The 278697-nt window shown below is 48.7% G+C and overlaps 16 protein-coding genes and 1 non-coding gene across 59 annotated transcripts in view; 6 read left to right on the top strand and 11 right to left on the bottom strand.

Moving 5' to 3' along the window:
- The window catches only part of ADAT1 (adenosine deaminase tRNA specific 1), a 22876-nt gene extending 4869 nt beyond the window's left edge, over positions 1-18007 (bottom strand). The window contains exons 1-9 of one of the 3 annotated variants that reach the window (XM_072873416.1): positions 17882-18007; positions 17206-17397; positions 16355-16423; positions 13915-13969; positions 12992-13122; positions 10906-11527; positions 5633-5778; positions 3135-3234; positions 379-465 (exon numbers count right to left, since the gene is read on the bottom strand). In XM_072873416.1, the coding sequence (XP_072729517.1) occupies positions 379-465; positions 3135-3234; positions 5633-5778; positions 10906-11527; positions 12992-13122; positions 13915-13969; positions 16355-16423; positions 17206-17374 (1379 nt within the window). In that variant the 5' untranslated portion in view covers positions 17375-17397; positions 17882-18007. Of the gene's footprint in view, positions 1-378; positions 466-3134; positions 3235-5632; positions 5779-10905; positions 11528-12991; positions 13123-13468; positions 13612-13914; positions 13970-16354; positions 16424-17205; positions 17398-17881 lie in introns of those variants that run through there. The other 2 variants (XM_072873417.1, XM_072873419.1) reach the window with 2 other exon arrangements.
- Positions 18008-18058: 51 nt separating this feature from the next.
- On the bottom strand, positions 18059-40094 carry LOC140657008 (lysine--tRNA ligase-like). 5 transcript variants are annotated; one of them, XM_072873409.1, is made up of 19 exons: positions 39962-40094; positions 39287-39478; positions 38436-38504; positions 36001-36055; positions 35079-35209; positions 33007-33628; positions 27825-27975; positions 27449-27614; positions 26951-27044; positions 26484-26670; positions 26182-26307; positions 22715-22834; positions 22313-22475; positions 22040-22213; positions 21224-21309; positions 20448-20533; positions 19972-20098; positions 18535-18678; positions 18059-18189 (listed from the first exon to the last, which is right to left on the bottom strand). In XM_072873409.1, the coding sequence occupies exons 2-19, from the start codon at positions 39453-39455 to the stop codon at positions 18103-18105; spliced, it is 2757 nt and encodes a 918-aa protein (XP_072729510.1). In that variant the 5' UTR covers positions 39456-39478; positions 39962-40094; the 3' UTR covers positions 18059-18102. The 5 variants fall into 5 exon arrangements, with proteins under 5 accessions (XP_072729510.1, XP_072729512.1, XP_072729511.1 ...); XM_072873411.1 differs by lacking the exons at positions 35079-35209; positions 39962-40094 and having other exon boundaries at positions 39287-39357; XM_072873410.1 differs by lacking the exons at positions 36001-36055; positions 38436-38504; positions 39287-39478; positions 39962-40094 and adding an exon at positions 35556-35581.
- Positions 40095-40143: 49 nt separating this feature from the next.
- LOC140657009 (lysine--tRNA ligase-like) lies at positions 40144-50896 on the bottom strand. Its single transcript, XM_072873415.1, is given in 15 exon segments — positions 40144-40274; positions 40600-40743; positions 42037-42163; positions 42520-42605; positions 43295-43380; positions 44111-44284; positions 44383-44422; positions 44424-44546; positions 44786-44905; positions 48253-48378; positions 48556-48742; positions 49023-49116; positions 49521-49686; positions 49895-50045; positions 50761-50896. Coding segments are annotated over 15 exon segments (1773 nt in total). The 5' UTR covers positions 50823-50896; the 3' UTR covers positions 40144-40187.
- TERF2IP (TERF2 interacting protein) lies at positions 50880-53880 on the top strand. Its single transcript, XM_072873421.1, has 3 exons — positions 50880-51378; positions 51524-51600; positions 52227-53880. The coding sequence occupies exons 1-3, from the start codon at positions 50880-50882 to the stop codon at positions 52668-52670; spliced, it is 1020 nt and encodes a 339-aa protein (XP_072729522.1). The 3' UTR covers positions 52671-53880.
- A 5807-nt stretch (positions 53881-59687) lies between these two features.
- On the bottom strand, positions 59688-74204 carry CHST4 (carbohydrate sulfotransferase 4). 2 transcript variants are annotated; one of them, XM_072872857.1, is made up of 2 exons: positions 74172-74204; positions 59688-60840 (listed from the first exon to the last, which is right to left on the bottom strand). In XM_072872857.1, exon 2 carries the CDS (start codon positions 60825-60827, stop codon positions 59688-59690), a length of 1140 nt encoding a protein of 379 aa, XP_072728958.1. In that variant the 5' UTR covers positions 60828-60840; positions 74172-74204. The 2 variants fall into 2 exon arrangements, with proteins under 2 accessions (XP_072728958.1, XP_072728957.1); XM_072872856.1 differs by lacking the exon at positions 74172-74204 and adding an exon at positions 65404-65516.
- A 2322-nt stretch (positions 74205-76526) lies between these two features.
- LOC140656927 (tyrosine aminotransferase-like) lies at positions 76527-89130 on the bottom strand. The gene is made up of 9 exons (XM_072873211.1): positions 89107-89130; positions 87927-88040; positions 81761-81899; positions 81180-81232; positions 80651-80803; positions 79570-79698; positions 79048-79131; positions 77456-77554; positions 76527-76670 (listed from the first exon to the last, which is right to left on the bottom strand). Exons 1-9 carry the CDS (start codon positions 89128-89130, stop codon positions 76527-76529), a joined length of 939 nt encoding a protein of 312 aa, XP_072729312.1.
- Positions 89131-90281: 1151 nt separating this feature from the next.
- On the bottom strand, positions 90282-97778 carry LOC140656654 (tyrosine aminotransferase-like). Its single transcript, XM_072872631.1, has 11 exons — positions 97540-97778; positions 97257-97361; positions 96374-96441; positions 95835-95993; positions 95516-95654; positions 94935-94987; positions 94406-94558; positions 93325-93453; positions 92803-92886; positions 91211-91309; positions 90282-90425 (listed from the first exon to the last, which is right to left on the bottom strand). Exons 1-11 carry the CDS (start codon positions 97772-97774, stop codon positions 90282-90284), a joined length of 1368 nt encoding a protein of 455 aa, XP_072728732.1. The 5' UTR covers positions 97775-97778.
- A 9277-nt stretch (positions 97779-107055) lies between these two features.
- On the top strand, positions 107056-110310 carry MARVELD3 (MARVEL domain containing 3). Its single transcript, XM_072871763.1, has 3 exons — positions 107056-107264; positions 107590-107690; positions 107861-110310. Exons 1-3 carry the CDS (start codon positions 107206-107208, stop codon positions 108469-108471), a joined length of 771 nt encoding a protein of 256 aa, XP_072727864.1. The 5' UTR covers positions 107056-107205; the 3' UTR covers positions 108472-110310.
- A 94-nt stretch (positions 110311-110404) lies between these two features.
- Positions 110405-151258, bottom strand: PHLPP2 (PH domain and leucine rich repeat protein phosphatase 2). 2 transcript variants are annotated; one of them, XM_072871761.1, is made up of 19 exons: positions 151070-151258; positions 150338-150582; positions 141079-141212; positions 136604-136794; positions 135707-135832; positions 134326-134480; positions 130192-130338; positions 127386-127616; positions 126448-126650; positions 125879-125939; positions 125037-125132; positions 122871-123026; positions 121902-122102; positions 119092-119254; positions 118439-118569; positions 117945-118055; positions 117291-117479; positions 116925-117156; positions 110405-115239 (listed from the first exon to the last, which is right to left on the bottom strand). In XM_072871761.1, the coding sequence occupies exons 1-19, from the start codon at positions 151202-151204 to the stop codon at positions 114100-114102; spliced, it is 4047 nt and encodes a 1348-aa protein (XP_072727862.1). In that variant the 5' UTR covers positions 151205-151258; the 3' UTR covers positions 110405-114099. The 2 variants fall into 2 exon arrangements, with proteins under 2 accessions (XP_072727862.1, XP_072727861.1); XM_072871760.1 differs by lacking the exons at positions 141079-141212; positions 151070-151258 and having other exon boundaries at positions 150338-150465.
- Positions 151259-153201: 1943 nt separating this feature from the next.
- Positions 153202-208779, bottom strand: AP1G1 (adaptor related protein complex 1 subunit gamma 1). 2 transcript variants are annotated; one of them, XM_072872516.1, is made up of 23 exons: positions 208524-208779; positions 191315-191518; positions 187034-187158; positions 184311-184452; positions 182974-183070; positions 180607-180683; positions 176575-176670; positions 175987-176067; positions 175635-175733; positions 175177-175232; positions 174200-174313; positions 170453-170593; positions 169697-169751; positions 167954-168076; positions 167539-167628; positions 166911-167038; positions 166190-166294; positions 163844-163985; positions 163264-163390; positions 162713-162808; positions 162315-162475; positions 159630-159728; positions 153202-157218 (listed from the first exon to the last, which is right to left on the bottom strand). In XM_072872516.1, the coding sequence occupies exons 2-23, from the start codon at positions 191513-191515 to the stop codon at positions 157117-157119; spliced, it is 2457 nt and encodes an 818-aa protein (XP_072728617.1). In that variant the 5' UTR covers positions 191516-191518; positions 208524-208779; the 3' UTR covers positions 153202-157116. The 2 variants fall into 2 exon arrangements, with proteins under 2 accessions (XP_072728617.1, XP_072728618.1); XM_072872517.1 differs by lacking the exon at positions 208524-208779 and adding an exon at positions 195141-195287.
- Positions 172711-172797, bottom strand: LOC140657175 (small nucleolar RNA SNORD71). Its single transcript, XR_012044233.1, has one exon. It is a non-coding gene; the product is annotated as a small nucleolar RNA SNORD71 (small nucleolar RNA).
- A 1341-nt stretch (positions 208780-210120) lies between the features above and the next one.
- ATXN1L (ataxin 1 like) lies at positions 210121-217397 on the top strand. 4 transcript variants are annotated; one of them, XR_012044120.1, is made up of 3 exons: positions 210121-210259; positions 210592-216435; positions 216659-217397. XR_012044120.1 is itself a non-coding variant. In XM_072872521.1 (3 exons), the coding sequence occupies exons 2-3, from the start codon at positions 210702-210704 to the stop codon at positions 216674-216676; spliced, it is 1506 nt and encodes a 501-aa protein (XP_072728622.1). In that variant the 5' UTR covers positions 210121-210259; positions 210592-210701; the 3' UTR covers positions 216677-217396. The 4 variants fall into 4 exon arrangements, 3 of the variants coding, with proteins under 3 accessions (XP_072728622.1, XP_072728620.1, XP_072728619.1); XM_072872521.1 differs by having other exon boundaries at positions 210592-212189; positions 216659-217396; XM_072872519.1 differs by having other exon boundaries at positions 210592-212297; positions 216659-217395.
- Positions 217398-220084: 2687 nt separating this feature from the next.
- On the bottom strand, positions 220085-234559 carry ZNF821 (zinc finger protein 821). 27 transcript variants are annotated; one of them, XM_072871783.1, is made up of 9 exons: positions 233846-233887; positions 231811-231902; positions 231576-231678; positions 229526-230020; positions 224145-228235; positions 223486-223628; positions 222802-222906; positions 221710-221876; positions 220085-220985 (listed from the first exon to the last, which is right to left on the bottom strand). In XM_072871783.1, exons 5-9 carry the CDS (start codon positions 224320-224322, stop codon positions 220331-220333), a joined length of 1248 nt encoding a protein of 415 aa, XP_072727884.1. In that variant the 5' UTR covers positions 224323-228235; positions 229526-230020; positions 231576-231678; positions 231811-231902; positions 233846-233887; the 3' UTR covers positions 220085-220330. The 27 variants fall into 27 exon arrangements, with proteins under 27 accessions (XP_072727884.1, XP_072727886.1, XP_072727890.1 ...); XM_072871785.1 differs by having other exon boundaries at positions 229526-230008; XM_072871789.1 differs by having other exon boundaries at positions 229526-229887.
- A 151-nt stretch (positions 234560-234710) lies between these two features.
- IST1 (IST1 factor associated with ESCRT-III) lies at positions 234711-243644 on the top strand. Its single transcript, XM_072871812.1, has 10 exons — positions 234711-234851; positions 236899-236998; positions 237684-237864; positions 238129-238216; positions 238505-238588; positions 238975-239085; positions 239469-239675; positions 240794-240886; positions 242099-242144; positions 243318-243644. The coding sequence occupies exons 2-10, from the start codon at positions 236911-236913 to the stop codon at positions 243515-243517; spliced, it is 1098 nt and encodes a 365-aa protein (XP_072727913.1). The 5' UTR covers positions 234711-234851; positions 236899-236910; the 3' UTR covers positions 243518-243644.
- Positions 243645-244938: 1294 nt separating this feature from the next.
- DHODH (dihydroorotate dehydrogenase (quinone)) lies at positions 244939-253904 on the top strand. 5 transcript variants are annotated; one of them, XM_072873043.1, is made up of 13 exons: positions 244997-245052; positions 245370-245573; positions 245950-246149; positions 246349-246431; positions 247094-247281; positions 247766-247879; positions 248236-248389; positions 248463-248622; positions 248776-248943; positions 252265-252326; positions 252498-252599; positions 252848-252922; positions 253113-253904. In XM_072873043.1, the coding sequence occupies exons 1-13, from the start codon at positions 245035-245037 to the stop codon at positions 253874-253876; spliced, it is 2292 nt and encodes a 763-aa protein (XP_072729144.1). In that variant the 5' UTR covers positions 244997-245034; the 3' UTR covers positions 253877-253904. The 5 variants fall into 5 exon arrangements, 4 of the variants coding, with proteins under 4 accessions (XP_072729146.1, XP_072729144.1, XP_072729145.1 ...); XM_072873045.1 differs by lacking the exon at positions 245370-245573 and having other exon boundaries at positions 244939-245052; XM_072873044.1 differs by lacking the exon at positions 248463-248622 and having other exon boundaries at positions 248769-248943.
- Positions 253905-254515: 611 nt separating this feature from the next.
- DHX38 (DEAH-box helicase 38) lies at positions 254516-265030 on the top strand. Its single transcript, XM_072872598.1, has 27 exons — positions 254516-254669; positions 254781-255171; positions 255720-255907; positions 256065-256172; positions 256585-256750; positions 256865-256983; positions 257124-257200; positions 257358-257513; positions 258194-258355; positions 258441-258548; positions 259458-259570; positions 259674-259811; positions 260066-260252; positions 260343-260528; positions 260983-261123; positions 261305-261415; positions 261491-261607; positions 261866-261973; positions 262089-262201; positions 262743-262951; positions 263030-263184; positions 263262-263417; positions 263492-263626; positions 263703-263828; positions 264231-264326; positions 264493-264614; positions 264760-265030. The coding sequence occupies exons 2-27, from the start codon at positions 254846-254848 to the stop codon at positions 264842-264844; spliced, it is 3708 nt and encodes a 1235-aa protein (XP_072728699.1). The 5' UTR covers positions 254516-254669; positions 254781-254845; the 3' UTR covers positions 264845-265030.
- On the bottom strand, positions 265015-270915 carry PMFBP1 (polyamine modulated factor 1 binding protein 1). Its single transcript, XM_072873210.1, has 9 exons — positions 270874-270915; positions 269572-269820; positions 268737-268847; positions 268538-268655; positions 267763-268000; positions 267482-267635; positions 266596-267120; positions 265333-265426; positions 265015-265148 (listed from the first exon to the last, which is right to left on the bottom strand). The coding sequence occupies exons 1-8, from the start codon at positions 270913-270915 to the stop codon at positions 265361-265363; spliced, it is 1503 nt and encodes a 500-aa protein (XP_072729311.1). The 3' UTR covers positions 265015-265148; positions 265333-265360.
- Positions 270916-278697: the final 7782 nt, after the last annotated feature.

Genomic DNA, 278697 nt, shown 5'->3' with positions numbered 1-278697 from the left:
GTGTCCAACAGTCACCAGATCTAGTCCAAGAGAAGGACAAGGCTCCACTGATCAGGAACAGAGTTTACCCCTTTGGAAAGTAGTAAGCCTTCAGAAGAGATCAGCTGCCCCAAAGTCTTCCCTTAACTCCAAACAAACCACCTGCAATTTCTTCTGTCATTAATACATGAGGTGCAATAGCTATTTCTCCAAGGTGATTAAAAAGACCAAAAAGAGAGTCTTCCTAACCCATCAAGAACATGCCATACTTTTCAAGTATCAAATTTTAACAAATAACTAATCTAAGGTGAGATTCATGAGCAGATTCTGGTATCATCACAGTATTCTTGAGTTTCATTCAGATAAATTCACTTCTAAATATAACAAAAATGTCTTTACCGGAGAGTGTCTGGTAGATCCTCTTGTGAAATACTTGTCACCAGCTTTTGGAATGTATGGAAGAATTCCACTTTACAGATCTTGGATCTGATTAAAAAAAAAAAAAAATCAGAAATTCTGATGGAAAAAAGAAATCAGAAATGCACTTCCCCTTACAGCTCACAGCAGTACATCCCAGATGAATGTTTTTTATAAAAAAAGATTATGTTCACTTCTCAAAGAATGGAAAAAGTTCTCCACAACTTAACTTCTCCTACCCCATCCAACCTGCCTACCTGCCTTTTGCCTTCATTTTAAATGTTACATTGACAAAGAGCTGCATTGCTCTCATTGTCCCAGCCAGCGCTCTGTCAGTTTGCAGAGAGAACATTTTAATATCCCCACATTGTTATCTGTGTGAGACTGCACCATCATCAGCTCACAACTACAGCAAGGTTGAGACAGAAGGACTAGTCCCAGAAGTGACCAAACAAGCACAGAAGGACTCCAAAGCCTTGTTCAAACTGACAAACTTTGTATTATTCAGAACAAATAAAAGAACCAGCAGAAATATCTGGAACAATGCCGTCCTTTTCACAATGGTGATGAGGACACATTCAGCAACAGCTGCAGGGCAGTTAAAAATGAAGAGGCTCATCAAAAAATAAAGTGAGTCAAAGTTTGAAAGGTCTTTTAAAGATACCATGTGCATCTCTGTCAGCTTTAAGCCCTTCTCTTCCCCCAAAGAGAAGGCAACCAGAAGAGCTGTTTATAAAGCATGGTTTGTTTTTGAAAACCCCAGCTATTTTCTCTATTTAATTAAATTAATTCTCTCTATACGCTTGTGTTCACGATGACTGATTCAGTTCTCCAACATGTGCAAGCTGATTCTCCAGAAGCATTGAAAAAACCCACCAATCAAAAAAACTTTCCTGTTTTGCTAGTATGTTCTTTAAGAACCCCAAAACTGGCATGCAAAGATGCTCTAAAATTTCAACCTCATGTTAATCTGTCAAAGGTTCACATTGTAATTTTTAGTGTTTTAGTTAATTAAGCATTAACAAAAGCACATACCAGACATCTACCTGCAAATTCCTTTTAGTCAGTCAACTTTACCTTCCTTGGTATTTAATGTTATCTAGCATATTGAGGGGGAACAAAAACCCCAAACAGTCACCCTGAGATTCCTTGAGGGAAAAAAACAGGACAGAAATACAAGTCTTGTTTATTATTAAACACACCCCTCCCGATAAGACTATAAACTCCTTATTTTCATTATAGAAGTTCCTTTTGTGACCATTTCTCACGAAAGTGTAAGCAGTTTACTTATTCTTTGACATTGTTTTTAATCCTGATTTCCTAAGGAAACAAGACCTTTGCAATCACTCAGTCTTGTAGGCCCTCTCTAATAACTTTTGAATGTTTTAGTGAATTTCAAGCACATGTAAAAAAGAGAGGAGGATCTCTCAACAATAATTAAGTTCCTACAGTTTTGTGCAAACTGGCAGCTAGCAGATGGCTCTAAAGTTTTAGTGTTGATACACAAATGCTACATAATAAATTTAAGCCTACTGAGAAAAAGGGGCGGGTTTGTTTGTTTGATCTTTCACACGTCTTCTGGAATTTATTACACACCACATATTGAAAACTAATATTCTACAGTGCACATAAAGCCTGTCTCAAAAGACACACTAAGTCACCCAGGTCACCTGTGCTAACAATATCCCAGACACCGATAGTGGTCACAAACCACAAAGTTCCTGGTCCTCTTCTTTCCACGGAAAATACGGAAATACTAGGATATACCAGGATAAACCTTCAGTCAAGTCAGGCCTAACTTCGAGAAGCTCAGAATGTGCAACTCGCAGGCATGTGAATCAATACTCCACAAGAATTGTCTAAGCTCTACTTATCACTTTATTCACTACTGTCAGGATTATCTTCTTTCTCCCAGAAAGCCTGGGGAAAATGAACAATATGACCATTGATAAATTGGTAGTATAAGCAGCCAACAACCAAAACATGTCCCCAACCCTCAAGCTGAACTTCCACAGACCAATGATTATTTTGGTCACCTCACCTAAACTGAGGGAAGTGTAGAGAGATGGAGAAATTTGTCTGCAGATATTTACAAGTAATTCCTCTCAACCACAAGAAAAATACGTAACTTTTTCTTTAAACATAAATAGTTGATAGAAGATTATGATGTTTCTTAAAGAGCACAGTGTCAAGACAACAATTGGAAAGATGACATGTTTTGTGTCAGGAATCTGCTGCAAGCATTTCATAACCTTTCCAAACTTTAAGGCAGAAAGTCACATTTGAGAGCAACACTTTTAACAATCATACATCCAGGTCAGGTGGCCTGACTCTTACAGAAAAAGGAATCTGTAAAAAGAGGATCTGCAACACATGCATTTCCTTCACAGTCATCAACCCAAAAGATACAAAGCAAAAATTCTGCTAACTTCACCAATAAATAAGCTGTCTTTTAATAAAAATTGATCATAGTCCCCCACCACCATTATCTACAATGCTCTCTTTAATCAACAGTGACAAAGAAGAAATAAAATAAACTTGTTAACCCTCATTCAACTTTTGTCATTCCAACTCCCCCTCTCTCCCTTTTCCCCCCACTCCCTACCTTTCCTCTTTTTCCCCACTCCCTAGATTTCTTTCTGCTCTGACAATGCACTGCACTACACATCACATGAGCTGACAGACGCATGTATGCTACCAAATAAGATACGCATCCAGATATCACAACATTCTCACACCTGCTCTGACGGCTCCCAATCCCCTTCTTCGTTGTTCCCTGCCGGAAGCCATTTGAGGTGACATCCAGAGGTTGCTCAGGGACTGCACTCCAACTGATAGCTGTAGAAGAACGGATTATGAACAAGGGAGATGCTTTAATCACAAAAGCAGAACTGAACAGTTCCTTTCATTCTATGTGTTCGCATGATACAATGCTGCTTCCCAAAATAATTCAAACTAGAAAGAGGACCATGGTTCTCTAGGGCCAGGATTCCAGTACCTAAAATAACAGGTTTCTGTTTATAATTCTGTTTATAAAAAATAATAATAAATATACACACACACACAGAGCTTTCAGCTTAATCAGGTCCTTCAAGAATCCATGCCTCTAAGTATTTGGTCTCCAGCTTTGTAATTCTCACATTTTTAGGGGGATTCTACTTTCTTTTGTGCATCCTGTCTGGACAAAGTATGAAGAAATTTCCAAGTCAGACAGTTTATTTTCATATCAGGCTGTGAAATACTCCCCCAAGCTACTTGCACCAGTCACTCTATGTTTTCCTTATTAATTTATTGTGTACTATTACTTTATTGTGTATTGTATACTCTAAATAGTTCACTCTATGTTTGATAACTGACATACATCAAATATCTGTAGACTTTACTTGAACAATGTTATTAGCTAGTAGTCAAATAAAAATAATTTGTTGGAAGAGATAGCAAGTGCCAACAACCTTATCCTTTACCCCCATTCTGGTAATCTTATTACCATCTTAGACTGTAAACTTCTTAATGCTGAAACTCTGCATGCCATACCTTATAGATTTATAACTAACTAGCAAAGCATTAGTAGCATGTTAACAGAAACAAAACTGATTGACATGCCCAATATGTCCCTCCGTAGCCTAACAACAGTTCCTTTAACTTCTACTGCCTTGAGACAATTTTTGTTCCCTAAGTTCTCCCACTTCTCTGTGTTCCTAACAGGCAAAACAGGTGCACATGCATTAACTCTAAAGACAATTTTCACAGCTTCTCTCCTTCCCGATACCATCTTGCTGTTCAAGATGCTCAAAAACTACACATTATAAAGCATATTATGGAGACTGGTTATGTTAACCACACTTGTATCATGATTCAACTATACGCTGCTATTGCCGTACTCTGCTAAGTGTAAATTGCACTTGCATTGTGATTTAGGTACAATGCTGTATCACTCTACTAAATTAAAATCCTGTGTAATGCCAAATAACATTAAATACATACAACTGGTATTAAACATTAAACCCTCCACATGTGGAGTATCTAAAACCACCTGGTCAGAGGATATCAGATTCTGACAAGCAGATAAAAATTTACTTAAAAATTAAAACATTTTCTATTCTTTCATTTCTTCATAGTTATCACAAACTTCAAAATATTAACTGGAACACATTTTTCTTTTTAAAAATACCAGCTGAAATGTTGCTATCAAGCATATTTGAATACTCAGTGTAACAGCCCTGAATTTAGAGTTTATTCTGATTTTCACCCCTTCAAGAAAAAAAATCAACCTGGCACAATTCATATATGCAAAATTGTGATAAAGCATCATTCATCTTTACTTAGCAGAATGACCTGAGTAACTGTACAGAAAGGCAGGCATACACAGGAATTTAGTCACAGTTGGCTTCAGATCTTTTTTGCTAAGTGAATTGGCACCATTTTTCAATGATGGATTTTGTTTCCTATCTCACAGAATCAAAATATTTTCCTTCCTGGCACCTGTAAATAACTCAAATTTAATGAATCTGAATTAAGGAACCCTTCATTTCCATTCTATTTTATCATCAGCTCTATTGTAATAGAATAACTTCCAGCTCCAGTTAAGCCAGAAAAGTATACAACAGCAGAAGGTAGGCATGTCCAAGTTTAAAGAAACTGCTTAACCATATGCATACAGTGGCAGTTCCATTAGTTTTTTTTTTCCCCAAATGAGACCATGTTGCTAAATCACAACGTGACTTGCATATTCATTCATCACCATGACAAAAAAATGCAATGTCCAAAACCTCTATCAATTAAACCTTCACACTATACTACTTTGTATTCTTTCTACGTTCACAGATTTCTGGAGCAATTACAAGCATAACTCAGCATGGCAAGTCTTCTGTTTGTTACCAGGGAGAAGGAAAACTAACTGAAACAATAAGTCTTTTGATATTTTTGTTTTCTTATTGCCCTCAGAACTTTTGCTTTCGCTGGTTATTTTCTGTCTTTGTTTAGATTATAAATTCTTAATGGCATCAACCAAGTGTTTATTCAGTTTGAAAACTCCCTACAGGGAACTAGAGGCTGAGCTGAATATTATTAATTATTAACAATTAAGTCCTGGCCTGAAATTAATTTCTTGCAATAAGTCACACTTTGCCTCTAGCACTGGCAATGAATGATGCTCCATTTTAGGAAACCACCAAAGCCACCTGATTTCTATTTGGACTTCTGCACACAGTTATGCAACCAGCCCAAGTTAACTCACCTGCACTACAAGGAACAAGTTTTGTTTTTCTGTTAGTTTGAACTTCCTGAATTGCCTGACGGCTATGTTCAAATCGAAGATCCGATTGCAGCAGCTTAACCTCCTGAGTGAGAAAACCATCTGGTAAAAATGAGATGTGCTGACACCTAAAGTAGACACGGAAAAATGCAAGTGATTTTAAGTCTGGTCTTCCCAAACAAGCCAATTTTGTGCAATTTCCCTTCATAATCTAAAACATGTTACTTTTACATTAAAACTGAATTGAACATGAGTTGTAGAAGAGAGATGAGGTTTGGGGGCATTTTTCCCTTCAAAAAAGTATTTGTTAAAAAAACCAAAGCCACATAGTTTATTAAGACCTTGTCCACCCTAGAAAAACTATGATGAATTGATTTTTAAAAATGTCTAGCTAAAAGCTAGTATAATCGATGGAGATAAAGTATGCAGGATAAAAACTGCAATATACTTCTGCAATCACAATGAAAAATAATAACCATAAAGTATTTACATAGTCAACCATATTACATTAACAACTTTTACAAACCTAAAGGTTCATAATCAAAGACTAGAAAGATACGAAATATACTTACAGTTCCATGTATACTCTCATCTTTGTTGTCTCACCTTAAACTACTGTTACACACTGAATGGGATTAGGATCATATGAGGAGGAAAAAACGGCATGTGCTTAATCATCATAATATTTACATAGAGCAGGAATGAATTAAGACTGAGGTTCATACTGTCACATCTAATAGTCTGAAAAAGCGCCTGACTTTGCAACCTAAGACTAACAAGGCTGGGCAAAGTCTTGTCCCATGTGTTACAGAGCAAGGAAAGGATTATCCAGTACGCTCCACTGGATAGGTAGCTAGAGTTTCCCCTATCAATATACTATGTCTTCTTTTATAGCTATCCTAGAAGGATGCAAGGCTATGGAGAAAAGGAGTTACTAAACCAAGTCAAACCTCTCAGATGAACTGGTCTAGTAACCGCCTCTTAAAGGGAGTGGTTCAGCTCACCAGTTTCTTTCTTGCTCTCCTTTCCTTCCACTCCGCCCAGTTGCATTTACTCTCCTCTAATGCTTGCAGATTCCTTTGTTGCACCGATTCAACCTCCTAAGCATGAAAAATACCCACTTCCTATCCTTTTGTTGCTGGGATAGTTTTCTTCAGCTCAAGGATCCAAGAAGCAAGAAAGCCAGTGCACAGCAGATGAATTTCCTCATTTAGCAGCAGTGCACTTCACCTCCCACATAAATTTCCCTGAGGTGACAGGCTGTGTTATCAGAGTTCTACCACTTACAGTAGGGAGAAAAATTAAATCTTGGATGTAATTCAGATCAAAGAAGCAGACAAATTTTTACCACCATGGAAATGCACATAAGCTTTGCCTTTCCAGTCTAACACAACTCTTAGTCTTTCCCCAGCTGACCGCTACAAGCTGTCACATGTGAGGCGTCCTAAACCACTTCAGTAAATCACATGACAATTGAGGTGGGAAGGGACCTCTGGAGGTCGTCTGGTCCAGCCCCTCCGTGCTCAAGCAGGGCCAGCTACAGCCAGCTGCCCAGGACCGTGTCTTTCGAGTGTCTCTGAGGTGGGAGACTCCACAACCTCTCTGGACAACCCGTGCCAGCGCTCCGTCACTGCACAGTAAGAAAGTGTTTCCCGATGCTCAGAGGGAAGCCCCTGTGTTTCCGTTTGTGCCCATCGCCTCTTGTCCCGTCACTGGGCACCACTGAAAACAGCCTGGCTCCATTTGCTTTGCACCCTCCCTTCAGGTATTTATACACATTGGTAAGATGTCCCCGGGCCTTCTCTTCTCTAGGCTGAACAGTCCCAGCTCTCCCAGCCTCTCCTCACAGGAGAGAGGCTCCGGTCCCTTAAACATCTTTGAGGCCCTTTGCTGGACTCTCTCCAGTCTGTCCATGTCTCTCTTGTACTGAGGGGCCCAGAACTGGGCACGGCACTCCAGGTGTGGCCTCACCAGTGCCAGTAGAGGTGAAGGATCACCGCCCTGGACTGGGTGGCAATGCTTTGCCTAATGCAGCCCAGGATATCATTAGCCTTCTTTGCTGCCAGGGCACACTGCTGGCTCAGGTTCATGGGGTCTAGCAGGACCCCCCGGTCCTTTTCTGCGAAGCTGCTTTCCAGCTGGGCAGCCCCCAGCATATATCGGTGCATGGGGCTGCTCCTCCAACAAGGTGCAGGACTTTGCACTTCCCCTTGTTGAACTCCATGAGGTTCCTACCTTTCTCCAGCCTGTCGAGGTCCCTCTGGATAGCAGCACAGTCCCCTGGCGTATCAGCCACTCCTCCCAGTTTTGAGCCATCAGCAAACGTGCTGGGGGTACGCTCTGCGCCATCATCCAGATCATTAATGAAGACGTTAAACAGGACTGGACCTAGTATTGACCCCTGGGGTACACGGCTAGGTACACCCCCAACTACACTTTGGCCAATGATCACCACCCCTGGGCTCAGCCATTCAGCTAGTTTTCAATTCACCTCACTGTCTGCCCGTCCAGCCCATACTTTAGCAGATCCTCTATGAGGATCTTCCAAGAGGCAGTGCCAAAAGCCTTACTGCAGTCTAGGCAGACAATATTCACTGCTCTCCCCTCATCTACCAGGCCAGTCACTTCATCACAGAAGTTCTTCAAGTTGGTCAAGCACGACTTCAGCATGGGTTCACCCAGGGCACTACTTCCTGCGATTTTCTGGCCTTTCTTGTGCCTGGAAATGGCTTCCAGGATTAGCGGCTCCACCTCCTTCCCAGGGATCGAGGTGTGAGGCTGACCAGCCTGTAGTTCCCTGGCTCCTCCTTCTTGCCCTTCTTGAAGAATGGAGTGACATTTGCTTTCCTCCAGTCTTTGGGAACTTCTCCCAGCCGCCACGATCGATCAAAGATTAACGGGAGTGGCCTCGCAATGACATCCGCCAGCTCCCTCCAGTCTCCTGGGTGCACTCCATCAGGGCCCAGGGATTTAGGCACGTCTAGTGCTCTTAAGTATTCCCTGACCTGATCCTCTTCCACCAAGGGTACGTTCTCCTTGCTCCAGACTTTCCCCCTGGTCTCTAGGACCTGGGATTCCTGAAGGCTGGTCTTGCTAGTAAAAACTGAGGCAGAGAAAGCATTCAGTACCTCAGCCTTTTCCACATCCTGTGTAACCACGTCCCCCATTTCATTCAGCAGCGAGCCCACATTTTCCCTAGCCTTCCTTTTGTCACCTATGTACTTAGAGAAGCCCTTCTGGTCTTTGACATCCCTTGCCAGATTCAATTCCAGCTGGGCTTTACGTTTCCCAACCTCATCCCTGCATACAGAGACACCGTCTCTATATTCCTCCTAGCTTACCTGCCCTTGCTTCCACCCACCATATGCTTCCTTTTCACGTTGGAGTTTGGCCAGGAGCTCCTTGTTCATCCACGCAGGCCTCCTGACATTTTTGCCTGACTTCCTATTTGTCAGGATGGGCCGTTCTTGAGCTTGGAGGGGTGATCCTTGAATATTAACCAGTTTTTAAGGGCCCCTCTTGCCTCCAGGGCCTTATCCCATATGACTCTTCCAAGCATATCTTGGAAAAGGCAAAGTCCACTCTCCTGAAGCCCATGGCTGTGAGCTTGCTTTTTACTCTCCTCCCTCCCCTCAGAATCCTGAACTCCCACCATCTCATGGTCACTGCAACTAAGGCCTCCCTCGACCTTCACATCCCCAAGTAGCCTCATACTCATTGCTGGCGAGTATGAGGTCCAGCAGAGTACCTCTCCTCGTTGGCTCCTCTATCTGCCATTTCAATCATTCCTAAAGGTGGATCAGGTTCACAAACTCCACTTCTTTACATATTGCAGAGCAGCAGGAGGAGAAACAAGCATGCCAAAGCCAGAGTCGCAGAGCCACAAACCTCATCCCTTACAGAAGCTGGAGGCCCAGAGTCTCATGGTAGAATCCTGAAGCGCATCCCCCAGAATGCATGAAGACTCCAAAAGGTGAGCTTGCACTGCACATCCGAATCAGCGTGAATGTAAGCGGTGGAACAGACCAGTGAGAGATGTTAGCTTGCACGCAAGCGTGAAGCGTCCCAGAAGCACAAAGTTTTGCTCAAAAAGCAACAAACTGACAATGAACACTAACAGAAACAAGCGTTGACATGAAATCATGACTTTCCAATCTGGTTGCCAAACAGTACTCATCTTTCGAAACCTGAATGTACTCCACCACTCCATAGCAATTTCTGCATTAGGTCTAGAACTCAGTTTCCATGGGCTGCACAGCACGCCTGAAGGCACATGACACAGTCAAAACTTCAGAACAGCTGTTTTCAAAAACCTCTACTGAGAACGGACTGACAATACGATTTTGAACTTTTACGTGGGGTGGACTGGTATGCATACGCAATAACCCAAATATTAACCTCCAGGAAAATCTTAAGTTTGGGTCCAGGCTTAGGAAGACAGCAAAAAGTAAACTGTTTTTACTACAATTCCCTTCAAAGCAAGTTTAAAATACTGCATCTTTTACTTGCTGGAAAGTAAGTCTGAAAGCAGGGTGTGAAATCAGCAAAAACTTCAGAAGAACTAAGAAGGTCATTTAAGGCTAAGTTATAAAAAGGTTTGTAAGGACAACCAGAAGGACATCCTTTCCACAGTGCAAAATTCTACCTACGCACTCATTTGGAGTCATTTCAGTCGGATTGCCTTTAGGATGGATGGATCTGGGGGCTTTTAAATTTAATTTTAGGAATGGTCCTGCAAGAAATAAAAACTGCTTTTGCTCACCAGCACAATTCCCTAAAAGGGAACTTACAGATATTCAGAATGACTGCGGAGTATGGATAACTGAATAAATTAAAACTTTTCTTGCCCCTGGTTGAGGAAATACATTCAGGAAGAAGGCAAGAAAAGTCCAACTTCACTACGCTAAAAAACTTCACTACACTCAGTTTGTGTTCTTCCGGCTGCTTTTTCTGCTGGAAGGCTTCTAGAAAAAACTCAGGTGGGTAACAGCTTCTCACTGCTCCATGAAGGCACAACCAGAGGGATCCTGAATCTGACAGAAATTCTCCTGTGAATCTTCAAGTCTGATCCATCAGCAGTAGTCAACATTTCTCCAGACTACACAGGGCTCCCTTCTGAAAATGTGAATTTGCAGAAATTCACGTTTTCGGCAAATGACTTTGGTGCAGAGTCCTGATATTTGCGTGACACATGTTGTCTTCCATAACTCATTGTCTCCATACACACTATCTGATCTCCAAAGGAGAGCACTTACCTTTCAATAATTGCTCTCCGCATAGCATCTTGGCTATATGGACACTTCCCCACTATAATTGCCGACAGATACAATGGATGCTGCAGGAAATGCATCAGAAGAGCTCCCTGACACCCTAACACATTCCAGCGAGCCAGTTTATCACTGCAGGACATAGAGCGTGTTCTGTCCCCACGACCTGGCTTCACTCGTAATAATCCCGCACGGTGATACTCTAGCCCAGGTATTCGGGCATCGCCCAGCTCTCCAGGTACGCATTTTGCTCCAGTTCTATAAACATCTACTACCTTCTGTCTCCCTAAGCCTGTCTCCTTATTAGCTGTTTGCATCTCTGCAGAACATTCACAGCTCTTTGGATTTGTGTCGTCTTCTTGTTTCACAGATACTTGCTGAACGGCCAGGTCTTCAGCGATCATGGAAAAATAACCATCATTGCCGGTTTTCATTCTCTTGATTGCAGGATTACTTGCCATTTTCTCCAATTTCCTTTTATCTTCTGGACCCAAATGATCACGGTTACGTCTACACTCTGCTGATTTGCCACCAGCTGTATCATCTCCAGTCACCGGCTTAGAAAGCTGGTTCTCGGGTTCACTCATCGGAATAATAGAAGCATCTCCACCTAGAACAAAAGTAGTAACATCAAAATTGGCCAAAACCGCATCTCTCATGACTGGAACACATCACGCCAGTAACATTACGGCTGCTACTGGCTTTCACAGATTTGCACTCAGGAAAATTTAACTACGAGAACACACTTCTTCAAAACAACATTGCCCTGGGCAATGATGAATCAGACTTGGCTGAAATTTGAGCCAATATGTGTTTAATTTCAAGGTCTGCATTCTACCTAAGAAATAATCAAAAAAGCAAAATTTAAAACAAAATTATAAAGCAAAAAGTCTCAAAGGCATTTGACAGACTACAAACAGTGCTGAAGACTCACAGGAAAACTAGTCTGATCTAACTAAACAATACAAACCTCAAAAGAATAATTAAAGAACAACCTATGAAATAAGGATGGAAATTTTAATCTGTATCACCAAAACAAGCTCAGGACAAAATTTCTGAAACTCAGTTCAAAGCAAACAAGGCCTGACAGGCATGTGAGAGAAAAAGGGAGTCAGGAAATTATTCTTGCTATTAAATCTGAAGATGTAGATTCTATTCTCATATTGCATTAAGGAAGAAAACCATCATAGCATATTCCAGCAACACTATCAAAAGCATGAAAACGTACGAGCAACTAATTCACTATGTGAAGTACTGATGAGGCGTGTTTTGAGAGTGCTTGAACTTCTTTGTTCTGGTAACAGACCAGCAGTTGAAGAACACACTGGTAAGAGTGCGGTAACATCGACACATCCGATAAGCTGGTAGACCAAGAGGTCACCTTCCTACATTTTGCCAACAGATCCTCATCCTTGCGGTGCTGGTTTTTTAAAACACACAAAGAGCGTTTGTGACAAAACAAAAAGTTGCATTCCATTCCATAAGAAGTTTTGGGTTGGGGTGGTGGTTCGTGGGTGGGACTTTTTGGGGAGTTTGGGGTTCTATTTTTCCCCCTGTTTTGTTTTGGTGTTTTGTTTGGTTTTGGGTTTGTTTGTTGGTTTGGTTTTGTCTTTGTTTGTTGGTTTTTGTTTGTTCCCTCCCCCCCCCCCTTTTCCTTTCTTTTTTTTTTTTTTTTTTTTTTTTTTAAATAGGAACTGTGGTAAATGTCAATGTTTTTTATTAAACTTTGAATCCAAGGTGACAATGTTTAAAGCAAAGCAACCTCTGACAAGTATCTTAGCTTCTGGAAAAGAAAATAGTAGCCATTACTGTTTAAAGATAAAGTGAAGCATTCCACTATATAATGAACAGTGTATTGGATTTACGGAGTTCTCATGAATCATATCCAGCGAGATAAATAAAATGCCAAATGTATCTGTGGACGACCAGTCAAGTACAGCTTAGGGCACATACTGATAACATGAGTTACTGCCTCACTCTCACTCCAGACCAAAAGAGAGACCAAAGAAAGGCAAGGGACAGAAAAGATTCTATGAGTGGGAGCCATGAAATTGGTTCACTCCAGCATACTCACATGGGGTATGACTGGAGAAGAAAACAAATATGATATTTGGTTTGAGTATCCATTTCCCAGTTTCAGTTCCCGGAATAAAGATACTGCATTGCTGATGGGAAGCTGCCAGCCACATCTGATGGAGAAGATACCTGGTAGGCAGAAAGTTTTCATGAAACATTTACTTCATTTTTGATGCATGGGAAAGCAACAAAAATTAGATGACCGCTAGTGCCTGTTCTTTCCTGATAAAGTCTATGAGGAACCAGTCAGTTATGCTTCTACAGATAGATGGGATCCAGCATACTCCGTAAACGCAAACACATCATTGGAACCATAACAACAGACCTCAACGGGTTGGATTCGGTGGGGTTAACTACCTCCTCAAATCACGTATCTAAGGTCCCCTCCTCCCACTCTGCATTTGTACCAGCACTGCAATCATCCGATTCTCTGAGAGCCAGTTTAATGGCATCAAACCACAAGAAATGTACTCACTTCTGTAGCATTACTATTCTCCTGGCTCAGTTCCTTGAACCAGCCTACCCCACGCAAACAAGAGGACTGGTATGTGGGAAACAGCAAAAAGGCTACCCTTGACAGCTAGTCACCAGACCAGCATTGACATCGCATGAAATCAGATCCTACTTGCTCGTACAGAAGCTCTGCAAGAATGAGGAAGAAACAAGCTGCTGTGAAAGGGCCTTAACACCACCTAGAAGCGTAAAAATTAGGTTAAACTGCTAACAAAGGGAAAAAAAAAGTGTTGCCTACACAGAAGTAATACTGTCTCTTTCATTACATTCTCATCCCTGAAGCTGCAGAGTCTGGCTATTTCAGCTGTCGGTCAAAACCATTTGCATCACAACAACCAACCTCAAGTGGCACTGGGTAACAGCACCTCAAGTGGCACTGGGTAACAGCACGGGAACTTCATGCCTCACCTCTGAAAGCTCCTCTTGGCCACAATTTCAGCATGACTGTCGTTCAGAATGTCTCCTAAAGCAACAGCCAAACGAGAACAATACGCATCATTACTGAAAAGGAGACGAACAAAGCCAACAGAATTTGACAGATAACAGTTCTCCAGACTTGTTAGCATTTGAAGGTTTAACATTGGTATTAGGTTATTCCAAGATATTTAAACTTCCCACCACTACAAAAGGAGGTCAACAGCCTACACAAATGAAGGATAAAAGTCTTCACTCCGCGCAAGTCAGAGACTTGTTTAAATACCACATTTTAACTCTTCTGACATCTGAAATCGCTTGAGTTGAATAAACACCGGCTTCCTTCAAAACCTTCCTGATGCTCGTTCTTAATAGTAAATCTTGATATTCTCAGATTAAGCATAACATCCAGAAAATGTCAAGTCTTTGTTAAGCTTTTGGTTGCAGTTTCTTGTTGCGCTACGTCCGACAACTTAAGTTACTTTTCTTGTAAGTAATTCTGATATTTACCAGGTTTACACATGTCATCTTCCAATTTCCTGCAGTGTCTGCCTATTGCGGTATCTAAAGGAATACGATCTGCAGATTGGCTTTTATTTCAGGAATAAAAGGCCAGGTGACAGAAGTCCTCTTTAACAGTTCTCAAAGTTTAGAGTTTCAAAGTTCTCTAGCAGATAACGATTAACGTGACCTACCAAACAAGTTAATTTAAAAGTAAACAAACGTTCTCATAAGAGGAAGATATTTTCGAAACTTAAGATCACTGAAGTCAAACAACAGAGAGAGGAACTAGCTTTACTTTTTTTCTAGGCAAATTTCTACTGTGACTCTTAATACCTAGACTGTAAGTGGTACGACAGTTTAATCACAATTTTCCCGAATCAATCAGAAAAATGGCTGTACTAATACTCTTCTAAGATGGCTAAGCCACAAGAAACATCCACAAAAACCTAAGATACAGAATTTAGTTTCTTCTCTTTTGCTCCACTAATTCATTTCAGTATGAAGGACGTTACACAGCACATGAAACAGCCTAAAACTCACGCATGCAAAACCGTTTCTCCTCTCTGCCCCTGCTCCTCCTCTGAAGTCTAAAGAGGGTAGAAAGCCCTGTACCTACTTATTCACAAGCACCTTGTTGTAGTAGTCGTCACTTTAGCATTAGTATCAAGCCTTGTTGAAGCCTTAGGCCACAAGCTGTCAACTTTCACCCAGATCCACTGACCGTGCACTAAACTTTGAGTTGGCTACACAAAGGAAGGCCCCAAAACCGGTACAAACAAGAAGGATAAGGAGGCTTCGACCTTAGCAGAAGCTGCAACCTTAGAGACAAGAGAAGAATCGCCCCGCCTAGACACAACGAAGGGACCCAGTGAAGAACGGGAAGACCCCAGACCCTAATACTGCTATTGGTCCAAACTGTCTCCTGAGGGGAGGGGAATTTAAATTGTAAGGGTATCATTGCCCAGGGATTTCTTTGTTCTGGGTCCCTCTCCGGAGGCACCCAGCTCGAGCTGTTTTCACCGCGGTACCAATCAATAAATTCGCCTGGTGTACGTCGTATCGGAGACCCTGCTTTGGGAAACCTCGGGTCGAGCCAGAGGGGAGAGGAAGCGCCCGAGAGTGAGAGCGTGTGTGTGAGCGAGGAGTCGAAAAGGGGCACCCATCAGCTCAGTGGCGCTGCCCGCTGCGAAGGGACAATGGTCCTAGCAGTTCAAGTCTCGGGTGGTGAGTGTGCAACTCCCTGAATGGTGTGTGAGTGCTCGGGCAGCGGCTTCTCCTTCAACACACCTTTCCTCCTTAGTCACTTTTCAGCACCAATTACTACGGCTTCTCCCATCTCCTAGGAGAGGAGACAGATACATTCTGAATGAAAGAACGGACACACAGAGCAAGGAAATTCCTACAATAAATGGTCAGAAATGGTAGCTGTGGGAAGTCGTGCATCTACCCCATACCTTTATTGTACAAACACTTAACAACTACCTAGCTGCAGCACACACGGCAAGGGAGAAAAAGCCTGTTAGTACCTTGCTGGTGTCACCCCCTACCCTAACTCAGCAGTGGTATCTTTTCATCAGACCACAATAAAACTAGACTGTAACAGGTGACTGAAGCACAATTATATTGCTTATGTTTTGTTTTGCTTTTAGCGATGAAGTCTTTGGGTATGCAGACTCAGGGCCTAAATTACACATTTCCACATGTAAAAGTTTCTTCACCTTGAAGGCAGCAAGTGCAGCAAACTTTCAGGGCAGCCATTCCGGCTGCGCCTAAGCCCCTCTGTCCTTGACAAGGTGAGGTCTGCCTTACACTTCTGCCTTCAATCCAGAAGCCTGAGCGCAATGCCTTGGACATTTTCATTGATTCTATGGCACCAGCAAGAAAGAAGGTAGCACAGGTAGTCTGTTCTTGGATTTTACACCATACTCACCGGTTTTTCTCATTTTATTTTGGCCAATACATTTTGTTCCAGTTCCCATAGCAACAACTTCCTTTGTTACTGAAAAAAGAAATAACGTTAACTGAACGAACCAGGGCCAGAAGCATTGCTCTCACACAGTCATTCTGGTAAGAACAGAATGTTCTCACACACAGAACATGGTGTAGAAGGGAAGGTACAGGGAGGCAGGCCATGCAACATTCCAGAAAGGAAACAGTTGTCAGCTAGAGAACTGAACATAGCAGGCAGAAGCACCCGTGCCAGGAAAAGCCTATGATCCCACAGCATGAGTGCTAACACAGGCCTGATACGCTCGGCCACACGCAGCGGACACTGGCATAGGATTCCTCCAACACCTGAGAGACATGCACGGGACACGATCTACATGATGACACAGAAGTGCCAGTAAGGGAGAAGAAGATGGTGGTGAACTAACACAAACGCACAACGTAATAAGCCAGTCTGTTAAAGGAGAGCGAACCGAGACCTTTCTAGGATTCTTTCAAATAGTAGCCAAACACATTTTTGCAAGGGTTTACGTTAGGAATTCAGGTCCCGCCTAGACTTTCGCCACCAACTGAACAGCCAAATGCAGGCTTTCACCTTCTTCGTTACAGTCTGGGAAGAACAGCGTTTCGCTATAACCATCTCTTTCCAGAAAGAAGCTGTAAAAGCTTTTACAATCACAAAGAGTAAAGAATTTGGGTGGAGATAGAAACGGGACAGGAAGGGGTGTATGGTTTTTTTTAAAAAGGTATCTTGTTAAAAAAAAAAAAAAGGCACCAAGGACTGCCACCTCCTCTCCCCCATCCCCCACCCCAATCCCCACAACTCCTTCTTACCCTGCGGATTCCCTGGACTAGCAAGAACCTCTCTCTGGGTTGCAGACTCCACTTTGACAACAGCTGCCAGTGAAGTCCATTCCCTATTTGGATCGGGTTTCCCCTGCTTAGGGAGTCTGGTCCTATAATGCAGGTAACATAGCTCAGCAATTTCATCAGCTGACCACATGGCTCCTGGTGCAAGTGCAGGGTCTAAACAGAATTGGATTCCATCACAACACTGATTAACAGCCCCCGCCTCTTCGAACCCCGCTGCCTCGTTCTGCACGACACCTTCCTGGACCAGATTCCAGCACCCAAGGCCTCCCTGCATCACCCCGTTCAGGATTATTTCTGCGAAACTGATCATACGACATAGAACACCTTTTTTCCAAATCGCCAGGAAGGAAAAAACAATGCTAGGACCCTTATAGTCCAGCAGCAGGTGAGACTGCCGGGTTCCCACGGTCCCCACTACGCAGCAACCAGCAGTGCTCATCGCACCACCGTCCCCCTGCGGTCCCTGCAGCACACCGGAAGTGCCTGCCGCCACCGCGCTCGTTCCGAGGCCTCCGGGCCTCCACCCTGCTCCAGCCACCGGGCAGCGCAGAGCTCCACAGCCGGGGCAGCCAGCGCCCCGAGGAAGCCGGCGCAGCGCTCAAGCGCACATCACGCCGCCCGCGCCGCAGACCCCTACCCTCCGGGTTAACGCTGCCGCCGCTCCTCGCCGGGCCGGGCCGGGCCGGGCGGCAGCGAAAGCCCCGGGGCCGCGCCGGGCCGCCCGCCTCAGCGACACCCAGCCCGCGCACGCGCAGCTGCTTCCCCCGCGCGCGGCAGCTCCTGCGCAGGCGCACACAGAGACACGGAGACCGGCGGCAGAGAGCGCTGCGTTTATTCACGGGCCGCGCGGGCCGGGCCTCACACAGAGGTGCCTTCGGCAGGCTGCTCGGGCTGCGCCTCCTTCTTGTTGTCCTCCGGTTTCATGGCAGGGAAGAGAAGCACCTCCTGCGAAAAGGGACAGCGTCAGCGGGCGCCAGGGTCGCCCCCGCGGCCTGGGGAACGAGACCCCGCGGGCAAGTCTCGCGACAGCGGCCCCGGGCCCGCCTTCCCGGCGCTCGCCGGGCGGCGCTGAGGCTCGCCGGGCGGCGCTGAGGCTCGCCGGGCGGCAGAGCTTTCTAAGCAAGTGCGACGAAGGAGAGCTTTTCTGAGGTGGAATCCTCCGTCCGAAAGAATCTCAAACGGCTCCACTGTCTGTCACTCGTTTTGTTAGGGCGATGGCCTGCTCTGCAGAATCTCGTTCCCTGTTCTCTGACAAAGCTAGCAGTAGGCGCTGCCACTTCTAACACTTACCTTGATGTTATTGGAATCTGTGAGGAACATGGTGAAGCGATCAATTCCCATGCCCCAGCCAGCTGTAGGAGGAAGGCCATACTCCAGCGCAGTGCAGAAGTTTTCATCAATAAACATGGCTTCATCGTCACCTGCAGCTTTTGCCTAAATGAGACAATGAGTCAAAGGTGGGTTGTACCGAGCTAGACAGGACCACTTCTGCTTAGGGATCGCTTTTCTCCCCTCGAGTAGGAAGATTAAAAACCCCTAACCCTGAGATGGTAACTCGTGCGTCTGACCCTGACAGCCTCCAAGGGCCAAAAGTCATCATAATGAAAACGCAGGCTAGCCAACCCTCTCACATGTAGAAAATGCCAAGTGTAAGCGTTGAAACAACAACAAACATTTTTGCTCATGCGGTTTCAAGGAAGACTTTGCAAAAGACCGTTAAAGCAAACTTTTCTGCCCGCGTCCGAAATCCTGAAATGTGAAACGCCATCCTCCATCTCAATCTCCACCTTAACATTAAATTCTCAGGCAAATTTTCATTCAATACGTAGAATCATATGTCTGCAAACTCTGGCTACAGTCGTGAGAGACAGCTACAGCAAACATATATACAACAGACCAAAGGTGAAAGAAATCTGTCATATTATTCATTCTGACTGAACATTCTGAAATTTACTGTCAAGTAAGTTAGTTAACATAAGTCTGTTTTCCTGGCTTTGACAATTGTTTAGTCCTCTAGGCACTGTGAAGCCAATAGAAAGAGTAGGAAGAACAGGAACTCTGTTTCTGCAGACCGCATCATCTGACCTCAGTCGTGTGGGCACACATGCACGCGTGGATGCGTATACCAAATTAATAACAAAACCAGTTTCAGGCACTCCTTTCGGAGGCTGATCTAGAGAAACCCAGTACTATAAATTTGCAGGCCCAATCATTTCCAGTCTGCAGCTCTATTCTCTGAGCCAACTTAAAACAGTAATAACTCAGTTCAGGAAATTAGGCTATTTCTTACACACCACTCAAACTCTTACCGGACACGGAAATTTATTTAAAGAACCTAGAAGTACAATGTTGTATGACTACATAAATGCTTAACTGAGGAAAAACAACTTTCAACCCGAGCAAGACAGAGAAGACACTTTGCACCTTTGCTTTTTTTCAGATCAGTACTTCAGGTAGCATAAAAAGGGAAGATACTCCAAACCCAAGTCGCACTACTGAAAAACTAATCAGCAGCAGCGTTTGGACTTGTCTACCTTAGAGAGCAAGGTTCCTTTAAAAGGAATTAAGTTTTAATGACAGGCTTTCACTTGAGTGAGAAACACTCGCTCAAAGCAGTAACAACCCTTTTCAGCAGTAGGGACCAATGACAGATTTGGAATGGACAGAGGAAATATTCTTTGCTTACGTGCCTATATCCATTGACTCACCATCAGCAAGACACCATACCTTGGCCTGATCCTCAAAAAGCTGCCGCTGCCGGAAAGGATCGTTAAGTTCTGTGTACGCATTGCACACTTCCTTCTTCATTACAAAGAGTTCAAAGCGTTCCGTTAGTCCCCGATGAGTGCGATGCCTTTGTGAAGAGGACAAAACAACCATACCTTAAAACAAACACCTTCACAGAAGCAAAGAGCGCATACGTTACGTCAGGAGGACTGCCCACGCTTAGCAGTAACCGCTGTCAAAACTTCAAAGTACTAAGCATCAGCACACCTCTTCCCTGGATGATGGGCTTCACAGCTCAGGAACCAACGTCTGCCTCGGTTGGTGTCAGAATTCACAAACTAGCATACAACATCAAAATCTCTGTTTTCACAGATGTGAGCTTTTTTTGCGCTTTTTAGTTTTTTTTTTTTCTTTTTAATAAAGTAGGAATAGAGGGTTTAAAAGAGTTACACGCTGACTGTGTGTCACACTCTTACCATTTGGCTAGAGGACTCATGATCTGTGGGTGATCACAGATGAATGTCGGGTTGATACAAGTGACTTCCAGGAATTCACCAACTAACTGGGAAAACGAAAGCAAAACAACCATGTAGAGTACAGTATCACTTTCTGAGCACTGCCCTCCCCCAACATCCTGCCTCCCTCTCTTCACTACTGAAGAAGGTACCATAAAACCAAAAGGTTTCCCAACGAATAATTCCTGACCATGGTAATGTCTTCATTAACAGAGAGTGTGTGTCCTAGTTGGATAAGAAAAAATTACATAGCAAAACATGTATAAAAATTAACAACATAAGTCAATTTGGACATTGCAAGAAAGGCCGATAGGAAAAGCAGCAGAAAACCAGCTATCAGGCAGTATTTTGGGTACAAAGGAAAAGACTTAATACAGTTGGTAGAAGAGCTATATGGTAAGCCTACCAGTTTGGTAAGGTACACACAAACGCACAGATCTCTCAGACAAAACTGACATAAGATAAAGCAGATCTGCTTTAAGCACAAGAGACCAGTTATCAGACTAAAATCCTCTCACACTCACGTTAAGCAGGCATCAGTAAACTACACTGTGGTGTAGACAACGCAAAAAAGAGATTTTGACACAGCAAGTCTTCTCGCGGTGACACAGAAATAGCTGAAGTGCATTTCAGCACATTTTCCCAGACGCAGCTAAACTTTTGCTCTGAAGAGACTTCTGTTGATACAGATAGATCCTCAAAGACATTAGGATTATAAAAACACCACCTTTACTCACTCTGTCAAGAAGCCTGGCTGTTGTTCTGGGAGGCGGACACTCAACGTTTCTCTCTGCACAAAGGTCATCAAAGAACCTGCGAGTTTCTGAAATTGTTGTAGACAAAAATTAGAAAAGCCACCCAGGCAACCACGTTTTTTGCTTTCTGCCTCCTTCACTGTGTCTTAGAGTGGTTTATAAGATCTTAATGGTATACATCATGGAAAGCAGGAGCTTAAATGCCAATCTACAAAAATAGTGCTTGTTTTCAATCAGTTTACACTAAAATATAAGTTATTTTATATTTCAGAAACTGGACAACAGTTAAGCACAACCCCACACAACTGCTGGACTTTGTTTGTTTGTTTGTTTTGTTTGGGGGGTGGCAGGGGGAGAATCGCTAAAAAGTGTATGAACGCATTTCCTTATGGCTCTGGATTCCAGGAACAAAATAGCACGTACACACATTTTGAAGAAAGCCCAAAATCATCATACTCCTAACCTACGATCACAGGCACAGAGACTCAACTGCACAAAATAAATAAAAAGCTGGGTCTCTTCAACAGATCAAGAACTCCCCAGATCACGCCTCTTGAGCATACAGCATCACGTATACGCAACAAAGGAAGAGGCAAGAGAGTCAGATCCTGCCAAAGACTGCAAGGCACGAAGGCTTCTTTCTGGACCCTTAGGTAACAGACAAAAGCAGAGAAAAGCAATCCCATGTGTTAGTACCACCTCAAAAAGCAGCTGACAGACTGCAGGCTGAGAACTCGAGACCTTTTGCCCTCTTTCTGTTAAGGAAGAATTACAGGACATTCATACTCAGTATCTAACCTTCAGTTTCAAAACACTCAGCTGATGGAAATTTCACTCCTAGGGCCTTTTCCAGATCATACACCATGCTAATTCGCCGGAAGGGAGGGGTAAAATCTATCTCATAGGCCTCTCCATCTTGACCATCTGGATGATAAGTGATCTTGTAACTTCCAGTAATATGTTTCACCATCCCTACAAAAGGAACCTGAAGTTTAGAAGAAGAGTATGCCAAATAATATGCAATTGTTCCGGAGATTCTTACTCTTTTTTCATTAATATTGCATATGTCACCTGAAAGCAACTTCTCGGTAATTTCCATCAAGTCATAGTAGTCTGCGTAAGCCATATAGAATTCACAAGTTGTGAACTCAGGGTTGTGAGTCAAATCAATGCCTTCATTCCGGAACTGACGCCCAATTTCATATACTCTGTCCATGCCTCCAACCACCACCATCTAAACAAAAGGAAATTCTAGTAAACACACTTAACTTTTTCAAAAGAACTAAAGAGAGCTCCAACACAAACCGCAACGCGACCTTGCAAATCTCACTCAAGATACATTCTGTTTCCTCCAATCCAATGAGTCCACCTTTCTTCACAAATAATCCTCATTTTAGCTACATTTGCTTTTCTAGAATAAGATCACACCAGTCTAGAGAATATAGGCCTAGCCGTGAGGGGCTTCTATTTTACCTTATGGTAAAGCTCTGGAGCAATTCTCATATATAAATTCATATCCAGTTCATTGTGGTACGTGATGAAAGGTTTTGCCACAGCTCCACCTGGAATTATATTCATCATAGGAGTTTCAATCTGTAAAATAATAACAACAACAAAAATTAACAGTGGCATAAATATTTCCAGGCTCCTCCCTCAGTGCCCTGCTTCCGTCTAATCTGCTTCCAAAGCAGAACTCTGTAGATCAAGCAAACAAACCAAACCACAGCTAGCTTTGGTGAAAAATCCCAGTATTTCATTGATTGTTTGACATTCCAGTATGCGAAAACAATTCTGAACTAAAGAGCACTTCTCCCACGCAGTCAGTAAAGACAAATCACTTGAACTATCTGTTGCTATCAAGAATCGTTCATACTTACTACAAATGTGAACCTGCTGGGTTCATGTTATCAAAGCCAGGAACTGGGCTGTGGCATTGTCACAAAATCCTCTCTCTACATTGCAGAAAATGAGGTTCAGCAAGGCCAAGTGCAAGCTCCTGCACCTGGGTCAGGGCAATCCCCAGTATCAGTACAGCCTGGAGGATGAATGGATTGAGAGCAGCCCTGCGGAAAAGGACCTGGGGATGCCGGTGCCTGAAAAACTGGACGCGAGCTGGCAATGCGCGCTTGCAGCCCAGAAAGCCAACTGTCTCCTGGGCTGCATCAGAAGAAGCGTGGCCAGCGGGTGGAGGGAGGGGATTCTCCCCCTCTACTCCGCTCTCATGAGGCCCCACCTCGAGCACTGCCTCTAACTCTGGGGTCCCCAGCACACGAAAGAGGTGGACCTGTTAGAGCGAGTCTGGAGGAGGGCCACGGAAACGGTCAGGGGGCTGGAGCACCTCTCCTGGGAAGACAGGCTGAGAGAGCTGTGGGCGTTCAGCCTGGAGAAGAGAAGGCTCCGGGGAGACCTTTTTGCGGCCTTTCAATATATAAAGGGGGCTTATAAGAAAGGCGCAGAGAGACTTTTTACCAAGGCCTGTAGTGACAGGACAAGGGGCAACGGTTTGACACCGAAAGAGGGTAGATTTAGATTGGACGTAAGGAAGAAATGTCTTACGACGAGGGTGGTGCGGCACTGGAACAGGTTGCCCAGAGAAGTGGTGCATGTCCCACCCCTGGAAGTGTTCAAGGCCAGGTTGGACGGGGCCTTGAGCAACCTGGTCTAGCGAAAGACGGCCCTGCCCATGGCAGGGGGGTTGGACTAGACGATCTTTAAGGTCCCTTCCAAACCATTCTGTGATTCTATGATAAAATCCACTTGGTGAGAGAGCGCTGTTTTATGAAACTTATGAGAAGTAGCAGCCCTCCTCAGTATCTTCTCCAAATCATCGCTTATGCTGTACATTCTTTAGGATAGTCCCTGTAGCAAAGCTGTAAAGCAGTAACCCTGAAAGAAATGCCATGCCACGGATACTGCAAATTTTGTAAAACCTAAACAATTTTAATAACATCGCCTTTGGGGGAAAAAAATAAAATCATTAACATTTGGAGTATTCAAAACTATTTGGCGGTGAGGATGGCTGGGAACATATGGATACATGGAAACGCTCGCTTTAGATAAAAAGCTGTTACTGATCTTCTGTATGTATGGGGAATTCAGAGCCCAACTGAATTAATTTCTGAAGAGATACACAATTTCAAGGGGGAAAAAAAGAATTAAATCAAGCCACTGCAGGCTTCAGTGAATTGATTCAGTTCAAGTCATTACAAATCTTCTTTTGCAGAAGCTGCATTTTCTTAGATGTTTAAAAGGTGACCACTTACGCATCAAGCAATATACTCTATCGACTACATAAGAAACAGACTTCAGTTCAACGTCTCTTGACATTGGAAAGAGAAAGTAGCTGCAAATGACAGAAAAATGGAGTAGCAGAATGATTTACAACTCAAAACTTGGCCGCCTACACAGAGAATTGGCGGGAGTGGCCAAGCAGTTTTCTAATTGGTTCCGTGGGATATGCCACATTTAAACTGCTGTGCTTACAAACCAGCTTGGCTTTCACGTTAACACAAAGAACTTCAGTATGCCTGTCCAATATCCTCACATCTTAGCATCAAGAATTAATGCCCCGTTACTGACCCAGAAGCATGAAAACAGGTATTTTCACAACAGAATTTCACAATTCACAACAGAACTACCGATAGCCATACAGAGGGGAACGCTTCTACGAAACAGAACGAGACTCAGGGCTCCTGTGACAGAACAAAGGTCGGGGCAAAAAAAGAGAAGTCAACGTGTCATGAAAAGAGAACAAGGATGCAGCTAGAACTTAAAAGAGAGGAGAAATTTTGTAGGCTATGAATTAATATAGCTCCCTAAACCAGTATTTAATGGGATTCTCCAAACAGATCTACACTATAAAACAAGCCGAGCTGCAGAAAACAGAAAGCAGTCAGCATCCCAGACAGTACTGGAATCAGAAATAAAGTTTAATGGATGACGATTGAACTAACGAGCCCTGACAATCAGCTGAAGAGCACAATACAATACCCACGACAGTTTGGCTACTTTTTCTCAAAATTAACTAGTATCTGTCCATGCTGTCCATGCCATGACACTACACTGTGCCCTATGGAGTGCTGGTATGACTGAGCACTGCCCGACTCACGTACCTCCAGACTGCACTCTACTGTATAGCAGGCCATTCCCCAACTTCTCTGCCTTTTATTTGATTCCCAACATTCTCGCCAAGCCTAAGTAACTTACTCCCTTATTCCAACAACAAGTCAAAACTTCATATAAATGGAGAAGGACTCTCATGGTCCTTTTTGATTAAGTTATCAGAACAGTAAAATCTGCAAGTACTAGATTAAGAATTATTTGGGGGAATAAACCCACAAAAACAAACCAAAGAGAGACATTAAAGCCATTACACAAACGAGAGAGATTACGCAGCACGGGTTCGGACTCCCACTGCTCTCAAAAACGCCCACTGGCAGCTTTTGCAGATTCAGTTGATAAACGCTTGTAAATAAACTACATTAAGTTCTAATCGTTTTGCTAACGGTAAAGTACAACCAAGAATCTGGATGCAACACAGAGCAGAGCCAGTACTGTTTTCTCATATGCTACTCCGCAATAGATCTTAAAATAAAACCAGTTTTACTTACAGGAAGTAAAACCTGCATTTACCTCCAGAGGCAAAACACCGTTTCAGAGATGTTATTTCCACCTTAGTTTACTGAAGTAAGGAAACGACAGCAGTCGTTTGAAGTACTACCTTGATAAAAGTTTCCCGAGTCATAACCTCACCAACTGAGGAACAGGCTTAACTTTAAAAAGAGAGGAAAGGAATGGCTCTCATTACATTAAAGTGGTAAAACACACTGTGCTGAGGTAATTATTCTCACTTCTGTAAATATTCTGCATATAAAGCATCCTTGAAGCTGAGAAGCTCTAAACACATTAAGTACGGAGAGAAATAAGCACTGAAGCCTTACCTCAAGGAAGCCCAACTCATCTAGAAAGCTCCGAATATATGTAATGATCTTTGCACGGGTTATAAATTTCTGCCTCACGTAGTCATTAAGAATTAAATCCAAGTATCGCTGACGATACCTCGTTTCCTGCAAAGAACAGATATCTTTAGAACAGGCTAGACAAAATGTGCTGCCAAAGGAAAAATACCAAAGCAAAACTAATAACATTCCTTTGTTGAGTGATACCATCAGCAGGTATAAAAGGTCATCCATTCAGACCTATCTGTCAAATTGCCTCCAAGAGTGACAGGTATGACAAGTACCTTATCTTTGAGGCCAAAGTGAAGATGAGGCAACATGTGCAGGCATGGAGACAACAGAGTTATTTCATAAGGAATAATACTCAGTTCCCCTTTCTTTGTTTTCCCAGGATTCCCCTCTACACCAACAATGTCCCCACGACGCAGCTTGTTGTTAACACGGGAATAGTCTTCCTCGGATTTGTAGAGCCTGTAATTACAAAACAGTTTTGTTTTTGTAAGCAGTTTTGTTTAAAACTCAACATTCCAAGCTGTCCTGCAAGTCTCTCCCCGGACCAAATCCTTTAAAAAAAGGATCCTTCTAGCAGGGAAGCCAACCACAACATCCTAGGCAAAACATTACGTGGCTGCCTAAGCCAACCCGTAGACGAATAGCCTAAGGAGACGAAGGGCTAGAATGCCCAAGTACAGATCTCTAGGCCCCAGAATGCAGTTCAGTTTAGAATGCTACTGAGAACACCTCTACTCACCTGGAGTTTGCCATGACCTGCAATTTGACTCCTTCGCCACGAAGATCATAGAAAATCAGCTTCCCTCCAGAGGCACGCTTTGCATGGATTCGACCTAAATATCAAAGTATGCGGGACATCAGGAAAAGAGTCCCTAGCAGAAAGGACACTATTATCCTTTTATCGCTTGGACAAAGGATCGTCAGCTCTGAACTGATCGCTAACCGTGAAAGAGAAGCAGTTAAGTCTCAGAATTAATACCAGTGCGCAAAAGACCATATGAACTTTCGGTCCTGGAGCCCATACCACAATCTGATCTTGTAGTTGTAAGGGACGTTGCACGGGTCCGCTCAGTCTGCAAGGACACGTCCCGCATAGTCTAACGCTGCTACAGACTCCGTGACCGAGTAACGGGGGACCGGCAAAATTCGAAAAGAGACCACCCCATCGCTAAAAGCACCTAAGGCTTGGCTTCGCAAAGCAACAGACCATCTTTCTGTATCCTGGATAAGCCTTTACCTGCCACTCTCACTGTAATGTCTGTCAGGTGATCTCCTGGCTGCAGGTGACTGTACTTCTCTATAAAATCTGGGAGAGATAAGTCCACATGGAACTTGTGGGGATAAGGATCTTCGCTGGTGCCCTTCAGCTGCTGGACTGCATGGCTACGGATCTTGTAGTATTGCTGCCACCAGAAACAAACACAACCAAATGGTTTCGTTAGAAACTGAAACTATTTTACAGGTTGTAAATTAAAACACAGCTGCCCTTATGGAGGAACATGTAGGTCTCTCCCCTTTTAACCATTTAGTTCCCCTTGAATAAAAAAAATCAAATGTAAACCAATAACATTTATTCTCAGAACAGAGTAATAAGCATGAGGCCAGACACTCACATTTGGATCCAAGCTTTCCTCATCAGCACCAATGTTATTCTCAGAGTCAGAAGTGAAGGAAGGCTTATTTGAATGCTTTTCGCTTTCCTCCTTCTGCTTTGCCTCTTTTTCAGCTATTTTCCTCTCAGCCTTTAAACGTCTCTTCAGCTCGCTGCAAAAGAGAAGGAAACCGGATGCAGCAGGTACTCTGATACTTCTACAGGGCAACACTTGGCAGGATTCTGCCAAAAGCTTACTGTACGAACAACCCTATCGTTTCTCCTACTCTGCCCAAAAGCCAAAATAATCCTTAAGCACGTTTAAGCATTTTCTTCCCTGAACTCCTTCAGCTCATCTCCTGCGAGATACAAAGACTCAGAGAAAGTTACAACTGACTCAAACGTTACATAAACAGACCCTGAGGATGCGTGCCCGTGTGCCCAGGCACCTTCCGCCGGCCAGTTTATACGCCAGAGCCCAGCAACCCCACGTAGCTCAGAAGTGAAACAAGGCAAACTCGCCACTGAAAAAGCCAGGCGTTACTCAGGCTTCCCGAAGCCGCCTTGGCGGCCCGGCCCGGCCCCCACGGCCCACAGGCGCCGCGGCTCTTCCCGCCGCTCCCGACCCCGCCGGCCGGGGCTTCACGAGGAAAGGGGCGAGCCCACACAGAGCGCCAAGAACGGACCTGCTTTGGCCATGAAGTGCCTGGCGCCATCGGAGCGCGGGCGCGGCCCTCCAGCTCCAGCCCCAGCCGCGGAGCCGCGCAGCGGCGGGGCTCAGCATGGCGCGCTCCGACGGATCACCTGGCGGAGGCGCGCACCGGGGCGGCCGGACATTCGCCTCCCCAGCCCGGCGCGGCCCGGCCCCACCTGCCCGCCCACCCTCACTTTTTGCTCAGGCGCGACTCAGCCTCCGCCGCCTCGCAGGCGCGCTCCGCCGCAGCCGCCATCTTCCCGGCTCCAGCCGGCCCTTCCGGCGCTCCCGCGCCTGCGCGCCCGGCGCGGCGATGGCGGAACGCGGGGGCGCGGCGGCGGCGCGCTCGCGGTCGCTGTTCTTGTGGGACGACGGGAGCCCGATGCGGTTCTACGTGCGGCCCGGGCTGGCCAAGCTGCGCTTGGCGCCCCTGGTGCTGGCGGGCGGCGGGCGGCTGTGCCGCGTGCAGGAGCCGGGAGCCGTGCTCCTGGCGCAGCCGGGCGAGGCGGCGCCCGGCGGGGCTGTCTTCTTTCAAGCTCCCTGTGCTTCGAACGGCTCGGCAGACGCCACTGCCTCTCTTGCCCCTGCCCCCCGAGCCTTTGTCGGAGAATTCACTATGTTTGGATAGTGCCTATGGGGAACTTCGACCATTTTGAAAATTAGCCATATTTAAACACAATAGGACGTTACTGTCCTGGTACCAATACATCACAGAGGTGCAGAACGGTTGAGGTGGGAAGGGACCTCTGGAGGTCGTCTGGTCCAGCCCCTCCGTGCTCAGGCAGGGCCAGCTACAGCCAGCTGCCCAGGACCGTGTCTTTCGAGTGTCTCTGAGGTGGGAGACTCCACAACCTCTCTGGACAACCCGTGCCAGCGCTCCGTCACTGCACAGTAAGAAAGTGTTTCCCGATGCTCAGAGGGAAGCCCCTGTGTTTCCGTTTGTGCCCATCGCCTCTTGTCCCGTCACTGGGCACCACTGAAAACAGCCTGGCTCCATTTGCTTTGCACCCTCCCTTCAGGTATTTATACACATCGGTAAGATGTCCCCGGGCCTTCTCTTCTCTAGGCTGAACAGTCCCAGCTCTCCCAGCCTCTCCTCACAGGAGAGAGGCTCCGGTCCCTTAAACATCTTTGAGGCCCTTTGCTGGACTCTCTCCAGTCTGTCCATGTCTCTCTTGTACTGAGGGGCCCAGAACTGGGCACGGCACTCCAGGTGTGGCCTCACCAGTGCCAGTAGAGGTGAAGGATCACCGCCCTGGACTGGGTGGCAATGCTTTGCCTAATGCAGCCCAGGATATCATTAGCCTTCTTTGCTGCCAGGGCACACTGCTGGCTCAGGTTCATGGGGTCTAGCAGGACCCCCCGGTCCTTTTCTGCGAAGCTGCTTTCCAGCTGGGCAGCCCCCAGCATATATCGGTGCATGGGGCTGCTCCTCCAACAAGGTGCAGGACTTTGCACTTCCCCTTGTTGAACTCCATGAGGTTCCTACCTTTCTCCAGCCTGTCGAGGTCCCTCTGGATAGCAGCACAGTCCCCTGGCGTATCAGCCACTCCTCCCAGTTTTGAGCCATCAGCAAACGTGCTGGGGGTACGCTCTGCGCCATCATCCAGATCATTAATGAAGACGTTAAACAGGACTGGACCTAGTATTGACCCCTGGGGTACACGGCTAGTTACACCCCCAACTACACTTTGGCCAATGATCACCACCCCTGGGCTCAGCCATTCAGCTAGTTTTCAATTCACCTCACTGTCTGCCCGTCCAGCCCATACTTTAGCAGATCCTCTATGAGGATCTTCCAAGAGGCAGTGCCAAAAGCCTTACTGCAGTCTAGGCAGACAATATTCACTGCTCTCCCCTCATCTACCAGGCCAGTCACTTCATCACAGAAGTTCTTCAAGTTGGTCAAGCACGACTTCAGCATGGGTTCACCCAGGGCACTACTTCCTGCGATTTTCTGGCCTTTCTTGTGCCTGGAAATGGCTTCCAGGATTAGCGGCTCCACCTCCTTCCCAGGGATCGAGGTGTGAGGCTGACCAGCCTGTAGTTCCCTGGCTCCTCCTTCTTGCCCTTCTTGAAGAATGGAGTGACATTTGCTTTCCTCCAGTCTTTGGGAACTTCTCCCAGCCGCCACGATCGATCAAAGATTAACGGGAGTGGCCTCGCAATGACATCCGCCAGCTCCCTCCAGTCTCCTGGGTGCACTCCATCAGGGCCCAGGGATTTAGGCACGTCTAGTGCTCTTAAGTATTCCCTGACCTGATCCTCTTCCACCAAGGGTACGTTCTCCTTGCTCCAGACTTTCCCCCTGGTCTCTAGGACCTGGGATTCCTGAAGGCTGGTCTTGCTAGTAAAAACTGAGGCAGAGAAAGCATTCAGTACCTCAGCCTTTTCCACATCCTGTGTAACCACGTCCCCCATTTCATTCAGCAGCGAGCCCACATTTTCCCTAGCCTTCCTTTTGTCACCTATGTACTTAGAGAAGCCCTTCTGGTCTTTGACATCCCTTGCCAGATTCAATTCCAGCTGGGCTTTACGTTTCCCAACCTCATCCCTGCATACAGAGACACCGTCTCTATATTCCTCCTAGCTTACCTGCCCTTGCTTCCACCCACCATATGCTTCCTTTTCATGTTGGAGTTTGGCCAGGAGCTCCTTGTTCATCCACGCAGGCCTCCTGACATTTTTGCCTGACTTCCTATTTGTCAGGATGGGCCGTTCTTGAGCTTGGAGGGGGTGATCCTTGAATATTAACCAGTTTTTAAGGGCCCCTCTTGCCTCCAGGGCCTTATCCCATATGACTCTTCCAAGCATATCTTGGAAAAGGCAAAGTCCACTCTCCTGAAGCCCATGGCTGTGAGCTTGCTTTTTACTCTCCTCCCTCCCCTCAGAATCCTGAACTCCCACCATCTCATGGTCACTGCAACTAAGGCCTCCCTCGACCTTCATATCCCCAAGTAGCCTCATACTCATTGCTGGCGAGTATGAGGTCCAGCAGAGTACCTCTCCTCGTTGGCTCCTCTATCTGCCATTTCAATCATTCCTAAAGGTGGATCAGGTTCACAAACTCCACTTCTTTACATATTGCAGAGCAGCAGGAGGAGAAACAAGCATGCCAAAGCCAGAGTCGCAGAGCCACAAACCTCATCCCTTACAGAAGCTGGAGGCCCAGAGTCTCATGGTAGAATCCTGAAGCGCATCCCCCAGAATGCATGAAGACTCCAAAAGGTGAGCTTGCACTGCACATCCGAATCAGCGTGAATGTAAGCGGTGGAACAGACCAGTGAGAGATGTTAGCTTGCACGCAAGCGTGAAGCGTCCCAGAAGCACAAAGTTTTGCTCAAAAAGCAACAAACTGACAATGAACACTAACAGAAACAAGCGTTGACATGAAATCATGACTTTCCAATCTGGTTGCCAAACAGTACTCATCTTTCGAAACCTGAATGTACTCCACCACTCCATAGCAATTTCTGCATTAGGTCTAGAACTCAGTTTCCATGGGCTGCACAGCACGCCTGAAGGCACATGACACAGTCAAAACTTCAGAACAGCTGTTTTCAAAAACCTCTACTGAGAACGGACTGACAATACGATTTTGAACTTTTACGTGGGGTGGACTGGTATGCATACGCAATAACCCAAATATTAACCTCCAGGAAAATCTTAAGTTTGGGTCCAGGCTTAGGAAGACAGCAAAAAGTAAACTGTTTTTACTACAATTCCCTTCAAAGCAAGTTTAAAATACTGCATCTTTTACTTGCTGGAAAGTAAGTCTGAAAGCAGGGTGTGAAATCAGCAAAAACTTCAGAAGAACTAAGAAGGTCATTTAAGGCTAAGTTATAAAAAGGTTTGTAAGGACAACCAGAAGGACATCCTTTCCACAGTGCAAAATTCTACCTACGCACTCATTTGGAGTCATTTCAGTCGGATTGCCTTTAGGATGGATGGATCTGGGGGCTTTTAAATTTAATTTTAGGAATGGTCCTGCAAGAAATAAAAACTGCTTTTGCTCACCAGCACAATTCCCTAAAAGGGAACTTACAGATATTCAGAATGACTGCGGAGTATGGATAACTGAATAAATTAAAACTTTTCTTGCCCCTGGTTGAGGAAATACATTCAGGAAGAAGGCAAGAAAAGTCCAACTTCACTACGCTAAAAAACTTCACTACACTCAGTTTGTGTTCTTCCGGCTGCTTTTTCTGCTGGAAGGCTTCTAGAAAAAACTCAGGTGGGTAACAGCTTCTCACTGCTCCATGAAGGGACAACCAGAGGGATCCTGAATCTGACAGAAATTCTCCTGTGAATCTTCAAGTCTGATCCATCAGCAGTAGTCAACATTTCTCCAGACTACACAGGGCTCCCTTCTGAAAATGTGAATTTGCAGAAATTCACGTTTTCGGCAAATGACTTTGGTGCAGAGTCCTGATATTTGCGTGACACATGTTGTCTTCCATAACTCATTGTCTCCATACACACTATCTGATCTCCAAAGGAGAGCACTTACCTTTCAATAATTGCTCTCCGCATAGCATCTTGGCTATATGGACACTTCCCCACTATAATTGCCGACAGATACAATGGATACTGCAGGAAATGCATCAGAAGAGCTCCCTGACACCCTAACACATTCCAGCGAGCCAGTTTATCACTGCAGGACATAGAGCGTGTTCTGTCCCCACGACCTGGCTTCACTCGTAATAATCCCGCACGGTGATACTCTAGCCCAGGTATTCGGGCATCGCCCAGCTCTCCAGGTACGCATTTTGCTCCAGTTCTATAAACATCTACTACCTTCTGTCTCCCTAAGCCTGTCTCCTTATTAGCTGTTTGCATCTCTGCAGAACATTCACAGCTCTTTGGATTTGTGTCGTCTTCTTGTTTCACAGATACTTGCTGAACGGCCAGGTCTTCAGCTATCATGGAAAAATAACCATCATTGCCGGTTTTCATTCTCTTGATTGCAGGATTACTTGCCATTTTCTCCAATTTCCTTTTATCTTCTGGACCCAAATGATCACGGTTACGTCTACACTCTGCTGATTTGCCACCAGCTGTATCATCTCCAGTCACCGGCTTAGAAAGCTGGTTCTCGGGTTCACTCATCGGAATAATAGAAGCATCTCCACCTAGAACAAAAGTAGTAACATCAAAATTGGCCAAAACCGCATCTCTCATGACTGGAACACATCACGCCAGTAACATTACGGCTGCTACTGGCTTTCACAGATTTGCACTCAGGAAAATTTAACTACGAGAACACACTTCTTCAAAACAACATTGCCCTGGGCAATGATGAATCAGACTTGGCTGAAATTTGAGCCAATATGTGTTTAATTTCAAGGTCTGCATTCTACCTAAGAAATAATCAAAGAAGCAAAATTTAAAACAAAATTATAAAGCAAAAGTCTCAAAGGCATTTGACAGACTACAAACAGTGCTGAAGACTCACAGGAAAACTAGTCTGATCTAACTAAACAATACAAACCTCAAAAGAATAATTAAAGAACAACCTATGAAATAAGGATGGAAATTTTAATCTGTATCACCAAAACAAGCTCAGGACAAAATTTCTGAAACTCAGTTCAAAGCAAACAAGGCCTGACAGGCATGTGAGAGAAAAAGGGAGTCAGGAAATTATTCTTGCTATTAAATCTGAAGATGTAGATTCTATTCTCATATTGCATTAAGGAAGAAAACCATCATAGCATATTCCAGCAACACTATCAAAAGCATGAAAACGTACGAGCAACTAATTCACTATGTGAAGTACTGATGAGGCGTGTTTTGAGAGTGCTTGAACTTCTTTGCTCTGGTAACAGACCAGCAGTTGAAGAACACACTGGTAAGAGTGCGGTAACATCGACACATCCGATAAGCTGGTAGACCAAGAGGTCACCTTCCTACATTTTGCCAACAGATCCTCATCCTTGCGGTGCTGGTTTTTTAAAACACACAAAGAGCGTTTGTGACAAAACAAAAAGTTGCATTCCATTCCATAAGAAGTTTTGGGTTGGGGTGGTGGTTCGTGGGTGGGACTTTTTGGGGAGTTTGGGGTTTTATTTTTCCCCGTGTTTTGTTTGGTTTTGGGTTTGTTTGTTGGTTTGGTTTTGTCTTTGTTTGTTGGTTTTTGTTTGTTCCCTCCCCCCCCCCTTTTTCTTTCTTTTTTTTTTTTTTTTTTTTTTTTTTTAAATAGGAACTGTGGTAAATGTCAATGTTTTTTATTAAACTTTGAATCCAAGGTGACAATGTTTAAAGCAAAGCAACCTCTGACAAGTATCTTAGCTTCTGGAAAAGAAAATAGTAGCCATTACTGTTTAAAGATAAAGTGAAGCATTCCACTATATAATGAACAGTGTATTGGATTTACGGAGTTCTCATGAATCATATCCAGCGAGATAAATAAAATGCCAAATGTATCTGTGGACGACCAGTCAAGTACAGCTTAGGGCACATACTGATAACATGAGTTACTGCCTCACTCTCACTCCAGACCAAAAGAGAGACCAAAGAAAGGCAAGGGACAGAAAAGATTCTATGAGTGGGAGCCATGAAATTGGTTCACTCCAGCATACTCACATGGGGTATGACTGGAGAAGAAAACAAATATGATATTTGGTTTGAGTATCCATTTCCCAGTTTCAGTTCCCGGAATAAAGATACTGCATTGCTGATGGGAAGCTGCCAGCCACATCTGATGGAGAAGATACCTGGTAGGCAGAAAGTTTTCATGAAACATTTACTTCATTTTTGATGCATGGGAAAGCAACAAAAATTAGATGACCGCTAGTGCCTGTTCTTTCCTGATAAAGTCTATGAGGAACCAGTCAGTTATGCTTCTACAGATAGATGGGATCCAGCATACTCCGTAAACGCAAACACATCATTGGAACCATAACAACAGACCTCAACGGGTTGGATTCGGTGGGGTTAACTACCTCCTCAAATCACGTATCTAAGGTCCCCTCCTCCCACTCTGCATTTGTACCAGCACTGCAATCATCCGATTCTCTGAGAGCCAGTTTAATGGCATCAAACCACAAGAAATGTACTCACTTCTGTAGCATTACTATTCTCCTGGCTCAGTTCCTTGAACCAGCCTACCCCACGCAAACAAGAGGACTGGTATGTGGGAAACAGCAAAAAGGCTACCCTTGACAGCTAGTCACCAGACCAGCATTGACATCGCATGAAATCAGATCCTACTTGCTCGTACAGAAGCTCTGCAAGAATGAGGAAGAAACAAGCTGCTGTGAAAGGGCCTTAACACCACCTAGAAGCGTAAAAATTAGGTTAAACTGCTAACAAAGGGAAAAAAAAGTGTTGCCTACACAGAAGTAATACTGTCTCTTTCATTACATTCTCATCCCTGAAGCTGCAGAGTCTGGCTATTTCAGCTGTCGGTCAAAACCATTTGCATCACAACAACCAACCTCAAGTGGCACTGGGTAACAGCACCTCAAGTGGCACTGGGTAACAGCACGGGAACTTCATGCCTCACCTCTGAAAGCTCCTCTTGGCCACAATTTCAGCATGACTGTCGTTCAGAATGTCTCCTAAAGCAACAGCCAAACGAGAACAATACGCATCATTACTGAAAAGGAGACGAACAAAGCCAACAGAATTTGACAGATAACAGTTCTCCAGACTTGTTAGCATTTGAAGGTTTAACATTGGTATTAGGTTATTCCAAGATATTTAAACTTCCCACCACTACAAAAGGAGGTCAACAGCCTACACAAATGAAGGATAAAAGTCTTCACTCCGCGCAAGTCAGAGACTTGTTTAAATACCACATTTTAACTCTTCTGACATCTGAAATCGCTTGAGTTGAATAAACACCGGCTTCCTTCAAAACCTTCCTGATGCTCGTTCTTAATAGTAAATCTTGATATTCTCAGATTAAGCATAACATCCAGAAAATGTCAAGTCTTTGTTAAGCTTTTTGGTTGCAGTTTCTTGTTGCGCTACGTCCGACAACTTAAGTTACTTTTCTTGTAAGTAATTCTGATATTTACCAGGTTTACACATGTCATCTTCCAATTTCCTGCAGTGTCTGCCTATTGCGGTATCTAAAGGAATACGATCTGCAGATTGGCTTTTATTTCAGGAATAAAAGGCCAGGTGACAGAAGTCCTCTTTAACAGTTCTCAAAGTTTAGAGTTTCAAAGTTCTCTAGCAGATAACGATTAACGTGACCTACCAAACAAGTTAATTTAAAAGTAAACAAACGTTCTCATAAGAGGAAGATATTTTCGAAACTTAAGATCACTGAAGTCAAACAACAGAGAGAGGGACTAGCTTTACTTTTTTTCTAGGCAAATTTCTACTGTGACTCTTAATACCTAGACTGTAAGTGGTACGACAGTTTAATCACAATTTTCCCGAATCAATCAGAAAAATGGCTGTACTAATACTCTTCTAAGATGGCTAAGCCACAAGAAACATCCACAAAAACCTAAGATACAGAATTTAGTTTCTTCTCTTTTGCTCCACTAATTCATTTCAGTATGAAGGACGTTACACAGCACATGAAACAGCCTAAAACTCACACATGCAAAACCGTTTCTCCTCTCTGCCCCTGCTCCTCCTCTGAAGTCTAAAGAGGGTAGAAAGCCCTGTACCTACTTATTCACAAGCACCTTGTTGTAGTAGTCGTCACTTTAGCATTAGTATCAAGCCTTGTTGAAGCCTTAGGCCACAAGCTGTCAACTTTCACCCAGATCCACTGACCGTGCACTGAACTTTGAGTTGGCTACACAAAGGAAGGCCCCAAAACCGGTACAAACAAGAAGGATAAGGAGGCTTCGACCTTAGCAGAAGCTGCAACCTTAGAGACAAGAGAAGAATCGCCCCGCCTAGACACAACGAAGGGACCCAGTGAAGAACGGGAAGACCCCAGACCCTAATACTGCTATTGGTCCAAACTGTCTCCTGAGGGGAGGGGAATTTAAATTGTAAGGGTATCATTGCCCAGGGATTTCTTTGTTCTGGGTCCCTCTCCGGAGGCACCCAGCTCGAGCTGTTTTCACCGCGGTACCAATCAATAAATTCGCCTGGTGTACGTCGTATCGGAGACCCTGCTTTGGGAAACCTCGGGTCGAGCCAGAGGGGAGAGGAAGCGCCCGAGAGTGAGAGCGTGTGTGTGAGCGAGGAGTCGAAAAGGGGCACCCATCAGCTCAGTGGCGCTGCCCGCTGCGAAGGGACAATGGTCCTAGCAGTTCAAGTCTCGGGTGGTGAGTGTGCAACTCCCTGAATGGTGTGTGAGTGCTCGGGCAGCGGCTTCTCCTTCAACACACCTTTCCTCCTTAGTCACTTTTCAGCACCAATTACTACGGCTTCTCCCATCTCCTAGGAGAGGAGACAGATACATTCTGAATGAAAGAACGGACACACAGAGCAAGGAAATTCCTACAATAAATGGTCAGAAATGGTAGCTGTGGGAAGTCGTGCATCTACCCCATACCTTTATTGTACAAACACTTAACAACTACCTAGCTGCAGCACACACGGCAAGGGAGAAAAAGCCTGTTAGTACCTTGCTGGTGTCACCCCCTACCCTAACTCAGCAGTGGTATCTTTTCATCAGACCACAATAAAACTAGACTGTAACAGGTGACTGAAGCACAATTATATTGCTTATGTTTTGTTTTAGCGATGAAGTCTTTGGGTATGCAGACTCAGGGCCTAAATTACACATTTCCACATGTAAAAGTTTCTTCACCTTGAAGGCAGCAAGTGCAGCAAACTTTCAGGGCAGCCATTCCGGCTGCGCCTAAGCCCCTCTGTCCTTGACAAGGTGAGGTCTGCCTTACACTTCTGCCTTCAATCCAGAAGCCTGAGCGCAATGCCTTGGACATTTTCATTGATTCTATGGCACCAGCAAGAAAGAAGGTAGCACAGGTAGTCTGTTCTTGGATTTTACACCATACTCACCGGTTTTTCTCATTTTATTTTGGCCAATACATTTTGTTCCAGTTCCCATAGCAACAACTTCCTTTGTTACTGAAAAAAGAAATAACGTTAACTGAACGAACCAGGGCCAGAAGCATTGCTCTCACACAGTCATTCTGGTAAGAACAGAATGTTCTCACACACAGAACATGGTGTAGAAGGGAAGGTACAGGGAGGCAGGCCATGCAACATTCCAGAAAGGAAACAGTTGTCAGCTAGAGAACTGAACATAGCAGGCAGAAGCACCCGTGCCAGGAAAAGCCTATGATCCCACAGCATGAGTGCTAACACAGGCCTGATACGCTCGGCCACACGCAGCGGACACTGGCATAGGATTCCTCCAACACCTGAGAGACATGCACGGGACACGATCTACATGATGACACAGAAGTGCCAGTAAGGGAGAAGAAGATGGTGGTGAACTAACACAAACGCACAACGTAATAAGCCAGTCTGTTAAAGGAGAGCGAACCGAGACCTTTCTAGGATTCTTTCAAATAGTAGCCAAACACATTTTTGCAAGGGTTTACGTTAGGAATTCAGGTCCCGCCTAGACTTTCGCCACCAACTGAACAGCCAAATGCAGGCTTTCACCTTCTTCGTTACAGTCTGGGAAGAACAGCGTTTCGCTATAACCATCTCTTTCCAGAAAGAAGCTGTAAAAGCTTTTACAATCACAAAGAGTAAAGAATTTGGGTGGAGATAGAAACGGGACAGGAAGGGGTGTATGGTTTTTTTTAAAAAGGTATCTTGTTAAAAAAAAAAAAAAGGCACCAAGGACTGCCACCTCCTCTCCCCCATCCCCCACCCCAATCCCCACAACTCCTTCTTACCCTGCGGATTCCCTGGACTAGCAAGAACCTCTCTCTGGGTTGCAGACTCCACTTTGACAACAGCTGCCAGTGAAGTCCATTCCCTATTTGGATCGGGTTTCCCCTGCTTAGGGAGTCTGGTCCTATAATGCAGGTAACATAGCTCAGCAATTTCATCAGCTGACCACATGGCTCCTGGTGCAAGTGCAGGGTCTAAACAGAATTGGATTCCATCACAACACTGATTAACAGCCCCCGCCTCTTCGAACCCCGCTGCCTCGTTCTGCACGACACCTTCCTGGACCAGATTCCAGCACCCAAGGCCTCCCTGCATCACCCCGTTCAGGATTATTTCTGCGAAACTGATCATACGACATAGAACACCTTTTTCCAAATCGCCAGGAAGGAAAAAACAATGCTAGGACCCTTATAGTCCAGCAGCAGGTGAGACTGCCGGGTTCCCACGGTCCCCACTACGCAGCAGCCAGCAGTGCTCATCGCACCACCGTCCCCCTGCGGTCCCTGCAGCACACCGGAAGTGCCTGCCGCCACCGCGCTCGTTCCGAGGCCTCCGGGCCTCCACCCTGCTCCAGCCACCGGGCAGCGCAGAGCTCCACAGCCGGGGCAGCCAGCGCCCCGAGGAAGCCGGCGCAGCGCTCAAGCGCACATCACGCCGCCCGCGCCGCAGACCCCTACCCTCCGGGTTAACGCTGCCGCCGCTCCTCGCCGGGCCGGGCCGGGCCGGGCCGGGCGGCAGCGAAAGCCCCGGGGCCGCGCCGGGCCGCCCGCCTCAGCGACACCCAGCCCGCGCACGCGCAGCTGCTTCCCCCGCGCGCGGCAGCTCCTGCGCAGGCGCACACAGAGACACGGAGACCGGCGGCAGAGAGCGCTGCGTTTATTCACGGGCCGCGCGGGCCGGGCCTCACACAGAGGTGCCTTCGGCAGGCTGCTCGGGCTGCGCCTCCTTCTTGTTGTCCTCCGGTTTCATGGCAGGGAAGAGAAGCACCTCCTGCGAAAAGGGACAGCGTCAGCGGGCGCCAGGGTCGCCCCCGCGGCCTGGGGAACGAGACCCCGCGGGCAAGTCTCGCGACAGCGGCCCCGGGCCCGCCTTCCCGGCGCTCGCCGGGCGGCGCTGAGGCTCGCCGGGCGGCAGAGCTTTCTAAGCAAGTGCGACGAAGGAGAGCTTTTCTGAGGTGGAATCCTCCGTCCGAAAGAATCTCAAACGGCTCCACTGTCTGTCACTCGTTTTGTTAGAGCGATGGCCTGCTCTGCAGAATCTCGTTCCCTGTTCTCTGACAAAGCTAGCAGTAGGCGCTGCCACTTCTAACACTTACCTTGATGTTATTGGAATCTGTGAGGAACATGGTGAAGCGATCAATTCCCATGCCCCAGCCAGCTGTAGGAGGAAGGCCATACTCCAGCGCAGTGCAGAAGTTTTCATCAATAAACATGGCTTCATCGTCACCTGCAGCTTTTGCCTAAATGAGACAATGAGTCAAAGGTGGGTTGTACCGAGCTAGACAGGACCACTTCTGCTTAGGGATCGCTTTTCTCCCCTCGAGTAGGAAGATTAAAAACCCCTAACCCTGAGATGGTAACTCGTGCGTCTGACCCTGACAGCCTCCAAGGGCCAAAAGTCATCATAATGAAAACGCAGGCTAGCCAACCCTCTCACATGTAGAAAATGCCAAGTGTAAGCGTTGAAACAACAACAAACATTTTTGCTCATGCGGTTTCAAGGAAGACTTTGCAAAAGACCGTTAAAGCAAACTTTTCTGCCCGCGTCCGAAATCCTGAAATGTGAAACGCCATCCTCCATCTCAATCTCCACCTTAACATTAAATTCTCAGGCAAATTTTCATTCAATACGTAGAATCATATGTCTGCAAACTCTGGCTACAGTCGTGAGAGACAGCTACAGCAAACATATATACAACAGACCAAAGGTGAAAGAAATCTGTCATATTATTCATTCTGACTGAACATTCTGAAATTTACTGTCAAGTAAGTTAGTTAACATAAGTCTGTTTTCCTGGCTTTGACAATTGTTTAGTCCTCTAGGCACTGTGAAGCCAATAGAAAGAGTAGGAAGAACAGGAACTCTGTTTCTGCAGACCGCATCATCTGACCTCAGTCGTGTGGGCACACATGCACGCGTGGATGCGTATACCAAATTAATAACAAAACCAGTTTCAGGCACTCCTTTCGGAGGCTGATCTAGAGAAACCCAGTACTATAAATTTGCAGGCCCAATCATTTCCAGTCTGCAGCTCTATTCTCTGAGCCAACTTAAAACAGTAATAACTCAGTTCAGGAAATTAGGCTATTTCTTACACACCACTCAAACTCTTACCGGACACGGAAATTTATTTAAAGAACCTAGAAGTACAATGTTGTATGACTACATAAATGCTTAACTGAGGAAAAACAACTTTCAACCCGAGCAAGACAGAGAAGACACTTTGCACCTTTGCTTTTTTTCAGATCAGTACTTCAGGTAGCATAAAAAGGGAAGATACTCCAAACCCAAGTCGCACTACTGAAAAACTAATCAGCAGCAGCGTTTGGACTTGTCTACCTTAGAGAGCAAGGTTCCTTTAAAAGGAATTAAGTTTTAATGACAGGCTTTCACTTGAGTGAGAAACACTCGCTCAAAGCAGTAACAACCCTTTTCAGCAGTAGGGACCAATGACAGATTTGGAATGGACAGAGGAAATATTCTTTGCTTACGTGCCTATATCCATTGACTCACCATCAGCAAGACACCATACCTTGGCCTGATCCTCAAAAAGCTGCCGCTGCCGGAAAGGATCGTTAAGTTCTGTGTACGCATTGCACACTTCCTTCTTCATTACAAAGAGTTCAAAGCGTTCCGTTAGTCCCCGATGAGTGCGATGCCTTTGTGAAGAGGACAAAACAACCATACCTTAAAACAAACACCTTCACAGAAGCAAAGAGCGCATACGTTACGTCAGGAGGACTGCCCACGCTTAGCAGTAACCGCTGTCAAAACTTCAAAGTACTAAGCATCAGCACACCTCTTCCCTGGATGATGGGCTTCACAGCTCAGGAACCAACGTCTGCCTCGGTTGGTGTCAGAATTCACAAACTAGCATACAACATCAAAATCTCTGTTTTCACAGATGTGAGCTTTTTTTGCGCTCTTTTTTTTTTTTTTTTTTTTTTTTCTTTTTAATAAAGTAGGAATAGAGGGTTTAAAAGAGTTACACGCTGACTGTGTGTCACACTCTTACCATTTGGCTAGAGGACTCATGATCTGTGGGTGATCACAGATGAATGTCGGGTTGATACAAGTGACTTCCAGGAATTCACCAACTAACTGGGAAAACGAAAGCAAAACAACCATGTAGAGTACAGTATCACTTTCTGAGCACTGCCCTCCCCCAACATCCTGCCTCCCTCTCTTCACTACTGAAGAAGGTACCATAAAACCAAAAGGTTTCCCAACGAATAATTCCTGACCATGGTAATGTCTTCATTAACAGAGAGTGTGTGTCCTAGTTGGATAAGAAAAAATTACATAGCAAAACATGTATAAAAATTAACAACATAAGTCAATTTGGACATTGCAAGAAAGGCCGATAGGAAAAGCAGCAGAAAACCAGCTATCAGGCAGTATTTTGGGTACAAAGGAAAAGACTTAATACAGTTGGTAGAAGAGCTATATGGTAAGCCTACCAGTTTGGTAAGGTACACACAAACGCACAGATCTCTCAGACAAAACTGACATAAGATAAAGCAGATCTGCTTTAAGCACAAGAGACCAGTTATCAGACTAAAATCCTCTCACACTCACGTTAAGCAGGCATCAGTAAACTACACTGTGGTGTAGACAACGCAAAAAGAGATTTTGACACAGCAAGTCTTCTCGCGGTGACACAGAAATAGCTGAAGTGCATTTCAGCACATTTTCCCAGACGCAGCTAAACTTTTGCTCTGAAGAGACTTCTGTTGATACAGATAGATCCTCAAAGACATTAGGATTATAAAAACACCACCTTTACTCACTCTGTCAAGAAGCCTGGCTGTTGTTCTGGGAGGCGGACACTCAACGTTTCTCTCTGCACAAAGGTCATCAAAGAACCTGCGAGTTTCTGAAATTGTTGTAGACAAAAATTAGAAAAGCCACCCAGGCAACCACGTTTTTTGCTTTCTGCCTCCTTCACTGTGTCTTAGAGTGGTTTATAAGATCTTAATGGTACACATAATGGAAAGCAGGAGCTTAAATGCCAATCTACAAAAATAGTGCTTGTTTTCAATCAGTTTACACTAAAATATAAGTTATTTTATATTTCAGAAACTGGACAACAGTTAAGCACAACCCCACACAACTGCTGGACTTTGTTTGTTTGTTTGTTTTGTTGGGGGGGGGGGGGGGCGAGAATCGCTAAAAAGTGTATGAACGCATTTCCTTATGGCTCTGGATTCCAGGAACAAAATAGCACGTACACACATTTTGAAGAAAGCCCAAAATCATCATACTCCTAACCTACGATCACAGGCACAGAGACTCAACTGCACAAAATAAATAAAAAGCTGGGTCTCTTCAACAGATCAAGAACTCCCCAGATCACGCCTCTTGAGCATACAGCATCACGTATACGCAACAAAGGAAGAGGCAAGAGAGTCAGATCCTGCCAAAGACTGCAAGGCACGAAGGCTTCTTTCTGGACCCTTAGGTAACAGACAAAAGCAGAGAAAAGCAATCCCATGTGTTAGTACCACCTCAAAAAGCAGCTGACAGACTGCAGGCTGAGAACTCGAGACCTTTTGCCCTCTTTCTGTTAAGGAAGAATTACAGGACATTCATACTCAGTATCTAACCTTCAGTTTCAAAACACTCAGCTGATGGAAATTTCACTCCTAGGGCCTTTTCCAGATCATACACCATGCTAATTCGCCGGAAGGGAGGGGTAAAATCTATCTCATAGGCCTCTCCATCTTGACCATCTGGATGATAAGTGATCTTGTAACTTCCAGTAATATGTTTCACCATCCCTACAAAAGGAACCTGAAGTTTAGAAGAAGAGTATGCCAAATAATATGCAATTGTTCCGGAGATTCTTACTCTTTTTCATTAATATTGCATATGTCACCTGAAAGCAACTTCTCGGTAATTTCCATCAAGTCATAGTAGTTCTGCGTAAGCCATATAGAATTCACAAGTTGTGAACTCAGGGTTGTGAGTCAAATCAATGCCTTCATTCCGGAACTGACGCCCAATTTCATATACTCTGTCCATGCCTCCAACCACCACCATCTAAACAAAAGGAAATTCTAGTAAACACACTTAACTTTTTCAAAAGAACTAAAGAGAGCTCCAACACAAACCGCAACGCGACCTTGCAAATCTCACTCAAGATACATTCTGTTTCCTCCAATCCAATGAGTCCACCTTTCTTCACAAATAATCCTCATTTTAGCTACATTTGCTTTTCTAGAATAAGATCACACCAGTCTAGAGAATATAGGCCTAGCCGTGAGGGGCTTCTATTTTACCTTATGGTAAAGCTCTGGAGCAATTCTCATATATAAATTCATATCCAGTTCATTGTGGTACGTGATGAAAGGTTTTGCCACAGCTCCACCTGGAATTATATTCATCATAGGAGTTTCAATCTGTAAAATAATAACAACAACAAAAATTAACAGTGGCATAAATATTTCCAGGCTCCTCCCTCAGTGCCCTGCTTCCGTCTAATCTGCTTCCAAAGCAGAACTCTGTAGATCAAGCAAACAAACCAAACCACAGCTAGCTTTGGTGAAAAATCCCAGTATTTCATTGATTGTTTGACATTCCAGTATGCGAAAACAATTCTGAACTAAAGAGCACTTCTCCCACGCAGTCAGTAAAGACAAATCACTTGAACTATCTGTTGCTATCAAGAATCGTTCATACTTACTACAAATGTGAACCTGCTGGGTTCATGTTATCAAAGCCAGGAACTGGGCTGTGGCATTGTCACAAAATCCTCTCTCTACATTGCAGAAAATGAGGTTCAGCAAGGCCAAGTGCAAGCTCCTGCACCTGGGTCAGGGCAATCCCCAGTATCAGTACAGCCTGGAGGATGAATGGATTGAGAGCAGCCCTGCGGAAAAGGACCTGGGGATGCCGGTGCCTGAAAAACTGGACGCGAGCTGGCAATGCGCGCTTGCAGCCCAGAAAGCCAACTGTCTCCTGGGCTGCATCAGAAGAAGCGTGGCCAGCGGGTGGAGGGAGGGGATTCTCCCCCTCTACTCCGCTCTCATGAGGCCCCACCTCGAGCACTGCCTCTAACTCTGGGGTCCCCAGCACACGAAAGAGGTGGACCTGTTAGAGCGAGTCTGGAGGAGGGCCACGGAAACGGTCAGGGGGCTGGAGCACCTCTCCTGGGAAGACAGGCTGAGAGAGCTGTGGGCGTTCAGCCTGGAGAAGAGAAGGCTCCGGGGAGACCTTTTTGCGGCCTTTCAATATATAAAGGGGGCTTATAAGAAAGGCGCAGAGAGACTTTTTACCAAGGCCTGTAGTGACAGGACAAGGGGCAACGGTTTGACACTGAAAGAGGGTAGATTTAGATTGGACGTAAGGAAGAAATGTCTTACGACGAGGGTGGTGCGGCACTGGAACAGGTTGCCCAGAGAAGTGGTGCATGTCCCACCCCTGGAAGTGTTCACGGCCAGGTTGGACGGGGCCTTGAGCAACCTGGTCTAGCGAAAGACGGCCCTGCCCATGGCAGGGGGGTTGGACTAGACGATCTTTAAGGTCCCTTCCAAACCATTCTGTGATTCTATGATAAAATCCACTTGGTGAGAGAGCGCTGTTTTATGAAACTTATGAGAAGTAGCAGCCCTCCTCAGTATCTTCTCCAAATCATCGCTTATGCTGTACATTCTTTAGGATAGTCCCTGTAGCAAAGCTGTAAAGCAGTAACCCTGAAAGAAATGCCATGCCACGGATACTGCAAATTTTGTAAAACCTAAACAATTTTAATAACATCGCCTTTGGGGGAAAAAAATAAAATCATTAACATTTGGAGTATTCAAAACTATTTGGCGGTGAGGATGGCTGGGAACATATGGATACATGGAAACGCCGCTTTAGATAAAAAGCTGTTACTGATCTTCTGTATGTATGGGGAATTCAGAGCCCAACTGAATTAATTTCTGAAGAGATACACAATTTCAAGGGGGAAAAAAAGAATTAAATCAAGCCACTGCAGGCTTCAGTGAATTGATTCAGTTCAAGTCATTACAAATCTTCTTTTGCAGAAGCTGCATTTTCTTAGATGTTTAAAAGGTGACCACTTACGCATCAAGCAATATACTCTATCGACTACATAAGAAACAGACTTCAGTTCAACGTCTCTTGACATTGGAAAGAGAAAGTAGCTGCAAATGACAGAAAAATGGAGTAGCAGAATGATTTACAACTCAAAACTTGGCCGCCTACACAGAGAATTGGCGGGAGTGGCCAAGCAGTTTTCTAATTGGTTCCGTGGGATATGCCACATTTAAACTGCTGTGCTTACAAACCAGCTTGGCTTTCACGTTAACACAAAGAACTTCAGTATGCCTGTCCAATATCCTCACATCTTAGCATCAAGAATTAATGCCCCGTTACTGACCCAGAAGCATGAAAACAGGTATTTTCACAACAGAATTTCACAATTCACAACAGAACTACCGATAGCCATACAGAGGGGAACGCTTCTACGAAACAGAACGAGACTCAGGGCTCCTGTGACAGAACAAAGGTCGGGGCAAAAAAAGAGAAGTCAACGTGTCATGAAAAGAGAACAAGGATGCAGCTAGAACTTAAAAGAGAGGAGAAATTTTGTAGGCTATGAATTAATATAGCTCCCTAAACCAGTATTTAATGGGATTCTCCAAACAGATCTACACTATAAAACAAGCCGAGCTGCAGAAAACAGAAAGCAGTCAGCATCCCAGACAGTACTGGAATCAGAAATAAAGTTTAATGGATGACGATTGAACTAACGAGCCCTGACAATCAGCTGAAGAGCACAATACAATACCCACGACAGTTTGGCTACTTTTTCTCAAAATTAACTAGTATCTGTCCATGCTGTCCATGCCATGACACTACACTGTGCCCTATGGAGTGCTGGTATGACTGAGCACTGCCCGACTCACGTACCTCCAGACTGCACTCTACTGTATAGCAGGCCATTCCCCAACTTCTCTGCCTTTTATTTGATTCCCAACATTCTCGCCAAGCCTAAGTAACTTACTCCCTTATTCCAACAACAAGTCAAAACTTCATATAAATGGAGAAGGACTCTCATGGTCCTTTTTGATTAAGTTATCAGAACAGTAAAATCTGCAAGTACTAGATTAAGAATTATTTGGGGAAAAAAACCCACAAAAACAAACCAAAGAGAGACATTAAAGCCATTACACATACGACAGAGATTACGCAGCACGGGTTCGGACTCCCACTGCTCTCAAAAAACGCCCACTGGCAGCTTTTGCAGATTCAGTTGATAAACGCTTGTAAATAAACTACATTAAGTTCTAATCGTTTTGCTAACGGTAAAGTACAACCAAGAATCTGGATGCAACACAGAGCAGAGCCAGTACTGTTTTCTCATATGCTACTCCGCAACAGATCTTAAAATAAAACCAGTTTTACTTACAGGAAGTAAAACCTGCATTTACCTCCAGAGGCAAAACACCGTTTCAGAGATGTTATTTCCACCTTAGTTTACTGAAGTAAGGAAACGACAGCAGTCGTTTGAAGTACTACCTTGATAAAAGTTTCCCGAGTCATAACCTCACCAACTGAGGAACAGGCTTAACTTTAAAAAGAGAGGAAAGGAATGGCTCTCATTACATTAAAGTGGTAAAACACACTGTGCTGAGGTAATTATTCTCACTTCTGTAAATATTCTGCATATAAAGCATCCTTGAAGCTGAGAAGCTCTAAACACATTAAGTACGGAGAGAAATAAGCACTGAAGCCTTACCTCAAGGAAGCCCAACTCATCTAGAAAGCTCCGAATATATGTAATGATCTTTGCACGGGTTATAAATTTCTGCCTCACGTAGTCATTAAGAATTAAATCCAAGTATCGCTGACGATACCTCGTTTCCTGCAAAGAACAGATATCTTTAGAACAGGCTAGACAAAATGTGCTGCCAAAGGAAAAAATACCAAAGCAAAACTAATAACATTCCTTTGTTGAGTGATACCATCAGCAGGTATAAAAGGTCATCCATTCAGACCTATCTGTCAAATTGCCTCCAAGAGTGACAGGTATGACAAGTACCTTATCTTTGAGGCCAAAGTGAAGATGAGGCAACATGTGCAGGCATGGAGACAACAGAGTTATTTCATAAGGAATAATACTCAGTTCCCCTTTCTTTGTTTTCCCAGGATTCCCCTCTACACCAACAATGTCCCCACGACGCAGCTTGTTGTTAACACGGGAATAGTCTTCCTCGGATTTGTAGAGCCTGTAATTACAAAACAGTTTTGTTTTTGTAAGCAGTTTTGTTTAAAACTCAACATTCCAAGCTGTCCTGCAAGTCTCTCCCCGGACCAAATCCTTTAAAAAAAGGATCCTTCTAGCAGGGAAGCCAACCACAACATCCTAGGCAAAACATTACGTGGCTGCCTAAGCCAACCCGTAGACGAATAGCCTAAGGAGACGAAGGGCTAGAATGCCCAAGTACAGATCTCTAGGCCCCAGAATGCAGTTCAGTTTAGAATGCTACTGAGAACACCTCTACTCACCTGGAGTTTGCCATGACCTGCAATTTGACTCCTTCGCCACGAAGATCATAGAAAATCAGCTTCCCTCCAGAGGCACGCTTTGCATGGATTCGACCTAAATATCAAAGTATGCGGGACATCAGGAAAAGAGTCCCTAGCAGAAAGGACACTATTATCCTTTTATCGCTTGGACAAAGGATCGTCAGCTCTGAACTGATCGCTAACCGTGAAAGAGAAGCAGTTAAGTCTCAGAATTAATACCAGTGCGCAAAAGACCATATGAACTTTCGGTCCTGGAGCCCATACCACAATCTGATCTTGTAGTTGTAAGGGACGTTGCACGGGTCCGCTCAGTCTGCAAGGACACGTCCCGCATAGTCTAACGCTGCTACAGACTCCGTGACCGAGTAACGGGGGACCGGCAAAATTCGAAAAGAGACCACCCCATCGCTAAAAGCACCTAAGGCTTGGCTTCGCAAAGCAACAGACCATCTTTCTGTATCCTGGATAAGCCTTTACCTGCCACTCTCACTGTAATGTCTGTCAGGTGATCTCCTGGCTGCAGGTGACTGTACTTCTCTATAAAATCTGGGAGAGATAAGTCCACATGGAACTTGTGGGGATAAGGATCTTCGCTGGTGCCCTTCAGCTGCTGGACTGCATGGCTACGGATCTTGTAGTATTGCTGCCACCAGAAACAAACACAACCAAATGGTTTCGTTAGAAACTGAAACTATTTTACAGGTTGTAAATTAAAACACAGCTGCCCTTATGGAGGAACATGTAGGTCTCTCCCTTTTAACCATTTAGTTCCCCTTGAATAAAAAAATCAAATGTAAACCAATAACATTTATTCTCAGAACAGAGTAATAAGCATGAGGCCAGACACTCACATTTGGATCCAAGCTTTCCTCATCAGCACCAATGTTATTCTCAGAGTCAGAAGTGAAGGAAGGCTTATTTGAATGCTTTTCGCTTTCCTCCTTCTGCTTTGCCTCTTTTTCAGCTATTTTCCTCTCAGCCTTTAAACGTCTCTTCAGCTCGCTGCAAAAGAGAAGGAAACCGGATGCAGCAGGTACTCTGATACTTCTACAGGGCAACACTTGGCAGGATTCTGCCAAAAGCTTACTGTACGAACAACCCTATCGTTTCTCCTACTCTGCCCAAAAGCCAAAATAATCCTTAAGCACGTTTAAGCATTTTCTTCCCTGAACTCCTTCAGCTCATCTCCTGCGAGATACAAAGACTCAGAGAAAGTTACAACTGACTCAAACGTTACATAAACAGACCCTGAGGATGCGTGCCCGTGTGCCCAGGCACCTTCCGCCGGCCAGTTTATACGCCAGAGCCCAGCAACCCCACGTAGCTCAGAAGTGAAACAAGGCAAACTCGCCACTGAAAAAGCCAGGCGTTACTCAGGCTTCCCGAAGCCGCCTTGGCGGCCCGGCCCGGCCCCCACGGCCCACAGGCGCCGCGGCTCTTCCCGCCGCTCCCGACCCCGCCGGCCGGGGCTTCACGAGGAAAGGGGCGAGCCCACACAGAGCGCCAAGAACGGACCTGCTTTGGCCATGAAGTGCCTGGCGCCATCGGAGCGCGGGCGCGGCCCTCCAGCTCCAGCCCCAGCCGCGGAGCCGCGCAGCGGCGGGGCTCAGCATGGCGCGCTCCGACGGATCACCTGGCGGAGGCGCGCACCGGGGCGGCCGGACATTCGCCTCCCCAGCCCGGCGCGGCCCGGCCCCACCTGCCCGCCCACCCTCACTTTTTGCTCAGGCGCGACTCAGCCTCCGCCGCCTCGCAGGCGCGCTCCGCCGCAGCCGCCATCTTCCCGGCTCCAGCCGGCCCTTCCGGCGCTCCCGCGCCTGCGCGCCCGGCGCGGCGATGGCGGAACGCGGGGGCGCGGCAGCGGCGCGCTCGCGGTCGCTGTTCTTGTGGGACGACGGGAGCCCGATGCGGTTCTACGTGCGGCCCGGGCTGGCCAAGCTGCGCTTGGCGCCCCTGGTGCTGGCGGGCGGCGGGCGGCTGTGCCGCGTGCAGGAGCCGGGAGCCGTGCTCCTGGCGCAGCCGGGCGAGGCGGCGCCCGGCGGGGCTGTCTCCACCGAGTACGTGACGGAGTGCGTGGAGCGCAACCAGCGGCTGCCGCTGGAGCCCTTCCGGCTGCCCCCCGCGCCGCCCGCGCCGCCCGCCGCCTCGCCGCGCGGTCGCCTCGCCTTCACGGAGGCGGAGGACGCAGCGCTGCTGCGGGCGGTGCGCGGGCGGGGCGAGGCGCGGGCGAGCGGCCGGGCGCTCTGGAAGGAGCTGGAGCGGGCCGGCCTGACGCGGCACAGCTGGCAGGCCATGCGCGACCGCTACCTGCGGCACCTGCGGCCGCTGCGCGGGGGTGAGCTGGGGGCAGGCGGCGGGGCTCGGCGGCGGGGGGTAGAGCGGCCGGGTGGGCGGCCGGGTGGGAGGAGGCTGATGGGCGGGGGGACCGTGGCCCTGGGCCCCGCTGCGGCCTGGCAGTCGATGCCCGCCTGTTCCCGCAGAGCCCCGACGGACGGAGGAGCCCGCAGAAAGCACGGGTCTTTTCGAGGCAGCTAATCGGGAGTTTGAAAGCACGGAGGTAAGCGTCCAGGGCCAGCACGGGGAGTAGCATTGCTGCTGCAGGTGCTTCTGCACACCGCAGTGCCACTGGGAGCGAGCTGCTGGGAGGAGTCCTTCCCGGTCGTCACAGAATGGCACAACAATAACTCACCGTTAACTTCTTAAATGACTTTGCACCATGACGTGCCTTCTGCCATGGCTAAGCGGGAGCTTCGTGTCGAGCTGTGAACTATGTGGCTTATGATGAATGGTGCCTCGCTGTGGCATAGTTTCTTAGTTTGATTCCCTGCCCAAGTTAACTTGAGGAAATTAATGTGACAGCGTTGTCACGTTAAAAGCTGTATTGGCAAATGGAAGCCATCCTTTCACCTCAGGCATAAAGTATTCCTGCAGTTGCATTAACATTTGCCTTTTATACGCGGTTTGTTCAAATTCTCCCTTATAGTTCATGCTTTTCTGTGATCTTTTATGTCCTCATTAACACAGACAGCTTCACTCCAGTCACTGAATTTTACTATGTGTAGTAATTTCTGAGTTTTTTATGTACTGTAGAGTCACAGTAGAAGGTGGTTGGGTAGCAGCGATAAAAGAAGCGTGCCAGAAAATACCATGTCTAATTGATGACTCCAGTTCTCTTACTGTTAGTCAGGAAGTGACACTTCGGACATTTCAGAAGATCTTTCTACACAAGATGGAGAGGGAAAGTCCCCAGGAGAAACAGCATCTGGTTTGAAAACTGGACCGGAGGACTCTGCTCTCCCTGACACTCAATTACAAAGGGAAGAAAGACCAACAAGCACTTGCTCTTCTTCCAGTGTGGTGGGAGAAGTAGTAAAAACTATGCAGCACTTCATGGAGAAGTTCGGCATGGACCTGTTCACTGTTACACAGGCCTTTCTGAAAAACACTGGTGAAGTGGAGACCACTTTATACTTTCTGCAGACAGGGCAGCGCTTGGATGGGTACCCCGTATGGAGCAGAGAGGATGATTTGGAATTGCAAAAAGATGATGAACGTGTCAGAAATAAATTGATAGCAAAATTTGGAGCTGAAAATGTAGCAAAGCGGGTAGCATTTAGGAAAAGTTAGATAGCAAAGCAGAGGGGAATGACTGATCTAGGACTGGGGCAGGAACTTAAAAAAACAAAGTCATTTTAGAAATGCAAATGTGATAGAAAATTTGATGCAACATTCTGAAGTTTCAGAAACACTTTAAATTTTTTTTTATAAAAGGCCTATTTTGTATTTGATTTCTGTTTGTAATACTGCGTATACTAAGCATTTAAAAGTAGAAAATGGTGAAGAGAAGGGTTCTATACAGTATCAAGTTTTCACTGAAAATTTGCTTTAAAGTGTGTATCTACTATATAAACCAGGTGACAGTCCTGTCTGTACATTGCTGCATGCAAAGGATTTTGAATTGGGTTGGCAACAAAATCTGACAGAATCACATTAAGTGCTCTAACCTGTAATGCATTATTAGAGCACAATAGCAGCCTGCTCTCTGTCACGTGTCTGTTACTTCAGACTGTTGTGGATGATCATTTAACAACCTGCTCTGCCAGTTGTTGTCATTACCTCTTGTTTTTTTGTTAATGAACCTTGATTAGCAGTAGACATTTGGAGATGATAACAATGAAAATGTAACTGTTCAAAAAGAGGGATCAAAAACATTCATGCCAGAAGATGAGGCACTTGGTCTCATAATTGAATGCTGAGATGTCTCAGAGTGGCCATGTGTACTGGGAATGGCCAAAAAAGGTCACTGTGACATTATAATACTCAATCTCATGTTACAGAGATCTGTCAGTTAAAACCTCATGCTAGTAGACAGTCATCTCAATTACCACTTCCAGCATGTCTTCTCCAATGCTAATATATCGGGGTTTGTTTAATAACAGTAACTTTACCATCTTGCTTCCTGATTTTAGAAACAATGAGTAGCTCTGCCCCAGCTTGCATCTCTACAGATTGAAGAGTCCCAGCTTCTTTAATCCAGGCAAACACTTGTACCAGCAGATCAGCTTTCAGGGCCACGTGCAATAGTTCAAGTAGGAGATACAAGTTAAGAAAGAGTGCTTAGAGTTTATTTAGGTATGTATCACCTAAGTCATGGTTGAGAGAGAGAGAACACCATTGCTAGTATACAGTCACAATCTGAAAAACTCGGTACTTTCAGCCTGAAATTGTGCTCTGGTCACTATTTTAATATTATTTGAAGTCAGTCCTGTAAATCTGGAATTTGTTCTTTTGGTGAAATAAAATGGGCTTGTAAAAGCAAAGATTGATTTCCCCCCCCCCCCCCCCCTTAGAATTATATTTTGGGGTTTTTGCTTATTGCACTGTGGCACTCAAAAAATTAAGGTGAATTAGGAAATTGCTGATTTTAAGCCAAATTCAGATTATATTGAAAGTCAACAATAACCTGATATAATGAGACTGCTACTTCAGAAAACCACTGTCCTGAAACACCAACTGATTATTTGGGGAGTTAACCAATGTAACCAAATAAATGCCAAAGCTCTGGTTTAGACTATGCAGTGTTTCCCTGGACAGGTCATTCCTGCTGAAATGGTGAGAATGATTTGGTACATTTCATGCTGCTTAGACTGGTTACTTGAGACTTGTGTGGAAGATAAGACAAGCACTTAACACGAGAGTGCAAGACAACGTAGCAAATAAAGTAGTAAGATTTTTTAAAAATTAGAAACTTTACCAGCTGGATTTGAAATCCAAGGACTGCTGATGTCCAGGTTCATGAGCAGGAGGCCCGTCACCTCCTGCAGCCAAAAACTCCCATTCTAGCTTGGGTGGTGTACACATCTCAGCAGCACCATAGCCTCACAATTCAATGGTTGTCTTGTTTAACCAAAGCTGCTCTAGAATTCAGAGTGAGAGGTAGAACCCATTAAATGGCTGCAACATCAAAAGATCAGGTGTAAGGCTTATATATTTTTATAATTCTAAGTGACACTTATTTTAAGAGTGAGTTTGTCTTTTTCAGGGCAATTAGTCAGTCAAATTGCAATGCAATGCAAACTTCCGAGTCCACATACAGTGCTTTTACCTTTGCAGAACCGTGCAAACACATTGTCTAACACTGAGAACCTTTCCATACGCACTTGGTGCACTCAGTAGGCATAGGAACTAAGACCCAGAGAGCACAGCTTACTCAGGGTTGCCCTCTTTCATCTGTTCTGAACTCCTGAAAGGCACTGCTTATCCAGAGAGAGGCTCTTGCTTGTGCAGGCACATGGGTTTAGGTCTCTTCAGTCCACTTTCCCATTATCAGGTTGACCTGGAGATGTCACTATATCATCTGGTTCTGCTTCAAGGCATTCTGGCTTCTCCCACGATAAAAATCCTTGTTTTCTCTGCTTTGTCTTACCAAAGACACAGTTAGATTTCTTCCAATATGCTGGACACAGTTTGGCTTTCCATGTTCCTATCAGGTCCCTTACTATCAGGGAGCATCAGGAACACTCTTTTTGTAGCTCAAAGAAGTATACAAGTTTCTTGTTGTATTATTGCCTGGAGCAGCAATATTTGTAAACCTGGAAGGGTGAGCAGAGTGGCGATGCACATGCCAGAACTTTGAGTTAAAGACAATTCCAGAGGCAGAAATACTGAGTCTGCAAACTATTATCTGGAGTTTGGGTATTTCCCATTTGCTTCCTTTTAGAGTTAGCCAGCATTCATCAAAATCGATGAATTCTGGCCTTTCGTAACTAAAGTTACCAGTGAAGAACTGATTGCATGCACCAGGTTGAAGAGCAACAGACAGGAAGAGCGAAGAGTCAGTTTTTAAATGTCCCTTTGATTGGTGACTTCTCCATCTTACACTTCATTGGTATAAAAGCAGAGTTTACTCTTCTGGACTTGCACAATGTAAACTTGACATTTGTTTCTAAACAGACATCCATGATCTTTATTTTATGCACATGCCAAAGGATGTAGCCATAGTTTCAAACGTCATGCTCGCCATCTTGAAACTTTTGGGGTTTTTTTGTTGTATTTTTCCTCCTCCAAAAAAGTATTCTAAGTCATCTTTGCTTGCATTAAGACAACTTTAGATTTTCGTGTGGCCACACTGTGTAGCTTTGGTGCTTCCAGGAAAAAAAAAATCTTACCAATTGTATTGAGGAAACATAGCTAAAGGAGTGTAGTAAAGATACGCTGAAATCAACAATCCTGCTTTTCCCCAATTAAGCTTAGGAAGCAGAAGTTAAAGTAATTTTCAAAACAGTACATTAAGAAAATGCATCACGTTATTTTTTATGTCATTTGTTTACTGGCTGACTGGAAACACTAGGAAGGAAAGTCCACTGAAAACAAGTATTCATAATAAAACTTACGCCACTCAAGCTGACATTGGTTAATGTAGAGATATAATTAGCAATGTACTGGAAAGAGTCTATGTTTGCTCAGAAACGGGCTTCTTGGCACGTAAAGTAGGAAGCTCTTTACTATGACTTCAGTAAGAACAGGCTTCTGAGACTCCATGCTTTTAGCTGAATACGTTAAGGTCCATTTTAAAGGAACGTTAAAAGAAATACAGTGGCTATGCACTTCTCTGGCGCAGTACGAGTCCTACTTCTCTGTGCCAGTCTGCCTGCTCTAAGTTTGCATAAACACTGTGTAAAGGAAGATCCCTTGCCTTCAGTGGACTTACTACCATGATGCCAGTGCTGCCTGCTCAGCATGGATTTTGTCATTCAACAACAGGATCCCTAGTAGTAAGACTACGATTTCCATAATAGACAACATCCCACCCTTTGCAGGGATTAGGGGTTTAGCTCTAGGAATATAGATATCCACAGTGCTATGGTAGCAGGTTATCTGTAAATGTCACTAAAGCCTAAATGTTGGATACAACTTCTGATGTCTCCTTTATGAATCTAGCTTCAAACCTTTATTTACACAATACAAGATTGAGATCTGCCTCTTCTGAATTGAGTCACTATTATTCCAGTTTTACAGATGATGAAATGGAAATTCAGACTCTGGAAAGATACAGAAATAGCACCTGAAGTCTTTCCAACCACTAAGAATAACAGCTTTGTTTTAAACAATAGGGTTCTTGCTTAGAGGAACCTTATCTGAGTGGTCTCCTTCATGCTTAGAGGAACCTTATCTGAGTGGTCCCCAGGAAGAAACCATGTCCCTGAGGAGCAAACATCCTGTAATCATCCACAGCTGCTTTAAAATGTTTTTAGTCTTGGAGATTAGGGCTGATTGCTTCATCCAAATGAAAAGCATGACTGGAAGTGAAATTTGGATAGTGACTGACTGTGTGCTGAAGGAATCACCAGCAGCTATAGGAGAAATTCAGCTTGTATGGTGTACAGATTTAGCAGTGCAACTGAGTAATTCAATGTGCTAGGCCCTGGTTAGTGGTAAGAGATGTCTGGATTCAATTTCAAAGGGCTCCTTCAGAAACACTGACATTCATCTAGTTCTACACCCAGAAACCAGGGAAACCCCACTAACTGCGTAACAAGCTGAGGTCTCTGCCCCTGCCCACCCATCCCTTACAAGGTATGAGTGTACACAGGGGCATTTGGAGAAAGAGAATTTAATGGATAAGAGAAATGCTGCAACAAAACACTGGCCTGTGAAATCTAAATAATTAACAATAATACTGAACGGAACAGAAATTGAAAGAAAGGCTCCTCCCCTCCTGCCTATATCATCTTTCCCATTGCTGACCAATTCTGTGTCTGGAGCTGCCTTGCTGGGCAGCTAACCTCCCTTACTGCTTGCTGTTGCACAATTCATCCTGCAACTCTCTTCCTAACTGCTGCTGGATGGTCTCCTACCCCAAAGGGACACACAGGATCTGGAATGCTGATGCCTATCCCAGTGAAGGTGACTACAGAGCTGCTTCTGGGCTGGAAAGCTCTCCCGCTTCTCTAGGCTGCTACTCTTCGTGGTCTCAGAGCTGACTGTTAACTGGGGATGGCTCATTGGTTCATCCCACAGGTCCACTCTTTAGCTAGCAGCTACTTTCTCTTGCTAACCAACATAACTGCTCAGTGTCTGTCTGTAAGGTTACTTTCCCTACTTTCCTCAGCAGAATCCACACATAACAAACCCCTCATTAATTCTCTGGTACAAAAAACCCCCAACCAACCCAGCTGCTGTGAATTTGTCAGAAGAGCCTTCATCCTACTATTGGAGATAGATGGCTGTTCAGTTAAGGTGAATCCTTCTCCATCACCCTCCAAACACACACAATAGGCAGAGGCTGGACACTCGTTCTTGCCTATACACCTTCAAACATGAACACAGTCACTATATCCCCTAATTTTAAAATTCAGCAGCATATGTTTCTCCTTTTAAGAAGATACTGCAACTTTTTAATAACATGCAAACGAGGTCTAGTCCTCCAGGTAGACATGGTCACTCTTCTATAGTGGGCACCAAATGCCCTTTGGGCAAGTTTAATATGAGCACTCCTCACCAGAGCTACACTGGCATGAGGAGGGCAGCTGACGACAAAGTGAACAGGACCTTGGGGCAAGGGGCTGCAGCCAGGGCAGACAGGGAAGAGGAGCACCGGGAGGAGGAGCAGTGAACCAGGGATGGGAGGGTGTGTGTAGGGAGGTGGTGTTGGTGGAGAGGGAACACAGCTTCCCATGGCCCTGAATGCCCTGAACCTGCCTGGAGCCTGCTCAGATTTCCTCCAGTGCCCAGCCTTGCCTTGATCACCTTCTCCCAAGGATGCACATCCTCAGAATCGAGCCTCATCCCTTGTTGATGCTTGTGATCCTGCCTTAGGACAGCTGCCTTGCTGTCTGCAGGGTAGTGGAAACATTCCAGCTCTGGAGCAATATCTGAATGCACTGTTAAATAGATGCATGTTAAAGGGACTCTGCAATTTACACATGAAAGAGGATGTTCAGAAGGAAGTATTTGTAGGCATTTCACTCCCGAAGTCTGGTAACAAGCTTTTCTCCTTGTCTTATGGAACACTGTTAAAAACAGGTAAAAATAATTCTGTTGTTCAGGTTTGAGCTACATATTCCCATTGGAGGTGGGAGAATGGCATCTCCAATGGAGACGGTGGAGAATGGCATAGTCTATTAAACATAATTTTGTTGTGCTCTAAGACAGGAAATATTCTCACCAAATAATTCACTAGGATAACTTCCTGTTCTCCTCTCAGCTTCTTCAGTCCGCTGCCATAAACCTATCTTCCCAGTCCCAGTATTTATACCATTGGAATCTGTGTCCTTACCTTGTCTTTACAGTCTCAACCTTAGCATGAATTCTTCTCAGTTACATATGTGGACTGTGAGAATTCCCAGGGGAACAACTATTCTTGGTTTTGAAAGCTAGAAGACAGAATTATTTCAGCTGAAAAATAAATAAATTCACATAGTCCCAGAAATGGATCCCCATATGCAAACCCAGGAGTTTTTATTTTCAACTATAGCTGGTTTATTCCCTTTTCCCATTATATACTAAGTGAACACAAACATTTCCCCAACATTGCCACCAAGGCTGGATGCCCAGGCACAGGAATGGAGCAAAAGAAAAACCGGGCTTGAAAACTCAACCATTCCGAAAACGGATCTTTCCAGAAACCAGTGTCTGGTCATCCTGGCGTCTCTTCTGGCATTACATATCCTGGGTGGCAGCACAACAAATAATGTTCTCTTTATTCAGCTTCCATTTATAATTCCTCTTCCTTTGCAGTGCAATTGCTCCATGTGGTTTCACTAGTATGTAGCTGTGCTCTGTGAGGGGTTTGAGCTCTGCTATCTGGTCCCACTCCTTTGGCATTCTGTTTGCTCCAACCTACACATACCTCCTCTTTCGCATAAACCATGGACTTAATTTGGAAAACAGACTTGCATTACTTCAGCCTGCATTGTGGCTGAGCCGCCGGGGGCCTTGGAGAGTGACCCTGTGCTGCTGAGAAAGCTCTCATCAGTGCAGTCCGGGTTCCTGCATTACTTGTCCTTACATAGCACATCCGTGCACGCACTCTTACACACATACACATGCACCTCTGTCCTCTTTTGCTCTTGTAAACAGTTCTCCACTCTGCAGCTTTCAGAGAGTAAGTGCAGAGAGCAGCTTTTCTGCCTTCAGAATTTGTTATTCAGAGGAGTTCCGGGCAAACAAAAGGTCCAGCGACATATTTTTTTGCTCTTCTTCGGACTGAAGGAGCCGGTAGCCCAGCAAGTCCATCGCATCCTTGCACACATTTTGCACTTTTTCTATTTTCTGGAAGGGAAGGGTGTTCCTCCAGGCCTGGGATACTCTCAGCGCATCTCTGGACCCAATATCAAAGGCCTGTGTTCCCTGTCCCTTCCCGTGGGTGATGTTGTGCACCCACTTCTGAAGTTCTGGTGTGAAATGGAGTTCTGCAAACCTGTACATCTGAGCAGCCCGTGCTAGTGGGTCTCTGACAATGTCTTCATAGCGAACGAGCAGGTAGCGGTCTTTCAGGAAGCTGGGAATGGCCTGCCTGCCTGCCTTGTAAATCTCAACGTGGCTTTTGCAGATTACTTGCATTGTGTTGTAGGGCCCCATTTCTCCCTTTGTCCTCTGGGACCCCACAACAATGTTACTGTCACGTTTCAGGTCTGCCACTGTATTCTCTCGGGACCTGAACACAGCCCGAGGATCACGTACCAAGTGAATGATTTTAAGGTTCAGGGATGGATCAGTGAGAAGGGGGTAGAGAACTTTCAGGTCAAAGAACCGAACCTCCTTGACGGCAACATGGCTGTAGGTTTTACAGGCTTCCTCCACCTTGCTGAATGGGTACTTGCCACAGATTGTTCTGCAATTGCCTGCAGTGATTATGTCACTGCGATTGAATGAGTCACAGGCAGGGGGGGAGCACAAGGCTCGGCTTGTTTCCCACTGAAATAAATCAGACTTTTTCTTCTGGCTAGACATGTAAGCATCAAACACAGACATGTCACACAGAAAGACCGACCTGACTAGGTCCCGCACTGCCATGTGTAAGACCTTGGCACTGTTCTGGTACATCGCAACCCACACGTGCCATGCGGGCTCCATCAGGTAGAAGACGCTGGGGTGCTGGCTGAAGATTTGTCCAGTGAAGGAAGATCCCGACCGCCAGGAGGAGAGAATGAGGATGTGGACTGGAGAAGGTTTTTCTTCCATAGGTGCATTGTTGCTGCAGGGTAGGAAGTAGAAGTGGATCAGAAGGAAGGACAGAATTGCCAGAATCAGGAGCACCTGCATGCTTCTAGACTTCATCATGGTTGCAAGGGACCTGCAGAGACAGAGGAAGTTCAGCATCACAGGATTATGAAGGAAGCAGGATGTGGTGCATCAGGCTCCTGCCAATCCCTCTGCAGACTCAGGGTTTTGGAAAGCTGCCACACTATCAGTGATACTGTGACAACCACAGCACAAGGTGTCTTTGGAAAGGACATAAATACTGCAGGGTTGAAGGTCTTCTGTAAACAGAAACACTGTTTGCCAGTAAGCCATTCTAATGCAGTCTTAGAAGATCACTGAAAAGCTTGTCTGCACTTTTATCAAAGTTTAAGAGTTAGTTCAGTGTATTGAAATAAGTCAGTACACACAAATGTGTACTTAGTGTACATGATCCCTGTAGACATGATCCCAACAATTTTTATGGAGGAAAGAAGGAACAAACAGCTTTTGTGGAGAATTCAACAGTTCCACATTGTTACTTTTAAGGTCCTGCTCTGACCACCATTTACAATTATTTTTATGCCAGAATGCTGTAACAATACAATGTAGGTTTCCATTTCTTTTGCTTATATTCTTTTTGGAATTTCAGGAAACATTTATTGTCATCACAGGCAAAAACTCACATACCAAAGTGTCATGGTTTAACCCCAGCCAGAAACTAAGCACCACACAGCCGCCTGCTCGCTCCCCCCAACAGGATGAGGGAGAGAATCGGAACAGTAAAAGTGAGAAAACTCGTGGGCTGAGATAAAGACAGTTTAACAGGTAAAGCAAAAGCCGCGCACGCAAGCAAAGCAAAGCAAGGAATTCATTCACTGCTTCCCACGGGCAGGCAGGTGTTCAGCCATCTCCAGGAAAGCAGGGCTCCATCACGCGTAACGGTTACTTGGGAGGACAAATACCACCACCCTGAACATCCCCCCTTCCTTCTTCTTCCCCAGCTTTGCATGCTGAGCATGACGCCATCTGGTGTGGGATAGCCCTTTGGGCAGTTGGGGTCAGCTGTCCCAGCCGCGTCCCCTCCCAGCTCCTTGTGCCCCCCAGCCCCCTCGCTGGTGGGGTGGGGTGAGAGGCAGAACAGGCCCTGACTCTGTGCAAGCACTGCTCAGCAGCGACGAAAACATCCCTGTTATCAACACTGTTTTCAGCACAAATCCAAAACATAGCCCCATACCAGCTACTATGAAGAACATTAACTCTATCCCAGCCAAAAGCAGCACACGAAGGAAGTCATTTGGCACTGTAATAAATCCAAGCACAACAATATCTCCTCAACAATCAGAGCATCATAGGCAATTTTGCTAGAAAGTCCCACAAGGGTTTATCGCATCCATCTTTGTGTAGGCAGGCTCACCTACAACTAACCCCTTTCTTAGCCTAACTCCTTTTTAAAGACTGTTTCCTGCTACCCCTCCCTCCAACCCCACTCATCCCATAGGTTTTTTATGAGAAGAGGTACAACACAACGTGTTAGTCCAACTCAAAGGTCTGCCCAAAGCTGGCTCCTTGTTTCTCACACTAAATCTCTATTCTGCCTGTTGAGGATTACTTCATTATTGGAAAATGTCCATTGTGCTGCCTGGGGACAATTCGTAGCCTGCGTACCGGCTGGCACAGGCATCTGCAGGAAGTACACCATCAGGGATGGGATCCGAAGCAGAAAGGATCCACTTAACTTTTTAAAAGTACATTAAAGCATGCCTGCCAACTGCTCCTCTCCCGTGCGCTCTCCTCCCCTCCCCCAGCCGTGCCTGACTGTGCCTTGAATATAGGTGGGTGCACGCAGCGCTGGCCGCCCCTGGGGACAGGCTCCTCAGGTAGCAGAGACGTCCACGCAGTATGGCGTGCTCCCCTGTCACCACGTGCCAGGCTGGCAGTTTAGCTGTGCTGCAGTGGAGACAGGCCTCTCTGGCCAGTGGAACTGCTTTACATTTCCCAAGGTGAAGTAAAATTAAAAACCCTTACTGGTTCTCAGTCATGGTCAGTCCTTCCAGGTGCTTCCACAGCCAGACAGGATAGAGAGAGCAGGGCCTTCAGGGCTGCAGGGCAAGCTGGAAGTCCGCTTGGACAGAGCAGCACTGGAGCCCTGGTCCTTACAGCTTTGTACACTGCTGTTGTGAGGCCAACGACTGCACTGAATTCAGGCAGCCGTGCCCACGCAGATCAGCTGCCTCCCTACCAAAGCAGCAGAGGTACAATGTGTGCCCCAACTGGCCACAATGCAGACACTGCTTCCCTGCTATGTGCTTACCATGTTACCTTCTGGGTCCATGGTAATGCGTGAATGTTCCCCGTCAAAATTTCCCTAACCCCCTCCTTATGCCCTGCCTCAATTTCCCTCTGCAGCAAAGCTTTCAGACTAATTTGCATGGAGATGCCTCCTCCCATGATTTCAGTTCCTGTAGCACTGATGTTTAGATTTCCAGGTACAGTCACTGCTGCTAACCAAGTAGGAACAGTACTCATCTTTCCCTCCAGCATATATGCATAAACTGGCTTGTTTATCTAATATACTTGCTGTGCATTCATTTTGAGCTTAGGCTTTACAAGGCAGCAATTATAATTTCTCAGAGCCAGGACAATACCTAGCCCAATGGGTAAGCCTGGTTGTTGCCAGTAAGTGCTACCACAGTATGGATTTTATTTTAGTAATGTCTTGCAAGGATGGGGCTGTGCATTTAGTGAGGGAGCACATGCTTCTGGTCTCCTGGACAAGAAGCCCACTGATTTTTTTGGTTATACAAATGGACTGTAGTGTTCAGGTCTGACAAGAAGCTGATTCAGGTCGACATTTGGAACAAGCCTAGGAAGAGCTGCAAACAAAGACTGTTATAAAAATAAGTAATGTATCAGCTTCCTCCTTGCAAATGAATACAGCAGTGTTTACCAAAAGTCCTGGCTTCCAAATGAACTTTGATAATATCACTTCCATCTGGCACCCTTAATATCATCATTCTAACCCCCGACAGAGTTCCTGGACTATAGCCATAAGCTCTTAATTGAGAAAAACTCTGTTGAGCAGATGTGAACACTGGCATTAAGATGCCCAGGCAGATTTAAAACCACAGAAAACATTATTTCTCTGGAAACCTGAGTGCAAATAATCTGAGTGTGAGTAAAAGAGAATGGATTCAGTTTTTTGGGGAAGCAAGGGTGTGCTTTTATTTTGAATTAAACCAGGGTGGGACAGCTGGATGTTTTAGACATTTCAGAGAGTATGCAGACCATCACCGTGACTGCTCTTGCTGTTTGCCTGAGAAATGGCCTCATGTGAGGCCACAGCCTCAACAGCTTCTTCACTCTTATACAAGAAGTAGTGATGATTGTTGCCCTGACCAGTCTGTCCCACAGGGAGGGGAGAAGGACTGAAATGAGTTGCGTGTGCCTGGTGAAGTGGAACAGAGGAGCAGCAAAGAGCGGTAGAGGTTCTATCAGACATTTCCTAATATGAAAGAAATACTAATTACATAACCTTATTTTTCACCACTGTATCTCTCGATCATGGCAGCTGGGATGTTTCTAAACTAAGGTCTTAAGCTTAACCACATTTTCCCTGCAACAAACATCGAGAGTCACAAGTGATTCAGTTCATTTCATATTGCAAAAGTGAAATATGAAGCCCTCGCGGAACTGCAGAGTAAAGATCAGCCCAGAATGATTGAGACAATCTCAGCTGCAGAACAAAAAAAGGCACACTTACTGTCTGCTGGCAGAGAGATGAGCCAGGATTTGGCTGAGAGCAGAAAGAACAGGAAGAATCTTAAGGCACTAAGGATGAAGAACAGAAACTACTGAAAAATACAACAATCCAGTGTCACCACGTTAGCGTCTCCCACAGCACACGTACAAGAATGCAAAGAAGTGGGATCTGCCTGCCTGAGCAGCTAGAGTCTCCAAAAAAATTAACAGAGTTAATTTAAGCTTTTGCAGAAACACACAGGGGCCTTGGAAAACCTTGATCCTGGCAAAGGAAGAGCATTACAGAAAGCAGCAAGCAGCCCCAGGGAGACATGCCCACCAAACACACTCTGAGCATGGGCGGCATGTCCCCAGAGTACAGGGTTGTTGAACCTGTGCATGTCTGGGGGGGGGTGATAGTATGGCCCAAAATACTTTGCGCTGTGCAGACTGTGGCTGAGTGCTTTGCAGGTCTGGGGGAGCTCTCCAGACCCGTACAGATCCCTCACTGCTGTAGCCGCAGTAGTGTAGCAAAGAGGATCTGGTGCCAGGGAAGCCCCAGACACTGGTCTTTGATGGCACTGATGGTTGCTCATAGTTTTATCAAATCCTTCTTCAACTTGGCCTGATCAGCTTCTGCAGAATTAGAAGTAGCATCTGCCCATTCAGAGGGGAACAGATGGCATGACTGTCACTACTGGGAAATGCTGAGAAGGGGAACTGAGAAGACAGTCTGGAGAAGCAGGAACTACCCTCTAAGCCAGACCAACAGCTTCTGTCTGCAAGAGGAATCATGTAGCAATTTACTGGCATCCATATGTTTACAGTGTTTTACAAAAATTATCTCCCAGTTCAGGCTGCTGAGCATGAGCAGTGAATAGAGTTCTGGGCACCAGAGCGTCCACACCAGATACCCAGAAATGGTCGAAAATCTCACCTTAACAAGTCCTGTTGAAGTACCGCCAGACCCAGTTGAAGCAAAGTTGCCCTCACACACGTGCCCTGCTGTGATACACGCTCCTCCAGGCAGCCACACAAACAGCTGTGCATTCATGTACTGGCACTCCACCTTCATGCCAGGCTCTCATATACACGTGTACTCAGCTCTTACCTATACCTCCGCCTGCTTCCTCCTGTCCCCTTCATTTGTGTATGTCCCAGCTCTAAGACTGACCTACTCTACAGTACCCGCCTACTTTGACCAGCCTTAAACTGGAAAACTCCACCCTGCACTAAACAGCAAAGCATGGGAATGGCAGTTTCTTGCAGGGGCACAAATGACCAAACACTGCTAGTAAAGGAGAAGGGCCAGGAAGTTCATGAACGAGACTGAGAGGTACTTTTATGTTAAGTCCCATTACAAGCCCCAAAAGAGACTGCTCTCCGTAAAAGGAAGAACAGGGATGTCTGTGGAGTGTCAGAGCAAAGGACAAACAGGAACTCTTGTTGCGAGGAGGACCAGCTTGCCCACCAGGAGTGCAGAGATAGGGCATACTGGCCTGCCATTGCTCTAGCTGCTTGCTATGTTGTCAGCAGATGCAGATTCACATAAAGTCTTTTTGACTCTTCTGCCTGTGCCTTGCTTGAGTGAAACATTTGGGGGCTGGGAAAGAAAACTGTGTGAAAGGAGAAGCTGTGAAAGGAGCACCTGGACTTGGCCTGTTAATGATTCACAAGGGTGCTGGAGCTGCAATGGGGCCATGCCAGGTAAGGTAGTGAAGCAGGGCAGCGCTGGCTGGGCTGAAAAGAAACACATGGTATTCTGCAACCATGCAGAGACAATCGCTTTGGGTCATTCCTATTCCAGGTCTCATCGTTTCTGTCCCACTGTCTGGAGAGGCGTAGACCTTCTCTTGATGGTGTCCCCTGTCCCCAAGGATCTCACTGAGCTGCTCTGAGAGCAAGTGGAGTATAGGAGATAGCAGAAGCAAAAAATCTGGGCAAGGCTGGTCCTTCCAGCAGGAGGGACAACCTGAATGGGGCAGGTCATGTTCCCTTTCACTTGCTACATTGCAAACACAGATGGTCAAGCCCTGGTAGCTCTGGGCTGGGAAACAAGGTGAGAAGCTGGCAGTGATCCAGGTAGGGCCCTGCAGAGAGAACCATGCAATGTTCTGTGCAACCTGGATTTCAGCTACGTGTTCCTATGCCCTCCACTGATACCATTTGTAGGAAGGATTTACCTGTATGTCATTAAGTGTTTCAAAGCTGGTTTGTAAAGGTCACACCACTTGAGTGGCTCTTCCTGATATCTTATTCCTCCCTGACCAACAGCTGCATGAACAGAGATGTATCAAAACTCCTGTTCCACCTGTATGTAGTTTGCCCAAGACATGCCGGTCCTTTGGCACAGATATTCAGGCTTCATGACAGCACTGAACACTGCTGTACAGTCCTCTAGTCACAGGACTGAGCAGATTTTTTCAGTTGCACAGATCCCAAGTTCTAACTACTTGGCTGAGCTTTCCAGAAGGCAGTCTCTGTGGCATAAGCAGTTGCACAGAGGAGGAGAAGGCACTCTTCCTTGGAGACGAGGCCTGGGAGGGCACACTGTTCTGACACACTGCATTTCCTGAGACCTGCACATTGTGGAAATTGAAGGAAAGTGAAGGAGGAGTCCTCTGGCTCCTGAACAAGGGGCATCATTCTCCCTGTACGTCTGACTCATAAGCTTTATGAAGCAAAGCAGAAGCATATGGCAGTCAGCTTTTGCTTAATGGCAGTCAGCGCCATATCACCTGGCCTTGTACACCTTGCTTCCACCTCACACGATGGCTGATCACGTTTCTGCTTTCTACCCTCCTTCCATGATTAAAGGTGTTTTCTGGGGACTTGGAGACTAGTGAGCCCTGTGAACTGCCCATGCAGCCAGACTTTCCATTTCTTAGACCCTGAAGAAGCAAGCAATGTGTGCTGTGCTCCCCAGCACACATACACAGAGCACACCTGACCCAGTGCAGCAGCAGCAGGAGTAGGCCAAGGAGTAATGTCAGAGGTATGGACCTGAGGTAACTCCTCAGTGCTGACACTGGAGAAGACTGCCTCCCTGAGGGCATGTCTTCGATAGTCTGTGGAGAGAAACAGGCATACCTAGAGCAGTGGAACGAGCTCAGCTGAAAATTTAACCAGCCCCGTGCCCTGTCTTCTGCCATCATCAAGAGCAGCTGTCCAGGGAAGAGAACAAGAAGAACGTTTCCTCCCTAGGTGGAGGAAACACTCCTCCTCTCCTGGCCTGCAGCGGGCTCTGGAGTACATGATTCACCTCTCTGAATGTACGTGTCCAAAATAAGCTAGTGAGTGATGCCTTAGAAGTTCCTGTTTCTTTCTGTTGGCTGCAACAAGACTGGGGGGTGATGTTTGTGAGTAGACATCTGTTCTGAAGCTGTCTAAAATCAGCTGAGATCAAGCTTGTCTTTGCATTTACAGCACCCAGAATTTTTTTACTCACTTGTCAAATCATGTTTTGCACTCACAGATACTTTTGGCATCAAGAGTATTACCTGTCAATGAGAATATGTTTGGCTGCATATTGTGAGAACTACTTCCCTCTGTTTTGAACCTGGCATATAAAAACTGTATTTGGTAATACCATCATTTTTTTTATCAAGAAGGACAATGAGTAACTTCTTCCTCTTCACAGTCTTTAAGCTACACAGGATTTTAGCATCTGCTCTTTTATGCCCCATAGAACACAACTCATCTTATCCCAGGCTGGTATCTAAACCAGCTCATGGGAATCATGCTGTGGAAGTCTCTGTCTCTTCCCACTGATTGCAAAAAGGAGCCCCGCACAACCAAGTCAGAGGAGGAATATGAAACCTGGAGCCATCTGTCACATGCAAGATAGATCGCTACCCTGTGCAACATACCAGGGGACTCAGACTGCTGAGAGGCCTTCATACGTTCTGCATCCTTCTCCCCTCTTCTTCAATACATCAACTCGTCTGTCTCATGAGCCCTGCCCTTGGAAGCACTCTCCTTTGGAGACAGCAATGTTTATTCACTGACAGGACTGCAGGCAGAGATGAGAGGGGCATTGTCTTCTAAAATTTGAAGGGAAGTTTGCTATCTTGCAACGTCCTGTCTGGCTCAGATCGCAACTTTGGCCATAGAAAAACAAACACAAGGACTGATACGCTGCCACTTTTTCTTGCCTTCCTGGCAGAAAGGCAGATTTAGGAGACTACAAGTCTCTCTCATGTGTTTGTTAATATTTATTTAGAGGGATCAGTTAGTTCCCGGTGTCACAATACACCTGAGAGAGGTGTGTGACGGGATGGCTCACATTTCCTGCATCCCAAAGGTATGACATCAGGGAGCTGCCATAAGAGCCAATGCGGTGACTAGGCACTGGTGAACGCTTGCCACAAAAAGAGATCTCCCTTTCAAAGCAGAGGGAGTTTAGGTGTTTTCTAGCTGGCACCACTAAAACTGTAGAGGAAAGATGGAAGCTTATGGCTCTGCAAGACTGAGTGTGACAGAAAGCTACAGTGTGGCTACTCACACAAGGGCCACGCACGGTCTCCTGTACTGATCACTGGATTTTGAGTACTGCTGGATTTTTGTGTTTTGAAATGCCCAGGGAAAACCCTGCTCCTTGCAGAAAAGAAACTTGACAGTAATCTTCAAAAAAAAAAAAAAAGAAGTCTGTATGTCACTTGCTCACCACTTTCATAGGGATGAAGGCAACAGAGCAGAACTCTGGCTTTCGGAAAGAGCTTTTTTGGCAGGGGTGCTGTGTACAGTCACTCTGGTTGCTTTAGAAATCGTCGCTCGTAGAGGACAGAAAGGAAATGCAGCAGTCAGGCAAGCACCAGAATGCACAGGAGCAGAGGTACAGTGTCTATGCTAATTTCCAGTCAGAGCAAGTTCCTCCTGAGCCAGAGCAGATCTTGCCCCATGCGGCTTCCAGAACAAGGGAAGATGAGCCAAATGACTGACATGGTGTCCTATATGAGACATCTCTCCAAGGGCAGGCTGGTGTGCTCCTGCACTCACGTTGCTGTGGCCTTTCCCTTGTGTTTGAGGTAAGTTTTAAAGTTATGTTTTGATTTAGAAGCAGTTTGAGATAAATAGACTTGTCTGAATTGGCACAGGAGGACCCAAAGTTGCAGCAGGCGAGAGTAAGGACGGTGGCCGACTCCCTCCCTCCCCACCCTGCTTGCAGTTGCAGTATCTCTGTAAACAGTTCTTTTGTAAAAGAGCTAAGTTACCCTTACCAGCAAGGAACTTTTCTGTTGTCATTCAGCAAATGCTCTATGAAGCCTACCGGAGCAGAGAGATTGGTAAGACCAACAGCAAAGAAGAGAGTGCGATGAACGCGTAAAGCCAATAGCTAGAAACTGCAAATTTGCAAAACGTGTTACAGATAAACTGGGTAACTGAATCTCCATGTGAGAACCTTTACATGTATGGAAACAAAACCCGAGGTTATGCATAGCAATAGGTTAAAAATATTCTTCAGACAAAGAAACTGTTGTTTCCACTTTCACTGTGGGAAAGGGGGCGAGGAGAAACAGTGGAGCCTAGAATATCAAAGCAAACGAACACGTTTGTTTCCTGAGTGTCCCTGCACAAAATGAAGTGGCAGAAAGATAAAAATATAGTCGTTTTCACAAAAAACAACAAGCAGCAGAAGTGGTAATTAATGCCTCTGTCAAAGACAGCATTTATACATCACTCTGGAGATGGTACAGCTTTCCAAGTTAAGGAGATCTTTGTGCACATACTGTTTAATGCCTTTGTCAATGACATGGGCAACAGGACAGAGTGCACTCTCGACAAGTTGGCCGACAACAGGCGGTTGCCTTCCCCTCTCTTAGGGGAGACCGCATCTGGAATACTAGGTGCAGTAAAAGACAGACTTTGGTTTAGTGGAGTGAGCCCAGAAGAGGCCACAAAACTGGTCGGGGTAGGCATACAAGATGCACAAGGAGAGGCTGAGAAGGTGGGATCTGTTTAGCTGGGAGAAGAGAAGACAACAGGAAGGCCTTACTGCTGTTTGACACGACCTAACAGGAGGGCGCAGAGAGGCTGGAGCCACACGCTTCTCAGAGGTGCACAGGCACAGGATGAGAGACTCAATATAAGAAGAAAATTTGTCCCAGTGAGGGGGGTCAAACCCTGGAAGGGGAGACCAGACAGGCTGTAGGATCTCCATTCTTGGAGCTACTAAAACTCAGCCAGACAAGGCCCCTGCTCTACTCGACCCTGTTGTATATAGGGGGTTGGACCATAAAGCTCCAGAGGTCCCTTGCAACCAAAATTACTCCACAACTTTGTGATTTCAGATGGCAGTAGCAAGACTTGAGTGAAATGGATCTTGCCTTAGAGAGATGCATCCAAAGAGAAGGACAGCTTGGGAAAGGAACAAAACACCGCAAAAACCTGTACGCAGACTTGAGGACTCCGGTGTGCAGTGAAGACAAATGAGCTATAAACGTGGCCATCAGGGACTAGAGAGTGATATGTGGTGGGCAGCAGGGAAGTCACAATGAAACATGCTCAACCTCCAGGCAACAGAGCATAGTTTTTAACTGAACCATTTTGCCCTAGTTCTGTAGAAACAAAAGAAAGAAAGCAGAACCAATGTGTGTTGCTATTGAGGGTGTAGCAGTTTGGACCAGCAGAAGACGTTTAGGTAGATCACAAACCATCGGCAAGTACCATGAAATCACCATTGCTGAGCACAAACAACTGTTCCCCTTGTTCCAGACTACAGAGTTGAACACGAAGACACATTATAGTCATTAAAGTTACAAGCCTTATCCACATGCTAGTATTTGTGCTCCTCACTTCACCTGACCTTTGTTTCTCTCTCCATAATTTAAACTGATCCAGTTTGTGTTCACACGATTGGAGGTTATTCTCCGTGACTCTCTTCTGCAAGATGATGACTGCTGGCCAAAACAATTTTAAAGTAGTGTCACTTCTTATTACCTCGCTGATGCAGTGAACAAATCTCCCCATCACATCAAGAACAATTGATTCTTATTATGATTAGTAATGTTTGTTTTCCAGTCTCTACCTGAAAAGCTGAAAGTCTTCCATAATCACACAGTCCCTCACTGTATTTATTATTCTAATACCATGGAGATCTGTGCGTGTAATCACACAGGGCCACTAAGACCCCTTCCATCATGCTTTCTTCTAAGTTCTCTACAAAGAGATTTTCAGACAAGCAAGTGTGGTTTTTACCCCCATCATTAGTTACTTGTCACATGACTTTTACTTGTGTTTCTACCCTTTGTGAACAATGCATGTCCTTGAATACCTATGTTCCATTCATGAGGGCTGATCTATGGCAGTCTGTAAGTTTCCCCCACTCTAGGACCAGCGTCAGGAGCTGTAGTTCCTCTGTTTTACTGCCGATTCCTTGCACTAGGAAACAAACATCTTGGCCATATCTGCCTGACGTTATTCCATTCCCTGGCTGGTCTCCAATATCACCTGCCTTTCCATTACTTGAGTTAACATTATTTTCTCCTTACTACCAACCCGTGTACTAACTGATTTTATTTTTGCTTATCTGCCTTTTCATTTTCTTATGGAGTGACATAAAAAGGTATTCTACCGTGGCTGGACAAGCAAGACAGCTCTGCCCTGGAGCTGTCTGTTCAATAGCGGGAAGTAGGGATCCGTAACCCGGGAAGAACCTTACTGGACCATGTTCCCATGTCTTCTAAAATAATGCAATGGCAACGCTCATTTATTGGCTTCATTGTACTATAGCACTGTAATATCTCAAGTGGTGGGGGAATGGGAAAATGGGAAAACAGGAGAGAAAGACAGACACTTAGGTAAATTAGGCTCTAAGAATGAGGTCACATAATACTTTACCAACACATCACAGAAAAGAGAAAAATAGTAAGGAAAAAATTGTATTTATTCAGCTTTTGAATTCATGTCACTGGTCAGCTTCTGCCTTCTTTACGTACGTAGGCAGTCTAAAACCAGAAGTCAGCACGTGCACTGAAGCTTGGAGTAGAACAGCTAGTCTAGAGTTGAGAGGAACAACAGCAATAAGCAGAGCTGAAGCATGCATAGTCCACACAATGCGCTAGAGTGCAGAAGACCCTATGCTAGCACCAACTACTTCTGTCAGGCATCCAGGAAATAAATCATTCAGACCTATTGACAGCACCTGTTTGCTCTGGCAAGGCTCCAGGGAACCCTGACTCAAGTCCAATAAGCTAGCGGAAGGCAGCACATGACAAAGCAAAAGGCTGGTGTAGGCCTGGGCTCCCAGCACTGTGAGAGAGCCCATGCCAGACAGCCAAACCGTGAGGAAGATCCAGGGCTTCTGCCCCTCAGGCAGCACATGACAAAGCAAAAGGCTGGTGTAGGCCTGGGCTCCCAGCACTGTGAGAGAGCCCATGCCAGACAGCCAAACCGTGAGGAAGATCCAGGGCTTCTGCCCCTCAGGCAGCTTCCCCAGTGCTGGGATCCCAGGCTGAAGGCCAATATAGAAGATATAACCCCAACCTTGTTCTGACTAGTTGTTAAGCTTAGCTAGCCAGCTTTTAGGCGCCTTCCAGCTACTGGAACCCTGCTGAGGCTGTGTCTTTCTTTCGTGGCTGTCCTGTCAATAGCAAGACTTGGCCCATGCTGAGCCTTCCTTCTCCTCCAGAGCGCCTCTACCCTCTCACGGTGTGGCTTGCAAAATCCCTCCCAGTCACCTCAAGAAGGTATTGTCTCCCAGCCCACTGCTGCCACCTCCTCTTACATCCACAGTCTCTCCCTGGCCACTTCTCCTCCCTGTGGAAACCTGTCTGTGCCTCCCTTTGCCATGCACCAAGTATTTCCTGCCTCCAGCCCTCATGGGTAACGCCACCACAGCAGGTCAGCTCATCTGGCCTCTGACAGGCCTGCACAGCCTGGGAAAATGAGGTTATGTGCCAGCCCTCAAGTACAAAGAAGCTTTGCACGGACACCTTCCCCTGAGGTCCTCCTCCCACTCCCACTCCCACTCCCAAGCGATGCTCCAGCCTCACCTGAGCTCCCTGGCAGGCTGGGCCCTGGCTCGCCAGGGCCTCCCCGATCGTCCCCCAAACGCCTCCCTGCAGCCGTCCTGGGTCCAGCTCAGGGCAGACCACATCTTCCCACTGCAGGTGTACAGGGTGGCTACATGTTGGGGTGGGGGGGAGCAGGCCAGTCCAGACAGGCTCTCATGGCCAAGGGCCATGGCCCCATGGCAGGAAGACACTCGGGGACTGGTCCAGGCTGCAGCCCCACTGGGGGCAGTCAGGGCTGCTGGAAGAGAGCGTGGGCGAGGCCAGGGCCAGGGGCTGGGCTGCACCCAGGTTCCTGAGGCACCTGGGGAGCTGATGGCCTCACTGCTGGCAGGTGTGATCGGGCCCAATCTGCCCGCAGCGCCAGTTTGCCCTGCTGGGTTGGGCCCTGCTGCCAGCCCCTTGGGAAGCCGAGGACTCGAACACTGCACCTGCATCTGCCCATGAGCTGAGAAGTTCCTTCCTTTCCCAAGGAAAGCGCTAGGCACGAGGTTGCCTCACTGCCTAGGTCCCCATGTCTGGGGTAGGTCACCCTCCTCCTAAGCGTGGCCAGTCCAGACAGCACGGAGAAGAGCAGAAGCACGCTGCAAGCCAGCTCCAAGGTATACAGCTGGTGCTCCCCAGCTAAGACAGGGAGGATGGCTGTGGATCAGCCATAGAGGCACTGAGGGAGTTCTGCCAAAGCACTGCAGACCTTGTCCGAGCATCTTGAGGAAGAGCAGCTCCAGACCTGTGTCTTGGCTTCTTCCTTGGTCTCACTGCTGAAGGGGCTTTCTTTGGCACAAGCACCTCCAAAGACCAGCTTAGGCTAGTTTGTATGGCTGGCAGGGTGCTCTAGGCTACACCCACACTGTGACGCAAAGCGTCTGGGAGTCTAACGCCTGAAAAATGATACTAGCACATTTGTGGTTTAATGCTAGTTTGCTATTGCAGCAGGAAAAACCTAGGTGTGGACAAAAGGCAGTGTTATGTTTGCAAAAGACGGCAACAGAGGATGTGGCTTTGAGAAATCTAAACGTCTGGAGATTTATGAGCTATATATATGCCTATACCTCCGGCTCTCTCAGTGTCCCTGGCCAAATGCTGCTGGGCTAAGAAGAAACAGAACGGTGATAATCATTGCAGAGTATTTGCATGTTAACAGACATCTCTGAGGGGACTCTGAAAGGAAGGGGGTCCCCGAAGGGAGAGCGGTCTGAAAGGAGCAGCTTTCTCTAAAAACAGGAATGGGAATTAAAGCCACAGACCCCAAGATACGTGGGGAAGAGTTCAAGGAGACGGATGCAACTTGACAGCTGTAGCAGATGCAAGACAGCATAACAATGCAGCAATGTCATGCTGTAAAGGTCTCCTGGCCCAACAGACCCCTCACACACCACCCTACTTATTGTTTGTCGGTGTTTTGTCTTAAGCAGCTCGGGTTATTTGTCTCTATTCGGAGGTCTAATGGCGTGAAATCTCTGAAGCCATCTACCATTCACCCATAGCCCCAGCTTCTCTCTCTTTTTGTTCTGGGATGGCTTTCTTTGAAGGGAAAGGATGTAGCAGGGACACTCAGCTGATGTGTCCATCACCTTTGCATACACTGCTATCTCTCTCGTATAGATACCTCCCCTCTAACGGAGCACTGGTACCCAGGCTTTGTCCTCGGCAGGGGAGGCAATGAGATGTCTACAGAACCTGGCAGGAGGTCTGGCAGTGTGTAATCTAGAGCTAGCTCACTTTTCCTGTCATTTGGGAGGCGGGGTCAACCCGTGGATCCCGAGTCTGCAGGAGGACAGGCGAACAGAGCAGTAGGTGATGACACGAGGCACTCCGCAAGTCGCCTCTCTGTCAGTCTGAGAAACGGCTCCCCGAGCCCTTGAGCCGCTCACCAGCACAGGTGGTCCGATGGGCATTATCTCCTCTTGACTGCACAGCCACTCCTCCCGTTGCCACGGAACAAACAGACAGCAGGCAACCGGTTCCTTATTACTTTACGGAGCTGACGCATTCAGCAATCAGTAACCCTGGCACTGCTGGTGTGTCACGTACACCCCGAATAGTACGAGCATTTCATGGGGTGCCACCCCCTTCTTCACCGCTGCAGCAGGAAACACCTGGCTGCCCTGGCCTTGAACGCTTAGGCACCAGCACCTGGCATGGCTGGCTCCGGCCCGGGGGGCAGCACGGGACGCTGCGAGGGCCGACGGGCAGGTGCAGACAGGGCTGTTCTGTGGGGAAGGGCCAGGCCACCTGTGGGGAAGGGCCAGCGAGCCTCCGGCATCAGCGGGGCCGGAGCGGCCAGCGCCGGTCTGTGCCAGGCTTGCGGGGCCCATCCTGCCCTCAGGGCCTGGTGGGTGCCTTAGAGGGTCTGAGGCGCTCTCACCGTGCCCCCGCTGGTGACAGGGCAGGCCCTGGACAGCCAGCTGCAAGGCAGAGGCAGGCCTGGGGCACTGCCGCACCTTGGGCCAAGCAAGGGTGACCCGCACAGTGGCCGAGCCAGACCTGGCGCAACAGGTGCAGAGACTGGCATGTCAGAACGTTTATTAATACAAAAATGACACAATAACTTACTCCCTTTGTCACACAAAGGGCTCGGTAGAAAGAGCTCTGGCCTCCTAAGGTAACACAGGTAAGTGAGAGGTGGGTACTTTTCTCTTGTCCCCCGAGACAGCGGCCTTCTCCTGTCCCCAAGGGGAAGTGCAGCCAGCACAGGAGCTACTGGCCACGTGGGGCCTGGGCCGTGGGGCTTGGCACAGGAGCACCCGTGTGCCCCTGCCTGCAGCTGGTTCGCAGGCAGCACAGACCAACACAGGGTGCAAATGCAGAGTATCTGGAGACCACAGGCACTGGATGCCAGAGGGTGTGCAAGCTGCAGTGGAGGAGGAGAGAGAAGTGGCTGCTTCTTCCCATAGCGCTGAGGGGTCTGTGGAGCACAAAAAGTGAAGCAGCAGGACAGCGGCTGCGTGCGGGCAGGGGGATGTGGGGCTGGCTGGAAGCAGCCCTGCCTGCCTGGCTGCTGCCTCACACAAGCTCTAGCCTGGCAGAGGCAGGAGGCCAGCTGTGGCTACTTGTCACACTCCAGATCCTGGGCCCCCTCAGCGCCCTGGTAGTGCATCTCACAGAACTCCTGAATGCGGCTGCAGGCCTCCAAGATCATCTCCTCAGGCACGGTGATCACCACACGGAAGAAGTTTGGGTACTCAAAGCACTGAAATGAGAAAGGACGAAGCTGGCAGATTACCTGGGATAGTGCTGTAGTTTCAGAGCCCTGCCTCGGGGCCACGTGCTGTGCCAGCAAGTGAAAATGGGCAGTGTAGGACAGACTGGAGGACAGCAGGGCTGGGCGCTTGCTCCCTTCGACTGTTTTTTCTGTTCCAAGCAAATCTCCCATCTCCATCTGCATAGACATGATGCTGTGAGGGTGACAGGCCAAAGGACTCTGTATGGACTACGCAGGATCCAGGGGACGGGCTGGAAGGAGCTAGGGAAGGAGAGGGCTGGAGAGTATCCAAGGCCCCGTGCGTATTCAGTGCTGGAAGTGGCGCTGGAAGGAGGTGGGCACAGGGCACAGATGTTCTCAGCCTGTTGTCTGTCCCAGTGCCTACGGGGGCGGGGGACTGGAAACAGGGCGAAGAAAGGAACATAGGCAGTAGCGGTCCCGGGCCTCTGAGGGAGCGGCTTCAGCAAGGAGGTATGGGGGCACATAGGGTTCAGGGATACAGCTCTGCCAACTTGAGAAATACAGAGCAAGCCTGGAGCTGGGAAGATCCTGGCAGCCTGACTGAGAGCTATTAGTGGGCCAGAGACCGCCAGTCCCCATCCCTACACACTGCACTTGGAGCTCACGGCCAGCACGTACACACCATTACAGACCACGGACACGGCACACACAACTCCCAACCTGTCCCCAGAGCTCAGGGCTGCAAACCCCTGTTGCTTCTGTCCCCATGCTTTGGCCCCACAGCTCCCGGGGGCTCTCAGCGGTAGGCTCACCGTAGCTGGCAAGCAGAACACAGACTGCTCCGAGATGAGTCGCTCAGTGAACTCCACATCATTTTCAAACTCGGGGAAATGCTCCATCTCAATTCCAACCTGCAGCAGAGGGATGTAACATGGCAACCAAAGGCACCAAAACTATCTGCAGTGTCCCTGCTTACCCACGTGGCCCAACAACTTCCCAGTCAAGGGCAGCGGTCTGCCCTCAATTTTTGCTCATGATTTGGGCTGACTGGAATGTAAGACACAAACAGAAACATATAAATGAAAATTGGGGCTTCTTTAAGAAGTATTCATTAACTACGTAAAGCTGGAATTTCAGTTAAGGACAACTTTAGTAAAAAAAAAAAAGGCAAAGATACAGTAACCAATTAGAAGTGAAAAGGAATAAAAAAGATCTTGAAAAAGAGCTTGGGAGAGAACTCTAGTCAATATACATTAATAATTCTGTCATGCAAGAAATCCGTATGGTAAGAAAAAGACAAACGAATGTTTTGGTTTAAAAAAACCCCAAAGATAGCAAGTTCTAGAACATCACAAACAAAATAAATCCTTGCAGGATGATATAATTGGTAAAATGACACTGAAATGCCAAAATGTTCAATAAATATTTCCGTTCTGTATTTGGAAAGGAGGAGGCTGTCCCTTTATCACATAAGGACAGTGATATCCTGGCCACTTGTTTATAACCAAAGATTACTTTAAACATCTCATGACAATATTCTTAAACAAACCAGACGAGAGATAATTTGTATGCAGAAGTTCAGAAAGAGCCAGTGGAAGAAAAATTTTACCAGATAATTTAATTTGAACTAAATGTTCAGATACAGTAGAAATACAATAGGTGTGAAAGAATCTCAGAGCTGTGCCTCTACACAAAGAGCATAAGCAGAATGACCTGTGTAGCTCTGCGTAAGATTGGAAACAGAGCCAACTGATAGAGGCTTATCTATAGAACATGAGTGAGACTGATATTGCAGTGTTCTCCAGTTCTGGGTCCACATTTTTAAAAGCTGGTGAAAAACTGGAGACACTATGAGACAAAAAAAAAAAAAAAAAAAAAAAGGAGATTAAAAACATGTTAAAATTAAGCGACTTAAATGTCTCAATTGAGCTCACTGAGATGAAAAAGGAAATTTCACCACATCATCAAAAGTTTAAAAAAACCCAGGTATGGAAGAAGGCAGAAAAAGAGGCAACAGCATAGGCGGAAGACAGACATCCTAGTAGGAAGAAGGCTACATCTTCAACAGGAGATATGATACTCTGACTTGTGGTGTAGGGGCTTCCCATTGCCAGCAGGCTTCAAATCCAGGTAAAACAACGTTGTCTTGCAAAGTACAAGTCATTGAGTTCTGTGCAGGAACAAGGGGGTTAATGTACCAGCCTCTGCTCTGCGAGAAGTCAACAACATATTCTGGCCTTCTAAAGTGACCAAGGGATGCGTCTACTGCCCAGGGCAATGTGAAAATGCACGGTAACGGAGACCTGGTGCCAAGCACCAATCTGAAACCGTTGACAAGCATTGGCAACGAGACCTGGTGTGAGTGTTGATGATCTGGAAATGGCATGTCACTCTCCTTGCTTACCATGAGGTACATGGCTCCGGCGGGCCGGACAGGCTGGAGGCCAGGGATAGCTGATAAGGCAGCATAACAAAGGTCAGCATTGGACTGAAAAGCAGAAAGGAGACATTTCAAAACAGGAGAAATTCCAGGAAGCAGCTCAGCAAATGGAAGCCAAGCTCTGGACCAGGACTATAAACAGGTTTGCCCACTGCAAATAAAGGGACAACAAACGCAAACAGCATGGGTGATCATGGCCTTGAGCACAGCAGGTGAGACTGAGCTGAGCTCAGCAAGTCAGTGCCAAACATCCCATCCCCTGGGTCACCAGCTCCAGCTGCAGGGCTGGGCTGCCTGAAACTTATCACAGTCAGTATTTCTGCCCCAGTTACCATGTCTCCTGCTGGAATTGGATTTGTTGGGCTCTCCTAGTCACAGACAGAACTTGCACCTTGAAGCAGGGTGGGGAGGGATGATGAGCTGAAAAGATATGACTCTCCAAACAATCCACGAACAAACTGTGCTGACCTGTTGCAGCCTGTTTACCTTGAGGATGCTGAGGGTGTTGTGGTAGAACTCAGGGGGTGTTCGGTGCAAGATACGTTCCAGTGCCCCTTGGACAATTGTACAGGGTCCTAGGATCCTTTGACTCAGTCTCAGAAGGCCGTCCCTGATCTGAAAAAACATGGTGGTATTTGCTGCTCAGACTGTGCTTCCCTGAAGGAAAGGGACAGCTCCAAGGCCTACTCTGTATTTCTACAGCTGTTCACACCCCTCTCTTCAGGGAGCATACAGAGTACTAAAGACCATTTGCTTGACTATATATATATATATATATGTATATGTATATATATATGCCAGGTATTTGCAGACCGTTTACAGTGTCATTCTCTGTTCCTCAGTTACAGATTGTAACACCAACAGAGACAACCTTTGGAGCTTCCCAATCTGACTCAAGCCAGGCTGGAATATAGCTACTACAAATAAAGCCAGAGCTGTTCCAAATACCACTTTGCATTTCCCTTAGGTTTGGGCCCACAATCCACACTTTCAAAGCCAGGTAGGGACAACCAGCATTAGCTCTTCTGCTCACTCAGTTGGTCCTCTCTTCTCCCTCTTCCTCTGCAGAAAGCCCTCTAGGTGGAAAGGTCACTGTAGTAGATGGTTGTTCTTGTAACGCAGCTGAACAAATAGCCAGGTAAAGCACTGGCAGCGCTGCGAGGTGCTTCGTACTTACTTTTAAGAGAAACCATATAAGAGCACATAGAGACCACAGGTGGACTCCACATGCTGGATAAGCCATGCAATACCTTCAGCGCACACTGGAGCTATTTGAGAGGAGAAAGAATTAGAAGCACACAAAAAGGACAAGGCATATACGAAGGAGCAGCGGAGACAAGGAGTGTGTTACAGTGTAGATGTGGGTAGAAGGCCGTGTATGGGAGCAGGTGGAGTAAGGAAGGGACATGAAAAGCCTAGAGGTGCAGAAAAGCATGTAAGCGACTGGGTGACACCCACGTGAGAGCAAAAGAGCAGTACGTGCGTGTATCAGTTAAAGCCCTGGTGATCCACACACTGAAGACACTGCAGGGCTGTTGCCATGACAGCGACACTCAGCAGTCCTCACCTCATTACCGAAGATGTCTCTCCTGTCATGAATTAGGATCCAGCCCATCCGCCAGCCAGGGACTAGCCACCGCTTTGCCAAGCCACCACAGGACAAGATTGGCACATTGGTGCTGAGAGTTGCAATGGGTTCGTATTTGCAGTCAGCAAACACCTGTGACAGGAGGCTGTGTTAGGGCTGTCCCTACCTCTTACTGTGAGAGCTGTGGGGGCGTGCAAGAGGCACAAGAAGAAGGGAGGCAGGGAAGCCACGGGAAATTGATGGTGAAAGCTCCCAGCTTCAAGGTATGAACATGGTAAGCGCACTCACATGAAAGCGACCCGTTTGGGAAGAGGAAAGGAGCTGGACATGAGAGGTACCCCCAGGACTGCACACCAGAGGACTGGGAGCTCCAGGCATGGACCCGGGCACAGTATAGGGGAGTGGAGCTGTCGCTCACCTCCGGAGACCTGGCTGCCATGGCCAAAGGGCAAGTGCCTCAGAAAGGACAGGCAGCGTGGGGATGCAAAGGACTGCAGCTGACACTCACCATGTCTCCATAGATCTCGTCAGCAAGGATGGGCACGCACTGTCTTGATGCCACTGTGGGAGAGAGGGCATTCAGCCTGGCCACCCTGCATCCTCCGTGGGAGCAGACTTGCCCTTTGCTGCAGGGCCTGGCAGGGCTCTGAGGGAAGCTCTGTCCCAGGGCAGAGGGTCCCTATCTTCCCCCTACAGACCGTTCATTCGGAGAGCCCAAGCATTGGAGATCCCTGCCCTGGCTGAGCCTAGTTCTGCTCTCACCTGTGGGGGCAGGCAGCACAGCCCTCCCACTGACAGGCCAGGGCTCGGGAAGCGTAGGGCTCCCTGGGAACGCTCTCCCTCTGCGGAGCCAGAGCGGACAGACGAGCAGTCCAAGCCACACAGAGCGTTTGAGGAAGAGCGAGACACACGCTCTGCCTGCTCTTGCCCAGATAAGGCAACACCTTCACACCGACCAAGCCCTGCTTCCTGAGCTGGAGTCAGTCATGAGGAGAGGAGCAAAGCCCTGGGCCACGGTGATCAAGACATGGGCAATGTGGGCAGACACTAGACTGCAACCACGCCCCAGATACACACAGGCAGGCTCACCTGCCAGGATCTTCTGGAGGTGGCTCTTGCTGAACACAGAGCCACAGGGGTTTGACGGGTTGTTCACAATGAGGCAAGCTGTCTTCTCATCCACCAGAGACTCCAAGTGCTTCAAATCAATTTCCCAGGCCTTCTCTGGCTAGTGAAGTGAAGAGAAGGGGAAGTAACGCCTGAGGAACTGGACTATACTTCTTCCTCTTCACAGTCTTTAAGCTACACAGGATTTTAGCATCTGCTCTTTTATGCCCCATAGAACACAACTCGTCTTATCCCAGGCTGGTATCTAAACCAGCTCATGGGAATCATGCTGTGGAAGTCTCTGTCTCTTCCCACTGATTGCAAAAAGGAGCCCCGCACAACCAAGTCAGAGGAGGAATATGAAACTTGGAGCCATCTGTCACATGCAAGATAGATCGCTACCCTGTGCAACATACCAGGGGACTCAGACTGCTGAGAGGCCTTCATACGTTCTGCATCCTTCTCCCCTCTTCTTCAATACATCAACTCGTCTGTCTCATGAGCCCTGCCCTTGGAAGCACTCTCCTTTGGAGACAGCAATGTTTATTCACTGACAGGACTGCAGGCAGAGATGAGAGGGGCATTGTCTTCTAAAATTTGAAGGGAAGTTTGCTATCTTGCAACGTCCTGTCTGGCTCAGATCGCAACTTTGGCCATAGAAAAACAAACACAAGGACTGATACGCTGCCACTTTTTCTTGCCTTCCTGGCAGAAAGGCAGATTTAGGAGACTACAAGTCTCTCTCATGTGTTTGTTAATATTTATTTAGAGGGATCAGTTAGTTCCTGGTGTCACAATACACCTGAGAGAGGTGTGTGACGGGATGGCTCACATTTCCTGCATCCCAAAGGTATGACATCAGGGAGCTGCCATAAGAGCCAATGCGGTGACTAGGCACTGGTGAACGCTTGCCACAAAAAGAGATCTCCCTTTCAAAGCAGAGGGAGTTTAGGTGTTTTCTAGCTGGCACCACTAAAACTGTAGAGGAAAGATGGAAGCTTATGGCTCTGCAAGACTGAGTGTGACAGAAAGCTACAGTGTGGCTACTCACACAAGGGCCACGCACGGTCTCCTGTACTGATCACTGGATTTTGAGTACTGCTGGATTTTTGTGTTTTGAAATGCCCAGGGAAAACCCTGCTCCTTGCAGAAAAGAAACTTGACAGTAATCTTCAAAAAAAAAAAAAAAGAAGTCTGTATGTCACTTGCTCACCACTTTCATAGGGATGAAGGCAACAGAGCAGAACTCTGGCTTTCGGAAAGAGCTTTTTTGGCAGGGGTGCTGTGTACAGTCACTCTGGTTGCTTTAGAAATCGTCGCTCGTAGAGGACAGAAAGGAAATGCAGCAGTCAGGCAAGCACCAGAATGCACAGGAGCAGAGGTACAGTGTCTATGCTAATTTCCAGTCAGAGCAAGTTCCTCCTGAGCCAGAGCAGATCTTGCCCCATGCGGCTTCCAGAACAAGGGAAGATGAGCCAAATGACTGACATGGTGTCCTATATGAGACATCTCTCCAAGGGCAGGCTGGTGTGCTCCTGCACTCACGTTGCTGTGGCCTTTCCCTTGTGTTTGAGGTAAGTTTTAAAGTTATGTTTTGATTTAGAAGCAGTTTGAGATAAATAGACTTGTCTGAATTGGCACAGGAGGACCCAAAGTTGCAGCAGGCGAGAGTAAGGACGGTGGCTGACTCCCTCCCTCCCCACCCTGCTTGCAGTTGCAGTATCTCTGTAAACAGTTCTTTTGTAAAAGAGCTAAGTTACCCTTACCAGCAAGGAACTTTTCTGTTGTCATTCAGCAAATGCTCTATGAAGCCTACCGGAGCAGAGAGATTGGTAAGACCAACAGCAAAGAAGAGAGTGCGATGAACGCGTAAAGCCAATAGCTAGAAACTGCAAATTTGCAAAACGTGTTACAGATAAACTGGGTAACTGAATCTCCATGTGAGAACCTTTACATGTATGGAAACAAAACCCGAGGTTATGCATAGCAATAGGTTAAAAATATTCTTCAGACAAAGAAACTGTTGTTTCCACTTTCACTGTGGGAAAGGGGGGGGGGGGGGGAGAAACAGTGGAGCCTAGAATATCAAAGCAAACGAACACGTTTGTTTCCTGAGTGTCCCTGCACAAAATGAAGTGGCAGAAAGATAAAAATATAGTCGTTTTCACAAAAAACAACAAGCAGCAGAAGTGGTAATTAATGCCTCTGTCAAAGACAGCATTTATACATCACTCTGGAGATGGTACAGCTTTCCAAGTTAAGGAGATCTTTGTGCACATACTGTTTAATGCCTTTGTCAATGACATGGGCAACAGGACAGAGTGCACTCTCGACAAGTTGGCCGACAACAGGCGGTTGCCTTCCCCTCTCTTAGGGGAGACCGCATCTGGAATACTAGGTGCAGTAAAAGACAGACTTTGGTTTAGTGGAGTGAGCCCAGAAGAGGCCACAAAACTGGTCGGGGTAGGCATACAAGATGCACAAGGAGAGGCTGAGAAGGTGGGATCTGTTTAGCTGGGAGAAGAGAAGACAACAGGAAGGCCTTACTGCTGTTTGACACGACCTAACAGGAGGGCGCAGAGAGGCTGGAGCCACACGCTTCTCAGAGGTGCACAGGCACAGGATGAGAGACTCAATATAAGAAGAAAATTTGTCCCAGTGAGGGGGGTCAAACCCTGGAAGGGGAGACCAGACAGGCTGTAGGATCTCCATTCTTGGAGCTACTAAAACTCAGCCAGACAAGGCCCCTGCTCTACTCGACCCTGTTGTATATAGGGGGTTGGACCATAAAGCTCCAGAGGTCCCTTGCAACCAAAATTACTCCACAACTTTGTGATTTCAGATGGCAGTAGCAAGACTTGAGTGAAATGGATCTTGCCTTAGAGAGATGCATCCAAAGAGAAGGACAGCTTGGGAAAGGAACAAAACACCGCAAAAACCTGTACGCAGACTTGAGGACTCCGGTGTGCAGTGAAGACAAATGAGCTATAAACGTGGCCATCAGGGACTAGAGAGTGATATGTGGTGGGCAGCAGGGAAGTCACAATGAAACATGCTCAACCTCCAGGCAACAGAGCATAGTTTTTAACTGAACCATTTTGCCCTAGTTCTGTAGAAACAAAAGAAAGAAAGCAGAACCAATGTGTGTTGCTATTGAGGGTGTAGCAGTTTGGACCAGCAGAAGACGTTTAGGTAGATCACAAACCATCGGCAAGTACCATGAAATCACCATTGCTGAGCACAAACAACTGTTCCCCTTGTTCCAGACTACAGAGTTGAACACGAAGACACATTATAGTCATTAAAGTTACAAGCCTTATCCACATGCTAGTATTTGTGCTCCTCACTTCACCTGACCTTTGTTTCTCTCTCCATAATTTAAACTGATCCAGTTTGTGTTCACACGATTGGAGGTTATTCTCCGTGACTCTCTTCTGCAAGATGATGACTGCTGGCCAAAACAATTTTAAAGTAGTGTCACTTCTTATTACCTCGCTGATGCAGTGAACAAATCTCCCCATCACATCAAGAACAATTGATTCTTATTATGATTAGTAATGTTTGTTTTCCAGTCTCTACCTGAAAAGCTGAAAGTCTTCCATAATCACACAGTCCCTCACTGTATTTATTATTCTAATACCATGGAGATCTGTGCGTGTAATCACACAGGGCCACTAAGACCCCTTCCATCATGCTTTCTTCTAAGTTCTCTACAAAGAGATTTTCAGACAAGCAAGTGTGGTTTTTACCCCCATCATTAGTTACTTGTCACATGACTTTTACTTGTGTTTCTACCCTTTGTGAACAATGCATGTCCTTGAATACCTATGTTCCATTCATGAGGGCTGATCTATGGCAGTCTGTAAGTTTCCCCCACTCTAGGACCAGCGTCAGGAGCTGTAGTTCCTCTGTTTTACTGCCGATTCCTTGCACTAGGAAACAAACATCTTGGCCATATCTGCCTGACGTTATTCCATTCCCTGGCTGGTCTCCAATATCACCTGCCTTTCCATTACTTGAGTTAACATTATTTTCTCCTTACTACCAACCCGTGTACTAACTGATTTTATTTTTGCTTATCTGCCTTTTCATTTTCTTATGGAGTGACATAAAAAGGTATTCTACCGTGGCTGGACAAGCAAGACAGCTCTGCCCTGGAGCTGTCTGTTCAATAGCGGGAAGTAGGGATCCGTAACCCGGGAAGAACCTTACTGGACCATGTTCCCATGTCTTCTAAAATAATGCAATGGCAACGCTCATTTATTGGCTTCATTGTACTATAGCACTGTAATATCTCAAGTGGTGGGGGAATGGGAAAATGGGAAAACAGGAGAGAAAGACAGACACTTAGGTAAATTAGGCTCTAAGAATGAGGTCACATAATACTTTACCAACACATCACAGAAAAGAGAAAAATAGTAAGGAAAAAAATTGTATTTATTCAGCTTTTGAATTCATGTCACTGGTCAGCTTCTGCCTTCTTTACGTACGTAGGCAGTCTAAAACCAGAAGTCAGCACGTGCACTGAAGCTTGGAGTAGAACAGCTAGTCTAGAGTTGAGAGGAACAACAGCAATAAGCAGAGCTGAAGCATGCATAGTCCACACAATGCGCTAGAGTGCAGAAGACCCTATGCTAGCACCAACTACTTCTGTCAGGCATCCAGGAAATAAATCATTCAGACCTATTGACAGCACCTGTTTGCTCTGGCAAGGCTCCAGGGAACCCTGACTCAAGTCCAATAAGCTAGCGGAAGGCAGCACATGACAAAGCAAAAGGCTGGTGTAGGCCTGGGCTCCCAGCACTGTGAGAGAGCCCATGCCAGACAGCCAAACCGTGAGGAAGATCCAGGGCTTCTGCCCCTCAGGCAGCTTCCCCAGTGCTGGGATCCCAGGCTGAAGGCCAATATAGAAGATATAACCCCAACCTTGTTCTGACTAGTTGTTAAGCTTAGCTAGCCAGCTTTTAGGCGCCTTCCAGCTACTGGAACCCTGCTGAGGCTGTGTCTTTCTTTCGTGGCTGTCCTGTCAATAGCAAGACTTGGCCCATGCTGAGCCTTCCTTCTCCTCCAGAGCGCCTCTACCCTCTCACGGTGTGGCTTGCAAAATCCCTCCCAGTCACCTCAAGAAGGTATTGTCTCCCAGCCCACTGCTGCCACCTCCTCTTACATCCACAGTCTCTCCCTGGCCACTTCTCCTCCCTGTGGAAACCTGTCTGTGCCTCCCTTTGCCATGCACCAAGTATTTCCTGCCTCCAGCCCTCATGGGTAACGCCACCACAGCAGGTCAGCTCATCTGGCCTCTGACAGGCCTGCACAGCCTGGGAAAATGAGGTTATGTGCCAGCCCTCAAGTACAAAGAAGCTTTGCACGGACACCTTCCCCTGAGGTCCTCCTCCCACTCCCACTCCCACTCCCAAGCGATGCTCCAGCCTCACCTGAGCTCCCTGGCAGGCTGGGCCCTGGCTCGCCAGGGCCTCCCCGATCGTCCCCCAAACGCCTCCCTGCAGCCGTCCTGGGTCCAGCTCAGGGCAGACCACATCTTCCCACTGCAGGTGTACAGGGTGGCTACATGTTGGGGTGGGGGGGAGCAGGCCAGTCCAGACAGGCTCTCATGGCCAAGGGCCATGGCCCCATGGCAGGAAGACACTCGGGGACTGGTCCAGGCTGCAGCCCCACTGGGGGCAGTCAGGGCTGCTGGAAGAGAGCGTGGGCGAGGCCAGGGCCAGGGGCTGGGCTGCACCCAGGTTCCTGAGGCACCTGGGGGAGCTGATGGCCTCACTGCTGGCAGGTGTGATCGGGCCCAATCTGCCCGCAGCGCCAGTTTGCCCTGCTGGGTTGGGCCCTGCTGCCAGCCCCTTGGGAAGCCGAGGACTCGAACACTGCACCTGCATCTGCCCATGAGCTGAGAAGTTCCTTCCTTTCCCAAGGAAAGCGCTAGGCACGAGGTTGCCTCACTGCCTAGGTCCCCATGTCTGGGGTAGGTCACCCTCCTCCTAAGCGTGGCCAGTCCAGACAGCACGGAGAAGAGCAGAAGCACGCTGCAAGCCAGCTCCAAGGTATACAGCTGGTGCTCCCCAGCTAAGACAGGGAGGATGGCTGTGGATCAGCCATAGAGGCACTGAGGGAGTTCTGCCAAAGCACTGCAGACCTTGTCCGAGCATCTTGAGGAAGAGCAGCTCCAGACCTGTGTCTTGGCTTCTTCCTTGGTCTCACTGCTGAAGGGGCTTTCTTTGGCACAAGCACCTCCAAAGACCAGCTTAGGCTAGTTTGTATGGCTGGCAGGGTGCTCTAGGCTACACCCACACTGTGACGCAAAGCGTCTGGGAGTCTAACGCCTGAAAAATGATACTAGCACATTTGTGGTTTAATGCTAGTTTGCTATTGCAGCAGGAAAAACCTAGGTGTGGACAAAAGGCAGTGTTATGTTTGCAAAAGACGGCAACAGAGGATGTGGCTTTGAGAAATCTAAACGTCTGGAGATTTATGAGCTATATATATGCCTATACCTCCGGCTCTCTCAGTGTCCCTGGCCAAATGCTGCTGGGCTAAGAAGAAACAGAACGGTGATAATCATTGCAGAGTATTTGCATGTTAACAGACATCTCTGAGGGGACTCTGAAAGGAAGGGGGTCCCCGAAGGGAGAGCGGTCTGAAAGGAGCAGCTTTCTCTAAAAACAGGAATGGGAATTAAAGCCACAGACCCCAAGATACGTGGGGAAGAGTTCAAGGAGACGGATGCAACTTGACAGCTGTAGCAGATGCAAGACAGCATAACAATGCAGCAATGTCATGCTGTAAAGGTCTCCTGGCCCAACAGACCCCTCACACACCACCCTACTTATTGTTTGTCGGTGTTTTGTCTTAAGCAGCTCGGGTTATTTGTCTCTATTCGGAGGTCTAATGGCGTGAAATCTCTGAAGCCATCTACCATTCACCCATAGCCCCAGCTTCTCTCTCTTTTTGTTCTGGGATGGCTTTCTTTGAAGGGAAAGGATGTAGCAGGGACACTCAGCTGATGTGTCCATCACCTTTGCATACACTGCTATCTCTCTCGTATAGATACCTCCCCTCTAACGGAGCACTGGTACCCAGGCTTTGTCCTCGGCAGGGGAGGCAATGAGATGTCTACAGAACCTGGCAGGAGGTCTGGCAGTGTGTAATCTAGAGCTAGCTCACTTTTCCTGTCATTTGGGAGGCGGGGTCAACCCGTGGATCCCGAGTCTGCAGGAGGACAGGCGAACAGAGCAGTAGGTGATGACACGAGGCACTCCGCAAGTCGCCCCTCTGTCAGTCTGAGAAACGGCTCCCCGAGCCCTTGAGCCGCTCACCAGCACAGGTGGTCCGATGGGCATTATCTCCTCTTGACTGCACAGCCACTCCTCCCGTTGCCACGGAACAAACAGACAGCAGGCAACCGGTTCCTTATTACTTTACGGAGCTGACGCATTCAGCAATCAGTAACCCTGGCACTGCTGGTGTGTCACGTACACCCCGAATAGTACGAGCATTTCATGGGGTGCCACCCCCTTCTTCACCGCTGCAGCAGGAAACACCTGGCTGCCCTGGCCTTGAACGCTTAGGCACCAGCACCTGGCATGGCTGGCTCCGGCCCGGGGGGCAGCACGGGACGCTGCGAGGGCCGACGGGCAGGTGCAGACAGGGCTGTTCTGTGGGGAAGGGCCAGGCCACCTGTGGGGAAGGGCCAGCGAGCCTCCGGCATCAGCGGGGCCGGAGCGGCCAGCGCCGGTCTGTGCCAGGCTTGCGGGGCCCATCCTGCCCTCAGGGCCTGGTGGGTGCCTTAGAGGGTCTGAGGCGCTCTCACCGTGCCCCCGCTGGTGACAGGGCAGGCCCTGGACAGCCAGCTGCAAGGCAGAGGCAGGCCTGGGGCACTGCCGCACCTTGGGCCAAGCAAGGGTGACCCGCACAGTGGCCGAGCCAGACCTGGCGCAACAGGTGCAGAGACTGGCATGTCAGAACGTTTATTAATAAAAAAATGACACAATAACTTACTCCCTTTGTCACACAAAGGGCTCGGTAGAAAGAGCTCTGGCCTCCTAAGGTAACACAGGTAAGTGAGAGGTGGGTACTTTTCTCTTGTCCCCCGAGACAGCGGCCTTCTCCTGTCCCCAAGGGGAAGTGCAGCCAGCACAGGAGCTACTGGCCACGTGGGGCCTGGGCCGTGGGGCTTGGCACAGGAGCACCCGTGTGCCCCTGCCTGCAGCTGGTTCGCAGGCAGCACAGACCAACACAGGGTGCAAATGCAGAGTATCTGGAGACCACAGGCACTGGATGCCAGAGGGTGTGCAAGCTGCAGTGGAGGAGGAGAGAGAAGTGGCTGCTTCTTCCCATAGCGCTGAGGGGTCTGTGGAGCACAAAAAGTGAAGCAGCAGGACAGCGGCTGCGTGCGGGCAGGGGGATGTGGGGCTGGCTGGAAGCAGCCCTGCCTGCCTGGCTGCTGCCTCACACAAGCTCTAGCCTGGCAGAGGCAGGAGGCCAGCTGTGGCTACTTGTCACACTCCAGATCCTGGGCCCCCTCAGCGCCCTGGTAGTGCATCTCACAGAACTCCTGAATGCGGCTGCAGGCCTCCAAGATCATCTCCTCAGGCACGGTGATCACCACACGGAAGAAGTTTGGGTACTCAAAGCACTGAAATGAGAAAGGACGAAGCTGGCAGATTACCTGGGATAGTGCTGTAGTTTCAGAGCCCTGCCTCGGGGCCACGTGCTGTGCCAGCAAGTGAAAATGGGCAGTGTAGGACAGACTGGAGGACAGCAGGGCTGGGCGCTTGCTCCCTTCGACTGTTTTTTCTGTTCCAAGCAAATCTCCCATCTCCATCTGCATAGACATGATGCTGTGAGGGTGACAGGCCAAAGGACTCTGTATGGACTACGCAGGATCCAGGGGACGGGCTGGAAGGAGCTAGGGAAGGAGAGGGCTGGAGAGTATCCAAGGCCCCGTGCGTATTCAGTGCTGGAAGTGGCGCTGGAAGGAGGTGGGCACAGGGCACAGATGTTCTCAGCCTGTTGTCTGTCCCAGTGCCTACGGGGGCGGGGGACTGGAAACAGGGCGAAGAAAGGAACATAGGCAGTAGCGGTCCCGGGCCTCTGAGGGAGCGGCTTCAGCAAGGAGGTATGGGGGCACATAGGGTTCAGGGATACAGCTCTGCCAACTTGAGAAATACAGAGCAAGCCTGGAGCTGGGAAGATCCTGGCAGCCTGACTGAGAGCTATTAGTGGGCCAGAGACCGCCAGTCCCCATCCCTACACACTGCACTTGGAGCTCACGGCCAGCACGTACACACCATTACAGACCACGGACACGGCACACACAACTCCCAACCTGTCCCCAGAGCTCAGGGCTGCAAACCCCTGTTGCTTCTGTCCCCATGCTTTGGCCCCACAGCTCCCGGGGGCTCTCAGCGGTAGGCTCACCGTAGCTGGCAAGCAGAACACAGACTGCTCCGAGATGAGTCGCTCAGTGAACTCCACATCATTTTCAAACTCGGGGAAATGCTCCATCTCAATTCCAACCTGCAGCAGAGGGATGTAACATGGCAACCAAAGGCACCAAAACTATCTGCAGTGTCCCTGCTTACCCACGTGGCCCAACAACTTCCCAGTCAAGGGCAGCGGTCTGCCCTCAATTTTTGCTCATGATTTGGGCTGACTGGAATGTAAGACACAAACAGAAACATATAAATGAAAATTGGGGCTTCTTTAAGAAGTATTCATTAACTACGTAAAGCTGGAATTTCAGTTAAGGACAACTTTAGTAAAAAAAAAAAAGGCAAAGATACAGTAACCAATTAGAAGTGAAAAGGAATAAAAAAGATCTTGAAAAAGAGCTTGGGAGAGAACTCTAGTCAATATACATTAATAATTCTGTCATGCAAGAAATCCGTATGGTAAGAAAAAGACAAACGAATGTTTTGGTTTAAAAAAACCCCAAAGATAGCAAGTTCTAGAACATCACAAACAAAATAAATCCTTGCAGGATGATATAATTGGTAAAATGACACTGAAATGCCAAAATGTTCAATAAATATTTCCGTTCTGTATTTGGAAAGGAGGAGGCTGTCCCTTTATCACATAAGGACAGTGATATCCTGGCCACTTGTTTATAACCAAAGATTACTTTAAACATCTCATGACAATATTCTTAAACAAACCAGGCGAGAGATAATTTGTATGCAGAAGTTCAGAAAGAGCCAGTGGAAGAAAAATTTTACCAGATAATTTAATTTGAACTAAATGTTCAGATACAGTAGAAATACAATAGGTGTGAAAGAATCTCAGAGCTGTGCCTCTACACAAAGAGCATAAGCAGAATGACCTGTGTAGCTCTGCGTAAGATTGGAAACAGAGCCAACTGATAGAGGCTTATCTATAGAACATGAGTGAGACTGATATTGCAGTGTTCTCCAGTTCTGGGTCCACATTTTTAAAAGCTGGTGAAAAACTGGAGACACTATGAGACAAAAAAAAAAAAAAAAAAAAAAAGGAGATTAAAAACATGTTAAAATTAAGCGACTTAAATGTCTCAATTGAGCTCACTGAGATGAAAAAGGAAATTTCACCACATCATCAAAAGTTTAAAAAAACCCAGGTATGGAAGAAGGCAGAAAAAGAGGCAACAGCATAGGCGGAAGACAGACATCCTAGTAGGAAGAAGGCTACATCTTCAACAGGAGATATGATACTCTGACTTGTGGTGTAGGGGCTTCCCATTGCCAGCAGGCTTCAAATCCAGGTAAAACAACGTTGTCTTGCAAAGTACAAGTCATTGAGTTCTGTGCAGGAACAAGGGGGTTAATGTACCAGCCTCTGCTCTGCGAGAAGTCAACAACATATTCTGGCCTTCTAAAGTGACCAAGGGATGCGTCTACTGCCCAGGGCAATGTGAAAATGCACGGTAACGGAGACCTGGTGCCAAGCACCAATCTGAAACCGTTGACAAGCATTGGCAACGAGACCTGGTGTGAGTGTTGATGATCTGGAAATGGCATGTCACTCTCCTTGCTTACCATGAGGTACATGGCTCCGGCGGGCCGGACAGGCTGGAGGCCAGGGATAGCTGATAAGGCAGCATAACAAAGGTCAGCATTGGACTGAAAAGCAGAAAGGAGACATTTCAAAACAGGAGAAATTCCAGGAAGCAGCTCAGCAAATGGAAGCCAAGCTCTGGACCAGGACTATAAACAGGTTTGCCCACTGCAAATAAAGGGACAACAAACGCAAACAGCATGGGTGATCATGGCCTTGAGCACAGCAGGTGAGACTGAGCTGAGCTCAGCAAGTCAGTGCCAAACATCCCATCCCCTGGGTCACCAGCTCCAGCTGCAGGGCTGGGCTGCCTGAAACTTATCACAGTCAGTATTTCTGCCCCAGTTACCATGTCTCCTGCTGGAATTGGATTTGTTGGGCTCTCCTAGTCACAGACAGAACTTGCACCTTGAAGCAGGGTGGGGAGGGATGATGAGCTGAAAAGATATGACTCTCCAAACAATCCACGAACAAACTGTGCTGACCTGTTGCAGCCTGTTTACCTTGAGGATGCTGAGGGTGTTGTGGTAGAACTCAGGGGGTGTTCGGTGCAAGATACGTTCCAGTGCCCCTTGGACAATTGTACAGGGTCCTAGGATCCTTTGACTCAGTCTCAGAAGGCCGTCCCTGATCTGAAAAAACATGGTGGTATTTGCTGCTCAGACTGTGCTTCCCTGAAGGAAAGGGACAGCTCCAAGGCCTACTCTGTATTTCTACAGCTGTTCACACCCCTCTCTTCAGGGAGCATACAGAGTACTAAAGACCATTTGCTTGACTATATATATATATATATATGTATATGTATATATATATGCCAGGTATTTGCAGACCGTTTACAGTGTCATTCTCTGTTCCTCAGTTACAGATTGTAACACCAACAGAGACAACCTTTGGAGCTTCCCAATCTGACTCAAGCCAGGCTGGAATATAGCTACTACAAATAAAGCCAGAGCTGTTCCAAATACCACTTTGCATTTCCCTTAGGTTTGGGCCCACAATCCACACTTTCAAAGCCAGGTAGGGACAACCAGCATTAGCTCTTCTGCTCACTCAGTTGGTCCTCTCTTCTCCCTCTTCCTCTGCAGAAAGCCCTCTAGGTGGAAAGGTCACTGTAGTAGATGGTTGTTCTTGTAACGCAGCTGAACAAATAGCCAGGTAAAGCACTGGCAGCGCTGCGAGGTGCTTCGTACTTACTTTTAAGAGAAACCATATAAGAGCACATAGAGACCACAGGTGGACTCCACATGCTGGATAAGCCATGCAATACCTTCAGCGCACACTGGAGCTATTTGAGAGGAGAAAGAATTAGAAGCACACAAAAAGGACAAGGCATATACGAAGGAGCAGCGGAGACAAGGAGTGTGTTACAGTGTAGATGTGGGTAGAAGGCCGTGTATGGGAGCAGGTGGAGTAAGGAAGGGACATGAAAAGCCTAGAGGTGCAGAAAAGCATGTAAGCGACTGGGTGACACCCACGTGAGAGCAAAAGAGCAGTACGTGCGTGTATCAGTTAAAGCCCTGGTGATCCACACACTGAAGACACTGCAGGGCTGTTGCCATGACAGCGACACTCAGCAGTCCTCACCTCATTACCGAAGATGTCTCTCCTGTCATGAATTAGGATCCAGCCCATCCGCCAGCCAGGGACTAGCCACCGCTTTGCCAAGCCACCACAGGACAAGATTGGCACATTGGTGCTGAGAGTTGCAATGGGTTCGTATTTGCAGTCAGCAAACACCTGTGACAGGAGGCTGTGTTAGGGCTGTCCCTACCTCTTACTGTGAGAGCTGTGGGGGCGTGCAAGAGGCACAAGAAGAAGGGAGGCAGGGAAGCCACGGGAAATTGATGGTGAAAGCTCCCAGCTTCAAGGTATGAACATGGTAAGCGCACTCACATGAAAGCGACCCGTTTGGGAAGAGGAAAGGAGCTGGACATGAGAGGTACCCCCAGGACTGCACACCAGAGGACTGGGAGCTCCAGGCATGGACCCGGGCACAGTATAGGGGAGTGGAGCTGTCGCTCACCTCCGGAGACCTGGCTGCCATGGCCAAAGGGCAAGTGCCTCAGAAAGGACAGGCAGCATGGGGATGCAAAGGACTGCAGCTGACACTCACCATGTCTCCATAGATCTCGTCAGCAAGGATGGGCACGCACTGTCTTGATGCCACTGTGGGAGAGAGGGCATTCAGCCTGGCCACCCTGCATCCTCCGTGGGAGCAGACTTGCCCTTTGCTGCAGGGCCTGGCAGGGCTCTGAGGGAAGCTCTGTCCCAGGGCAGAGGGTCCCTATCTTCCCCCTACAGACCGTTCATTCGGAGAGCCCAAGCATTGGAGATCCCTGCCCTGGCTGAGCCTAGTTCTGCTCTCACCTGTGGGGGCAGGCAGCACAGCCCTCCCACTGACAGGCCAGGGCTCGGGAAGCGTAGGGCTCCCTGGGAACGCTCTCCCTCTGCGGAGCCAGAGCGGACAGACGAGCAGTCCAAGCCACACAGAGCGTTTGAGGAAGAGCGAGACACACGCTCTGCCTGCTCTTGCCCAGATAAGGCAACACCTTCACACCGACCAAGCCCTGCTTCCTGAGCTGGAGTCAGTCATGAGGAGAGGAGCAAAGCCCTGGGCCACGGTGATCAAGACATGGGCAATGTGGGCAGACACTAGACTGCAACCACGCCCCAGATACACACAGGCAGGCTCACCTGCCAGGATCTTCTGGAGGTGGCTCTTGCTGAACACAGAGCCACAGGGGTTTGACGGGTTGTTCACAATGAGGCAAGCTGTCTTCTCATCCACCAGAGACTCCAAGTGCTTCAAATCAATTTCCCAGGCCTTCTCTGGCTAGTGAAGCGAAGAGAAGGGGAAGTAACACCTGAGGAACTGGACTTGCCACACACAGTGAGGTGTGACAGGGTGCCCAAGGTTGCTCAGGTCATCTTCACCCACTTCCCAGGCAGGGCCAGGGTATTTCTGAGAGGCAGAAATATCAGGGCTGCCCCTTCCAGTCCTGCCACCACTTACCAGGAGGTTGTAGAGTTTGACCTCAATCCCCATAGACAATGCCAGAGTCTTGTAGAGGGAGAAGCCAGGCCGTGGCACCAGGATGTTCTGGCCTGGGTTGGCCAGCACTGCCAAGGCAAGCTCTATGGCCTGGCTGCAGCCACTCGTTAAGATGACGTCCTGTAAAGAGCACACAGGTGTCAGCAGAAAGCACAGCCACTCTAAAGTGCCCTAGCCACGTGGGAGTGACATAATGCCCAGGCTCTGCCAGGTGAGAGCTTCTCAGCCAAAAAGACAAGTCCAGAGCCTGACTGAACGCAGGAAACCTCCAACAGCTGGAGAGCTCAGCCTTCTCCTGAGGAGGGTGGAGAAGGGCTCAGGGCAGGGGATGAGAGCAGCAGGAGGCCACTGTGGGACAAGGCCATGGGCTAGCCTTCAGTCCCACAGCTGGGCAGGGGAGGGAGAGAGCTAGCGCAGGGCGCCCATGCCGCGGGGTCCAGCCACGGGCAGCAGCACCCTGCCTGCACTACAGCGGGAGTGCCTCAGCTGGGCAGCAGTACCTGGGCCTCCAGTGGTGCCTCTGGGCAGTTGTAGTACGCGGCCACTGCTTCCCGGCAGGACTGGTAGCCTGGGGAAAGAGGAGCCAAACACGGAAGGGAGGTTTTTACAGACCATTTCCTTTTTCTTGCCAGTACAAGGCTCACAGCTGCCACCCAGCCAGGGGAAGCCTATTTGTTAGTGACACTGTGCCAAGGTGACAGAGACTGTCCTGCCTCAGGCCAAGCACCATGCAGCCCCAAGGCTGGGCCAGGCAGGCCAACGGCAGGGACAGACCCTGGGGCAGGGAGGCAGGCTCTGGCCCCAGCACATCCTGGACACAGAACTGACAGGAGCAGGGTGGAGGGTAGCCAGGGAGCTGCTCTGACCCAGCAGGAGGCCAAGTGCTATTACATGGCCTTCACTGTTTAGTGATGGCACAGGGGCAGCCCTCCCTGTCACCACATAGTGTCCTGTGAGACAGGCATGATCTATGCTCTGTGCATGCCTTTTGCACTAACTGCAAACAAGGCTCATGTTGTCTGTGAAGTCAGGGAGCCCAGGGGGAGTCCTGGTCAAGGCAGATCAGAAAGGAACTTGGCTGCAACCCACGGCAGGGAGACACAGTCCTGAGCCCTTCTGGGTGCCTGAAACCCTGCCTGCTCTAATGGCTGGGGGAGCAAACACAGCTTCTGCAGGAGGCTCTGGGCCTCAAACAGATCATGCGGGGAACGGGACTCAGGTGTATCTGGGGGATACACATGCTTGTGTGCTCATGGGACTGTTGGTGAGGGCAGCTGCAGGGTGCTACTGGAAAGATGTCTGTGGGCTGCATATAACTGCTGTGGGGTAGGAGCTGGCACATGGCTTCATCCTACTCTCACAGGAAGAGCTTTGTCAACTTACCAACAGATGGAGCATAACCGTTGTAACGTCCTGAGTCCAAAACCTCCTTCACAGCCCGTGTGACCTCATCATTTGTGGGAAGGTTTCCAAAGACCGTTGGGTCTCCTTTTTGAAGATTTAAAAATAGTAACGTTCTTACTGATCTGTGTCAGGCACAGCGCTGTGTGGTTGTCTGGCCTATCCCCGGGTGTTCGCACAAGCTTTGTGCTTCAGAGCCCTGCAATCTGCCAGCCACACAGTCGACCCCACTGCCCGGATGCTTCAGCCACAGCACTATGCTCACCTAAGGACAAGGAGATCATAGCTTTCTTTGGGTTGGGCTCCACCTTCATGCTGTCTACGATGGCTCGGACAGGATTGAAAGTCTTCTTTGACATTTCAGAAGCCCTGACAGCCCATCTTGGCTTCCGGCCCTTCACCTTCCCCAGCGATATGCTGTTCCCATTGGTCTTGAGATGAACATCCAGCATAGGGGCATGATCTCCATGGCCATTCACTTGGATCAGGTACGGGTCCATCCTGAGCGCTGTCAGTGTGAAGTGGATTTCCTGGGCTTAGTTAACATATGCCAAACAAGGGATCTGCCTGTTTGGGGACGGCCCATGACTCTCCAGAAGTAAAACTTCTGAAAGCTGTAGACCCTACCTACTGCCTATGGACAACTCAGCCAGCAGCAGCAAGTAGGGCTGTATTCGCGGCCAGGATGGAGTGAAACCCCACACATAAGTGAGAGCACAATGTAGTCGGAAAGATAAAGGCATCTCTCTGTGCTAGCTGCACCACTGCCTAGCATGGACTTGCTGTGCTGAGGAGGAGCAGGCCCCGCTAAAGCCAGCAGCCAAGAGTTAGCAGCATGTTGTAGTCACTGCTTGACTGCAGTCAATGTTCCACTGACAAGAAGGGCCAGGTCACCCCCCTCCATTCCCCAAGCTATCAACTTGCACACCTCAAGCTGCAACCACAAGGATCAGCCCCCTGTGGGTGCTCACATCCAGAATGTCCCTCCAGTCTGCAGACAGAAATGTAGCACTGTTTAAATCAAATCTCAGATGCCAAAAGGTAGTTCTGGTCCAATGTTATCAGGATGCTCTGGGCAGTGGCAGGGTATAGGTTACAGACACCTGCCTCTGCCAGCAGAGCAACAGCCCAGCCCAGAGACCCTAGATCAAAAGGCAGTGCTTAGAAAATGGAGCAAGGCTGCTACGGCCAAGAAGGAAACCAGGGAGGTGGCACCACCCCAAGCAAAGGGCCTGTAGTCCTGCCTGAGGCTGGGTAACAAGCAAGGCACAGCAGAGGAACAGCTGCCTTCTAGGCCCCAAAATGCACACAAAAATGACTTGCATGTATACCCAGAGCAGAAGGCAGACCCAGCCAGCAAAAACCTTACTTATGAACTGATGCTGACTTGGGGCTTTCCACCTGCAGAAGGTTTGGGACCAGGCACAGGGCAGGCAGAGACCTCCTGAGCCACCAAGCCCATTGTTGCTGCTGCTGGCACACTATCTTGTAATCCTGCCATAAACCGCTTATGCTGCCTGTACTGCCCTATTTCTCTGCTCCACTGAAAGGCAATTCAGTGAACAGTGGCCCTTTCCTGATGGCAGTTACTTAGCCCCATGCTCGCAGATATTCACAACACAGCTACCCCTTCCTTGCTGCGGGGACTGAGCTGGAAGGGTTGTAGCATTGCCTGGTTTGTGCAAGATTTGCCATCTGAACAAATCTCTCACTGCTTCAGTGAAGTTTGCACCTAGAGATGCCCCATGCTGCTGCAGTTACTCTGCCAGCAGTGCCTCATTAGCCTGTTTATAGCAACTCAGGCTGATCTAACAGGGTCACAAAGCAAGACTTCAGCTTGTCTGCTGCTAATACCTTCTGGGTCGCCTTTCTACCAAGAGAAAGGCAGCTGAAGAAACATGCAGCAGGGCTGCATAAAAACTGAGCAGAGAAACGAGCCATATATCTCAGTTCAACAGCAGGGCTGAGTCCCAAATGCACAGTGCAGAGTCTATCCCAGCAGAGCCTTCACACCACCCTGCAACATGGTTCTCATGCAAAGGGGAGCTGTGGACACAGGCACAACAGATGCCTTCAATGTTGGCAGCCAGGGAAGATCTCCCCACTTCTCCCCCTGAAAGAAGCAAGGTACCAGAGCATAGTACTTTACCTTCTACAGCACAGAGAGGGAGACACCAACAAGCTTGGGGGTCCAGTCCCTACTTTTCATCCAGGACAAATCCCCTTGAGAAGAAATTCCTGCAAATTCTTGCCCATGAAATAAGCCCCAAAACTGGGCGTTGGGACTGAATCGTTTAGCCATTGGCTCACAGAGAGGGCTGCTCTCCCCACCCAAAAACGCCCTCTCCTCCCCATTGCAACTGTGTTCACTTCAAACACCTGGAACACGCCTGCACATTAACTCTTTCTGGGGGCAGCCTACACAGGGACACAGCTTGGCTTCCTGGAGGCCCTGGGCTGCCACCCTTTTGCACCGCTTCCCTCAGTCCTCAAAGACTGCGGGGGACAAATCTGCACAGAGTCCAGGTATTCCAACCCTAGCACCTTGCAATGCACCAAGAGTGGATTGATGGACCCCAAAGCCTGCGGAAATCATCAGTCTGTCCCAACCTCAAAGGCTCTGGGCTCCCAATGCACCAGCTGAGAAAGGACAGTTTGTGGCATCATTACTATCAGGAGACATCTTCCTCCATAGGCTGAAGGGTGGCAGGCATTTCCCTAGATGGTGTCTTGGAGGCAGCAGGACCTGAAGGGTTAAAGGAAGCTCAAGTTGCCATGGGTTTGGGGTTTTTTTCTTTTTTTTTTTTTCTTGCTGCAAGGCCGAAGCAAACTCGTAATTTTGGCAGCTAACAGAAATTATGCAATTCTTCCCTCTCTGATGGTACTGCAAAGCACAGATGACACCATTCCCAGAAGGCCCTTTTTTGCTAAGTGATGTGAAATCTATGCCTTCCTGTCCCTTGACTCCTGCAGGCCTGGGATAAATAAGAGAGGCATCTGCACCCTCCCTGTCTTCCAAGGGCTGCTCCAAGTCTTCCCTTACTGCCTTGGCAGCAAATGGCTGGAGATCAAAGAGTTGCTCAGGGACAAGAGGGATCCTGCTAATCTTGCAAACAGGCTGCTGATGCCTTCATTGCAGAGGTCACTGTGATTTTTGCCTGTTTACATCAGCTCCTGTGTGGGAGGAAGAAGGACCACTTGTGCTCAACCCATGCCCACTACACCACCAGCAATAAGGCTGCACCTCCCCAGGTGCAAGCAGTGGCCCCTTCCCTCAGCATTGGGGCTGGGGTGGTGCTGCTGGGGAGTCGTGACCTGCCATTGACCACAGCGCTGCAATGGGCACTGCTGAGGCCCCCAATGGGGGCCGGGGACTCAGGGCTGGAGGTAGGTTGGGAGGTGGTGGGGTGCAGCCAGTGGGTCTGGCCATGGTCCCCAGCCCCAGGCTGGCTGGAAGGCCTCCCACAGCAGCCACCCTGCTGGGGCTTTGGACAAGGAATAGCATATTTCAAAAACACTTTGCAAAGAAATGTCTTGTATTGAAGCTGCTTGGACTGTCTTCTGCTGAGAGCGGCACAGTTCCACACTATTTTCCCTCTTCTTTTTACTGAAGCCTGATATGAGCGAGCTTCAGAAGTTCATGCAGGCCCTCTGCAAGCACCTATGGGATATTTTCTCGCTTTCCCCAGCTGGGCCCATCTCTTGCCATGCTGCAGCCCTGCCAGGGTTAAATGTGGCATTGGGAGGCCTCAAGGACGATGCTGCATGATCTGCCTAGCAACAACCCCAAAGCTGACGCAACTGGAGCTCTACCCGTAATGCTGCACACAGCAGTGGGGTTCAGGGGAGGACATGGTGGAAGCCTGCTGCCAAGAGGGGAAGAAAAATGTGGCTCTGGAGACATAGGTAGACCTAGTTACATAAGGCTGAGAACCTGGCCAGAAGCGGGGGGAGGACAGTGGTGTACAATGGGGTCAGTGGGTTTCTCCTGTTATTGCTATGCCTTTCTCCTCTCTCTGCATGACTCCAGTCCTTCTCTGGATGCTCTCACATGGGGTCTGCACCCCACCACCACCTTGTGGTGCACAGAGCCTCCCAGGGCTGAAGCATGAGCACACAGCTCTCAAGACTTCATATTCTACGAATATGGCCAAGCCACCCCTTGTATGGCGTGGTGAAAGAGGTGGCCATACCCTGCAGGATGCATTTCTGCCAGCAAGGCAGCTGGCTGTCTTGACCGTCAGGACCTCTGTACCCCACTAGCCCTGACTAGCCTCCCCCCTGCAGTTTGCTCCTCTGTCTCAGCAGCTTTCCCCCACAGGTGTCTTGTACCACTTCAGCTCCCTCTTTCTTATGTAGCTTGAGCAATTGATTTTTGTCTGTTCCCTGTGGAAGGAGAAACTGGTGATGGCTTCAATGTTTTTTTGTACTGCCTTGCTCTGGTACCAGGACTGCCCAGAGTCCCATTTCTGTGAAGAGAGGCCAAGCCGGCAAGAGCAAACAGTTCCCTCTTCCAGGACCAGCCACAGTTACAAAGCAGGACTGACAAACGGCTGCTTGAGTGGAGCACTGGCTCAAGCATCACTGCACTGACAAACCCGTGTCTCTGTCAGGCTGCAGGTAGGACATGCACCAGTCGAGTTTTGCCCATGTGCCCTGCACCCCCATTCAGGGTGCACTGCTCCAGGGACAGACACCCAACTGGTGCTCTGCACAAAAATCCACCAGGGTCAATAACAAATCACTTTGCTAGTTACCTCCTCACATTTTGCTTTTATTTTCAGCAATTTCTATCTGCTCCTTTCTGACACTGGTACAGCCCCAACCAGTTAAGGTCTGGTATCCACAAATATGTGTGTAGCCTAATCTCTGTTTGGTCTCTGCATTTCCAGTTGAATCAGCTTTTAATAACCAAATATGTGATTTTTCCTTCTTCTTTTTGTTTAAAATCCATTTATTGTTAATCTCTCATTTAGATGAGCAAATAGCCACAAAGTTTCCTTGGCTCTCATGAATTTTGTGACTGTTTATTGATTCCCACAGCATATTCAGCTTTATAACACTGCAGCAGGTTTCCTGAAATGCAAAGGACAAACCGTGTCTGTTACAGGTCAGGTCACATGGGCACTCTGAAAATGCACATATTCACAGTTAAATCTGCCTTGCGGTGTGGACAGGGCTGCTATGCCAAACCTACATATATCTGCATGAGTCTCTGATCAAACCATGATGATGGTTGTGCCTCCAGCAATCTTAATTGCCCAGCATTCACCTGAAATGGAGCACAGCACCTGTTATCATTTTGCATAATCAGAGCAGAAAATCGGCTCCAAAAAAACCCGGCTAGGTTCTACAAAGCTGTGCAAACATCGTGTTTAAAAGCCAGAAAGATGGCACAATCCACACAGAGTGACTCAAAAATATACAGTAGCTATTTTAGCTGTCTGCCTGTACTTAGGATCAATTTTGATTTGATCTCAGAAATAAAAATCTGAAAGACATTAAAAGGCAAATTGTACAGTCTGGCTAGAGATGCCTCATTCTGGAACAGTAGCCTGTGTACAGCAAGCGGATTGCAGGGTGCTCTTGCTACCTATGTGAGTTGGGCTTTGGAAAGGGGAGCACTGGCATCTGGGGCCTGTCTGATCTCTGCACTTCTTCTGAAAGTGGAACGAGGTGGCTCACACTGCACACGAACGCAGGGCATGGCAGTAGGGACAGTGATACTCTGTCTAGGCTCCTGGTAGAGCTCTCTTCCGCAGGCCCTGGGCTAGGCTGAAAACAGCTGCATTAATAGACCTGCCTTAACGAGCGCTATCTCCTACAACAGCAATTTCCCTCTGTCAAGAAAACTAGGAAATGTAAAAACTGAATGCTTTCATGACCATGGCATCTTGAGGGCCTTCCACAATACCAGTGTCTGCAAATGCAGTGCTGCAACCTGATACCAGCTGTGCTGGGCAATCCAGATCTCTCTCCCCAGCCACAGACCATTGCAGCACTGGGGAGGGGGAGGAATCCGGCAGCTATGAGGGCCCTTGCACGCTCAGCCTGGGCACTACGTCCCTTGCAAGCATGCTGAGAGACACAGAGCGCGCTCCAGGTTCGTGGAGAGTTGGAAGCACTGGCAAGCTACAGGCCCAAGAGGCACAATCAAGGACTCGCAAGCCCTGCTACAGATGCTGAGAGGAATGCTCCACAAAGCGTGAGCGTTAGCGGCTCCTGGGTACAGGCACAGCGAAGAGAAACACCTTGTCCAGCCTTGCGTTTTGTTTACGTCCAGGTAAACATTATGTAAGTGTGTACCCTGTGTTTGAGTGATGACTTCAGAGACCTGAGCTGTTGCATGCTTTGTTGTGGCAGCTGCCTCCTTGATGGCCTTGAAGCCACAGTGACAGTGACCAGCCAATGGGGATGGGATGGAAAGGTGCATGGTGGCTTTGCGGGGCAAGGTGACACCATGAGCTTGCAGTGAGTGGGATGGGCAGCACCGGGAACCTCCTTCTCTCAGAGCACAGACAGGCCAGCCCCTCTCATGACTGAATTTGAGCCCCAGTGATGGAAACCCACCATCTGCCCAACCAGTCTGCTCCAGCAACAAATGCTCGTCTCGTTACAAAGTGGTGGAGTCGGGGTGTGTGGGAGAAGTATTGTCTTTTCTTGAGGGTGCCGAAATCACACCCCTTTTGCTTCAAGCTAAGCTCACTGCTTTCTGACCATGCCAACAGCAGACAGGGAGAACAAAATATTCCCCTCCTCTTGATGGCAGCTTTTCACAAGTTTGCAACTTCTTAAGACACCTCCCCATTAACAAGCCTGCAAGTTGTTAACAGACACCTGTTCTGTCAAATGAGAGGACTGGGATCAATCTTTTTCTCATAGGTTGCATTTCTAGAGCTTTCTTTTGCTTTCCTCTGGATCTCCTCCAGCTGATCCACTCGCCTCTGGAAACACAGTATGCAGGACTGGAGGCCTAACCAGCACTGAAGCGGGGGGTGGGCAGAAGAATTTCTTCACATGTCCTACATGTGACATTCCTGTTTATACACCCTAGCAATGTTAGTTTTTTTCGCAACAGGATGACATTGTGGACTTGAGTTCAGTTTGTCATTCACAATAACCTCCAGTTCTTTTCTGCAGCACTGCTGCATCGTCATCGTGCTGCGCTCATTGTTCCCGTGATTATTTATTTATGTGGGACAGTCAATAAATCTGGCTGTGGTGTTCAGCAGTGATTGTGCTGCAGCTCCCAGCTGCCTCACGCTGGAGAAATATGAGGCAGTTCATGACTTGCTCCTTCCACTTCACCCTCCAAGTTCCCAGGGAGGGCACTGAACCAGGTCAGAGCTCTTGGCCCATGGCAAGCCAGGCCAGGCCCTTCCCTCCCCTTAGTGCAGCAATGACATCAGGAGCAGCCCGAAACAGAAGAGCCAAAATTAAAAAAAAATTAAAAAGAGAAGCCAAAGCAGAGGTGAAGATTAATATTGGTGTCCTCAGCTTCCCGTTGCTCTCTTCTGCTGACTGCTACTTGTTGCAGTGAGAATAGGAACCCAGAAGACGATGCTGACCAAGCTCAGCTGCGGTGCTTTGAGCAGGAGTGAAGGGACGCAAAGCACTTTTTAAACAATTCTCAATATAGCAACAGAAATGGAGTAAGATTGGCTCAGTTCTACAATACCTTGAAGTTTGTACCTCACTTGTTAGCCACAAACACTCCAGTAAAACACTGAATGCATCACCAGATCAACAGAGCAGTGCTTCCCAGCTCTGTCTTTGAAGAAGTAATTCCAGCACATCACAAATTCCAAAGAAAGCTTCAGCTCAGGTTGCTGGATGACCAGCAGCAACACTCTGCATAAGAAACACTTATTTTCTCACTTCTTGTGACTCATGATCATTCAACTTAGTTGTTCATGTCCCTCTCATGGCAGTTAAAAGCTCTACTAAGCAAAATGGCACTGCCCATGATCCTCAAATTATACAAGTGTTGCCAAAGCTTTTAAGCTCATCCTGTGCATGGCAGCAAAGAGGCCTGGGTTCTGGCCCATGAACATGAGTGATGAAACATATGCACACCAAAAGGTGTGTGCAACAGCCTCACTGCTGAGCACCTGCACTATCTCCAGAGCCCTTGTCCTAAGCTCCCTATGGTCTCCCCATTTTCTAACTTATCATCATCATACAACTCCTGTCCCCTCTATCTGAACTGGGGGTTGAACAAAGAGTTCTTTTGTTTTGCTTCTCTCTTATCCCCAAACTAAGTAAATTTTAAGATGAGTTTTCAGATCTCCTGTCCTTCGTGGAGTCAGGTGAAACGTTGAGGAGAGTGTTTTCCTACGGCGCTAAGGTGCAGAAGTACTGCAGTTTATAGGCTTCTCACGGTATCAATCTATAGGGTTGTTGCTGTTGCTCCTGCAAGGGCAGAAGGGTGAAGCAATCTTACTGTTGCCACCAATCTTACAGATGGAGGAAATGTATTTCTGCATCTTAGTGATAAGTTTGGACCTCTCGGGGCACATTTTCAGACAGTGTGTCTGAGACCTCATGGTATAACCCTGTTTCCCTAAAAGTCTCTGTTTTCCTAAATGCAACAAAAGTATTTCTTTGCAATGCTAAAGCTTTTCCAGGCAGCATTTAGTCAAACTCTTGGATAAAAGCATTCACTCTGGCTGTGGAGTTTTCTATGCTTCCCTGTGACTCCAAATTGTCCCGCTATTTTTTTTTTCCCCATGACACGCAGCCTTTCCTGAATCAGCTCTGCCCTTACCAGCCCTGAGAAATGCTGACACTTGTGCATGGGTGAGATCCTGGGCACTTGCCTTCACTCCAGCAACCACCAATCAACACAGGAGCAAGTCATCGCCTCCTCTGCTGGAAGGTGATGGCTGTGCTCAGCAGCCTCCTGGGACGGGATGGCAGCCAGTCCCACTGGGCAGCAGGACATTACTGTGTGTGGAAATGGGGCAGCCAGTAAAAAGGGCACATCATATTGTCTGAAGTGGCCTCCAGCAAACAGGCACAGACGAGGTCTATTTGGTTCTGTATGGATAAATATAAGGTAATGCATCTAAAGAAAATTACCTGAATGTGGCCTGCAGAGTGCTGAACTGGAACCTGGCAGCTGCACTGCAGGACAGATCCCAAGGTGTTGATGACTGTCCTCTGGAGACACGGGCTCCACATGCCAGCACAGCCAGCGAAGCAACAAAATGCTGTGCATTGCCAGGAGAAGCACAGGAGAAGGCAGAGGCAGTCATTCTGCTGTGAGATAAAACCCTGGTGCACTTGTGTCGAGTGCTGCACGGAGGGCTAGTCACCACCTCACAAGGTGGATTTAGGGGAGTTAGGGAAGGCCCAGAGAAGGGCAGCTGACACAACAAAGGGAATGGTGCCACTGCTGTGCGAGGAGAGACTAAAAAGGCTGGACTTGGGTCTGAGAAAGGAACGGAGGGGCAGGACTGAGGTTTACAGAGGCACAAGGTGTCAGACAAGCTGAATGCAGAACACTTTCACCAAAACACACAGCACAGGAGAAAGTGGCACTTGTGAATTAGTCGGTGCTCAGTTTCCAATCGGTACAAGCAAGTACTTGTTGTATGGCAGGGCCTTGTCGCCACAAGGGGTTGTGGGGACAGCGTCCGTGTGAACGGAAAGCCAGCGGGGACGCCCGCGGGCAACAGGTCCATGAACAGGCGCCGCAGGCAGCGCGCCGCGACGTGCCCTCAACGCCTCCCTCAGGCGGGGCAGGGCCCGGCCACCGCCCTTGGGAGGACCCCGGCAGGGCTGAGGCAAGCCCGGGCGGAGGGAACAGAGGTCCTCCCAGCCCGCGGCGCGACCCCGCACCGCGCCGACACTAGCCCCGATCCCGCGCTCCGCGGCCCGGCCCGGCCCGGCCCAGCCCAGCGCCGGAGGAGCGGAGCCACGCCGGGCCATGGCGGAGCGGAGCGGCCCCCGCGCCCCGCGGACGGGACGCACCGGGGCGGGCGGGCGGTGAGGAGGGGGGCCGGCAGGCGGCCGTGAGGGGCCCGGGCGGGGGGCGGGGCGGGGCTCGGCGGGGCGGGCAGGCGGCCGTGAGGGGTCCGGGCGAAGGAGGGGACGGGGCGGGACTCGGCGGGGCGGGCGGGCGGCCGTGAGGGGCCCGGGCGGGGGGCGGGGCGGGCAGGCGGCCGTGAGGGGTCCGGGCGAAGGAGGGGACGGGGCGGGACTCGGCGGGGCGGGACTCGGCGGGGCGGGCGGGCGGCCGTGAGGGGTCCGGGCGGGCGGCCGTGAGAAGCCCGGGCGGGTCGCTGCTATCCCCGCCGCCGTCTCCCCTCAGCGCCGTGCCTGGAGCAGGGCCGGAGGGGCCGCCGGGAAGCCGCGCCGCCGCGCCGGGGCTGCTGGAGTGCCGTCGCTGCCGGTACCTGCGCACGGGCAGGGGTGAGCGGGGCGGGAGGGGCCGCGGGAGCGGACTGCCCGGCCCGGCTTGGCTTCCCTTCGGGGCCCCCTTCGCCCGGCCCGGGGAGAGGCTCCTTCCTGGCCGCCAGACGGCTCGGGCTCGGCGGCCCTCCGCTCCGGCCGCAGACCCACCTCGGCCCTTCCCCTTCCAGCCTGCTGCCAGATGGTGGAAGCGCTGCTCGCCGTGCTGATCCTGGTCTGCAGCGCCGTGTCCTGCGGCTCGACGGGAGGCTACACGGGCCTTCCCAGCCTGGGGGGCATCTACTACTACCAGTACGGCGGGGCTTACAGTGGCTTTAGTGGAGCAGACGGGGAACAAGCCCAGCAGCTCGACCGGCGCTTCTACTTGCTAAAGCTGCCAATTGCAAGGGCAGCAATGGCTGTGGGAGGGTGTCTCCTGGTCTTCTCTTGCATTCTTATTTTGGTCGGTGTTTTACGGTTACCATGGCATTTCCCAGCATGGCTGCTACTTGAATGCATCCTGGACACAGCGATTGCAATTGGCATAGTGCCCGCTGTGTACTATTTCTTCCATTTTCTGCTGGGGGTTTATAATTCATCAGTGTGCAAAGAGAGAGAGCAGCTTTATCAAAGCAAAGGCTATCAGGGCTTTGGGTGCAGCCTGCATGGGGCAGAGATTGCCGTCGGCCTCTCAGGCTGCGTAGCTGTCGTGGCATACCTGCTTAGTGCAGGCCTAGCTGTCAGGGGGTACAGAGCAGTTCACAAACTGAAACAGAAGCCAGTGCAATTATATGAGCTTTAGAATGATTCCTCTGCTCCAGTAATGGTCATGATTTTTGCCAGCCTCCGTACTGAGACAAAGCAGTATGCTATTCCTTGCTTCTGGGCAGTGCATCCTTAGTGCTGCAGCAGAACACACCCTGAGAGAGTGTAGCTCTAAATATGGTACAGTCAAGCTGTTCCTAACCTAGCCTGCATTACTGAATTATTAGTGGACACAGAGTTAGTCCAGTGGATTGTCTTCATCTGGTGGCTGTCTCCTAGTAGAGACTGACTGTCCTCGTGTAGCTGACTAGCAAGCTGCCTGCTTCAGAGGTAGCCTTTCATCCCCTCTGTCGGGTGTCTTGTTCTCCTCCAGTGAGGTCTTGCTCAAGTACTGCTACTACATGCTTCTGCTGATGAACAGCTTGCTGTAGCTGAAACTATCTTTACAAAGGGCATATGACTGTCCACTGAGAACAGAGCTCTTAAAAATGGGTGATAGAGGCCCGTTGTTGCGGCAGCTAATTACTGCTTTCTTGTAGTACTGCTTTCAAACAGGGCAGTTCGAACATGGCATTTACAGAGCCATCAGAGAAGCCTGAGAGAAACTTGCAAATGACTACACTCAGCCTAATTTGTAACACAATGCCTTTTCAAACTCTCCTGGAGAGGGCACAGTTTTGGATGAAATGGTCTTCTATATAACTTGTATACAACAGTTTTGCTTAAAAAGATGCCCTGTGTTGGGATAATCGGACAAAAGCTTTAAGAGCTCAAACAGGTGGTTTAAGATAGAAGTATATTGTTTTCAAAATACATTTTTAATGCACAAGTTGGGAAAATTAGATGCTGATCTTGTATTATTTATTAAAAAAAGGTGAAATTTAAATTTCCTATAAAAGTTAAAAGTAACGGGGAAAAGAAAAGTAGCACTAGAATCCCAAAATCATGCCTCAGAATGAAGTGTCCCTTCAGAGCAGTGCCCACAATGTGCATTGTCCGTATGAAGATGGAGCCACCACTGGTCTCACAGACCAGTTCTGCCCATATTAAAACACCCCCAAAACCCAAATGCCAAACTAAACATACCAGAAACATGCTTTGTCTTGGATGTATCTCCAGTTTCACTGGCACCAGTGACTAAATCCTCACAATTACCAAAACCATGGAACATTGTTGGAACTAGAGATACAAAAGTAAAACAAATGCTAAATAGGAACACACCAGGTACTCTGGGGTTTGTTTTGATTTCTCCTCCCTTCTAGTAGCTAGATGTATTGAGTGTTTCAGTGCAGGGATTTATGTGGACAGTCCACTGTGGTCCTATTTCTTTTAAAGATTCTGTATTTCCTGCTTACTGCAGCTACTTTTAGAGAGCTGTACAGCACTATTTAGAGCAAGTTCATGGGGCAGGATTCCTCTGGCAGGATACAGGAAGCGGCCTAATAATTGGTATTATGAATTCCACCCTCACAGTGTCCTGCAAGTAGCTTTTGCATGGAAGGCTGATGAGTGAAGTAGCACACAGAGCCCAGTGAAGGAGCCCCTACAGCACAGCTACTGCTAGCCACAGCTATGTTTGACTGGGATATTGCACAAATTCCTTCCAGCGCAGTAACAGAATCAGAATATATTGTTAGATGAAAGTAAAAATCTTTATTGCTAAGTCAGCTGAAAAGTTGATGCAAAAATACTCTTCCTTCCTGGACTGCTCTATACATCTGAATAAAGAATCAATGGAATAGTGTTTTCCAGCAATCTTATGTTATTTGCCTCTCCAAAGCAATACAAACATAGGCCACAGTGCTGAAGGTGCATTCATTGGACAACCTACTCCCATACATGATAAAATCGGGGATTATTATAGGTGCATGCTAGAGTGGGATACAGAAAATATTCTCCTTTTTAAAAATAAAAAACATGAAAAAAATTATTTAATAAACGGTGCGCTGCAATGTTTAACATGCGCTGGGTCACATGAGTCAAGTTAAAAAAAAGGTAATGCTTTAAAATGTGAAAAAAGAGGAAAAAATACACTTGAGTCTTTAGACAGCAGTGGAACAGGAGACAACAACTGCACAAAACCAAAGCGGTGAACCTACTGCCTGAAGAAGGCCTTTGGCAAGTGACGTGAAAGCCATCACCATCTGGAAGGAGCGCAGAAACTCCTGAAGTCCAAGGGCCTTAGGTGTGGCTGGATGTGCTGTGTACGAGGAGGATTTCAGGCCTCACAGCAGCCTGTCCCCGAGAAAGGGAAATACTTGCTCCTTCTTGGAACAGGATTTTACCTTCCCATCTAGTTGAGGATTCTGATCAGGTCCCAGCAACCTGTGGCGCTGCCTTCACCAGGCCTGTTCCTGCTGCGGGGAGCAACTTGGAGGCTGTCCCTTATCCTTAATACTTGGGCCCCAGCTACTCATCACTGAATATAACCTTTATGGGTTCCTTTTGTGGAAGCCTTTCTGGACAGGAGGACACGGCAGACAGGTCAGTGCCTTTAGAGTTCCTGTTCTTGGCAAGCATGCTCATCAGCAGAGCCAGAATTACTGAAGAGATGGACAAACCACCTCACCAGCCTAACTTGACTGTGGCCACATGGAGCATAGCTGGTCTGGCATTGCTCAGCAGGGATGAGGGAGCCTGATGCCCCCAAGCTGAGAACCTCTCTCTAATAGCAAATCTGTTAACGAATGGGACATTCTTAGTGATGTGGCTCTGTGGAGATGAAGTATCTGTGCAAGAACCACATACAAAAATCAGGGAAGAGATTGGAGGAGAACAGGAAGAGAACTGGGAAAACACTTTCTATCCCCTGCTATGAGTCCTTCACTAGACTTGCCCATTCATACCTGTTCCACCTACAGCAGTGCTCCTAGGGAACTTGAACTCTAAGGTGATGGTAATAAGCAAGGTGAGGAAGACAAAGGAGAAGCTTGCTGCCTCTAGGGAGGCAGGAAAAATAAAAGCTGGTGGTGGAGGGAAGCACTCAGGCTGTGTGGCCCGGAGTAAGACAAACAGTTCATAATACCAGCTTAAGCAGAGAAAGCCGTGGACTCTACCTAGTGTAAGAGAACAAGCCACGTTCTGCCATGATAGTTCACACCCACAGAAAATAGGAGCTGGCTGTATTAAACTCCCTTTCTGCTTCAAAACCAGAAACAGCACTGGAGAAATAAGGAGAAATTCCTTGCATTCCATTCTGCCACTACTGTGAAGAAGAGCAACTCAGAAATCTGCGTGCCCCATTGCAGAGCTTTATTTTACTTAGTCCTTCCCCACTAAGCTAGGTAGAGCCATTCATGACTAACTCCCTGTGGCAATGCCCACTCTCCATGGAATGCTACTGGTTCAGACTGGCAAGGACACATGGGATTTTCCACATCAGTGCAAGAAATAGAGACCTGATTTGCATCAACATCTGCCACTCCTGTAGTGCAAGGTTTGTCACAGTCTTATTCAGAAAGAAGAGTGTATTTCTGCACAAGCCCCATACTGAACAGAGCCTGCTTTGCAGCCCTGTCAGGTATCGGGAAATGTTGGGCTGAGCACAGATATTTGGTAAAATTATCACCAGTGACAGAATTGAAAGTTACAGTCAAATACATTGGGATGAGCCTTTTCTGCATACTTATTTGGAGAGAACATGAAAGAGGTTTGGGGTTTAGTTTTTGAATCTTTTCTGCTGTTGTTTCTCTGCCTAAGGTATTCAAATGCTGCTGTTTCTGTGATTCTAAGAATTAGCTTTTCTCTCCATTTCCAAATGAAACAGGCATTTAAACAGCCAAAATTTGTGAGAGTTTAAGCTTTGGAAAAAGTTGGGTGGTTTCATGATTATGTTGTAACTAGCACAAGGTATATCCTAAACTGTTGCTCCCTCATGCATGGTAAAAATACAATTTTTTCCTAGTGAGGAGAAATTCAAGGTGCTTTGAAATCTCAGTAAAACTCTGTTAGATTTTGTCAAAAGATCTATATTGACAGAACCCCACAAGTAGTCTGCACAGTATTTCCTTCTGAACAAGGCCTGAATTTGATCCAAAAATATACAACTCAAGCCCCTCAAGGCTCTTGAGAAGAAACTTTCAAGTTTTCTTCATAAATATAATTAATAAAGAAGAAAAGGCACTATCCCACATTACAGTCAGGATTACTGCATCACTGACGTGACCAGGGCAGCTGCTGTCCAGCTCTCTGTCAGCTAAGGAAGACACATCTGCACACTACGGGGGCAGTGGTCTTTTCACAACCCTTACACGAGATGACGACATAGGTGGCTGATTTACACCCTGCACCAGAAATCCTAATGGAAACACAATGCATCTGCCAAGTGCAGACTGGCCAATTCACCATTAGTGGGACTGTTGTAAACATCTTTTCTGGTGCTGATAAAGATGTTATTAAGGTGAAAAGAAAATTTTTCCTTTTGCATTGAAAGCTAAGCAGAAATAAGTATGCTTTCACCTTGTCTGTGGCCAAATTGGGCATGTACCATGAAATGCAGGTTGCTGTGGATTTGGAATATGACTCCTGTTTTCAGAGGCAAGCAAAGACGCTGTAGCTGACAGTGCAGAGGCTTATGTTGGTGGAACAGAGCACTGAATGCTTCCCCAGCATATGAAGGGCAGCCCCACTGCTCACTAGCCTTAGAGGGGCATGCCACTGCTTACAACTTGGTTTCCTCTTGGACCGAGTACCTCGCTGACACAAGCGTGAGCTCTGGGTTTCATTCCCTGTCTTCTGGATACAGGAAGCCTCTACTGTAAAGCATCCATGATGAAGGTGGCCAAGTTGCTGCTGAGCTGGGTCTGTGCTCTGCAGCTAGAAGCACTAGCTCTACACACTACCTTAATCAACCAGTCCAGAGCTGATCTTTCCTATGCTCCATGTAAAATGCATCAGTAGGCACGTGCTTATCCCTCAGCTGTGTATTTTCTCATCCTGCATAGGCTGATCCCATCATAACCCTCACTCTACCCTACATCAGTGCTCATCACAACACTGGTACCCTGAGTCCTCCACTGCCCTAACAATATCCATTGGGAAAAGCCCCTACCACACCTGCTGTGGAGTGCTCTCTCCCCTAACCCTAAATAATAAAGTGCTGGGCTGAAGGGGAGCAGAACAGCTTAAGTGCAATCAATAAAAGTGCTTGCAATTAATGTAGGAAACCATTCTTGGGTCAGCTTCATTGCAACTGGCTGTATTCTTTCAAGGAGTAACAAAGTCAGGTGCTGGGGGGGACAGGGGCAGGGGGGCTGCATCAGAAATATTCACAGGACTCCAAACACTGAACATTGTCTCCTCAGCAGCCTCCTCACCCCACACACACATATGCCAGCCCCTTTCCTGCAGAGCTGGCAGGACCTCAGGGTTCAAGGAGTTACAGGCAGGTGTTGGAACACCTGCCTTCTTCCTAGGGCTTGCACAATTTCCAGACAGTCCCTAACACAGAGCTCAGCTGCTGGTCTGAGTGCTCATAGAACAACTGAGACTCTACAGCGAAAACGGGACAGCCCAGACCTTAGCACTCCCAATTCTTCCTCAGCTCCATTAAGGAAGCAGCAGATGCCTGTACTCCTTGCAGATCCCAGCTCCCCTTGGAGGGCAGGACAGCCCTTATGGGACAGAGCTTCTTGGGACAGACAATGTGGGAGCAGTACTTGTAGGGTTACAAAGCTGTGTCAAACTCCTCTGGCAGAGCCACTGCATGTTCTTCTTTCTTTTCCTGATCTGCTCCATTCTCCTGGTACTGCTTCATTTGTTCCTTCACTTCCTCCTCCAGATCAGGTGGCACCACAAATTGATCCTCTGGCTCCATCTGGGATGGAGCAGCAAAATAGCCTGTCTTCTTCTTGGGTGCCTCTGTGGCTACTTCGATGAGATTGAGGCTCTCCTCCAAGGGCACTATGGAGCCATTGGAAAGCTTCTTTCCATAGAGACAGCACGTGGAAAGAGATTTTTGCAGTTCGCACTTTTCCTTGACCCCTCTCTGCACAGTGTTGCTGTTTACACTGTTCTGTCTCCGAATGATGAGGACAAGCCCAGAGTCATCCTCTGGCCCTGTAGCAGAGGAGCTGTACTCTGCAGCAGGAGGTTCAAACTCCAGGCCCTTTCCTTTACAGCAGTGGATGTCCACCTCTACCTCCACTTTGCTGCCATTTGTCATCACACCTTCCACAGGCTGCTCATCATCGCTATCCAGACCATTGTCAGACTGGTTGCTGGAGAAGGTGGCACTGGAAGGCTGGCGCTGAAAGATGCTTGAGGGGGGCACAGGATGTAGGCTGCAACGTCGCTCTTGTCGTGGTAGCAAACTGCCATCAAGACCAACAGCATTGTGTTCATCTGAAGCAGTAGAGCCCACCTCACTGCTAACCTCAGAAGCAGACAGTTCGCTGCTGAACTCTGAAGCAATTCCACTGCTAGATGAAGGTGTTGCTGGCTTGGTGGTGGTGGAACTAAATCCCCCAGGACCTGGCAGAGTGAGGCCATGCATCTCACATGTGCAGCTGTCCTCACTGATGTTCAGACACACCACCATTGCACCTACATTGTCTTGGCAGCCATAGCTTTGGGCTAAAGTGCAGAGTTTCTTCGCAGCAGCAAGTGGGTCATGTAGGTGGCGCACGGCTGAGACAGCCTCTGTGTAAGAAAGGTGTTCCCAGAGAGATTTGGTCCCTAGAAGTAGCAGCTCATCTTGTACAGTCAGTGGAATGGAATTGACATGCGGTTTGGGCAGGATCCAGGGATACAGGTATGTGCAGCCCAGCATCCGAGTACAGCAAGTCACACCATTGACCTTATTGTCCTGCAGTCAAGAGAAACAAGGCAGTAGCATTAGATCTGCTGTGAGATCATTTGGAGAGCAGTCTTTCCCCTGCCCATATACTGGTTTGGAGCCTTGAGAAATGCCAGTGCACAGCTACAGTACAGGAGAAAGGGACCTAGGTCCAGGTACCACAGCACAGGCATTCACTGTACCTGATCATCAGGTACAGTAATCGCCCATCACCCATGCTGGCAGTAACACGCTTTTATCCCACAAGACTTTTTGTCACATTCTGAAGAATTCTGGCAAACTATTCTGAAATGCGCAGCTAGATTACCTGCAGCACATTGATCGGAGAATCTCATTCATGAGTTTTACATGAAACTTATTTTTTCAGTATGAGCAAGATAGTGACTTTTTACTTTCTCATTGCAAGGCAGATTATCTGGACATTAAATAATCTCTGTGCATTTTCTGAACTATATCCCTCTTTATTAACATATAACTGCATTCTGAAGTGTGCGCACTACATCCTGAGGAAGAAAAGAACAAGTAGGTATCTCACGCTACTGCTGTAACCTGGAGGTATTACCTCCTTCCTGTTCCTGCTAGATAGTCCCCTGGCCAGCCTGGCACTAGTCTCCTGGATAGAAAATTGTCCACAGCCCTCAGTCCCTTTTCCAAGTCAGTGCATACAGAGTACACAGCTTCCCCAGTGTTTTGAATTTAATTTCAGTATTCTTAATTTCCGTATCCTCTGGGTGTTAAATGTTGCTGCTGCTGCTAAGTATTAAACATCAGCAGAGGACACATGCAGGGAAGTCTCCTTAGACAATGATTTCACTTTTATTTTTCAGAATCCATTAGTCAGCCAGTTTAACATGCTACATTGATTCCACAGTTATTTTTAGTCAGAGTGCTATGGAATATAGCACCTTGCAGAGCTCTAACCCATTAAAAGTGTTTCTGACAGGGATAATCTGTTATCAAACAACCTGGTACTTTATAAAAGACCCACCGAGCATAAAACTAATATGACCGGCACTGATTTCTCAGATCTTCGCCGACAACGTACTTTCCAGTTCTTTGGAACTTCCCTGTTATTTCCAAGTTTTTAGAAAATTAACCTTCAGAGAGTTCTCCAGAAATAATTTTAATACTTTTGCATAAAACCAATGACCATTTCTGTCTTTTTTGTCTTAAAACTTTTACCTATAATATACTTTATATCCATGTTCTGCATGTCTCAAGGGCCACTAATCCCGTACCTTCACTGAGTAAAACATGGAAGAAATCCAAAGGGAGGTAACTTCAGTCCTACTTTTCAAGAAACACCAAAGATATTTTTGGGGTTTTGAGACAAGATGACTTCCCAGGCCCTGCTCTGTTCTTCAGTGGCTCCTCTCCACACTCACCCAAGTCATGCGCAGTATTATGGACCTCCCCTCCTTTAGCTCCACACCTATTTTCTTTCCTCCCTCTCTCCTCAAGCCATCCTTGGCATCCTGTACCTGTAGTTCTCAGGCCATAACGGGTGTTTTAGGAACATGTCATTCTGAATAGCTAATCAGCAAGAGAAGCAGAGCAGGAAGCAACAGACAAGTCACTCGAACACCTTCATGCCATCCTCTCCCCTGTAGTATTGTGCAGGCAGCAGAGCTCATGTGTTTGTACCAAGCTTTTACAGGAGGGTGGATGCTGAAGTGAAGAGGGTCGAAACCAACCTCTGTTATAATGGCTTTTTGCTCCTTGACTCTCTTGGCTTCTTCTGAACATTGTTCAAGGCTGAAGACCTTGCAGAGAGGCAGTGGTTTTCCACTTCGGCACAGAATGGCTTGGCACGTCCCCACATTGGCCACCGTCAGAGAAAAGTTGCTGGCTGGATCAGCCACATCATGATGAATATAGCACAGAACAGCAGAGGAACCCAGCTTCTGCCCAGCCATGCCCAGCTTCCTGTTGGAGGAGAAGGTGTAGGAAGGCTCCAGACTCCAGTGACAGGCATTCTGGAGGGCTGCCTCACCCCACCTAACACATTAAGTGATATACCTATGCAGGTCCCACCAGGACCAGCTTGCTCACTGTCCTACCTGTGGGAGACCAAGAAGGTGTTGGACATGAACATGGTGTCTGACTGCTGTACCTCCTCCAGGAGCACATCGGCCATGGTGCACTGCAGCAAGCGTGGCAGCTCCTCGTTCTTGTCACCATCAAACATGCCATACACAGCCTCCACCCCCTCTGCAAAGTTCCCCAGTGCTAGGGATGACACACACAGCCTGTTAGAAAAGCACACAAGCAAAGTTAGTACGTCTCAAAAGATTATACGGTCCCAAAAACCCAGCCATCAGGCATCTTGCTGTGAGTGCTGTTCTCACAGGGCAGCAAAGCCACTGCCCCTACATTCACTGCACCGTGAGATGTACAGCTGCAGTTTATTACTGGAACTCCCAAACCCTCCTTAACCACGCTCAGTAGAGGGCAATGGGCACAGCTGGCAAGAGAAAGAAAAAGCATCTCTGCTAGGGTGGGAAGCAAAGTCCAAGTGTCCCCGGATAAGTGGGAAAACTGAGGGAAAGGACAATGCGGAGGCTTGAGTTACCAAGACTTAGCAAGAGATCTGGAGAGACAGAGGGACGGATGAGCTCTTGAGCAAAACAAGTCTGCTTGGGTGCTTAGCAGTGCACTCCACCTAGCACCCTGAGAAGACAAAGTGTCAGCGTCCAGCAGACCACAATACTCACTTATTTCTTTGGCCTGCCATCTCAGCTACTCCATGACTCCAGAAGGTAGAAGTGAGTGCCGAGTCTGCTGTGAGGGAGGGCTTAGCATCGATCTTCAGTGTGGTAATGTGACTACAGAGAGAGAACAGAAGTCATTCTCTCCTAAACCCTGCTGAAGAGCTTGTGGCCAAACAACCTTGTCCAGCCTAGAGTTTTAGACAGCAGCCTGTGGAAAGAACTGCACCAAGGAGAGTTTAAGCTCTTGGCCTTCTGGAGATGTCTGGCTGCTTATGCCAGAGACAGCTGGGAGAACCCCATACCACCTGAGAAATTATTTGCTTGCTCTGATGATTTGGACCCAGACTTTTCCCTTCCTACAAGACAGAAAGCTTCAGCTGCCTCAGGCAGGGAACATTATAACAGGGAACATTATAACAATTATACATTATAACACTTTACTATCCCATTTCCCCTCCTGTGCAGGTCACTACTGGGTTGGCATCTCCATGGCTCACCTGAAGATGTCCAGTGTCTTGTGTTCTAGCACCAGGTTTGTGTTTCCACTCAGATCCAACTCTTGCAAGGCACCTGGCAGTGCCTCAGGGATTAGGATTTCAGTTAACTCATTGCAGCTCAAGTCCACAAACTGCAGCATCAAAAAAAGCACAATGACAAAGAAAATATTCTCTGTTCTCTCACGTGATCAGTTCCTCCAGTGCTCCTTCCAAACACCACATGACCCCACTACTGATTGTATCCCACAAACAGGTCATGAAAATGGGTCTGACCTATCAGCAGAAGAATGATCTATAAGCAGCAAATACTTATAACCTGCAATAGCCAGGACTCCAATACTGAAAGAATAGGTCACACTAAAGATAACAGAAAGCTTACATATACAAACCTGCCTAGCTATGTAACACTCCCTACTGTCTCAAATGGTAAACCAGAAATACACCAAGTCAGAGACAGATGGTTAAGGTGAACGTGAGACGAGCCATCTTTGATCAACTCTGAAAGGTGGCAGATCTAGAATGCATATTCTGTGCCCTCTTCTCAGGTTGATCAAGCAAAATGCTGGGATCTCCAGTTCCTCTCCTAGCAGTTACTCTTCATTCTCCAACCCAAACTTTCCCCTAATACCTCTTTACCTTCTCCATAAGAATACCTGAATACGGGGCAAATGCAGGATCTCTGGAAAGATGCTGATTTCATTAGAGTGTGCAATAAGTGTATGAAGTAGCTTGCAGTTTGCCACTGTTGTGGGAATTGTTTTCAGTTTGTTGCCACTCAGATTCAGCTCTTCCAAGTGCTCCAGCTTACTGAGTTTGCTGAAAGGGAAACAAAAGAATACTATATCTTATAGGCAAGAACGTGTCACTTTCTGAATCTGTAGATAAGGTATCCATAGACACTGCCCTTTAAGCTACATTTCTAATTTACTGATAGGTGACCAAGAGCCCTAAGAGATGATCTAATAAGAGCTCAGGGTCCCCAGGCTTGGCTTGGATTTATACAACTGACGGATCCCTTCACCCCTGAGTTCTAAAGCACTAAAGCAGAAGATTGTAGTGTCTTAATTTTAAAACTGGCAAAAAAAGCTAAGCTGTGTCAGCGTACTTTGTAGGAATAAACAGATTTACATGAAAGTGGTTGTTTAGCCTGACCAGTACCAGAATAATCATGGCAAAGCTTGCACAGATGCAATCAATATTGAATTAATTGTGCGGACATAATTAATACAAAAAAACCCTTAGATTTTTGTGCTAATGTAACAGAATTTGCTGGTTTTTACGAGACTACAAATTAAGCTGACACAGGAGTCTACCAGCATAGTACTAGCTCTCTACTATATTCCAAAGAAAATATATTTGATACCCCAAAACTGTATTGCAGAAGATACTGAAAAGTAATAATGAATTAAGAATTCAGTGTAAGTCCTTCTAGTAGGGTTCTGCAGGGAGGCATTTTTGATTCAGTGACAGTCAACAGATCAGTGATTAATAAGAAAAACATATACACACTCATCAAATTATACCTAGTAAAATTTGCAGATAAAAATACGGTGGCATCTCAGTTTCAACATACTGCAATATGAACTGTTTGGTAACATGAACTTACCTTGAGAGCCTGTGATTTAAATTAGCTAAGTAATGTTATGCACATAGGAACTTGTACAAGTCACAATTAGAGAGGAAACAATCCTCAGAGACATGGCTCTGAAAAAGGCTTGAGTCAGATGAACAGGTACTCGGAACAGAGCAGTGTATATAATGATGTCACCAGAAAGGGACTCAAGTAGGTGCTCGCAACTGACATTATCTGCTTCTGATCTTCAGTAGAGCAGCGTCCAAGTTCTGCTGTCTACATAGCCATAAAAGCATTGAGAATTTGGAAAGGGTTCAGAGGAACCCTCCCCACATACTAAGAAACTAAAAAGGCTGAATATATTTATCATTATGCATAGACAGCTGAAGTCTTCTTAAGCTACGCTTGGAAAATCATAGAATCGCAGAACAGTTTGGGTTGGAAGGGACCTTTAAAGATCGTCTAGTCCAACCCCCCTGCCATGGGCAGGGCCGTCTTTCGCTAGACCAGGTTGCTCAAAGCCCCGTCCAACCTGGCCTTGAACACTTCCAGGGGTGGGACATGCACCACTTCTCTGGGCAACCTGTTCCAGTGCCGCACCACCCTCGTCGTAAGACATTTCTTCCTTACGTCCAATCTAAATCTACCCTCTTTCAGTGTCAAACCGTTGCCCCTTGTCCTGTCACTACAGGCCTTGGTAAAAAGTCTCTCTGCGCCTTTCTTATAAGCCCCCTTTATATATTGAAAGGCCGCAAAAAGGTCTCCCCGGAGCCTTCTCTTCTCCAGGCTGAACGCCCACAGCTCTCTCAGCCTGTCTTCCCAGGAGAGGTGCTCCAGCCCCCTGACCGTTTCCGTGGCCCTCCTCCAGACTCGCTCTAACAGGTCCACCTCTTTCGTGTGCTGGGGACCCCAGAGTTAGAGGCAGTGCTCGAGGTGGGGCCTCATGAGAGCGGAGTAGAGGGGGAGAATCCCCTCCCTCCACCCGCTGGCCACGCTTCTTCTGATGCAGCCCAGGAGACAGTTGGCTTTCTGGGCTGCAAGCGCGCATTGCCAGCTCGCGTCCAGTTTTTCAGGCACCGGCATCCCCAGGTCCTTTTCCGCAGGGCTGCTCTCAATCCATTCATCCTCCAGGCTGTACTGATACTGGGGATTGCCCTGACCCAGGTGCAGGAGCTTGCACTTGGCCTTGCTGAACCTCATGAGGTTTGCATGGACCCGCTCCTCAAGCCTGTTGAGGTCCCTCTGGATGACACTCCTTTCTTGTAGCTAATCAAATGCACCACAAAAAAACAGTCTGATACTATGTAGTTTTCACACCAGAAAGATAGCGTGATATACTGGTAAAAAGAAGCAGATAAATAATTCTCACTGAAAAATAAGATGCAGGCTTATATAACTGAGAGCAACCAGAATAACTTAGTAGGAACACATGGGAGTCTCCAGCCTCTTGAGTTTCTACACTGAGCACAGATTTATCTCTATTTCAACCCCAAATTGTAAGCCTGGTGCATGAATTAATGGATGAAATTATATGACCTGCATTGGGAAGGAGTTCAGACAAGTCTGACTGAGGGTCTTCTGGCAAGGCTGAAAAGTGAAAAAATGCAGCACAGCAAGCTGCATGCCAGCAGCACTGAAGTTGTGAAGAAACACTGCCTCCGCCCCCCCCCCACGTCCCCCACAACTAGGACAGGAACCACTGCAGTCAACAGTACCCTGTGCCAATCCCCGTCAACATGCTATTCCTCAGTGTGTGTAGGAATGACAGGCTTTTGTCATCAAGCCACAGGGAGAGCACCTTGCTTTGACACCGATTCACGTACAATCGCAGTAAGGCAGGCAACGTCCTCCTGGTGAGCACTATCTCACCCACCAGCTTTACTTATTTACCTTGCGGGGAAAGTCTGTAGGTTGTTGTTTGCCAGATGCAGGATCCGTAGGCTCGGGTGTCCCACCAAGACAGGGATGCATTGATCTGTGAGGTTATTATTGGTCAAGTAAAGCAGCTGCAGCATGCTCAGACTCTCCTCCCCTGTACCTGCAGAGGGCAAGGACTCCAGGCTGTTTGCAGATGCATTCAGGTACCTGAGGCTAACCATAGCAAGTGCAAAAATCAGACTTCACATCATCTAAACCACTCCATTAACAGCAGGAAAAGGAGCTTTACAAATGCCAGTGTGGACAGAGCAACAGCATTAGACAGGAGGCCAGACACCACAGTGTAACATCCCTACTCACATTAAGATTTATCAGTCTACTAATGACTTATTAGCTATATAGCACTGTGGATGCACACAGCATTTTACAGTAAATGGTGAGTGCTCAAGAGCCTGTGGAGGGGGTGGGTAATACTGGTGGAAGCAGACTACATAAACTCTTACTCAGTAAGAGTCTTTAAAGGAAGGGTTGACTCATGTCTGAATAGACAGTTATGAAAGGTTGTTCACTTGTAAGGATCTCTCTCGCTGTTCTCCAATGACCTGATGTCCTTTCTGCTGGGATATCTGAAAATCTGTATGGCTTCTTCTCTTTGCACCTGAATTTATGCACTACTTTTAAGCACAAAGCTCTTCAGGCAGTAACATGATCTTAGAAACAGTTGCAACTGAAGCTAATTCTTCAGTGGGCTGTTGGGTTAGGCAAGCCTCTGTTTTCCTGTAATTAAACAGTAACATGGACCGATTCCCTCAAATCAGCTTGATGACTTCCCTCATGGCACCTGAATTACTGCATAAAGTGCATGCCTCATTATCTCTTATGCAAATGGCACCTTGCAAGGACAGTCACACAGATGCCACTATCAGCCTTTACAGCTCCAAAGGTTACTGCAGACAAAAGACGCTCGCTACTGCCACTCACTTCAGAGCCTTGACAAAGAGCGTCTCCGGGAGTTTAGTCAACAGGTTGTGCTGAAGGTCCAGCACCTCCAGTGGAATGTGTTCTAGAAGAGGTGGAAGGCTCTGCAGACGATTGTGCCCCACCATCAGCTTCCGAAGGCTCAAGCTGCTGAGGATCCTAGAAAGACACAGGGTTTGCTATATCAGCTTGGTTCACTCCTCTTCACATCCACAGAGTGGGAAAAGGTAGTATTTAATCCGTTATAATTTGACTGCACAGCAGAGAAAAATTAAAATACACTGATCCATAAAATGTAAACAATGACAAAGCAGAAAAACACAGATGGTAAGGTGCCTCAGTCACTCTGAATGCTTGGAAGTGTATCTACATTTCCCTCTATGCTACTGCAGACCAGTAATTTGTGATATGAGTCTGCCTGTGTGCATAAGCCTAGCATTCTCTCAGGCAGATGAAAAAGAGAAGTCCCAAAGGATGGATTTAAATGCCTGTTTTCACTTTAGGCAGAAAGAAGTGCTTCCCCTGTGCCAACTTAAATTCAGAGCTTTAACAGGCTGCTAGCACTCCTGTATTACTTCTGAGGCTGTTGTCACATTCTCCAGAATTGAGTGCTTATTGAAGGAAAAGGCCTCTATCTCCATGAACTGCACAGAATTGCTTGCAGAAATTTCGAGAAAGGATATCTGAACACATCTGGACATAGCCTAGAACCACCCTGGCACATTTGGGTGAGGTGGTAATGTGGAACTATATTCTGAGAGCCCTGTACAGAACAGCTTTAAAGCATGAAATGCTAAAGCTGCATTAGTGCACTGCTCCATGCGGGCCAATTAATTCAGTTTCTTTCTGTATGCTGTGGCTTCTCAAAGCTAACCATACTGAGGAAAAAAAGGCATTCAAATGTAGATACACCAATTTCCTTATTCAAGCGGACTCATCCAGAGCTGGTTTGGGTGTCTCCACGCAACACTGTCGCACACCACTTTGATACAATTCTGGTTTTGGATAACTCAGTGTAAAAGACAACTTCACGGCGAACTATATCCCCTTATGCGAGGCTCTTTAAGCTTTACTCTGCTGGATTAACCTGATCAATGGCTGAAAGTCACCGCTGGCGAAGTTCTAACTGTACACAAGACATACTTACAGTGTTGATGACAAACACATACTGGGAGAGGTCCACAATGGATACAGTAAATTCCAGCACTTACGAAGCTTTAAAAATGCTTAAATTTCTTTTTAGAATATATACTTCTGTGTCTGAATTCTGCAGGTTCTTTTTGCATAACATACTTAAAATGTGGTCTTTTTCATCCATTGGCATGGCTAAAATTCTTTTCTAAGTTCTTATTATCATATCCTTGTTACATCCTTTTCTTGCTTTTGATGTATATAGTCTTGTCTCTGACAACCATTAGAATATCACTGCTAAGATCACTTCCTATGACTGCTGCTTTAACTACTTCAACCTGCTCTCTATGTTTCTTCATTGTAATCCACCCTTGCTTTCAATTTCAATATAGCTTACCCCAGACACTGTCTCTCATTACAATCACCCCCCACCAAACACACTTGTTAAGCTAAGAACTTTTGTGCTTTGCTTCTTCCCATGATATCCCTGGTACCTTGGAGAAGTCGTTATAAATATCTGCAAAATTATGTTAGTTCTTGGCTCCCCTTTACCACATTTCTGCAGAAACTGGAAGGGAAACAGGGAGAAAGGAGTTGGCTGATGATGTGTTGTGAAAGCTACCTTTGAGATCAGCTATATCGTATCTCTGTGATATCTCCCTATGAAAGGTAACAGATGAAATCTCTGCAGGGCAATGCAAGGCATATTAGGGCCTCATCTATGACCTGTGTTCACAGACACTATGGTAACACAAATAAATCATAGCAGTGTGTTCTACTTCAGGTGCAAACAGCTGCAGCAGAAGCCAGAAGTATAGCATGAAATTACCTGGCCTCTGTTATTCAAGAAGCTGATTTGGAAGACAGTTCTTTCCAACATTTGAATACAGAGCATTTCTGACGCTGCACAGAGAAAGTAAGTGGATTATATCTCTGCACAACAAGGAATAAAGCAACTGGAATAGCACTGCTTCTCTCTCCCCAGTCAGCTCACCACAGAAGAAAGCTCAGCTCTGTATAAGAAGAAGGTTTGCTGACCTTGATGGAAGCTCCACAAGGAGGTTGTAGCTCACATCCAAAACTTCCAGTTTCTTTGCTTCACAGGCCCAGTCTGGGACACACTGCAGTTGATTGCTGAGAAAAACAAGGGGGAAAAGCTAGACACCAGCGCTCCATATGGAACATACCCTGTTTGAATGCTGCATGACATTAGTGACAGCCAAACCAAAAACAATAGGCAGAAAATGAACAGCAGCATCCAAGCTAGTCAAGTGGAATTTCTCTCATGGCTAGCTGTGTAACGCAAACTGAGCTGGTGCATGATTGGTAGAAAGCACTGATGCAAGGCTCTGATGATCAGGCTTTTTGTTTACAGCACTGACATCAGCAGAACAGGCCACCCTACGCTATCCTGCTATCGTGCTTCAACCCAGAACTGAAGCAAAAGGTGATCAGGTCCTGTGGGCATCCTATCTTATAGGTCTCACAATGCTGCTCCAAGGGCAGACGTAGGCAATGAAGCCAACAGCAGAGATCACTGGCAGCCACTCTAAATGTTTGCTCCACAGATTCCCACCATTCAGCCTAGTAAGCTGCCACAAGTTCAGTGATCCCTGCTTGGCTTTTTTTGCTGATTACAGCCTGCAGCTGAAGGACAGCAAGTCACCTAGACAGGTCATACTGGTTCAGAGGGGCTTCTGGTCTGGGAAACTTTCATCATTCTTCAGTGCTGGGCTTTCCAGTTCTATTGTGAAGATGGAGTGCCTTCCCTCAATTGCTCTCAACTCTTTCAAAAGCTTAAAAGCTCCAGAAAATTTCTGCAGAGAACAGCAAAGGTGTCCAGATACTTGCTTTATACTCTGTGATGTATAGTCACTTACTGAGAGAGTTCTAGACATGTCAGTTGACCAGGAACCGGATAAATATTGACAGCTGTCAGACCTGATGAAGTAAAGCAAGTAATTATGATTGCAGACCTTCAGAGGGAAAAAAGCACAGAGCAGCAGACAGACTAACTAGCAAGTGAGACTCACAGTCTTACTTTATGGATACTCAAGGTCTCTACTCATCCTTCCCAAGACAGAGTTCTCACTTCATACATCTGCCATATGGCATTACAGCTTCTCCCCATCCCGTTTCTCCATCTGCCACGTGGGGCACCAGAACAAGGGAGAACTGTACTTTTATTTGTGGGCTCCCAAACAGATCTCACTGGAAGACCGATTCCTTGGACAGTAACTCAACACCACAACCTCCCCATTACACAGCCTGCGCACATACATGCATATGTGATCGCTAGGAGCTGACCCCAGAAGACCCATCACATATGGTCTCACTACTGTAACATCAGTGTAAGTATTTTTTTTGTGTGGCTGAGGGTAAAGGCCTGTTTTCTTTTGGTCCCAGGGCTTGAAGGAAGAAGGCAGGTGAAGAAGGCAGAGAGACGTACAGTTGCTGTTGGCATACAGGGCCCGAAGGGAGAAGCCACTCAGCGTCAACTCTTTCAGCTTATTCCGCTCGCAGTGCAGCTGCTCCAGGCTGCCCAAGGAGCTCAGATCCAGATCTGTCATCTGATTGTCTCGTAAATCCATGTAAGTCACAGATTTGTTCCCCTCCAGAGCGTCAGCTGCTGCTCTCTTCAGGTTGTTCAGCCTAAACACTCAGAGATAAGAGTTACAAAGTCAGAAAATAGGACACTGAACACTGGACATCAGTAAGAACAGAGAAGAAAGAAGAGGAAAGAAAGAGTTCTGGTGAAGGCTAATGCCAAAGGTGAGCACAGTGAAATGCATGAGGAGCAGTGGTGGATTTCAGGTAGTGAATACAAAGAAGAACATCTCCTCTATCTGCACTGCTACGTGAAACCACCTTACTCATTCCCCAATGTTTAAGAGATTCTGAAGACCAGTCTAGAAATCAGAAGCCAGGCCAAGGGTCAACTACTTTGCACTGACACGGGAAGCTAATGCAGAGACTAGATACTAGACTGCCTTGCCACAGACAAAAAGTTCTTTGTCCCTTTCTGAGAGCTCTGCAGTTGGCAGCCTGGAGAATCAGGATCACATCTTGGGGCGGGAAGGGGGAAGGCAAAAAAAAGGGTAGGAGAGATCAAAGAGCTACTGAAGCTCATGGTAACAGCATATCAAGAGAGGAAACTAGAGGACTGAGTCACATTCAGTGGCTTCAGGCATTGCTCCGTTAACCTTGTTTCTCTAAGTGAATTCTGCACACCCTCAGAAACAGAACTCCCTAAAAGCTAAAGAATCAGGAACAGAAAAAAATTACACCTAGTTTACTGCAAAATGTACTAGAAGTTACACAGCTCCTCGGCTGTAAATGGAAAGTAGCAATCTGGTTTACATACATATGCAAGTTTCCCCCCCTTACCTCAGGTCCACACTTTTGATGTGACTCATACGGTTTAGCACTGCAAGGTCCAGGGTCTCTAGCAAGTTCCCTGCCAGGGCTAGTTTGTCTAAGACAACAAGTTTCTCACAAATTGCTGGCAGTTCACAGAAGTTATTGAAGGAAAGCCCAAGACAGCTGAGCTGTTGCAGACTTCCCAGTTCTTCTGGTAAGGATGTGAGGAAATTCCCATCAAGCCAGAAGGTCTGGAGACTGGAGTAGTGAAAAAGAGAAAGCAAATAATTCAGCAGAGAGTAGTGAACATCACATTTAGCATTTTCAGTGAATTTCCTCATATAGCTAGCTGGTCTCAGTGCGGTTATTTTTTTAAAGGTACCTAACAGCTAACTTTATTCTTATACACATAAAATTACTGGAGTACTTTTATTACGCATGTAATAGGCTTGGAACTGCACGTCTGCAATACCAAATGGTTCCTAAATTATTTTGGAGGTAAACTTCCAGTTGTGCCAAAGACTCTAAGTTAACATAAGCAAAATACAAATCAGTATTTATGTTGTAAATTAAAGATATTTACTTAATCACTTGGTTTTCTACAAACTAAGAACTCCTCACTTAGCGTGCTGGACAATCTTTAAAAGACCTATGACAAACTAAACCAAAAACCGGCAGCAGTAGCAGTAGAGACCTGTCTCATAAGAAACAATAAAAATCATCTGCATATTCATCATCCAATCGCTGGAATCTTGTATCACTACTATGGCACATATTCACATCTACGGCACTTATGGCACAATTCAATCAAAATTCCTACCGCACTAACACACCAGTAAGATTTTTACATTCTAGTTGTCCTTTCAAACACTCAGAAAAGAATAGGGTAGCTTTCTGTTGCAAGATGAATTGTTTTAAAGTTTGCATGGCTTCTGAGACTCAAACCCCCAAAATACAATTCCCTCGTTATGATTATGTTCCAACAAAGAACTTTCTAAACAGTGTATAGCAATGGTAGAAATGCAATCTGGGGCCATAAAAAGTTCTTATGAATAAGGGTTCAAGGGGTCATGAAGATTACTGGACCCATAACTAAGTTGTAAACCTGTGAAAACTGTAAGCCTGCATACAGCTTTTTCCTCACAGTTTGCATAGGGCTGAAAGATCGCTACGGAAATGACTTGCTTCCATCCAATGCAGCTGCAGACACTCCTTTTTAAAAGGTATAAGCTGGAGGAAGAGCAGGCCACAATGAACCAATAGCTCAATACCCATGTTTATCTAAACAAATGCAATAATAGGCTTGCAATTAACTTTAACTAAGCTTAAGCTTTTATGCATTCTGGGTAGCTACGGGGGAAAACAGAGAAGGTTTTTACTCCAGCAAACACTGTAAAACAAAATTTTCAGAGGGGATTGCCCAAGTATTTCCATGTTAAAATCCTCTTCCTAACACAAAAAGCAACCAATTCTGTAGAAAGCTAGCAAAACACACTAGTGCTCACGAAAATCACTAGACCTCTGTAAGAAGTTACCACAGAAAAGCTTTATACAATAAATTAAAACTTTAATAGAAACTGCATCAGTACAGAAAATATTAAATACGAATAATAAACAGAAATTCAGAAAGTCACACACCTCTGCAGCTGCAGAAAAATGTGCATTAACTTATTTGAGAATCAATGCAATTATCTTCAGACAATGCTTCATCTGCATCATGTTTCCTCACCTTTTCTACATCAGCAGCTGTAATGTTTTAATAGTAGTGATTAAGGAATTGCACCTGAGACTGTCTTCGGTCCTATAAGGTGCCCTTATACTTTAAACTTGCATACAATTAAGAAATCTGCAATCCCTTTTGTGCAAGACGCTTATGAATACTGCAGCAATATAACCAGCATGCTCTTGCTTGTATAAACAAGGTCCACAGGCTAGGCCTCAGAATTTGAGAGGCATGTATATTTTTCCCTGGTTCTACAAAGCCTAGCTGATCTCCATAGAAGTTTCACTGTACTAATCTGCAGCTTCTGGAAATGTCCCTGACAGCATGATCTTTAGAAACTCTTAACTGTTTTTATGTAAACAAACCAATATTTATGTTTAACCAATAAGGCACCACCATGATAGTAGTTTAAAAAAAATTTAGAAGAGAATGTAGGAAGGAAATAACAAGAAAGCAGGCAAGGGAATGCAAGATGGCAGCAGATGCAAAGAGAACAAGATGCATTCAAATTTACATAAAAACTAGACGTAAACCCACAAGAAATCATACAAGTCACCCCAAAGTAAAAACAACACCCCCCCCGCCCCCAAACACACACCTCGCAGAGAACATAAAAACCTTCAAGTTTACTAAACTCTAAGTGAGAGTATATTCACAGGCTGAGGCCCTCAGGTTCACGCTCGATCAGCAAGGTGGCGCCTGTGACTCAAGGCATCGTAACTGACTGTTAAGGGTCTTCCTAGGCCACTCCAAAATGGGCAAAATCCATTCATCTCCTCTATTAGAAAACTGATTTATACTAATATATTTTACATAGCTAGCAGAATAGGCAGGAAGTCACAAATGATTAATGACAACTTGCTATATACCAGTGACTTAAAATGGCAACTGAATAAACATACGGTGATACCTTCATTTTCAAGGAAAACCAAACCTTATTGGACATCTTGGTTCTCGACCTTCTGCTGGAGTCAAATCCATCATTCAGTCTTCATGGGCAGAACAGGCTGCCCCAGCACTCATACTTTCATAAGCAGTACCTTCACGTCAGCTGTGCTCAGACGAAGCACTAAGGATGTTTATCACCACAGATAAAAAGAATATACTCACTTCAACAGTTTGCCAATCTGGCTTGGCAAGTAATGAAGTCCATTACAGGAAATATTAAGCTCTGTTAGAGTAGAGATCTCGCACAGTGATACAGGAAACTCTCCCAGTCTATTATGAGACAGGTTCAGGCTCTTCAACTGAGAAAACCTATTGGCAAGAATACTAGTTAATTCACAGACCTCCATGGTCTCAAAGCAAAAACATACAAAACCAGTCATAAAGAATTTTTAAGTCTTTGTACACTGGCGATACAGTCAGCTAACTCATTATGGAAGTTTCTGCACAAATTTGGTTTTAAGTCACTGATATTTTGTATCTCAGTGGTAATGCTGAAAGAGATCAAATACCATGGTTTTACTGCAGAAACTGGTAACAACCTTCTACCCTGATTCCTGACAGGCTTCTTCCTAGTGACTAAGATTAAGGAGACTAAAAATACTGAGTTAAAAAAATTTACCTTCAAAGAATTACTTAAGAGTTACAGCCTACAATTATACAGCTTGGGAAAAAAGGAGCTGAAAACTTTAACTGGAACTATTCTAAGTATAAAACAGAAGAGGGGGATATCCTTTTCAAGCTAGGCACAACGGAAGGCCTAGCAGAGCTGTAAAAGGGAAAACCAGGAAAGCCTGACTTCACACTGGGAAGCCCCAAGACCTGCACCCAGCGGTCCTTGGAAGAAATTCCACCTCTAAAGTGCCCCTTGCTCGGCAGACTGCACCATAGGTACAACCACACAAGTACTGACACAGCCCTCACAGTCACTACGGTCCCACCTGTGCTTAACAGAATGTTGCCTATTCCAGCTCCTTCTATCACTGTGCTAGGTCCAAACAGAGAGAAGAAACTGAGCATGAGCTGGGGTAATATGCAAGAGGTTCTTCTCAAAGAGTTCCTCCCTCCTTCTACAGGAAACAAAAGTACTTTTCCCTAAGTAATAACCTCCCCATCCCAAGCTGGAACCATCAGAAATTAATTCAGTGGGAAAATATCATACTTTTGTGAGACAATTGCAAATCTAGTGTAATGTACCAGAGAAGTACTTTTTGGAAACATATAGTTCATTCATCTGCTCCACCTACCATACTTTTTGCTAGGCAATGCGAGTAGCTCTTATTTTGAAGCAAATGTTTTAATATAGGTAACAAAACCAAGGTTAATTAGCTTGAGGGAGAATATTACTGCTAGCCTGAGATGTCTTGAAGTACAAGACTGAAAGGTTTGGAAATTTTTTCTTCTGTATAGTGACTCCTTTTTCAGATTCAGAATACTTGGAATGATCTGTGTAGGAACTATGCATTATATGTCTCCATTTTGGTTTACAATCTTGGGGGGGGCGGGGGGTGTTTTTTTTTTAAAGAGGGAGCATATCTGAAACTTGGACATGGGTTGTTTGCTTTGAGAAAGCACCCTGTCATATAAATAAGGGCATAGGCATTTTATGTTTGCTGCAGCCACAAACAGACCCTGTTGTAATGCAACCGAAAGCCAAAGAGAAAGATGCTGTATTGGTAATAGCCTTCCTAAAGGGAACATATTGTATGATGCAAAGATATAACAATGATACAAAAATCAGAAACTTGCATGCAGATCTTCACAACAATAATGGAAAAGAAGGAAACAATGAGGATAAACCTACAGATTTCAACTTTCTCAGGAACTGGTTCAACTTTAAGAGATTTAGGACAGATCACAGTTCTCAGGTTTTGGAATTGGAAAATGCTTTAATGAAACTGCTTTCTCTGGAGTTCTACAATGGCTTTTTCTATGGCACCTGTCCTTAACACCAAGCAGCTCTTTCTCTGTCATTAGCAGAGTGTGGTGAGAAGCTGCCCCAAGAAGCATGGCATTAAATGCAACAGCATAACCAATTTTTAGAATTCATCCCTCTGCAACAATATCAAAGCAAACACAAAAGGAGCATAAGTTTCCAAAAGCTGGAGGGAAACAGGTACATGACACAGCTTGGTCTGAGACTCCTCGAGCAGACTGTTGTCTTCAGTGGGGAGGACAATACTCAAAAGCCTTTTGAACTCCCCTGCTGTTCCTTCTCCTTTGCCCCAATATTCTCAAGCAGTAGGGATGTAGGAATGGAATGCAAACCCAACTCTCATCCAAGTTGTACACGTGAACCATGTATTATAGGGAATAAGGATCCTGAAATCTTTACAGCTCCTCAAGTTTTGGTCTGTGCTCTCACAGGGCATATTGACATTACAGCAAAGAGGTATGGAAACACAGCAACAAATCCTCAATGGGATGACCATCCAAACTGGTGCTGGCTTAAAATACTCCCAATTTAATGCAACATCCTGCTCTGCTGCCAAAGCATTCCAGTACAACTCTGTATCAACTAGCTAGAATGGTGATAATAGACATGCATATTTATACATACATATGTGTGCACACACACACACTTGATAATGTTTTCCAGAAAAGGGAGATACTTGAAAGGCAGTTACATAAAAAATAAGCTAGGAGACATTAAAAAAACAGGTGGGTTTATTTAATTTCCTTTGCTTAACATTTCTCTTTTAGTTAATTATTTTTGTTCCATTATTATAGTTACAGCTAATTAGACTCCTAGAGCTTCAAGGATTTCTCCAGAGGAAGAGATCTCACCATTGCAAAAAATTCTGCTGTTTGGAATTGTCAATCTCTAGGCACTGATAACACCTACTGCAAGTGAGCAAATTTCTTCATTTTGGGCCGTGACCTGATAAACGTCCTAAAAACCTCAGAAAGACAATCTTTTCAAAAGGCAATGAGCAGCCTTATGTGGGCTACCTAATGCTACCTGTTTATTCAAGATTGTGTGAAGCGAGGGCTTCTTTTATGGCTTTTGTTTGTTTGAGGATTTCAGCTTCATCAGATATAGTCACTGCCAGGAAAAGAGTCGAGTTTCTGACATGTCAGATCTCTTGTTGACTACATGCAAGGTCAAAAGAAATTTCAAGCCCCTTTGCTGATCCTGTGAACCAAGGATACCGCATTTTAGAAAATAAAGTTCCGATACAGTTTTCAACATCATACAAAGTATCTGAAGAGAGAAGTAGAAAGCAAACTCTTGAATTATTTTAAGCAGCTTTTCCAATAACAGAATCTGTTACAATTCAGCAGTCAGAAAACATTTAAACAAGTTTGGAATTAAAACAAAACCAGACTAGACTCTGGCTCTCAATGAAACTGCACAGGTGAGCAATTTTTTTTCCCTGGATACCCTCATGGATACCTAGGTATCTCATTACTCCGCAGGAAGAAAAATGAAATAACCTGGTAATAGGCCCCTAGAGAGAAACAAAACAAAAACACAACAAAAAAAACCAAACCAAAACAAAACCCTGCAGTTTTGCAAAGTTTCTCCAAATACATTTTTCTTAAGGCACAATGTGTTCCAAACACAGAGCCATTTGACAATATTACTCCAGGCTTCCTAGCAGCTTTTGAAATTCATAGAGAGACTCCTTGAATTCTTTTTAGCATGGCTAGAGTAAACATCAACAGACTAATCTTCCTCTAGATTTTTATGGTTTTCAGGAATTAGTTTAAAAATATTTTTGTAAGACTCCGTCACTTACCTAAGATGACTACATCACGCTTCCATACCACCACACAACTGCTACTCTCTTAAAAGCAGATCATTACAAGTTCCCAAAGCAAAGCTGGAGTCTCACAGGCCCTCTGCCAATTCCAAGTGCACATTAACATTAAGAACTTACCAAAACGGGCTTTTTCAGATCTGCACTTCTTCCTACAAACACCCACAACAGCAGCATTATGCTTTCCCTCACCTTTTATTTTATACCCCAAAATGTTATCTGTTTAGCAAGCAGCCTTATATTACTATTGCATCTTGTCCATACAAATGGCATATCGCTCCACAAGGCTCATCTCAGATCAAACTTAGCACAAAAATTCTGTGGAAGGGACTTCATGAATACTGTAAATTGTTGGAAGCTTATGTCTGCCTGCGCTGTTCAGTTCTGCTTCCTAGCGCCCTCATTTGTTAGAGCTTCCTGAAGATCAGTCTTTTTACCATCCCATGAGACTGGGCAATACACTCCCCCTCCTCTTCATCCATGGATGCACACGACAAGAACTCCAAATGTAAAAGAAAAATAATTCTTTGCAGACCTGCAAAGAGAGTCAAGACTCCCTGCTCCACTTGATCTCATAAAATTGTGTCGTAGGTTGAGGTAGATGATGTCTTGACTGTAGAAGAGGTGCTCAGGTACTTCCTCAAGGCTGTAGCATGAAAGATCAACCATGCTAAGTCGCATAGACACAACCTGAAAAGAAGGAGGAAGAGCTGCAGCTGTGCAACAATTTTTCTCTGGAAGTCTAATGGAAGGCCAAAGAACGCAAGTAGTAAACAATCTGCAAGAACATGGAAGAACCCCCTTGCACCCACCAGGTAGAGTCCATGCAGGAAACCGAGTCTACAGAGTATGAGTTTAGGCCATTTACTACTATTGTTTCTGCAAGCCCCCTGACAAGGATGCATATCTGGATACCCACTAGGACAGACGGAAAGCCCTGCTCTGTATGTGCAACAGGCGCTGCCTAAAAGGTAGACCGTAAGAGAGCCACCTAATGGAGAAAACCATATCTTTGGCTGAGGAAACTGCTGAGAAAGCATAATCTCTGAGTGCCTTCCAAAGATGCAAGCAGCAACAGGAAGCAGTTGACTTTCCAGTTCAGACCTTTAAGGTTTACAGAACCTCTGCTTGGCCTAGCTCCTTCTTCCGACTTTCTTTTGTTAGCTTGTTCATGGTATAATATTGGAAACATAACCTGTTATGATGAAAAGGCTTCATAAATCATGGTTTTGCAACATTTCATAAAGTCTTTGCAAAGATCAGATCTCCTTTCATTAAGTATGCTTTGTTTTGAGGCCTGTGGTGCTTCATTCCAGATTTTATGACCTGCTTTATCCTGAACTAATTTCATATTTCATAATATTTTATTTTTATATATATATATATATATATATATATGAGGTTAAAGTGTGGCTCAGCATTAAGCTATTGACATCTAATTGTACTTTAATGTGGAATAAGGATGCAGCTCTGAACAAACTACACTTCCCTTGGTGACCTGTGATCTCTGTGTTCACTCAAACCTATCAGGGTAGCCCCATACCAGCCCAGGCCACAGTTTAGGCAGATTTGAGTACGGCAACAGGTGCAATTTATATGTTTCCATGGCTGTAAGTCAGCCTGTGCCTGGGATTTGTTCTAGTGACCTGTGATTAGCTACTCTCAATAGGTGCAGCGGGGGTGAAAAATATGCAGAACTACAACACAACATTGTTGCACAGGCAGAGAGAGAAGAGAACGCTAAAAGAAAACCTCTGTAGTCCTGAGCATGTAAGAAATTAAGAAAGCTGTAAAGTGTCATGGGTACTTTCTCCAGCAACATAGCTTCATCTCTGCCTGCATACCAAGCCTGCATCAGAAAACCCTTCTTACCACTGTACCCACCACCCGAACTACTGCAGTCTCCAGGGCCTCACCGTGGACGCCTGTCGGTGCCACCGCTGGCACTCTGCCAGCGTTCCAAAGGAAACGTGGTACGTTTGAGCTTGTGCTCCAGCAGATGTGAAAGCAAGTGTGTACTGCCGACGTTTCATCTCTTCCACCTGAAAGGGGAGAATTGCAAACAAAACAGTCTGCCTAAACTCCAGCAATTACAATGGATCTGGAGTCTAGGGTGAGGTATTACCGACTACCAGCAACATTACATTTTGCTGAAAACACAGTTGCAAAATTATGGGAGAGAAACACAGAAGTAAATCATGGAATCATAGAATAGTTTGGGTTGGAACGGACCTTTAAAGGCCATCTAGTCCAACCCCCCTGCAATGAGCAGGGACATCTTCACAGGTTGCTCAGAGCCCAGTCCAACCTGACCTTGAATGTTTCCAGGGATGGGGTATCTACCACCTCTCTGGGCAACCTGTGCCAGTGTTTCACCACCCTCATTGTAAAAAATTTCTTCCTTATATCTACTCTCCCCTCTTTTAGTTTAAAACCATTACCCCTTGTCCTATCGCAACAGGCCCTACTGGAAAGTTTGTCCCCGTCTTTCTTATAAGCCCCCTTTAAGTATTGAAAGGCCAAGTCCTTCTTAACATCTTTCTGCTAAAGTAGATCCAAGAAGTAATAATTTCCAGAAAGTCCATTCACAACATTGGCTACTAATGTGAAAGCAGAACTAGTGTCCCTTCATTTTATTAGCCTTAAGACTACTACCTAAGCAAAGCAAGTAGAAAGGGGTTGTACAACTCTCTGCACATGTTAATGCAGTAGTTTGTTACAAAAGCCTAGATCAACCTCTTGTGGATAATACCCATCATTATAATCCCTTCTTCCTTTCTAAGCCACAGGAAGCAGGCCAAAAAAAGTCTTACCTTCCCTCCAACGAGAGGCAAGATGTGCATCTTCCCTGTGTGGCTATCTTTCACAGAGGACACAATGAGGCACGTACCACAGAGAATTACCAAGCGCTCTGCCCACTTGTGCAACTGGGTCTTTCCTTTGCGTACGTTATAGACTCCAGAGAGCAGGATGCGATCTAATTGTTCCACTTGACATGGCTTTTCTGAAGAAAAAGGGGACATTAGCCTTTACTTTCCATTTGTTCTTCATTCTCAGCTGCAAGTACAAATAGCAACACAGCTGTAACATGCAAAATGAGTTATTGTAAAGAATGAATAAAGACAAGACAAGTTGCACTTTAAAAAAAATCTCAAGCAGAGGACAAGCAACTTCCTCAGTCAGTGCAGTAGTGTCTGATAAGCAACAACTGTACACCTTTCAGTACAACGTTATAACAGTTGCCATGTAGAGTGTTTTTAGTCTACAGGTAATTACAGCCCTTAGTGAACTCATACACTTGCCAAACATCCTTCATTCAGATGTAATAGAAAAGCAATTCCAAACTCTTGTTGAGTCAGCTGAAGTCACAGAAACAATCAAATAAGTGGCTTTTACTGGGCTTTAGAGGAAGGCCTGGAAAATCAGCTACAGAAGAAAGTTATTTCCCTCAAGATGATTGAAGTGAAAGGACTCGAGCACTGACTGTTATAGCTGTGCTGTGTGCACTGCTAGCTATGACTCTAACCAGCAAAGTAGAGCTCTACTTCAGCCTTCTAATACACATACACTTACTTTTAGGTCATCCTACCTCCTTGCCCCCCCCCCCCCCTTTTTTTTTTTCCCCAAGATAATGACAAATCTCCCAGATGCTTTTCAAGATTCTGTCCACTGTTTATACTATCTTACTGGCTAGGAAAATTTTCCAAACAGTCACTTAATTGAATACTTTAATGAACAGGAATAAGCCTGACCTGATGCACTTGTGAGTTCCAAGTATTAAGAATCTCCTCATATTAAATTTATCCTAAATAATCCCCAAGACAGATCCTGGCAATGGGTCCTTTGTTTTACTTAGGAAAGAATCAATTTTTTTTGAAGTTGCTACAGACAACTTCAGGACTGCTTCTGTCTTCAACTGTCCTGCAAGCGTCCTGATATCCATAAGCAGCCTGAACCTGCAGGTATTTATATTCCCCCACCACCGAAGTCAGACAGAGGAACTGAGTAGCCAACATATATGCCAGACAATGACAAAAACTCTAATGAGATCCGCCAGAAAAATATTCTCACTATTGGTTATGCATGCCCCACTTCCAGACACAAACCATACTCCAAACTTTTATTAGGAGCAAAAACTAAACCACTGACTAAAGTTGTTATACTTTAGTTTCTCTGTTAGAAAGCGGGGTCTTCAGCTTGCCAAATTTAAAGCATTGTCTTGATGTCTATATCAGGCTGAATTTAGCTGAAATATTTAGCTGTTTATTTACAACAGTAGCTTTGTTTCAGGGACATGAAGTTTGGCATAAGATGTCCTTTAATGCTGAGAAACTCTAATCATGCACAGAAAAAAATTGCTTGGATTTCACCAAGCTGAAAGACCAGCCCCAGACTTGTAAGAAAACAATATTATGGCACCAAAAGTGGTATCCTACTGACTGCCACAGCAGCATTGTTCCAAGCACCAGATATGACTAAGAAGCTACACCAACCCTCCAGTTTCCCTATCCTCTCTGAAACATCCGTGACACCTATGTCCTAGTGCTAAGGAAACATCCAGGGGCAACGTTCCATGACACCTATGTCCTAGTGCTAAGGAAACATCCAGGGGCAACGTTCAAGGACTTCTACTCTGAATCCTAGCTATTTCACAACTCCTCAAGCTATGTGTAAGAATGGTCTTAACCTCTAGGGACAGGCAAGTTCCTGTCCTGAATGTCCTGAGCTCCTGAGCTTGGCCTTAAATGTCACCGTGATCATGCTGAACTCCATGCTCCAATTAGCAAGCACAGGCTTTCCCATGTAGAGCAAGGACACAGGTCATCAACAGACAGAGCTATCACCTCTAACAGCACCTTACAAGTTACACAAGTCCAGCTACAGCAGAACAAGGAATCAAGATAATTCCCCACCAGAGAAAGTGTGTGACCCTCTACAATTCACATCTGTCACACCTGACAGATGAACAGTTTGATGTCCCTGGAGAGCTTCTTCCATTTGATCTGTTGTTGAAGCATGTAAAGACCCCGTAACATTTGGTCTCTGAGCTTGCCCCATCCAGCCTGGGTCACTGGCCTCCATTCTCCAATCGACTTCCATTGAGAGGAAGCCCTTCCCCCATTCTCCCAGCCAATCTAACACATCCTCTCTCCTCATAAATCTCTTGGGCTCCCACAAGTATCTTAACAGCCAGACTTCAGGAAGCATGCTTCCCTCTCACTGCTGTTTAATGTGAGATTTCTATTAATCCTCTTGTATTCTCATCACCTCAACTGGGCATACCCACTCACCATGCACCAGGGAAAGAAACAAACCCAATGTATCACATGAGAAAGGCAGACAGAAATGTGGGAAGAGAGCAGAGAAAATCCAAGAGACATCACCAAGGAGTGAAAAGAAATATGAAGGCTGCTCTCAACACTCCAGCAGATCCAGAGGGCGGCCACGGAAATGGTCAGGGGGCTGGAGCACCTCTCCTGGGAAGACAGGCCAAGAGAGCTGCGGGCGTTCAGCCTGGAGAAGAGAAGGCTCCGGGGAGACCTTTTTGCGGCCTTTCAATATATAAAGGGGGCTTATAAGAAAGGCGCAGAGAGACTTTTTACCAAGGCCTGTAGTGACAGGACAAGGGGCAACGGTTTGACACTGAAAGAGGGTAGATTTAGATTGGACGTAAGGAAGAAATGTCTTACGACGAGGGTGGTGCGGCACTGGAACAGGTTGCCCAGAGAAGTGGTGCATGTCCCACCCCTGGAAGTGTTCAAGGCCAGGTTGGACGGGGCTTTGAGCAACCTGGTCTAGCGAAAGACGGCCCTGCCCATGGCAGGGGGGTTGGACTAGACGATCTTTAAAGGTCCCTTCCAACCCAAACCGTCTGTGATTCTGTGAGTCTATGTACTATTTCTCTGGCTAAAATGCATTACTTCATCCCTTATGTTCTCACCTGCAGGCTTTGCAAAATTATCACATAATCCTCCCTAGCATTCCCTCTAATTCCTCCCCTACCTTTAAGACCCACTTCGTCAGCATTTGCTTTTACTTTCTTAAAATAGGTCTCTTGAACACTCTTCAATCCGCATACTTCTTCCTTCACAGCCTCCTTCTAAGCAGGACTACCCTCCCATGGTGACTGAAACTACTCAATTCAATCTTCTACCTACTTGCTTCCATGAAGTTGAGTCACAGTACCTGAATCTTTAGCAGTTCCTGCTTGACATAACCAAACTGAATTGCTCATTTTTTTCCTCAAAAGTTCTCTACAGCCCTATGCTTGGTGCCTCTCCTCCTTCCAGCTGAAGTAACTTCTGACTCCCTACTCCTTGCCCTATGAGTCCAGACTGTACGCATGTCATACTTCTTTCCTTCTCCATTATACTTCTACACTGTTTTGGCTGTTCTGCACACAGCTCCCGGACAAGGGGTTTGTCTCAGGTAAAGGGGTGGAGAAACTGAATTCTTATGATTCTATTTTTTGACACTGAATAAACAAATGATGGCTAGCAGCTTAGTCAGGCTACCCCACTCCACTATGCAAGAACAATTTTCCATTAAAAGCACTTTGATTTTTTTCTGAAATGCAAAAAAATACACAGGTGAAATATTTAAAAGTAATGAAATAATTTCATTATCAGCTTTCCTCCGCCTTATTTCTTTTATATTTCATCTTCACTTCAGTGAATTCCTTTCCTGACTGCTAGCACCATATGCCAAAGGGCCTACGACTATCGTTCTGTTGCTCCTTATGCACATGGTATCTTGCCCAAACCGATGCAATAGGCCACTCAGAAGTCTCGCTTCTGCAATGAAATGCACTGGGTTTCTAATGCACAGCCTGCAAAAAAAAAAAAAAAAAAGCTGGCGCTTTCACTCTGTTTACAGGCTGTGGAGGTATTTGACCAGGACCTTCCTTGTCCATATCCACACCCGTACACCTTTTGGAAATACAATCTTCAGGCACATCTAGACTGAACTGCAATATGTTTCTGATCCCATTAGGAGCTCTAAGGCATTTGTCGTAACACTGGAAACTAAAGACAACAGAGCAATCTTGCGGCTTCCTGCGGAGCTGTCTTTCCTCAAGCCTTAGATAGGATCAAGAGAGCTACAGAATTGTGGTTTTTTTCTATTAATCTTGAAAACTTGTTATTTTAAGAAATGCTTACTGGTACTTTGGGTGTTTGATGTAGCCATCTATAAACCCACTAGGTTGACGACTTGGGCTTCAGCTGAGTTCCACCTCATAGTTAAAGCTACAGGAACACCGACAGTGTGCACACACGTAATTTCTTACCACTGTAAAAGCGAATCATACAGCTGAGATCAGAGTTTGCTGCCTCTTCCTGCATTCTGACAGGATCATCAAAACCCAACCCAGCCAAGTAGTCATACACAATCTGAAGGGGTTTTTCTGTGGGCTCCAGCCTCCTGTCAAAACACACAAGAAAGTAGTTTGAGAATGCAAAAAAGATCAAACAAGTCTCACTGCAGCTGAAGTGTAAGGAATACTGACATACTGGTTGCTCTGCTCCTCTGAAAAGTTTGGCAAGCACGCATCCTTGTGGTCTGTGCTTCCTGCTTGTCAAGTAGCACTTAAGAACTGTAGCACTTGAAGAATTACATTGCCGAAGGGAAACAGAGAGGAAAAGCAATAGGCATAAGCCATACAATCCATGGTGATCATTCCATTCCATGGTTTAAGAAGCACCAGGAGGAGACAATGACAAGAAACAAAACCAGAAATACTGCACAAAAAGCAGACAACAAATAATTAAAAAACCCCTATGTATAATGACTGAAAGATATAAAAGAACTCTACTTAAATTTCTCTTCCAAATGCAGCTGGGAGCAAAGCATATAAGAATCCTCCTGAAGAATGCCTTCTAAAAAGAAAGAAAAAAGAAATTTCCCATTCTCTTTAGCTCTCATCAGTGCAAGATTCTCATGCTTGGTAAATTAACTCAAACATTACATTTAAAGAAAAGATGTTTTTAGAACTACAACAGATCATAGGAAGGATTCAGTGGCTAGCTTGAGTAAATGGCAATAAGAGAAAGTTCTCCTGAAACATCAGGTTTAGTATATTCAGAACAGAAAAGATGTTTTCTAATCCTCTCATCTCACTTCTTCCAGAGACGCTGAATTGTTATTTTCTGCAATAAAAATAACAGAGTTTCCCACTAAATTAGAAGTTTTACTTCAGGGGAAAAAATCTTAGTGTAAAAGATAAAGCACTGAAAATGTAAGATGGAAGTTAAAATAAATCGCTCCAGTGGTCCACTCATTATCCACCATTAAAAATCCTCATTTTTAATCTAAAAGTGCCTAGCTTCAGGTTATGGTCACTGGGACCTCAACTTGTCACCTAGTCTTTAAACAGGTGTTTATAAATCATGAGGCTAACCATTTCAAACTTCCTTTTCAAGATGAGGCTCACTGTGCTTTGAAAATTTTCTTGCAGTGGGGTGGGTCTACTTTGCCTCAAAATAATTTTTACCACTGATTTTTTTTTCAGCTTACCAACATTCTGTAAGCGCTAGCACCACGACTGTTCGCTGTATCCATGCACCGACTACAAAAAAAACGTACAGAGACTTCTTGCTTCTCCTCAACAGTATTTATATTCCTAGATCAAACCTGCTCTCGACTACTTGGCACATTCACTCACATCCCTTCAATCCACGAGTCCTCCTGAATTGCAGTTTTTGCAAGTTATAGTCTCCTTCCTCTCCTCTTTAGTATTTAGTACACTTGGCTTTTACAGAAATATATCCAGTGATACTGAAAAGCAGTGTTTTCCAGAGAATACTGTATGCTAAACCGTCTAGACCAAACTGTTGCACTGAATTCTCAGTACTCGTCACTCCCTCCATCCATGCAATCCTGAGTTGTTGCCTTTCTTTTAGTCGCAGATTATTAACAGAGCAACTGAACAGTGCAAGTTTACCTTTCTTCATTCAGACATACACTAACCCCCCATCCAAAAAAAAATGCTTACACTGAATAAGTTTCCAATTTGTAAGGTATCAGCCAAAGAGTTTTATTGGTTTGTGCATTGCTTTTACCAGTGACATCAGAACACAGAATGGTTTGGGTTGGAAGGGACCTTTCAAGGTCATCCAGTCCAACTCTTCTGCAATGAGCAGGGCCATCTTCAACTAGATCAGGTTGCTCAGAGCCCTGTCCAACATCACACGCTGCAACAAATGACTAATGCCTTTGGTGACCAAGCTTGAAATTTCAAAGCGTCAAGATCAAGTTTGTTCAGTAAGACCTGTTTTCTACTAAACTTTGTTGACTTGCATACATCATTTATACTGCATGTCTTAACGCAAGGATTTTATTACTGTATGTACCAAACCTTTCCGCTTCTTCTCAACTGAAGAACAAAAATATTTCTGGTTCTTTTTAATGATTATACTATAGTATTTCCGCTATTACTGACAGCTTTACAAATGCCATCTCATAATTAAGGCAGGACTGATTTCATAAAACATGCACCATTTACAAGTATCTAGTCATCCAGACTTCCTTTGTAGTCAACAGGACACACCTCAAGAAGTAAAATGACCTCAGATATTTCAAGCACATACATTGCAACTCTTTCACTTCACACATAGGACCTCTGGATCAGAAACAGGATTACTCTCAAAGTTATGGTCCAAAACAACAAAGTTTCTAGCCTGAAGAGACAACGTAGTTGACATACAGCTGATCCAGAAAACCAGTTCTTACCGCTCAATGTTTGCTAAGCCTGCTTAGGGCAACTTTGCTCCCTCCCTTTTTGTTTTACAGGGAAATACATCAGCTTGCTAGCCAGGAGGCTCTATGTGAAATAACCCCCTTCCTCTCACTTCAGAAATTGTCTCTTGGAGCTTCTACTGACTAATGAACTGATGTCAGGCCTTGCAGACTCTAGTCAGCCCTAAACATAATCAGAAAGTTACTGGCAAATTTCAACCCATAAATAGGCTTTATTTAACAAACGAGGGACAAAACCCTTGATCTGTATCTTCAAATCCACCCAAAGGATCACTCCCTGATAGAGCTGGTTTGCTTGGAAATCTGTCCCTATTCCTTCCTTGACTGGACTAGTAGGATTTAAATTTTAGTTCATGAAATATCAGCTGCCTTAACCAGTAGAAAACATTGTCTATTCATACCAATGTCTGTCACCAGTCATAATTTTTAGTTGATTTTTAGGAGTTATCCTAATTTTGTTAAGCTTCCAATGTGACTAAAGGCAATGTCAGCGATAGCAATTTGCTATGTACTGTAAGTATACTCCAAAACTCATACACAAGAATAATGTTCCTGCATCAATTTAAAGTTCAAGATGTAATCAGGTGACTGTCAGCAATGCATGCCATTGCTGCTGCTACTGCTGGTTTGTTGTGGTTTTTTGTGGTGATGCTTTTTTTAGATAGAAAAAAACATTTGGAAAACTGCCTTTTCTTTCTGCCCCTTCTTTAAATCAGTAAAGGAAAGGAAATAAAGAGCTAGCCAGCGTAGTTTAATGCAAATTCAGACAAATTTCAGCAGAAAGCACAATCCCTCCCCTTCCCGCCCTCCCCAGGCCTAACTATTCTCTTCTGGTATCCAAATCAGATGCTATGACACACATGTATGACAAAGACACAGTTTCTGCCATGTTCCTAATTATTTGTAATGCCTTTTTTGAAGAAAAAAATTTGTGAAAGCCAAATTCACCTAAACTTTCCAAAACAAATTGAACAAATGGTCAGAATTCACAGGAGTTTAAGGTATGTAATGCCAAATCACTGAGCTCAGATAATTACTGCTGTTCAACTTGCCAACAATTCAGTAGGGATATTTCTATCCCGTTACACTGACTAGAAAGCGAGTTTAATCTCCATGGCAAGTATGGCATCAAATCACACAAACCAGTAATACAAGTATTTAAGACTTTAAATACATACTTTTTCCAAAGTCAGTCCATCCATTAGCACTAGTAAAATGGAAATTAAATTTATGAACTTTTTAAAAAATAGGTTTTATCACCGACTCACTGTGGTTGGAACAAGCCCCTGGAGTGATCACCTAGTCCACCCCCCCCAAGCAGGGCCACCTACAGCCAGTTGTCCAGGACCTCGTCCAGTTGGGTTTCAAGATCTCACAGGAGACTCCACAAACTCTCTGGGCAACCCGTGCCAGTGCTCCGTCACCCTCACAGTGAAAAAGTGTTTCCTGATGTTCAGAGGGAACCCCTTGTGTTTCCATTTGTGCCCATTGCCTCTTCTCCTGTCACTGGGCACCACTGAAAAAGTCTGGCTCCATCGTCTTCATCTTTTTCCATCAAGTATTTACACACTTCGATAAGACTCCCCTGAGCCTTCTCCAGGCTGAAGAGTCCCAGCTCTCTCAGATGAAAGATGCTCCAGTCCCTTAGTCATCTTAGTGCTTCTTTGCTGGACTCGTTCCAGTGAGTCCTTGTCTCTCTTGTACTCCCAGAACTGGACACAGCACTCCAGGTGTGGCCTCACCAGTGCCAGCAGAGGGGAAGGATCACCTCCCTGGCCCTGCTGGCAACACTCCTCCCTAACGCAGCCCAGGTTGCTGCTGGCCTTTACCGCAAGGGCACGTTGCTGGCTCACAGTCAGCTTGTTGCTCACCGGGATGCCCAGGTCCTTCTCCACAAAGCTGCTTTCCAGCGAGTCAGCCCCCGGTGTGTACTAATGCCTGGGGTTGTTCCTCCTCAGGTGCAGGACTTGCCTTTTCACTTTGTTGAACTTCATGATGTTCCTCTCTGCCTATCCAGGTTTAGTTGCTTAGCTCTAATTGCATCAAATTTATGATGCCATCCACTTTATATCTTCAATGAGATGAGAATTCTTCTGAAATAATTTGGAGGGTCTATAAGCAAGGACCAGAGCCCATGCTTTCCAAAATAAAATGGAAAATAGCTTCCAAAACAAACAAACAACAAACAAACCCAAAAAAGAAAACAGCAGTCGAGAATGAAAATTCAAACAGTGCTGATCACCTGCACCACCACCAATCACTCTGACACTGCTCATCTTCTTGGAACTCCTGGAAAAAGATCCTAGTCCAGCTAAGATAGAGCTCTTCCTACAATCAGCATGAAAAGCTGATTTACGGAACGCTTTTTCTTTCCCTGCTTTGCGAGATGGACGTGAGACAAGAGATTGGTTCAAAAGAGCGTAATAGCATCAGTGCTCCTCTCTTTGCAGAGATTTCTTCAGTTCAAATGCAGGCTCTCAGTCTTTTTTAGGACCTTCTGTTGAGCTCTAGAAGCTTGGAGCCAAGCCCTTCTATATAAATGTAACTGAGGTTTACATTATCACTTAATTTTTTTTTTTTTGCTACATATAGCAGTGAACATGACACCAAACTTTCAAAAGAGGTTTCTGAGGTAATCTTGGAAATTACAAACCTGGGTATCTGTCTCCCATAACAGGCAAGCTACTAGAAACTGGAATAAATAATAGATTGCACCAAACAAAGCTGACTTCCAACACAGTAAACCCTGATGTATTCTATACCCTTCAGTGCAGAATCCAAGGAGAATATGAGAGATTTGACTGGATCTCCAAATACGTTGCCCAAGTCTCCCTCGACGACCCCTAGATTCCAATTATTCTGCTATTAAAGCCTTATGCTTGCCAGAAAACAGCTTTTCCAGCATGTGACCCATGGCTCAGGAACCATAAATGCTTGAATGTCACTCACAAAAAGAACACTTCACGTAGTCTGTATCTAGATTTCCTAGGAAAAAAACCCCACTCAAACATCACAATTTGGTTGCTGAATGGACTGAAGCTTTTGCAAGTACACACTGAACAATGCACTTCTTGCACATCAGAATTCTGGAAGAACCTTAATACAGTAAAGGGATAAGCGCTTTTCATATGACAAATTAAATCACTGCTCTACAGGTTGCTCAATACTCTCTGAGGTACAGCACTGTGGTCTACCCTCCTGAAAAAGCTGGATATTCTGTCCCACCATATTTGCCCCTTTCTGGAGATGAAATCTGATTTTTTTCATTATTTTTATTCTTCTCATCTTTCACTTCAGCAAGAATTACTGCTGCAGGATTTAAAAATGCTAATTTGAAAACCCCTTAATTTTCTTTCTTGTCCACATAAATCAAATGGATGCGCTTCTTGCAGATATCAAACACAATGCCCTCTGTTTTGTTTCTTTTCTAAAAAAGCCGTGTACAAAAGGAACATTGCCAGTAATATCTATTCAAGCCTAATCCCCTAAAAAATGTATCTGTCCTGCCATAGTACCATTCTTAGCTGAAAACCAATCAAAAGAGTAGACTGTACTATTGCACCATCTAGGTTTGCTTGCCACTGGCTGGAAGAGAAAAGCCTTGCCAAAAAGTTAAGTCTGCTGAATTCTTCAAGTTGTCTGCAAAACGCCACAAATTGTTCAAAGTTCACTACCTGGCAAAAGAGTTTGAGTTCACAGAAAAATCTACGCCTAAAAAGTCGCATGTATGCAGGAGGCAATGACTGACCGCTCCGCAGACAAAGCATGGCTTGGTGTTACGCATTTCAAGCGTGAAGACCTGGTGGGAAGCATGTTTGACTCCCGGCCCGCGGCCGAGCTACTCTTCTGGCAGCAGCTGTGAGCTGCATCTGCGACCCAGGAAACACCAGCGCAGAGTCCAGGCGTTCAGCTAACGACACTCACAGGTCCAGCACAGGGCTTTGTAAATAAAGCAATGAACAAACGAGCTCATTACCTACGGACCACATTCAAACCAGGAAAGGGAGCAATTCACTGAACGCCTTTGGAGACACTCTGGAGACCTGACTGAATGGATCACTGGTCCAAGTTCTTGTCAAGAGCCACACGATTCACTAACAAAATCCAGGATAGGCCAGGAAAGGGAAAACCAAAACTACTACCTGGAACGGCAGTTTCTACACGGAATTTCTTTACTAACATGACCAAGGCTGACAGGTTCCAGAGGCAACAGTTACAGCTTGAGGTAGAAAAATATGCATCCCCTTTGAGAGACAGCAATGTCGTGTGAACCCCAAACTGGCACGCGATCACATTAGAAACGTAAAAATTCATCTTGCAGCCAGTGCAATACACACTGAATGCGAGCACACATGGAGAACACCCTGGCTGTCACAGCAGCTGCTACTTGACACAACCAGCCCATTATATCCACATCAGTATCACACATCAGGTACTGGACACTTCCAATAGTCACAGAAGTAGCTCCGTGAAGCCAAGGTGCAAAAGGTAAGGAGACAAAAAAGCCAATAAAAAGTAGCAACAGTTCCACAACTCCTGCTGCAACTGTAGCTCTTCTTTATAAGCAACAGTCGAATTTTCAAATCTCTGTAGTTCACATTTTTGTTTTGAGGGTGTCCAGACCAAAGAAGGTATCCGTGCTATTTTGGTTTAATCCCCCCCTCTGCCAGAAGGTATAATTTCTGAATACGAAAGGATACTAACATAAGGAAAGACTCTAGCTAGGAGAACTCTAAAGATCCTTGAGGTGCATTGTGGAGAAGAAAAGAAAGTTCTGACAGAAACTGACTCCCCTGTGCACGGACTTCAAAGGGAAACGCAGAATGATCACGAGGACACCACTGAGTATTTACAGTGAATACACAAAAAACGTTTCTGTTATTCTCCCGTTTACTGTCCAGCTTTCAGTCTTTTGAGTCAGGTGCCAAATCAATCTTTGCCATACTCAGCTTCTGAAAGAAAGCCACCTACTGATATTAAAAGGGTCAAGAATTCATAAGTTGTTTAAGAGACAAACACACCTAGGGTAAAATGCAATCAGATGCTTAACAGAGTAATCTGTATGCGCAAACAGGTTATATTAATCAGAAAACTTTGCTCAAGGAAGGAATTATCTCAACAGGGCATAGGGATATCTTGAGCATTCTGTCATCTTCCTGTGGACATGCAAGCAGGTACCATTCAGGCCTGCTTCCTGTTACTAACACAGATATTACTGAAGCAATACTGGTAACTCCCGTTTCTCTACTGAGAACACCCCCAGTGGGATCTCATTCAGGGATCTCTTCTGGGGCAAACACGTTCTGAGAATTACAAGGAACAGACATGCTGTAATCGAGAACTCCTTGTGAAATTTAGGACAAAGCTTGACAAAGTGCTAGACACACCAAGAGGCAACAAGAGTGGGAAGTAAACCTTTACAACTTGGTACTTGCTTCCAAAGCACTGGTAGTAGGACCAATTTCCTCATCCAGTGGAAAGCATGCCACTAATCAAAGACAGGCACAGCCATCTAGCAGGAGAAGAGGCAGATATTTAACAGAATTCAAACACAAAAGCCATCTCAAGAGCTAAAAAAAAGTCAAAACGTTCCTCTCAGAACACATCTACAAGCTTTACCTAGCCTTTTTCATGATCTGCAGTAAAGGACCTGCTCTTCTTTCTAAATGCTGGGAAATCTGTGCACTGCTAGGGTCCAAAACAAGCCAATTTCCTTATAAATTCTTCAAGCAATGAATGGAGATTTTCAGCTGCCTTGATGGCTACGTTCAAGTGTCCATCTATCCTCATACAGTATTTCTAACTAACCTAACTCTGGTTCCGATAACCCAGGCTGGGCAAGGCAAACAGGTCTAACTAACTTTTTTCACCAGTCAGTTTTAACCACATCCTATTCTCTGCATCTCTCGCCACTAGGACTCCCTCCCTCTACCTGATCAAGCGCATGCCATGTTTTTAAAGTTTGGACACATGCAACTTAGGACTTTTGCTTCACTATCAAAAAAACAGCTACTAGTCCTGTTCAGCGTGTGTTGTCTCTACTGCTTAGCCTTCTTAAGCAGGAGAGTAAGGAGACCACAGAAGTTTTTTTCCCCTGAGGAGTGGCAACTTTATAACTCAATCTTAAGTCCAGAAGAATCAATGCAAAGTCTAAATCCTAAAAACCTAATGGAAGCTTGTAAACCTAGAGGAGTCCATAATACACTCACAGCATAAAGTTCACGTACATTAAACCCTGAGCGGTCCACTTTCAGCTTAAATCGACTGCAGGTATAAAACGTACAGTCTGATGCTTAAGCCTTCTTTATATAACCCTTACTATACTACCTTTCTGTCTACCTTTAATTATTTACCTGGCAACTCTTCTTAACAAAAAAATTACTAACACATAAACATTACATGACATAACTGTGAAAGTACCTTACATGTTTCACTGACTCAGAATAACTGTTTACAGCCGCCTAAATAGCTTAAGTTTTCTGGATGCTAAAATGTCCATAACATGGAAGGTAATAAAGGAGCATAGGAACAGTAGCCTCTACCTACAAAATGAGGACATATTTCTGGTTGGAGCACCAGCCAAACCCTCCCAGCTAAAACACCTATGGCTTAACTAAGAGATGCGTAAAAGGCGCACCACTACTTCATTTTATGACTTGCGTTACTCAAGGCTGCATCTAACTGCTACCTACCACCTCTGTCTGTTCCATACCTGCCCTGCTACCATACACAGGCACACAGCAAACTAAACAAATGTTTCTCAAACAGATTTATCCTTTCTCAGCCCTCACCTGACCAGGTCTCCGTGAAGTTGCAAAAAGAGGTTTTTCCTCCCTTCTCCATCACATATCTCAGAGGCGGGGGTGTCCACTGTACAGAGGACCAAGCGCAAGTCTGAAGAAGCAGTAGCTGCAGAATCTCTTCCATAAACATACACGCAGCCTCGTCCGACGTCCTCTTTCAGCCAGTCCCTCTCACGGGAACCAAACCGGCTCCTGTTCAGACAGCTCCTGCTCCCGTTGCGCTTCACGTTTCTCTGCAAGGCAGCCCAAACCAGAGCGTCAGCAGCTGCCTGCGACTCGGCGTCTGACGGCCCTCCTCCCTCGAAGGCCGCAGCTGACCGCTCCAACCCGGCCCTGCCGCCGGGCTCGCAGGCAGCCCCTCCGCACAGGCCGCAGGCGCGGCCGGGCCCAGGGGGGCGGCGGGGCCCGGGGAGCCCCACCGCTCCGCTCGGCGGGGGGCTCCCGCGCCGCCGGCGCCCCCTCGGGAGCGCTCGCGATGAGCCGGCGGGAGCCCCACGGGCACCGGCCGCCCCGGGCCGGACAGACCGCCGGGCCGCCCCGCTCGGACGCGGGCCCCGCCCGGCCGTCCCGCCAAGGTCGAGGCGGGCAGCGCCCCAGGCGCGACGCCGAGCTGCCGGGGCGGCCCCGCTGCGACGACTCGCCCCCGCCCCGCCGAGCTGCCGGCAACGGCCGGCAGGCCGAGCCGTCCCCGCGCGGCGCAGGCCCCGCTCCCCTCCTCACCTTCAGCACCCGGATGCCGCCGCGGGGCCCGGCCCGGCCCCCCCGCGCGCCGCCCGGCGCCGCCGCCTCGTCCTCCGGCTCCGGCGTCTCCCTGGGCCCCGGCCCGGCCGCCGGCCCCGGCCCGGCCTCCCCCATCGCCGGCCGGACGGCGAAACCCCGGGCGGCGGCGGCGGCGGCGGCCCCGCCCCAGCTCCGCGCAGGCCCCGCCCCGGAAGCGCGCGGGCTTCCGCCGCTCGAGGGGTCGCCCGCGGCCCGGCCCCGGGCCCGCCGTGCGGGGCGGCGGCAGCCCCTTCAGCTGCGCCCTCCCCCGGGGGCCGGCCAAGGGGAACGTTCCCGTGGGCGCGGGCTGCGCGCGGCAGCGGCTGAACCGCGTTACTGCACCGCCTCAGCCCTCGCCGCTCGCCCCTCGTCAGCCTGAGGCGCAGGCACGGCGGGAAGCTTCAGCAAGGCCGCGCAGGACAGCGGCGCGATCGGCGGGCGAGGAAGCGCCCGAGCCGCGTGTTGATGTAACGTCGCCAGCGCAGGTTACGCGGCTGCTTCTTAAGAAGTGCAAGGTCCGAACTGCCCGCGGCCCCCGTGCGGAAGGAAGGGCACGCTTACCCGTGTGCTCTCGGAGCGCCTCACCGCGCGGTTTCCTTCGCTCACCGCCGGTGTCCGTTACCACCAGCCTCCCAAGGCGGGAGCGCGCACCCCCTTCCTCCCGGTGCTGTGCCGGTCCATCGCCGCAGCTCAGGCCGTCTGCACTGTTGTCTGCTTAATAATTGCCATCGTTGCCGTGCCGTTTACCAGAATTTGATTAATGCTTTAAGACAGCTACCATTCATGCCTGAACAGGATCAAGCACATTGAAAACAAAACAACAAAAGCCTCCCGCCTTCCCCATAACCGCCAACAGTTCCAAACCTGAGCACACTTTAGCCTGTCATCGTCCCATTTCCTTGTTGCTACACGAATTCCTGGGCTTATTTCAGTACTTCCCACATTCTCACCATTGGTATTATTACTGTGCCCACCACTTTCAATTCTATTACACATTTCCTTTAAACATTTCCTGCCTCCTTCCTGGTGTAGCCGAGGGTTTTGCTACGCAGCATTGCAGGCCTGCCCCAGGCACACGTGGTGTACGCAGCATTGCCCACACAGCGCTGCCCGGGCTTAGGCCCCGTGCCCAGGAGGAACGCCAAGGAAAAGCTTACCGGTGGTCTGTCCCACTCCAGAAGCAGGGCCTCAGATGACTGACCCTTCGCTGCCATGCAAACTGGCAGTTTCTGATGCCCTTTCTGAATTCTCCAGTATCTGGAGGGCTCTCCTATTTAAACACACGGAACTGGCAGAAACCCATCGTGTCAGCAAGGTTAGAAGTGCTCCCTGTCACTTTGTATTAATCCATGTCATTAAACCAGGGCAGTCACAGGGAAGGCCACCTAGCTCTTAACACTTCCAGACCTATGCACACGAGCTGAGACGACTTTAAAAACACATCAAATTTTCATTAGGTTTTCCCCACAGGAAGGCACGATTACCATGCACTTCTAGCTGCAGCTTTGTAGTTCTCCAACCACTTTGCCTCAAGAGAATTTCCGTAAAGGAAGGACACAAGGCAATACTGAGGAGATTGTACTTTCAGAGAGAAGTGCAGTCGTGTGTTAGAAAACACGTGAAAAGTTATCTAATCAAATGTTACTGTGACTAGAAAACGCAAGGAAGAACCTTACAGCAGGCTCGTGTATTGCTTTAATGGACAATGAGATTACAACAGTCCTTGTCCCAGAGGCACATGGAGTACGAAAGGGGGCTTTTTAAGCAGCAAGGGAATCATAACCAACTCCAAGGGCAGGCTGCAAACACCAGGGAAAGAAATTCCTTGTGTTCAGATCTCATCACACCTTTCTAGCACCTGGACAAGTATTGCTGCTAGTAGTTGACAAGGTCTCTTTCAGGGTGATACTTCACATGAACTGTTTAAGCGTTTTGTAATTGTCTACTCATTTTGCTCTCCAAAGTTTCCTGGAAAGTTTCTCAAATGCTGCCTTTATTTCACATCATCTGACCTTGTCATGGCCAAACATTAAGAAGCAGTAAGTCCTATCCCGCTGTACTTGCAAAAAGCAACAAGGCACAGTTTTAAATCATTGAATATTGACTCATTTTATTAGTCACTTCATAATTTGTTTCAACCAAAAGACAATACACACAGCAGAAGTCTAATGCATCCCATGTAAATGTTTACATCCGTTATGCTCCTCACTCACCTAAGACTCAGCATTTATTTAAATTTTTCACATCTCAAAAATAGGTCTGCAGAAGTTCGAATGCCACCAGGCTCCCTGCTCAAATGGCATGTTTTTACTTTAAATTTGGTTGGGTTTGGTGGGATTTTGTTTTGGGGGGGGTTTTTTGTTTGTTTGGGTTTGGTTTTTTTTTTTTTTACTATACTGTCAAAGAGGTGGGATGGGGCTCTATGTAAAATGTAAATTACATCAGGAAAGAAAAAGGAATATACAGGAATAGAGTGAAAGTTGAGGGAAGCAGTCCAGTAGCTCCTTCCCTCATAGCCCCCAAGTAGAAAATGAACACATAGAAAGCGCACCAGCAGATCTAAAAAAAAGCCATCTTTGCTGCTCCATCTTGCAGCTAGTACCAGCCTTGGGGAAGGCACTAAGTCACCTTTCCCAGCTGTTTCAGCATCTTCTGAGTTATATATCCAAGGTACTGTATAGGTGGCAGTCCCCTCACTGCTATTGCTTCAAAAGGTTGTTCAAGGCCATATTTTGTCCCATCAAAACCTGGACAAAATTGATTCTTAGGACCTTCCCACATTTTCTCCCCCTTCAGGCCCATTACGGCCACTGTTCTTTCTGTCATTTTTTGACTCAAAATACATTCACTTGAAAAAACAGACATTCAATCTCCCTCAGCTCCAAAGCCTCCAATGCAGATATTAGTAAGATTAGCCATGAAGTCTGTATCTTGCTCCCTTTATATTCCCCTTACACCGCAGCAAGGAAAATGTTGACCAGACCTGTGAGAACTGTTGCATTCAACTGGTGGAAAAAAGACTCACCCTGTCCTCAGAGTGCCTTAGATGTAGACATGCGAGTACTCCCCAGTGAGGAAAACAAAGCAGCAGCACAGAGCTTAAGAGATGTACTTAGGGGTCAAGGAGCAAGCAATGGTATCTAGTATTGCAGATATGGGAACATGTGAAACCTGGCCTTCCTTCTGGCATAATGCTAGTACCCCATCCCTTAGCAAGGGGAAGGGAAAGAACTCCAAGGACAACGGGAATGTTTGGCTGCTACAAAGGAGTACTCCACAGCCAAGGGATGGCTTCAAGCAAAATGCATTTCAGGTACATGCACCACCTCCTTCAGCTTGACTCAGAAATCCATGACAAAGCGCCTATTTCCCAAAACAGAAGCACTCTGTGCAAGGGTGGCTGAAGGAGCCAAGAACACAGTAGGAATTTGCCCTACAAGCTTACCAGACAGAGACCAACAACGTAACCCAGCTGCCCTAGGGGACAGAAAACAAGCACAAGAGGGACAAGATAAGCTGTTCCCAGCTATGCTGCGACAAATTGGCCAGGTGAGAGACTATTTACTTCTTTCTCCCCATCTAATCTCCTGCACCAGTGCTCTTTCTCAGCAAAAAGAAATGGAGATTGAGGTGTGCCAGCTTTCAGTACAAGTGACCATGTACCATTCTGTGAGGGGAATGGGAGAGCTTATGGGGTGTCCAGGAACTAAGGCAAAGACTTTCCATTAGCTTTGTATCTGGGACACCCTCAGAGCTCACTGGAGTCTAGATTTAACATGCTCAGCCTTCAACACTAAGGAGTTTGAGCTAGTGGGGTGGTGAATAGTCACAACTGCAGTGAAAGCAACAAAGCTAAATGCTCAGCACCTGCAAGCGGACTTTGATTCAGCCATTTTCTGCAAGACTGCCTGCTTCATGATGCTGCTAGCTGAAGCACAGTATCTATCTCACCGCTGATAGCCAAGGCATGACCCTGCCACAACCCAGAATTACTTTTAAGGAAATCATACATCATTCTTGTAGATTTTATAACCCCATGCCAATGCCAGTTCCCATAGAATAATAAAGCTCTCTGCTAATCCAAAGGCCCAAACCTGTTTAATCAATAAGGCAGCAAGAACGCCCTCCAAGAGAAGCTAAACTTATTCCATTACACAGACCAGCACTTCAGTCAGTGAGTCAGTCCTACATTATATTACTTAATGCAGTTAAAACCAAAGCCAACTGAACAACCTTTAGTGGCCTCCTGCTCCCGATTCAAGGGCAGAATAGGTCTTCAGATTTCCCTAAGTGTGCACCACTCTTGCAGTGGTTTTGGCAAGGACTGGAGCCTAGTGTTAGCACTTTCGCAGATGCAAAAAGCTGTGTCTAAGCTTGCCATCAGAGCGCTGAATGATCACTAACTGGAAAGCCCCATCAAAGAAATAAAGCAGATGTGCCATCTGTTTCTTTTGAGAAAGCACTGGGTTGGAAGCTGGAGTACCTTCAGCTTACCAGCACACTCATGGATGAAGATCTAAGATATATCCTCCCCTCTTCCTCCCTGATGAGTGCTGAATATCTGAATGGTTTTGTCACACTGTGCTTTATGTCCTATACATAGTCTCCATGAGAATTCACGGGACTCTACTACCTCAACAACAGTTCACACTAGGAAGCATAGCTGAACACAGCTTTCTATAAGCTTAGAAGAGTACTGGACCTCACATCTTTGGATCCAAATACTCAAACGACTGGCTTCCATTCAAAAAACAGTTCAGTTACTTTCAGTCTGAACCTGAACTAGCACATTTCCCTGAAAGGGGAGCAAGGAGCAAACTACAAGGATCAATTAAGTAACAAAATGGGAAAGGTCTCTTTAAACCGCATGGTCTTTATTTCAGTGCCGATATTACAGATACAACACAAATATCCCAGTCAGAAGTAACTCAAATGAAACCCAGGGGGTCTACAACAGGCTCTGGAAATTCAAGTGGGGAGAAGGTCTGGAATAACTGGGAAGAGCAACTTCGCAGCATAGTCTCTGATGAGTCTCCCAGCAGGAACAGAGCCCTCAAAGACTGATCTACAAAATTGAATATGTCTTTTCTACCCATAAACCACAACTACTGCGTTAAAAGGCTTTGAAACCGTCTCTGGTAGAAAACCAGCTGCTCCTTGGATCTCTACATCTCTCATACATCACCACACTTTCTGGGGAAGGTACAGAAGACTGTCTGTGAAACTGCATGGCTGTAGCTATTGATGGAAAGAAAGAAAATTCAAGTGTAAGGTCTTCATTTCCAAGTACAGCACCAAAGCAATTTTATCCACTCTCACCAGCACCTCTTTTCCTGCACTGTCCCAGGTTTGCAGATGAACTCCCAAGGCCTAACTTGCTCTTGGTATGTATCACATAACTAAGAGGTGGGTGTATACAATAATGCACTGAATAGGCCATAAGAAGCCTCCAGCCCCTTCAGACATAGGGGATACAAGAAGAAAGAGGCAGGGCAGCCTGACATTCCCCAAGTCCCCAGTCTGAGCCCCATATGAAAGTGCCTGAAGGAATCCAGCTAGTAATGAATGACAACACACCTTGCCCACCCCAGGGGAAAAAGACAGCAGAAAGAAGGGGCAGCTGTTCACTTGCTGCACAGAGAAGAAAGTTTCCCTGCTAGAAATTCCAGACTTCTCTTCCAACCAGGCTGTATTTCTTTGCGGGGGGCAGAGGGGGGGGGAGGGCGCGGGAAGGAGAGAAGGGAATGTTGCTTCTGGCTGTGAATGCATGTGTGAGGGAGTGCACAGTAGCCTCCACAAGCCGCCAGCCTCATCAGCGGAGGAGAGGAGATTAGTCTTAACAGATATGCTTCAAAGTCAGCAATCACTTCAGGAAAATTCCTCCTCATCAGCAGGTCTCATCTGTTCCCCATGCCCATGGTGCAGTTTGGGGGATTGCCAAGAATCACAACCTTCTTCCCAGAGTTCTTTTGATTGGGTGGGGTGAGAATAAGAATGGTGCCAGAGCCTCACTGCCAAGACTGAGGGGGGAAGTTGTTGACTTCTGCTAGATCCTGCATTGCTGAGCCCTTGTGATTATATGTCAACTTGATCCGCATACGTAGTTGTTGCTACAAGAGAAAAGGGGGGAAAAAAACACAAACAAATTCAGGTCTTCATTAAAGGTCAGCAAATCCCCCCACATCCAGCTCCCCTCCCTTACCCCATGAATACAAAACACAGACCTTTCCTCACCACAAGAGCTTGCTGGAAGGATGTGCAGGGTAAGCTATGACACTGCAGATAAATGCTTAATCTGGTAGGACACTGATTGGTCACTGTAGTTCTCAGACCAGGTACAAGCCCTCAGAAAAGCTATAGCACAGCTTCTGCCCCCATCTCTCTCTGCACTGGCCCTGCTCTCACAAGCACTGAAGTCCTTAAATGCAAAAATAACTGCCTTAAAATCCCAGTTAACAATGGAAGAAAGCAGGAGGCAGATCTGGACTCTGCTGCTCTGCGCTTAGGCTCGCAGGGAGAGGTGTCATTTCCCATACTAGCTGTTCCCTCAAAGCAGCCGTCTGAAAACTTCAAGTATTGCATAGCTCAGTAGCACTATGAAGGAAATAGCCTAAGACAGACTGGAAATAGAGTCTTTAAGAACATTTCTTCCTGCTGTGAATAAATGATGGAATAGCTCAGTTGTTGTTTTATGTTCTGTCATTTGGCTGTCATCCAGATACTAGATGGCCCTTAATAATAGCTAGAGCACAGCATGCTCCAGCCAGGTTCCCTATTCTCCTCACTCTCAAAAAAACCTTGTTTTCCAAAAACCCTAAAGGGGAAAGCAAAAAGTTGGCTATTTCTGGCTCTTTTGCCCATACCTACAGGGAAATATGCAAAAGGGATAGCAGAGGGAGGAAAGAAGGGCAATGACTGCTCCAACCAGCCTCAGGATAAAGAAGCTATGCTTTATCACTAATAGATCAATATAATCAGTGTCCGTTTTTGCTATATTTGGTGGTGTTTTGGGAAACTGGCCATCAGTTTCACTCCAGCATAACGACAGTCCATGTCTAGGTGAACAGACTTTTTTACAACACCGACCAGACAAACAGCTACCTCTTAAATAGCAAGGCTGTTCCAAGGCTGCCTCCCTCAGAGTATTCCAGGTAACTACACTATCTCACAGACAGGGTTGCAAAGCTGTACTTTCAGGCAGTAGCAATCTGAAGGACAGTAAGAGATGCACAAATGCCTGAGGTGGAAGAGTTAGTCAGTGGGCAAGAGAAGAGGGTAGTAAAATACTATTTTGCACCTCTGTATTCCGAAGTGTTCATAGGAGTTCTGGTGTTCCAACAAGAAAGCATCCCACTATCTAGGTGTATTTCACCTTGTGGGGCCCATCTGAGGTGGATATATTGTGACTTCTGGCACCTTACAGGAAAACTCCTAAACCCTCCCAAGTTCAGAAAAAAACTTTCAAGGTGATCTTTGAAAGGTGCTCTACAGCACCACAGAGAAATTCCTATCAGATGTATACAAGACAAAGAGAATAATTAGTCTTCTGCCTTAATATAGGCAGAGGGGAGCACACTACACGGAGATAAGGGGAGATGCATGGAAACGACAAAAAACTATGCACTAGAAGACAGCCATTTTAGTGAAATCTTGGGCTGAGATTTGAGAATTTTTCTAATTTGCACATCAGGCTAGCAGCAACACTTAACATCTATAACAGTACTTTAAGTGTTAACCTATGAAAAACTTAAAATTTTTTAAGTTCTTAAACATGTTTAAGATCTTAAGGGTGTCCCACAAAGGAATAAATACGTGTTCTCAGTTTTATTTGTCTTTCTGATGCCATCTGAATACTTGCAAAGCCTCTTAAGGAGGACATGTGGGCCACACCCCTCCCTCCCCTCAAGTCTGTGGTATCCCAGTCTTGAAGCCTGCCTCTGAAGGCTGTAAAACAAATGAAATTATGATTAAATCACACCTAAATATTCTTTCTATCAACTGTTTAAAACTACACTCATCACATTAAAAACAAATGACACCACTTGAGAAAACAGACAATTTTGTTAAGATTTTGGAGCAAGCTATTTTTTGTGTAACAAGCATTTCAAGTAACACTGCTGCAGACAGCAAGAACAAATGTTAAATATATTTATATGGCAAGATGCTTGCCTTTCGGACATCACTTTTATAATACACACAAACACCAGGTTGAGCTCCTCTAGAAAGGCCATCTAAAAACTTGTTTAACAGCCATTCTGATGCAAAAGACATTCATGAATTCAAGAAGATAGCAAAGCTGTGATCTGTTTTAGTGGTATAACCAAAGAGAAGGCCAAACCTGTGCCCAGGACCTCCTGTCTTTTTCGTAACTTTTTCCTAACCCTAATCAAAATGACTGTCATTAAAAACACATCATTTACTACCATCACTCCCTACCTCTCATCAGAGATGCATCCCTAACCAACCGCCACTAAATGCACAATTCCAAGACAGTACCTTTAATGTTCTCAGAATCACTCACCTTTTGTGGATTCAGGACTTTAATGACCTGTGTGATGGTCCCCGAGTTAAATGCAGGGATGACACTGCTGCTGGGAGACAGGAGCTGCAGCTGGAATGTCTGAAGAAAGGGCAAAGAGAAAACAACTTGATGCTTAATCAAGAACGAACATAAAGCAATTTGTTTGCACTGAGAGAAAGAAAGGAAAATTAAGAGTTCAGTTCCTGGCCCTGACAGTATATGTAGAGCCACAATAAAGTCAAATAATCACTTCTTCAATCCCTATCTGTAAAGAACAAAATATTCACTGGCCCACCTGCTTTCTACACAAGATCCAGGTAGCACAAATACTAGGGGGTGAGGGCTTACTGTAGCGTATCAAGACCAGCAGTGATGCATTGTTTCAAGCGTCACACGCAGAGGAACAGTCAAGACTGCTCAGCACACCTGTAACTTCAGGAGGCCCATTCTTTCCCCAATTCCTTCCTACAGCAGGTATGAAGCCTATCCACGCCACTTAGACACTCACAAGTCTATGGGGCCTGATGAGATCCACCCGAGAGTACTGAAGGAACTGGCAGATGTGCTCACCAAGCCCCTTTCCATCATTTACCAGCAGTCCTGGCCAACTGGGGAGGTCCCAGTTGACTGGAGATTAGCAAATGTGACGCCCATCTACAAGAAGGGCCGGAAGGAGGACCCGGGGAACTACAGGGCTGTCAGCCTGACCTCGGTGCCGGGGAAGCTGATGGAGCAGATCATCCTGAGTGCCATCACACGGCATGTAGAGAATAACCAAGGGATCAAGCCCAGCTAGCATGGGTTCAGGAAAGGCAGGTCCTGCTTGACCAACCTGATCTCCTTCTACAACAAGGTGACTCGCCTAGTGGATGAGGGAAAGGCTGTGGATGTTGTCTATCTAGACTTCAGTAAAGCTTTTGACACGGTTTCCCACAGCATTCTCCTGGAGAAACTGGGTGCTCATGGCTTGGACAGGTGTGCTCTTTGCTGGGTAAGAACTGGCTGGATGGCCGGGCCCAAAGAGCGGTGGGGAATGGAGTTTACTCCAGTTGGTGGCCGGTCACAAGCGGTGTCCCCAGGGCTCGGTGCTGGGGCCAGTCCTGTTTAATATCTTTATCAATCATCTGGACGAAAGGATTGAGTGCACCCTCAGTCAGTTTGCAGATGACACCAAGCTGTGCGGGAGTGTTGATCTGCTGGAGGGTAGGAAGGCTCTGCAGAGGGACCTGGACAGGCTGGATCGATGGGCCGAGGTCAATTGTATGGGGTTCAACAAGGCTCAGTGCCGGGTCCTGCACTTGGGTCACAGCAACCCCATGCAACGCTGCAGGCTTGGGGAAGAGTGGCTGGAAAGCTGCCAGGCAGAGAAGGACCTGGGCGTGTTGGTTGACAGCCACCTGAATACGAGCCAGCAGTGTGACCAGGTGGCCAAGAAGGCCAACAGCATCCTGGCTTGTATCAGAAATAGCGTGGCCAGCAGGACTAGGGCAGTGATCGTGCCCCTGTACTCAGCACTGGTGAGGCTGCACCTCAAATGCTGTGTTCAGTGTTGGGCCCCTCACTCCAAGGAGACATTGAGGGGCTGGAGCGTGTCCAGAGAAGGGCAACGGAGCTGGGGAAGGGTCTGGAGCACAAGGCTGATGGGGAGCGGCTGGGGAAACTGGGGTTGTTCAGCCTGGAGAAAAGGAGGCTGAGGGGAGACCTCATCGCTCTCTACAACTACCTGAAAGGAGGTTGTAGAGAGGTGGGGTCGGTCTCTTCTCCCAGGTAACAAGTGATAGGACAAGACGAAATGGCCTCAAGTTGCGCCAGGGGAGGTTTATACTGGATATTAGGAAATTTTACTTCACTGAAAGGGTGGTCAAGCACTGGAACAGGCTGCTCAGGGAAGTGGTTGAGTCACCATCCCTGGAGGTATTTAAAAGACGTTTGGATGAGGTGCTTAGGGACATGGTGTAGTGGTGGTCTTGGTAGTGTTAGGTTTACGGTTGGACTTGATGGTCTTAAAGGTCTTTTCCAACCTATATGATTCTGTGATTCTGCGAAAGTTAGAGCATTACTAATACCTAGAAGTGAAACTCCCAGAAGTGAATGTATTTTCCCAAACTTGAAGAACATTCCAATCACACCTTGCTTAAATGGTCTGGTCTGCTATAAACTAGGCAATATCTGTCTCCCATATTTTGTGCTGCAGCTAAGTGCAAGGGAAGACAATTCACTGCTTAAAGGAGGACCATCACTAATGACCATGGGGGGACTCATTTAAACTTTTATAAGCAGCTAATAGCTTCGAAAGATTTTTTTCATGTATTCATAGCTGCAAAGAGCATGGTATATTTCTTAGAAACTAAGAATACTGGGAAAGATTAGTATCTTCACTTTATTTTTTTGACCCAACATTTTTCTGCGTGTGATTTAGCAACCCTCCTAGAAAGTGGTGATTTTAGAACAAGATTTTGTCCAAGCAGAATTAGTCCAATCTGATAGGAACTAGTGTTCTATTGCATTTATAACATTTACTTTCAGACTAGAAAGAGATGACCAAACTGAGCACTAAGAGAACGAGTTAACAGCTCTTCGCCTTGTTTACCATGCTGCAAGTCTCTGTCTACATGAAAGCACTGATCAGGAAGTATTTGCAGTTGGCCCTCAACCTATCACTATAGTTGCCCTAAGTGGCTCTACCTTTGGTACTGCAGCTTGGAAAACAAAATCTGTCATATCCAGCTCTGTGCTGTTGGAGGCCTGTATCGTGATTACAGTGACGCTAGGGTTGGTGTTTGACCTCTCAAATGTGAAGTCAATCTTCAGCCCATTCTTGTTGTACGCAGTAATTGAGGGGATTCCTGCAGAAAACAAAAAAGCAGTAGACCTACAGAATCTGGAGATCATTGTCAACACAATAGAACAGATTTATTTTACCCCAGACATTAACTCTTCTGAAGATTAAACACATCCCCTCCTCCTGCTCCAGTGTCTGTGCCACACTTCACTCCCAAATCCCCCCCTTTTTTACTACCCTTTGTTTCCTTTTCTAGTTGGGTGCTGTGGCACCTTAGGCTAAGGATTTACATGTCCCTAACCTGCAGCAATATCATTGAAGAGAGGCTGTGATGAAAGTCCATCAAGCAGGAACGGAGGCTGTGCTACCTGGGGTGCAGGGGCAGATACCGGAGAACCTACAAGAAGTGTGGAAGGATTATTACTTAGCTGTAATGAAATGAAGAGTAGTTATTCCTTCTCCAAAGATCAACTGCTGCATATCATATTTCTTTACATGAAGCTCTACAAGTCATCTGTGTTGCCATCCTCCCCTTCTCTGCTTTCTCTAACAAGGACTGGCTCCTCTGGAGCTAGCAGGCATTCAAATGGAATGAATTCCTTACATCTCCCAGTCCTCTCTGGAAAGGCTCACAGCATTCCCAGGCTGGAGTGTGAAAATGCTCAAGTCTTGCCAGCTAATCCTGCAGAGTCATCCTGTGACTTCATTCCCTGACTCCCACCTGTATGCTAATGTGGATCTTGGTAAGAATAAGTGTGAAGACTAGGATTTCATAGAAAGTGAAGAACTAGCCAGCCCTCATCCCACCCCAGGACTGAGAATGTAGACTTTTAAGAGATGCAGCCTGCTCACCTGTTAGATTGAGGTCTCCCAGGAGGTCAAGGAGCTCCCCACCAGCAGAGGCTGGCTTACTTGTAGGTGCAGTGGAGATTACAGGTGTTATATCACTTCCCCCCAACAAGTCCAACAAATCATTTGCCTAATGAGAGAGTGGATGTAATAGTTACATATTCAACTTCCCGCTACTTTCCCTTGCAAATGTAATGGATTCTACTTGCTCTCAGATTGAAGACCAACAGACCTGCTGGCCAGTCAGAGAGGTTCTTAGTTCAGCTATGGTCCCAGGCCCCACAAGGCATCTAGTTTCCATGCTCTTGGGACCACAGAGACAGAGAAGGATGGAGTTCGTGCACACTGAGACAGGTTGGAGGATATATGGCTTTACCCCACCCTGCTCTTGCACTCCTCCCAGTGACCTCTTCCACACACCTGTGCTCGACACTAGAGCCACCAGAGCAGAGAGATAATGCGATCATCACCAGGTCAGAACCAGCAGAGAGGGATAGGGAGATGGTCTCAGCTTACTGTTGGCAGTGGCTAGTAGTGTGGTCTGACAGGCAGTGGAAACTTATCCTAGATCAGCTTCCATTACCTGGCTAGCAGGCTGCAATCCAGAGGGTGGAGGTTTGGTTTCCAGTACCGCTGGCTCTGTCTCTCCGTTGGTCTGTACAATCTCAGTAGGGCCATTTGTGGTGATCTTCTCCATTACCGGCATTCTCTCAAGTAGGGCTGGCCTGAAAGAAGCTGACATAGTTACACTGTGCCATCTTCCTGGATCCCAATCCAAATACGCAGACATTCAGGAGATGATATACACAGGGCAATCTGCCTTTTCCTCTTAGCTCCAATGCAGGGGAACTGTAAGAATGCATGACAGCTCGAGGCGGTCAGAAGCAATCCCTGGCATTCTGTGCCAGTGTAAACACATTCGTTGATGGCTGAAAGCCAAACAAGCCCTTCTGCCTCCTGTTTTCCCCTAGTACTTGACACAGTTTCCACTGTGGGGCTAGGATAACAAACCCAAGACACAGATTAAATAATTGAGCAATGGTGGATTACCTGCAGACACTTGACTGCTCTGTTCCATATGCAGTTGAGTCAGGGAGTCAGCTCATTTGACTCCTCTTTGCAGAAGGGTTAACAACTTAGAACAGGTGACAAAGTTGGAAAAGCAAATCACCATGCTCTCATTTAGCCAAATTAAGTTTCCAAAGAGATTAAGTTCAGCCCTTGAGAGTACCCTCCTGAAATGACACAGAGACTGAAGAAGAGGCACGGGATCCAGAATCCTGACATCAAAACAAAAAACTAGGAAAACTTGTATAGGGAGAACTAGTCTGTAATACAAGAAAGGCCATTACCCTTGCAGATCAAGCCACAAAGCGCTGCATGTAATAGGGGTTAAGCCACATTGTCTACACATCTTTTGGGCTGAAAAAGTGTTCTAGTGCCAGTAAACCCAACAATGGGCCACATTTTTGACCATTTTGACCAATGGCCATCACTAAGACTTTAAACAAAGTCTTAATGAGCAGAAACTATTAAACATTGGCCTTTATACTGTAATGAACACCAGAATATACCGGGGGAAAAAAAATACAGATGCTCTCTTGTAAAACTGAATGAAGTTCTCGTATGTTTTTCTCTGAAGCACAATGCCTCCCAAAACTATGAATGGCATACACTGCCATCTGATCAAAAGCCAGCTGATCGCCAGACACTGTTGTCTGCAATGGTCAACTCAGATCAAAAGCCTCTTGTGCTAGATTTTTCTCAACTCATTCATAAGGCTTCATGTGAAGCCCTAGGCAGCTCACATGCCCTCGCTCATTAACATGCTGTTTCCAAGCACAATTTGAGTTGCTGCATGGATCCCATGGGAGGAGAGAAAAGAGGAAATCATGAGGATGTTGTCCCCTACACATAGTGAATAAGATGGTACCCATGGAAAAAAGTGATTGCGAAGAGCCTTTGACACCAGGTTTGGAGGCCCCTACAAACACAGGCAATATTTAGTCCAGTGACACCCATTTTCTCTCTGTCCTCTCATCTAGACTCTAAAATGGATGCTCCTCCATCCAGTGGAATCTTATGGAAAGTTTTCAAGGGTGGATGAAGTTAATTCCCAGATGATCTCCTCCAATCTTATGATCCTGACTGAATAGAATCTATGGTGCTCCTATGCATCAACAATTAACTATATTGCACATAGCAGATTAATGACTATTCTGCAAAGAATTACAGCTTTAGTTATTGCAACAACGCAGGGTTTTAACTTTCTCATGAAGAAACAATCACTTGAGCAAAGCAATGATGAATGGGGACCTCTCAATGATAAGGTGTAAGAAGGTTAACATGCTCACAAGTTATAAAACAGGGATGCTGAGTGGTGCAGTGTAATAGTATGCCTTTGCATGCAGAATTTGAGATTTTAAATAGACTCTACAAGAAGACAAAGTAAATTAAGAAGATGTTCTGAAAAACTGAAAAGTATTAACAGTTGGAAGAATTACCTCAAGCTCAGAGCATAGCTTAGGAGGACAGGTCAATGGATCTTTTTATTCATGTTTATTCCAAAGACATATTAAAATCAGTTTGAATCTAATGACTGTGGTAATGCTAGCATGGTAAAAGCTACCTGCAGACACTTAGCTAGCAAATTTAAGATTCAACACCTAGAAGTAAAAATTAGTCAAGTTCAAGCTCAAAGCAGGCAAATGTTTTGGCAGAGAAAGTCTCTGATCACAGAACAATCTCCCAGGATACGTTAAGTTCTTAACACACTCACTAACCCCATAGATGAGGGAGGGATTCTAGTTCCTCTGTAATCCTACAAAAAATCACTAGACAAAGCTCTCGAAGCACAAAGTGTGGTACACAGGAGATCAGAGTAGATTATAATGATCCTTTTCAAACACCAAAACTCATCAGCACTTACCTCATGTGATCGTATTTCTTGAAAAGTGCATTATATTCCACTGCCCTCTGCTGTAGCTCCACATCAATGCTGCTGCCATAAATGGAAACTACCTTCTTAATGCGACTGTGTGGGGCCAGGGGGGAAACAAAAAACCACACCACAGAATTAGCAGCAATAAGCAAGGGATTAGCATGTGTCATCCAGAAGACACTATCTGGGCTCTGCTCAACAGGTGTCCTGCATAAGTCATTTAAAACAGCAGTCACTGCTGTTTTCCTGGAGTACCTATGCAACATGCATTTTTGAACTGTCCCTTCATAACATCATCAGCAGGTGATTAATATACCACCACAAGGTACATCATAAGAAAGCTCAACTACCCACACTGAGAAGCCGTCAGGAAACAAGACTGTTTTTCTCTCCATCACCCAAAAGAGGAACTGGAAAGAACAGTCCACTGAAAGTAAGGACTTATCTTCCCCATAGAGGAGTTTTCAAGCAACAGCACCATGGATTAAGTCCCTACACAGTAGAGGGCATCCACAGAGAAAACAGTACGAATCAGTGGTAAGTCTTCCACCCTGCAAGCAAAGGAGGACTGTAAAGGCCAACAAATAACAAGACGACTCTTGTAAACCACGGAAGCAGAACATGTCCAAGGAATACGTCTACTGAACACAACTGATGCCAGCACATTTGCAACAAAGCCCTGTGCAGTACAACATCAATGAGAACTCACTTGACAGTGCAGGTGAACCTTGTAGAAAGCTTCATGATGGCAGTGAGAGCATAGCCTCGTGTAACAGATGCAGACATATTAGATATCAGGACGCTTTCTAAAATATCAAGAACTTCATCCTCTGTTACCTGAAAAGGTACAGAAAGGTTAGGCTGAGAGAGAGCAGCTTTGCAGCAAGCCTTCCAGGGCATACTGTAAAAACCTGTCTCTTGCTTAAAGGCCATGTCATACCTCCTCTGCAACTCTGTGAGCCTGTAGCCTGTGTTCAGAGTGTATGAGACAGATGCATCTAGGTGGAGATCTTATGATATTAGTTTTAAAATACAGTTCCTGTTCCACACATTGAAGAGCAGGTTTATCATCAAAATACACAGCTAAGACCCTAGCAGATACCCTGCAAACTAGGTTAGCACTGAAACCACACTGCTCTGCCAACTGTAGCTGCACCCCTCACAGTGAGGGTTTACGCAGCCCATGCCTGTAGCATGGGAAAGAGATTCCTGTCCAGGGTCCGTGACCATCATGGACACCAGTGCTAAGTAACTGTTGCAAGCATTCCCCTCACGCAGCCAGCATCAAACAGCTCCAGCCTCAGTGAGGTACACAGTTGTTCTTTCCCAAACTATACCTGTATTGGTTCCTCCTCTTCACACTGACCAGACACCAGAAGATCTCCATACTCTCCTATGCACCAAGAGGCCACTTGCACCAGGGGCTGCTGTTAGAAGAAAAAAATCAGATGCCTCAGATAAACGGATGCCTGCATGACAAATTAAACCATCGCTATTTCCCAGAGCAAGTCTAGCCCTCCTTCCAGCAAAGGAAGTTCTCCACAGCCAACAGCAATATTTGATTCGACCAAGAATTCCATAAGGGAATTAGAGAAAACAGAAAGAACATGAACTTGTAAGAGACATGCCTCCTCTGGAATCTGTCCCTTGGAGTGAGACAGTGTGATGTTGACTTACCCTGAGATGCTTAGTAAACATGCTTATTGCAGCACAACAAGGAAACTGAAGCTGGCTGGTCACGTTTGGTATTACCTGGGAGTAATCACCAAGGATGGCTTTGTAGAGTCTCTGCACAGTGTAGGCATGCATCTCCACACTATTAGTTATTAGCTGAATCAGATTGGGAACAGCATCATCACGAACATAACTTCCTGCCTGCAAGAACAATTGTGTATTCGAGAGACAAATAAAAGTTGTTAGGTTTCACTATCCGACTTCTCAGGAATGCCCAGCATCTGCTGATATCCTTCACAAAGCCACCTGATGTACATGGAAATAAAAATCAACCTCCTCACCCCCAAGCACTTTATGGTTGATTTTGAGCAGGCTCAGATGGGTAGAAGTACAGGACAGTACATTTTCCCAATGAACTCAACTATACCCAGAGAAATCCGTGCTATAGTTATCCTGAAATTGTCAAGAGGATAGAGTGTGGACATAAGAAGCCTGTGCTACAGAAGGAACAAAAAGCAACACAGAAAACTGCTCTGTTGAATGGAAGGCTTTAAGTCAAAGACACCCTGGGGGCAGAACGCAGCTTATTCAATCGCTTGCTCAAAGCCAGACTGTATGCCAAATAAGCACAGGACCTAGAAACTTGCCTGCATATAACTTTTTGGTTAAAGGATAGGAACATGGAGCTCAGAGGGAAAAGCCCACTTTAGGGCCAGGAAAGTACGTGGGGCAATACACAATCACATAGCTTTGGCACTGAAGGGAAGATGTATACTGTTCAAAACCTGTTCTGTTTAGGCACTCCTCTGGCACTGAGAGCAGAGCATGCAAAAAGAAGGAAATTAAGTGAGCCCAATTAGGTCAACTAAGTGAGAATCCACCTGATGCCATCTTTCTGTGTTAGTTCTCCTAAGTCTGCTAAACTGAAAAGGATGTTTATCTGTAAGAGTCTGCAGTAGGTAGTCTCATGAATACAGCTTTACAAATGGTTTCTCTAGCAGCCAACAGAAGGAAGTTACTTTATTGAAGGAAGTAATCTGAGAGCAATTCTCACAGCCAACCTTCTAACGGAAATCAATTCTCAGTTCAGAGGAATCTACTTTTCTCTGTTCCAGCATGGCAAAATAGCACACAAGCCAGACTAGCTTCTTGATGAACTTCTCAAATTTGAACACTCATACTGATAAAATAAATCTCTTCCCACTCCTTTGCCTCAAGGGAACACACTGCCTACCCAAGTTATCAAGATCTCTTCCCTCTTGTTTGCCAAAAACACTACTCCAGTTCCACCTCAGCTGTGATGTTTATAAAGAAATTAACGTAGGTAAAGAGTAATAATTAAACCCAAAGACAAGGAACTAGAAAGCTGTTGATACAGTTTCATTAAAAAAGCTTTGATAAACTCAACTTGGAATAATTCCAAGAAATTGTTTCACCCTCTTTCTCTTTGCAAGTCACTTAAGGCTGTGTTGACTCTCCCCTGAAAGCACTGTATATTGGAATCACAGACAGCACAAGAGCTGTCCTAACTTAGAAGCTGATGTGATTACTGCAGTAGAAAAACTCTGCTACACACTGTATTCTTCTGTCTTTCTGAAATCATACATTTCTTCTAAAAAAGCACTCAGTCATATTTACTGAGTTTACATATTTCTGACTGGCTGCCTTGGGTCACTACCATATAAGTACACTTCCTCTGTGTATTGTAGCATTTGTTATCTGCCAGCCTTTATAGCCATCTCCAACTTGATGATGAGTAACTTCCTACAGAATTAAAAAATGTTTATGTTGTCACACACAAGAGAGGCAAATCTCACTTACCGTTGTTAAGACTCTCATAATTGTGTCTATGTGCCAGCGTTTGGAAGGAGCATACCTGACAAAATTAAGAAAACAAGTTAGAGCAATAACTGCTAGCCTTCAACACCAGCAAGAAACCCATCATCATCATAACCTCCCCATTCCGTTACTTCTTGGCCCGCTGTTTCCTGAGGGGGCAACGCACCACCAATACACACACAAAAAAACCCCACAAAACGAAACACAACACACTTCACATTCTTTGACTTTTTTGTAGTAATGCCAATATCGGAAAGCTGAATGAATATACAAGTCTGTATAATATAGCACAGCCATACCTTACATATACAATACTTCAAAGTCAGGCTACTGATTACAATGGCTCAACACTAATGAGATCATCTCACTTGTACAACTAACGAGAAAGAACCTGTGTGTGTGGAGGGGGGACAGGGCCAGGATGCCAGCACAATACCTGTTCCAAAGCGCAGCAGAAATCAATATACTAGACTGGTTTAGTGATATGAGGACTATCCATGTGGGAGTGTGTCCTGTTCCTCAGAGTGGGTTAAAACTGACAAACCACACACAGATGAACAAATGGAGAAGAGATGATCAACATGTTCTCTCGGGGGACACACACACACGACACGACGACACACACGGACGGACGGGACACAGACATGGGACGGGTGAGGAGAAGGAGGAACAACTCACAAAATGTTCATAGTTCCAAGGATGTACAAAAAAGTAATAGCAAGTAAATTGACCCCATACTTTTCAGCTGCAAGAAATATTCCAGATGCACAGTCTGCCTTGAACTCTGGTTCACAGGAATCTAGGAAATACAGCAACTCCTTCATCATTCCACGGACATTGTTCCCATTAACAAGAGCAAAACTCAGTTCCATTGCACGCCTAGGGCAAGAGACAGAAAACCAATAAAGTATCTTCACCTAGTGAAGTTAAAAAAAAAAAATCCAACCCACCAAGTCCAGCTACTCAAATGCACTTACCTTTTAATTAAAAAGAGAGCAATATTTATTAATCCTATGAGAAGTCTTCCACATTAAAATGTACCAGTATTTTCCTGTTCATGGGCAGACAATAAATACCCAGCCCCCAAAAAAAACTGTGGGGGAGTGGGGTGTTCTAGAAACACCTATCCAGATGTCCTAACAAGTAGAAATATCTTTCAGCAACCAGAGTCCATCAGCGTTAAGGTCTGACTGTCCAAGTATTTGTAATTGCATGCTGGTCATTTCTGACACACAACTGTCATAAGTAATCCATGCTACAACATGCTTTCTCCAGCTTCAGGGATCCAGAAGAGACCTGTTTCGATCTCCACATATTGGAGATTTAAAATATTAACTGATAAGCTGTATTGTACCCTGTCAGATAGACTATGTAAGATTTTTAGAATCCAAAATTACCCTGGTGCTCTTTTCAGAACCCATTCCCCCTGCCCCACAAGCTGACACCACAATTAGACAGAGTACTGGCTCTTTGCTATTCCTTGTTGTATACATCAAGAGGTCAGAGGCTAGTCCTTAGCCCTTCTACTTGAAGCTTCTGCAGTTGATTCTAGCACAGCTCTCCCATTCTTCTGACATTTTTTGAATGAAGACTACTATCTTCAAATGTGATTGATTTCTGTACAACTTTGGCAATTAGTTATGTTAAAATGCATTAAAACAATGCATTAAGACAGCCTCACTGAACAACCCTGACTATTCTTTAAAACTGAGCATTTGCTGTAATCCATGGTGGAATCCTTGGTGGAAGCCAAACCTCCAAGTTGTGTCCTCTTCATACTATCAGGAACTTTATTCTCTGCCTGTCACTGAGATAGCCTACTAGAAGACAAGAAAGATCCTCATAGCACATCAAAAACTTCCTCCCCCATTTCAGTTATCTTTTGAAATCATCTGGATAGCTGCTGAGCCACTTCAGGTGCACAGTCATTTTGTACTGCTTGTTGTGCAACAGATTATGTCCAAAATTATGTCAAAAGGCCTAAAGTCTATTTTGTAATATATACTTTCTTCAAATAGATCAGACTTCAATGTGTGTTTAACTCCAGCAATTTTCATTAAAATCATAATGTCGAGATGCATGAGTTATGCTGTCATCCTTTCATATATTTACTGGCAGCAAACCCATGAGCAGTCCCACTGATTCTGTCTCGCTCCAGTGTCAAGCTTGCCAACCTACCACTACATGGACACAGTTATTTTTTCTGATTGCTTAGTATTTTCCCAATGTTCATGAAACATCAACAACTTCAAGCAGGCACATTACCCAATCCAATGGTACTGGGCACAAGCAATTTGTTCTCAAGAATCTGAAAACATCTAGACAGCACTGCTTCTCAACATCTCCCTAGTTATTACCGTAATAAGAAGGATTTCTACAGAATTGTGAACTGTAAATGTGTTATTTTGCTTTTTACCCAACTAATACCCAGGGACCTAGGAAATACAGAGGTGTTCAGAATTAGGGTGGAAATACATAACTAAATTGTTACCTTTTATCACCTAGATCTGTGGTTGGTTGAAGACCTATACCATTACTAGAATTGTTTTCATCCCCCCAACAAGTTCCCAACTCCTTACGCGTAAGCCTACTGGGTTACAAGTTTTCCATGTTTTTGTTTAACTTTTCAGTCACATTATAGCAGATATATCAATACTGCAGGTGCACAAAGGTACTCTGCAATCTTAATACCAGGCATTTATCTCAACACATACTGCTTACCTTCAATCACATTACATGGCTCATTTCTGTCACAAAGTTCCTAACCGTGTAATCATATTAAGCAGGCAGACAAAAAGGCATGAATTCAATGACGAAGCCATTCTGAATTATACTACATGGACCAAAGATACACTGCAATGGGTAAAAGATGATGAGAACAGTCCATGCTTCAGATAACCAAAACCAGGTATCCTGTCTTTCCCTCAAGTCCCAGCCCTTGAAACTTGCTACCTGGGGACTCTGACATTCAGTCAATATATTGCTTCAATGAAGACAGTGCATTGTCAGCAGCACGAGTGTCAGCATGGCAACATCATGCTCTGCTGATGGATCACTCAAAGGCTTCATCCTCCAACAGCACTCAGACGTGAAGCTCTGTCGTTTTAGCATACCTATGTTTTCCTAGCAGGCACCAGTAACATGCTTTTGTTGCCTTCTATCCAAAACCTAGATGGGGCTTTGCTATTCCACAACCTACCTAGCCTCATGCTGGCTCTGGCACCGAAAAGCAAAAGCAGCCTGACTTGCTCAGCATATAAGATACAAATTTGTGTTTTGGGATAGACTGCAATTGTAAAAATAGATTACCTGATACCCATTACATAGCAGTTAAAACTAAGTTTCAGAAGTGAGACAGATCCAATTTCTTTCCTATTCTGTACATATTAGACTGAGCAGCACTTAAAAATCTAGATCTGATTCAAAGATGGGCATAAATTTGAAGAATGCCTATCAGAACAAGTATCTATGACATATCTAAACAGTTTGACAACATGGAAAAAAGAAGTTGAGCAATTTTGAAATTATATTCATGATGTGACAAGAGCTCAATGAAATTTTGGCCTGTGGCAGACAAGATTCCACAAGAAGCAACAGGGATGCCACTGTCCCCATCACTGACGTGTCGTATGCTGCACTGAGCTCAGACCACCAGTTATAGAAAGAATAACGATGAGGAAGGGAGTTCTGAAAGAAAGAGCAAGCAATCGACAGGCTGATAGACTCAATTCAGAAAAGCAGTATTACATATAGGTTGGGAGATCAAACAATTCAAGAGTATCTATGAGTGTCTGACAGAAACAGGAGAAAGTTACTATCATGAGTAAAAGGAACATAACTGAAGTAATGAGAAGAAACAGAGGAAGAAGTTTAGACTGAGCATCAGAAAAAAGTCTTCCTGTAGTGAGAAGTAAGGTTGCAAGCTCTTCCATTGTCCAGAGAAGTGGCAACATACGGCTATTTAAATGACAAATGAGCACTAAGAACGCATAACAGGATGTGGTTGGTAAGCAAATTATTTGAACAGTCACGTAAGTCTGAATTCTACCACTGCCTAGCCAAATTTAATCTAAATACATTATTTGAATGGCTTAACACTGCTTCAAGACAACATGGCTCCGCCTGTTCATCTGGAAAAGAAAAGCAATACAGAGCATGTCAGAGTAGCTTTGATTAGGAACATACGTCAGGGAGGCTTTCCGTCTCGTGAGCACACAATCTGATCTCCATTGACTCCATTTTGGAAAAATTCAGGCAAACAGAAAAATCTTTTTTTCCAATCCAAGATGCCTAAAATGTAAAAGCAGCTTCCCAAAGAAGGTGGCTGCACATCTTCATTACCTTCTTTGAAGTATGCACCATACTATGCATTAATACTAGTCTCACTTACAGTTCCCCAAGACAGTTGTCATTTTCCCCTTATGCCCTGTTCACTTTCCATAAGCTGTCAACCTTGAGGGTCTATTTCACTGATATTTCAATTACCTTTTAATGGAGACATCCAGATCCTTCAGGCAGTCCACAATTGTGCTTCTATGCCGCTGTACTGCATTATGGTCTGTCTGCACAGTTTTCAACAATGACGTCAAAGCTACATACCTGGGATAAGGACATACGGTAATAGTTGACAGTAGGCATTTAATTTCTATGCACAGACACTCACACCCCCCAAAACTTAGTCTTATTTTGCAACAGAACAGGGTTTTATTGTACTCAGTAACGAATGGAAATCTTCCAGGGGACTGCCTGGCCTATCTTCAAAGATGAGTTACCATACTAAGCTGTAACATGCCTAACAATATCCTGCTGCCCAGACAAGCACCTGTCCCAGTTCCTGGGCTCATGTCAGTTGTCCAGTCTTCACAAAGATTTTGAAGAGACAAGGCAATTAAAGGTTAGACCTCCACAGATCATACACTCAAACTAGCATGAGTTGCAATTCCCAACACTGGAGTCTTCTACCTATACCATGATTTGCAATCAAAATGCCTAGACATGGGACTTAACTCTAGCAGTTGCAACAATTCCATGTACAGATTCATAGTGACCAAAGCACAACTTCCTTGTTGCCAACAGCACACAATCAGAAAAACCACAGTCTTTGCCTAATTTGCCAGATCTCCAATGCCAACTCTGATCTGAATGGCACCACAGACCAGCTGGGACAAGACAGGAGATTTACAGGTTATTGGAAAAAACACTTGACCAGATTAAGAAATTACATGTTAAGAACTAGATCACACACCCAGACTCATCAACTAAGAAGGGCAGGGACACCGTCAGGATTTTCACAGAGAAAAGAATGCACCAAGAAAGAAGAAAGCTAGATAGTCATACTAACCCCAACAACAGTACTTCCCAATATGGTCTCCTGGAAAGCTCTACTTCAGCATAATCTCTGTGTAATTGCTTCTCACACATTTTAAACTGGGTGTTGCCAAAACACACTTCATACAACTTACCTAATATTTTTGTCGTTGTTTAATAAGAAACGGCCTAGGATGTTAATGGCTAACACCTGCAGAAAGGAATTAGGGAATGTCAGTGATCAAAAAAGACTGCTAGTCATCTTCATTGTTTCAAGATGATTTTAAAGGCAACATGTCAAAGCTACCATTGTGGTTCTTGGCCAAAAGCATAACAAAGAACTCTAGAAGCTGAATAAGCAGAGGAAAAGCTAAGACAAACACAGCACAGGCTCTCTCCTACACTCAAGGGAACACAGTCTGCAGAAGTTTTGCTTTTTTATTTTTGTTATTTAAAAAAAAAACCCACCACTTTCCAAAGAGGCTACAGTCTTATCTAGAGCCAAGTGCGGAGCTATGTTTGCGTGAAACAACTTTGCTTCATGTCGTCTACACAAATTACTCTAATACAAGCCTAGGAAAAAAAAGAAAAGGCCATAGCAAAGGCAACTTACTCTCAGTCCACTCTCAGATTTTATGTCCATAATAGTCAGCACAGTTTCATAGAGAATGGCATTTCCCACATTTTTACTTGTTTCTGTATTAGTGGCAACCTGGACGAAAGAAACAAAATAAGAGACTCCAACGCATCCAAAACAGATCCCCCCTTGTGCCCTTCTGCAGAACAGGCAGTGAAACTAACCACTCCCTAGCAAACAAGCATCACACCTATGAACATGTGTCTCTTGCAGCAAAATTCAACCCAGCATAGCAACTAGCTGTATCCTCACCAGTGCTGCTGAATCCAAATTATTGAGAAACCAAAAGAGAAAGTTTAAAGCTGCTCATCAACCTTGCAAACCTCACCTGTGCAAGTATATCATTCATTGCTTCACTAGAATCATCATCATTTCGCCCTAAAATTCTTAGTAACCGCAGGATTCGTACCTATTTGACAAAATAAAACAAAGAAAAATCTCATTGGATGGCAGTATTTTACATGGTGGCCATGAAATGCCCAGTACACTTCCTGAGGAGTGGCAAAGAAGCAAAACAAGCTGCTGATTTCCCTTCCTAAGCAAAATGCTTATCCTTAATAAGACCTTTACCAACAAGAACAGGCTTATGCTGTGCTCATTTTCTTCCCAGTAGCCAGAACAGCTAAGAGTACCCCCACCACCCACTCGCCACAGCCTTGCAAGACCAACACATACTGCTGCTTCTCCTTTTCGTCACAACTTCACGTAATATGATAAGGCACTACAACTGCTATTTAAAGTAAGGCAGGTGTCTTTCTCTAAGGTAGATGAAGAGCATTTGCACAATCAGCTCTAACAAAGACACAAAATCTTAAAATCAACACAGCTGCCCTGAGGTAACCACCTCATCATATCTAAGTCTCAAAACACAGTACTAGAATTAGGGCTATCAATGATTGCTTGCACCAGTTCTTACCTGCAAAAAGGGGTCACTGATCCCAGACACATCATGCTCTGGTGAATATCCAGACATGATAAGGTTCTTCAGAATACGAACTAATTGGGGAACAAGCTGTGAAGAAGAGAGTTGTCCTATTAGGGTGTTGTTCCTTCCCCCCCGCCCCCCTAGCTTTGAAGTACAGGTCCAAGAACAGATCTTGTATTTGAAAGCAAGACAGTTTATGGATTCTTCCACAAAGTTCAACGTGCACATCTAGAGCTGACGTTATATGAACACCTACAGCTTACCTAGGGCACAACTCGAAACAGTTAAGCTGGGACCTGAGCACCATACTGTATCTTTAAAGTACTAAATCCACCAGAGCTTGGCAGTTGAGACCTGCGAGGAAATATCAACTTAAATTCCTCTCTTCATGAAAAGGGGATGTGCTGGCACTATTAAAATGGTATAATTCTAGGACTTTGCTTGGGGGCTTTAGATTAGCTCCTGACTCATTTTTAGCATACATCTTCATGGAAGCACCAGGCATAGCCAAGGGTTTTGATCTTTTCAAGTACTGTACTGCCATGATTAGAGTAAATTATTAAGAATTCCTTCAAGTTTGACACTCCATCCAATGTAGCTTCCAGAAAGAAAATCTTTGTGATCTGCTTCCCCTCCAAGAGTTTCCAAATAGGGCAGAGAATGGATTTCCTTCCAGCCTTCCCCCAGAGTTCTATTGTTAGACTCTCTTCCCTGCAAGTAGCTCCAGGGTCTATTCTCCTCCTCTTCATCCCAAACTTCTCAGCAAGAGCAGCAACACTAAACTGACCAAATTCTTTGCTTCACTGCTGTTAGAAGAGTTCTGCATAATAGCAGAGAAACTGATGGAAGCACTGCTACTATGCCAGATTTGGGAGCACAAAATCATATCAACTTACACTGTGCATATTTTAAAGTTTCTTTCCAACTGTGCAGGCTAAAAAACTTTCAAAAGCAGTTCAGATTCCTCAGATGTTGATGGCACCCGTCTCCCAGTAGACATCTACCCATAGGAATAAGTTATCTTTCAAGACTTGCACACAGCTCTGAAGAAACGCTACCTATTTGCAAAAGTTTGGTTCAGCTCCCTCCATCTTGGGCATCTCTAGGGATGCACTTCATCTGTCAGGGGCAACTCTGAGGAACCGTAATAGAATTTCTCTGTAGTATCCACATGTGCTGAGCAAGTAATCGGTTTAGGGCAGAACGTGGCAAATAAGCCAATCATTAAAGCAGACAAGCTATAACAAACTTACTATTTATCTCCAAAAACCTTCATACCAGCTATGAGTAACAAAATAGTCTCAGGGATGAAATGTAAAGCTCATTTCCAACACATCCTATGAAAAATCTTAAGGATGAAAGACAAACTGGACTAATTTTCGTTGAGCTGTAAGAGAAAAACCACTCCTGGTGAATGACGTAGAGATGTAGATCTCTACAAGTTTTATTCCTTCCATAGAAAGTTTCTTCTATCCCTCTCAGTGCTGCTATTATTAAAATAATCCAGACACTGGCTGGAGATGAGGTGACAAACCAGACAGAGGTGTTACGGTGGCTGCACTAAGTGCATTTTTCATTCCTGAAGCATGGCTAGCACCCAGACAGCATCATTCTTTCTCTCAACTCCATGCATGACAATTACAGTTTATCAAAATGTTCTCTACAAAACCCCCTTCCCAACGATTCGTCCTTAACAAATTTTCCCACCCCTGAGATGGGCTGCTTCTGCATTCATGTATGCCTATTATGAGTCAGGGACTGCATTCACACGAAATTTTTACCAGATCAGAGATTGCTTATAGTGAAGTTGCCACTTCTGACAACATCAAATCAAGATGGTGCTTCAGATTCAGGACAGATAGTAGCAGAAGATGCCAAAAGCACAATGTGACTTATAGAGCACAACAGCTGCATGTGGACATACTAAATGGGCAATGTTTTCTGGACTAAGGTCCTGTACGTTTGTGGTACAGTGCAAGAAGAAAACCAGCTGAGTTTCCCCATCATCTCTTTTTATTCCTACCTTCGCTCTTCAGGAATTACATACTCCTCTGAAAATGTCCATTTCACAAAACACACAAACAAAAGGAACCATGAATTTCCTATTATTTGCCTTAAAGAGGAAACCAAAGGATGCTGCAACATCTTCCCTCAAGACACAGTAACAGACAAGCGGAGTGACCTGCTGGAGCATTCCTGGAACCCTGATTAACATTTTCTTTGCCTTCTAACATGCAAGAGTTATCAGGACTGAGGACAAGACAAACAAAGGGAAACATTACAGCCATGGAGATCGGTTGAGGGCCACCCCCCAATCTTCTGTAGTCAAATTACACCCATGAAACCAATGCAGCTGTACTCAAGTAGCTCTTTGCAGTACAGTAAGCCCACTTACAGGCAAGCTAAGTAACTGTCTCTCCTGCTCCTTTTTGCAAATCACCCGAAGTTGCCCCATGATTCAGGCAAAACACAAAGCCCAGTTTGTGTTAAGAAGAAAGCCCAGGGCTACAGTTTGCATAGGCACAAAAAAATTTCCCTAAACTACTCCTCAAATGAGAGAGAGCTTGAGGAAAGCAGGCTTGCGTTTGGAGAAGGCCACAACTGAGATTCAGGGCTGCCATGGGTATAGGGGTTTAGTGACAAGACAAGACCAGCACACAAAAAGCGTTAGACAAGTACAATTGATCTAAGCATGTGGCATCAATCACAAATGTGGCATTAAGAGGCACTGCCTCACAAGAGACAAACATCTACAAATCCAATGCAAGCATGCACCATCTAGAAGAATTAACTCTTACCTTTTCATTCTAACACACAGCAGGATTCCAAACAGACAAAAGGGACAAAACAGACGAAGCAGGCATTAGGGACAGATCAATGTTATACCATTCACAGCACAAACAACTCCAAGAGATATCTAGAAAAGAATGTACCTAGTACCTAAATTTTGTGGACTCAGCTCTTCTCTCTTTTCCCACAACTATCACCTTAACTGAGCAATTAGTAGCAGGGATGGCTACCTTCAAGATGACCCTAGTCCCAGTTTCATTCCTGCTTTGACATATACAATCAGGGCAAGGGAAGTTGCATGCCAAAATGCTAAGATGCATCAAAGGATGCACTGTTTGAAATCCCTAATGATATAGACAAGCCAAGGAAGAACAGTAAACTGGGCATGCAAATAAGCACCTTTAAGACTTTTCAGAGGAGCAAACAGCCAGTTCTATTCTACCAGCTTTGTTCCCTTTCTCCTTCTTTGACCAAGAAGTCAGAATGGCACAATCAATGCAATTTTCAGATGCTCTTCTATTGGTAGTCTCTCATATGGCAATAATACTGCACAGCAAATTATAGCAAACAGCATAAGGACAGGGGCGGGGGGGCGGGGGGAGGAGAAGCAAACATTCCTAACTGGAGGAGGAAGAGTGACATTGACTCTCAAACCCTTAAGTTAAAATGGAAAACTATGTAATGTAGCATGCACCAGAGATGAGGTATCTACAGAATCAGAACTTCCATTGGTATTTTTGACCTGAGTTTATAAAATTGTGTGGCTGTGGTTAAGGCATGTTGGTATAAGCCTCAGTTTTTCATCTTTGCCTGTTTATGTTTAATACATTCATGATTCCAATGCCACCATGCAATTATCTACAAAGAGTGGAAAAAACCCTAAGTGAACGTCAAAGAGGACACTTTAAATCTAACGTTAGGATGAGTTTCATGCTGCACAGTCTTAAGACTGACTTTTTGTAACTTACCCACTTATTGAAAGGGATTAGGGCTAGATACAGACAAAATTCCCAAATTTAATGGTTTTTAAAAAAATTTTGATAACAAGCAGATAGTATCATTAAATTCTTCACCCAAATAGTTGTAAGGATTTTATTAAAAAGACGTGCACACTGCTTTCACTAGGGAGACTAAGGGGTCTCATCGGTAAAAAGAAACAAAACCAAAAAAACCCCAACCTACACAAACAAAACCATGAATATTAACTCTGCAATATTATCAGTTCACACTTACCTTTCTAAAGTGTGCAAGCATGTCTGGGCTTCTCTCACACATCTCTGTGAGGAGGACAACTGATGTGTGAAGAACACCTAAAGGTGAGGAGAAAAAAAAAGGTATCTACATTTAACGTAATTTCATTGGCTCCGGACATGTGACAAAGATCATAAGGAAACAAGAGGAAATAATAATTAAAAAATTATTATTGAATCCAATATATCTACTCCAAAATATATTTGCACTTGCAGCTGTGTCCAAGGGAAAGCAGATAGCAATGTGCTCAGGTCTTAAAGCTGCAACTAAAGGCCAAAGGAGGAGAGAAATTGGACTTTGTCTGCAGAACCTTGCATATAAATACACAGCGAGATAGTAACAGACATAGTTGGACTAGATTATCTTTAAGGTCCCTTCCACCCCAAACCATTCTATGATTCTATACAAACATAAGACTCTATAAGGACAATATGTATTAATTGCATTGTAGGTGTTGGGTTCCTCACGCTTCCTGATTGCCTCTTCTGATTTGGGTACCCTAGCCAACCTTATGTGACGTGAATTGGGCCTTCCCTAGAAGGTCTCAGAACTCAGTCTAGCAAAAGACTATAGCAGACTGCTTGGTCAAGCCAGAGTCTGCGCACTGGCAGCCAGCTGCTGTGTGTCCTGCCTTAACGAAACCCAGTCAACATGCCTCTGACAATAGTTAGAAAAGGCATGTCAGTGACAAACCATTTAGCTAGGTGTCAGTGCTAGGTAACTTGTCAGCGAGATATAACCTTGTAAAGTGTGAAACTTCAACAATGAGCATTATTTTACATCTGCATTCAGCTGTAACACAGCAATCCTTACTCAGATGCTAAATTTTTCAGTTATTCATTTTCTGTGGCTGTTAAGTCTGTACTGGAGAGCTCCTGACTCAGAAAGACAGTAGAAGCCTACATAGTAAGCAACCTTTTCTACAGAGATGATGACATTTATGTTCCACAAGCTATGCAGCTTTCTGACCTATCACAGGTTCTATCCAAAATCTGCTCTGAAGTACATAAATATCTATCTATAAAGCTTGTGTCACAGCTTTCTTAACACTGACACTGCTTACTTATCAATGAGATGTCCCAAGAGGCTGCTAAAAGGCCTTAATATATATTCTGCTTCAGAGAAAGCTCAACACAAAAAGCCCATGGCTAAGACTGCTGGAAAGGAGCTGCCGATTTTTAAGGATGAGGGAAGCAGAAAGGATGATCCAGTTCTTGAAATCAGGTGAACCTAGACTCAATTCTCTGCTTGGCCAAGGCTTGAAGAGGAGCGTTCCCATCTTTAAAGAGGGAACAGAGGGAACAGAGCAGCTCTCAGCTTTTTAGGGTTGCATAAGACAAAGACAGAGGATCTCACGCTACCAGGCTGGATCATGTAGGCATCACTTACGGACAAAGAGTCTTACAGACCATTGCCTATTCGAAGCAGTGCCTGTTCTAAATGTTCTGATCATCATGTTTTAAATCAGCACACGTGAACTACATTCCACATGTAAACCTTTGAGGTGAAGGACAGTCTGCAACACATGCAGGGGGAAAAAAAAAAAAACAACCAATAGCTTCTCAGGAAGCTACTGTGCCTGTTAGTACTGTTGGCACTTACAACTACCCTGTCCGGAGAAAGAACTTCTCCCTGTAATGGGTTTTCGGCACTGCAAACATCTACTGTAGAACTCCTAGTACACCCATCTGTTTTCTTAAGGCATATGCTCATTGCAGATGTACCACAGGACTAAGACTTTGGGAAGTGAGCACTAGGCTTGATACAAATCAGTCAAGGTGTTAATATTAGTATTTCTCTTTAAATCATTTTCTAGAAGCACTTGTGTAAGAAAATACATTAAAATACAATAGTCTTGCAAAAGACCATTAAAGTGAGAATCTGTTTTATGATGTAGTTCTGATGAAAAACAGCACTGAAGAAAGACTCTTTCCTGACAGTGATGTAGGTATCTCAGTCCTGGGAACGCCTGCTAAAATTATGTCAGAGAATCCTATAGTGCTATGCTAACAGACAACAAAAAAAACCCTAAAAAGTGCACTTTAGAGTCCTTTTAGGCAGTGTACTGGAAAAAATCACAAACTTTCCCACTCTACCCAATCTGAAGTGTATCAAAAAACAGTGAAAGAGTTCCTTTTGTCACCTATGCCATGTAAAAGTCCTGCTGACTAGCTGAGTCACACACATCCCTTCCTTCTGAATGACATTTGCTTTCACTGCATAGAAATGGGAAGAAACACATCATACAAATACACCTCAAAAGTTCCTTCCAAACAAAAGGCTTAGGTAGCAAGTGCACCATCCTGTAAAGAATGGCATAGCCTTGCTAAGTAGAGTCTCAGATATTACCATGGTTCTTCTCATTCAGCAAGTTTTTGGTGGCTGGCAGGAACATCTCCATGAGTTCAGGCACCTTTCTAATGACATGAACAGCACACAATGCTGCCTGTATAGGAGAAACAGCTCTGTTAGTACATACTGTAATGACAACAATATGTGTTTTAAGAACATCTAGCACAGTGGGAACTATCAAAAATTTCATGACATACAAAGGCCTGGAAAGTTTATGGTACATTTTTCCATCTGTCTACTACAAGTGATATTAAACAGCACCACAGAGAAGAGTTCAATAAAACTAGGGGCGGGGGGGGGAACTACAAAGTAACACTCCCACTAGCAGTGGTTCATTTTTACATTATCTACTTCAGAAGCAATACTAACTGTAAAGCAGCTCTGCCTTTAATAGGGCTACTTCAGTCTGTCTTCCTGTTGCTAGGGAGGGGATAATGCATTGGAAGCAAATAATGAAATTTATGTCAGATTTATGGCTCATTTTCTTTCCCTTGAATATCCTCTCCTTCCCCACAAAATAACTTCTTCCTGCAGGTGATGGGTCCTATGAAAAACAAAAAGTATACTGCAAAAAAATTGCCTACTTCTAGGGTGCAGAAGCAACAGGAGACATTATTCTTTGCAGCTGCTTAAGAATCAAGTGCACTGAGGACCTCTTCCCAGAATACAGCAATACCTCTTAGCATTGCTTTCTCTCCAATCTCTCTCTAGATCCAGCACTAGACAAGAAGTAACAATGCATCTCTTCCTAAATCTTACTGCTTCCCACCCTCCCCAAGACTCAACAATAAAATAAATTTAAAAGAACAAGGGTGATTACACTTTGCAGATGCTACAGCACACTTATATAGAAACGAGACAATTTATAATTGTTTGCCTTTTTCAGGCCCTTAACCTTTCTATCTCACATACTACTGTCATCATCATCAACAGAACAGATCAAGTAGGTTCAAATCTTCAGATATCAGCCTGCACTGTTAACGCTCAAAGTTTCTCAGGACTTATCCAAGGAGATATAGAAATAACACTGATGACTAGAAGTTTGGGGTTAATGTCTGCGAACAGGCAGGTGTTCACATTACCATCAATAACCTTAAGGTAGAGAGTATCAAAATAGAAACAACTGCCTCACCTGTTGGAGGCTTGTCTTTTAGAGGCTTACACACATTCCTGCTATAGATAGACAAGGAGTTTTGACCTCTGTCTTTCTTGCACACTGGGAAAATACTCAGCCAGTGTGATCCAAGCCATCTAGTATTCCAGATATTAGCAAGGTATCCAATCAATCTTGAGTTTTAATCCATAACAAAGTATTCAAGAGTTCCCTGAAGTACCTTCTTCCTAAGATAGGAGTTGGAAGTTTTGAGGAGCTTTTCCACCTCTCCTGCAAGGTCTCTGCACATTTCTGAGGAGCCCATGCAGCCAAGAGTGCAGAGTGCCAGCCCCTGCACATATTGCGTGCTGTGATTAAGGTCACTGTAAAGGAGAACAAAAAAAAAAGCCAATCAGCATGCACAGAGAGAACCTGAACACACAACAAGAGGCATCTGAATCTACAGTCATCTAACCAGCTGCACACATGGTCCAGAAGAACTCTCCAGATTCTCAGCTATTTGGGAGCATGACTTGGGAGCAACAGCAGCTTTGAGTGCATGCACCACAGGGTTTGCTACTACTTCTACTTAGAATCCTCAATTATAAAGATAAAATACTTGGTTAAAGCTATCAGGTGGGTATCTAGGGATTGAGCTGAGAAGAGGGAAGACCACACAGAGTTCCATTAAACTTCTAAAATAAAGACAAAACGTTGTATTTTGGAACTTGCATGCAGAAAAGAACCGAACGTGAAGTACAGTCCTGCAGTGACTCTGTCGGTTGTCCCAGTGTAAACATGTTCTAGGATAGGCTTTAGCTTCTGCATTTACAAACCAAACAGTATATAAAGATCTATGTAAAAATATCCTCCATCCTGAGTAAAACCCACAAGCCCCACCACTCACATACCTTGAAAATAATCCATACAGGAATTTTGTTTAGCAATCCTAACTATCCATATGCCTAAGGAAGTTGCGAAAAGCAGTCAATAAGAAGTTAAACCACCTAACAGTAGATGCTATTCATGAGGCCAGCTACCAATGTCACACTAAGTACAAGACAATATAGCTTCCACACAGCAATCCCAACAGCCTTTAAAACCGATTTCTACGCTACTTTTTCACCAGACTGTTTGGTACTCATGTCACCACAGCATCCAGGATTCAATGTTGAACAAAGTAAAAAAATATGGTTCCTGGTTTGAAAGGCGAGGGGAGCTGGGGATTGCATGATGGGAGAGCAGGGGAAAACGAGTGGTATGTCACCAAATGCGCATAATGTGCAGAAAAGCAAGAGACAGTAGTCTGGTCGTAACATCAAGCAGCTATGGCAACATGCAGATGAATGAACAGACAGCACATGCCACTAAATGGGTTGGTTTTTTGTTTCCTTCCTTTAACAAATTTTTGGCAGCTATGTAAAGCTCTGTGTATACCACATATGTGCTTCACAAGGGTGCTCGCTTTTTTTGTATCAAAAATCTAGGTCTTGCTATAAAATAATGAAAGACTGCCATAAATCAAATACCTTAATGTCTAGATAAAAGCAAGACGAAGTGATAGATACAGAAGCCAAAGGAGAAAGCAATAAACAACCCACTGAGGTGGTGAGAAGCTGTCCACCAGTTTTGCTCAGCTTCAGTCTGACCCATTTACAGTTCAAACTCACTACACCCTTACCACACAAATTCATTTTAGCATAAACAATCAAAAGCGGTGGTAACCTAGCAGCCTGGATCTAATGGAAGAGCCTCACAGGTATGACATTTCAATGAAAATTCTTTAGCCAAATGTCTCTTCTCTCCTGGACACTAGGTCCAAAGTTAGCAGATCCTCAGGCCCGCAGTTTTGTCAAGTTTCTTTCCAAGCACTTTGAGGCCACAGTCTAACTGAAGGTCAATACTTTACTTGCTAATATCTGGGAAGCTTATATTCTAGAAGTAAATAATAATAAAAACAGACACACCACACACAACCAAGCAGGCATTTGGATAATTCAGCTAGAACCCAGTTGTTCCACTCCTGCTCCCATCCATCTTGAAAAGGAGTGTTATTGGAAATGCACCAATCATCATCTACTAAACTATAATGTAAAACAGTCCCCATTTAACAGCATTTTGCCGAGAGAAAAAAGTGTAAAAATAAATAAATAATTTTTTAAAAAGGACATTATTTCTCATCCCCTCTTGTCTGATTTCAGCAAGATGCCAAGCAGACAGCATGTTCCAAGTTGCTGCCTTGCTTCCAAGGAAAACCATTCATCAGAACCGTTAGGCCAACCTTAAAAAGAAAGTGGGATACACAGCCTTGATCCTTGAAGTCAGACGACTCTTCAGAGCTCATCAGCAGAAGTCAAGTAAACAAACACAGAACAACATGACTGCAGCAATATATATGACTTTGTGACATATGATGGCCGGTCCAGCCTACAAAGCCCTAACAGTGTTATAAAATCATCCTGATTCGATCATATTTAAAAGGTGCATGGACCTTTATTGATGCTGCATTACTGCTCACCTGGCTCTTTCCTACTGCAACCTGGAAGGTAACTCATTTACAGAAATGGGAGAACGCTCTTTACAATAATTAGAGGTCTTCTGCATTGCAAATGAAATGTAGGCATTTCATCTTCCTGATTTTACTTATCTTAACATGACCTCCAGAAACACATACTACCATTCTGTAACAGTAGTTACACGAAGTGTTGTTTGCCAAATACAGCTCTTCAGAACCAATGTAATTTTATAATCTCCTTCCCTCTAAGGAAGCTAGACAGGATCATCCAATACAGTACAATACTAGAACAGTCTTGTACTGTCAATAGCACACAACAAATTGAAGATACCAGTTTTCTAACACAGGGGAAAAAAACTAAAGTACTCAGAATATCACTGTCAGAAGTGTACTTTCAGATCCTGAAACCTCAAAGCATGTGTTGATGGAGAGAGAGGTGGTACCCTTACTTCTTGATGCAATTGGTCATAAGAAGATGGACATCCTGTCTCTCATCCAGCAGCAACATGGCACCTAAATACCCAATGCGCTTGTCTGTGAATTTCTGAGAGGCAATGAGCTTGAGGCACTCCAACTGGAAAAAAAAAAAGGAAAAAAAGAAGAAAAAAAAAAAGACAGAATTAGCTTAAACTACTTCTTAGCTAGAGGAGAAACAGTTTGAATTTTGATGTTTACTCATTCGGGTCTCTCAGAGTGCATTTTTTAAAGTATATTTTATTCCCATTTTGGTGATGTGGAAAACAAAGAAAGGTTAAATGACCTGCCCAAAGCTCCCAGCAAGCCAGCAGGAAAATCACTAGCAGCTCCTGCATCTTGAAATAGCCAGACACTGTTGGCCTTCCACGACCTCAGATATACCAGATATGTGCATTTATGTCAGATCACAAAAGTCAAAGATAACATATTTATAGAGACAAGACATCCATCATTAAAAACAAAATAGTAAAGATCTGGAAATCTAGATCATGTGTCATGTTTGATATGCACTGGAAACTTCTGAACCATGCTTAAATGGGCCCATCTACCTACTAGAGAGGATCAATGCTCTGTAAGTTAAGTTATCAAAACCAGTTTTTGCATGTTATGATCTGTAACTAACTTGCTAGCTAGGTAAACCTTAGATATAGTCAGAGATAGTTAAGTTTTTGTGTTGTTCTGAAATCTCTATTTGAACACCTGAAGTTTGACTAAAATCATATGCATTGTAGCCACTACAAGCTTCCTTTTCACCATGTAGAAAGGTCAACTGTGTTCAATAGCATGAAGGAGATCCCTAAGATAACATGCATAGCTGCCACTTGCACTCAGCTGATTAAGAATTTAATTACTAACCCATTTTTAAACTTAACACTTTCTTACTACAAAAAAAAAAGACATCAACCACAGAGATATTCTGACATTACTATGCACCAAAAATATTTTTCTCTAACTGATAACTAATCAAGTATAGTCAACCTCTCCTTTCCAGACAGGAAGTAGCAGAAATGGCTTCTCAAAACAGCTAAGAGACCTATCACTCACAAACACATCCTGTAAGTCTGTTTTACCAATTAGCTGGGGCAGCAAGTTAAGCATACACAATGGGTTTAAGGAGGGGTCAGACAAAGCTTGCACAGATCCATTTTAAAGGAATTAAAGGGGGCATGCACAGGCAAAAGTACAGGGCATCATGAAAAGTTTTTCATGGTCCCCAGCTATAGGGAAGCTTGAACAGGGCAACAGACACAGGTGGGATGCAAGAAGCACACACACATCAGGAGGGTAAAGTTGTACAGGACACTGGTAAGAAAATTAAAGTTGAAGTGCCAGAGAAAGTAAGCGCTATGGCCTAGCCACCGACAAGTTCTCACAACTGCAAGGCATCAGAACATACAACTCAGCTATGCAAGAAGTTGTCACATATGAACACCCAGCTAGTGCAGGGTGACAAACTGGTAAGAAAAAGCTTGAAAGAAAGCAAGTTCAGTTTGCTAGGTTTAAAGGGGCTGAAAAATCAAGAATAAAGAAACACCTCTGAACAATAAGATCAGTCATCCACAAGGATAACTGAACTTGCACAGATGGGCAAGAGCAACCAGGGATAAGGTACAAAACACTAGATATTGACCTCTTATCTTTCCAGTGCTTTCTGTAAGAGAATAACGCACCTCTGAACCAACTGTCTTCCCCAGGTTTACAAGATACTTTCTTATAAAACCCTCTGCAAAAATGCAATGTAGAATTGATGACATCTAAGCTACAGTGTAAGAGCCAACAAAGGAAGAAGATGAATGACTAAGAAAAACCAGAAGGAAACTAACGACTGCAACAGATACTGTAAGATATATTTCTAGTACTTTTGAATTTGAAAGATATTATTGAAATTTACCCCATGAAAGGCTGATGAGTTCTTGTTTCACTTGTATACAAATACATGCAAACTAGCTTCATGCACAGCAATACTGAGAAACATGATCAGCTGAAGCTCTTACTAGGTCTAATTAGGGGAAGAAATCTTGATACCATATATCCATTTCATTCAAAGGAACAATTAAAATCTGCTACATCAGTACTGTAACAGATACATTGGTAAAGCCGGATACGATACAGGCATATAGCCAAACTACAACTTACTCAAGTTTTTACTGACATAGTCACTCTTCCAACTGGAATTTTTTTGCAAGTAGAAATAATGACAATAATAATGAAGTTATTTGACCATTTGCCCAGGCTGCCTGACACCTTCTAAACTTGCACAAATGGCCTTTGCACATGCTCAACAGACAGCTTGCCATCCAGTGCATCTCAGCATGCACTGGCTAAATATGGTGCTCATGCTCATATTTCTGTACAAGATAATCTGGGTCACAGTTGAGGATCCTTGGCTTAGGAAGAAATAGATCAACCATCCACTACTTCTGACACCTTCTCTAAACTCTCTTTTATTATTGGTTACCCCATCCACACTGTTAGGTGAAGACAGACGTCTGCTTCCATCTTTAAGAGAGACTGTCTAACACAGCTTGTGGCGCTCTCCTGTTTTCCACCAAAACACATTTCCTGTGTATTTATCTTGTCACTCTCAGAGACTTCCTGTCTACAGTGCTGGACTGTCTATCTACAAGACTCCACTGCTGGAACAGCATGTGTCTTCAACAGGTTCCCAACTCACACAAAGTATACTCCCCCTACACACCATTAGCACTTTGAAAGATTCCTTCCAGTTATAAGCATTGAGGACATACAAAGGTCTGCAACTCACTCACTTGGAGAATGCTTGTTAAAATCCCTTCTCAGCCTTGGGCCCTAAACCTTCCTGAAAGCGCAGCTGACAAACTACGTGAGAACCGAGGCCATCAAATGAAGTACCCTGTTCCCAAAATAGTCAGCATAGATGCTTCTGTTTGAGATGTAGCAACCCTGGCAATAATAGATATTGAATAATCTGTTTTATTCTTCTTCCACTGAGAGTGAAGAGGTAATTTACCATTACTGACCAAAGCAGAAACTGAGAAGTTATTAGATTTCTGGTCCAATCTTCCATATATGGGATTAAATGCTTGAGTAACAAGATAAAATAATCCAAATAAAATTTAAGCATGTTCCTAACGTAGGTCAAATGTAGAAATTCTAGATGACACTTATCTGTAACACTTTTCATTCTTCTTGCAGTTCTTAGATACTTAGCCTTAATTTTTGTCACAGGAAGTTTCTCTCTTGGACCAGGGAGCCTGGCTATGTGAAGTGTTAAGAACAAGATAATACACAAATTCACTCGCTCTTATGCAACAACTCATTATCCTGCTAGAAGAATCCAATGAGGCAGAAGTAAGATGATGCACTTTATATGCAATAGCACAGCCCAGACTCACGCCCTAACACTAAGCCTATTTGGAATTTGATTTCAGTGGTTTGAGTTTACTGTTTCAGTGAGACACGTCAGGATTGGTAAATCCTATCATGAACGGATAGACTCCCAAGAGATGAAGCTACTTTAAGGGATACAACAATTTGACTGACTTTCTATTTAGCTTTATGGAAGGCCTAGGTTAGATTACTACTAACAGGACACTTACTGACTTCTCAGCAAAACAGACTATGCCCCAAAGACTAAGCAGAGCTCAACTTGAAGAACATCTTTTAGATCAAGAACTCCCATCTTCCTATATCCCTTTTACACAATCTACTCTGTGTCAAAAATAGCACGTCAAAAATAAGCCGAGAGATGGAAAACTCATACCAGCATTCTCCAAGTCACCTCACTAAGATGGGGATAAGGAACACCAATTTCCTATCGCTGGGAACAGACCAGCTCTTATCTGCCTAGAATAGACTGCTTTAGAAGGAAAAGGGATAGAACCTCCTTTGAAGCATCTGGTATTTTCCATCAGACACAGAACTCCAAAGTGCTGTTTTGAACCCATCTAGAAATATCCCTATGTACTGGTCTGTGGTTCAAGAACTACTGCTCTGCAGAAACATGGGTGGTGAGGAGCAAACAGTCTGGCAAAAGCAGGCTAACCCTAAGTTTCATAACAAAATATGTAAGTCTCCAAACAGCAGATCTCACTAACAAAGTCAAAACTAACTAATGTAGGTTCAGAACATACGTGAAGACGGACCGCAAAACATCCCAAAGAGCAGACAGCAAAAGTGCAGCTAGGAATGCTCTGAACAAGTCAACGTGCCCAAAACACACAAAGCAGACTGGCATATGCACATAGCACAGCAAGCACTGAACTCTGACCTACCTGTCCAAAATGTGCAGGGTATCCCAGCATGTGCATATACAGCAGCTTCGCCACATTTCTGCATCGGTATGTGTTATCTTCCTCTCGGAAGGATGACCGGATAGCAGCACATTCCTTTTGGATCATCTCACGCTCTTCTGCCTGGGTTCTTGCTGTCCGGATGGTCCGGATCAACTCCCGCAGTCTGATAGGGGCTGGCATCCTCTGGGAGAAGAAAGAGATCTGTAAAACCTTGTACTGTACCTAAAGGCTTCATAATGGCCTCATACTTTCGCATATTTTTTTTTTCTTTCTCACCCTACAAATATATAAGTAGAAGAATAAGAAAATGCAGACTGTTTCAGGAGCATGGTTAAAAGTAAACTTGAAAACCAGAGGAATTCACTGTACCTCACATTTGCTTTTCCAGAACATTAGAAACAGGAATTGCTATGCTTTGAGCTAGCTGTCAGGTGAACATAACATGACTCCCCACCGGAAACAGGCAGAAATGGCACTCTGCAAGGTATGTTCTCACATGCACATTATCTGCCTCTCTCCAGAAGTCAGGCTCCAAAGAGAGGTGATCCCAAAATCATGACAACTTGCGACAGAAAACCTTTACAAAAAGCAATGCTGTTTAACAACTTGCACAAGATTTCATACAAGTGTTTCAGATAGCCATGCTTCAAAAACCCTGCAAACTTGTGCCATACACACTTCGTCCTTAGAGGTGTGAAAGTCAGCAGAAAAAGTGGATGGAAGAACAATCCTAGCTGTGTGGATATTTCAGAGAATCTTCTTTTAAAAATAAATAAATCAAGTTGACACCATCCCTTTATTACACACCAAACAGAACAATCTTTTCTAAAACAAACAATCCTAAACTAAAGTTGCTGGGGGAGAGGAACCTCAACCCATCCCACTTCTGCCAGTTTGATGCCAGTGCCAGCAATAGCTGCCCAGAGCCTGGAGAAGGATCACAGGTCAGCAGGAGAGCACCTGAAGAGCAGCACAAAGGAATTCCAGCCACTCCAGCCAGTAAGTCAACTTCATCAGGGTCCCAACTTAAATGCCTCTATGCAAATGCACGTAGCATGGGGAACAAACAAGAGGAGTTAGAGACGTGCGCACGCGTGCAGGGCTATGATCTTACTGGCATCGTGGTGGATGGCTCCTATGATTGGAGTGTTGGAATGGAAGGATACAGGCTCTTTAAGAAGGACAGGCAGGGGAGACGAGGAGGGAGCATTGCCCTCTGTGTCAATGACCAGCCGGAGTGCGTGGAGCTCTGCCTGGGTACAGACAAGGAGCCGACCAAGAGCTTTTGGGTCAGGATTAAAGGGAGGGCAGGGACAGGTGACTTTACAGTGGGGGTCTGCTACAGGCCACGTGACCAGGAGACCAAGCGGCTGAGGCCCTCTATAGACAGACAGGAGCAGCCTCACGTTTGCAAGCCCTGGTCCTCTTGGGGGTCTTCCACCACCCCGATATCTGTTGGAGGGACAACACAGCAGGGCATAAGCAATCCAGGAGGTTCCTGGAATGCGTTGATGATAACTTCCTTCTCCAAGTGATAGAGAAGCCAACAAGGAGAGGTGCTACGCTGGACCTTGTTCTCACCAACAAGGAGGGGCTGATGGGGAATGTGAAGCTCAAGAGCAGCCTTGGCTGCAGTGACCACGAAATGGTGGAGTTCAAGATCCTTACAGCACCGAGGAGGGTGCACAGCAAGTTCACTACCCCAGAGTTCAGGAGAGTAGACTTTGGCCTCTTCAGGGATCTGCTTGGTAGAGTACCATAGGATAAAGCCCCGGAGGGAAGAGGAGCCCAAGAAAGCTGGTTAATATTCAAGGATCGCCTCCTCCAAGCTCAGGAGCGATGCATCCCAACAAAGAAGCAGTCAGGCAAAAACACCAGGAGGCCTGCATGGATGAGCAAGGAGCTCCTGGACAAACTCAAACACAAAAAGGAAACGTACAGAGGGTGGAAGCAAGGACAGGTAGCCTGGGAGGAATACAGAGAAATTGCCTGAGGTTAGGAAAGCTAAAGCCCTGATAGAATTAAATCTGGCCAGGGATGTCAAGGGCAACAAGAAAAGTTCCCATAGGTATGTCAGCGACAAAAGGAAGACGAGGGAAAATGTGGGCCCTCTACAGAAGGAAATGGGATACCTGGTTACCCAGGATATGGAGAAGGCTGAGGTACTCAACTCCTTCTTTGCCTCAGTCTTCACCGGCAAGTGCTCAAGCCATACCACCCAAGTCGCAGAAGGCAAAGGCAGGGACTGGGAGAATGAAGAACCAGCCACTGTAGAAGATCAGGTTCGAGACCATCTAAGGAACCTGAAGGTGCACAAGTCCATGGGACCTGATGAGATGCATCCGCGGGTCCTGAGGGAACTGGCAGATGAAGTTGCTAAGCCACTATCCATCATATTTGAGGAGTCATGGCAGTCCGGTAAAGTTCCCACTGACTGGAAAAGGGGCAACATAACCCCCATTTTTAAGAAGAGAAAAAAGGAAGACCTGGGGAACTACAGGCCAGTCAGCCTCACCTCTGTGCCCAGCAAGATCACGGAGCAGATCCTCCTGGAAACTATGCTAAGGCACATGGAAAATAAGGAGGTGATTGGTGACAGCAAACATGGCTTCACTAAAGGCAAATCGTGTCTGACAAATTTGTTGGCATTCTACAACAGGGTTACGGCATTGGTGGATAAGGGAAGAGCAACTAACATTATCTACCTGGACTTGTGCAAAGCATTTGACACTGTCCCACATGACACCCTTGTCTCTAAATTGGAGAGACATTGATTTGACGGATGGACCACTCGGCGCATAAGGAGTTGGCTGGATGGTCACATTCAAAGAGTTGCAGTCAACAGCTTGATGTCCAAGTGATGAGTGGCATTCCTCAGGGGTTGGTATTAGACCCAACGCTGTTTAACATATTTGTTGGCAACACGGACAGTGGAATTGAGTGTACCCTCAGCAAGTTTGCCAATGACACCAAGCTGTGAGGTGCTGTTGACACGCTGGAGGGAAGGGATGCCATCCAGAGGGACCTTGACAGACTTGAGAGGTGAGCCCGTGTGAACCTCATGAAGTTCAACAAGGCCAAGTGCAAGGTCCTGCACATGGGTCAGGGCAACCCCATGCACAAATACAGGCTGGGCAGAGAATGGACTGAGAGCAACCCTGAGGAGAAGGACTTGGGGGTGTTGGTTGATAAGAAGGCCAACATGACCCAGCAATGTGCACTTGCAGCCCAGAAAGCCAACAGCATCCTGGGCTGCATCAAAAGAAGCATGACCAGCAGGTCGAGGGAGCTGATTCTCCCCCTCTACTCCGCTCTCGAGACACCCCACCTGGAGTACTGCGTCCAGCTCTGGGGCCCCCAACATAAGGAGGGCATTGACCTGTTGGAGCAAGTCCAGAGGAGGGCTACCAAGATGATTAGAGGCCTGGAGCACCTCTCCTGTGAAGACAGGCTGAGAGAGCGGGGGTTGTTCAACCTAGAAAAGAGAGGGCTCCAGGACCTTTTTGCAGCCTTTCAATACTACAATAAGCGGGCTTATAAGAAAGGCACAGAGAGACTTTTTACCAAGGCCTGTAGCGACCCAACAAGGGGCAATGGTTGTAACTGAAAGAGGGTAGATTTAGATTGGACATTTAGAATTACATTCAACAGTTGAACTTTTTAGTTCATGCTCACCAAAGCAGACTTTTGACTTTCTGGGAGATCAGACTACACAAGCATCTTTACCTACAGTCTTCTTTCATCCATGCTAGACTGCGAATACAACTAAGCCATTCTGATAACAGATAATGTCACACCAACTTACATTTTAAGCACTGCTGTATCAGAAGATGTGCATTCAAATGCTGCTGTATCAGAAGATGTGCATTCAAATGCTGCACTAACTAGCTTGCATGACACCGTAGAACAGACAAGCTGGGAAGCATGCAGAGTTAGCAGGAGACTTGTTTGCTGCAGAAAAGCAAAGAGAGATGCATATACAATGAGTAGAGGTGGCCTCACAGTAAGACAGCTGAATGCAGCTCTATAGGTCTGGATTATAAATCTGGTCTCCTACAGAATTCATACACAACACTAAGTCTCTTCAGTCCAACCATGTAGACTCCTCATATTCCAGTTCCCCATCTTCATACCTAGAAAGTTTGAATTTCCAGACACACAAAGCATTCAATTCTGAAAACGGAAGAGTAGAGATGTTCTTTCTGGATAAGGAAACTCTGCCCCAAAATGCTGACATGTGTAGGATCAAGATTATTGGACACGTTAATCTTTAGTCTTGCCTTGCTTCTCCATGTGAATTTATAACACTTCCTCACATTACTGTGATATGAATAAATTAATGCCTACTATGCATTCAGATGCTGCACTAAACAAGCATCACAGAAATGGTCAAGGGGAAGTAAGAAATCCGTCTCCAGAACAGTATTTGAAGGTGCAATAAATAAGGCCTTTGAATCTGGCAGTCATGTTCTTCTAATGCAGCGTGCAATGTTCCTACACTGAACAGGTCTTCCTCACGCAGCATCTTATCTACACGCATATGGGGAAGCCGTTAGTTAGGTGGAGTCTTTAAACCCTTAAGGCAGACCTCTGCTCTTCAGCTAACAGTACAAGCAATAGTGGTAGAACTGTGATCTTTCAGCAGCAAGTTAAGATTGTAGGATCATGACAAACAGAACATGAAAACCCTGCAGAGTATTAGGAGCAGTACATTGAGACACACCTATTGTACAGAGTCTCTGGAGATTTCAGATGCTGAAGTGCCAGCCTCAGAGGAGCACATACAAATAATTTTTGAAAATATGATTTGGCCAAATTGGAAGACTATTTTCACCAGTGCCACAAAATATACATCCTCAAAATAGAAAGGCAACTCCCCAGCACTCACACAGGAAGTCAGCCAGAAGCATGAAGGTTTCAAAGCTTTTCAAATAAAAGGTAGTTTAATTCTATCCATTTCCTGTCACATTCCCCTATCCACACATAATAAAATACTTTTCCTACATTAAGAGAGCAAAATACTTTTCTAAAATCCTGCAAAAGGCCTCTGATGAATAGCTTGCTTGGGAAATTTCAGAATGAGCAAGTTAGAACTATCAAAAAAAAGGAGAACAACTAAAACCATGGATTTAAATGGCATGTAAAATTAAGGTAACTGGGCAAGAGTTAATTATTGCAAGCTGGAGTTCCAATATAGCACGTACTAGTTGTTTCCTAGCTGTTGTCTGGTTGTCTTGCTGTACGCTGCGGTAATTTACTCTTAGCGAAAAAGGGACAAACACAGATTAACTGTGTGCTATCACTGGAGACTTGTTAACTTGCTGCTAATTACACCCTACTACGTATCCCAAAAACTTGTTTGCATAAGCCTATCCTTAAAGCCTGCCTTCAGAGCTGAAACTCTGAATAAAACCTAAGGCACAAGGCTTGTCTACCTAGGAAGTTATTCTACAATAAGGTAGGATACAACCCAAATTCTACGAATCCTTACAACGATGCATGATTAAGTTCATGTTTCTGTTCTGAATCTGTCGTATTGGAAGTGGTCTCAATTTCCTATAAAAGCTATTCTTAATTAATTCAAGTTGACCCCTCATTTCTATAGTAGTCTTCAACTTAACCTACTAATTTACATGAAGAACATGATCTGCCAACCCTTCACTGTCCTAAATGGGCAGTCAAAGAAGGCAGAAAGCAGACCAGACGTGGCCATACCAGGTCTGACAGAAGCTCGATCCTGTTCAGTACCCTGTCTCTGACAACAGCAGATGCCTAGGGAAGAGTGTAAGAACAGGGCAAGCATGTAGCAATACTTCCACAGAATTCTCTTGCAGTCTTCAACAATTTGTGGCCCAAGAACTTCCCAAGCCAGAAATAAAAACCACTCTGGTTTTATTTGGAAACCAGGTAAACTTCTAGAATCAACAATATTCTGCAGGACACAACTTGAGTTCCACAGCTTCACTGCATGACATACGGAGACCCAGCTACTTCTTTTGTTCTGCATTTCCAACTGCTTGTTTCCACCGATGCTCCCAATTATTCTACACGCTTCCATTGTTATTCTTCCCTCATCCTTCCCAGTCTGAAAAATGCAGCCTCACATCCAAGCCCTTCCATGACTGATTACCTTTGTTGCCTTGCCTGCACATTCTACAATTCTCCTGCGTCCTTTCTGAAGTGGAAGAGAAGCAAAATGCTACATGCAGCATTTAAGAGGTAGATATGCCATTGATTTGTGTAAAATGTCTTCTATTTTGGTCCCTTCTATTTTCCTAATAATTAGTAATGCTCAGTCTGAGATTCTGATTGCTACAAAGTGCTCAGCTTGTGTTTTTCACATAATAGTATAATAAACCCAAAAATCTCTTTCCTGGGTGGCAACAGTCTGCTTAAAGTCCCTCATTTTTAAGCCTGGACTCATCTCCTACACACACATATCACATGGTTCTAAATGGATTTTGATAAGCCATGCTCTTGCTGGAAAATTGGGAAGAAGTTAAAAGAATAAAAGCACTACTGCAGGAATATTCCTCTGCAGTCTATAGGCAATCATTTCATAATCACTAAGATGACCCATGCGCAGGTTCATGCTGAAAGAGGTGGTTCCAGTCCTTCCACTGTGCCAACACGGGCATTCCTGCGACAGCGCACCACATGACGCAACCTGTACATCTGAAAACCAGCTTGCTACTTTCCTCCCAAGAGGAGCAGTCTTCAGACACATCAGTTTGGCTTGTACAGACACAAAGGCAGCAGCGAGAACATACAGCTTTGGGAGACCCAGGATGGAGTGGGAAAGAGGTGAAGTGTTCCCTCCAGCAATAAACCACACTTACGCTGTGGTTCTGCACCCTAGTTAAGTTGATGTAAAGCTTTAGTGTTCCTGAGAAGCTAGGCAGTGGCTATCACAAGTTAAAACCATGACTGAGTTTTTTATTTTAGAGAAAGAATTCTTTGGAAACTTTTTGAAACACTAATACATAGTCTGCAAACAAACTTCAGCAGCATCTTGCTTTGATGTCACAAGTCCTTTTGCTCCCACTCTATATTTGAAGGGTTTATAAACCACTGAACAGTGATATCACAGTGTTCAGGCTGATTCATAGGCTGAACTCCGTGACTTGTACACTCACACTGCTTTCCTGGCCATGGGACCAAAACGTTATAGAGGGCTTCAGCATGTTCAGTTTGGCCCTGGACAACAGAAAGTAAAAGGACAGACTGCCTAAACAGTTTTTAGTCAATGGGAAAACAGCACTGAATGATGTTACCGTAAATTCTAGGTGCAGCTTTTTATGAACATTTATTTTGCCTCCTTCACCAGCGTTTAGGCAGGACTTCCTACCTCACTCAGAAGGCAGGTAAAATGAAAACAAACACCGAAGATCTAATACGATTTCACCCTAACATCATCCAGCCGCTGAACAAAATGAATAGTCTATATTTACAAATGCCCTTGCATAAATAAACAATCAGCAAGCCACACTGTAAAGATTATTTTTCCTCCTCACATCACAACCACAGGAAAGCAAGCAGAAACCAGCATTTTGGAAAGCAAAGAATTAAAGAATAAGACTCAATGAGATTATAGCCAAATTATAACGCTACCTCCTGTTGCTGTCTGTGTAACACACCAACGAGCAGTTACTACAGACACAGTCCCATCTGAACTACTTCCTAAGAGCAACTGTATCTCACACACGCTTCCTGCCTGATAAGGATAGAACGATTCAGAACTGCTCTGATGGAGGACAACATGAAGGGCAAAAAACAAAGCTATGATTTATTTTCCAACATTCAGAACTTCCGTCCTTGTGCTGCAACTCTATACTCGTCTTTTTTTTTTTAATCAGTATCAAATCATTCAACTTTTTAAAAAATATACCTTTGAATTCTTCCCATAAAAAAAAGTTTTGCACCCATCCATATAAAACAGTGTCTCCCCCTCACAAATCACTTCACATGCTTATCCCTTGGGGCTTGAGCTCCTTTCTCGTGCACACACTCTTCCGGCATTTCAATGCATAGTAATTCCCATGCAACGTATCACGTTGGCTTTTCTTCCCCTCCACAAGAAAGCGTTCTCTTACTTCCAAGAAATTCTTACATCAGGTATTTGATTTCTACCTTCAGCGATTTTAAGATTCTTTTGTATGCTAATACACTGGAAATCTTATCTCATTTTTAAGTTTCAGGCATTTCAAGTAAGTGTAAGCAGTAGATATTGCAGGTGTGAAGAAGCTTTGGACATGAGAACACTTAAATTCAGAAACATTCCAGAACAGATTAACATTTACCTATTATCAACTATGACAAAGCTTGTTATAATGCTGACAGACCTTTAAGGTGATATACCTTGGGTAATTTCTGCTGATTTTCTGTTAAGCATGACTGTTCGCATGACAATATGCACCCACCCAAACAATTTAAATAGTATGATGAGAGCTTTCTCACTAACAGACTGCACTATCAAGTATCTGTTGCCCCTTGTCGATGTACTACAAGGCATAAAGGGGAAATTGCGGACAACAGCAGCACCCATGCCAGGTAAGGCATAAAACTCATCTCACCCCGTATCCTGTCTCAGGATGGGAAGCAGCAGGTGTATAGAGGAAGTAAAAGAGAAAGTACATCTCCTTGATACCTTCCCTGCTTCCAAGACTTCCTGCAGCTTAGGGGACTCCCTGAACCACAGACAGTATCTTTCTGCACAGCACCTCTCTACAGATCTATGGATTTATCTAACCATTTTTTGAAAGCATCCAACCTTTTTCCCACTCATACCCATGGTAATGATTTGCATGGTTTAACTACAAATTCCATGAAAAATTATCTTCTGCTTTAAACCTGCTGTCTGACCAAGTAAGGGATACTAAATTAAATTCTTACACCATGAGAAAGTAAGTACTCACCACCTATTAACTGATGTCATCTATGATTTTATAGCCTTCAATTGTATCCACCCCTCAGCCACCTCCCTTTCTAGGCAGTCCTACTCTAATCTATTCCTGTATGGAGCCATTGCACAATTCCTTCATATCACTCTCTACCTCTCAGAATGCCACTTTAAAAAAAAAAAAAAAAAACAAACCCAAAGAGTAGACCTATAAAAAGTATTCAAGCAATGGGTGCACCATGAGTTTACATAGAAGATTTTTTTTTTTTCTTTGCACTTAGTTAAAAATGTTTAAACTGACTTTCCCTGTTTGGCTACTGTGGAGCTGACATTTTTTATAAAGATCCTACAGACAGCTCTAAGACCTTGGGCTTAAGTCACAACTTATTTAGAGCCTTTCACTGAGTATTTATCTTTATAGTAACTTCTTTTCAGCATAGGCATTGCTTTGCACTTATTGACAATGAATTCATTTTACCATCTTATTGCATACTTCCTTAGTATCACAAAATCCTTCCTCAGCTTTAGGATGAAACTGTCACCTCACTATTCACTCCTCCAGATCTCTTTATAAACACACTTATATCCTCTTTATAAACACACTTAATGGCACAGTTTCGCAGAGTGCCTCTCAATAACCTCTTCCTATACAAAAGCACACAGATTTTCTATCATTGTCTGGTCACTTTTGTTTCTTCCTCAGCTAGTTACTAATTCACAGTAAGACCTCCCTTTAAAAACTGTGCTAGAACACAATAAAAACCTTTGGTTAGAGGCTCTGTCAATATTTCTGTAAAATCCAACAGTTTTATAATCCAGACAACCTTTACCCATTTACTAAGAACTTGTCAAGAACCATGCAGTTCCTGGGTCCTCTCCTGGAGCCCTTTTAAAAAACTAGCACCACACAAACTACCACCTCCTCTTGTTGTAAATAAAGTGTTGTTTAAGATAGTGACATATCAGATTTACATGGTGAACAATTCTGAGTTCCTTCAGAGATACTGGTGAACTTTATTTTCTGTTGGCAATTTATTACTAATTTTACCTATTTGTTCCAAGAGTTCTTCTTGTGACATTTCAGTTTTAGAGTATTTCTCACAGATTTCAACATGAGAATCCCAGTAAGTTTTTCCATATAAAACATTGATGTAAATAACATGGAATTTTTTTTTTTTGCTATTAATTTGTTTTCTTTACACATTGCTTATCAGTCTGACTTCTAGTGTACATCTCTGCTATGTATCATATTCCTATACTGGGCAACAAAACAGAGTCCTACCCAGGCACATGGTCTTTTAGGTGTCACTGGAACATTTAAAAAAAAAAAACCACCAAAACACACACAAACAAAAAAACCCAAACACAATGGCATCTCATCCATGCTGAGGTACTGAGAAAATGAATTATGAACCCCAACTAAGAACAACAAGGACCAGAAAATAGATCAAGAAGTTTGCTTAGGAACATAACACAAAAAAACTCCCTTCAAACAAATATTAAGCAATTCTTCCTTTTTACTGGACCTCTCAGACACTTTGTCACACTTGAAAGACAGTCAGACACTGCTTCCACATAACCACCAGCAAACCAACTCTCCTAGACCACCTCATTGTCTCAGTTCCCACCTATACAGCACAGGTAATGCCAACTGCCCTGGGATTCTGCAGGCATGACAGCTTAAATGCCCCTGTTACTGCGGCACTATCCCAAGCAGCAGCAAGGTGAAACAAATATGGTCAGTTTTGCTACAACCCACAGAATGGCTTCCGACTACTCCTACTAGAAGCATCTGCAGAATACACGTACCTGAAGAGCCATGTGTTGCCCACAAAAGCTTTAACTGCAGCTCTTAGATCACTGACTGCATCAGGTGACAAGCATCAAGGCGGTATTGACACAAGGTCTACTGAGTAAATAACTACAAAACTGGGAGAAGGCAAGCCAGCCAGGGACCGCTGGGGCAGATACTACCACTTTGTTAAAAAATACAGCTGCACGTGCAGCTCAAACATCTGACTGAAGGAGCTGGGGATGCCTGAGCAGTTATTTTTCATGTCCTGCCTGTTCATCTCTCCCAGAGCTCCAAGATCAGCAGCATATGCCTCTTGGTCATCAAGCAAAGATCCATAGTTTGTAGCAGTCAGGAAAGCTAATCATCCTAAATCCAAGCCACCTGAGCAAACAAACCAGGTCTTGTGTGGGTATCACAAGACTTGATAAAGTCATTCAGAATCTCAGTTTCACTCCCACCTGCCAAGAAAATTCCTTTAGCTTTCTGAGGTCCGTATATTTTCATACTCAGAAAGGCGACCCAATAAATCATCCACACCACTTCCTGGACAACCCCATGTTCATCTGGATGACTCCTGTCCAGGGGCAGGCTGTAACTTACTATTGAGCCCACAATGCTATGGCTTGAAGTAGCATGATCGCATGCCAGAAGCATGCCTTTTGCAGACTTGGGGGAAAAACCGGCAGAAGAGGTAGAATGGAGGCAACGAGATTACATGGATATTCCTACAGCATGGAAAACATTCATTCACACAAGATAACAATCTCTTCACATGACACAGTTCAAACCAGAATGCACTTGCAGATGTACAGCTAAAGAAAAAAAAACCCACACTACTGACTGAAAGAGGGAAGAGCGCACTGGCTCCACTTTTCTTGATCCTTTCTAGAGGAAATACATGTAGAGAACTGCCACGCCCTTCCCTCTCCTTAGTCAAATCAACTCTCAGCATTACTGGGGTATCGATTTTCTAGAACTCTGACAGATCGCAAAACAATAGGAAACAAACATTCTTCCACATACGCACTGCCAAGCAATCCATGACTGGAGACCAGACTCATGGAGCACAATGACAAGCTGTAATAGCAAGACAGGCACAAGGTCTCATGTCCTCCATGGATATAGAGCTGGCACTCTAGGAAGCTGCAGCATAATAAAAGGCACACAGAATGGAAAAAGGGTTTCAGCAAGCCCTAGAAGATTATTTACTGACAAGTATTTATGATTTTCCTGATCATATAAACAAAGTGTGGACAACACGCAGCATAACCATAGCATGGCTCTGCCAAGGCAGTCAAACAGTTACGGTATCAAAATCTTACTGGGACTTGATATACGACCATACAAACTGCACTAAGGGAGGGAATTAGGGCTATACATCAATAAACAGATTAATAACAAGAGTTAAAATGAAAAGAATACTAAAGAATTACAAAAGCAAAATATAAATAGGATTACACAATTTAGAGCTCAGAAGAATTAAAACACTTAAGTGATCATCTAATTTTGACTATATAATTGGTCTTGAAATGAGACAGAATCTTGACATTCACACTATGAACCATATGAAAGATGACGAAAAGTCAGCTTCAGGTGACTACAAAGCTATTAAATAGCAAACTGCCATGAAAAATTAAATTTTACAGACTTCTCTATATTACCAAAATGCATTTTATTGCACAAGATGACTAACAGAGAGGGCAACCATATCATCTAGTAATAGCAGACCTGAAGTTTAACCTTAGCGGGCTAAATACAGCTTAGAACTTCCTTCAGAGTAGCAGGTCTTGTTCTTCAGGATTAGTTAACATTTTTCACTGGTACAGGCATATGTTTTTATTCCTTGCACATTAACATAAACGACAAGGCAATTTTTAAAAGTAGTTACCTCTCTTCTGGTTTTGTTTACAGCAGCAGTTTCCCTCTGCCATTTCTTTGCTAACTACAAGCTCTAGAAATCAGGGATGATCCCCAAATACCTGAAAAGAACCTACCAGTTAATATTTACAATATCTGGTAGGACTGAATGCAAAATTCTTCCACCTCATCAAGCCTGTTTCCCCCTTCTCATTTTGAAGGCCTGGCCCGTTAGAGTAACCTACTATCAAGATCAAAGCTTTTGAAAGAGTTAGATACCTAACTCAGATTAGTTCCAATGGTATAGGTGGCCAGTGTTCCTTTAAAAACAGAATTCCAGCTTTTTTCCTAGTCTCTGGATTGCATGAAAGGTGTTAGCTCAGTGATTCTCCTCCCTCTGCTATTCATGAATTCTCCTCCTGAACCAATAAAAAAGGCATTCTTTCTTTATGCAACTCATTCCTAGTAAACTATCTAAAAGTGAAAAAAATTAATCAACAAAAATCGTAATGTATTAAAAAATTTGAATTTTCATCTAAATACACTTCTAAATCACTATTTTATCCCCTTTTATAGTCTTTCATTAGTTAAGCTTATGTTTCAAAGTTAAAGATTCAACATGCCATGACACCAAAAATATTTAAGTATAGAACCTTAGACGAAAGGTCTAAAAGACGAAAAGTCACCCTTAGAATACAATCATATTCAGATATGATTTTTCACCAAATAACCTTTTATATTTACAAGAAGCACCTAATATTGCCAAACCCCACATGTAAAATGCTCAAGTGCTTCAGCCAAGCTATATTCCTCTATCAGGAATTGCAGTGTAAAGACAAAAGGACTTACTATCCTTAAACGTGTAATTGAGTTGAGATCCTTCCCTCTGGAAACTATTCAGAAATGCTAGTTTATGTCTAAAAAAAAAATTAAAACCACTCCTTCAATATATTAATGAAATTAAAAAAAAAAGGAAAAAAGTTGCTTAACAACTTGTTTAGGACAAATTATCAAATGATCAGACATGTTTTAAAATTCCATTATTATTTAGCCTTGAATTTTGGAAACATTAAGACATAAAACCCATCAAAGCTCATGGAATTATTCACAGAAGGGCTTTACTGTTTGGTGAAATTGTCTGAACTTTCAATTCAAGTAAAATATGTACCCAGTTATAGCTTTTCCTGTAAATAGTATTTTTGAACTTGGTTCATCCTAGAAAGCAACCCAAGACTGAAGCAGCATACACGTTCAAACACATCTAAAATACACAACTTCAGTTGCTCCACCCCAATGCATGCGTAAGTAATCACATTCCTCAAGCAAAAACAGCTTTTGGGAAGTTACATAATTAAAGCCTGACCCAGCTCCCAACTGAAATCAGTAGCAGAACTCCCCTAGTTGCTTCAGGATAACTGAATGAGGCCGCCTGTACACAAAAGCGGAAGACACATCTGGACTACATGAAAGGAATAATTGCAATGGTTACCTACAAAATGCTGGTGGCCTCAACTCCGTACTACTATCAGTGGGCTTCCCACTTCTATCAGATAGTTCAAGGAAAAAAAAAAAAAAAGACATATTGGCAGTGAAAACAGAAATATACACTGCAAACAGAGATGAAGCTGTGAACAAAAGCAGAGATATTGGTATATAGTCTAGTATTATCAATATTTATACAGAAAACAGTAAACACATAACCAAGAAGCACCATCATCATCAAGAAGGGCAAAGGCAACACAAAAGAGTTGAGAGAAAAAGCAACCAACCATACAACGTTCCCAGTGGAAAAATAACCTCTCTTGAGAAAAAGCTATTTAATACAACAGAGAACTAGAAAGTAGAAAGTAACGTCAGAAAATCAAAAAGAAATTAAGGCAGCAGGGGGCTTCAAAATACAGTATGATAATAAAAGGCATCAGTGTTACATTTTGCACTATACAAAGACAGCATGGGGAAGAAAAATAATAATAAAAAAGAGGTCACGTAAGGAAAAAAATGCCCCAAAACAAGAGCTAAAAAATAGCCTCAGAAGTAATGATGGTCCCATTTCCAGTTATATCCAAATACAGATGCATTTTACATTCATTAATATTAGCTTTACAATATACCAGGTAACTTCAGCTATGCCCTAGGAAGTTCTAATCTCAGATTTTACCTATAGCATCTCTGACAAACAGTAGATAAGGGCTAATGCTACTACTTGTGGTATGAGCAGATTCCCTTGTACTCATGTTACTGTAACTCTGTTTTTCAAGTTACAGCCTCATCATACGTTCACTTATTAACTCCAGAACTCTCATCCAATGAAGTAATACTGCTACCAAGGCAGACGAGAGCCTTTTCCTCAGAGAATAGCCGAGTATCATCTCGAACAAATTAACATCACTTTCAGTCAGAAGAGTTTGCCCTGTTATTAAAAAATACAAAGAAATCAAACAACCCATCCCCCAAAGTCATCAAAATAAGTAGTAACAAAAATAAAAAGAAATATTCATACTGAAGAGGCACAAGAAGCTTTACTGAATGAGTGCCATCAACTTCAGAAGCAGTTAAGATTTTTATGAGCCCTTACACTTTGAAAGGCGGCTTTCCAAGTCTGAACTGCATTAACCAGTGCAGTCTGTCTGCATGCCTAAGAACAGACAACTTCAGTTCCTCTGCTGCTGTTCACAGCCTTTTACACTATTGCCCGACAAGCGTACTGATCTCACTTTAGCTTACAATGATGCCAATGGAAAACTCTCTATGCAAAGGAGCTATCAAGAATCAGAACATTTTTGTACCCCTTAGTCTCACCAGGACACTACAACAAAGGTACTGCAGGACCCCTCCGTTCCTATCATACCACCTTTAGGAAATCAGCAGTCACAGGACAAAACCAAACAAAAACCCCACCACCACCACCACAAAAACAAAACCAAACACCACCACACCCCCCACGCCACCAAAAAATACCCTAACCCCACCACCACCAAAAAAAAAGAAAAAAAGGAAGAGAATGCTTTTTTTAATCAAAAAAGGAGGAAATCTGAAAGTTATCTTACACACTGGAGACAGAAAAGCTGGATCCCTTCACAAAACAATTACCCCAGACTTACTTTCCCCTTCTCAACTCACAGGAATTTAAATACCTTCCCCTCCTTCTCCCACCATGGAAGAATCGAAGGGTTCACACTGAACCGCTCAGAAAAAAACACAAAAGCTCTTGCCTTCGTTGAGCTCTCAGGTACCCAGTAAAGTTTTCAAATCCAGTACCAAATACCAGAGTGCACATGAGTAGGCAAAAGAAAGGTTTTGGCAAGAGAACGGGATATGCAAATAAACAAAGGAAAAAACAACAAGGGGGGAGGGGGGCAACAGGCGTACAAAAGCCAGCTGTGCACTATCAGGTAGAAGCAGAACAGGAAAAAGAGAAAAAAAGAACGTAACAAAAAAGTCTCTGCCATTTTAAATGTAAGATGGTAGGGGTACTATGCAGGGGAAAATACACGTACATTTTACTTTGTTTAAGCCAGTACGGGCCAAATACACCTTCTGGTCATGCAGGTGAAACGTCACCCTTCCAAAGGTGTTCCACCGGGATTCCATACTGTTCCATTAACATTTCAAGCATCGGAAACTAAAATACATCACTAAGCATCTTTAAGTATCACTTACAATGTAATAAAAGACACAACTGTTCTATCTGCAAACTTTATAAACAATGCTTACTACGAAAAAAAGTTATAATTTGCCTTATAGCTCGTGAGAGAAGAGAGAGAACTCGACCAACCTTGAAGAAGGGACTTGAAACGGTCTTTACAGCTTGATTCTCAAACAGCAGTCTACCGCTAACACAAACCCATACCTGCAATTTATTGCAACCGCCTTTGGCCAGAAATCATAGATTCCTGCTTCCACGAAAATCCACGCAACCGTGAGACAACAGGCAAACGCTGTAAGTATTAGAGAGGCCCTAGCTGTAACGCTCTGAGCAGCTGTGCGGCACAAGCCATGAAGTACCAAAGGCAGGACGGACGCAGACGTCCGGGCTACTCCTTAGCGCCGAGGGCCGCCCGCCCGGACGGAGCCAGGCGGCACTCCGTTCCGACAGAACTTCCGCGGCTCTGCGCTTTCCACTTCACAAAGCGCTGTGCAAGGCCCCCCGAGTGCCCGTAACGGGGGCCCAGGGAACCCTGCCGGCAACGCCTGCCCAGCGGGTAAAAGCCGAAGCACGTAAGAAGCGCTGCCCGGTGCCCCGGCAGGCAGCAGGCCAGCCCCGGAGCGCGGGGCAGAGTCCGAGGCGGGCCCGGACCGCCGGGCGGAGGCGGGGGGCACAGAGCCGCGGCCGGGGGCCGAACGCGGCCGGCGCGGGCAGGCGGCCCGCGAGAAGCGGCGCCGGCGGCGGCGGCCGCAGGAGGGCATCGGCCGGCCTCCGCCGGCAGAAGAGCCCGCGGCGCTGTCGCGGGGCCGCAGCCCGGCCGCGGAGCTCGGCGGCGGGCAGAGGCAGCGAAGGCACGCGGGGGCCCCGGGCGGTCGGGCCCTCGCGGGCCGCGGCAGCGGAGACCCGGCCAGGCCGGCGGCGTAGGGAGGGGAGCGGGCGAGCGCCCGGCGCGGAGGCGGGCTGGGGCGGCAGGCGCCGCGGCCCCACTCACCGGGCCGGTCCCTGCAGCGGAGGAAGCGGCAGCGGCAGGAGCCAGGCATTCAAAATGGCGGCGGCGCGGCCGCAGCACCGATACCGCAGGCGGAGGGATCCGCGCTCCGGGCACGCTCCCCTCGGCCTCCCGGCCTCTACCGGCCGCGGGCGGAGGGGGGGGAGGCGCGGCCGCGGCGGCCTCAGCGGGGACAGCAGGGGGACGGCGCGGCGCCGGCGGCGGCGGGGCGGGGAAGGCCGCTCGCACTACTTTTCTTGGCGGAAGCACCCGCGAGGCCGGTCTTGCGAGGAGCGGTGCGTCTGCACCGTGGCAGTCACTGATGACGTCACGCGCGGGGCGGTCCCCCGCGGCGAGCGCTGTCCCGTGGTGAGGCCGGGCGGGTCGCGCCTCCCGCAACCAGGGTTCCGCGGCGCGGGGCGGCCGGCGCCGGGGCCCGGTCCGCGGGGAGCCCGCCGCGGCCGCGGGAGCGCGCCGGGCCGCCCCCCCCGCCGCCCGAGGGGGAGGGCCGGCGGCGGGCTGGGGGCCCGCGGCGCTCGCCGCGGGGAGAGTGCTCTCAGGCTGCCGGTCTCCTGCGCTCCTCCTGTTAAGGGCTCACCGGGGACGGCGTCACGCCTTCCCGACACCGGGGGCTCAGCTCTGCGCCCGTAACGCGGCGGCAGCCAGCGGGCGCAGCGCCGGCTGCAGGAGACGCGCGGGGAGGCTGTCCCGAGCCAGCCCCGCGCGGGGCGAGGCCGCGCGCTCACGGCAGCGGCCGAGGAACGGCCGGGGAGCCGCTCTTCCCGCCGGGGAGGGAAACCGAGCGCGACCTCCTGTGCTCGGAGCGGCAGGCGGCGGAGGGACCTGGAGGAGGGGGCCCAGAGCCGGCCCCCGCTGCGGGCGGCCTTTCTCTCGGCACCTCCCGGGGCCTTTGGTCACCTTGACGGCCCGGGGACGCCAAGACCGGCGCGCCCGTGGGGACGCCAAGACCGGCGCGCCCGTGGGGACGCGCTGGCAGCACCGGGACCAGCGAGAGGCCGCCTGGAGCGCGGGGCGGGACGTCGGGCCGGCAGGCTGCGCGGCGGAAGCGGGGCAGGCACCCTTCCCCTCCCCGCGCTAGAACCGGGCAGGCCGCCGCGACCGCCGCGCTGCCGGCTGGCAAAGCCCGTCCGGGGCGGCGAGGCGACAGCTCCGCGGCCGGCTCGCGCTTTGCGACCGGGGACCGGGCGCGTCCCGCGGCTGCGGGACGTCGCCCCTCCTGCGCCGCGCCCCTGCGGCCGGCCCGCCTGGCGGGGCCGAGGTCTCGGCGCAGGCCGGCCCTCCCGGCGGCGCCTCCCTCCGCCGGCCAGCCGGGCAGCACGCCCTGCCCCCGGGGAGCGCGTCCCGCCGCTCCGCGCCGCAGCCTCCCCGGCCGGTTCCCCGCCCCGCGGGCCCCGCAGCCCCGCCCGGCGGCGGCGGCGCTGACGAAGGCTCCGCCCGGCGCCCTGGGGCGGCCCCGCGGGGCGGGCGCCGGGCGCGGCGGCGGCGGCGGGCCCGGCCGGGCGCGGCTGGTTGCCACGACAACCGGCGCTGCCGGCGCCCCGTGACGCCAGCCCGGGCGCGGCGCCGCCACGCCCCCTGCTGACGGGTGAGGCGCTTCCGCCGCGCGGGGCGGCGCGTCATCGCCCTGCGCCGCGGCGCGGGGAGGGGTCGGGCCGGAGGCGGCCGCGGGCGGCGCCGGGGCTGATGGGGGTCGCGGAGGAGGAGCCGGGCGATGGCGGGTGAGCCGCGGGCCGCGGCGGGCACCGGGCGGGCCCGCGGAGGCGGGGCGCGTCTGCGGCGCCTCGGGCTCGGCGGGGCGGGGCGCGGCGCGGCCGGGGCTCTGCGGCCGGGGCTGGGGGCTGGGGGTGGGGCCGGCGGCCGGGCTCGGGCGCCCTCCGTCCCCGGGGCCGGAGCCCCGGACGAGGGCTGGGGGCCGTCGCCTCGCTTGTCCTCAGGGCCGGGGCTCGGGGCTCCCGCTGCCCCTGCGGCTTGGGGGCTCCCTCCGCTCCCGGGGCCCTTGGCGGCTCGGTGGCGGGGCCGGGACTCACGGCTCCCTCTGTTCCTGGCGCAGGTGAGGCGGCGGCCGGCAGCGGGGATCCGGGAGCCAGCGTGTGGCAGCCCCTGCGGGTGCCCCCATGAACGAGCGTCGCGGCCGGGGCTGCCGGGACACCGCGGGGCACCATGAGAGCGGGCCACGAGCGGAGCCAGGAGTGCCTTCCGCCAAAGAAGCGGGAACTTCCCGCCGCCAGCACCGGCACCGAGGCGGGACGGGCGGGGGGTGCCCAGGCCGCGGGCGAGGGCCCCGAGTGGGCCCGGACAGCCGGGCCGGGTCCTGCGGCCCTGCGCTATGGCCCTGGCGAGGCCACGGAAGCAGTGGCGGGGCTGACGGTGGACCAGTACGGGATGCTCTACAAAGTGGCAGTGCCACCCGCCACCTTCTCCCCCACGGGTCTGCACCCCGTGGTGAACGTGAGCCCCCTGCCCCCTGCCTTCAACGTGACCTCGCCAATAATCCAGCACCCAGGGGTGCCCTACCCTCCCATCCACTACGCGCAGATCCCTCCGACATCCCTACAGTTCATCGGCTCGCATTACACGGTGCCCTATGCTGTCCCTCCTGGCTTCCTGCCTAGTCCTCTCCTGTCTCCTTCCACCAACCTCACCGCCTCTCATGTCCCCCACTTTGTGCCATATGCCTCTCTCTTCACGGAAGAAGCCGCTCCTTCCCCCCCGACTACCTCTCCTACCCACACCTTCAACAAATCTGCTTCTGCAATCTCTCCTTCTGGCCAGATGCAGCACCATGCTGGGACCCAGCCGTTAGATATTGCACCAGGTAGAATTCCTGTTTATTATCAGATGTCCCGCCTCCCACCAGGGTATTCAGCATATGAGACGCCTACAGCAGGTGGAAGCCCCGAGTCTCCTCAGCAAGACAGTCAGCTGAGTTCAGAGGTAGCTGCTGCCAACGGTGGACAGAGACATCTGGAGCATAACGTGGTGAGGAGGACCAGCGAGGCTGTGGACTCTGCCAGCGGTAAAGCTGAAGACTGTCTGCCAGGGGCTGCGGCGGGATGTGCGGTCGACGGGCAGCTCCTTTCAGGTTACCAGACGTTGGGAACGGAGCTCTCTGTGCCAGCTCACAGAAGCACCCCAGACACTGATCTGGAGGTTCAGAGGGTGGTGGGGGTGTTGGCATCTCAGGATTATCATACTCTGGACGCCCAGAGGAAAGATGACCCGAGCCCTTTAAACCCTTGCCATAATATCCCTGATCAGCAGGGGGAGTCAAAGGACGCGCTGAGGAACCCAGTGGACAGGGCCGCCGCCGAGAAAAGCCAGTCCCGGAGTCCGTATGTGATGTCCCCCGAAGAGCCGGTTAGACAAAGACAATTAACCAAAGGAATGGTGATAGCCAACGGCAAGCCAGTCCTGGTTCCCGTTGGATCCGAGCCCATCAGGTCTTCCACTTCAGAAACCCTGGTGAGGCGGAGCCCAGATGCACAGGCTCGAGGAAGCGTGCTTGAAAAGGACCTGGCCCAGCTGCAGCCACCCAGCTCCTCACACTTGCCCTCTCACTTCATGAAGGGAGCCATCATCCAGCTGGCTACAGGAGAGCTGAAGCGGGTAGAGGACCTGCAGACTCAAGACTTTGTTCGCAGTGCGGAGGTGAGCGGGGGCCTGAAGATCGACTCCAGCACCGTGGTGGATATTCAGGAAAGCCAGTGGCCTGGGCTTGTCACACTGCATTTTGTGGTCGGGGAGCAACAAAGTAAAGTGAGCATTGACGTGCCCCCAGAGCATCCCTTCTTTGTGTATGGCCAGGGTTGGTCCTCCTGTAGCCCAGGGCGGACTGCTCAGCTCTTTGCTTTGCCCTGTCACAGGCTGCAAGTGGGCGATGTCTGCATATCAATCAGTTTACAGAGCATGAATGGCAACTCCGCTTCTCAGGCTAACTACCCTCTCACAGATCAGTTGATATCTACTAGGGAGAGATCTGAAAGAACAGCTCAGGGGTCCAGAGAACCGTCTGACAGAGCTGCTGAAAGGAAGAGCCACACAGATAGGGAGAGCGCAGCCCAGAGCTCTCATGCAGAACCCTCTCAGCCTGAGACTGGCAGTCAGCACAGCTGGACAGCCCCAGGCTTCCAAAGATACAGCGTGCAGGCAGAGGAGTCTCGGCCCTCTCTGCTCCGTCCCTCTTTCATTCCCCAGGAGGTCAAGCTGTCTATTGAAGGGCGTTCTAATGCAGGGAAGTGATCCCTTTTGAGGCTGTGAGCTAGGGCATCCCCTGTAGGTGAGCCTCACCATCAGGTGGAGAAATTGCACAGACTTTGTGACAGGTTCACCAGCAAGGCTGCTTTCTGCCCTGCAGGGCTGGATTTGTTCCAGTTCAGTGGCTGACCAGTTCCTCTTGGGGAATCAAGAGGGCTCCAGTGCCTCAGGGAGCAGCAACAGGCGAGCTGGGGTAGAGATCAGGGATGTGCTCATGAGCTTGCGATGAGAGCATTCCAGAGGCTGGAGGCTGGGGCTTTCTCACACCTCCCTGAATAACTGATTCCCTGCAGGGCAGGGTCTAAGCATTCAGCATAGGTGGGGAGATGAGGAGGGCAGACACGGCTTAAGGTAGCAGATAAAATTGCTGAAGATTTTATTCCTCCTTTCTCATGATGGGGAGAGATGGGTCCCCACTGGAGTTTAGGGGGCTCTACTCCCAGTATCCCTTTTCTTCACACATGCACTTTAAAAGGACCGTTCACCGATGGAGCTCTTGAGGGCAGGACGGAGATGCTTCTCCGGTGGTTCTGTTTAATGTCTCTTCCACTGAATCCAACTGCTCTTTCTTCTTGCAAAGAATGTACAGATTTGAATGAATCACAGAAATTCAAGAGGAAGGACCAAAAGGATGGCTTTGGGTGTAGGTGAATAGGGGACTTGAGCACTTGGGATGGGACATGAGTTGGGATGGGAGACGTCAGTTTCCTGCTATAAAAGACATTTAATTATTTGCCACCAAATCAAATCTTTCTTCCCATGTTAATAACTTTAAAAAAAAAAAATCTCTTGGGCTTATAGCTGTTGCAGAGGCTTAGCCTATGGATGAATGGGGCTGGGGGTTTTTGTTTGTTTGGATTTTGGTTTTTGGTTGGGGGTTGGTTTTGGTTTTTTGTTTTTTTTTTTTTTTTAAAGCCAGGATAAAATATATTCAGTGTTCTCTAGGGAAGGATGGAAACACATCCTTTTTCTGTGAGAAGACCAAGACTATTTTGTAATTAAATCAGCAGAAAACTTTCCAGATGGCTAATTCTTCCCTGCAGGCAGTTTCCTGAAAAAGCTCTAGACAAGAGACAAGTGTTTGTGCATGTGCAGGCAAGGTACAAAGTTTCTGCTAAGTACAGTTCTATGATTAATGTAGGGACTCTAAAAATATCACAGCATCATAGGGCATTTTGGGGTGGTTTTGTGTTAGTTTTTCTGATGCTTCACTTTGGAGTTCCTCTGTAGAACAACATGGTAAAATCAAGAGTAGTCTTTTCCATGGTGAGATTTAATACAAATGTATATTAATACCTCGTTATGGTAATAACACTCCGTTCAAGTGAAGGCTCCTGTAGTTACACTAATTTGCCCTCTCTGATGGTGTGCTATGACACCAGCTCTAACTGCTTAGCTAGAATAAAAAATAGTCACTATTGTGTTGAGGATAAGAGTCTTCACTGACTTAACTTGGGTTAAGTATTCCTTGTATTAAGGTGCCCATCTCTGTGCTAGGACCAGGCTTTTGAGAGGGTTTCTTTTCAGCGTGCAGGTCCCCCCTAGCGTCCTGATGCTGCTCCTGATGCTCAGCATACCGTTTTCCATCTCCCTTCTCTCATCTTCCTGAAGTTTTCTGTCAGGCATGCCTGACTGCTAGGGCACTGCTGCTCTCTTTCCCTGAACAGCTTGTGTGTCAGCACCTCTCCTCGGCGTAGCTGTCCTTCAGTCAGCTTGCAGTGGTGGGGTCTCGGGGCTGTTCTGCACGCTCCCCAGGAACGTGCCCTGTCATTGCTTGGCTCCAGTTGACTGTGGGACGGAGGGGTGCTCTGCCTGGCTATGAGGCAAATCAGAGAGTCTCCAGAACGTCCCTTCCATCCAGGCCGTCAGTCCTGTTTTCCTAGCACGTTGCTAGCCACTTCTGTTGCCTTTCAAATGCCTGCACCAGGAGGACAGTTTCTTTTCAGGCCTTAGGTGAGATATGCGCTACCCATGCCTTCAGTGTTTGTGCCTCACGGGGGTTTCTCCAGAATGAGGATGCTGCCTGTATCACATGTAGCTTCCCCCAAATGACACGCTGCTTCCGATCTCATCAGCTGCATTTGAAATGTATGAAGTCATGGTGATGCTGTCATGTGAAGATTCTGCCTCCTTGGATGCAGCAGCTCTGGGAACAGATGCTGTTTTCACGGCACCATTTGTCAGTAAAACGTACTGTCTGGGCCCAGGTGCCTGGCCCCGTCACCTTGTGTGTTTCACAGTTGCTATTCATTGGACTCTCCTACACAAAGACCTCGATTAATGTTGGTTAGTACTTAATGCTCAGGATATCCAGGGTGTCTGTGGCCAAAGGCAGAAGGCAGAGGAGCCCAGGTTCTCCTGCCTGTTCTTTGCATGGTGCATGCAGAGGAATTCAGAGCTGTGGCAGGCAGCTGAGAAAGGGATCTTGCATACGTATGGCGTGTGAATGTAGACGGGCTGGTTGCACGCATAGAGGGAATGTCTGAGCAGCTGAAGAGTGCAGAGCCCCTCACGTGCACCTTTGAACACAGAAGTCTCTGTCTTTTAGGGAGAGGGCTTGGAGAGCCTGCCTTGTCTCATGTGTGTTACTGTAACTACTACTCCTAGATCTCAGCCGCACTGAACGGTGGTCTGAAAGGGCAGACACTGATGTGTGAGGCAAGATGCTGTGTGGCTAAAATAGCTTTGTACTGTAGGCAGCTGAAGGGCTGTGAAGGTGCTCACCCTGGTGTTTACCTGGCCGCTGGCCTGGACTTTGGCTCGCTGCGCATCTGGTGAGCACGGTTCTGAGCTCCGTGGAACAGGCCAGGGTGAATTTGACCTCGGTGCTTCTATCCAGACCCCCTGTCAGTCCCACTGTCGTGCATGTTTCAGCTGCCAGCTCTTCTATGGAAGCAACGGTTTGGGGTGCATCTCATGGCAGGGCATTGAGATGAAGAATCTGGGCACCTGGCTGCTTGCCCCAAAGGCGGTGGGCAGGAGGGGGCCACTGGCGGCCCTCTAGGCCAGCTTAGCAGTACTCGTAATCACTGGAATCTGTCCTTACTGGGTTGGGCTGTGTTGCCCAGCACCTGTGGTGGTTGTTGTGTTGAGCGTCGAGGCTCTCCTGAGATAGGGAGTGTGTGAGACAGGCTCTGCTGTAGGCAGAAAGGCTACGAATGAGCCCATGGAGGAGGCTTTTGTTCCTTAGGTTTACAGGGAAAGGAGGAGATCAAGCCAGGAAGACATTGTGGAATGAGATGGTTATCTGGGCTTTTCTGCTGGCAGAGATGTGACAGGCTTCTCGGAGAAATATACTGTTTTCCTGCTGCTATTGTGAAGGGGAGGAGAGCTGTGGTCTGTCCTCCCCGGAGGAGGAGGCCTCCTGGCCTTGGTCTTATCCAGCTCACGCTCTGTGGCAAGAGTCTGTAGGATGCAATAATGGGTGTCCGTAGCCATCTGTCCCATCTCATGAAACATTCCTTGGGTCAGCTGCCCAGCAGAGGCCAGGCCTGTTTCTAGGCTATGCGTACACTGTTGCTCCAGGAACGTGAGACTTGCTCCAGGCGACGAGCGCTCATCACTACCAGACTATGCAGAGGAAGCTCTGTCTGGAAAGAAGGAAAGCTGCAGAGGTCCCTCTGCCTGCCCTTTCCAGCAGGTGCGCAAGTATAATGCACTTTTCACATTAAGTGTCCCCGACCCCCCCGTCCCCACCCCACACTTGAAGTCACTTTCCCCTGTAGAGAACTAACAATCCTTGTTACTCAGAAAATATTGTGAAAGAAACTACAGCAGCTTGAGTAGCCCAAATGCTAGTTCCTGCCCACAGCAGTACATGTGCCTTTCCCTAGCGTCACTCACAACTGCTCTTTGTCTTTCAGGCTGTCCTTAGGGCCTGAAACTTTGCAGAAGCTGCTAAGATGGCTACGAATGCACATTCTGTACAGAGTTTGGCCCAGGGTGTGTTCCGTGTATGGCTTAAAATGCTGATGGTCAAGGCCCTTCCACGGTCTTCACATCTGTCCATGGAGGACAGGACTTGCCCCTAATGTCCTTCTAGGCTGCTGCCACCCCACCCTGCAAATACACCCGTGCACATTCTGGTCGTTTTCCGCTTTCATGGCACCTTAGCGCCAGGGGAGGGTCTGCCCATGCAAAGCAGAGAAACAGACGTGTTGCACTGGGGGAACCGGCTGGGCTGCCCTGAGGCAAGGAGGTCTTTGTAGATAAGTGCTGATCCCTCAACTATAATCCCAGTTATGTAATGGCTGTATTAACATGTAACCGACCGCATTGTATCTAAAGCCTTAGAACTAGTCAGGTGCTCCCCTCCGACCTTGTTCCTGCCCCTTTCCTCCTACCTGATCTTTAACAAAGCATTAATAATTCTAAGGATAATCTCTATTTTGTTGTGCTTTTTTTGTAACTGTTTTAAATAAATCAATTTGTACTGTATATTTGTACTTTTGGTGAGATCCTTTTTCCTGTTTTACCATTTTAAGTCTGTACTTGGCTACACACAGATTGTATTTTTATTGTTAATGCTCTTATGAATATTGCATTTAACTTGTTGACTCTGTAAACACAGTATATATCTATATATATATATCTATATATAAACCAATAGCTTTTCCTTCGGTGTTTGAGACTTTTTGCTCGTCTGTAGCATCAGTGATCATTAGGATGTGGCTTCTCTGGTCTTACACAGAGTGATCTGGAGACTTGTGACAAGGGCAAGGTAAAGGCTGTCTGACAGATGGATTGTAAGCCATAATTCCGTGTTCAAATACTTTTGCTTTTATGTGGTCTCTTTCTTGGACCCTTTGGAATAATGATCAGGTGCCAGTGACGCTGCAGGGAAAGTTTCAGCTACAGCTTGCAGAGTGAAGCTACATCTCTGCTGGCCAAGCAAAACACACAAGATGATAGAGCAATAGCAAATACTGCAAGAAGCAAACGCTGCCGGTTTGAGTGTGAAGGTGGACACAGGTAAGAATAAAAGTGAGAGATCGGTTCAGAGGACAAAGGAGGATACGAACAAGGTAACGTGGAACTGGATAGACCCTTTCCAGATATACTGCCTTTTCCCAAAGTGAGACAGGCAAGGATGGCTCCTGGATGTCAGTTCTGTGCGATGAGTGATACGTTAAAACAGCTTCTGTAAGGTGAGGAAACAAGATGTTACAGTGGCATGTGGAGGAAATTGTAGTATTGAAAAGATTAAATGCTTTTTGTAGCAAGCATCCACAAGACGGTTTGTGAGGTTAGTTCATTATCATGAAAAAAATGCAACATGATGCACTTTGAAGGCAACTGTTGTAAGCATTAACTAGGGCTTTAAGGGACTTCAATCAAACGTTTTTCAAACTGAAAAAAGAGGGAAAAGTCAGGTTTCTAAGTAGTCTGGCCAAAAGGTTTTGCTTCTTGTTTTAACTTTTCTGATCTCAAGTAGGAGTCTTGTGGTCACCATTTCCGACTTAACGCAGAGAAACAGCAATCGGAGAGAAGACAGTAGCTCCCAGTGTATTAGACCACCGTGTCTGCAGCCCTTAACTGGAAATGCTATGAACACAGTAGGGGTCTTCAGGCGACAAAACATAGACGTGTGGCACACCAGTGTTTGGTGGGCTGACGTTTGGGAAGCACAAAGCTACAGGATGCAGTTTTAGATGCTCGTTCTTAAAGAAACCAAATAATGGAGAGTGTACCACCGCTTTACCCCCCCCCACCCCGCGTGAGTCCTTCTGTGCTAATGTTTTGCCTTTTCCAGTTTAAACATGCCTAGATTTAATTTCCATAGTTGCATAGTTTCATAATTATTTCTATTAGCAATGGGAACCTTTTCATATAGGTACAGACTACGATCACATTTCGCCTTGGCTACCTCTTGAATAAACTAAAGAAGGCTTAAATTCCTGACCCTCTGGCAGGTTTTTCCAGACTCGGTTATTGTATCTGTCCATGGCTCCTCCCCAGCTCACCCCTTTTCCACATTCCTCTCATTGGTTTTGCTGCTGAGTGTGGAAGCAAAAGCAACTTCTTTTTCTACCTGTGTGGTTCTGTTTACTAATGGTCCGTCCCCCTGCCCCACAGTGTTATCTGTGGTGACCACTGGAAGTCACTGTTGGTCACAGAGGAATTTACTGTGAGAATTAATAACTGGAGTGTGATCCATGGTCCTAGATGAGCAGTGTTGCACTTGGCTGTATTAAAATGGTTGAACAAGCTCAGCTTGCTATGAAGTCAAAGAATGGTTGAGGTGGGAAGGGACCTCTGGAGGTCGCCTGGTCCAGCCCCTCCGTGCTCAGGCAGGGCCAGCTACAGCCAGCTGCCCAGGACCGTGTCTTTCGAGTGTCTCTGAGGTGGGAGACTCCACAACCTCTCTGGACAACCCGTGCCAGCGCTCCGTCACTGCACAGTAAGAAAGTGTTTCCCGATGCTCAGAGGGAAGCCCCTGTGTTTCCGTTTGTGCCCCTCGCCTCTTGTCCTGTCACTGGGCACCACTGAAAACAGCCTGGCTCCATTTGCTTTGCACCCTCCCTTCAGGTATTTATACACATCGGTAAGATGTCCCCGGGCCTTCTCTTCTCTAGGCTGAACAGTCCCAGCTCTCCCAGCCTCTCCTCACAGGAGAGAGGCTCCGGTCCCTTCACTGTCTTAGTGGCCCTTTGCTAGACGCTCTCCAGTCTGTCTGTGCCTCTCTTGCACTGGGGAGCCCAGAACTGGACACAGGACTCTAGGTGTGGCCTCACCAGTGCTGAATAAAGGGGAAAGTAAATCCATACAGTACTAGAGAGCTGACCTACCCTTACTGTTTACCATTCAATCAACTCTTTCACTTGCAAACCTGAAATGCTGTTTAAGTGAAAATTAACTTGTGAGTAAACCAGCAAACTTGTTTGCTGTTTGCTTACCTCAGTCAGCCTTTCTGTTAGTGTTTATATGGGGTATCTTAGAACAGGAACTCAGTTTCCTCTTAGTTTTTCCATGGATGCTACTGCAAATAAGCACATAATGATAGTGTTAAGAGAAAGGGTGTGCACAGCCATTTCCAGGGAGACAACATCCTCCTTTGCTTCCTTTTTATGGGCACAAACCGCGAGGGATTTACTCCTGGAGGAGTCGTGGACTATCAAAGTCCTCACCTCCATAATTCATGCTGCAGTAAACAAAATCCCTTTTTAGTGAGGTAGGCTTTCACCTACAGCAGAACTGCAGCAGCCCAAACCCATCTATGGGGCAAGGGTCCAAGAACAGGACGAAGCACAAAAGGTAAAGAAGGGGACTAAATAAACATGAACATTAATTTATTTTCCCTCTGTTCACAGGCTGTGACTCGGCCCCCAGAGCAGACTGTATCCTCAGAATCTGCTCCCACCAGGGCTACTTTGGCAGACATCTCTCAGCTCTGTTCTCCTCCTGCATTGAGGAGAAACCCGGAACCATCTGTCAGGGAGAGTCAGCCAGGGACCCACAGCAGCCTCCTGAGCGTAGAAGCCTGCTAGTGCACCTGTGGCAGGTGCAGCAGAGGTGGCACAGTCCTTGGCTGTAGCTTAATGCAGCGCACTGTTGCTCTGCTCCTCAAAGGTCATTTTGCCCAGCAGCTGGCTCTCCAGCTCCGCATTGCTCACTGGCAGCTGGAAAAAGTTCATTTCAGCTGCCAAAGCAGCCATGGCAGAGGGGTCCTGGCCGAACTGTGCCCGGAGCATCATGTCCATTTTCTCCAGGCGCCGCTTGAGCCTCTTGGCCTCGCGCTCCCGGATGAGCCGGGCCTGTCGTTTCTCCGGGGTCTCGTTTGCGCGTTTCAGTCGCATGGCTTCCCGGTCTCTCTGCAGCCGCCGCGCCCGCTGTTCATCTGTCTCTTGCATGCGCTGCAAGCGCTTAGCTTCTCGATCCCGCATACGCCTCACTTCCCGTTCTTCAGGTGTCTCATTGTCCCGCCGGCTCTTCTTGGCCGTGCGCTCCCGCTCCAGACGCTGTAGCCGCACTTCCAAGGGCTCGTTCTGCCGACGAAGTGCCCACTTTCGCATGCCAGGTGTCTGTGCCTCCAGCAGCTTTCGATAAGCAGCACAGTTGTTGCACACTAGGAGGATGCCTGCAGGATACACAGGGGTGTGAAAGGCAATGTCTTTCCCCTCAACACTGGAGGAGCCCTCGCTCTGTGGTGCCGGCAGGCGATCTGCACTGAGCACCTCTGGCAGCTTCTCACTGGAAAGCAGAAAGAGCAGAGAGTCAGAGACTTGGTGCTGACAGAAGAGTCCCCATCTCAGACTGCCCAGGGGGCTGCAATGAACATTGCCCCTACTACAGCCCATGACAGAGGCCTCTGCTAAACCATTCCTGCCCAGAGACATGTCTGAATATCTAAAATGGAGCAACATCATATCCAGGGGTAGGAAGTGGGTTAGCCCAGAGCAGTATCTGGGTTGGAAGAGCGCAAGAGCAGGAATTAGCCAGGAAGCTGCTCCTCCCCATCATCTCTGGATTTCTCCTTTCAACCCTATTCCACTAGTCAGTGGATAATCTTCCACCAGGCAGGACACAAACAAGGAACATTTTGGTTTCTGCCTGTAGTCCTGCTCTGGAAATGATGAACCCATCTGGGCAGTACAGACCTACTCTGACGGATTGCTGGGCAAGGGAAGCAGCTGATTGTTCTCCAGTAACTGGAGATCCCAGTGCTTTCTGCACAGTTCTAGTTCTTCACAGAGCTAAGGAACACCCTTTTAGCAGCACAGCCCATGGAGGTCTTAGCAGGTGATGCAGAGCTGCAGGCAGGAAGGGACCAAGGGAATCTCACTCACTGGGGGTGTTCACAGCTCTCCTACAGACCTTAGTGGGTCCAGAGCCATGACTGCTGCGTCATTAAGGCAACCCACCTAATCTTTAACGTGGGTACCCTAGCCCACTCACTAGCCAGGGTGACCCTGACCTGTTGAATGTGGCGTGGCTGGTGAAGCGTGCTCCACACACTGCACAGTTTGACAGCTGGTCCTCTGAGTGGATCAGGAGATGTCGCCCAAGGGATCCCGGTGAGCTGAGGGCTCTGCCACATACAGGACACATGTAGCTCTTGGCGCTCACCACAGCTGCAGTGTGCTGCAAAACAACCCCTGGGTTGTTAGTTACAAATTGCCCAGCTCCCTGCCCAGTCTGAGGCACATTCAACAGATACGGCAAGCCATTCAGTTCAGCCTCTTGGAATGGGAACACTTTACGGCTAAACCTCTGTCTGACAGCTCCTAGACCAAGCTCAAGACATTTGGGGTGTCACAGGTCAAACAGCAAGGAGGAAACCTTTCTACAGCTCCACTCCAGTTCAAGAGAAACAATTAAGGCCAGAACATTTGGAACGTAAGACTTGATCCTTGTTTTCAGAAATGCATCTGAGGAGCTGCTGTTGCTGGACAAAGCATGACTGGACTAACAGGAGGCAGCATGCTGGTGAGGAAGCGCTTAGATGGAGACAGTCAGCTGGTGCAGGTAAGTGGCCAATTCAGTTCTGCTTCATTCCTTCTTTCACAGACTTTGATGTGCTGTGAAGAGAGTACTGACAACAAAACCTGTGAGATTCCAGCACAGATTTCTTGCAATACTGGAATCATTCCAGAGGAAGAACAGCTGTTTTCATGGATAGGAACTGCGATAAAGGTACAAAATAAAGAATGGAGTGATTAGGAGGAGGGTTTCTTATCTCACTGAATGATGTTAAAATTGCTTCCATGTTTCATCTGAAGGAACTGCCTGATCTTAGCCTGCAACTGCTTGTAGAGACTGCCTCGGGACAGCGTTGCGTTTTCCAGATCTGCAGACCGGTGCCTTGCTGATTCTTTCCCCAGGACACCATCTGGACACAGTTTACTGCTGTAAACTTCAATCACATCCTAGCTAGAAGCTCAGTTCTGTGACTGCAAAGACCAGAACAAAGCCACCCTGTGCTCTGGGTTGTTTCTGGATTTGGGACTTAAGGGGGCTTGAGGGCCTTAAGGCCAGAGATATCCCACAGTTTGGAACCATCTCCTACCTGGTATACGTGAGCAATGAGCTGCTCTCTGCTTCCACACTCCAGCTGGCAGAGGGGGCACTGTGACAGTCCCAGCATAGGGTCAGCATTCAAACTCTCAGGCACCTACAGGGAGGAAAAGCCATTTGTGTAAGGCACACAGATCTCCCCACACAGCCACCCCACCCTCCCTTAGGATCTAGTCAACACTGCACGCAGGCCTTGACCAGATCAAGTGCTGCGTGCCCCATCCTGCTGGGGCTGGTTTGTCTTCTTGTAGTCCAAAACTTCCTTTACGTAGCCTCCGAGCAAAACTCCTGCTGTCTCGGGGAGAACAGGCAGAGGCCTCTTGGCCTCCACTCACACCCAGGCTCTTGCCAGCGCAGTGGCTCTGGTAGGCAAGGCCTGCTCTGTAGCAGAAGGGAAGAGGGAGGCAGTCAGAGAAGGGCACCAGAACTGAAGGAAGGGGGCACACTCTGTACGATCATCTTGGCCAGCCAGGGGAATGGCAGTTTGTGCCTGCTCTCTCCTGTTCCTGGCAGCCCAAGAGCTCGTCATACCCTTTCGTCCTGCCAGGAGACGTTGTTTGGAGGATGTCAGAGGGAGAAAAAGATAAGAAAGCATGGTGGGGAGAGGAGGTGTTTAGCCAGTACCCTTCTCTCTCCCTGGGAGGCTAAGGTGAGTGCAGAGCCAGTGCACACTTGCCTCATTTTCTCTCATCAGTGGGGTTCCAGCCACAGGTTGTTCTGCATTCTCTAATTCTTTCTTCACCTTCACCATTGAGCCATCCTCCTCAGATGTGTGGGAAGAAACTTCATCCTGGGTGGTTTCCTCATCATCACTGCCACCTGGAAAATGAAAAGCAGTTATTCCAAGTGCCAGGACCCCGAGGGCAGGCATAGGCCTCAGCTGTCCTGACCAGCATCGCCTGGGGCCTCTACCCACACCCTCCGACCAGGGGCTGCATTTAAACTCAGGCTGGGGCACTTCAGGGGCTGAAGTGTGCCGTAGAGTCCCTGGGCCTGGCACCCTGCCTTGCTTGACGATCCCTGGACCATCAGCTGGACCCACTGCAGTCACCACCCTGCTCTGGTAAGCTGGGACGGCATCCCAGTGGTGAGGTCGTTGCCCAGTCTGTGCTGTGGTGGCCCTTGGCTCTGGGCTTGCCTTCCCTTAGGGAGCAGCCCTGCTCTTGCTGTTTGCTGATGCCAAGTCCTGCACAGGAGCCAAGGGCTAACCCAGAGGAGGAGATGGGTAAGATGGTCCTCAGAGGACCCCCACAAGCTGTGCAGCACCTAGCCTCACCCCTTGTCAGAGTCTCCCCAGTCCGCTACCTTGCCATTATTGGAAGGGGCAGAACTCACTGCTGCTGGAGTCGGGGTCTTGCAGTGGATGAATGGCTGGCCGTTGGTCCCCAAGAGCTCCAGGAAAGTTGTTTTTCATCATGGCTTGGCGGGCTTGCTCCTCCAGCCCTGCAAAGACTTGCTCCCCTGGCAGCCACAAGGACAAAGAGTCAGACTGGTGCCGTTCCATTGCTTTCATAGAATCACAGACTGGTTTGGGTTGGAAGGGACCTTAAAGATCATCTAGTCCAACCCCCCTGCCATGGGCAGGGACACCTTCCACTAGACCAGGTTGCTCAAAGCCCCATCCAACCCTTGAACACTTCCAGGGATGGGGCATCCGCAACTTCTCTGGGCAACCTGTTCCAGTGCCGCACCACCCTCACAGGGAAGAATTTCTTCATTATATCTAAACTAAATCTACCCTCTTTCAGTTTAAAGCCGTTACCCCTTGTCCTATCACTACGTGCCCTTGTGAAAAGTCCCTCTCCAGCTTGCTTGTAGGCCCCTTTGGGTACTGGCAGGCTGCTCTAAGGTCTCTCCAGAGCCTTTTCTTCTCCAGGCTGAACAACCCCAGCTCTCTCAGCCTGTCTTCATAGGAGAGCTGCTCCAGCCCTCTGATCATCTTGGTGGCCCTCCCCTGGACTTGCTCCAACGGGCCCATGTCCTCCTTATGTTGGGGGCCCCAGAGCTGGACGCAGTACTCCAGGTGGGGTCTTGCCAGAGTGGAGCAGAGGGGGAGAATCACCTCCCTCGACTGCTGGTCACGCTTCTTTCACCACCAAGGCTTGCCAAAAACACAACAGGTGTAGGACTGCTCGCCTGCACTGTGCAGAACCTCTGAAGTCACCTCTCAGAAAGCATTCAAGTAACCTCTCTGCTTGCCTACCCTGCAACACCAGCCTCTTGTACCTGCTGATGTGAGTCCAGTCCCTGTGTCTAGAACAGTCTCACCAGTGGAAACGTCCAGCATCAGGTTGCTCTCTGCATACTCTTTATATGCCACTCCAGCCACAAAAAAACAAAAAGTGAGATTCCATATATCTGCCGTATTAGCCAGGTGGCTTTCTCTGCTACCAAGCTATCTGCCAAGAGAGCTATAGCACAGCTCTAGGCGGAGGGGAAGCCACTCGGGGACCATGACAGTATCCCAAATCAGGCATATGGCTCTTCTAAATCATTAAGCCCTATTCCCTGCTATAAGAGGCAACTTGCACAAAAATAGTATCTCCCTGAGTGCCTGGCGTCTCATCTGCTCTCCACAGTGATACTAAAACCAGGGGCTGTCCTCGGCATGCTCTGTCACCACCTTCTGTCCCAGAGGACTGAGGACAAGCTCCCCATCAAGAAGGTGTTTGTGCTCAGAGCTGGTGTTCTCCTGCTTACGTGATGGATAACTTGCTTCACTACCTTGCCTTGCCCAGGAGTGGCTCTGGCTAAAATAAATCTCAGTGACACTGCGTATGCTCAAAACAGAGAACTAAGAGAATGAACCCAGAAAGCCGAGACGCTTGTTTAGCATAGCTTACGGTCTGTTTGGTTGAAAGACACTGATTACTAGTACCTGGACTCAATAGGAGGTGGCAAACACACTGAAAGAAGGCAATTATTTGTGCTTCTCCAAAAGAAAACTTCTTACAGTAATCCCTGCTAAGGAGAACTTTTGGTTCCAAAGAATAGCAATAAAAGGCAACCATTAATTTTCATATTAAATCAAACAACTGACTTTGTTCCAGGTGTAGTCGTGATTTGCCTCTCTCAGTGGATAAGCTGGGAGCACTTGTGACAAGGTGCTGAAGTTCCCAGCGGGCTAGCTTTTGGGTTAAATTTATCAACTGAGTTGTAAGTTCTCAAGAACCACTCAAAGCATAAATGCAAAAATGCTAAGGAAGACGCAGTGCATTTTTCACATAAAACAAAAGTTTTCAGAACAAAATTGTACCTTTTAGTATAGGGCCACAACTGGCATCAGTATAACCAGGGAATGGAATTCTTGGCCCATTGAGAGCGCACCGGTCCTGTTACAAGGAGAGGTACATTCCCACACGCTAAACCGTTTCAGCCAGCTTTGCCCCATATTCATACTCACACTGCCTTTCTGGTGCTTACCTCTCCATTTCCGGCAGTGCTTTAAAAAGCAGTAATTTATGGAAGATTTCAAAGACCTTCAGAAGTTTCACGGAGAGTGTGGGAGAAGAGTTTTAGTTCCCAACATCCCCATGGAGGTTTCCAAAAGCATTTGAAGATATTTATCATTCTGTTTCAGAAATGTGGGAAAGGTTTCTGTAGAGAAGACTTGAGAACACAATCCATGTGGGCTGAAGAGAGGTGCTGAGGAGCTCTCTAAATCTATTTGTCACTGAAAGCAGCAGGTACCATTGTGACTGCTGTGACACACGTACACCCATCAGAAGCCATTCTAGCACTGAATGGTTTTCATAACCTGGAGTGCTGCTTTTATGTCTGGACCACAACCTCACATTGGTGGGACTGAGATACAGACTGTATGAACAGCAGACACTACAGAACGACAGTGCCTCTCAAGAAGCAGATATCCACAAACCACTAGGATGAAAGCCCAGAGACCAAAAAAGCATTGCAAGACAAAGAGAAAGTATGGTGAAATGAGGAAACCTGCAGAACACAGGACAGATGTAAAACTATAGTGGCAGACGTGCTACCTCTGACAGAGTTACAAAACAGGATCCCCAAACACCACTGCAGCTGCTAGTGGAAGCAGTTACAGGTTTGTTTCCTTCCCCCTTTCCCCTTCCAGATGGCTTGCGTTTCCACTGAGCGGCAGCCTGGAGTCTAATGGCAGGTAGGTTCCTGCTCAGATATACAGACTATGCAGACAGTCCGCGGGATTTTAAAAGCTGTGATCTTTATATGAGGTGACTGAGGAGGGAACTCCTCCTATCAGTAACGCTAGCATCAATCACCACAACTAAGAGAGCGATCATGTCTGCCAGTGGCCTTTCTGTACAACATACCCAGAACCAAGTTAGCATTGATTCAGCGCAGTGCAGAGAACTATCAGCTTACAGCCAGAAATGCAAACTGTTAACCAAACCAGTGCTGTTAGCAGACGACATCTTGTGCATTCTCCACTAGCCTGTATCTAAAAGGCATCATGGGAGTGGGAAAGACAAACTTTAAAAACCACTATCTTTAGCTTATACAGAATTTCTTATGTATTAAACCAATATTGTCTCCAAAAGAACTTAGGGAAGAGTGTCCTGTTCATCTACTGATGGACTAAGTCCTACTTTGGTGAAGCTTTAGAGCTTTAATTTTTGATAGGTACAGGGTTATACTTTTATTGTTTCTGCACACACATGCTCACAAACAGACACTTACACCCCCACCTCCACCCCACTCTGAATACACTTACATTCATTTGGAAAGGGAGTAAGACAGGCAACAGCTTTAGGATCACTGCTATCAGTAAAGGATGGTATGCTCGATATTGAATTCACAGACTCTTCTCCAGAAGTTTCTTTATTAAATACAAACAGGGCTGCAGGCTGACCACAACACCAAAACAAGTCACTGTATTTGTTTTACAAACAGCTAGAGACATAGGACAGTGCAAGCAAGATCATACAAATGCCTCTGCTTTGCATTCCAGTTCTCCTCTCCACAATCCTGTACATGAGTGGGATGCCAGGGGAGCAGCTGTGGAGGTAGGGGGCAGCCCTGTGGCACTGTGCACCAGGGACAGTTATGACTGCTAGGATCTGGTGGTGTATCAACTTGGTAGCCAGAAAGGATTTTTTTCCTGAGCCCTTCCCTTCTTGAACTGTATGAATGCAGGGTAACTCCCAGGTGTTCTGGAAAATAAACACACAAACAAACAACCCCCACCCCAAAATCCACAACACAAAATCAAAAGAAACTGGCATCATTCCCCTGTCTTCCTTCCTAAACAGAAAGGTCTCAGAGATGAGCCACTTTATTCCCTCCTTGTACATCAATTTAAAGTCCCTGTTCATGTAGGTCTTCTCTGTGTTCCTTTCCTGGACCTGAAATTTGCAAGTCTTTCCACCACTGTGGATCTAGTCCACCTGCCCCATCGCTATTCTGGGTTGTCCACACTGCTGTAGTGGTTACTGAAATGAAAAACAACACAATTGAAAGAGTTAACAACGGCAGCCCACAGAGCCCTTTAAGAACCAAGGATTTTGATGCAAGTAACGTTTCTGCTTGGTTTTGAATGCTGGGTGCTATTTCTCGCAAGATACTTCCTCGTCAATCTGGGAATATTATAGACAGCAGAATTCAAGGAACACTGAAGAGCACAGAATGCGTGTGTGTTAGAGGGAGAGGGAAGGAAGTAGAGGATTAATGGGATATTGGGACCATGATAAATAGAGCTAGGAGGTGGGAATTAATTTCACTGACAAAAGCTGTTCTCAAGAGTTCTACGATAAGCATCACTTGCAAAGGGTACAAGCAACAGAAAGACAAGCAGCTCATGGGACAGCAGGGAGAGAAAATAAAAGTGCACGCTACACCTGCAGCGAATTTTTGGCAAGCACAAGAACAGTGAGTAGCCCATAACTGGTGGAGTGACAGTGCAGCAATGGATGGGCTTGAATGCAAGATCAGATGAATTGCTTAGAGAGATTTTATACTTTTGTACGTTAGAGTCTGGGAGAAAATAAAGACCAAATTGAACCAATTAAGATATGTCCACAGGAACAATGTAACTGCATTGTATTTTTCAATTCAATGTGGAATGGGCAATGCAATAAGTATATTCCGGTATTACAGTTTTATTTGTTACCACTTTGTCAGGTGTTAAGAGTTTTTCATGCACCACATGGCAAAACAGAATTAAATTATTAAGAGCCAATTATGTGCTGCAGCCCTGCCAAAGGGGAAATGACTACAATTAAAACTGTAGAAGGACTGGCCATCCTGCACAGTGAGACTTTTGTGATAATAGTAGTTTTTATTGTTGTTTCTGTATTATTTTGCATTTCCTTACACATCAGCTTCCATTTAAAACTGTTTTGACTTGTAACCCCACAACTTCCCAGCCGGTCTCTCTGCATGCCAAACAAAGTGATTCTGTGCTAAGTGAGGACAGCAAACCATGTTGTTGTGAGAGCAAGGTTAAATGAGGGCCATGCCAAGCCTGGAAAGTAACCCTGGAAAGAGGTGGCACCGAGCAAGCCAGGGAGAGGAGATCTGCAGCTGTTGCTTGCCCTAGTGAATCCAAGAAGGAAGATAACATGGAGTGGCCATGCAAGGAAGAAGTAGGCACTGTCCTCCCACAAATTTGTCCAGTTAGATATTCACAGTGGTATTTATGCAAATCCAAAAAGCACTTCCCCAGCCCCACAGCCTGACAAATCAGACCCCAGCTGCAGACAACTGCGTAAAAAGCTGCATACCTGCTGTCCCTTTTATTCCTCTCCTCCCAACCACTTCAGTCCCTGTGAAGAAGTCTCAGTAACGTGTCTGCTATGTCTCAGCCTGACTCCTCATTCTGCTGGCTCACCCAGTTCTTGGAGCTGATGCTCTCTCCGATTATCCTCGTCAGTGCACTGCATGGCATTTCTGGGCCCTCCAGATACACAGCAGGCTAGGTAGACAGAGAAGTCCCAACAATTTGGCGGTGATCATCATAAGAGAGACAAGAGTTTCCATCCCAAGGTGGAGACATCACCATTGACATGTTTCTTGTATCTTTCAGTCCCTTTATTTTCTTGTGGTCCTACTTGCTGCTCCTGATGGCTCCTGTTGAATAGCTGCTCTGTAGCAATGTACCACATGTAAAGGAGGTGAGCAGGTCCCAGAATTCCTCTCTATGGCATTCCAGATGCCATAACCTCAACCTCATGCCCGCTGGTAGCATGTTTGTCAGATAGCTTCCCCTGAGACCAAAACTGGAGATACAATCACTTGTATTTCAGATAAAAAAGCAACGTTCACTGTGAAAATAGTGCACAACTGAACTCCATAATACGTATAGTTTTGTATATAACAGTACAAGCTTCTGAAGAACATAACCCTTACATGGTGGAGTGCAGAAAACAGCCCGCCTAAACACCATGGAAACTCTACCTGCACCATTAAAGCTGTTGTACCCCTTGGTTTCCATACATGAGAGACCATGACTCTACACCAGGGGAGACAGCGTAAGTGCATGCCTTATATAAGTCTGATCTAAACGGCAGCAGTAATATCTGGGCACTCTCAGAAGCAAAAGTGTGCGGACACAAGATGTGTTACTGGCATCATAGGACAAAACACAGGACATATCAAATTTCTCTAAGGAAGACAATTCCAAAGTCACTAATGTACTATCAGGCAAATCAAAGCTGTACTCTGCCCACTGCTGAACCCAGCGCCCAGAAGCAGGAATTGGAGAGCACGAGTCAGTGCAGATGCCAAAGCCACACCTCAAGACTCTTAACGCTGGCCACCAAGGAAAGCTTTGTCAGCTTTCCCATGCCTCGCTCTAGCAGCCAATGGGACTTTCAAGTCCCAGACAGAAGTAATTCTCCCCAGTACACTCACTGAGTGTGCAAAGTGTTAGGCTATATCAAAATGTATTTTCCCCTAGTGCAGAGAACAGCATGCATAGGGTCCTGTTGCCATATCCATACAAAAAGGCAGCACAGAGAAACACACAGAGACATGCAAGCCAGCAGCATCAGCAAAGTGAGGAGTGTTAGGGCTGCAGCATTCAGCTCTCTGTCCCATACTCCTGACAGCTACTACAGCTCAGCAATACCTAGGGCCCTCTCATCAGCCTTGCTTTCACATGTCCACAGAAGTGGAAATTTGTTTTCCTCATTCCAGCCCAAATTCCAAACATGTCTCCAGCCACAAAGCTGGGTATGTACAAGGGCATAGCTTCGGTCCCCCCACCTTCCCTCCGCTGCAATCAGCCAAACAAAAGCCGTGTATGTGCAGTTTCCCCTTTGCAGCCAAACATCCATACGTGTCTCCCAGCTCCACTAACATCTCGCTGCAGCCTGCCCACAAGAAGTGCTGATGTACAGCATCTTCAGCCCTTTCACTATCAACCACATGCCAGGGTCTTGACAGTGCTGGAGAAACAGAGATCTGTCCTATCAGCTCAGCTCAGGAATGATCGGACAGATAGCGTTTATCTGTCCAGTAAATTACTTAGCCACTGCCCATTCCCTGCAAGGAAAGAGCAAATGGCTTTACTTACATTACCTGGTAGGAAACTGAGGTACAGTGAGCTTAAGTAACATGTCCAAGGCCAGTCAGTTGAGTCTGTGGCAGGGCAAAGATCAGAACCCAGGGCTTCCTGCCTTTCAGCCACACACTCAAACCACCTTGCCTAGAACCTCCTTTGCTACCCAAGATGGGCCAGAGCCCCGAAGTCACATCTCTTAGGATACTAACTTGAGCTTGTGACAGTGTGAATGCAAAGCGCAGCTACAGGCCCTGCACAAACACACCTACCTTTACAGCATTAGTTGTTTGTTCAAGCCTATCCCTGTCCTGCCATGTCAGGACACAGCCAGCTCCCCTGATGCACAGAGCTCAGTTTCTCTTCTTATAGTCCCTAAGATGAAACGTGAGTAGCGACCATTCCCCCACAAACCGTACTTTTTCATCATTCCCCTCCTCCCCGTCTCACTCCACAACAATCCAGCTAGGGCAAGGATCCCACAATGCTATGTAACATAATACTCACAGTGAACTTTGTTAGGAGTGGTCTGTTTCCGACGGGACATGTTTCCCTGACCTGGGAGCACAGAGTGTTCGTTCCCTCAGCAGAGGGCTCACCTGAGAAGAGAAGAGCCTGTCACACACACCACTGGAACCTCCTGGGCCTCTGGCCAAACGCAGCCGACTGTCTCAGGGCCATTCCCCACCCTTCTGCCTACAGGGCTCGTTCTGCATCACCACAGCCATATTCAGTGCCAGCATCCAACACGATTCACAGGCATTTCACAAACCACTGCGTATGGGCAGTCCCACCCAGTTCTCAAGCCGAGTTATAAGCAACCCTGTCCCCAGCATACAAAAAGCTAAGAGTGCCCCACTTCAAGAGTGACTGCAATCTCAGTCCAAACTCCCTTCTCCCTCCTGTCCGTTCCCATGGCTGATAGGGCAAGAGCCCAATCAAACCTGCAGACCCTGCCCCGCCTCTGGCCCGCACCCAGGGAGAGACTGAGGGGACCCAAGGCCCCACCATGCCCAGAAGGCTGGCATCGGGCACCGGATAACCCAGCCCAGGCAGACACGGGAACCAGCTGCCCTACGGTCACAGCTCCAGACACCTGTGACACGGTGGCAGCAGCCGACAGGACCAGGACGGTGTGGCCAGCCCGGGGGCAGGGCTCGGCCCAGAGAGCCGCCCCTCAAAGGGACCGACCTCACCACCCTCGCAGGCAGGCACCCCGCGAGGGAAAGAGCGGGGCTGCCCGGCCCTCCCTGCTGCCGGCCCTCCCTGCTGCCCGGCCCTCCCTGCTGCCCGGCCCTCCCTGGGCAGGCAGGGCCAGGGCCGGGCCGGTGGGGACACACGCATGGGGAGGGACCACCCACACCCCACCTCGCAAGGGGAGGAACGCGCCCCCCGCGTCCCTCGCAGGTGGGGACACACCGACCCCCTCAAACTTTACAAGGGGGGAAATATCACCTCCTCGTCCTCAGACTGACAGAGGAAGGAATCGATCCCAACAGTCCCCTCAGACAGACAGACAGACAAAAGGAGGAGCTGAACCCATCTACCCCCACACAGACAGACACAGGCATCCCGTCACCCTCCTCAGACACGGGGATCCCATCAGCCTCCCACTGACAGATGGACACGGGGATCCGTCACCCTCCTCAGACAGATGGACATGGGATTCCGTCAGCCTCCCCCCAACAGACAGACATGGGGATCCCATCAGCCTCCCCGCGATGGACAGACATGGGGACCCCGTCAGCCTCCTCAGACAGATGGACACGGGGACCCCGTCAGCCTCCTCAGACAGATGGACACGAGGATCCCGTCAGCCTGCCCCCGACAGACGGACACGAGGATCCCGTCAGCCTCCTCAGATGGACGCGGGGATCCTGTCAGCCTCCCCCCGACAGACGGACACAGGGATCCCGTCAGCCTCCTCAGACAGACGGACACGGCGATCCTGTCGCCCTCCTCAGACAGATGGACACGGCGATCCCGTCAGCCTCCCCCGACGGAGGGATCCCAGCACACGGGAGGCGGCAGAAGGAGGGATCCAGCCCGCAAGCGGACGGACACACAGACAACCGGACCCGCGCCCCTGGCAGAGGGACGGACGGAGGAACCCAGCCCGGGCCCCGAGGATGCCGAGGGACCCAGCCCGACAGCCCGGACAGACAGACCGGCCCGGCCGCTCGCAGGCAGAGGCACCGACGCTGCCGCCCCTCAGGCGGACGGCGGGATCCGGCCCGCCCCTCGCGGGCGGACAGCCCCGGCCCGCGGCCCGGCCCGCCTTACCCGGTCCCGCTGTCGGCGCCGGGGAGCCGCAGACAGACAAAGGGCCGCCGGACAGACAGACGGGCAAGATGGCGGCGCCGCCAGAGCGCGCGGCGCGGGCGCGGGCACGGGCGCGGGCACAGGCACGGCCCCGGGAAGCCCCCGGCCCGGCCCCGCCACGGGAGGCCCCCGGGCCCGGCGGCGGCAGAGCCCGGCCGGCTGTCAGAGACCTCGCCTGCAGAGCGCGGGTGCCCGTTCTTCGCTCTCCGAAGCGCCTCACCTGTTCTTCATGGGCCCGGCGCAGCCCGCAGCTCCTGGCCGCCCGGAGGAGGTCATTCGTGCCGGCGGCGGTCTCGCGTACCCCGGCGGGCAGCCCGGGAAGCGGCGCCGAGCCCCGGCCCCCTCCGCTGGCAGCTGCCGAGCCCCGCGCCCGGCTCGGGAAGCGGCTGCCCCGCGCTACCCGAGCGCACCAGAACCTCGCTTACCCTGCAAGGCCAAAAATCACGGGTTCGCTGTTAATTTAAAAGCCGCCACGTGCGTTACGAGCGCATGCACCCGCGTAGAAATGAACGGCTCCGCACCGCGGAGCGGGGGCCTCTGCGCTGCTGCCCCCCGCGGGCCATCGCCAGCCCCAGAGCAGCCGCCTCCGCCGGGGCCCGCGGGCACGCCTGGCGCTCGCCCGGGCCAGCTTACCCTCGGGGCCGCACCGCCCCGCAGAAACGCAGCGGCGGGACTGCAGCCCCCGGGACCGGGACCCGGACCGGGCTAAGCCTCGGCCCGACCCTCCCTCGAGGAGGACGCCACCGCCGCCTGGCCCTCAGAGAACCGGAGACCCCCTCCGCCCGCCCGCCCGCGACCCGGCGCGGCGCCTTCAGCCGAGCGGCCGCCGTCCCCCGTAGAGGCGGGGCTCACGGCAAGGGGCAGGGGCAGCGGCAGCCGCAGGCGGAACGTTGTGCTGCCGGAACCTCCGCGCCGGGGGGCGGGTACCGGCGGGCGCCTATCGGGAGGACCATCGGGCGCTCTCGCGCAGCGGATCCCTCCGCTGGGTCATTTAGTCCCTCAGCGCCGCGCTCCTCGCGCCACTGCCGCTTCTTTCCCGGGACGCCGCCGCGTCGGTCCGGCTGCACGTCCTGCGGCCTCGCCGCCGTAGCTGCCGCAGCAGCTCGGTCGTGCCTCGGGTAAGGAGCGGGGAGTGCCGGCTCCGTGGATCCCTCCGCACGCGGTGAGGTGCTGCGGTGGGGTGCCCGCCATTTTGGGTGCCTGCAGTCTGCGCGGAGCGGCGGCCGGTGAGTGGGGCTGTGGCTGTGGCGGCGGCGGCCGACCTCGGGGCGACGGGGCGCGCTCGGTGGCTGAGAAGGTGCCGGTAGTGAGGGGGATGCCTTGCCCCGAGTGCCCGCTGGCGGGGCTGAGGGCGGGCCCGGGGCCTGCCCCGCCCGCGCTGTGGGACGCTCCCTCGGGGCCACCTCGCTGGGGACGGCAGCGGGGAGGCAGAGGGATCTCCGCTCGGCTCCGTCAGGGTGCAGCTGCGCCGGTAAAGCTAACCCGGGGTCTCCTCCGCGCTTCTCTGAACCAGCCCTGGCCTTTGGGCGGCTACGCGGCGAGTCTCGGCAGCCGAGTAACGCGCCCGGGAACCGCCCTAACGACGGGCTGATTGCTCTGCCGGGACAGGTTGGTTTCGGTGTGGTCGCAGTAGCAGCCCGTCTGCAGGAAGGGATGGGAAGGCGAGGTGCAGGGAGGGAGGAGTTGGATCGGCCTTTCTGCGGCAGCGTGGCCGAGAGCCTCATGCGGGGGAGCGGGGGCAACAAAACTTCTTAGAGTGACAGCAGGATGGTTGCAAAAGAATGGCCGGTGAGCTGGCTGCTACTGAATGGCTGTATTTCGAACTATCTGTTAAAACAGGTTGTTAATCAGAATAGTTATTTAATAGGTGCTTTTACGAGACATTGCAACTCGTGCTGAGACTGTTTCTTGCAGCACTATAGAGTTATGTTAATGTTGTAGGAGTATGTTCCAGTTAGAGAAGGGCAAAACTTGCTCTTTATGGCATCAGAGTTATATCATACATATTTCTGTAGCAATGATTTTTGAGCTTAGTTGGTTCTGTGCATCATTGACATAACTATTGATGTGTGAATAAATAATTCACACATCAGCTAAATAAACTAGATATACTCTAGATAGTAATAAATCTTATGTAAGCCACTAGTTATACACAAAATGCTATCACTATCCAAAAGTCTGCTCCAGTGTGCCCTTCAGGTACAAGCCAAGGTCTTTCTATGTGATAGCTCTTAAGGAAGGATTTTTTGATGAACAGTTCTTGGCATAACCAAATGCTGTAATAAAGTGTCTTCTGGGTTAGTTTTCTGTAGGACTAATGAGTTGAACTGGGTCATGAGAGAGTGGAGAAGTGCCAGAGCACGTGTTCAGTAAGCAGGAAGAGTGTGGGGAATATCGAATGGCAACTTTTTCCTTCTGATGACAGGACGGTTCCAACCTTAGTTTGTACAGTCCTTGGCTTAATCATACAGCTGTTGTACAACTTGCGTATTAATAGGACAGAGGTTGGCTTGGTTCTTGCAGTTGATTTTAATGTTTCTTTAAAAATGTGGTTTTGTCAATGAATAACACAGAGAGGATTTGACTGTGTGATAGCTGTCGCAGATGGCATCTTGAGGCGTTGGTTTACTTCCCTTACCTTTCGAAGTAAGGGAATGAAAGCATTGCTTCTGGCAGCTATGCCGTTTATTGTGAAATCTGAAGGGTTTTCCCACTTGGGCTCCTTAGAAATCTGGGGCTGAATGGAACCTCAAAATACCATCTCAGTAAGCTCAGCTTACTGAACTGAGGCACAATCACATTTTCCTAGACCACTGCTGGTAGATATCGGTCTAACATTCTTAAAACTTTACTGTCCTGTGGTATTCACATCAGTGGCTAGCATCACTTGTCTAGCTCAAATAGACCCAGGCCTTTAACTTCTTGTTTTAGGGTACGCTTTCTAACCGTGTTGCTATTTATGGAGTAGTCACAGTTTTATATCATCTAACATCTGTTTCTGGGGTCGAGATTCAGTCTGTCAGAATGGGAATATCCAGGAGGTTTCTATTCCCTATTGGCCTTGGTTAGGTGCAGGGTTGTAAAGTGGGAAAGGGAATGATGAGTGCTGTAGGTCCAGTCATTTGTAAAGAACCGGATTCAGGAATAGCAGGCCTGTACCTGTTTGTTTGGAGAAATAGTTTTTTCTTTTTCTCCAAGTAAAACGGTGACTGGTGTCTTTCTGGCGCGACCAACAGCTCCTGGTTCCAACGACCTTCCCTTCTTCTCCCACAGAAAGTGTTTATCATGTTGGGCTCTGGGTTCAAGGCTGAGCGCTTGCGAGTCAACCTGCGCCTCGTCATCAATCGCCTCAAACTGCTGGAGAAAAAGAAGAGTGAGTATTTGAGGGGGCGGGTGTGACCCAGGATGCTTTTGGGGCTCAGGAGACTTGAGGAGAAGATTTTCCTGGAGTCAGGGTACTCTCATGGGCCGAGTATGGAGTAGCCTTTTGCTCTTCCTTGCTGGACCTCCCAGGCCTTGCAGTCTGCCCCTGTGTGAGAGTACCCAGAGGAGTAGGCTGGCCACAACGTGGCCTCTGTCCACCTTCCTGGCAGGTGTCGGACTGCAATTTATGGGGTGCGTGGGGTGGTAGCCGTGGGCCATGTGTGGAGGGACATACCGGTTTGCCCCGAGGGGCCTTCCCTGGGCCTGCTGTGCCCACAGCATAGTGGAACTTCCTGGGTGCTGTGGGAGGCTCTCCCCACCTGTGCTGTCCTGTGCTGCCCTGCCCCGCCCCGACACAGATAAGATCCATGGTTCTGATTGACTTTGCAGGGAAGTTGAAGATGTAGGAGTGTTTCTAGCAACTGAAAGCCCACTGTCCTTTCTCCGGTGAGTTAGTGTGCTAGGACCTAGACACAAGGGCTCCACCAAGCCACAGCTCAGTGTCTTGCACTGCAGAGGCTCAATGAAGGAGAGAGAAGCTCATGATGGCTTTGTGTGTGGTGGGGACTGTGGGTGGGTACGGAGGCAGCAGTCCCTGCCAGCACAGTGACTGGCCTTGGGGATATGTGCTGTAGCTGAGTTGGCCCAGAAGGCAAGGAAGGAGATTGCAGATTATCTGGCAGCTGGAAAAGATGAGCGTGCCAGGATTCGTGTGGAGCACATCATCCGTGAAGATTACCTTGTGGAGGCCATGGAGATCCTGGAGCTGTACTGCGATCTGCTGCTAGCCCGCTTTGGCTTGATTCAGTCCATGAAGTAAGCTCTGGCCTAGAGGGTATGCTGTGGGAGAGGGTCCAGGCCCCCTGGACTCAGGGAGGGGTACTGCTGGGGGCAGACCTGGGATACAGGAGGGCACCTGTTTGTCTCAGTGTCCTAGGGTCTCCAGAGACCTTTTCTTCCCCAGGCAGGGAAGACTCTGGAGCCCAGCATGGAGGATGGGGACTTTCAGGCTAAGCAGATTGAGGGCAGCAAAGACTAGGAGCTTGGTGTGGAGATAGGATTGTCTTCTGTTGTTCTTAGGGAGCTGGACTCTGGCCTGGCAGAAGCAGTATCTACGCTGATTTGGGCTGCACCACGACTCCAGTCGGAAGTGGCTGAGTTGAAGATTGTGAGTAGGGTTGTTTGAGGGGTGTTACACATGCAGGGTGGGGGTGATGCTGGTGGTAGCCTTTGTCCGGGACTCTGTGTCATTAAGTCAGGGGACATGTTTTTATGGGCTTTGCAGATGGAGACCCCAGTATAGGTGTCCAGGGCTGCTCAGCTGGGGTACTCAGTGGCAGAAATGAGGATGGCCTGGGCGGGGAGGCGGGCAGCTGTAGAGGCTACAGCACATGTGCAGTATGTGGTGGGGGAAAGCAAGGGTGTGCACGTTCCCAGAGTTTCTCTCCTGCTGCAGGTTGCTGACCAGCTGTGTGCCAAGTACAGCAAGGAGTATGGGAAGCTGTGCCGGACGAACCAGATTGGGACAGTCAATGACAGGGTAATGAACTGGTGGAACAGCTGCAGCCAGCTGGAGCTGACAGAACAGACATGCCTGCTGTGGCCAGTGGCTGATGCCTGTGGCTCACTGTGGAGTAGGGTGGGCCAGCTGTGCTGCTGGGTGCCTGCCCCCATGGGAGCATAGTGCTGGGGTCCCTGGCAGGTGCAGCCCTGCTGTGCTGGCTGTGGATGGAGAGGAGCAGAGCACCTGGAGCGCTGGCCTGTGGTTGCTAGCAGCCTCCTCTGCAGCAGTGCCATACTGGGAGAGGAAAGGCCTCCCCAAGGCTGCACTGTGCTTCCTGCAGCAGGCGGCCCTGGCTGGGTTAGAGCTTCGCTGTGCTGCGCTGTCCCAGTCCCGCTGAGTGTCTCTGCGCCCTTGTGTTCCAGCTGATGCACAAGCTGAGCGTGGAGGCACCACCCAAGATTCTGGTGGAGAGGTACCTCATCGAGATTGCCAAGAACTACAATGTGCCCTATGAGCCTGATTCGGTGGTGATGGTGAGTGAGGCACCGGCAAGTCTGGAGCTCCCTTCCACGTTCCAGTGGCTGAAATGTCCCGTTAGTGCTGTGCGGGCTTTCAGAGCACAGGGATGTGGCATTGCAGTGAACTCGGTGGTAATTGTGCTTTAGTATCTTCTAGATGGCCCCAGCATAGCATGAACCCTGCTCCTTCCTGCAGCCCTACAGCATGTGGCTGTAGTCATGCTGTAGTCTGGTTCCCTTTCTGATTCCCATTAATATCACTGTGTGGCTGCTGTCTGTTCTGTCCTTGTTGTGTTGTCCCATCTTGTCCAGTGGCAAAAGCTGCATCTAATGCTGTTCGGAGGGCTGTGATCAGAATAGAGATGTGTTGGTGAGCAGAATTCTTCCACCCTCTCCAGGCTGAAGCCCCTGCAGGCGGAGAGGCAGATCTGATTGATGTGGGATTCACAGATGATGTGAAGAAGGGTGGCCATGGAGGGGGAGGAGGTGGTGGATTTACAGCCCCGCTGCTTGGTCATGATGGAATAGTACCCATGCCAGTAATGATGCCTATGCCCATGCCAACACCAAATCCGCCCTTCTCCTATCCACCTCCAAAGGGACCGGTAAGTGCCTTTGCTTTGAGCATTCCCTTTTTCTGTGGAAGACTCCAGCTGTGGTGCTTAGCCCTGTGCCCGCTGATTGGGAAGTGTCTGGACCCGATAGCTTGATGTGTCAGAAGGCCATTGTGTTGCTGTGAGACTGCATGGGATGGAGATTGTTAGCAGTGCAGCTGAAGCTTCATGTTGCTTCTTGACTGTGGAGGTTCCTACCCCTGTTCTCCAGCCAGCCTTCTCTGCCTTCAGGGAACAGAGGAGTCCAGACTTAACTCCTGAGGCAGTCTTCTGACTGTCAGGCTTTTGACCAGGGGTTGGAGCTGCACTTTGAAGTTGGTAGGCTGGTAGTGTGCCAAGATTCAGTCAAGGAAATCAGGTGAGTTTTGTGGGGTGGGAACAGCACAGACAAATGCGGAAGTGCCCTGCCTTCAGACCTGCAAGGGGAGGGGACCAGGCCAACGGCTGTTGGAGATGATTTGTTGCGAGGGTGGAAGGTGGGAGCTGAAAAGAGCTCTGTTCTCCGAATTCAGTCATTTACAGGATGTCTGTATAGACTGGAGAGTGGCAGAACAGTGGGATGGCTTTGGAGTCTTAATGTGGTCCCAGCAATGCTGCAGTGTTTTTTGTGGAAAATCTGGGCCAAGTATCATCAGCAGGCTGAAGGCCCAGGCATAAATATGCTGAGGACTTGTGCCAGGTCTAGGACTTTGAGGCACTGTTGTGTTACAAGTAAGGGTAATACAAAGCCTCGAGTGAGCCAGAGACCTCCTTCCTGTGCTGTGATACTGCACTCGGGAGAAATGGCTCAGGTGTGCCTAAGGTGGGGTGTTACCCTTTTTGTCCTGGTACTTCTAATGCCTTGAAAGATGATGTGTTTAGTCATGCTGGTTCTTTAGAATAACCCACAGTCCTGTTAGCTGGGTCTGGTTGCTCCAGGTGACTATATCTGACTTAATACTTGAGAATCTTTTCCTAGTAAGTATAAACTGTATCAGGTTGGATACTTGCTTGCATTTATCTTAGAGTACTACTTTCTCTGACTCCCGTAGCAGCTGTAGGTGTATTGTGTTCCATGGTTGCTCTCCCAGGTGAGTAGTCCAGTGTATGACTGTAATCTCTCTGTACAGGAGAACTTCAGTGGCCTACCAGTGGGGACCTACCAGCCTTTCACCAACATCCATCCACCTCCAATTCCGGCAACCCCACCAACATATGAGTCTGTAAGTGCCTGAGCTGAATCACCATTGTAGGCAGCAGAGGGACCTTCAAAAAGAGTGCAGTGGTAGCCACGGAAAAGGCAAATGTTTGTGAAGCACATTGCTGTCAACCTTTGGAGCTTTTGGGGTGGTGCTTGGCATTGCTTATGGGTGTGGTGAATCACTGAGTGCATGTGATGGGAGAATGACTTTTGAGGAGAAGTTCCTCGTTCAGCCCTGAGTTTTGGCTGCAAAGGAAAGCCAAGATCTATTTTACTGCACTGTTAAAATGACGATAAACAGTTAATAAGTAGAGTCCACAAATTCTGGTTTTTTGCAATGTGAAGGGTTTATCACCTTCAGTCTGTTTAATTATGGCTTTTGAACTAGTTCATAGTTAGCCTGGATGAAAATTTTGGCTGACCCAGACGATGTATGTTTAAACACTCTTCCTTTCCCAGACTTCTCTCCGTCCCTGGGGATAACGAAGGATAGGCTGGCATCTTCTCTTTCTATGCTTGTCTATGTTTTTGTTGCTGCAGTTCATGATCATGCCTCTCATTTTGCTTTCAGTGACGTGCTGCTTGTTTTTGCAGTACCCTGAGTAGGGATGAGCGTAGCCACGCACCAGTGTGTGCTAACACCTTGTACTAACCGCACAGCAGCCTTTGAGTCCAGGAGATGCTGGCACAGATGCAGCAGTTGTTAGCTGGGTAGAGATAGATGGCACTGACCGCAGCCCGCGGAATGAGGAGTTACACCAGCACAACTGACCATGCCGTGGGCCTTTGTCCCAACTGGACCAAGACCTGGGATGGGGTCATTTTGTACCTTGCCGCTGGTTACAAGGACCTGTCTATTGTTTATGAAAGAAAGGGAGCAGTAGCCCTGATTAGGTGGGTGAAGAGGGCAGTCTTCTCCCACTTATGTCCTTGATAAATATTTTAGACCTGCTAGTGGATATGCCCTGTTTATCCAGTTCCAGAATATGTCCAGTGAAGCTGCTTTGATTGACAGGGTGGGAGAGGAAAGTCAAAGCCCTGCCTCCTTTTCCTGGGAAGAGAGGCAGATTCTTCTGAGTGTGCTGGCAGCCAGGCTGTCTGCCTTCTTCGGGAGGGGGGGTATGCATTGCTCTGCATGGGTGTGGCTGCTGTTGCCCGTGAGCAGTGCCTGCACACCTATGTGATCCTGTGCCTGGTAGGAGAGAGAGCTGTAGTAACTGAGAGTCTCTTCCAGATTGATGAGCCTAATGCCGACAAGGATGCTTCTGCGCCAGTGGCTGGTGAGTATGTCAAGAGATATGGGAAACCTAGGGTGGTTAGGGGCTGTGGTTAGCTTGGGATCCCAGTGTCCCTGGGAGGAACCTTTCCATGTAGGGAACACTGTGTAGAACTTGACGCATCTTGAGAGCAGAATTTGAGTTTGGAGAAGACTCTGACAGAAATGGAGAGTATCCTCTTAAAACAGGGAGGATCCAGACTTCCACTGGGAAACTCAAGAACTGGAGTTTGACTTCAGAGTCGGTACTGGGTCTCCAGCTGAAGCTGTCTCATCAGACCAAGTATAGAGCGTTGCAGGCTAAAATGAGAAAGCAACAGCTCTAAGTGATAATATATTTTTACATGGTGTAAATAATGTTCTGCAGCAACAGAATGAGAGAAGTAAGCACTAAGAGGGTAGACAGGTTTGTATTAATGTTGGTGTGGAGGTTGCGTAGAGCAGAGCAGGACTAGTAGAGATAGCTGTTATCTCTTGGTCCGTCTGTGTAAAGGCTTATGAGATGCTTCATGCATTGTAATTGGATCATAACAAAATTCTCCTGTCTTGTACAGTGTGATTTTGCTCTGCGTGTTTTGAAAGCACTTGTTATCTCTAGCACTTGATAAGGGCGGAGAGGGGTTTTAGAGTAAGTAGACGGTTGCCAGCTCCGGCAAGGATTTCTGACTATCGAATGGAGTCCTCTGGGGAGTGCTGGTGATGTGCGCTGAAGAAGAGGCCTATGGGTGCCCTGGCTCTGGCTGTATGCTTCAGTCTGACAGCTGGGTGACAGCACGTGATACCTGCATGTGTCTTTAGGAGGTGTTGGAATGGAGAGAACTGGGACTTTGAATCCCCACGATGCAATCCAGCCAGTATAGGCATGTGGGAGCTCCAGCCCACCTGCAGCTGGCCGTGGGCAGTGGAGGTGGATCTCCTGCTGTCTGGTGCGGCCACAGGATAGGGTCACCAGTCTAGATCTGCCATGGCTGCAGCCCCTTGCAGCCATGTAAACCTGAAACCTTGTGGTTTTCCCCATTGAGTCTACTTGCAGTTGGAGGTGCGTGACCACCGGTCCTGTTCAGAAAAATACCCTGGTATTGCCTTTTTGGTAGAGCAACCTTCCTTTGGTGTGGCTCTGGCCTGGTGAGAGTGTGGTGATGGTGAGGTGAAATGATTTTTCTCTTACTCTAAATAGGGCCCGGGCCCAAGTCGGAAGCTTCTCCTAAACCAAGAGCTGGAGCTTCTAATACCTTTGATAACTTTGTGCTGCCTGAATTACCATCCGTGCCAGATACGCTGCCAACAGCATCTGCCGGCGCCAACTCTTCTGCCTCTGAAGACATTGACTTTGATGATCTTTCTCGGAGATTTGAGGAGCTAAAGAAGAAAACATAAAACTGACTGGGCTGTAACTCCAGTGTGAGGGGGCAGGAGCTGTGACAGCTTCTCTCTGAGCCAGACTCCCCTTGAAATGGTTTCCTGTATTAACCTCAAATGAACACGCTCTTCTTTTTGAGCTCTCTTCCTGCTGTACGTAAACCAAATGCTGCCGCTTTCCCAATCTTTGTTGCTCCAGGAAGTGAACTGTGGGGAATCTTGTGAGACTGGAGCAGGGAACAGCCCCCGTCAGTCTGGGTAGCTATGCAGGGAAGCCGTGCATGACACTCCGGGTGCCGTTCCTGGCTGCCTCCGCGGTGGCTCTGCGCTCCCTCCCACAGAGAAGGGAGGTGAAGGCTGAAACGTGACCGGCCTTTCTCCTCTCCATGGTGGTCCCAAGGGCAGTGTTGTCCACCAGCTGCCCCTCTCTGCTCGATGGCCTGTATGGTAAGGGTGATTAGGTCCCTTCAGTAAGACTTCTGACTAATTGGGGTGGAGGCAGGGATACGGTCAGGAGGAGATGCGGCCTTGCCCTTCAGGCTGTGCAGCGTGCTGGCACTTTCCACCGTCTCCCTGGCTCCAGCTGTCTCTGGTTGCAGCGTGCCTGACGTCCTCTTCTGCTCCCGCTGGAGTCGGGGAGCCCTCCGTGGCCTCGGCTGCGTTCTCGGGAGGGGTTGGGGGGGTCCGTTCCCCGTTCGCGGGAGGGCAGCGCTGTACGCTTTCCCCTTCAGCGGCGTGCTCTGCTGGGAGCCGAGCTGGCCGGGCAGCGGCTGGCAGCGCCGTGTGCCGGCTGCCCTGGGCCGAACGGGCCTCTCTCGCTGGGCACCGAATGCGTACGGAGAGCTGAGGTCGGGGGGGGGGGGCTCTGACGGCGGTAACGGCGTTTCCCCAGGCAGGGGCACGGGAGGTCCGCGCCGGCCGAGCGCCAGCCGGTGCCGCGCCTGTGGGCGGGCTGGGCGGCCGGAGGCGGGGCTGGGCGCTGCGTCCCGTGCCTGCGCCTGCGCGCAGCTCTTCCGCGGGACTTTTCCTTGGAGTTGGTGGCGGGTTTGTGCCGTGTGGGTTGGTTCCTAATAAAGTCCCGCCCGGCGAGCGGCGGTGCCCGCGGGTGCCTTTATTCGAGGGTTGCGCAGCGACGGGACCCTGCCTGCCGGGGGGGCTGGGGGGGGGCTTGAGGGGAGGGTGGCCCCGTGCCGGGGGGGGCTTGAGGGGGGGTGGCCCCGTGCCGGGGGGGCTTGAGGGGGTGGCCCCGTGCCGGGGGGTCGGGGTCGGGGGGTGGCCCCGTGCCGGGCGGGGGGGGGGGGATTCGGGGGGGGCCGTGCCCCCCGGGGCTGACTCGCTGCCAGGGTCCCTGTCGGGGCCACGCTCGTGGGCGGGGTCAGGGCGGTCTCGTTCCAGGCCCCGCCCCCGCCGTGCGTCCCGCGGTCCGGCCGCGCGCCCCGAGTCCTGCGGCGCCTCTATTGGCTGGGAGGGCCCGGCCTCCGCCAATCACCGGGGCGGGCTCCCGGAAGTGCCTCTCCGCGTGTCGGGCCGAGCCCATGGCGGCGCCGCTGCGCGTGAGCGGCCGGCGGGCCCCGGGGCGGCGGGGGGAGCGGGGCTGGGGCGGGCCGGGCCGGGCCCGCGGGGTCCCGAGGAGGGGCGGGCTTGGCCGGGGGCGGCTGGGGCTGGAGCGGGCGGGGACGGGGTGCCGGTGCCCGGATGGGATGCGGGCGGGGTGCCGGGGTGCGGTGCGGGAGGGGCGGGGTGTGGGCGAGGCGGGATGGGGTGCCGGTGCCAGGGCGGGGTGCGGGCGGAATGGGGTGCCGGGGCGGGATGGGGTGCCGGTGCCCTTGCGGGGTGCCGATGCCGGTGCGCTGCTGACCCCCTCGCGCAGGGGCGGCTGCGGGCGCTGGCGGCGGCGCTGGGCGGCTGCGGGCTGCTGCTGGGCTCGGCGCTGGCGGCGGGCGACGAGCGGCTCTACGCGGCGGCGGTGATGCCCGCGCTCCGCGCGCTCCCCCCCGAGGCCGCCCACGGCCTGGCCCTGCGCGCCGCCGCCTTCGGGCTGCTGCCATCCGCCCGTCCCGACGGCCCCGCGCTGGTGCGGCTCCGCGGCGGGGGGGCCGGGGCGGGGGGATGCCGGGGGCGGGGGACGGGACGGGACCGCGGGGCCCGGGGCGAGCCCGGGCCCGTCGCGGTCCGTGGGGGGGGCGATGGGCTCCGCCAGCCAGCGGAGCTGCCCGGCAGGGCTCCTGGGGCCGCCCGGGGCGCAGGAGATGGCCCCGGCAGGAGCCGTGGGCCCTCCGGGGCCGGCGCCCGATGGGGACGCCCTGCGGGGCAGAGGGAATGGAGGGGAGGGGGCCGGGGCTGCTCCTGCGGGGGCTGGAGCGAGGCCCCGGCTGCGGCTCCTGGTGTCGGGGGGCTCCGGCCCTCCTGGCCCCCGGCTGCCAGCGTGTGACCCAGCCCCTGCCCCGCAGGAGGTGCGAGTCCTCGGGCAGCGGTTCTGCAACCCGGTGGGCCTGGCGGCTGGCTTCGACAAGCAGGGCGAGGCTGTGGACGGGCTGTACAAGATGGGTTTCGGCTTTGTGGAAGTAGGGACTGTAACGCCCGAGCCCCAGGAGGGGAACCCCAGACCCAGGGTCTTCCGGCTGGTGGAGGACGAGGCGGTCATTAACAGGTGGGATCTGAGGGCGGCTGCCCTGCCGTGTCCCACAGACCGCCCGCCCAGAGGGACGGCGCTTATTTGGGTGGTCCCGGCTCTGTGGATGTGCTGAGCAGAGCTGCAGAGAGCATCTGTCTCCCTCGAGTTTCTCCTGTGTCCTGTTCAGGGCTTGTGGACGCCAGCCTGGCCCTGAACCTTGTCTGTTCCGGTGCAGATATGGATTCAACAGCCATGGCCACCTTGCAGTGGAGCGCAGGCTGCGGGCCCGCCAGGAGACCCAGCTCAGGCTCACTGGTGGTGAGACAAGCTTATAAGCCTTTGCTCTTGGGGTCTGCAGGGTGGGTTTGGGGGTCTCCCAGGTAGCTGTAGGCCAGGAATGGTGTGTAACGCCAGTGTCCAGGCACGGGAGGTAGCGGGGGTGACTCCAGCGGGGATGCCCCTTGGAGTCAGCCTGGGCAAGAACAAGAGCTCTTACCGATGCTGCAGCCGACTGCGTGGCTGGGGTCTGGACGCTGGGCCCTTTGGTGACTACCAGGGCCGCCCAGAGCGAGGCGCGTTCGGACAGCAGGAACGCTCTTAGGGCTGTAGCCTCTCTCCCTTGTGACTGTGACCAGGCGCCTTTCTCCTGCCACTTTCTCTGCAGCAGAGGCTTCGCTCGCTGCTTTGGGCAGGACGTGTCTGCTGAGACGAGCCCAAGCCCGTAGGGCCCGAGCTGGGCAGTTTCCGAGGGCAGGCTCCACTGGGTGGCCAGGCTGGAGGCTGCGGTGCTGGGAGGTGCTGACCGGGGTGGCGATGCTGCTGTGGCTGCAGGACAGCCCCAGGGTCACCCCCGTGAAACATGTGGGCTGCATACCCCTGTCTTGATTTTAGCTGGTCCTGGGGCCTCCCGTGCCAGGCGCTCCGGCCCCTTGGGTGGCGGTTGGTCCTGCCGCCCTGGTTCAGCCGTGTCTGTGTTCCAGCGGGGATGCCCCTTGGAGTCAACCTGGGCAAGAACAAGAGCTCTACCGATGCTGCAGCTGACTACGTGGCTGGGGTCCGGACGCTGGGCCCTTTGGCTGACTACCTGGTTGTGAACGTGTCCAGCCCCAACACCCCAGGGCTGCGGGACCTGCAGGGCAAGGCCGAGCTGCGGGACCTGCTGACCAAGGTGGGTGACCCTCACAGCCAGCCCGGACCACAGCTGCAGCACTGGGTGCATCCCTCCCCCTGGCAGCGCCTGCTCCGCTCCAGCCAGTGGGTTTGCCCCAGCGCAGGGAGGAGCGTGGTGGCTCCCCGGAGCGGTGTGCAGAGCCACCGGGATGGCCCCTGATCAGCTGCTGGCGCGGGGTTCACCGGGGCGCTGTACTTCAGCAAAGGGCGTGTGAGCAGTGAGGCATTGCCCTCTGCTCTGCTCCTGCGAGGGGGCAGCGAGCCACCCGCCCCACGGCATCGGGAGTCGCAGCGGTCCTGTGCGGGTCGTGTGCCCCAGGCCCCGTGCCGTAGGGCGCCCGTCTCGTCGGCGGCGCCATGTCGGGAGAGCGGGGCCCGTCCCCGCGCTGCCCGTGCCCGTGGGTGCACGCGTCTCCCCGGTCGGGGGCAAGAAGCGTTCCCCCACCGCGCGCTGCTCTGTGCCCCCGCACGTCCCCCTGCAGGTGCTGGCGGAGAGGGACGTGCTGCCCTGCGAGCGCAAGCCAGCCGTGCTGGTGAAGATTGCCCCTGACCTCACCGCGCAGGACAAGCAGGACATCGCTAGCATCGTCTGCGAGGTGAGGAGGTGGGAAGGGGAGGCCGGTGAGGCGCTGGGCTGGTGAGCCTCCTGCCTCGCCTCGCGCAGCACGGGAGCAGGACCGTGGTGCTCCCAGCAAGTCACCTCTCTGAAGGGACAGGCGGACCTGCAGCTCTCTGGCTGCTGTAGGGACGGTGCCCTGGGTAGCTTTGAGTCCGCGAGGGCCTGCGTGCGTCACCCGGTCCTCGGGGATGGTCCAGGCAGTGAGGGGCAGCTGCTTTGTCCCCGGGCGTGTTGCTGGGGCACTTGCCGGGGAGTCCTGGCCTGGCAGCCTGGGGATGAGAGCGGGGGGGGCTGCTCGTGGCAGCTGTGTCCTCACGCTGCTGCCCCCCTCAGCTAGGTGTGGACGGGCTGATTGTCAGTAACACCACCGTGAGCCGCCCCAGCAGCCTCCGGAGCAGGCAGCGCACAGAGCCTGGGGGCCTCAGCGGGAAGCCCCTGCGGGAGCTCTCCACGCAGACCATCAGGGAGATGTACTCCCTCACCCGAGGTAAGGGCAGAGCAGGGCTTGGGGGCGTGCGCTGGCGTCGCCCGTGCTGTCCTGACCCCGCACCTGCCCGCAGGCCGGGTGCCCATCATCGGGGTGGGGGGAGTGAGCAGCGGGCGTGATGCCCTGGAGAAGATCCGCGCGGGAGCCTCGCTTGTGCAGATGTACACGGCGCTCGTGTACCACGGGCCGCCGGTGGTGGGGGCAGTGAAGCGGGAATTGGAGGAGCTGCTGAGGTGAGTGAGGGGCCCGGCACCTCCCCAGGGAGCCCCTGGGCCCAGGGTGGCTCTGGGCAGCCGCGTGCCGGTGCGCCAACAGCGGTACCGCGGGGCCGAGCCGCGGTGCCGGACTGGCTTGGCCGTCACACGCTGTCCCTGGTTAGGGAGCAGGGGTTCAAGAACGTCATGGAGGCGGTTGGAGCCGACCACCGGTGCTGACACGCTGCAGAATCAAGGTCTAGCCGGGAGGAGCCGTGGCCGAGCAGGGACAGGTCTGACGCTTCCAGTGCTGGGCAGGCTGGGACCGAGCCGAGGTCCTGGTCCCAGCGCCCGAGAAGGGTCAGTGACAGGTGAAGCTGGGGCTGCGCTGGTGGGGACCAGGGGAGGGGGCCTCCGTGCCGGTGCTGCTCTCCAGGGCCATATTTTGGCTTTCCCGTGGTTTGGGCTCTCCAGCAGAAACCAGTGCTGGGTAAGGCTCTGCTGGGCAGTGAGGAAGGCCGCTGAGGGGGCAGCCCTGCGGACTGTAGGCAGTCCTGTGTCCTGCCTCCTGCTGCAGCGCTTCCCTGTGGAGGGCACACCTTCCCTGGTGATACTGCCCAGAGCCGTGGGCCAAGCAGTGTATTGGGTGTCCCTCCTGCCAGGGACCCCGCAGCCCGTGCTGCCCGCTCTGGCTGGCGCTTGTTGCTGCTGCACCGCCGCCTCTGCCAGAGGGTCTGCCCTCCCTGCCCTCCTCCCCTCTCCGCACGCAGTCCTGTAACAAACCGGCAGGCCCTGGGTCCTGCCCGAGTGTCAATAAACGTTTGGCTCACCTGGTCCTGTGTGCTGCTCTGGGGACACCCCTTGGGTCAGAGGGACGCAGCCCGGCTCTCCTCAGCCGAGCAGGGTCAGCTCTCTTTGTGGTGTTCACGGTCAGTGCCTCTTTTCCTGGTGGTAGAAGCCACAGGGTAGCCAGGCTCTGGGACAAATCCACGCAAAGCTCACCAGGGCTTCCCTCGCAGACACCTCTGCCTGAGGCTGGGCCCTTGGGAGGTGCTGGGCGCTGTTTCTTCCCTTTGCTGCCAGTATGTAGGTGTTTGGAGACAGCTGCGGTTATGGCCTGTCACTTGTTGTGGAAAAGCCCTGTTTGTTCATGCTCCTGGAGGCTGTTGGTTTTGTCTTCGGGGCCTCCGGCGTTGACTGCTGCTTTACCCTGGACTCCCTGCAGTCGTCTCAGGTCTTTCTTGAGCAACACAGCTTGACCTGGACACAGTGTTCCCTCTGCAGCCTGTCGCAATCCACCCTGCAGAGCAGGATTGCATCACAGCACTTCACCAAACCTGTTTACAGGAGGAGCAGGACTGCTGGTCCTGCTGTCAGTGCCCTTGGTTCACGTCAGGGCACTGACAGCAGTGTCACCTGCCTGCTCTCCTGCTTCCGCAGCCCTTTGCACCGGCCTCTGCCTTTCCTAGAGTCTCTGCTTCGGGCAGGTGGTGCTTATTGCTGCTCCGACAGGGATGTGACCTGGTCCATTGGCCAAGGTTTTGACGTGCTTTCTCTGGAGAGGGCCTGGGAGGTGCTTGCTCTCCCAGTCTGAAGATGGCCGTCGTGCCTGTGGGAGCGTCAGCTTGAGCTTCACCTTGTCCCAAGGCACTCTGGTCTGTGCTCTGCAGCTGATTCGTGACTGTGGCTTGGAGGCATTCAGTGCCTTGCAGTGCCACGGCAGTCACTGGCAACGCTGGCCTCGAGCACGGCCCTGCCCTGCGTAGCCTGGTGCGTGGGCTGCGATCCGTGCCCCACGCACGGGCAGGCTGGGACGGCTCCCCCGCCTCCTGCGGGCAGTCCCTTTGCCCGAGCTAACCTTCAGGCTGCTGAGCGGGCACCAAGGCACAGTCGCGAGTTGCTTTTTCCCCCCTGCCAGGGCACGGCAGTCTCCTGCGGAGGGACGAGCCTGCTGCAGTGGGACAGTGCTATCTGAGCCTGCTATCATCAGATGCCGCAGCACCTTTTGAAGTGGTGGTGTGGCTCGTGGAACGGAGCTGCCAGGCCCTGGTGTGTCCTGTGCTGCACTCTGGCCTTCTGTGTTTCAAGCATGGTTGCACGAGTATGACTGGTGCTGGGCCAGAGATCTCAAGCCCTGCGTTATTTAGAGGGACAGGTGCCCCACGAGATGGGAAGAAGCTCATGCAGGATGGGAAAGCCCTCTTCTGGAGTGTCTGGCACTGGGCGCAGATGTCCCTCCTGAGCCTGAAGGAGTGGAGCGTCCCAGGGGCAGGAAGGGCACCGGTGAGACCCCCGGCAGGCCAGGCTTCAATGGCTCAGGGCTGGGGCTGGCCCCACACGCTCCAGGCTGTTTTGGGGTGGCCTCGCTGCGACAGCAACGCGCTGGGATAGGTAAGAGGGTGGGTGCCTGTCCCCTCCTCTCCGTGCTGCCCCTCGGTTGTGCTCCTGCTGGAAGCAGACTCCGCTCATCGGAGCAGGCTGATGCGCTCTGCCCCACGCCCTTGCTGCTGGCCACATCCAGCTGGGCACTGGCCAGCGATTGCTGCTGCGAGTTCCCGTAAGGCTGCCCTTGCCTGCGCTGACAAACAACCTGCACCCGCGGGGCCAGGGGCTGCCAGGACGTGGGGCTGGAGCCTGCTGCGCGGGAAGGGGTGGGTGCTTGTGGGAAGAGGTCGGCTTGGCCGTCGTCCCTTGGAGCCTGCAGCGAGCTGGCGTGGGACGTGCCGCACCCCTCGGCCAGCCGGGCTGGTGCTGCCCGGGGCGCTGGCGGGGCCGAGCCCCACTGCGCCCCAGCTTTGCGGGGCGGCTGGCAGGGTGCGCCCCGGCTGTGGGCAGAGCCGGGCGCAGGACGGGATGGCGCGCGGCTCCTGTGCCCCGGCTTCACCTGCCGGCACTGGGGCGGCTGCTGGGAGTCCCCACAGGGCCTGTTCTAGGTGGTGGCACAGGGCAGTTTTGCCGGGTGCAGGGGCTGGCTCTGCTTTCTGTGAACCTCGGCTGGTGTCAGGGCACCAGGGCACCAGCGTCTGCGGCCAAATCCCTCCCCGCATATTTGTAGCTGCAAAATCCCGGAAACTCTTGGCACGCTGGCTTCCCGTGGGGGCTTGGCGGGCTTCCCGGGAGCCTCTGCCAGGCCGGCCGTGAGCCAGGTAGGGCTTTTTGTGCTCCTGCTGGGAAAGGCGTTGGCTGCGTACAGCAGGGTCAGGAGGTCTGGAGCACACGGGGCTGCACCAGGGCGAGGGAGGTGGCAATAAAAGGGATGAGGAGGGAGCCCTGAACAGCGTCGACCTGCAGAAGGAGGCTGCTGTGAGGAGAGGGAGCTATGAGCATGGGGTGAGCGACGTTGATGTGTCCCTGCACGTGCTCGGCGCTGCGTCTGTCCCGCTTGCCTGGCTGAGGACCTGGCCCTGCTGTGGCAGGACCCATGCCGGGCCTGGAAGCGCTCCGGGTCCCAACGCTGCAGCCTCGTCCTCCGCAGCAGCAGGGGCCAGGTCTGGCCCAGGCGACTTCTCCAGGCTGTGTCCGAGGGGCAGCCCCAGGGGTGCGGGGTCGGCCCTCTGCCCTCCCGGGAGGGAGCCCTCGGCACAGGGCATGAGCCTGGCCAGGGCGTTGGTCTGTGGAGCCCACGGACGGGGAGCGGGGGCGTAGGAGGGCTCTGCTGAGTGTGCCCGCTCTTCCCTGCAGACCTGCAGTGCTGCTGATTGCTGGCCTGGCCTGGACCGTGCTGGAGACGGCAGCTGCCACCGGTACCTTCCGGGGTGAAGGGTGGGAGCACTGGGGTTCGGAGGAAGCCAGGGGCAGCTTGGCAGGGAGCAGGCGTGGGGCAGGGAAGACAGGGCTGGGGAGGGGCCCACCAGAGGAGGGGGCGATGTCCTGGGCTGCGTCCCCTGGGCCAGCTGAGCATCCTCTGCCTGCAGAGTGGAGCTGTGCAAAGCCTGCGGAGATTGAACACGGCTACGTGGAGCACCTGATCAAGTACCGCTGCGACCCGTACTACCAGCTGCGCGGCTCTGGTGATGGTGAGGCACGCGGCATGGGCACAGCACCCAGGGATGGGGCTTGTCCCCAGCTCCAGGGGATCCATGGGGCTGCCCCAATGACAGATGATGTAGCCGCCCCCCCCCCCCCCGCCTTCCTGGGGGGTACAAGTAGCTACCCCCGCTCCCCCAAGCCCCGGGGAGGCACAAGTAACTCTGCGCCTCGCTGGCCGCAGGGCCCTTCGCCTGCCCTGCAGGGCAGGGGTGCTGACTCTGGTTTCCCCCCAAAGGCACGTACAGGTGTGACGAGGATCACGTGTGGGTGAGCGCTGAAGCTGGCAAGGAGGTGCCCGTCTGCGAGCCAGGTGAGAGCAGAGCAGCAGGGGCTGGGGCTGTGAGGGGTGGGGGCGGCTGTGAGCGCTCTGTCTGGGCAGCCCAGGGGCCGCTCGCAGCCCCCAGCTTCGGTGCCGCTCCCTGGGGCTGCTGTGGGCCAGGAGGCATCCGGCACCTGCCAGCCTCAGAGGGCTCACTGGGGCCCTGCTCTGCCCTGTGCAGTGTGCGGGAAGCCGAAGAACCCCCCCAAGCAGATGCAGCGCATCATCGGGGGCCTGCTGGCCAGGAAGGGCAGCTTCCCTTGGCAGGCCCGGCTGGTGACCCGCCACAACCTCATCGCGGGGGCCACGCTCATTGATGACCAGTGGCTGCTGACCACGGGCAGGAACGTCTACCTGAACCACAGTGAGAACGCCAAGCCGGAGGAGATCGCCCCTACGCTGCAGCTCTTCCTGGGCAGCAAGGAGCAGCCCGCCTTGGGCATCGAGCGCGTGGTGCTGCACCCTGGCTACCCGCAGTCTGTGGATCTGGCCCTGCTGAAGCTCAAGCGGAAGGTGCTCCTCGGAGAGGAGGTGATGCCCATCTGCCTGCCCCAGAAGGACTACGTGCGCCCGGGGCGGGTGGGTTACGTCTCAGGCTGGGGCCGCGGTGCCACCTTTGCCTTTCCCGACATGATGAAGTACGTGATGCTGCCGGTGGCCGAGGGCGAGAGCTGCAGGCAGTACTACGGGGCACGGAATGCGACCTACTGGGTCCAGCCTATCCTCAGCAATGACACCTTTTGTGTGGGCATGAGCGAGCTGCGGGAAGATACGTGCTATGGGGATGCCGGCGGCGCCTTCGCCGTGCAGGACCCCGATGACGACACCTGGTACGCGGCCGGCATCCTCAGCTACGACAAGACCTGCACGGCCTCCAAGTATGGCGTCTACGTGGACGTGCAGCGGGTCCTGGCCTGGATCAAGGAGACGGTGGCGGCCGGCTGAGGCAGGGCCGTGTGTGAATAAAACTGCCCCACACCCAGCTGCAGGCTCTGTCTGTCTGTCCGCCCGTCTGTGCGCAGCACGGGGGGGCCGCGCACGTGTGTGTCCATGCGGGGGGTGAGCGTGTGCATGCGCCTGCCCTCGGTGGGGTGGGGCCCGTGGGGCTTGTGTGGAGCCCTCGCAGGGCTTCCCCGGGGGCGGCTGAGGAGCCCTTGTCTGCAGGGGCTGCCTGGGGCTCTGGGGGTTCTCCCCCCCCCCCCGTGTGGGGGTGTCTGTGGGGTTCTCTCCCCCCGCACCCCCCCCGTGTGTGTGTGGGTCTGTGGGGTTCTCCCCCTCTCTCCCGTGTGTGCGTGGGGTCTGTGGGGTTCTCTCCCCCCCCGTGTGGGGGGGTCTGTGGGGTTCTCCCCTCTCTCCCGTGTGTGTGGGGGGGTCTGTGGGGTTCTCCCCCCTCTCTCCCGTGTGTGTGGGGGTCTGTGGGGTTCTCCCCCCTCTCTCCCGTGTGTGGGGGTGTCCCTGGGTGTCCTGTCCACCCCCCCGCCCCTCTCTTCCGGCCGCGCCCTCCATGGCCGGAAGTCCTCCCGCGACCACGTGACCGCACACAGTTTCCCGACGCCGGAAGTCCGCCGAGGGCCTGGTAGCACGTCTTGTCTAGCGGTGGTTGGACTCTATGGTGGTTGCCACTCCTGTAGGCTCTGGCCGCCATGTCTATGGTGCAGGTGGGCTAGAGTGGCTCTTCTCGCGGAGCACTGTGGGGCGGCTATGGCGGCGCTGAGGGAGCTGGTTTGCGGTCGCTGAGGTAACTACAAGCGGGTGGGGGGTTGTGGGGCCGAGGGCGGCCGGGCCGGGGCAGGGCAGCGCTCCGGCGCCGACCCCGACCCCGGCCCTCCCGCTGACCAGAGCCCCGCAGGCCCCATGGGTGCCCGCCGCGGCCCGGCCGCCCGGCCCTGCGCGGCGTGGTAGCGGCCGGCGGCGATGGCCGAGGCGAGCGAGGAGTCGCTGCACCGGCTGGCGGGGACGAGCCCGGACGCCGAGGCCGGCGGGCTGGTCCTGCGGAGGCGGAGCGCCGCCGCCGAGCAGCACGTCTTCAAGGCGCCGGCACCACGGGCCTCCCTGCTGGGCCTGGACGTGCTGGCGGCCCAGAAGCGGCGGGAGCGCGAGGAGGAGGCGGCCGGTGGGAAGCGGTCCCGGGTCTCCTCCTACAAGGACTGGGAAGAGGGCCGTGACGAGGCGGGCAGCCCCGAGGAGGACGAGGAGGAGGAGGAGACCGATCGGAGCAGCCGGAGCGCTCGCAAGGACAGGTGGGGTCTGCACGGGGGCTCCTGCTGCGAGCCGGGGCACCGGGCGCTTCGCAGCCGGCGGATCCCTGCCGGGGGGGACGAGCGTGAGCGAGGGGTGCGGGCACGGTCAGTGCCTGCGGGGGCCGCGCCCTGTAACAGCGGGGCTGTAACCTCCTGTGTGGCGGGGAGGTCTGGAGATCTCCTCCAGGGGGAGGACTCTGGGCACTCTGAAGATCTGAGGAGGTCTGGGAAAAGGTCCGGGGAAAACGCCCTCCCGCAGGCGTTACGGGCAGGAGCGCTTTTAGATGCTGCTAGGCCTGCAATCACCAGTCGTCCTAGTCGTGAGCCTGTCTGCTTCCGGGTGCCTGGCGGCAGCGGCCTGCTCAGAAGTGCAGGTGTCTGAGAGCATCAGCGGACTTGGTGGGCTGTTAGCAAAGGATGGAGAGAGCACTTTTAGCCATAAGCTTCTGCTATAGTAGATGTTAGAACTAGAGTCGTACGAGACAAGTCAAAGGCCAGCTGTTCCTCAGCACTGTTGAGCTTTTCTTCTCTCTGCTCTGCCTTTCCAGGCATTACCGTTCTGTCCATGTGGAAACACCTTCCTACACGGGGGGTGTCAGCGAGGAGTTTTGGGAACGCAGCCGGCAGCGGGAAAGGGAGCGTCGGGAGCATGGTGTCTTCGCCTCCTCCAAGGAGGAGAAGGAACGCAAGAAGGAACGCAGTAGGGATCGGGACCACGATCGTAAACGGGACCGCGGTAACTGCTCAGAGACCTTTGTGACTCTTCCTGCTTAGGGTTTGGGCTTGTCCCTCAGCCTGTTTGAAGTCCTTAACTAATGTTCGTGGTGTTTTCTGCAGCAGGCTTGGGAAGCCCGTCTGTGCGCTGAGCACCTCATCTTACTTTCTTTTCGCAGAGGAGCGGGACAGAAGTCGTCACAGCAGCAGATCAGAGAGGGATGGCTCATCGGAGCGGAGCAGCAGGAGGAGCAGCGAACCGGAGAGCCCCAGACATCGGCCCAAAGGTGGGATTGGGACCCGGTAGAGTTCTGGTGTGAGACCTGACAGGAAGGGGCTTGTTCTTTTTTTTTTTGTTTCCTGCTGGTTTGGTCAGGACGAGTGTGGGTAGAAAAGCCTGTATCTTCTAACATTTGTGGTTAGGGCAAGCATAAAACTCCTAGGTTGACCTGGGTCTGGGAGCAATCTGCCAGCTGTGTGTGTGAAAATCTGGCTGATCTCTGCGCAGTGGGGTCTGTTCTGGGTCTATGCGATAGAAACGTGGTCCTTTGGAATCGCGGGGTCAGCCCCTTCCCTTAGAGGGAGGGCGGGCAAATGGGTACCCTCTCTCCGTGCTCCTTGCTAGAAGGTGTAAGGTGGCTCCAGGTGCTTGGGGTCACTGTTTGAACATCAGGTGCCAAACCCCATCTCCTCTGCTAGATGCAGCCACGCCGTCTCGCTCGAGCTGGGAGGAAGACGATGGCGGCTACAGCAGTGCCCGCCGCTCGCAGTGGGAATCTCCCTCACCCATGCCTTCCAGCCGAGACTCAGAGCGCAGCCACCGGGCGTCATCACTGCGGGACACGGACCGGAGAGACCGGGACAGGTATCAGTGCCTGGGGCTGCATCTATGAGCTGCTGAGCTGCAGAAAGGGGAGGGCGTGTGTAAGAGCAGCGCCTGGCTGTGGGCACCAATTCCTCCCTCGTGCCGTTTTTTCAGGTCTGTGAGGAGCAGGTACTCGGATAAGACGCCATTGCCCACCCCGTCATACAAATACAACGAGTGGGCTGACGACCGGAGACACCTGGGGGCCACGCCGCGGCTGTCCAGAGGGAGAGGTGAGAGCCTGGGCTGAGCTGCCTGGGCTGGGCAGCGGCAGAATCCCCTTCCCCTGCCAGCAGAAGGTCGGGCTATGTGGGATTCCCTACAGAGCGGCAGCAGGGCCGGCGCCCCGACTGACCGGCTCCCCCCCCCCCAGGCCGGCGTGCAGATGGGGAGGAGGGCATCACCTTCGAGACGGAGGAGGAGCGGCAGCAGTGGGAGGACGACCAGCGGGTGAGAGCCCGAGGGCGGGCGAGGAGCAGGGCGGGCAGCGGGCTGGGGGCTGCCGGGCCGGGCCGCGGGGCCGCCGCTGGCCAGTGGGAGGGGGTGGGGAGTGGCGGGAGGGCCCGGCCCAGGGAGCGTCTCTAGGGCTGCACCTCTCCCCTCCCAGCAAGCCGACCGGGACTGGTACATGATGGATGAGGGCTACGATGAGTTTCACAACCCCTTGGCCTACTCCTCTGAGGAGTATGTGAAGAAGCGGGAGCAGCACTTGCACAAGCAGAGGCAGAAGCGCATCTCGGCGCAGCGGCGGCAGATCAATGAGGTAGGCGTGAGATGCGGGGTCGGCCGCTCTGAGCGTGTGGGCGCTGCTTGTTTTGCTGCCCCTTGAGAGGCCCGCTTGCTGGCGGCAAAGGCTGAGTCCTTGCTCTGGGGTGGAGGAGCACAGTCTGTGTCCTGGCCCAGACTGAACGAGGGCTCACAGGGAAACTATTGTTAAGTTCCCCTAGAAAGCGCAGCCCTGCATCTGCTGCGTGGGGCAGAAGTCGCAATCAGGGTGACTGCGGTGGATCGCAGCGTCCGGGGCAGCAGGAATGCAGAGGGCTATGCTCCTGCTATTCTGGGGGGTGAGTTTCATTGCTAGGGTTGTCTTCTGTTGGCCCAGTGGACGCTGGGGGCCGCTGCCCTCGGCACGGGTGGGATTATGTCCAGGCTTCCTGGTGTATTCTGAGTATGGCAGGGGCCTTGTGGACAATGTCTGTCCTGCATTTCCTTGGAGGCAGTCCTGTTGACCATGTGCCTCATATAGCCAGTCTGTGTTTCCCGTACCCTGCTGCTTCCAGTTGCTGTTTCTTGCCTAGGGCTTATTTTCGGGCTCCCTAGGCCGGAACCATCAGTTTCATCCTATTGTCGGTGCGGGCCCCGACCTGATCTCAGTGTTCTGGTGTGATCTCTTGGGCTTTCTGTGGGGCTTCTGTCTATTTTCTGATATGTTGTTTCCGGCAGGATAACGAGCGCTGGGAGACGAATCGCATGCTGACCAGTGGTGTGGTTCATCGGATTGAAGTGGACGAAGATTTTGAGGAGGATAACTCTGCTAAAGTGCATCTGTTGGTGCACAACCTAGTCCCCCCTTTCCTAGATGGAAGGATTGTCTTCACCAAGCAGGTAGAGGCTGTGGCCGATGGCGCTGATGGCAGGGAGCCCCGCAAGTGTGAGCTCTCTGTACTGAAGCAATACCTCTTCCCTCTAGCCAGAGCCAGTCATCCCTGTCAAGGATGCCACCTCAGATTTGGCCATCATAGCCCGGAAAGGCAGCCAATTGGTGCGCAAGCACAGGGAGCAAAAGGAGCGTAAGAGGGTATGCTGTGACTTTTTGGCTGACTGCCCCACTGTACACATGCTATGTAGTGCCTCACAGCCTTTGTTTGGACTTTGCAGAATGCAGGCTTTGGCAGCAATGATGATAAGGAGTTCATATTTTTATGACTGGGGATATTCTGGCAGCCCAGCTCATTGCATTGGCTCGTAAGCAGCTGCTGCGATGTGATTTCCTCAGGCACTGCCTGGGACGTGAATCACTGTGCGCTTGTGCAGAGGAGTCTGATCCGAAGGACGTTGGGATCATGGGAGAAGAGAGCAGGTGGAGGAATGCAGGGCAGCTTAGGGACAGTCAGCATGGTGGCAGGATATATCTTGTCGTGTCTCAGCAGAAGAGTTGTGAGGAGGAGTATGCAATAACATAGCATATTAGTTTTTGGGGGTGTTTTCTAGGGACTTTCTCTAAAGTTTACGTGATAGCTGTGCGGAAAGCACAGATGTGTTCCTTGTAAATTGAAACTGAGCTGGATTTGAGCTACGTATGAGCAGAACGGAGATGGAAGCTAAACTGATATCAGAAGCGAGAGCAAACAGGAAGGTGGGAGAGGGGCTTGTGACCACCCGTCCAGAGCAGGAGGATTATCTCTGGTTCAGATTTGTGTAGGTTTAAGTTCAAATTTAATGGAAAGGTCAGCAGCTGGAACCATTTTCTAGGAGGCGGTTGGTCATCCTGTGCCTGAAGTCTCTGTATCCAGACCAGTGTCTAAAAGCTCTGCTGCAGCTCACTTGGAAGAGGGGGACTTGATATAGGAATGGGGTGTGCGTTCTGCGTTGTAGCATTGGGGAATTGTGGGGCTAATATGATTTCCTAGTCTCATGAGTAGGATTGGAGAAGAACGATTTGTCAGTGCTTGCTGTGACAAAGTTATGCGGCTCTCTGTCCTTCCAGGCTCAGCATAAGCACTGGGAGCTGGCAGGCACAAAACTGGGAGACATTATGGGGATCAAGAAGGAGGAGGAGAAGGACGAGATGGTGACAGAAGATGGCAAAGTGGATTACAGGTAGGAGCTTGCTTTGAATTACTCCTGCTCAGCTGGTGAGGGGGGCTGTAGGTGTAGCAAAGTGTGTGGAGAGGCAGCTTCAGGACTTCTGGTGTTTCCTTAGGACTGAGCAGAAGTTTGCTGAACACATGAAAGAAAAAAGTGAAGCCAGCAGCGAGTTCGCCAAGAAGAAATCAATCCTGGAGCAGAGGCAATATCTGCCCATCTTTGCTGTGCAGCAGGAGCTGCTCTCCATCCTCAGGTATGGCTGCTAGGGAGCTGGTCATAGAGCATCCCCAGGGCATTGGCCTATATCTCAGGAACCCAAGTGAGAAATTCTTCCAGATACATGGCCTGTTTGGAAGCTGTACCCTCAGGAAACAAAGCCCATTGCTTTGTGTGGTTGGTGGCAGCTCTCCTGCCTGAGTAGGATGACGCTTGGGTGGCCAGCCAGGGCTGTGAATGCAAAAGCCCTTCTTTGTGGTGTATGAAGAAATACTTTTTCCCTTTCTTCAGAGACAACAGCATTGTGATTGTGGTGGGGGAGACGGGGAGTGGGAAGACGACTCAGCTGACGCAGTACCTCCATGAGGATGGCTATACAGACTATGGCATGATTGGCTGCACCCAGCCCCGCAGAGTGGCGGCCATGTCAGTTGCCAAGCGTGTCAGTGAAGAGATGGGGGTGCGTCTGGGAGAGGAGGTGAGTCTGGCAGTGGGTGCAGGGGTGCAGCCTCATGACAGTGAGCACACGGGGCTGTTGGGAGACTTGCTGGTATCTCTGCCCTCCCAGGTGGGCTATGCCATCCGCTTTGAGGACTGCACGTCCGAGAACACAGTGATCAAATACATGACAGATGGGATCCTTCTTCGTGAGTCACTGCGAGAGGCTGACCTGGACAACTACAGTGCTATCATCATGGATGAGGCACATGAGCGCTCACTCAATACGGACGTGCTCTTTGGCCTGCTTCGGGAGGTGTGTGTGAGCCTGGACTAGAGGACAGCAGCACAGAGCACATGAGCTGGTCTTAAAGCAGAGTATTGGCAGGGACAGCCCTTCTCTGCCAGGTCTGGGAGAGGGAAGCAGAGCTGCCACATCTCTGTCTGCATGTGCTGCTCCAACATCCTGGTCCCTGGTTCTGGGGGGTTAAATCTCCCCTGGTGCCTGAGTGCTGCCAGAGGCTTGCTGGCTAAGTGTCAGAAACTCTAGGTACAGAGATCTTTGCTGGCTTAAGGCTTCCTGGATCGAGGTCAGCGGGTCTTTTTAACTGCACAGGTCCTATAGCATCTGTGTTCCCTGGCATTAGTGGCCAGTGCCTCTAGAGTACAGCAGAAGCTCTGTCCTGTGGTGTTGTCTCGGTAATAATGGAAGCAGCCTGCAGCCACGCACAGATGCCCCTTCCTTATTGTTCCTTTCATCTGCTTTCTAGGTGGTGGCCCGACGCTCAGATCTGAAGCTTGTTGTCACCTCAGCTACCATGGATGCAGATAAGTTTGCCTCCTTTTTTGGGAACGTTCCTATTTTCCACATTCCTGGGCGCACTTTCCCTGTTGATATTCTTTTCAGCAAGGTATGGTAAACGTTGCAGAGGGAAGTTCTGTTGTGACGGGAGGGGGTTGTGACTTGGGTGTACTGTACTCTCTGGTGGACAGAAAGGATAGAGGAGGAGTAGCCGTGCTATGATGCAGTCTTGCGTGCGGGACGGGGCAGGTGAGATTACTGGCGTCTGTAACGTGGGCTGTGCCTTTCAGACCCCACAAGAGGATTACGTGGAGGCTGCAGTGAAACAAGCCCTGCAGGTCCATTTGTCTGGTGCTCCCGGAGACATCCTCGTCTTCATGCCTGGCCAGGAGGACATAGAGGTGAGCTGGAAGGGCAGGCACTGCCCTACCCCCTTGTTGTTTTAATCTTATGATTACACCCCTCTTTGTGTCTAGGTGACCTCAGAGCAAATTGTGGAGCACCTTGAGGAGCTGGAGAAGGCGCCTGCTCTTGCTGTACTGCCTATCTATTCTCAGCTACCATCGGACTTGCAGGCCAAGATCTTCCAGAAGGTGCTGATGTGTGCTCTGTGAATAGGGGTGGGGACAGGGGAAACTAGTGAAGGGAAGACTACTGAGCATGAGTGAGAGGTGCAGTGCAGACATGCCTTTTGTATTGCATGTGGAGGGCAAGAGAAAGCATGTGCCCCCCTCGGCTTCCCAGGAGAGTCACCCCTGTCCTTCTGGGTTCTGTATTGCTGCTCTGCACTCTTCCTCAGTGGTGCAGAGGCCCTTGCCCAGGGGTTTGACTGATGTGCAGTATGCTTGCAGGCTCCAGATGGGGTCAGGAAGTGCATTGTTGCCACTAACATTGCAGAGACCTCACTGACAGTGGATGGCATCATGTTTGTGATTGACTCTGGCTACTGCAAGTTGAAGGTAAGTAAAGATTTCCTGTACTGTTTATGTCTGCGATCTCTGGGGTTGGGTTGAGGGACCTCTGTGGTAGTGACGCAGCCTTCCTCTTACTTCAGTCTGTTCTTGTGCCCTGCAGGTTTTCAATCCCCGTATAGGCATGGATGCGCTGCAGATCTACCCCATCAGTCAAGCCAATGCCAATCAGAGGGCAGGCCGAGCTGGCCGAACAGGCCCAGGCCACTGCTTCAGGTAGGCGTGTCACCAGTGATCCTGTTCCTGTCGTATCTGCAGCTTGGCATCAGGTTATATATATTTTTTTCTTACTGGAGCTGTTCATTATCTTGAACTTCTGGGGGGATGAGGGCAGTAGGCAGGCCTTGAGGCCTTCTCTTTTGGACCCCATGCCTCTGCAGAGGAAAGGGTGGGCTCCAGTTTCTTCCCTTGCCCATCTTCACTTGTGGCTGTTCTGCCCTTGATGCTGTCAGAAAAGCAGCCAAGCCAAAGGCAGCTTTCTCAAGGCTTTGCTTTGAGACTAGTCTGCGCCCAGGGAAGGACTGTGCTTGAGAGGGGGTTGAGTACGCTGTACTGCAGCCCCCGCACCCTTATGTGCTGGGGAGGCCGCACTTTGGCCAGGGCAGAGGTTCCTCCCTGGGGTCCTGCTGGCTGGCCTGGCCGAGTGCAGAGCTGCTGCCCCGTGCCGTGCCTGGCTGGGCTGGGCAACGGCTGGTGAGTCAGTAAGGAACGCAGTGGCCTGAATGGGAGGAGCATGCTTTTGGCATCTGTTCCCCAGGCTCTACACCCAGAGCGCCTACAAGAATGAGCTGCTGACAACCACGGTGCCCGAGATCCAGCGCACCAACCTTGCCAACGTAGTGCTTTTGCTCAAGTCCCTGGGTGTGCAGGACCTGCTGCAGTTCCACTTCATGGATCCGCCCCCCGAGGACAACATGCTGAACTCCATGTACCAGCTGTGGATCCTGGGGGCCCTGGATAACACAGGTATTGGCTGCTGGGGCAAGCCGTCAGCCCATGGGCCTGGGACCTGCCCAGCTGCTGATCCCTGTGCTGTTCCTACAGGTGGTCTGACCTCAACAGGACGTCTCATGGTGGAGTTCCCACTGGATCCTGCACTCTCCAAAATGCTCATTGTCTCCTGCGACATGGGTTGCAGCTCTGAGATCTTGCTCATTGTCTCCATGTTGTCTGTGCCTGCCATCTTTTATCGGCCAAAGGTACCTGTTTGCTGTTTCAGCAGTTTGGGGCCTTCCCCTGCCCTTTGACTAACCTGTGTTCTTTGCTCACCCTTCAGGGCCGAGAGGAGGAGAGTGACCAAGTGCGGGAGAAGTTTGCTGTTCCAGAGAGTGATCACTTGACTTATCTGAATGTTTACCTGCAGTGGAAGAACAACAGCTATTCTACGCTGTGGTGCAATCAGCACTTCATCCATGCCAAGGCCATGCGGAAGGTGAGGCTGTGGCAACGAGGCTGGGGAAGGGAGCCTTACGCAGGAGAGGGATCTGACTGCCACCTCCTTTGCAGGTGCGGGAGGTGCGTGCCCAGCTCAAGGACATTATGGTGCAGCAGCGGATGAGCCTAGCATCCTGTGGTACTGACTGGGATGTTGTCAGGAAGTGCATCTGTGCTGCGTATTTCCATCAAGCTGCAAAGCTGAAGGTGAGAGGTGTCTGTGCTAGACAGGCTGAGAGGCCCTGTCTGGGAACAGGAGGGCTAACCACACTTCTCTTTGCAGGGCATTGGGGAGTATGTGAACATCCGCACAGGCATGCCCTGCCACCTGCACCCCACGAGCTCTCTGTTTGGCATGGGCTACACACCAGACTACATTGTGTACCATGAGTTGGTCATGACCACCAAGGTGAGCTTGAGCTGAGGGCTAGCAAGAAGGGTGAGGAGTGCTCTGAGGGAGGTGGGAGGGCTTTGCTGTGATACTAGGATCTATCCGAAGGGCAGTTCTCAGCCGTTCTCACCTATACCAACTAGGCGTGTCTGTGTCATCTGCAGAGTCCTGTTTGTCCCTTTGCCCATGTTTTTTCCTGGCCTATGTGGGACATGTTTGAACCCCTTTGTGGCGTCACCAAGTCCAGCCCATAGCAGCTTGTGAGGCCAGGAGGAATTGTCTGGAAGGGGGGATATAGTCCCAGCCTGAGAAGTGCTGTCAGCGAGTGGGGGAGGGAGGGAGCTGCCGTGGCTCTGGAAATGGAGCCCAGGCCCTGAGAGTGCCATCCTGCTACCCTGCTCTTTCCTTCTGTCCCTGCAGGAATACATGCAGTGTGTCACTGCTGTGGATGGAGAGTGGCTGGCAGAGCTGGGCCCCATGTTCTACAGCATCAAACATGCTGGCAAGTCACGCCAGGTGAGTCTCCTGTCCAGGACGAGCTGGCAGACAGCAGGCCCGCTGCATGTCTGTTCTAGTGCAGCGCGTGTGTTTTGACATGGAGGGAACAGGCCTGTGGGCCTGCAGAGAGTCTGCTGCTGGCCAGCCCTCTGCCTGTCCCTGACCTGCTGCTGCCTTGCTCCAGGAGAACCGCCGCCGTGCCAAGGAGGAGGTGTCTGCCATGGAGGAAGAGATGGCTTTGGCTGAGGAGCAGCTGCGTGCCCGGCGGGAGGAGCAGGAGCGCCGTAACCCACTGGGCAGTGCAAGGTAGGTGCTGGCCCTGCCTGGCCATGGGTTGCCTGCTTAAGAGCAGGAGTAGTGAGCTGCGTAGAGGATCCCAACTTCCCCATGGGTGTTCTGGTGCAGGGAAAGGTTGCATCTTCCACTAATCACCCTTGTCCTCTCCTGGCAGATCTACTAAAATCTACACCCCTGGGCGGAAGGAGCAGGGGGAGCCCCTGACGCCACGACGCACCCCAGCCCGCTTTGGCCTCTAAGAAGGCAGTGCCCGTTGCGTTCAGGCTTAAAGATTTCCAGGAGCAGCGGCATCTTAGGAGAGTGCCCAGCTCCTCTGATCGCTCTACTGTGTACTGAGGCTCTCTACAGCTTGTGGCCCAGGAGGGCTTTGGTGCTTGGCACTAATTTTGCTACAGAACAGAAAGAATTTTATTTGTTTAAAGGTTGTCAGTCTAATCCTTGCTTTGTTTTGCGCTGCTTCTTGTCCTGGAGGCGACTGCTGGGTGGAGGCAGCCCTGCAGAATTGTGCAGGGCTGGTACAGTCAAGTCGTTTCCCTGTAGAGTCTGGGACAAGACACAGAATTACACTGACCTAGAGGGCGAAGACAACCTGTTCCTGGCCCATGCTACTGCAGAGCCAGTTCTCCCACAACCCGTGCCCTGGGCAGGCAGCCGGTGCCCAGCTGTCCCTGTACGCACGTAGGCCCAGCCGCGTTTCAGCCCAGGCTCTGCCAGGAATTCTGCTCACCTTCAGCTGCTCACACTTGTGGTGCTGTTCATGTGTTCTGACCGTGAGGCACATGTTTTCCTCCTGCATCCTGCCCAGTGTGTCTTGAGGACGCCTGGAGGAAAGGCAGGGGAGATGAGGTGATGCAGTGGTGCAGAGACAGTCCCGATCTGCTGGCCTTGCAGGAGCTTGGGTAGTCCAGCACTTGTCCATCTGTCCCATACACCCCTGCCGGCAGCAGTAACTGCTGTGTGCAGAGAGCTCAGCCCCGCTCCCCATGTTCACCGCTTACTCCTTTTCGCCTGTCAGCTCTGCGGTCTGCTTGATTTGCCGCTGGATCTTGTGCCCTAGTTTCTCATTTGACTGCCTGAAAACAAGGCGTGAGCTGGTGTGAGGAGAATGCAGCCACCTGCCGCTCTGCTCCAGTAAGGCTTCTCACTCACATCTGCTCCTTCACATGCTGGCTGATGTTGACCAGCACCAGCTCCCTCTCCTTGTGCGGCCTGCTGCTGTCAGAGCATGCCAGGGTGGGGGAAGAGCGCAGGGTTTCTACCTGGAAAGCATGACCCCCAGTGCCATGTGTGAACCAGCATGTGACTGCTCTTCCCAGCCTCTGTGTGCCCGGGGCTGAAGGCAGTTGGAGAAACTGGGCTGTGCTGGGGCAGCAGCCTTTGGGGCTGAGCAGAGGGGCTGGAGATGCTGGTGTCTCGGGAGAGCTGCTCTGGAGAAGAACCGTTACCTCAGCACTACTGGCCGTGAACATCTGTCATAACATGGTAGTTTCATGCTGAGGGACTTCAGGCAACGGAGCAAAGAGGGCTAGTTTAAGGGGAGCAAGATGCTCAGCCCTGCTGCTGCTGCTGTCAGACCCGCTTCCTCCTCCCTTGGTGGCCTGGGATCTGCAGTAGGCTGTCCCCTGTCCTGTCCCCACCTCTGCCTGGCCTGTGGGCCAGGATCCGTCATTCCCTGGTGCTAGGGGCCCAGCCTGCACCCCTGCCCTTGGGCTGTGGTGCTGCCTGTGTCTGTCCTGCACCTGCTCCATGGCCTTGCTGAGCTCTTCCTTGAGGAAAGCCAGCTCCACCTTGCAAACAACCAGCTCCTCTTCTCGCATAGCCAGAGCTCGCTCGCTGTCCTGGTGTAGCTGCTGCCAGCGTTGGGCTCGGCTGCTCAGCTCCCGCAGCCTCTCCTGGAGGGAGAAGGCCTGCCGGTGGCACAGAGAGGCAGTGAGAGGGACAGGCTGAGCGGACTCCCGGTGCCCTATGGGAAGGCTTGGGGCACGCTTACCTCCTGCTTGCTCTGCTCCTGGGACCCCTGCAGCTTCCGCAGCTCCCAGTGGAGCTGCTGCCTCTGTTCCTCGTAGGCTGCAATCTTCTCCTCCTGCTTGGCTTTCTCTTGCTGGGCTTGGGCCAGCTCTGCCTGCAGGGTAGCCATGTCCTGCACCTGCATGTGAAGTTGTGGGGCAGGGAGGGCGGTTGGCCAAGCTGTGGGCAGGCTGGGCCCCCCCCCAGGGACTAGTGCTGCCCAGGAGCAGGAAAGGGCTCTGCAGCACTTTGCTGCTCTGGCACTGAGGGCTGCATGGTGGCTGGTTGCATCTGGAGGCTGTCCTGTCCCTGTCCTCACCTGTTGCAGCAGCTCTGCCAGGTGCTTTCTGTTGGAGGCCACTTCCAGCTGCAGGCCTTGGATGGTCTCCTTGGCTCCGCTAAGCTGCTGCAGACGTTGCTGCTCCCGGGCCTGGGTGGCTCCCAGCTCATCCTGCAGCCGAGCCAGGCTGTGCCACAGGCCCTGGCTCTGCTCCTCCTGTGCCCCCAGCTGCAGAGAAGGCAATGCGTCAGTGGGTGCTGCACTGCTGTGCTGGTGCTGCTTCCTGCCAGAGCGAGGTCTGTGCCCTCTCTCCTGCTGCCGATCCCAGCTCGCTGCCCGCTCCTGCAGCACAGGCTTTGCTGCAGGGCTTTATTCTCTCTCTTGAGGGTGCTCGTCCACTCCTTTGCCTGCTGCAGCTCTTGCTAGAGCTTTTCCTTCCTGTCCTGCTGACTGCACGGCTCCCCTTGCAGCTCCCATGGTGTGGCAGCCTCCTCCTGGCACTGGGCAGGCCCTGGGTTGTCCATGGGGCAGGGGAGACTGGGGCCAGGCTGATGGAGGGACCCCACAGCAGGTCCTGCTCCCTCCCTACCTGCTCCCTCAGGGCTTGGAGCTGTTCCTGGCTCCTCTGCAGCTTCTCTTCCGCATGGGCCGCAGCGTGCATGTGTCGCAGCGCCTGCTCAAGGGTCACCTGCTGTTTCCACTGCCACTGGCTCAGCTCTGCCTGGAGCCGCGCTGCCAGCTCCCTGGGGGCAAGGGCACAGTCTGAGCTGTGGCAGCCCCAGGCTGCCCTCCCTTGACGGAGTGGGCGCAGGCAGAACCCTGCTCGGGCTCTGGCTGTGCCAGGGACAGCCAGCCTCAGGGCCTGCCTACCTGCTCTGTGCCTGCTCAGCCTTGCTGCTGGCTGCTTCCTTCTGCAGCGCCTGCAGCTCGGCCTCCACCTCGCAGTTGGCCTCGTGCTGCACGCCCTTCCCCAGGCACAGGCACGGCTGCTCCTCGGTGCGCTGCAGGATGCTGGGGGCTGGCAGCTGCTGTGCCGGTGCCTGGGCTGCTTGAGACAGTGGGGGCTGGCTGGCATTGCCCCCCCCCCCCCCCCCCCATCCCAGGGCTTCTGTGGGAAGCGGAGCAGGGCTCAGCCCTGCAGTGCGGTTTTGGGACGCTTGCTCTTGTGGCTCCTATGCCTCCCTGGCTGTTTCCCCTCGGGCTTGGGGAGCTGCCTCTCCACCTTCCCAGAACTGCACGGGCAAACACTGTCTGCCCTGTAACTCTGCAACTAGCGATGCCCCAAAAGCACAGGGAGCCTGTGGTGCCCGCAGGGCCTTGTCATTCCCCCATCGGTGCACCCGGATGGACCGAGTGCTGCTGCAGTGCGTGGACGTGCAGTAACTGATGGGGAGGTGCTGCCTGCTGCCTCCTGGGGTGCTTTCCTGCCTCATCCTCCAGCCGCGTGCGCACTGACCCTGACGGGTCAGATGTCTCCTTGCTGCTGCTTTCTGCCCTCGGGGCAAGCCATGGGCTCCAGCTCTGGCTGGGCCTGGGCTCCCCACTGGAGCCACCGAGAGCGTGGAACCCAGCGTGCCGGCTGCAGGTTCCAGCCCTCGCAGTCCCAGCCCTGTGGCCCTGGATGCCCCCTCCTTGCCCACCCCACCTTCCTCAGCACTGCTTCGCGCGGCTGCCCTCCCCAGCTGCGTGTCCTGTGCCCGGTACCGGCGCTCCTCAGCTGCCTGCTTCTGCCTGCAGTGCATCATCTCTGCGCCTACCACCACCTGTGTGAGCGGCACGGCCACGCGCTGTCTGCCGGCTCCTGCTGGCCCCGGCGCTGTGGCTGCTGGGCTGCCGGCACTGACCTGCTCGAGCAGCTCTGTGCGCTCCTTCAGAATATTGTAGCTGGTGTCAGAATGGCTGTGGGTGGCCACGTAGGAGGTGACCTCTGTCTGCACCGCCTCATCCTTCTGGTCCTGTGGAGAGGTGCATCACTGGCCTGTGGGTACCCAGCAAGTGTGCGGGACCCCCTGGATCGCCCCGAGCCCTGCTGTGGAGAGGCTGGGGCTGGAGAAGCAGCTGGTTTGGGACAACCCACAGGCAATGGGCTGTCGGGGAGGGCCTGTGGCAGAGGGATGTGGTCTGCACCAGGTGGGAGGCAGGATGGCTGCTGGCTCCTGGCCCTCTCATCCCCGTGCAGCCCCCACAGTGCCCTCCCTGTTGCGGCAGTGTCTGCTGGACAGCCAGCAGCCTTGGAAAGGCATCCCTGCGGTCCCTGACCTGTGACAGGGCACGGGCACATGAGGAGAGCAGGGAGCCCAGCTCGCTGGCAAGGCTGTGGGCTGCAGCAGTGCCACCGGCCCTGGGATGGCGCCCAGGGTGTCAGTGGGGCCATCGGGGGCTGCGGTCTTCCAGCCCTGCTCAGCTGGGTGGACTGGGCCGTGCCAGCCATGCCTGCCCTGTGCCTAGGCTGGCTGGGCCGCTCCATACAGGGTGTGGTGCTAAATCCTTGTCCCTCATGTGGCTGGCAGGACGTCCCCTGCCCTCCCCTGGGGAGGCTGGTCACCGGCTGTTTGCACAGGCAGGGCTGCTGGGCAGGCATGGTGCCTAGCCCGTGATGGGATGGCTGTGGGGGGCACAGGGCCAAGGGTGGGGGACTCATGCAGCCTGGCCTGTGGCCGTTGTGCCCGGCAGCGGTACCTTGCCCATCACTGCCCGGTAATGCTGCATCAGAAAGACCAAGTCCTGGTGCTTCTGCTGCACTGCACACTCCTGCTGCTGCAGCTGGACCAGCCGCTCGCGGTTCGTGCCCCTGCAGAAGTCCAGGTCCAGCTGCAGCGCCTGTATTGAGGCCAGCACCTGTGCTGGCTCCAGCTCCTGCTGCTGTGTGTCCTGGCATGCCTGGGGCTCCGCTTGCCGTGGCTCCGGCACCGACGCTTGCCTTTGGCCCTAGGACATAGCATGAGCAGCATCTGTCTGGCTCACTGCTGTGGCCAGCCCATCTGGCAGCTCCTGCCAGGCACTGGGGCTGCACAACCACACTGGCAGCCCAGGTTTTGGTCAGAGAGCAGCAGTGGAGTGTGCTGACGACTGTTGGGTGCAGACCTCTCCCCGCCAGGCAGCACCCCCCGTGTGTGCTCTGACAGTCCCCCCGGGCTCACCGACAGCCAAGCCCAGACACTGCCGGCACTCGGCACCGCAGCGATGCCAGCACGAGCCGCGGCTGCTGTGGGAAATGGTGGCAGTGGGACCAGTGCAGCCGCAGCAGGACTGGATGCCCCTGAGCCCTTGTGCTTTCCCCAGCCCTGGGGGACGAGCTGTCTGGTGGCACAGGCGAGGGCTGGCCAGGGCCTCCTATACCACACGGCCACCAGCCCGCGGCTACACAACCAGCGCCGGGGGTGGGAGTGGGGTTGGCGCTGCTCACCCGGGGCTGCCAGGTCTCCTGCTGAAGCTGCTGGACGGAGCTGCTCAGCTCTGACGTTGCCTCCTCCGCTCCTGGCAGCCCTCCACAGGGATCCTCAGGCTGGCCCAGAGGTGCACGAACCCCCCTGGATGTGCCACATTTTGGCCACTCTCTCGCTGCTGGAGGGACCACAACACGGGACAGGCCTTTCCCGCTGGCCCCAGACAACACTCGGTCCCAGGGAGGGGGCGGCCAGGGACGTCACCCAGCCCTGCCTGGGGCAGCCCCACCACCCCGTGGCATTGGCACTGCACCTCCCCATCGCAGGAGCTCCCGGTGCCAGCGGGAGATGCCGGGCCTGGGGCTCCTGCAGAAGCACAGCAGAGCTGCGCGGGGGCCCACGGCCCTCCCCTCCCCTCCAGCAGCGCCTGCCCCCGCTCCGCGGAGCACGGCCCCCGCTGCCTGCAGCCCTCACCGCAGCCTTCGTGTGGCATGCTCCTCCTGGACCACGCTCCGTCCCGGGCACGTCATGACATTCTGCCCTGCCTGCAGCCCGCGCCCTGGCCCCTTCTGGGGACAATGCCCAGAACCAGAACCTGGTGACCTGGTGCACCGGGGAACTCCTGGTGCTGGTGCATCCGGCAAGCCCCGTCCCGCCCCGCTGGCACACCCAGCACTGGCACGGGTATGTGGGGAGCCTTGCGGCATCCTCGTGCCACGGCTGGGCCTCGCCAGCCTCACGCTGCCCTTGCACCCCCTTCTCTCTGTGCTACCCGCCTTGCACCATCCTTGTGCCGTGCTCTGGCCCCGCTGCCGGCCGCAGGACACACTGCAGGCCTGCAGCCGGAGGCGGGTGCCAGCGGGGCCGGCAGCGGTGCCACGCTCGGTGCCGTGCCCCTGGGACAGCTGGGCACAGCTGCCTCCCACTGCGCCGGCCTGCGGCTCCCCGAGATGCCCCCAGAGCTGCGCCGAGCTCTCAGGGGAGCTATTGACCACATCGACTGAGGCCGCCGCTCCCTGTTTCTCCCTGTCCAAAAGGGTAAAAATAACAGGAACAAGTTGTCGGAAATGAAATTTCAATTTCTCCACGCCCTTCCCTGTCCATGTGGCTTCCCAGCACAGATCAATAGTGTTTAGACAGCCAAGGAGATTTTTTTTCCTCTCTTAAAGCACCAGATCAATAGCGGCAAAAAAAACCCAAACCCAAACCAAACCCTCTGTGTGTGCGCTCTAGTAAATGTGAACAAATCGGGTCCGGGGCCGCCCAAGCGGTGTGACGGCAGCGGCGGGGGGGTGGGCAGCTCTGCAGCGTGGCCCCTCTGCTCTGCACGCCACGCGCGGGGCACGGCTGGCGGGACCCGCTGCAGGGGCACGTCCTGGCAGGGCTGCAGGCCTCGGGCCCCGCGGGAGGCTGAGTGGGCCCCAGAAGCTTCTTGGGGCAAGCGCAGCGCCCAAGGGCGAGGAGAGGCTCTGCGGATGGACGTGAGCCTGGCCGTCAGCCCGGCTGCTGCTGCGGGGGTCGCCAGAAACCCAGATCAGCAGGCACATGTGCAACACCGATCTGCTGGGGAGAGGGCAACCACCTTTTGCAAAGGGAAATCAAGCTGCTGTGCCACCTTGCAGGAAAGCTTCACCCAGGGCTTTTAGGAAAATGGTCGGCCAGCGCCCAGGGGATGGACTGGTGCCGGCAGGAGGAATCAGTGTCGGGCCTTGGCAGGCAGCGACCTCCTGCCCCATCCCGTGGGGCTGCAGGTCACCCTGTAGCGGGCGGGAGGCATGGGTGCAATTTGCCGAGCTGCCGAAGGACTGTGTAAGACGGTGACCAGACCGAGAGGCAGTGCTAGTTCAGCGTAGGTAAGCGTGCAGCAGTGCGGATGCATGAAACCCAGTCCATAGAGGCAAAATGCTGGTGCGGATGGGATTGCTGGCTGGTGAAAGGGGGTCTGCGGCGCCTGAGCTGGGGGGCCGCGGGGTGAGCCTTGCACCCCGGGCCAGCGTGCTCGCTGAGGCGGGGGAGCGGATGGGGCTGCCCCACCATGGCGCAGCAGCTCTGGGCAGCGTGTGGCTGGTCTGTGCTCCCTGCCTGGGGCCGCCCGGGGCAGCAGAGCGGGTCGCTGGGTGCCGGCGCTGCCGGAGCGTGGCTGCTCAGCGACGCCCTGGGCACGCGCCTCCGCTGCCCCGGCCGCCTGTGCCACAGGGCTCCCTGCGCTGTCGCCCCTCGCTGATGCTCAGTGCAGTTTCACAGGTAAGTATTTCAACTGGAAATTTCCAAGGCCAAGCTGGGCCCAGAAGGTGAACGCAGATGTACCATAATAGAAATCATCGGTTGCCATGACGACCTGCTCCACCAGCGGGTCGCAGCCACAGGCGGTGGGAGCGGGCGCAGCACCAACAGTCCTGCGAGCAGGGCCACTTTAACCCCCACTGCGCAGAACGCAATTGAATTTAGCCCTGATTTCTGCCAGTGCAAGGGAACAAAATTTCTCTGCAGATTTCAGTCTTGTTCAGGCAGTGGCAGCCAGGGCACAGAGCCTCCGCAGGGCACGGAGCCTCCACGGCTGCCGTCCTCTGTGCCTTGCAGCTCCGTCACGGCCTTATTGCTGCTTTAATTAAAGCCGGTTGCCCTCCCCTGCAGCACCCTGCACATAGCACACGTGCTGGGACCGAGCCCAGAGCAGCCCGCACCGCTCTGCGTAGCGCAGCCCTGCCCAGCGCGCGGCGGCACGGCTTGGCACGGCTCTGCTGTCCCACAGCAGCACGCACCCCGATCCGCAGCCTGCAGTGCCGCGGCCCGCTTGCAGCCCCTGCTCACGTGGCCCTTTGCCACCTCGTGTGCCCTCGTTACGGCACGCAGCAGCCCCGGCTGTGCCGCCAGGCTACACCCATTGCCAAGCTGGTTATTGCGTGTGCGGCGACGGCCCGCGCTGCCGCGCCACGCGTGCTGCGCTGCGCTGGGCTGTGCCTTGTCACGCGGTGCTGCATCGTGCCACGCGTGCCGAGCTGTGCCATGCCGTGTTGCATTGTGCAACATGCCGCGCCGTGCTGCGTCGTGCCACGCGTGCCACGCTGTACTGAGCTGTGCTGCGCCGCGTGGACCCAGGCACCTGCTCCCAGAGCAGGGGAGCTGCGGTGGGGCTGTGCGCTGGGCCGGTGCTTCCGGAGGCGACCGTTGGCTGCGGGTGCCTGGGCACATCTGACCCGCTGCCATACCTGTCCTCGCCTCCAGCTGATGCGCTGGGGATCCTGCTGCCCGGGGCTGGCTGCTGCGGGGCTGCGGCAGCACCTGCCTCGGCAGGGCTCAACCCTGCTCCAGCTCCTTGTAAGCCTGTGGGGCAGCCCCACAGCCCTGACCCCCAGCCGCCCGTGCTCGCCTGGTGCTGGGAGGACGGGGGGGCCAAAGTGGACCCTCTGCTGGGTGAGCCGGCACCACGCAGTGCTGGGGCTGGGAGTTGTCTCACTTTAATTACTGCCGTAATGTTATTCTTTTCAGTGCCACGTTAATTGAAATTAAACAGCTGCCACGTTCTGGCTGGGACAAAAGTGAATCCTTTTTCATTCCCCTCCGGTTTAATGAAGACTGACGTGCTGAGAGAAAACAAAGGCGATCCAGCTGCTGCCTCTCGCCAGCACATGCACCAGCAATTACTGGGGACCCCGCGAGCCGGCAGAGACGCTGGAGCACCCCACAGCCCCCAGCCCCAGGCAGCCCGGCCCCCGTGCTCCGGGTGCTCCCACCCAAAGGGTCTGGCCGGGGGGACACAGGGATGGGGTGCCCACATCACGGCAGATGCCGGCACAGGGGTGTCGGGGAGAACTGCGGCGTGCCCAGGCGCTGAGGCGAGGCTTTGATCCCGTCTGTTAAGAAGCGTCCGGCCACCAGCCGTGCCCAGCACTGCCCCTCAGCCCTCCTGCCCCGCCGGGGTCATCCCATCCCTGCGGGCTCGGCCGGCTTCAGCCTCGCGACGTTCAAAGTCACCAAACGTCCCATCCAGCCTGAAAGCCAAAGCTGAGAGAGCAGTGTTAGCTGAGGAGGGTCTCTCTCCCCAGCCTTAAGCTTTCTTCTGTTTTAGGACCAGGAGCTTGCTTGTGATGCCATTCAGTACTTTAAAATATGCAAAATGAGGCGCTGGTACAAACCTCATTAACACCCGCCTCCAACATCATTAAGATGTTTCCAAGAAAATTAATTGAGAGACTCATTAAAAATAAATTAAGAAAAATGTGTTGCAGAGCGCCTGCTCTGAGCTCGTAAATCACGGCTCAAAGCTCCAGGCCGCTGCACAGGCAATTAACGCCAGCCAATTTGTTTTATCCTGACTGTGAAAATTAGAAAGCAGACATGGAGATTAGATTAGGGATGTCTGTCAAGCGGAGCTTGGAGTGAATATTTTAGGATACAAAATGGAAATCAGGAAAACAAAGCTGGGACTTCATTCAGAGGAGCTGACAGGCAGAGGTGGGGAGGGAGAGAGAGATTTAGATGTTTTCTGTTCCAAGGAGCGGCACCATGTCTGTATTTCGCTATACACCCATCTCGCGCTCCCACTATGACAGCTCTCCATGTTCATCTGCGCATCGCCAGCCCTTTGTGGCTGCGTGCACAGATACCGCCTGCCCCTTTCGGGAAGCGTGAGCTCACATTGAGAGCGCGCTTTGAAGTTGCTGTGTATTACACAGCCTGAACCAACATGTCGCCTGTGTATACGCTGATTACACACTTGGATTAGCAAACACAGTACAGCGGGGTGAGCCCAGTGCTTGGGACTTAGGCAGCTTTGTGCCATTAGTACCGCTTTGTCCATCTCTAGCACCTTCCATCAGAGGATCTCAGACTACTTTATATTCATGAACTGAACTGCAGAGCCCTTCTGCAAAATGAGCAAGTGTTATTATCCCCATTTTGCACAGGGAAACCGAAGCAGAGATAAGTTAAGGTCTTGCTTGTAACTATGCGAGTGCATAAATAGGTTGTGCAGCAGCAGACATTGTATTTGCACATACCAGTAGTGTGCTGGACACCCCGACGGCTATTTGTGCAGCCAAACGTCCGGCCGTGGCTGTGGCAGAGTCAGCCACGGTGCACGCGAGCGGGCAGTCTGCAAACACCCACGCAGACAGCTAACAAAGATGCAGGTCAAAGCGTCCTGCCTGTGGTCAGCCGCATCACAGGAACAGATCTGGAGCGAGCCGGCAACGTGGCACCGGGGCAAACGCCGCCTCTTCCCTCTCGCACGGACGCGACGCCCGGGAGCGGACGGGCAGGTGGCTGCTGGCGGAGGGGCTGTGCGTGGCGCTGCCAGATGTGCTGCTTCTCCGAGTGCAGTGATGCTGGCCTCCTCCGTGGCTGGATGTTGTTTCCTAGCAGCCATCCTAAATGGCCAGTTTTTAGAAAGCAATGATCGTGCTTTTACCACATGGGAAACAGGAAAATCCCCTGGACAGGGCAGACTTTAAATCCTTATTTTCTTGGCTTTATCTCATGTTATCTAGAGAGGTCCGATGCTCATGTCCTGAGGTCCAACTCCGTAATACACCTGATGGGTTTGGGTGGTATTTTAAAAGAAGAACTCTCCAAGTACATAAACTGTTCAATAGCTTAGAAGTCTCCTCCTGCCTTTTAACCTGCCTTTCTCTGGCAGCCCCTTCTTTACTGTCCCCTCCACAGAATGGGGGGAATGCTACCTTTGTGCAGCCACTGTATGTCAGTTCAGTCAAATTTCAGTATTTAATGTGTATGCTAATAACATACAGCCCTCCGGAATCCTGTCTGCTTTTGACCAGATACATCTACTGGCACCAGTGTGGGCCAAGCCCACTGATGGAATGGTTTTGTGTTTTTTTTTTTTTTGTTTGCCAGTGCAGTATTTCTACTGGAAGCACCTTTTAACATAAGGAACTTCTGCCTTCCCACCAAATGTGAGCCTGCACATTTGTGCACTGCCTTCCCCCATCCCAAAGGCTGCCTCACTCTCTCCACGTGGGTTCCCGGACTGCATGGTCTCTGTGCCAGTGCCCAAAATACTGCAGTTGAGCAAACGGAAAGGAAAAATCACTTTAGAGTAAACCCCAGCTGGCAGCACTTTAATATGAGCAGGCTCTTGGAGCATGCAAAGCAGCACAGAGGATGCTGAACTCCTCCAGCAACTGCGAGGCACCTAAGTCAGAGCAGACAGCACTGTTTCTACCTAGCAAATGGAAGAAAACAAAGAAATGACTGATTAAATCATCAATGACAAATTCATGCACCCAGGGACGGGGGGGACAGCAAAGGAGGCGTCCCACCACCACAGAGGTATGCCAGGTGCAGGCAGGTGACACCAGGCCACTGCAAAACGTAAAATCCTGCTTTCAGGAGCAAAGCGCAGACGCTGCCCCAGCAGCGCAGAGCCCTGTCCTGGCAGCGTGGGCTTGGTGGAAGACGCGGCAGTCGTGGAGAGCAATCAGCGGCTCGTGGGCGCTCAGTGGAAGCTGTGGGGGCTACGAGCCACCACGATCGCCCAGTTAGTGACGGGCACGTCTCAGCAAGGAGCGGTGGTCTCTTGGTGGCGGCGGGCGCTCGCTTGCTCCGGGTGCTCCCGGCGCAGGGGGATGTTGGAGCTCTGGGCAGGGCTCCAAGAGGAGCCTCAGGCAGTGCCTCAGCCTGCAAGGCTCAAGTGATGCTGCGTGCGGGGTTTAGTGGAGAGGAGAGTGAGGGGTAATTTGCTCACACATCTGTGTAAGTGGTGTTGTGGAGAACAGAGTCGATAACAGAAGGCTCTTAGATCTAGCAGGCAAAAGTACATCTCCATCTGATGACGGTAAGGTGAAACAAGCCAAACTTAACCTGGAAATACAGCGTATGCATTAATCGTTAACTCTTGGCAGAGTAAACTGAGTGCTGCAGGAGATGTGCCGTCAGTGGACATTCACAACAAAGTTTGGACAGCTTGTTTCCATCTCTGCTCTGCCAGTTACTGATTCCAAAGCAGACGTGACCTCTGGTGGGCCTGTGACGGGGTGGGAGACACCGCGCTGTTCTTCACCGCCGCGTTTGGAGCCCTGAGCAGACGCACCCATCCTGGGCTTGTCTGCGGGCGTACTGCTGGGCTTGCGCTTAAAGGGGCGATCCAGGCTCTGGGTAAGCTATTGCAGGACTACTGAAAGAGATCTTGGGCTGAAAGCTTTACTCAGGTTTTTAGTCCTGCTCAGAGGGGCTATTCCTGTGTAGCAGGTGAGCTGAGCTTACGCGCGCATCAGTGTTTGCAGGCCGAGGGGACCATGGGCATGATCACGTCATCCTCAGGCTGAACTCCTTCTGAAACACGGCTGGTTTTGCGGCTAAAATTTTCCATGCTGAGCCTTTGCGTGAAGATGCATTTAATTCAAATGTTTGATTAACCGCCTTTCAACTATTTCTGAGTTACGGAATGAGTGGAAAAATACTTGCATGTAAAAAATTACTAGTGTTAAAAATAATTCTAACCACAGGAAAAATAGCTACATTTTTTTTAGCTTAACCAGACTTCATCCTCATGTGGCCTAACTCCTTCCCGAGAAACAAACACTTGCAAATACAACAAAAATGCTTTTGAGCATGCTCAGATGATACATGCTAACCCTACGGGGGTGGGGGGGGGAAAGGGAAAGAAGAAAAAAAAAAAGAGTCAAAACTAAGGGAACCCCAGTCTAATCCCACTGTCTTCCTCGACCCGACCACGAAGTGAGCTGTGGATGTCATCTGTAGAACAGAACTGAAAAAGGAATCTTAAAATAAACAGCCCCCCTTACACGCACCACAGAACTCAAGCACGTGCCCAACCCCGACAAAGGGAAAATGGCAGCCGTAGTCACTCCCGGCATCCCGCAGTTCAGGGGCTTTACGCTTCGTTATTGTTCTGCACTGTTTTAGCTGTGCTTTGCGTGTATGCGTGTTTACCGAGGCCAGGGATGGCACGAAAGCTGCCTCTCCCCGGGACGCACGAGCCCTCCCACCGTCAGGCACGGGGTGCAGAAGAACACAAGCTTTGTCTCGCCGGAGCACCCACCGCTGCGGCCGCCCCAGCAGATGCGGCCAGGCTGCGGGGACCAGGGCGGGCTGCCGCCGGGGGCCACGGCGGGGAGGAGGTGACTCACCCAGGAAGGCTTCAGGGTTATTTGCGGTTTCAGCACTCAGACCGAGCACGACGGGAGGCAAGGGAGAAGGAAAAGGGGCCGCTGGGGAACAGCTGGATTTCTCCACCAGGGTGTAATGGGGAATGTGTTTATTGTCTGATCTGAAAACAGGAGACGACCAGCTTGCATCTCATGCTAGGGAGCCTTCCACCTCAAGGGACAGAAGCAACGCGAGAAACCACCGCTAAGAGAAGTGCCAACGTCTCCACGGCCATCCGCTGACACCGGCACCCTGACAGTGGGACCGGCTGTGCAAAGTCCGAAAAACA

The sequence above is a fragment of the Ciconia boyciana genome, chromosome 9, assembly GCF_034638445.1.
Source record: "Ciconia boyciana chromosome 9, ASM3463844v1, whole genome shotgun sequence".
In the NCBI taxonomy this organism is placed as follows: Eukaryota; Metazoa; Chordata; class Aves; order Ciconiiformes; family Ciconiidae; genus Ciconia; species Ciconia boyciana.
The sequence above is the reverse complement of the archived record's forward strand: the minus strand, read 5'-3'. Positions and strand labels throughout refer to the sequence as shown.

Excerpts from the sequence above, each read along its gene's own strand:
- ATXN1L (XM_072872518.1), top strand. The coding sequence starts at position 210,702 with ATGAGAGCGGGCCACGAGCGGAGCCAGGAGTGCCTTCCGCCAAAGAAG.
- IST1 (XM_072871812.1), top strand. The coding sequence starts at position 236,911 with ATGTTGGGCTCTGGGTTCAAGGCTGAGCGCTTGCGAGTCAACCTGCGC. Across the intron at positions 238,589-238,974 it reads TTGGGACAGTCAATGACAGG|CTGATGCACAAGCTGAGCGT; the intron begins GTAATGAACTGG and ends CTTGTGTTCCAG. Across the intron at positions 242,145-243,317 it reads TGCTTCTGCGCCAGTGGCTG|GGCCCGGGCCCAAGTCGGAA; the intron begins GTGAGTATGTCA and ends TACTCTAAATAG.
- LOC140657008 (XM_072873409.1), bottom strand. The coding sequence starts at position 39,455 with ATGTGGTCAGCTGATGAAATTGCTGAGCTATGTTACCTGCATTATAGG. Across the intron at positions 21,310-22,039 it reads TGAGTGTTTTGAAACTGAAG|AAACTCGCAGGTTCTTTGAT; the intron begins GTTAGATACTGA and ends CAACAATTTCAG. Across the intron at positions 20,099-20,447 it reads ATGAGTCCTCTAGCCAAATG|GCATCGCACTCATCGGGGAC; the intron begins GTAAGAGTGTGA and ends CTCTTCACAAAG.
- LOC140656654 (XM_072872631.1), bottom strand. The coding sequence starts at position 97,774 with ATGGACCCGTACCTGATCCAAGTGAATGGCCATGGAGATCATGCCCCT. Across the intron at positions 95,655-95,834 it reads TCAAACTCTACAACCTCCTG|CCAGAGAAGGCCTGGGAAAT; the intron begins GTAAGTGGTGGC and ends TCGCTTCACTAG. Across the intron at positions 90,426-91,210 it reads TGTTCTGCTTGCCAGCTACG|TGCTTTGAGTACCCAAACTT; the intron begins GTGAGCCTACCG and ends TTCTCATTTCAG.
- MARVELD3 (XM_072871763.1), top strand. The coding sequence starts at position 107,206 with ATGGCGGAGCGGAGCGGCCCCCGCGCCCCGCGGACGGGACGCACCGGG. Across the intron at positions 107,265-107,589 it reads CGCACCGGGGCGGGCGGGCG|CGCCGTGCCTGGAGCAGGGC; the intron begins GTGAGGAGGGGG and ends GTCTCCCCTCAG. Across the intron at positions 107,691-107,860 it reads GTACCTGCGCACGGGCAGGG|CCTGCTGCCAGATGGTGGAA; the intron begins GTGAGCGGGGCG and ends TTCCCCTTCCAG.
- LOC140656927 (XM_072873211.1), bottom strand. The coding sequence starts at position 89,130 with ATGCCCATCGGACCACCTGTGCTG. Across the intron at positions 81,233-81,760 it reads CCTCCAGAAGATCCTGGCAG|TGGCATCAAGACAGTGCGTG; the intron begins GTGAGCCTGCCT and ends TCTCTCCCACAG. Across the intron at positions 80,804-81,179 it reads ACGAGATCTATGGAGACATG|GTGTTTGCTGACTGCAAATA; the intron begins GTGAGTGTCAGC and ends CTCCTGTCACAG.
- PHLPP2 (XM_072871761.1), bottom strand. The coding sequence starts at position 151,204 with ATGGGGGAGGCCGGGCCGGGGCCGGCGGCCGGGCCGGGGCCCAGGGAG. Across the intron at positions 135,833-136,603 it reads TGCCTCTCGTTGGAGGGAAG|GTGGAAGAGATGAAACGTCG; the intron begins GTAAGACTTTTT and ends CTCCCCTTTCAG. Across the intron at positions 119,255-121,901 it reads CTACAGACTTTCCCCGCAAG|CAAACTCAGTAAGCTGGAGC; the intron begins GTAAATAAGTAA and ends TTTCCCTTTCAG.
- DHX38 (XM_072872598.1), top strand. The coding sequence starts at position 254,846 with ATGGCCGAGGCGAGCGAGGAGTCGCTGCACCGGCTGGCGGGGACGAGC. Across the intron at positions 256,751-256,864 it reads GACCGGAGAGACCGGGACAG|GTCTGTGAGGAGCAGGTACT; the intron begins GTATCAGTGCCT and ends CCGTTTTTTCAG. Across the intron at positions 263,185-263,261 it reads CCATCTTTTATCGGCCAAAG|GGCCGAGAGGAGGAGAGTGA; the intron begins GTACCTGTTTGC and ends CTCACCCTTCAG.
- DHODH (XM_072873043.1), top strand. Across the intron at positions 252,327-252,497 it reads GGAGACGGCAGCTGCCACCG|AGTGGAGCTGTGCAAAGCCT; the intron begins GTACCTTCCGGG and ends CTCTGCCTGCAG. Across the intron at positions 252,923-253,112 it reads GGTGCCCGTCTGCGAGCCAG|TGTGCGGGAAGCCGAAGAAC; the intron begins GTGAGAGCAGAG and ends TGCCCTGTGCAG.
- CHST4 (XM_072872856.1), bottom strand. The coding sequence starts at position 65,516 with ATGCACAGCTGTTTGTGTGGCTGCCTGGAGGAGCGTGTATCACAGCAG. Across the intron at positions 60,841-65,403 it reads CTTCAACAGGACTTGTTAAG|GTCCCTTGCAACCATGATGA; the intron begins GTGAGATTTTCG and ends CTGTCTCTGCAG.
- AP1G1 (XM_072872516.1), bottom strand. The coding sequence starts at position 191,515 with ATGCCAGCCCCTATCAGACTGCGGGAGTTGATCCGGACCATCCGGACA. Across the intron at positions 166,295-166,910 it reads AGGTTCACCTGCACTGTCAA|TCGCATTAAGAAGGTAGTTT; the intron begins GTGAGTTCTCAT and ends GGCCCCACACAG. Across the intron at positions 163,986-166,189 it reads AAGAAATACGATCACATGAG|GCCAGCCCTACTTGAGAGAA; the intron begins GTAAGTGCTGAT and ends AGCTTCTTTCAG.
- ZNF821 (XM_072871790.1), bottom strand. The coding sequence starts at position 224,322 with ATGAAAGCAATGGAACGGCACCAGTCTGACTCTTTGTCCTTGTGGCTG. Across the intron at positions 223,629-224,144 it reads AGACCCCGACTCCAGCAGCA|GTGGCAGTGATGATGAGGAA; the intron begins GTGAGTTCTGCC and ends TTCATTTTCCAG. Across the intron at positions 220,986-221,709 it reads AGCCACGCCACATTCAACAG|TGAGAAGCTGCCAGAGGTGC; the intron begins GTCAGGGTCACC and ends TCTGCTTTCCAG.
- PMFBP1 (XM_072873210.1), bottom strand. The coding sequence starts at position 270,915 with ATGCACCAGCACCAGGAGTTCCCCGGTGCACCAGGTCACCAG. Across the intron at positions 268,656-268,736 it reads GCACAGAGCTGCTCGAGCAG|GTGGTGGTAGGCGCAGAGAT; the intron begins GTCAGTGCCGGC and ends CCGCTCACACAG. Across the intron at positions 268,001-268,537 it reads GCGAAGCAGTGCTGAGGAAG|AAGCCCTGGGATGGGGGGGG; the intron begins GTGGGGTGGGCA and ends CGCTTCCCACAG.
- TERF2IP (XM_072873421.1), top strand. The coding sequence starts at position 50,880 with ATGGCGGAACGCGGGGGCGCGGCAGCGGCGCGCTCGCGGTCGCTGTTC. Across the intron at positions 51,379-51,523 it reads CCTGCGGCCGCTGCGCGGGG|AGCCCCGACGGACGGAGGAG; the intron begins GTGAGCTGGGGG and ends CTGTTCCCGCAG. Across the intron at positions 51,601-52,226 it reads GGGAGTTTGAAAGCACGGAG|TCAGGAAGTGACACTTCGGA; the intron begins GTAAGCGTCCAG and ends TCTTACTGTTAG.